Below are 288,358 nucleotides of genomic sequence, written 5' to 3'. Positions count from 1 at the left end.
CACACAACTTTTGTTCATTTTGTCTATGTGGTCCTCTGTAGTAATATGATCAAGATGCATTATCTGCAAACAGGATTGAGGAGTTGCATGCATTTGTTCTGGTATGATACTTCTTTATAACCATTACATAAAATAAAAGTGCTTCTCAGCCAGCTTGTATCTTTCATATTTCTTTGTCTAGAACATAATCAGTGGAACAAAATCTTTCACTTCTGCTCTAGACTCCTTTTATTTTCTTATATGAATTTTTTTTACTGCTACTTGATACTTAGTCTCACACATACATAGTGATAAAAGCATCACAACCATATAATTTGTGAAGATTTCATTTGGTCTTGTGGAAAATTACATAGCCAGAACCATCCCATTAGTATCTGGGATAAAATAATGTAAACTTCAAGCCTCATTCAAGAGATATGGCTAGAAATTGAATGAGCTTGAAAACCCATTGTATTTGCACACATTCGAGACATCCATTAGGCAATAGACTATAAAATAACTGGTTTTGCAGACAAAATGCAGTAAAAGCATTACATTTTTAGATTGTTTGAGATAATGTTAGATTAGTTCCAAATTAGAAAAATAATCCATATGCATTAAAAAGCAACTACAATTATTATGTATAAAAGAATATGTATTCATCCTCACTGTAAAGCTCTTTTAATAATTTTATGACTATCTGATGCTAACCATTTAAAAATGCCAGACACTTTTTGTTATAAAAATAATGCAAAAATGTTAGAAACTACTCAAATAGAGGCAAAAGCACAGTGCCACTACCTTAACCCACTGTTGTGCAAATTTTGCTATTCATCCTCACAGGTTTTTGTATTATGCAGATTTTTACAAAGTTACAGTTGTATTTATCTGTATTTAGTTCTCTAGTGCATTTTTGCATTTACTATGTTTTACAACCTTATTTATAATGCTAGCATAGTAATAGTCCAAGTATTTGTATTGTAATTTGCTTAAACATTGCTCATTTGTTGGATAGACATTTTTTACTAAAACATCACTACTGCAAATACATATTTATATATGTATATATACACATTCGCCTTTTATCCATTTTGTATTATATTATAGGAAGTAAAATTACTAGGTTAAAGTATGTAACTTTCTGATGGTTCTTCACATATATAGCCAAATGGTTTTAGAAAATAATGACACACTTTTAGAGTGCAATTAATAATGCATGAAATTGCCAGCTTCACTGAACCACCACCAAAATATAATTTATTAAAGACACTAATTTAATAGACTTAGTAGTATTTTTCTGTGTTTTGTTTTATATTAATGGCCTTGGCAGAATAGCTCCAGTGCTGTTCTGGAAATACAGTGGTGGTTAGAGAGAATGGAACAAGAGATTGAAGGCTTTTGGGGTGAGGTTTCGTAGTCAAGGTAAGGAGAGTGTGAGACATAAGGTCTTTCAATGGGGTGTGGAGTAAAATGTGTAAGGATTTCTAATTAAAAAACCCAGGGGTTCCTCCTACTTTTTGGATTCGGGCTTTAAAATTTGGTTTGTCCTTCTATTATCTTATTTTGATTTTGTTGAAAGTAAAGAAACACCCTCTACCACCTGCCACTTTAGTAAAAGATTTATCCTTTCATCCCCAAACACTGTTTTGCATGCAGTAGCTGCAGATAGGGTCTCATCTGAAGCTCAATCTTGACCTGCCTTTCACTCCACTTCCACAGCTCTACAACCAGGGGGAGTAAGCACACGGTTTGTGAGCATGTCTGGTGAGGATACAACTACTGAATTAAAAGTCTGACTTTGGAGATTTCAGTGGGTTTTTTTGAAGCATGGTTTATGCATTTTGGTTCTTGGAAGGCCTGAGACTTCAACCAGCCTTGGGCCATTTGGCCATTGGTCAATTTGAGCAAGTGATTCAACTGCTTCTGCAATTGGCAGCTGGCAGGACAAAGGGACCTGGCCAGAGACTTGTGCTTTAGGCACGAGCGAAAGTCTGAGACAGGCTGCTACTTTGAAAGGTGTGTGTGTTGGGGGCTGGGGGCGGGGGAGGGGTGCAGAGTGTGTGTGTGTGTGTGTTTCTGTGTGTGTGTGTGTGTGTGTGCGCGCGCGCACACGTCCACATGAGCACACACATGTATATATGCATGTGTGTATCACTGAAAGGGAAGTATTAATTTGGAAGTATACATGTTATCTAAGTAATAAAGGGGTGAGGAAAATAACACAGCCCTGTTTTTAATCTTGAGCTGAAAGACCTCTTATTTTCTGTCTCAGTTGAAAACTAGGACTGTTTCCCTGGTTATTGCGTCTACTAATTAGGGTAAAATGTAAGGAGAACACACTACCCTGCTCATTAATTAGAGCAAAGGCCAAGTGTGCTGAGAGCATGTATGTATGCAGGAGCCTATGTTTAGCATTTGAAACAGGTTTGGTAGACCAGTAAAAGAATAAACGTGGGCCTGGCCAGCATGGCTCAGTGGTTGAGTGCCAACCTATGAACCAGGAGATCATGGATCGATTCCCAGTTAGGGCACATGCCCAGGTTGTGGGCTTGATCCCCAGTGAGGGGTGTGCAGGAAGCAACCAATCAATGATTCTCTCTCATCATTCATGTTTCTGTCTCTCTCTCCCTCTCCCTTCCTCTCTGAAATCAATAAAAAAAATATTTTTAAAAAGAAGAAACATAGGCTTCAGTGTTTTTGCTTTCAAATATGGCAAGAGTGTCTGTTTTTAAGCAGAGTTACAGCCTCTGAGGAAAGAGCTGATGGAACCAGAGAGGTCAAAGATCCAGGGGAGAGCGGAAATGGCTAATGGGATGATGCTCCTGGGAAATAGCTTATTCATTCACAAAGATATGGCTCATCAGACAACAGAAATTGGAGGAGATAGTCCAGGGCTTGAAGGTGAATTTGGAAACTATGAGCAAGAGAAAATAACTGAAGTAACGGGAATAGTGAACTTGTCACGGGAGAGCATGTTGAAGATGGAAAAAAAAACAAACAAAACCTAAATGTAGAGGCCTGGAAGAAAAGAGCCAGTAGAGAAAAGTCACAAATCTGAGGTCAGTCTTATACTTGTCACTTTAAAAAATCAGCATGAAAATTCTCAAGTAAAATACAAACAGGCATTCCTTTATCTTATTAAGAGTATTTTAAGAATTATAGCAATTTCATTCTGGCCACATATCCAAAAGAATTGGAAGCAGGGATTTGAACAGATAGTTGTGTATCCATGTTCATAGCAGTATAATGCACAGTAGTCCAAAGATGGAAGCAATCCAAGTGTCCATCAGTGGATTAATGGATAAACAAAATGTGATATATACGTACAAAGGAATATTATCCTGCCTTAAAAGAGGAGGAAATTTTGACATACACTACAACATGAAGGGACCTTGAGGACATAATGCTGAGTGAAATAAACCAGACACAACGGACAAATACTCTATGATTCCACTTAAATGAGGTACCTAGAGTAGTCAGATTCGCAGAGATAGAAAGTAGAAGGGTGGTTGCCAGGGCCTGGAGGGATGGGAGAGAATGGAGAGTGGTGTTTAATGGGTAAAGATTTTAGTTGGGGAAGATGAAAAGTTCTAAAAATGGATGGTGGGGATGGTCACACAATAATGTGAATGTACTGAATGCCCCTAAACTGTGTACTTAAAATGGTAAACTTTGTTAGTATATTTTACCACAATAACAAAAAGCAGAGGGCCCTATATATAAAATTATATCTCACAAAATTATAGTAATATCTTGCCAACCAAAGTTTTTGGAACTCTGGGGTATACTTACAGTGATTTACATTTTTGTAACAAATTTTAATATCTGAAATCTTTTATATATGTAAGGTTAGTTCTGTTCTTTGCATCTGCTCCCAAAATCTGGATATCAAAATCACTTAAAGTTCGTAGATATACAAAATACTAATATCTGGGTCCTGTCCCAGACCCATTCAGGGATTGCAGCCAAAAATTAGAATTTTAACGGATGCTTCAGTGATCTTTATACAGAAAAATAATGCTAAATCCTCTTTTCTCTTTCAGACATGTAGGTCTATGGAGGTATGCCGTGAGGAAAGCTCTTTTAAATTTTATCCTTTCAACAAATGTATGGAAGACTAATATGGGAAAATAATACTTCTTAATCATCCTGATAACATAAAAAGGCACAAGCATTTTGTAAAAGGGAGTGAATGACTCCTAATAATATCTAATATACAAATTGCCATCCTTGGTGAGGGGGATTCAGTCAGGCATTATTCCATTTAGAAGAATAAATAAATTTGACACTTCTATACTATTTCTTCTTTTAATTGCCTTTCATACCTGTGTAGAGAAGGGCCTTTAGGTTTATATATAGGAAGAATACAAATGCAAGACCTTAAGTTTCAAGCAAGTAGGTGATAATTCCTCAATATTTTTAAAAGATATATTTTTATTGACTTCAGAGAGGAAGGGAGAGGGAGAGAGAGATAGAAACATCAATGATGAGAGAGAATCATCCATCGGCCACCTTGTGCACACCCCACATTGGGGATCAATCTCGCAACCTGTGCATGTGCCTCAACCGGGAATCAACTGTGATAACACTCAACCACTGAGCCACACTGGCTGGGCAGTTCCTCAATCTTTTTAACCAGCTTATGAGTACATATTCCTCAACAGATCACAGGGCAGCAGTAGTTCTAGAACAACTGAAAGAAGCTCATGAAGATATCCTACCAGAACATGTTTTTAATAATAAATATTTATTTTGGACAATATTTTACTCTGCCTTTAAATATTATATATATTTAGCCATTTAAACTTTTTTTTCCTGTCCAACCTTTTATTTTCTCTGAAAAAATATTGCCAACCATTTTGACAGTCCCAGAACTGTTCATGAGCATGGTTGGAAAGGGATTACTGTAATTATTTCAAGCACGAAAATAAGTATTCATGCATGCACTTTCTTTATTACTGTAAGGAAAATTGGACAAGCAGCCAAAACATTTTAATAACTGTGACAGGACAAGGTATTAATAATTTAATGAAGCAGTTTCCGCCATGCCCCACCTCTTCCCTGCTCTAGTGGAGCAGACTTACCCAAAAAAAACAAAAAGGGAAAACAAATGGGAGCTGACTGGTCCCATGGAGAATTATCATGAAGGCATTTGTGAAGGTGAAATCTTAGAAATTGCTGCCTTGTGGGCAGCACCAGAGTTCCTGTGCCTGGGGTGATGCCCACCGAAAGGCTCAGGAAGGAACTGCCTCGCCATCTCTAGGCCGCTCATCAGCAGTGCCTGATAATGGGGAAGTAGAAGCATGGTGTGGTGGACGTTGTGCTCCAGGAAAGACAATAAGATGGCAACCACCATGGAATAAGAATCTGGGTCCTTCCCATTTCCTCTTACCTTGTCAGCCCTGAGGTCTTTGTTCAGCCCCTTGAAAGGAGAGGGAAAAAATACCAATGACCGATATTGATCAGCTGCTTCCTTACCCAGGTGGGTGAGGGCTCAGATCCATAATTTGATATAAAAGATAAATGGAATAATTCTAGCACCTCATGTTATGGAGCAATTAATGCCTGGCGCATATAATGATAATATTGCTTATCATTTCCATTCAAAACTGAGTTTTGAAAAACCTGTTTTCAGGGGTGTGAAGGGGTTTTGATTTTGCCTACTGGACAATGAGGCTTTTCCTGATCCGGTGTGAAAGAGAGAGGGAAAGACTGTGGAAATGGCTGTAATCAAAAGTGTGACACTATTGTGGAAAAGGTCAATGCAAATTTTGGGACTAGAGGATTTTTCCGAATTATTGACGTCATACAAATTCTCTTCTTAAGGCTGAATTAGCAGCTATCAGAATTCATATAAATTTCATTTTGTTTTGCACTTAAAAATTTGCTATAATAGGTTTGCTGTGTGAAAATACCAGTGAGGGAGCAGACTTTTAAAAAAATTGATTAAAATGTGTGGAGCTGCTGTGATGATTTCCTCTGTGTTTCCTTTGGCCACAGATAGTACCACAAAGCAACTCAGTGACGCACACAGGCAGCTGATAACAGCTGACACATGTGGATCTCAAGCCAAGTGTGTATTATCAGAAAACGAGCCAAAAAGCCCATAAAACTCCCCACTGCCTGACTGAAAAACATTTAAAAAATCCCTTAACACCATGCGATGATATTTTAGTGTTTGCATTCTAAAACACTTCTAGTGAAATACAAAATTAGAGTAAAAGCACTAATGAATGGGCTGTGTATACAACATAAATATTAATGTACTTTTCAATGGCAGAATATCTGAGAAATGCTTGAATCATTCATTAGAATTTACAATTAAGTATTGGAACTCTCTATTTCCTTTTAAAATTTAATTTAAATATTTTCACCAAAGGTAAACATGAGAGAGTTGTAAAAAGTGAAGTAATATCATAGGCTTAAGTTTAAAAGGGAAAAGAGCAGAGAAAAAAAAAAAAAAGAAAAAGAGCAGTCCTCTGCTAAATCTCTTTTCACCAAAGATTTCTGCTTCCGAATGATACCACTCTCAATCATTTCAGTTGTTGCTGCTATTATTTATCTTAATATTTTAAAGTAACTGCTTATAGAGTTATTTCTTAACTAGAGGCCCAGTGCACGAAATTCGTGCACTGTGGGGGGAGGTGTCCCTCAGTCCAGCCTGCACCCTCTCCAATCTGGGACCCCTTGGGGAATGTCCCTTGTGGGATCGGGCCTAAACTGGCAGTCGGACATCCCTCTCACAATCCGGGACTGCTGGCTCCCAACCACTCACCTGCCTGCCTTCCTGATTACCCCTAACCACCTCTGCCTGCCAACCTGATCGCCTCCTAACCTAGTGGTTCTCAACCCATGGGTCGCAACCCCTTTGGGCGTCGAACAACCCTTTCACAGGGGTCACCTAAGACCATCGGAAAACACATATTTGTAATTAGAAATAAATATTTCACAATATATAATTACATATTGTTTTTGTGATTAATCACTATGCTTTAATTATGTTCAATTTGTAGCAATGAAAATACATCCTGCATGTCAGATATTTACACTACGATTCATAACAGTAGCAAAATTACAGTTATGAAGTAGCAACAAAAATAATTTTATGGTTGGGGGTCACCACAACATGAGGACCTGTATTAAAGGGTTGTGGCATTAGGAAGGTTGAGAACCACTGCCCTAACCACTCCCCTGCCAGCCTGATGGACGCCTGCCCTCCCCTGCTGGCCTGGTCGCCCCTAACTGCCCTCCCCTGCCTGCCATCTTGTGACCACATGGGGTGGCCATCTTGTGTGAGGCGTGATGGTCAATTTTCATATTACCTCTTTATTATATAGGATTATTAATTTCTAGAAATTGTCTAGTGACATTTTATATGGAAAATATGAATTTTGGTCTCTTCTAGTCCCAACTTCTCTGTTTTCACATTCCCATCCTTCCAACATAGTTTTTGATTAAATCCTTTTGGTATATTTTTCTTGGTTAAATTATCTTCTTCTTATAGTTATTCAGTTATAATTCACCACTGAATCATAGTGAATCAGGATCAGATTTCTTTCTTATACAGCTTTTCATTTTCCCTACTAACTGTCTATATTACATTTAGTTTTCTATATGCTCATCAATTTATTCCCAAAGTCCCCGAGAAGACTGAAGATCACCTGCCATTTCTCAATGTGTTCAAACACACCAAGTGTGGAGGCCACAGACATGCACTGCTCTGAGCTCCTTTGAGAACGCCAGCTATAGGGAGCATGGGGGTAGCCTTCAGTGACTATTCCTGTGAATGCTTAGGCCACGGATCCGCCAGGCTGCTCCAGGCCAATGACTGAGCATCAGAGGGGCTTTGGGGCAGCTTACAAATAAGACATTATATTCTATAGGGGAGGGCCATACCCAGCCAAGGAGTAGACACAGGAATCTGGAAAGTCACAGAGCCTCAGAGGGGCTTAAATGCTCAACCAAAGCAGGTCCTGGGACCCTGGGAAGGGAATGGAGACAACTGGGAGAATGTCCCTGGGGATTTGCAGTCTACAGGTCCTCAGGATGCTCAGAACTTACAGAGATGGCTCCTTTCTCCACATTAAGGACTATCATTTCTCATTGTTGGAAGATAATGCAAAAGCCTCTCCCCCATGGCAACAAGTGTTCCCTTCAGGAATGCACCTACCCTCTCTCCAGGTTATCACGCTGGTAACTGAGGTTAAATCCCAATGCAACCCTACTGGGGATGTGCTGGGCCTGATAAGAGAGAAAAGAAATAACGCACCTATGGAGTGGCACAAATTACTTAACATGTACCGGTAGAGCTCAGGGAGTACAGCTGTGATTGGATTTTGACAAGGCTTAATCTATGGAGCCCAGAAGTTAGATGGTAAAAAAACAAACAAACAAAAAACTTACTGACGTGGGGTGCTCTCATGGAGCATAGGATTTAACACTCTGGCAACATCCCAGACAATGGAACAAACTTGCTGCTTGTGAGAATCTTAGACCCTAACTAGAGAAATCATCTGACTGATATGGAAATGGCAGATGGAGAGGAAGGAATACAAAGGCTAAAGGAGATGGGCCTTCACAAGGAGTGAAGTTTTTTATCAGATGCTGATGCTACCAGAAAGCATATACCATGGCACAAGCACTTATCTACAATTTTATTCTCATAATTACTCTGAGAATTAATTAATATTGCCTCAATTTTATGGAAAAGACATGGTATGTTAATTGCCCAGTTCATTCTTTTACTCATTGTACATATATTCACTAAGTTCCAATTACATGCCAAGCATCATTCTCAGCAAATAATATCAGTAATGGAACCAAGGACTTTCTGATTTTAAAATCCAGTCACTTTACAGTAGGTCAATAAAATGGCCCAACAATGCAAACATGTTTGCCCTATGAACCTTCTTGGTTCCCCTATTCTGATGAAACAAAGCTTGTGAATTTGAGGAGTGATGGTGGTTTTATTTAACTCATCTTTTAAAGCAAACTATTTTATTGACGCATAGTTCTTTGTTAATTGCTTTCATCATTTATTGAAGTAGACTTGAATTGTATTTACTTGTATAAAACAATTAGGTTATACTACTTGATTTCCTTTTAATAATTGTAATTTAGGATTTCCATTATGCTGAGCTTAGTTTTTGGTAATCCTTACAATTTTTCTGTGTTCACATCTTCTAATTTTTATTTTTGAGAGACAAGAATTCTTTTGTTTTTATTTTTCTACTAGAGGCCCAGTGCACGAATTCATGCACATTGAAAGGAAATTAATTAGAAAAAACATTTTAGAACCTGGGGAGGGACCGAGGGAGGTTGGCTCCAGGGTGTGTCTGGGCCATCTTGCCCAGTCCCAATCAGCTGAACCCCAGTAGGAAGCTAACCTACTGGTTGGTCCGTGCGCATCATAGCAACTGGTCAAGTGGTCAACCAAGAGGTTGACAGAATGGTCGGGCACTTAGCATATTAGGCTTTTATATATATGGGTTGGTTGCAATTGAAGAGGGACAAACATTATTGGCCATCTTGTGCATGTGGGATTTTTGTGGGAAAAATGAAATGCTCTGGCACATTTAAAACCATACTAAAAAGCAACAACGAGGCCACGAGGGTAAGTGCTATCCCACATTGGTTACTACTAAACCATCAGTATGGCACTATTTTGGCCAACAGACTTACAGAGCTGAGCACCTCTCAAAGCATCTCTCATCTTGGAACAAATATAGAGATGGGTCAGCAGAGTGATGAGTACATCAAGGGTTTGGCGAGAAGGATGAGTTACTAGGAGCAAATGCTGGTGAGTTTAATGACTCTTTGAGGATATGTAGGCACTTAAGAGTTTCTGGGGTGTAAATTTGGGTAATTCACAAGTATGAAATTTCCAGTCTAGTTGAAAGAGGCAGAAATTATGCATTGCTTTTAGAAAGCAACTTTAATATGAGAGGAGCACTGCAAACTAGACAAGACAGAAATATTATATTAATGGCATTTCTTTTGTCAATGTGGAACAGTTACTTGATTCTGTGAGGAAGATGGAACTAAAGTGACTTCCTAGAAAACTCTTTCTCCTTCTAGGAGGAGAAAATACAGGTAGGGCAGGATTTCTCATTTTAAGTCTCTTTGAAATAATTGTTTTTTCTGATTCAAAATGATTTCCCTAATTAGTAGGGATGCAGAGTTTGGAAAAGTGTCATTTGACTAAAGGGAAAAAGAGTTATAGGAAATATCCTCATTCCCTTAAACAACTAAAATTAGATCCAACACACCCAGATATGTTTTTTCTAGATGCTAGGATGTTTGAAGGGATGATTTAAAAAGCATATCACTGTTTCCTGTTTCTCAATGTATTTCACTTTCCAGGCCTTCAAATATTGTGCCTTTTACTATTCCTGCATTTCACCATTAAAATAGAGTCAATGCAAATACAAAGTTTTTGAACACAATTTTAATGCTTTTTATGTGTCCCTTCCCCTTTCATCCAAGATGGAGTAAAAGGGATATTCCACCTGAAGCAAACAGAAAACCAGACCATCCTACCTAATAAAAGAGAAACATGGTAATTGGCGTATGACCGCTACCCTTCCCATTGGCTAATCAGCGAGATATGCAAATTAACTGCCAGCCAAGATGGCGGCTGGCAGCCAGGCAGCTTGAAACTAACATGAGGCTTGCTTGCTTCAGTGACGGAGGAAACCAACGTTCCCCGCCTGCTTTGCCGGCCTCTGAGCCTGCAGTTTAAGAAACATTGTAACAAATATAGAAGCTAAACAAAACCCCAGAAACCTGCTTTCAGCGAGCCCGGGATCTCAGAGCTGGAGTTATACAGTGTTTCGATTATAGAACCGAAACAAACCAGATACCTTCTTTCAGCAGCAGAAGCCTCAGAGCTAGAGCCAGAGCTAAAGCTGGCCCAGAATAAAAAAAGAAAAAGAAAAAAAGGAGCAGTTGAGAGCTTCAGTGGACCTGAAAACAGCCCTCAGCCCCTCACCCAGGCTGGCCAGGCACCCCAGTGGGGACCCCCACCCTGAAGGATGTGTGACCAGCTGCAAACAGCCATCATCGCCTCACCCAGGCTGGCCAGGCACCCCAGTGGGGACCCCCACCCTGATCCAGGACACCCTTCAGGGCAAACCAGCAGGCACCCACCCGTGCACCAGGCCCCTACCCTATATAGTAAAAGGGTAATATGCCTCCCAGCACCGGGATCATCGGAGCCGAGAGGCCTCCCGGCACCAGGATCAGTGTGACATGGGGCAGCGCCCAAACCCCCTGATTGCCCTGCAGCTCTGTGTGTGACAGGGGGCTGGGCCACAACCTCCCTATCTACCCTGCTCTGTTCATGACAGGGGAAGGCGCCCCAACCCCCTGATCAGCCCTGCTCTGTGCCTGATAGGGGGGAGCTCCCCAACCCCTTGATCGCCCTGCGGCTCTGTGTGTGACAGGGTGCGGCACCCCAACCCCCCCACCCCCACGGGCCCTGCTCTGTGTGTGACGGGGTAGAGCCATAACCTCCCCATCGGCCCTGCCCTGAGTGTGAGAGTGGCGGCGCCCCAACCCCCTGATCGGCCCTGCTCTGTGGGTGATAGAGGGCAGCACCCCAACCCCCTGATTGGCCCTGCTCTGTGCGTGACGGGGGCAGTGCCCCAACCCCCTGATGGGCCCTGCTCTGTGCATGACAGGGGGCAGTGCCCCAACCCCCTGATTGGCCCTGCTCTGTATGTGACAGGGGGTGGTGCCGCAACCTCCCCATCGACCCTGCCTTGAGTGTGACAGGGGGCGGTGCCCCAACCCCCCAATCGGCCCTACCCTGAGTGTGACTGAGGGTGGCATCACAACCTCCCAATCGCCCTGCTCTGTGCATGACAGGGGGCGGCGCCCCAACTCCCCAATCGGCCCTGCTCTGAGCCTGACCAGGGGCTGCACCTAGGGATTGGGCCTGCCCTCTGCCACCCGGGAGCAGGCCTAAGCCAGCAGGTCGTTATTTCCCGAGGGGTCCCAGACTGCGAGAGGGCACAGGCCGGGCTGTGGGACCCCCCTCCCCCCCGAGTGTGCAAATTTTTGTGCACCGGGCCTCTAGTCTATAATAATAATAAAAGTGTAATATGCTAATTAGACCATATGACCTTCCAGACGAAGCTGGGGCTGCAAGGGCCGAGGCAAGCCTCCGTGGCTGTGAGGGCTGAGCCCCTTGCATGCATTTCATGCATCGGGTCTCTAGTATACTAATAAAACAATAGACAAAAGGTAACAGGATTGTGAGCCCTAAAGAAAAAAAATGAGCTCTCCAATTGCATATACCGTTTAGCTTAGGGAGGGTGCAATAAGAGACTAGGGGGCTTGCTAAATTGAGGAGAAAGAGGTTTAAGTGCACAAAGGCCAAGTCATCTAGAATTTGTAGGATGGTGGACCAGTGAGGAAGCAGCAGATAAGGACAGGGCTCTGGAGATCTGCAGAGATCTCGCACAAGTCTTTGGTTAAATACTGATCTCCGTAAAGCTAACTGAAATGGGGCTAAAGGGTGGGAACACATCTCATAGAGAATAGGCAGAATAAATTCTCAGAGCTCAAACTGGCTGTTCATGTTTCCACTAGCCAAGCGAAGTAATTTGTGATACAAAGGGCATTGGATAATGTGCTCAGAAGAGTTTCACCTTAGTTGTAAGAATAAGTTGGCTGTATGCAAAAGGCCGATATTGACATGCACCCCAATAAGACTTGAAAACAAGCCACAAACTGATTTGCCTGATTCCAAGGAACTTAACTGCATATCAGAAAAAAAAAAAAAAATCCAATGCTATTTAAAGGAATACAACAGAACCCAGCAAAGAAAAAGGTAAAATTTATAACGATGACATCAAACACAAAACTAAGCAGGCATGCAAAGAAGAAAATGTGATTATAATCAGATGAAAAGAAAAAACAGACCCAGAAAATCATCCAGAAATTAGATAAAACTAGCAGACAAGAATGTTAAAACAGTAATTGTAGGTGTGCTCCATATGAAAGTAGAGGAAAACCTAAACATGATGAGGGAGTTGAGAGGAAACCCAGGTTATTTTAAATTTCATTTGAAAAGCCATTTGGAAATCAGTAAGTACTATTTTGCAAGAATAGGAACATCTCCAGCATTTTTAATTGGTATATTTCTCCTTGGTTTGGCCTGAGGCATAAAAACCACAGGGTCAAGTTTTAATAGCTGTGGCTGAGACACTCCTTTACTCCTATGAGAAATAGATGAAAAAGAACAATATTCTAATCTAAATAAAGCTGATACAGCATATTTTATAAATGCCTAGTTTTTAATTTTAAACAAGTTATTCTACCTGACCAAGTGAAGAGCAACCAAGCCAGCAGGGAGGGCAGTTGGGGGCGACCAGACTGGCAGAGGGGGCTGTTGAGGGCGACCAGGTTGGCAGGGGGGGGCAGTAAGGGGTGACCATGCTGGCAGGGGGGAAGTTAGGGGCAACCAGGCCAGCAGCGGGAGGGTGGGGGGCAATTGGGGGCGACCAGGTCAGCAGGGGGGACAGTTAGGGGCAATCAGGTTGGTAGGCAGAGGCGGTTAGGGGTGATCAGGCTGGCAGGGGAGCCAGTTAGGGGCAATCAGGCAGACAGGCAGGTGAGCAGTTAGGAGCCAGCAGTCCTGGATTGTGAGAGGGAAGTCTGACTGCCTCAGGATTGGGCCTAAACCGGCAGTTGGACATCCCCCGAGCAGTCCCAGATTGGAGAGGGTACAGGCTGGGCTGAGGGGACCCCCTCCTCTGTGCACAAATTTCATGCAGTGGGCCTCTAGTATATTTATTTCTGTTAGTGATGAATGCTTTGAAGGAAATAAAGTCGAGCCCTATGACAGGGACACCTGGGTGCCTTTATAGTAGGTAGTCAGAGAAGACCCAAATGACCAGCAGCACCCACTTGTGTAAAATCAGTGAAAGAGGATCGCAGGCCGGGGAACTGGCAGATCTGCCTGCCAAGAACAAAGAAGCAGGCTGTGCAAGAAAGAGATTGTACAAAACAGATTGCTTTATCTAGACAAAATAACCAGGAAATAACCCGTCTGGTTAGGCTCTGATTCCATCCTCACTTATGGGTCAACTACATACTGCTTGGTAACACTGGTTTTTATGAGCTACTCACAAAGATGGCAGAGACAACAGAATTGTCATTCTTGCACAGGGAACAGGAGATGAGTCTATAGGCGACCAGGTTGGTAATATAGATGTGGCCAGTTTGATAGTTAATAGATTAATGCTATTAATTTCAGTTAAGAATTCATAGTAAAACCTCTATTAAATCCCTGCAGGAGAAAAAAATACAGTACAGGTGACAGGAAGCTCAGCTTTTTGTTATCACTTGTTGCTGAGAAAACATGCCAGCTAACTACAGGTTAAATGCTGTTCATGAGGCTTTATTTGGAGGGCCACGCTTTTGGATGTTTCTATCGCAAGTACAGTTCATCAGGACTGAAACCAAGCCTGTTATTTCCACCTTGTAGCCTATGTGGTCTTATTATGGTGCCTATGGGCGTAAACGTGTTTTTTCTCTGTGGTTTTCTTACTGGTTCTGGAGAGTTACAGATAGTGCAAAAGGTCTTAGGTCAGTTTATCTTTCCAGATACAGAACAGAGTAAAAGTGCTCTAATATGCTGGTGCTTAAAGTAATATTATAAGTTTAGTTTGCCTTTCCATGAGTAAAAACAAAACAAACAAATAAACAAAAATTAAAGATAAAATCAGAAATCATTAGCACAGAATAATACTCTGGAGCAGGGGTCCTCAAACTACGGCCTGCGGGCCACATGCAAATACACATATTGCATTTGTTCCCATTTTGTTTTTTTACTTCAAAATAAGATATGTGCAGTGTGCATAGGAATTTGTTCATAGCTTATTTTTTAAACTATAGCCCGGCCCTCCAACAGTCTGAGGGACAGTGAACTGGCCCCCTGTTTAAAAAGTTTGAGGACCCCTGCTCTGGAGCCTACGGAGAAAACACACACACACACAATCCCTCAATTATGCCAGTTGCTCTTATCTATCCCTTTTTATAGTATTTCTCATCTGTGCTTGTCCTGAAGCATCAGAGCGTTTTTGATAGGAGAAAGGATAATGTAATACACTATAGGTCTTCAATTCACAGTAACTGGTGGAAAAAGAGAAAGATAAGTGAGTCCTTATAACTCAGCAAGGATAAGTGATCCAGGTGGTAAATCTATTAGGTAATTCAAGAATTTTTAGAAATATCTCCTTAGAAACTTAATTAAGGGAGTAGCCTAGTACATGTAGTAAATTAGTTGTTTCCAACATTAAAGTTTCCTTTTAATATTTTAAAAGAAATTAAAATTTTAATAAAAAGTGTTCCCCTTTTGAGGACTTCCTCAAACTTCATTTGTCTCTTTATGGTAAATTCTTTCTAAAGGAGTAAGGTGACTCTCCATTCTATCCTATTTCATTATTTAAATTGAGTTTGTTAGAGATCTAAAGTTTAATTTTTTAAATCTTCACCTGAGGATATGCTTGTGTGTGTGTGTTTTTAATTTTTTCATTCATCAAACATTTATTGTATTTTTAAAATTTAAATTCTTTATTGTTGAAAGTATTACACATGTCTCCTTTTTCCCCCATTGACCTCTCCCCAGCCAGCTCCCTCCTCACCGCCCCCCCCCCCCCACACACACACCTTCCCTCCAAGGTTATCTCTGGATCTATTTTTGTTAATCAGTTTATGTTGTTCATTATATTCCACAATTGAGTGAGATCGTGTAATATTTATCTTTCTCCTTCTGGCTTATTTCGTTTAGCATAAAAAATGTGGAATGCGTCATGAATTTGTGTGTCATCCTTGCACAGGGGGCATGCTAATCTTCTCTTATTGTTCCAATTTTAGTATATGTCCGAAGTGAGCACGGATATGTTTTTATTGATTTTGAGAGAGGGAGAGAGAGGGGGAGAGAGAGAGAGAGAGAGAGAGAGAGAGAGAGAGAGAGAGAAACATTGACCCGTTGCCTCCCATATGTGCCCTGACCAGGGATCGAACCTGCAACCTAGGTATGTACCCTGAAATGTTCTAAATTTCATTGCTATAAAATTATAAAAAATATATGTTGCTATGTCCACACAATAGGTTACTAGTGAACCATTAAGATAATTATGCTTATTATATCTATTGTCATGAAAGAAATTCATGCTCTATTGACTAAGTGAAAATTAGGGCCCCATTTTAATAATTCATATAATTCATATAGTTATATGTGCATTAAATATATGAGAATATATTTACCAAGGTACTTCAAAGTAGAGGATTATGGGTGACTTTATATTTTTACTGTTGTTGTTTTTTTTAAAAATATATTTTATTGATTTTTTACAGAGAGGAAGGTAGAGGGATAGAGAGTTAGAAACATCGATCAGCTGCCTCCTGCACATCTCCTACTGGGGATGTGCCTGCAACCCAGGTACATGCCCTTGACCAGAATCGAACCTGGGACCCTTCAGTCCGCAGGCTGACGCTCTATCCACTGACCCAAACCGGTTTCGGCAATTTTTACTGTTTTAAAATACATTTTTTTTGTACTTTCATGTATTAACAGGTATTTTTATAACCATAAAAAGACTAAAAATCTATTCCTATTTTTTAAAAGTGATATTGAGTATTTCACTATAATTAGATCAAGGATAATAATACTTCATGTCGTGAAATCCAAACAACCCATGGAAAATAGGTACAGTTTTTAAAGAAATGACTTGTCCAGTCACATCACAAATGATAGCTTGTTTCCTTTCAAGCAAAGGGACCTGGAGAATAAAATTAAATGGAGAAATTCAAATGTATAGAAAGAGTATTAATAAGGAAGGCATGGATACTTTTATACTGTTATATACACATACATACCCAGCCATGGTTTTCATAAAACTAGTGCTTGCTTGCTTCTGTAAAAAGAGGAAATATTTCAGGTTTTATGGTAAAGCCATTTTGGAGGTAGAGAAGGCTCGTTTGGAAAGGATTCCACATTTGTCATACTTTCTTTCATGCTTAATAGAAAAATGAGTCTGACCTGATGAATGGAGCATTGTTAGAAGTCAGAAAACATTAATGCTTCTCATTAGAATTTCATTGGTCACATGACTTTGATGAAGGAGCCTCCTCTTAGTAGGAGAGTCATTAATCAACCAAAGGTATGCAGAACATTTCCTTTTTAATGCAGACATTTCATAAACTAAACCAAAATAATGAATAAAACTCTAAGAATCATTTTATTATATACTTTGAAGATCCACTGAATATTTTCTGCTTTTTAGTACAAAGTAAGAAAATTAATTTAGAGTTTAACTAGCCATAATATTAAGCAAAGCAGCAGCAGCTTATTTTATTTTTTGAAGCAATAAGAGTCTATTGGGGTGGAGGCAGGCATGCAAGTAATAAAGAATTCTTTTTTTTCTGACCCACTCCGGGTGTGAGAGAGACACACAATCTCCCACACGCCTGCAATTGAGATACATGCCCTTGGCCGGAATCAAACCCGGGACCCTTCGGTTCACAGGCTGACGCTCTATCCACTGAGCCAAACCAGCTAGGACAAAGCATTTTGAATATTGTTATTGTATTTTGGTCTTCAGGTAATTGTAAGTTCTCTTGAGTTTAGAGCTTAGCAATATGTTTGCCAATATCAATAAGCAAAAGGTGGGGCATTTTATTTTTTCTTTCGATTAAAGATTCACTTCTTTCATGTTGTTTTTTTTTTTTAATTTGTTGATAAAGGAGAAAAACAAGGGGATAACAGATGTGGATGCTTAGTCATGTTGCTTATTATTATAAAGTGACATGAAAACATGGTTTGCTTTATCTAGACAGATGTGGTTTTAATCTTTTTGGGTTGACTTGAAGAATAATTATGAACACATCTGGAGTTTACTTTCTGTAAAGGTCAATTTGACTTCCAGTGGATATCATTAGGCATTTATGATTGTCACTTCCAGATTAGTGTGGTATAGGTTGAGATATAGTTAACTTTATTTTGCTGTAAAGGAAATGTTTAGTGGAATAAGGTACTTGCCTAGACATTGAGTTGTAGTTACCTGCAATAATTACTTGTAAGCCTTCTGAATTCTGCTTTTAAAACCTGTAGCTCATTCTTCCTTCTTTGTGTTTTCAGGTATCAAGAAACAGGGATTTCCAATGCATTTAGCTTATGCCCAATAGTGGCTAAAGGAATTAATTTATTTAGTATGTCTATGATAACACTATGTTAACACAATGATCTGATCACAAAGCCTACTAACTTGATACTTCAGGGTAGTTAAAATTTCAGCAAATGCTGAATTAATCCAGGGAACAGTTTTAATCTAGGGAATTGTTTGGGCTGGGTGGTCCATCATTAGATAGTAATTAATCACCAAATGCTTGTAAAGGCTCATCACAGACTTTAAAATATACATTTTATATAGTAATTATATGATGATAAATACTTTAATATTTCATTATTTATGAACTCATGCACATTTTGTACTTTTATACACTGGCTACATAGAACTGTCTACTGTGTGATGATGAATAGTAGGATCCTTTGTATTGGTTTGTTTTCTTTAAATCCCTATATAGGATAAACATTTAATATGGATTATTTCTATAACACAGTTGAAAAGATTACTTTTTAAAATCATGGAAATATTAAAAATATCTGATATTTTCAAGCCCAAATAAGATATTTGTTATAATAACTTTGTTCTCGGTCATCTGAAGCCATAATACTTGGTCCCTAGGGCCCTTCCACTGTATGTAGACATGCATAATGCATGTAAGGAAGAATATTTTGATTTGTATGTAAAATTGTCAGACCTTGTACCTTTGGTATATGGCAGGTGAGGAGAACTGGAAAATTAATCAGATTTATTAGGGTAGTGGTGCATCATGATGTATGGGTCAACCAGTACAAAGTAGCATAGCATTTGGGATTGATCCACATGCTACCAGTACATCTCTTCCCAGATCAAATATGAATAACTCAGGAATTAAGATAACTAAATTTATTAGTGGCTAATTATGTGTTAGACACAGTTCTAAGTGTTTAAGATGTATTATATCATCCTCACAAAACCCTTATGAAATAGGTACTGGTATTAATTAAACACCAGTAGATACAAGTACCTTATAGATATAGTATACTAAGGTATGGAGTGTTTAGTAACTTGCTATATAACTAAAAAGTGGTGTGGTTGGGATTGAACCTTGGCAGTTTGGCTAACTGTCAGTATTCTTAACCCTTTTATTAAATAAACTAGAGGCCTGATGCCCGAATTTCGTGCAAGTGGCTCTGTCCTTGCAACCCTGGCTTTGTCAGGAAGGTCATCCAGAAGGACATCCGGTCTAATTAGCATATTATGCTTTTTATTATTATAGATTATTATAGATGTCTCCCTTAGGACTTAGATTTAAATCTAGCTCATAGAAATAGTTTGTTTCTTGACCTTTTTCTTAAGATGTAAGCTTCTTACCCTAATGTCTAATTTAGCTGGAACTAGTAAGGATATTCAAGTCCTAGAGTTTGTTTTATTATCCCAGTGGTCAGTCTAATGTGAGTTTAAGTCATTTCTGAATTCAGCCCTTTGGTTTGTTTTTAAATAGATGCAGAGAATGTTTTATGGCTTTCTTATGGTTTTCTTTCAAGTCCTCCAAGATATCTCTCCTACCTTTCTCTTTTTCCATGCTTACAGACACCATTCTAGTTTAGGCTCTCTTTAGATTTCTTAGTCATAGTCCTAACTCTAGTCTCCTTACAATTTAGTTGCTAGATTAATTTAAGCAGTGTTCTGTTCACAAAACCTATTAATATCTCTCCTTTTTTCACTATATACAACCCAGACCCCTTTATTTGATATTCAAGGCCTTGGTGCTCTGTATTTACCTTTCTTGTATAATCTAAAAATTCATTATCATCATGGAAGCTAGTGTTTATTGAGCATGTACTATATTTCAAGCACTGTGCTTTCTTCTCGTCATATAAAGATGAATTCAACATACTTTCTGCCTTTGTGACCATCACAGGGATTATCTCAGTTCTCACAGAAATCATATAAGGTACTATTATTAACTACATTTTGCTGAAGAAGAAATAGAGACTTGATGAATTATACAATTTATTAAAGATTACACAAGATTACTAAGTGATAGAGCTGGGATTCACATTCTGACTTTCAAGTTCAATACTACTCGCTCTGTCATTTTTCTGACCCTAACCCAACTTTTACTACATGGGCCACTCATTGCTCTCTTTTCTTTTCAGGTTTATTAAGACACAATTGACACATAACATTGTGTGACACACTGTTCCCTTTTTAAAGTCACACTTTTTCTACTTCATGATCTTGTCTTACTAGCATTCTACCCTCCTTGAATTTTTTCCCCCAATTCTCTTCCTCATCTCTGTCTGTTAAATAACAATTGCCCTTTAAGGCAAAGGAAATAATTGACTTCTCTAACTACAGAACCAAAGTTTCTTTTTGGTGAACACACATAGTACTGTAACTTTGTATTTTGGTTATACAAACTATATCTCTCTGCTATATCTTGAATGTTTTTTGAGTTTTGAGATTTATCTTTTCAATCCAAAAAGAGCATAGAAAAATTCAATGGTTAACCAATAATTTTGCATAAACTCATGCTTTTATATTACTAGAGGCCCAGTGCATGAAATTCTTGCACTTGGAGTGGGCAGGGAGGGGTCAGGGTCCCTCAACCTGGCCTGTGCCCTCTTGCAGTCTGGCACCCCTTCGCTCCTTACCGCCTGCCTGCTGGCTCCTTACTGCTCAGCTCGTTGCTCCTTAGTGTAGCCGCAGAGGCGGGAGAGGCTCATGCCACCGCTGCTGTGCTCGCCAGCCGTGAGCCTGGCTTCTGGTTGAGCAGCACTCCCCCTGCAGGAGTGCACTGACCACCAGGGGGCAGCTCCTGCAATGAGCATCTGCCCCCTAGTGGTTAGTGCACATCATTGCGACCGGTCGTTCTGGTCGTTCTGCCATAAAAATTGCTTAGGCTTTTATTATATAGATTGTCCCTTATAAGAAAGAAACAAGAATAGATTCTAACTCCTTATTCTATTGACAGTTTCAAGATTTAAAAAATTTTTATTAGCAGCTGTTTAGATCATACTAATGATTTATTTGACTCTTTAGGTATCAAGCTGGGCTTTATCAAGAGTGCTATATTTATTTTATTTTACTTTATTTTATTTTTTAGCAATAAATGCTTCTAATTCTGAGACAATAAAGAAAGTTCTCTGAGGAGCTGATTCAGACTTTCCACATAGAAGACATAAACATCAACCACATTTTAGCACAACCTTCATCATTCTCTGTGGTTTGACTTTTCTGATGATGTCTAAACTTAAACATAAAAGGAAACCCCACCTTATATGGCTGACTTCGAATGGAAAAGAAGCTCCACAGCTTTCCTGTTTGGCTGGTGGGTTTGACGTTTCTCACACGTGCATTTGCTTTGAACTTCTCCTAAGTTAGGTGCTATGTAAATGCAAGTTATAATTAGCATTCTTTCTTTGGGTTCCTTGAACAAAACACTCTCCCTCATGATATAGTGTGCATATTGACTTTGAATGAATATGAGTTTCGAATTTAGATTTAGACAGCTGATAACATGACTGAGATTCATGTCTTTTCTTTGCCTTTAATCTGGGGCTGCAGGATTGGGCCCAAAAGTGAAGGGAAGAAAACATGGGAGAACCTTTTGGTTTAGCCATGAAATAATCAGAGATGAGTGCCGGAAGCCGGTCCATCCTTGCTGCTTGACACAGTCGCTGCAGGAAAGAAACATCTGCACAGCATATGTTTCAAGGGACCTGGCGTATATAGCATACTGTTCTTAATATGTTTGCTCCCCTTAGCGCTGTGTGTTTTAACCAAGGTCACCTCTCCGAGAAAGGTTGTTTCCCCAGGTAGGGATTTTTCCCTGAAGTTAGGGAGGGGATGAAACTCCTAGAAAGGTTGTTTCCCCAGGTAGGGATTTTTCCCTGAAGTCAGGGAGGGGATGAAACTCCTTAACTAAGTGCCAGGTGGGTAGTTAATCACTTTAACTACAAACAATCATGCTTAAGCTACATAATCTTTACTCCCTGGAATGGAGATAAGAAACGCCCTAACCTTTGTAATAGAAATTGGCAGGATTAAAATCAACTGGTATAAATACGGATGTAACAAGACAATAAACAGCAGAACCTCTCTGGAGATCCAGACCAGAACTTGGCTGGAGATCCTGGCTGGAGATCCTGGCTAGGCTGCTGATCAACTGAACACTGTCTCCGTGTCCTTCATTCTTCGCCAACTCCGTCTACGCCTTTGGGAACCCCTGGACCTGCTGGGGTTGGACCCCGGCAGATGAGAAGTTGAGCTTATAGGCTCTAGTTAAATGTGCTATTTTTCATTTTCATGAAAACTGGCCCATGTTATTACTGTGCAGCCCCTAACCAGCTGTTCCTTTCTATTGTGCTTCACTGAGTCCTCTGCTTTAAATTTATATATCACTTGGGATCCTGAGGGGTGAAATAACACTCATAAGATTCAAGGTAGTAATCAGAATTTTGTCTGTTTTTAGATTTTTAATGTAATCCAACATGTTTAAAATGTTTTCTCTTAATTGCTATTATGAGTATGTGAATGTTTGTTTAAGCCTGCAGAATGGCCTCTATGCTCAAGTGAGGAAAAATATTGAAGAATTAAAAGGCTAATTAAAACCTTAAAACCATGTGCTCACTGCTCTCACCTGCCCTTCACTATTCTGCAAAGCTTGTATGATTGCCTCAGTTTCCCATTTAGCCCTGGAGTTGTAGACTTGGGCCCTGAGAGCTGAGAAATTTATATGCCTACACGTTTACACATAATAATAAACATTATGTTCATGTAACTGCAGCTTCAATCATTTTATGCCTTCACTGGCTTGATGGCAGAGTTTCATCAACAGGAGAAAATCCTTTGGTTTGTCATTGGGAATGGTCTGGGAATGGTCATTTTATTATAATGTCACATGATTATAATAAAAACAATTCATGTGCTAATGTCTGATATGATGAATTTTTATGGCAAACTTGCTAGTTATTTTTATTTATTTATTTTTAAATATATTTTTATCGATTTTTTACAGAGAGGAAGGGAGAGTGAGAGAGAGTTAGAAACATCCATCAGCTGCCTCCTGCACACCCCCCCACCGGGGATGTGCCCTCAACCAAGGTACATGCCCTTGACCAGAATCGAACCAGGGACCCGTCAGTCTGCAGGCTAATGCTCTATCCACTGAGCCAAACTGGCTAGGGCTTGCTAGTTATTTTTTATTAATAAAAAATAAAACGAAGTAACCAGAAGTAAAATAAAGAGTTGTCAAAACTCAGACAAATCTATTTAGATCTGAATAATATAAGTTCTCACCAACTCCTCTGCCCCCTATCCTTCACAAGTGCTTATCTCAGCACATGTTTTTCTCATCTAATCCTGCCTTGGCATTTCCTTCTTGGAGGGTCTGAACTAACACAGTAATAAAAGTGCAATAAATATTAGCTATTATATTTAACTTTTAGCTATATTACTCTTTCCTCTATGGCTCCAAATTTATTTGTTTTCTTTCTGTTTTCTATTAAAAATGAAAATAATCTTTCTGATAGTTGTAAAATAATTCATTATTTTAGGAGGACTGTAATGATTTAATATGAAAGAATTTTAAAAAGAAATGAATATTTTAAGTGGAAGTATTTAATATCTCTTGATGTTAGGCTTCCCATCTAAATGGACTAGTAAAATTTATACGAGTGCGTTGTAAGGTCACTATTAAGGTGTAGATATGACTTCGAACAGGAACAGCAGGAAGAAGTGAATGAAGTCACCTGGCCAGGCAAAGTCCCCCCACTGTCTGGATGTGGTGGGAGCTCCTCCCCAGTCTCTTCTGCTGGCATTTTCAGCCAATACATCCTGGATGAGCCAAAGCCAGGCATTTCCTGCAAGGTAGCAGGAAGGACAGGAAACACCATGTGCTTCCTGGTTTTGGAGGTGGCACAGGGCTGTGGGGTGGCCAGTAAAAGCAAACACCCAAAGCAGGAAAGGATTCGGTGACCTTGTCAACTGAGTTCTGCTTTTCAGCAGAATGACACAGTCTCTTGTCAAATTTCAGTCTGGACTCAGTAACTACTGGGAGCACACTTACTGCAGAACCTTTACTTTCAGGGCTGCAATTTAATAATGTCGAGAGAACAAATACCAACTCGGTCAGGGGAGAGAAACAGATAGGCCTCCCCCTCAGCAGCCTCAGAGCTTGGCAATGCTCTCGACAGTGATAAGCGAATATTTTTGCCCTGGAGTGAGGTATGGCCATTTAGGAATCACTTTACTGAGAAGAAGCGTCCTGAGCAGAGCTGAGAAGTAAAGGTATAAAGTTATGTCTTTGATAGGGAGAAGGGTGCAGTCATTCTAGTCAAGGCCACAGCGCCAAGACACAGAATGATTTGTGAATGGGGGCCAGGATCTTGGGTAAACCTTTTAAGTTCTTAAACATAGTATAAAACTCCATATTTCACGAAGCAGAGGGAGCCTGTAGGGAAAATATATTTGAACATGATTCTCTTAGGAGCAGGGAGGAAGTTCACCACTTCTTCTGGTGCTGATGGCCTCTTGTGAGGATAAGACAGCAGTCAATTTTTGAAAAAGAAGGGGCTTTAGTTCCTAAGTGAGAAGCTATAAAATATATAAATTAAAGTCAAGGGATGCAGCCTAGGTATGAATTGTAGTTCAGCTCTATCATCTATTCGTCATGTCACCTTGGGAAAGTTTATCTTTCTGAGCTTTAATTTCCTCACAAGTTAAATGGGGTAAACAATAGTACCCATCACAAGGATGTCTGTGAGGATCACATGAGATGTGGCATATAGTATTTAGTGTTGTGCCTGGAATTTTTATGGGAGCTCAGATTCAAAAGTGACTAACTAGGGGAGCTACTGAGGCATCTTGTTTGCTTGGGTACATGTGGCTTTTCAAATATTTGGTTCAAAATTAGTAATTTATTATGGCTTCATCAAAATACACAGCCAATATAATCAGCTTTCATTACGTAATTAGAGGCCAGGTGCATAGATTCGTGCACTGGTGGAGTCCTTCGGCTGGGCCTGCACCTTCTTGCAATCTGGGACCCCTCAGGGGATGTCAAAGAGCCAGTTTCAGCCCAATCCCACAGGCCAGGCTGAGGGACCCCACTGGTGCACGAATCCGTGCACCGGACCTCTAGATCTTTGGTTAATCTCTTCCTGCCCTCCTCTCTTTTCCCTTCCCTCTGAGATTCATCAGTGTGTTCCATGTTTCAGTGCCTGTGCATTGAGCGTCTGCCCCCTGGTGGTCAGTGCGCATCATGGTTACCAGTCGAGCAGTCAAAAGGTTGACCGGTCACTTAGGCTTTTATATATATAGATACAATTTATATATTCAACAAGAGATCAAAAGGATGAAAATATTTTCTGGATCCTGAATTAAAGCTATCATCTGCTAAGAAAGTTTTATGATTAAGAAACAGATAATTAAGTATTTTTCACATGATAAGGGATTAATAAATATTTTTAAAATGAATAAACTCACCCATTTATTCAACACACATTTATTTTAAATAGTGACCCATGCTATAAGAAATAGGGTAATGTGATAGTTGAGGGGGTTATATGTGTATAGGATGGATGGTGCTCTGTGATTTAGATTGGGAACTAGTTCAAGGTCTAAATTCCAAAATTGTTTGAAAACTGAAATTCCTATTTGGTATGGCAAACTTACAAATTGCCAAAAGGTGTGTAATAATATTCAAATTTAAATTCAACATTTCCTTGGGGAAAGTTAAATTTTGTTTATTTAGGGTTCACAGACTTTCCCTAGGGTTTTATTTTCATTCTGGTTGAAAATGAAACTGGGAAAAAAACCAAATTTACTTTCAGTAATTGAAGGTACATCCTTAAGTGTGGATTTTTCTCCCTTTGGCTGATGTTTCATTGACTTCTGCAACCCTGGCATTTCTAGAATGCCAACAAAGTGATTATTCTGGATTCTCTCCAGTTGACTTGTTGATACTATCAGAAACTGACAAAACTCTTTTTTTTTTTTTTAACTGTTTTATTGCTTAAAGTATTACAAAGGGTATTACATGTGTCCTTCCCCCCCCCCCACCCCCCCACCCTTGACAATCCCCTGGCCTCCCCTTCCCCCCAGTGTCATATGTCCACTGGTTATGCTTATATGCATGCATACAAGTCCTTCAGTTGATCTCTTACCCCCCTCCCTCCTGCCCCCCAACCCTCCCTGGCCTTCCTGCTGCAGTTTGACAATCATTTTGAGGCAGCTCTGCCTCTGTATCTATTATTGGTCATAAGTTTATAATGGTCTTTATTATCCCTGAATGAGTGAGATAATGTGGTATTTTTCCTTCATTGACTGGCTTATTTCACTTAGCATAATGCTCTCCAGTTCCATCCATGCCGTTGCAAATGGTAAGAGTTCCTTCTTTTTTACAGCAGCATAGTATTCCATCGTGTAGATGTACCACTGTTTTCTAATCCATTCATCTACTGATGGGCACTTAGGCTGTTTCCAGATCTTAGCTATGGTGAATTGTGCTGCTATGAACATATGGGTGCATATATCCTTTCTGATTGGTGTTTCTGGTTTCTTGGGATATATTCCTAGAAGTGGGATCACAGGGTCAAATGGGAGTTCCATTTTTAGTTTTCTGAGGAAACTCCATACTGTCTTCCATAGTGGCTGCACCAGTCTGCATTCCCACCAGCAGTGCACGAGTGTTCCTTTTTATCCGCATCCTCTCCAGCACTTGTCGTTTGTTGATTTGTTGATGATAGCCAATCTGACAGGTGTGAGATGCTACCTCATTGTTGTTTTGATTTGCATCTCTCGGATGATTAGTGACTTTGAGCATGTTTTCATATGTCTCTTGGCTTTCTGAATGTCCTCTTTTGAGAGGTGTCTATTTAGGTCCTTTGCCCATTTTTTGATTGGATTGTTTATCTTCTTTTTGTTAAGTTGTATGAGTTCCCTATAAATTTTGGAGATTAGGCCCTTATCAGATATGACGTTGGCAAATATGTTTTCCCATGCAGTGGGCTTTCTTGTTGTTTTGTTGATGGTTTCTTTTGCTGTGCAGAAGCTTTTTATTTTGATGTAGTCCCATTTGTTCATTTTCTCTTTAGTTTCAAGTGCCCTAGGAGCTGACAACAACTCTTGATAATTATACATTTTTGCGTTTGTACAGTAATTAATTTGCAGTCAAAAACTGCTTTGTTGAATATTTCAAGTGATGATATCCTTTCCTATCATGCATTTCCCAGATAGAGAGGGATTCATGCCTGAATTGTGAGGGTTATCATTCATTTAGTAAGAGTCTATTGAGTACCTATCATGTGATAAGTGTTTATGATAATAAGTTGAATCCTATGTAACTGTTGATATTCCATCCTGTTTAGCCTGAAAAATAAAAAATTTGATACAGTTCAGCTTACTCAAAAACAAGTTTTCCCTTAAAGAGCTTTCAATTGAATATAAAGTTTTAGACATATAAACAAATAGGTGCCTTTAAAAAATTTGTTTTCTATCCTAAGCATTCCAGAGTAACAAATGATTTGGTTATCCTTATACTGTACTCTAAAGAATTACTTATTTGTCCACTTTGTTATAATTCTAAAAACTAGAATTAAAATTAATGAAAATTAAAGTGTAGAATGGTCTCTCTGTTAAGCCACTGGATTTCTGTATGTAGAAGGGGTAGGTGCTCCTTTTCTAGATTTTTATGCTGTCTTAAAACTATCTTCAATGAACTGGTCTTTGTCAATTTTTTAAAATGTTTTTTATTGATTTTTAGAGAGGGAAAGAGAGGGTTAGACAGATATAAACATTGATGAGAGAGAAACATCATTGATAGGCTGCCTCCTGCACACCTGCTACTAGGAATCAGGCCTGCAACTCAGGCATGTGCCCTGACTGGGAATCAAACCGGTGACCTCTTGGTTCCTGGGTCTACACTCAACTACTGAGCAACACCGGCTGGGTGATAATAATTTTTATAGTATCATCCAGGGTTTTTATTTTATTTTTCCATTTTGTACTCAAGAGTTTTTGACACCACTAGCTCTCTGGAAAGAAAACAGTGTATTGTGATTTCAATGTCGATGCAGATTTTTCTTGGGGCACCATCAACATGGATGTCAGTGTAATTTTTGCAAAATAGAACTTCAGTTTTCAGATATGAATATAAACATCTAATGCAGCTTGTCCTTTCCTTGTTTTGAGTAGCATTTGCATAGAAAACATTTTCTTAACTTTCACTGTCATTTACAAATCTTACAAATTCTTTAGTGTGGCATTTATTGGTGAAATTTATTTATTCATCCAGCTGATGAGAGAAGCTGTTATTTTCCAGTTTATTTTGCAAAACCTGTGGCATATAATCAATATGTCAACATATCATACTGGTTGAGAGCAGAATTTTTTTAATTTCTTATACAGAATCTTACCCTCACATTTCACTAACTATAATTTTACCTGCTATTAAGTTCTCACCATCTATGCAAAGTTTCCCTTTCCTACTTGTCATGCTCCCAATAACTCTTTATAACTTGCTTTCTGAGCCTTTTCCCTGAATGTGACTTTTTAAAAACCAAAATGTTTATCCTGCTTGAGATTCAAATTTCTTTTAAAAATGAGCAGCATCTTCCCTTGTTCAATGACTGTAATTTGTATGTGTCTTTTCAATATTTGCTTGAGTTACTGCTGCCTTTTTAGTTGTTTGCCACAGACTTACACAGTGGATAGGACAGCTGGGACATAAAATTTCTGTTTTATAAGTAGCTTCTGTTGTAGAGGTGAACTTCTTTTGGGTCCCTTGCTGCACTAGTACAGTGAATTGACTCAGAGGATTACTAGTATAACCACTCTTCATTAACCTTATCAAAACTGGTCATAGGCCTAAGTCTAGAATCCTCCTTTTCCATCTCATATCTCACCTTCAGAAATCACCATACTTGGCCATCCTATACATTTGTGAAACACAAATGCAAATAAAATTTAAAACAGTCACAATAACTAATTGTATCTCAAGAAATTTTAAGAAATGTGAAAACCTCACAATGCAATTAATCATTATCCTACATAATCCACATTTTGCAGCATTTACTATAACAGTAACAGGGGGCAGGTTACTGTTGGTGTGTATAAATGTCTTCTTTAGCATGAAAAATTTTCTTCTGATTTTCTATTATATCAGTAACTAGTGGCCGGGTGCACGAAATTCGTGCATGGAGGGGGGTATCCCTCAGCCCAGCCTGCGCCCTCTCCAATCTGGGACCCCTTGGGGGATGTCCGACTGCCAGTTTAGGCCTGATCCCACTGGCAGTAGGACATCTCTCTCGCAATCCAGGACCACTGACTCCTAACCTCTCACCTGCCTGCCTGCCTGATTGCTCCTAACCACTCTGCCTGCCAGCCTGCTCGCCCCCAACTGCCCCCACCTCAGCCTTCTCATCCCCAATTGCGCCCCCCTTGCTGGCCTGATTGCCCCCAACTGCCCCCCCCCCCCGCCAGCCTGTTCACACCTAACTGGCCCACCGTGCCGGCCTGCTCTCCCCCACCTTCTCCCACTGCCACCCTGATCACCCCCAACTGCTCTCTCCTCCTGGCCTGATCACCCCTAGCCAAGCCTTCCCACCTGCTCTCCCACTCTCCAGCCAGTGCCACCACTTTTGTTGCATCAATTTGCATATTTCCTCCTTATTGGTTGTGGGTGCCGCCTTCTTTTTCTAGAAGTGGTGGTTAATTTGCATATTACTCTTTTATTAGATAGGAAGCTTATTTGCTTCCTTAAGACAGTTGGCTGTGCATAAAAGGAGACAGGAGATGGGGAAGATAATTTGAGACAGAGAGATTGACACCATAGACTGACTCTCTTCTGCTTTGGGCAACAGCAGCACTCATCAGATGTCAAAGGCCTCCCCCAACCTGACATCAAAATTGGAGAATGGATTCATCCCAATGAACACTGTCCCACTGCCCATGGCTGTATGGGACCGAAAATCCTCTAACAAAATTCCTAAGGGGAATGCTCATTTACAGCCCATCACGTTGTACTGCACATGGAGTTAAAAACCCCCAATCTATAATATTTTTTCAATCTTCTTTCAAATAGGAGCCCTGGTGATACCTCACAGGCCCTAGGACTCTGCAGAACTTCTATTGAGAATCCCTACTGAGACAATCTCACCTAATCTCACGGCTTCACTTCTTTCAAATTTATGTTAACTCTGATTTCTGGGCATATAAAATTGCTTACTCGCTGTCTCTACCTGAATGTTTCATAGGTAGGTCAAACTCGTGCCAAACCTAAATTCCTGTTTGTGTCTCTTCTTCCCCTACCACTCAAAACAACAACAACTGTGAGCCACTTCTCGTGTTGCCTACCTCAGTGAATACACCAATGTCCACTAATGGCATCACACACCAGCAACCTGGACATCATTCTTTACCCAACCTCCTCAACCCCCAGGCTTAATCACTCTCCAATTCCTATTGCTTCTACTTCCTAAATATCACTAAATTGGACATTTATTTTATTCTCCATCCCTACCACCCCTATTTTGGGGCTAAAATTTTAGAAAAGACTATTAAGTGGTCTCTCTGCCATCCCAATATATTCTCCACTATGTGGCCAATTGGACGATTTTAAAATGCAAAAAGTGCTTCTCCTTTATTGAGATTCCTTAATAACTAGCAATCCATTGCTCTTAAGATGAAGGCCAAAATTCCTAATAAGACAGTGACGTGTGTGATCTGGCCCCTGATAACCTCACAAGCCTCAGCTCTGACATTTGCCTTTCCCTTGTTATATACCATTCATGCAGACCTGTAAATCCTATATTCTAAGTGTCTCCTAATCTCTGCACTATTGCTCACACCATCTTCCTTCTGCCTCATATACCTCCCATTCCTTTCATCTCATTCTTACTCATCCTGTAGATCTGAGTTGGATGTCATTTCCCCAGAGAAGCTGGAAGTTCCTCAGTCCTGTGAACTTCTGCCTAATGTCACTTACCACAATTCTAATTCAACAATTAATTTCATAATTTGTTGGTTATCATCTATTCCTGAAGCAACTCTGATTGCTCCTGGAAGGCAGAAAATGTATTTGTTTTGTTTACCACCTCACCTCCAACATTATAACATGATAGAAAACAATTGGTGAGATAAAAGTAAATTAATGAATGCTTAGATTCACTACTTTGCTTCTTTCTTGCTACAGCTCTCAACTTTAGGAATATAATTACCATAATCACTACATAAAAGAAACTGAATTACTATTTTAGTTTTAAACCAATTAATCTTTTTACAGTAAGCAAAAATACTTAACATTTGAAACTTTTTTAAAAAGATGATACCTACCCTACCATCTTATGTATTATAAGTTTTATCTAATAAAATATAGTTTCTATACACAGAAAGTTAGCAAACACAATGATATTTTATTATAAAGATAATTATTAGTGGCTTGAACTTATTGGGATAAAATCATCCCATTTATTTGCAAGAACAAATGCAAATATTGATTTGAGATTAGAATTGCAGCAGTTGAGTATTTCAGTGCTCATTAATTATTACAAGGCATAGTTTTAAAATATAGAAGGAAAATACGAAGGTCATTTTATAGTATTACTGGAGGCCCAATGCACAAAATTTGTGCAAGAGTAGGCCTTCCTTCCCCCTGGCTGCCAATACCGGCTTCCCTCTGGCACCCGGGATCCAGGCTTCCCTCACAGCCTAAGCTTCGTCTGGATAGTCGCCCGGAAGGATGTCCAGAAGGACATCCAGTCTAATTAGCATATTACACTTTCATTATTATAGATTTCTCTTACTATTATTTAGAAAATGTCATTTTGAAATCAGTATTTCCTATAAAGAAAAATATCTAAATATATAATTTTAATAAATGTGTATACCAAAATTAATATTTATGCCCTTTTTTGTTTGCATAGACATGAACTTAGCTCTTTTTCCTGAGATACAAGAACACTATTAAAATTCAATGAGAACATCCAGATGTAAATGAATTGTTCATCCAGAGTTCACAGGATGTTCACTTTGGCTTCAGTCCTCCCAGACTGGATCCATGTCAAGACTTTAAAAATTAATATTCTGGCAAAATTAAATAATATTGTTATTTCAGCTTAAAATCACTAAGATTGACTAGTTATCTCAAAAGAGAAGTCAAGATTTGATCAGTAGTTATTTAAAGTATGAAGATTAAAAATTAAACTAATGATATGGTCTATTTCCCCCTTACATTTTTGAGAAGTTATAGGACATTGCATGACTCATTATGTACTGACTAATAGAGAAAAACATTCTTGAAAATAGAATTTTGTATTTTAAAGGGAAATGTAATTTTTTGACATTGAAAGATTTAAAATTTTTAATGTGTATACAAATTAACTATACAGTGGGGCCTTGACTTATGAGTTTAATTCGTTCCAAGACCGAGCTCGTTAAGAAGCTCGTTAAGGCGCTCGTTAACTCAAATTACTCTGTCAACTCAAAGCAAAAAATCGGTGGAGAGACAGCTGGTATCTCAAAAAACTCGTTAGTCGGGATACTCCTAAGTCAAGGCCCTACTGTACATAGAAAATGTATTTATTTAAAATTGCAGACATTATTTTATTTTATTAACAAGGTTCAATAGTTTTAGTTCCACTAAGTTACAAATGGTTTCCCAGGGGCTGTAGTCTATATAATGAATATGCGTACTATAAAGCATGTCATTTGATACTTTTATTGGCCTTAAAGTTAGCTAGCTGCCTGTCTGATTTTGACTCAGGGAAGGAAAGTACAAGATGTGGGTATATGTTGTTTCATAATGAATGAGTGATCTCTGCTGTTTTAGAGAATGTATCAGCCAACATCTATGCAACTATTTTCAGTCTGGGTATATGGTTGGCATTCAATATATGTTGCTTATTTCCTAAAAGTCACTCAATCATCAAAATTTGGAAAGTATTTGGTGAATATAAGGCTTTCACTTTTTGCAAACGTTTAAAAAGTAAAAGAAGACTTTTGCCCACATAAGAAATTATCTAGTGGTGGCATCAAGAGAAGCACAGCTGAAAATATACATGAAAAGATACAGAATAAGGGCTCAGGGTCAACCAAAGATAATGGTCAGACTATTAAATGTAATCTGCTCTGATCAGGTGGAGTGAGTTGACCCTGCTTGCAAAGGTGGATCAGATAATAAATACCAAATGATTCTGGGGCTGTGAAACAAAGAGAGACATTATTCAAAGACAGTCATTGTTCCCTGGAAAAAATGAAGAAGTATAACTATTGTCATAAATGGCTAGGATTATAGCCAGAAGAGATGGAGTGTGCTCTAAAACTAAGGATGAAAACATAGTTGTGATGGGGGAAAGGGGAGCTAGGCCTGAAGCCAGGCATTGAAAAAATAAATGAGGGGAAAGGTAATAAAAGACTTGGGTAATTTAGGCAGCTAGTCTGTGAACAAAGAGTATGTACCAAGTCCCTTCCTTCATGCAGTGCCCAGGGAAAGTTCTCCAGGGCTCAAGTGGCCTCTAAAGACCCACTTCTGCCAGGCTAGACTCTGAGTTAATGTAGTTGCGCTGTTCTCTTTTATTTGAGTAGGTGCCTTTGTTTATTGTCCATAAGTGACCACTTTTCAAGAGCTCAATGTTGTTGGTTCTGTTCTTGACCTTTCAGTATTCCTATCACTAAGACCATGGTTCCCCCTAATCCAGCATCTTAGCTTGCTGTCCCAAACATCTCTTGCTGATTTTTAATACTTGGCTTACAAACATAAGCCCATTCCTAAACCCCATTTTCACCACCACCAAATAAAAATGCCAGGTTACAGCATTCCTGAATCCAAGGGCTGGTACAGTTGCTCACTCAAAAATTTAGGACAACAATCACACAAACGACAACTCTTTTATTAGGAACGTAAGTCTGATAGTCTTCATATCATTCAACAAATATTTATCACATAATCTCAGACAGTTTCTATTTTATGTACATGCGCCTTCTATAGTAACTGTAAGGCTTTCAGAGCATGTGTCTCTGTTCTGTGACCTTTGGTTGGAGAGAGCTTTTGATTACCACCTCCTGCCAACTTCCCAAATGATGTGCTGCAGGCGTAGGGTTTGGCTTTACTGATTACTCACTTCTTGTGTTCCTGCCAGTTTTCATTAGTGGCAATAGTTTCATCAAAACTTTTAGCATTCTTGAAAAGATATTGTGTGGCTCTATTATGTAATTCTTTTTGCCAGTCCCTGATGTAAGAAGTTTTTATAACTGACCTCTGAGCTCTAGCTGCTGGCTATCAATGTGGATTCATCAGTAGATTTTAGGCCAGGATTACCTCATAAGTCATTTCTGACTTTTCAAGGTGTAGTAGTGCTCCCTTAAAGTCTTGGAAGGGAAATATATTCTTCTCTTCTTTTTTCCTTATTCAAAGGGACTCAGACTGTGTTTCACTAGAGGTAGAGATTATTTAGCACAGCTCGACTGACTTTCTAATGCATCGAGAACATGTGTTCATGGGAATTGGCTCTAGAGCTGTGCTTCTCAGACTTGAACAGGCATTTGAATTGCCTGGGGATTCTGTGAGCAGACAGATTCTTCATTGAATTTCGCTGAATTTGTGCAATGCAAGAAGTCCCTTCCTGAACCCTGAGCCCAGGGATTGCCTATATTACCTAGAGTTTGTTAGAAATGCAGGCTTTTTGGTACCACCCAGGTTTACAGAATCAGAATCCACATTTTAACAAGATCCCATGTAACTTGTTTGCATATTAAAATCTGTAAAACATCTTGAAAAGCACACAAAATTAGCTGTGCAATGACAGAATCAAAAGTACTATTACTATACTCTCTCTGATTATATCATGGAACCCTTGGTCACAGAAGATCTCCAAGGATTAAAGTTCTGTAGAATGCACTTTAGATCAGGTATTGGCAAACTATAGCTTGTACACTAAATTCAACCCACCACCTGCTTTGTTGTTTTTGTTTTTTTTTACTGCCCATTAGCTAACAATAGTTTTTAGATATTTAAATTGTTAGAAACCAAAGAATACTATTTCATGACACTATTACTTGTTGAACTCAATTGACTTTAATCAGTATTATTTCAGAATTAATCTGTTTAGTGTGTTAAGGATTTCGTGTGGTAAAGATTATATCTTCAGAATCCAAGTCTGGATGACAGAAATATGGCTCCCTTCTAGCAGTTGCGCTGGGACTTCTATCATCATTCCTCACCAGCCAGTGAAATTAGGAATTTCTTCAGCTCCAAGCATCTACTGGGGCTCCTCTGGCCGGGGGCTGGAAGCAAGAACATGATGAAAATAGGAACTTGATGAGGATCGGGAGTAAAATGACTTTTCTTTAATGAAATGTAGGAATTAGTTAAACATTTTTTTACCCTATTGCTGTTAGGCTTTGGGTCAAGTTTTGTCTTCTTGTTTTCTGCAGAACAGAACACAAACTCACAGTTTTCTCCATATCCTTCTGTATGTGTTAAGCCTCTGACAACTCAAGCTAACTTAAAGATTATTGACTGGCATAACTTCAAAGGTCTGGGTATAACAGGTAGAGTTGATTTCAGACAGGCTTAATGTCATCAGGACTTCATGTATCTTCATCTATCTACTTTGACTGTGCTGGCATCATTCCTACTTAAAATGGTCCTTTCTTTCCATATGGCACACAATAGGGCAACCAGCATGCAGTCTTCTCAGAAGGAAAGAGACTTGTTTTTTGGCCAAAGCTAGTATCAGTCCCAGATTAAAGGATGCTAACTGGCCAGCCCAGGTCACATGGTTCTCCCATAGTGGAAAAGAGGAGTCCTGGATTGGAGGCCCCTCCAGAATCTCCTGAAGTGGGTAGAGGGGCTGCTAAAGGGATGCAGGCAAGGCCACAAGGAAAAACTTGTGCCTCTTGCTTCTAAAGGAAATCAAGGATCTTTTAAGGTTTCCTATGTATCTTTGCAGTTTTTAAATTGTGATTATAAAATTTAATTAATTTGCTATAATAATTGCTTTGAAGAAAACTGCGCAATAACATTCAAAACGATAGTTAAGATATAGAGTTTTAGAAACTCACTTTACTCCTAACTAGTATTCCTTAACGCCCGCTGGGCATGGCTTCACACTTTGGAAAACATGTCCATTTCTGCCTCTGTTCTTTCTAAAAGTGCGATTCTCTCATGCCTCTCAGTGCAGGAACTGTTACACCTTTTTATTGAGAGGAAATCTGAGATCCAGTGAAGTTAAATAATTTTCCCAAGGCCTTGATTAGTAAATTGTAGAACTGAATCCTTCTCACCCCGGACTACTTTTCTCTCTACCACAGGTGCTACCTCTTTATTAAACATCTTGCTAACTGAAAAAGTCCTAAGTGTCTTTATTCATTCACCACATATTTATTGATAGACACTGTTCTGGACACTGAGGACATACAGTGAGCAAAACAGACAAGATTTTGCTCCCATGGAGTTCATGTCCTAGTGGGGAAGACAGAAAATAAACGAATTAATATATATGATGTCACATGGCAATGAGTACTGGAGAGAAAGTGATCAGAAAGTGTACTTTTTGAGTGAGGGGGTTAGGAATGACATTTCTGAAGTTATACTTGATCAGAGGCCTAAATGGAAATATGCCAGGGGGATATTGGAAGGAAGGGCGTCCCAGACAGGAGACCAGGAAGAACAAAGGCACTGAAGTATCAATATTCTTGGCATGTTTGCAGGGAACAGCAGAGTCTAGGGGCTGGAACTAATTTTGGGTAGGGATGGGTGCAGTAGGGAATTAGGTCCGAGTGGTAGCCAAAGGACACTTTCTCCAGAAACTTTAGAGGGATGGAAACTATTCAACTGTGAATTCTCATTTTTTGAAGGCAAATACCATTTTTATTATATTAAGGTGTTTACCTTGAGAACTTGAAAAAAGAGATTCTTCATCATTTCTACCATCCATAGCAAGTATTCAAGTTTATATGTTCCACCATTTATTCATTCAATGTTTATTGAGCATCCACTATACTCTAGATCCAGATGTGAGAGTGGTGGAAAGGAAAAAGTAGATTTCTGTCCTTCAAGAGCCATTGTATGACATATACACGAAAGGGTGATCAGGTTGACAAAAGCATCTTGCATTAATGTCCACACATTTTTTTTTCCAGAAGGTGGTTTCCACATATGGTAGCTGGAAGCCTGCCATTTACTGACATGTTGCTATAAATTTTTAAATTAAATATTCTACTAGAAATGAAATCAGTGTGGTAATAGATCCATCTTACTACTGTTTCAGAAGAGTTTAAAAGCATTTAATTTCCATGTCGTATCCATTAAAAATGCATGATGTCATGTCATCTGGGGGCAATCTGTTTCATAATTTGAAGTAGAACCAACAAAACATGATTCAAAAAGGAAGCGAAGATGACAGGGTACAGAATAACATGAAGCAGTACACATACATCTAGCATGAACCTTTCTGGGATTAAGTGACCCGACAGAGAACGGAGTTTAATGGAAACAAATCAGAGAACCAAACCACATTTCTTTTTCCTCCAAGAGAGAGATGTGTAAATCAGGATGAAATAAAGTTAATGTGATACGCAGAAAACATTTTTAGCGTTGGTTTCCTCTGTACTGAAATGAGGAAAACAGAGCATACGGAAGGCCAAGTGAGGCGACTGCATAATGAGCTGTGGGATTAAAGAGGACGCAGATCTGTGGATGGCCTCTGCCTCTGCAGTCACAAGTGCGGCTGGCCAGCTGGCACCCGACCTGCCCAAGGCTCTTTCATGTGCTGCGCTACAGAACGAGAGAGGAGAGCTGTGGATATGCTCCCTTTCTCCAATATCCACTCCCTTTCCCTTCCATCTTCTTCCAACTTCTTTACATCTGCACTCCCTTATTTCATATGGGTCATGAAAGGTGGTTACGTATTATGGCTACAGAGTACTATATTACATTTCTAGGGGAGAGAAAGGCTATACGTTAAGCTGCCAAATCAAATCCTTGCCAAAATGGTCCAAGCTAATGAGAAGGTTTGTAAAATACAGCTAAATGGATGAGATGCGGAGAACAAGGAATACCAGGGAGAGTCAGCAAATGGAATCACTGGAGTCACTGGCTCTCTTCCTGGCATTTCTTCTGCGTGATCTTTGTTGAAGTATTTGAGAATTTAAGCCTTGATATATTAATGTTTTAAGAATTTCAATACATTTTAATCAGGAACTAGGTCAAGTATTATTTAAGCTAAAGGAACTATCATAATGTTTTGTAAAATATAATTGGTCCATAAATAGCTGCTTCACGAAGGAATGTGTATCTGTGACAAAAAATACATGGACAAATAGATGAACTTCTCAAACTGTAGGAGTGAGAAGTTCAGCTTTATCATTTGAGTCTAGTTCCTACCTTTTCTCATCACTGCAGAGGGGAAATTCTAGTAAATTTAGAATTCTATATACATTCTGATATTATTTAATTGTAATGGTCCTAACACTGTGTCAATTGATTCCTTGACTGACTAATATACATCAACTGATTTTAATTTCTAATTTGGTCTTTTCCCTCTTCTGCAGATTTTCAAAGTTTTATTTTATATGCAGTTGCTTTGGAGTCAAACAACCAAGAATTTTAGAAATCATAGCTCTTTGAGTCTTTAGACCCTTTTCAAGCCATAGTTTCAGAGACTTTCCCATTTTGCAGCTGAAAGCCAGTGACTTTAAGGATCCCTAGATCAGAAAGCCTTAGAAGTGCCTGGTCAGAAAATTAAAGCAAAAAAAATAATTTATTGTATATAGTTCCTATAACTGGTGCTCATAAGTAAGGCAAAATCAGTTTCTTATAATTTTTTCCTGACATATTTTCCCTGCATAGTCATTAAAAAGCATAAAGCATTTTTGTGATGATCAAACCTGGTGAAATTATGTATTTTTAAACTGTTATTTCTTTAATAAAATCAATCATAATGACTAAGAGAATAGAAAATATTCAAGTTAAAAAGAAGCAAATATTCCGCATTACCATGCCAAAAACATTGTTATGGAAGTTACAAATCCATTCATTTTAGATGTAGGTAATGGTAATTGCTTAGGCTTTGCCAGCACATCAGTAGCAAATAATAGTCAGATAGATAAAATTGGACCTCAGCTGAATTCCTCTTTCCTCAGGTCCTCTTCTTCTATATAATTATGCCCATCATTAAAAAGAAATTAACTAAATATCTAAATGTACATAGAATTATTCTGTGGTACCTACATTCTCTTTGTTCAATAAATTGAGTGGAAAAGAAAGGAATGCAACCTGTTACATTATTTTGTACAACTCAGTGAAAGCTTTAGTGTTGATTTTTGTGTTTAATTTAATTTTTGGTTGGTTGTTTTCATGGCATTCATTATGAGGAATTTTGTGTAACTGGGAATTAGTGGTAAGATGGAATAGTCCAAAGACAGGAGGATAGGGAACAAAGAGAACAAGAAAGAAAAACAGAATTATGCTCCGTGTGATGTGTTTTGGAGCTCAGTACAGAATGTTGTGGGGTCACCTCTGCCTCTTGTAGTCAGGAATGGCATCCACAGAGAAAATGTGTCTGAGTCCGAGTTGGGGATAGGAGTGTTTGCTAGGCACACTAGGGCGAGGATGGGGAGAATGTTACATGTAGTCAGCAACACTCTTCAAGGCCCAGAGTGCGTGAACAAGATCACCTGAGGAAATGCAGGCAGGTGGGCCCCGCGAGAGTGTTCAGGACCATGGGAGATGAAACTGTAAGGCATGTTGTAGCCTTCATAAATTGTGCCAGAGACTTTGGAATGTACGGTGTAGGTAATAGGAAAAGTCACTGAAGAGTTTTGTGCCAGACATGAGAGTGAAGTGTTTATGACATGCTAATACATTCATTTTAGAAAGATCACTTTTATAAAAAGATATATTTTTATTGATTTCAGAGAGAGGAGGGAGAGAGAGAGAGAGAGAGAGAGAGAGAGAGAGAGAGAGAGAGAGACATCAATGATGAGAATCATTGATCCATTGATCAGCTTCTTGCTTCACACCCTCTACTGGGGATTGAGCCCACAACCTGGGCATGTGCCCTGACCTGGAATTGAATAGTGACCTCCTGATTCATAGGCTGATGCTTAACCACTGAGCCATAGAGGCTGGGCTAGAAAGATCACTTTTAAGATTGTGTAGAGGATTGAAGCAGGACTGTCCTGAAGATGGGACCAATCACTAAGTGTTAGTCAGCATAAGCTAGATTCTGATGTGGTAACAACCACTGCTTAAATCTTATTGGCTTAGTGCAACCAAAGGATATTTCCCACCCTTTCTGTATGCCCCACAAAGGTCAGTAAGGGTTCTGTTCCACGTCACTCAGGGACTCAGGCTACACCAGGTTTGGCTGCACCATCTGGAACCCATGGCATTTTTAATCACAACAGCAGGGAAAGAGGCAACTACAGGGTTGTGCCCTGGCCCTTCCATGCATCGGGATGAAATTGACACATGCCATTTCTTCTTGTGGTCACAACCAGTTACGTGGCTCTGCCTAACCACAGGAAGCCGTGGGGTGGGGGAAAGCAGATGGAATGCTTGCTGAGCATTCCAGTCTCTGTCACACTAGGTTCAGGTAAGGGAGCAGTCAGCAGTGAGTGGTCTTAGAATGGTGGAGACGACAAATGACCAAGGTAATTCGGTGGGGAGTGAGAGAGGAGCAAAAAGGATGATATGGTTATTGGGTAAGTATTAAGTGGTACCAATGCACTCAATTTAGTGACTAAAACTGGCAGAAGCCTAGGTATGGGGTAGAGGGTGATAAGGTTCATTTTGTCCAGTGCTGGTGTCTGCAGAACCTAATTAAATATGTCCAGTAATAACTGCAAGCTTTAGCTCAGAATAGAGTCAGGGCTAGCTATTGATATTCGTACACGATCACGCATTTCTAGCGAGAGACTGAAAACATGTAGGTGGCTGTAGAATGAGAATACGTGAGATCTAATATTGCCGAATTGTTTACACACTCTGGATCCAAAGTCCTCACACCCAGATTGATTCAGGAAATAGAGGATCAGAATGTCTGCTTACACAAGACTATAATTAACTGGGTTTTGATGTTGGTTGCAGAGGCTAGAGACACACTGAGAGCTTTATTGAGTGCAATATTTATTTGATGCCTAAAGAAACAAAGCAAAACCTCTTATGAAGTCTTGCAGAGATTTACTTTAAATAGTGAAGAATAACTTGACACTACAGATGATTAGACACTGGAAGGGTTAGTAAATAAAGTGGGTGGAAACATTGATTCTACTTCTTAAACATCTCTCTCTAGAGCAGTGGCTTTCACATTGTTTCTCAGAGGGACCGGAGGAGGGGCTGCAGGAGGCAAGGGGAGGGGAGGCAGAGTGACTCACATCTTCCATCTTCATCAGCTCTGCAGTTGTGTGTTTTATAGTGTTGGTTCACATAAGATTTCGTTTGAGAAAAAGAGTTCCATACCACAAACAAAACAAACAAAAACCACATTTGCCTCTCCATCTGCAATGTTCAGAAGCCTCAGTTGAGGCTTTCATCATTTCTTGCTGGGATTATTGTATTCTTCCCATTGGTATCCCGGCCTCGTCTTCCCCCTTTGTTATCCACCCTCCACATTGCTCCCAAAGTGATCATTTTCATACACAAATCCAATGCTGGCATTTGTTTCCACAGGGCACTTATTGAATTCCTATCACCTTCCTGTAAAGTTTAACTTTACAGGGTGGCACTGAGGTGACACTTCATAATCGACTTCTGTTTACCTCTCTCCAGGTTCATTTTCAGGATGTCTTCGTTTGTTCTGTGTGCATCTGCCGTAATAAACGACTTGCACTTCCTGTGCCCTGGGGCTGAGAATGCCTTCTGCTTAGCAAATTCAGCATTTCAGATGCAGCTTCGCTCTAACCTCCTCTTAGAAGTCTTCCCCGTCTCCACTAGTTATGAATCCTCCTCTGAGGCTCCCATAGCAACAAAATGCATACTTCACTGACGACACATATTTTACATTATTGCAGTAATGAATACTTTGGTTGTCTCCCTACTAGACTGTGAGAAAGTACCCGGTTCCCTGAGACATTGGCCTGCACTTGGCCTTCAACCTTGTTAACATTAAGTACAAAATGAGTGTCTCCCTTTCTGGAGATCACCAAAAGCAGTACATTTTAATCTGATTGATCCACTTGAAAAAGTTTGGTCAATGCATATAAACTAAATGATTTCTTAATGTTTTATTTGCAGTGCTTGATTTTTTGTTTTTTTACAACTTTAGAATTTAATAGCTCTTGTAAATACAATATTTGAAAGTAACATTTCAGAATATCAGGAAAGACTTTGACTCTTTAAAATATAAATAAATATAGAAAATATAGAAAAGATATAAAATAAGAATTTGGATAGAAAACTACTCTTTACTGGGAAGTATCACTGCTGTCTCCTGTTTCAAATGTACAAAAGCATCACTTTTTTTGTAGTGGACCAACCACCGACTGCTTTGTTAACGGTGCCTGTCTTCTACAAGATATTGTCCTTGGCCTGGTGTCCACAGTTTTTGTCTGACCCCAAATGACTTTCTCAACCATGTTACTCACTAAACTTTGACACTTTCATTTTTGGCACGCACAGATCTTTACTTTCATATTCTTACTTATTCTTCTTGACTCTCGGTGGATTTTTGTAGTCTTACAACTTGTAGCTTCTAATTTCTTGAAAATTCTCCATCGCATCTTAGAATTTTGTCTATCGACATTTTGTTTACATCTTTAGAATTTTGGTGAAGCAGTTAGTAGAGTTTCTGTGTTTCCTAACTTTGTTTTTAATATCTTCCATTACTTTATCTCTCTCCAGCATGCTACAGAGATGTCCTGTTCTATCTTCTAATTTATCTTCAAATATGACTTGTCTTCTGTATAATCAATGTGCTGAAATGAAAAAAAAATTAATAAATATACTTTTACTTGGCTTTTTAGAGCTTGTTTAATAACTTACTGTTTTTACCCAGCCAGCATGGCTCAGCAGTTGAGCATCAGTGAACTAGGAGGTGATGGTTCGATTCCTGGTCAGGGTACATGCCAGGGTTGCAGACTCAATCCCCAGTGTGGGGTGTGCAGGAGACAGCTGATCAATGATTCTCTCTTATCACTGATGTTTCTATATTTCTCTTCCTCTCCCTTCCTCTCTGAAGTCAATAGAAATATATTTTTAAAAATAACTTCCTGTTTTTATTTTACAAATGCAAGTTCTTTTCTGTTTCAAATATCATAAACATACTTATTGTAAACTACCTTTTATATTGTTCTCTCATTGCTAGCTCCTCACGTCCTGTGAACTGTCTTTCATATGGAGTGTCCTTTTTGTTTCAGATTGTGTGTTTTCAGATAACTACCCTGGGGTGTTTTCCACTGCTCTGTGTACCAGTACCTTCAAGACTCACTGACACGGAATTATTTTTTTTGTGTTAGTTTTTCAGCCTGGTAATGTCAGAGTGCAGTGGTAATGAGCATTCCGTTCCCACTGCCACATGCAGCTCAGTCTTGGGATTCCAATATCCCTAGAAGACCTCTTCACCCACAGGGTGGGGCTGTTGGCTCTTTTCCAGCACTTACCTTGAGAATGCAGGTGTTCTGCTTCCTCCATGCTTTCTGGGATTCTCCTGATTTTGCACAGGGAGTCCAGTTCTGATTCCTGCTCTGCACGTATTTTCCTGAGCCAGATTCTGGCCTTGAATGGCCTTGAAAACTCCAGACTTTGAGACCTGTAATTTCTCCTGTTCCTGATGTTTATTATGTTCCTTCTATGTGGAGATATCCCTTTTTGCTTTTGAGTTCTGCTATATATGTAATATCTAATAATACTTGTATCTATTTCTATATGTTTGGAAATGTTGCATTTAATTAATATTACCTGGAAAACTGCCTACTATTTTCTGACTATCTAAATGTGTAGTCCTTCGTTTCTACTGTTCTGTCCATTTGAATAATCTCTCCAAGTACCTCTGCCTGCTGCAAATGTACTCTGACTTTACAGGTTTGATGAAGGTAAGCTTTCCCATGCTTTTTCCCCTGTAGGGAACAAATTAACCCCTAATCAATCCCTTAGCTGAATTCCTTTGACATCTATTTGATACTTAATCATATTTTGTTATAATTGTTTTCTGTCTTTTATTTATCTTCTTGTGAAATTATAAAAACTTTGAGATGTGTGGCCATTTCTTAAGCTTCTTGGATTTCTTCATGGAATATACAGAACTTGGCATTTAAGTAAACACATCCCAATGGAAGAATGACTGAGAAATAAAAGACACATTAAAATAAGAATAAATTTATAGTATTTCATATTTAATTTAAAAGGATCCAGGTGCCCAGGAAAACAGAATTTGCTCAAATTTTGTTTTCCTTTGTATTCTGCTTAATTCTTTTACTCAAGATTCATGAATTTATTTATAAGGCTAGAGAGATTTTGTACAAGTTCCTAGGTGACTGAAGGAGAACAGAAAGATTTTATTTTCAAGCAGTATAGAATTACTATGGTAGATAAAATCTTATGTTTGTGCCAACAAAAGAAACTTCCTTAAACCAGCGGGGAAAAGTAGTTAGTTTTGTGGTTGTCTGTTTAGAATTTGGTCTTGAGTAAATTAACTAACAAACATCTGATTCTCAGAGCCATTTGAACAGGGAAATGTTTGAGTTCCAGTTCAGGGGAGCTCAGGAAGGTATGGGATGCAAATTACATTCCAACACAAGCTGGCCAATCAAGCCTTGAACACTTTTGAGGTCTTTGGTTTTGCCTGTGAATATGGGAACACCCAAGGGCACCTTCAAATTAAAAATAAACACACTGTTCTAAGGAGTCCTGGATGTGTAATTTGGTTGAAATTTGAGGGATGTCTTTTTATAGTAACAGAGTCTATAAAGAAACTAAAATTCAGGTAAGGTTAAGTCCTTTCCAGTCATAAGTGCATGTAAATGACCTTCAACTCTAAATTCAAATACTTTGGACATTTCTAAAGCGCTCCCTCCCCCCCACCATGGTTTGTGGGTAAAACACATGGTGCAATATTTTATTTCCAGCCAGATTTTTATAACCTATTGGATATTACACAAATAAAAATAGCATCTAACATTGATTGTATAAATGTCTATGTCAAGTTATGTTCTTATACTTCACACATATTTCATTTAATGCCTAAATAACCCTATGATATCACTAGTATTATCTCCCATTTTCTGATGAAGAAAATTGAGATGCAAAAGGGTTAATTATTCTACCAAAGTCACAAAGTAGTCTTAAACTACTGCGAAATTCCTGCTGCCTCCTATTCATGTTCCTATCAGGGTTCTTTTGGCAATTAATATTTTATTGATTTTAGACAAAATATGGCAGTGTTGTTTAACTTATCACAGTCTGAACTAAACTTGGAAGAAAAGGTTTTAAGGCAATTTCATTCTGAAAACATTACTGAGTACCTATTATTTGCAATTCACTGCACTTGGTAATGAACAGGAGAGAGATGGGGAAAGCTCTCTTTTCTCTACCAGTTTTTCAATGAAAAGAGCATTTCTGTTATAATTAGGTGACAAGAGGCACTGCTAATTGTTCGTGCCAATTCACTGGTGATTATAGTTGCAATATGGTGTCATGAAAGGAGTCACAAAACCTGTGACTTCACTTTTTCTCTGTAGTTATATAAGATATACACTATAAATGACAATTAACTTCAAATAAATAACTCCTGTCTTCTAAAATCAGGCATGAACCAGTACTTCCCACAGCTTTGATATTTGGGATACTTTTAGCATGCCAAACAGTCATAAGAATGCAATAATTAACTATGTTCTTATTATTTAAAAGGAAGCTTGTAGATTTTACTTTTGGGGGAGAGGGAAGTGGTTAGAGCATGTTAACATGTTTCCTATCAATCAAGTACTTTTAATGTCAATGTAAGCGTTATCAAATGAACTAAAGTATGGAAAACAGAAAGCTGAGAACCTTGTGCAAATAATAATCTCATGAGTTCTCAAACTTGTCTGCCCTTTGGAATCATTTAGAAAGTTTTTAAAAAGTACTGATGCCTGTGTCCAACCCCTAGGGATTCTGACTTAGCTGGTCTGCAGTATGGCCCAGGCCTAGTGATACTAATATTTAGCAAAGTTTTGAGAACCATCAGTGTAGAATCTAGAATCTGATTTATTACTGCTTCAGGGTCATGGCATTCCTCCAGACTTCTGGACCTTTTTCTGATTTCATAGATTTGTCAAGTAGTTGGGATGTTAACTTGGCTTCCCGCAGTAAGTATTTCTTCTGGAAAGTGATTGTACTTCTTGTAAATGATTAATTGACTTTCTGGTCAAATCTGTCTTTGGTGAGTGACCTCCTCCTCTTTGAACTCCCCCTCCCCCAGCCTTGCATAAGCACACCTTTATCAAGTTCCAGATCTACAGAGTTAGCAGACCAACCCTAGAAACAAAACAGGTAACAGCCACATGGAAGCCATTCCAGTTTGTCAATCTGGTTATGCCAAATTACTACGTGCTTTTGCCTTGCAACTACTAATCGTGCCTTTGGGCTAGTGGTTCTCAACCCTAGCCACACATAATAGCCACCTGAGAGATTTCAGGATTCCTGATGCCTGGGCCATACCACAGACTCCTTACATCAGAAACTCTGGGGGGGCAACCAGTCCTCAGTGTGTTTTAAAGTTCTTCAGAAGACATTGAGAAGCATTGCCTTTGACTCTGATACCCCTACATAGTTACTGAAAACATTCCTGAATCTGTGGTTTCTAAAGCTGCAGAGTTGTGGACATACATATCTTTTTAATTATTCCAACTCGAGCTGATTAATGACAGATGGATATTATTGGAAATCTAAAAAAAAAATTATTTATTTTATTTTAAAGTTACAGTTGACATACACTACAATATTAGTTCCAGGTGTACAAACCTGTGATCAGACAGTTATATAGCTTACAAAGTGGTCATCACCCCAATAAATCTAGTTCCCATCTGACACCATTAATAGTTATTACAATATTATTGACCATATTCCCTATGCTGTACTTTATATCCCCATGACTATTCTGTAACTACCAATTTGTACTTCTAAATCCCTTTACTTTTTTCATCTATCCCACAACACCCTCTCCCATCTGGCAACTGTCAAAATGTTCTCTGTATCTATGAGTTTGTTTCTGTTTTACTTGTTTGTTTATTTTTTTAGATTCCACCTATAAGTGAAATCATCTGGCATTTGTTTTTCTCAGACTTATTTCACTTATCATAATACCCTTTAGGTCCATCCATATTGTTGCAGATGGCAAAATTTCTCTTCAATGACTGAATCATATTCCATTGGATATATGTACCACTTCTTCTTTATCCATTCATCTATTGATACACTTAGGTTGCTGCCATCTCTTGACTATTGTAAATAATGCCGCGATAAACAGATGAATGCATATGTCTTTTCTGTTTAGTGTTTTGGGTGTCTTCATATAAATACCTAAAAGTAGAGTTGCCGGGTCCTTCTTTATCTCTTGTTATAGCCTTTGTTTTAAAGTCTTGTTTTTTTGGTATAAGCATTGCTACCCCAGCTTTATTTTGTTTTGTTTTGTTTCCATTTTTATGAACTACTAGAGGACCCGTGCATGAATTCATGCATGGGTGGGGTCCGCCCAGCCCAGCCTCAATTGGGGTGGTTCGGGGTGGGCCTGTTGGGAGGAGGAGATGGCAGGAAGTTGGCTGGCCGGCCCACCCCTGATCGGGGCCTGATCAGGCCTGGGCTGGCTGGGGAGAGTGGCTGCGGGCGATTGGTTGGTGGGCCCTGCCCCCGATTGGGGTTGGAGGGTCGATTGGGGTTGGGGCCTGTCATGGGGAGGGGCTGTGGGTGGTGGGCCAGCTGGCCCTGCTCCCAAATGGGGTTGGGGGTGCTGATAGGGGGCCAGTGGCCTGGGGGAGGGGCCATGGGTGGGTGGCCAGATGGCCCTGCCCTGATTGGGGTGTGGTGGCTGATCTGGGGCGGGGCTGGTGGGGGGGAGGGAGGTGGGTTTGGCCTGCCAGCCCCACCCTCAATCGGGGTAGGAGAGTCCAATCAGGGTGGGCTGGCTGGGGCAGAGGCAGCGGAAGGTTGGCTGGCCAGTCCCACCCCCTGATTGGCCAGTTTGCTGGCCACATTGGGTGTCATAGTGACTGGTGGTTCCAGTCGTTATGGCATTATGGTTGCTGGCTTTTTATATATATAGATCTTTTCCATTCCTTTACTTTTAGTCTGTGTGCGTATTTCAATCTGAAGTGAGTCTCTTACAGACATCATATACGGTATAAGGGTCTTATTTTGTTAGCCGCTTAGTCACTGTATATCTTTAAAAAAATTTTTAATTGAATTTATTGGGGTGGCCTATCCCTCAGGGAATTACCAGGGCGGGGCCAACAGTGTTAGCCAGGTTGATGGAAACTCAGATATGGGGCCCACCTGCCTGCTCTTAGGACATGGGCCCAGCAAAGGAACAATGGCCTGTGCCAGCACTGCTGTCTGTGAGAAAGCTGACCCCGCAGCCCTTATCCTGAAGCCAGACAATTCAGTTCTTCCCTATGTGTCCCTGGTGCATTTCCAGCTGCTGCTCCAGCACTGCAGCTCAGAGTGAGTGCGCGAGTCCAAGTTAGTCTGTGTGTGGGGCCTTTAAGAGGAATGCCTGGGACTCCAGCAGCCCTCCTCTCATTAAGCCGCAATCTCTGCTGCTTTTCACAGCAAGAAGTTATGGGGACTCCTTTTCCTGGCACTGGAACGCTGGGCTGGAGGCCCTGGTGTGGGGCTGGGACCCCTCACTTCTCAGGGGGGTCCACGGCAGCCGAGATATCCCTCCTGGTTTTTATCCACCAAAGGTGGGTGTGGGACCACTCCTTCCTGTCTCTAACCTTCCTGCCGGTCTAGAGGTGGCTTCTTCTTTATATCCTTGGTTATAGGACTTCTATTCAGCTAGATATCAGGTGGTTCTGAATGATGGTGGTTCTGTAGATCAGTTATAATTTTGATGTGGTTGTGGGAGGTCCCAAGTACCACTTTTACCAATGCTGTCATCTTGGCCAGAAACTCCTAAAAATATATTTTTAAATCAAACCTCCTCGTAATGTGCTCACAGAGCCCTTAATTTGGGGCAGAGGCTCTTCTAAGCATCGTACATAAATCGGCTTAATTACTCTAGTGCCATTTTATAATGAGGGAATTTTCCCAAGGTCACACACACACAGGGATAACCTGGCTCCAGAGTCAGTATGCTTAGCCACTGGTGGACAGAGGGTGTGGGTTGGTATAACCACCAGAGGCAAAGCTGTGGGTAATGCTTTTACACTTCCATTTGCTAGGTAAGGAACTGCGGTACAGAGTCACTTCTCTGCTTCTCTGGGATCAGGCAGCTAGTCAATGGCAGGGCTGGGATTTGAACTCAACCCGTTTGACCTTAAAGCACATGCGCTCATAATCTAGCATTCTTTCACAAATATGCAGCTCTTCAGAAACTTCTGTGAGATTGGAATTTGGTGTTGCAAATTCATGTGTGCTTCTGGGCTTACTCTTAATATCTTACCCGGAATTTACCCAGGATCTTTTGCTCTACTCTCCTTACCAATGGGTAATCCATTAATAAAGACATGCTACAGCTGCTGTCTTACTGTTAGCCCCTGGTTTCTACATTTCTTTGATTTGTGCAGATGTTAGGTTCCATGTATCCATCAAGGTTGCATATTAAAAGAAAAGATTTTCCATGCCTTTTCCCAAAGCTTTGCCACTTTGCATGTCTGAAAATCGTTTTAAATTTCCTTATTAGTTTCATGTGTCCTTAATGTAATATTAAAAATCCAGGTTTCTTCCAGCTATTGGACATTGTCCCATGTCAAATTTTGAAAAACAAATTATTTCGAGTTTTACAGCAATAACTGTAAATAGGACAGATATGTCTTTGCCCTTTGGCAAGCAGCCTTGAGAATTGCAACAGTTTCACATTGTGGATTTCAGTCGATGTAACACTTATTGAGCATATAGTCTTTGTACAATGGATCAATTCTAGACGTTAAGAGGCGATTTTAGAAGCTCTTTGTCTCACAGGTTAATTTGATGCAAACTAATCCCCCAAAGCTCTTGTTAAAAATTTCAAAAACCTGATTCAGGAGGCATGAGGTGAGATGCTCGATGCCGTATTTCTAACGAGCTCCTGAGTGCTGTTGATGTTACTAGTCTGTGAACCACACTTTGAGTAGCAACGACACTGGGCTGGTAAAGTGGCTCTTAAACAAAGCCTTGATTTGTAGCTTTTGCTAATATTCATGATAGAAATACTCTCACCATGGCCAAATTCAGGCTACCCACATGATGTCACTGAAAACTGTGTTGGGAAAAATATGCAGCACAACAGGGGAGGCACAAGCCGGCCCCAGCACAGCACTGGTCTACATGACGATACGCAGACTCGCTATCAAGATTCAGGCTGGTAGTGATGCTGCCCCACTCTGCAAAGAGATTAATAAGGTTAGGGAGACAAAGAGTGTTATAGGGAAAATGACCAGAGATTAGTTACAAAGGGTTGAGAATAGGTGCAAAGTTAAATAGTTTTAAGGTTGCATAGACTGGAGTAGAGGGCACGTGCAAGGAGTTAAAAATCCACATGAAGCCAATAATGGAGATTTTGGGGGGAAGATTTAAACTCGGTTTTGATGGTGATGCTTTTAGAGGAGAGGGAAAGAACATTCATAGAAAAGGAAGTGGAGTAAGAACTAGGAAAACGTCTGATGCAAACAAGGTGAGGGAAAACCTGGACATTACTGAAGACTCTCGAGTAGGGGAGTTGTTCCAGGGACAAAGCAAAAGAGCCTTAGTTTCACAAATGTTTAATCTCTGGCATGCTTGGAGAACAAAATAATCAGAGCAACCAAACATTCAAGTTAACAAAAGTTGACCTGCACACTAAAAAGGGATGGCAATGTTGAAAGTGATAGAATACATCAAGGTGTACAGAACCTAATTTATTCTTTGATGGAGAAAGGACCTCTAGCGCTGCCATTTCTCAGAACCATTGCTTTGAGCATCTCTGCTCTCTGTTCTGGTAGAGTCAGGAAGAAGCCTGGGAAGTTACATTCCTGGGGTTTGTAGAGAAGAGTGTGTTCTCCAGCCTTTCCCCGGGGTGCAGTGTGCAAGCACCTAGGAGACCCCAATCCATGGAGAGAATTTCTGACTGGGAGAAACACTCTCCCTTTCAATACATTGAGTCTTTAAGAACCCAACCTCAGTTTCCTCATCTGTAAAATGGGGCTAGGAATATCTAACTCATGTGGTTTCTGTGAAGATTAAGTGGAACGTGGTCCAGGCATGTTGGTACTTATTAACTAACAGGATTCTACATTTCCAAATACCTCTCTGAGAGAACCCATGGCCCACTGTAAGCTACGTTTGCATATCTGCAGACCTTCCCTGCTCTCCCAAGGGAGGGCTTGCCCTAGACCAGTGGTTCTCAACCTTCCTAATGCTGCGACCCTTTAATATAGTTCCTCATGTTGTGGTGACCCCTAATTTCATTGTTACAAATTGAACATAATTAAAGCATAGTGATTAATCACAAAACAATATGTAATTATATATGTGTTTCCTGATGGTCTTAGGAGACCCCATGAAAGGGTCGTTCGACTCCCAAAGGCATCGCGACCCACAGGTTGAGAAGCACTGCCCTAGACCCTCTGACTCCTTCCTCAGGCAGCCACCCAAATGTGAGAGTGTCTTCTGACATTTCTGAGAGCCAAATGCAGATTTATTTTGGGGGGGGGGGGATCTCCTTTTCTTTCCCGTGTCTTGGAAGACATGTGCTATTTCATTTTCTTAATTTGTACTATGTTAAGAACCAGAAAAGGGAACTTAAGGTCAGTCAGTCTCCTCAGGTTGAGGAATTCTTAAGCTATAAGTTCCAGAATCTTGTCGTTGTCTCTAATGGGCTTGTGGGGAAAAGTGATATAACCATGAGATCACTGTGTTCTTTTAGATGATTTCCTGTTTCCTGTGTATTTAAATACACAGGGAATAATCCCGCTATTAAAATGAGACCCTGTATGTGTGTATGGGCAGAGGTTCAATGAAAAAGGAAGAAAAATATGCTCGCTGACTACCAGATGTAGAATGCATAAATCCTGTCAGAACAAGTAGGGGGATGGCTTTATGGCTGACTTGCAGGAAACCTAAGGGAACTGGGAAGGCAGATAGGCATGTGTCAAACAGACCTTTTTAAATCATCCGCTTCCTCAGCAAAATAAAAGTTTGAGAGGGTCCTGTTTTCTTTTGAGGTTTGAAATTACAGTTGTAGGCCTCCGAGGTTCTGCCTGATTGAGGGCTTTCAAGCAAAGAAGTTGCACAACCCGGTTCAGGCTCCCAGCAGCACTGGGATCACCCAGTGCCTCCGCCTGAGGTCTCCAACCTTGCCCTGTTTGTACTTTCTGTTCTTTGTCATCTCAGAAACAAATTGCAGTGCAGCTGACCGCTGCTCCATGGCCCTCTGGCTTGTCACAGCTAAAAGGCTTTTCCAGCGGAGAGAGAATGGTGCCCATTGGCTAGTTTCTCAGACCCTGCTTCTGGTGGTGAATTGTAGATTCGGAGTATAATCCTTCGCCCTTCAGGCTTGAAAATTAGGCAATACTTTCTTCTTCATTGTCCTGTTCACAGGTCATACAGAGTTCAGTGCCCTATAGACCATCAGTTTGGGTTAAAACAAACGAAACTGGTTTAAAAACTGGTTACCTGTGTGTTCTTGGCTGCCAGGCCCATACTAATTTGTAGTGAGAGATAAGACTGGATGCCCATTAGATTCAGGTCTGACCTCCTGATTGGTAATTCCTCCAGGAGGCCACTTGGTGGTTTAGCAGGTTATTGGAGTAAATAGCTGCAAAAAAAGGTATTTAAGTATCAACCACTTTCTTTAAGTTATGGTAGCTCTAAAATGTTTTTCTCAGGATATTTCTGTTTTGAAAATATACTGCAAAATATATTATTTTTGTCATAGTTATCCTATATAATAAAAGGCCAATATGCAAATCAACCAAACGGTGGAATGACCAGTCACTATGACATGCACTGACCACCAGGGGGCAGATGCTCAACACAGGAGCTACCCCCTGGTGGTCAGTGTGCACCCACAGGGGGAGTGCCACTCAGCCAGAAGCGGAGCTCACAGCTGGAGAGTGCAGTGGTAGTGGCGGGAGCCTCTCCTGCCTCTACAGCAGTGCTAAGGATGTCCACAGGAAGCAGGCCTAAGCCATCAGTCAGACATTCCCCTGAGGGGTCCTAGACTGTGAGAGGGTGAAGGCCGGGCTGAGGGACACCCCCAACGGAGTTCACGATTTTCGTGCAATGGGCCTCTAGTATTATATAGTAGAATGAAAAATCATGGTGCCACAAAAAGACCATGGGCTTTGTAGTCAAAGACACCCAGATCTAAATTATTTCTGCTTCGCTACTTACTAATGTGTGAACTTGAACATGTTACTGTACCTCTGTGAACCTCAGTTTCCTTACCTTTTTGCTGAGAATATCTATGTAAAAGGCATTTATAGAGAACCTAACACAGCATCTGCTACTTTGGGAAGCCTTGACAAATTTTTACTCCTCACCATCTATCCATCTAGAGTCTAGGTGGGAGCCCAATACACACGGTGGATGAAAGGCAGTGGCAGCTTGGTGGCTCTGTGGGTACAGCCTCTGGCACCCTGGATATGAGCTCCATTAGCAGGGAAGTGCGATTTAAATGCTGCTAGGTGGTAGGAATGAGAGTGCAACGGTTTCCTTCCTCTGCCAGGTGAAGCAGCAACGGGCCACAGGACAAGCTCTGTGTCTCAGCAGAAACAATGCCTGGCCAGTGTTGTTTTTCTAGTAGTAAGCAAACAAACAAAATACTGCAGAGAGGTGTGCCTGTCAAAGGAAATGATTTTGAAGTTCCATGCTTTCATGTGTGTTTAAGAACGGCCCTTAGTGTGAACTGAAAACCAGTCTTGTCCTTTGAAAACACTTCTTTAAAAAGTGCAGTTCCATTGAGAGTCTAAGAACTTTTCAGAAGTAATACTACCAAATTGGGGGGTGAGGGTGAGGAAAGAGAGTGGGGGTGGGGTTATGAAGGTCTTATAAGATACAGTGTTCAATGCCGCATACTCTGTTGACTGTGGACCCCTAACATGTGCATGGAACAAAATATTCTTTGTCGATGCTGCAACATTATATAAACCCTGATTCCTTCCACATTTTCAGCTCTAAAAGCCAGACTGTGTACCACCTGGGTTTTGAGATAGAAGATGAAAATGAAATTGGGGAAGTAAATGGTGGGAAGTATCCTGAAAGAAACCAACTACATCTGTTCAAGTCAGCAGGTTTTGAGAAAAGTTATTATGTAGTATTTTGAGAATTGTGCAAGGAATGTTCTGGCATGTTTTTTTCTCTCATGCTTTCTCTCTCTTTTGCCAGAACCTGTAGTGATTATTATCACCTCTCTTGACTTCTTCCTCTCACTTATTGCTGTGGAGGCTATCTGAGTTCATTTTCCCCGAAATTGGACCAAACTGAAAGGCAAGCAGTGTCTGTGTGATGAGCTTCAAGACACATGGGGGCAGGTGCAGGGTGGAGGGGAGCAAAAGATATGTCTATTATTTAGCCAGTGCTGCAGAATAAGTCATATTAAAGTTTAGCACCTTAAAACAAAACAAAAAAATTTGTTATCTCATGCAGTTTCTGAGAGTCAGGACTCCAAGAATGGCTTAGTTGGGTGGTTCTGGCTCAGGGTCCCTTATGGAGTTGCAGACTATACATCTACTGGGGCTTCAATCCTTTCAGCTAGGGTTGGAAACTCCATTTGGAAGGTGGCTCCCATAAGACTATGGGAGCTCTCCTCATGCCATGGAACTTTGAGTTTACTCAGAGAAAATAACCCAAAAGAGAAAGACTTCAGCTACAATGTTTATTATGACCTAGTATTGGAAGTGATATGACACCATTCTCACCATATTATATTCATTAGAAGTCAGCCACTAAGTCCAGCTCACACTCAAGGTGAGGGGAATTAAACTCCAAAGGAAGAAAGGCTATCAAAATTTATGGGTATGTTTTAAAACTACAAATATATCTATATCGATAGATGATATAGATATAGGTACAGGTATAGATAGAGATAGATATAGATATAGATATAGATATAGATATAGATATAGTATAGATATAGATATAGATATATATGCCAACTTCACAAGGTATAGATCTGGGACTGGGACAAAGTTATGGATGCCTCATTCTGCAAACAGTGCCTCATCTATAATAAAAGCCCTAGAGTTCATGGGTCACAACAGCCAAATAAGAAAAGGGCTTATTGGATAAAACTTATCAAGGATGTTACTTCACTTATATATTTATTCTAGGCCCCAGGAAAATAGTTACAAATTGTGTGTCCTACATGATTCAGATACCCCTGCTCATTAACAACTGAACATATTTGATTAAATTTAGTAATAGTTAATACATGCACATGGTATGTATTTAAAATTTAAAAGGTAAAAAGGTTAGTGGTTAAAATAAGATTCCTGTTTTCTTGATGATCCCTGGAATGAAATTACATTTGCTGGGTTCTTATGTAGTCTCCCAAAGAGATTCTGTGTATATTTAAAAACAGATATAGACACGTTTTTTTCTCTTCCACTAATAATAAAATACCATATGCACTGTTCTGTACTTTGCTTGTTTTTCAATTAACAGTGTATCTTTGAGGACTTCTACAGTAGCACATGTAGATTCATGTCTTTTTTAATGGCTGCTCAGTACTGCATCATAGGTCTTTAAGCAGTTACCTGCTATGTTGCTTCCTGTCCCGTTACTACAGGCAAAGCTGCAATGAATGCCGCTGCGGGTTCATTGTTTCTCACCGAGATGTGGAAGCCTTGTACATGTTAAACATGGACAGATTCCGACAGATTCCCCTCCACAAGGGCTTTATCTATGTGCTTCCATTACAAAAATATGAGTGTCTGCTTCTCTAAACCCTTGGCAGTACAATAGATTATCCACTCTTTGATATTTGCCAATTTTGTAAGTACAAAATAGTTTGCCATTGTACTTTTAATTTCTATTCCCCCTATTGTGAATGAAGTTGGGGCTCTTTTAATATGTTTAAAATAATTTACATTTACTTTATTGTGAACTATTTGTTCTTGTCTGTTGCCCACTTTTATATTGGGATTATCTTTTTTTATCCCTTATTAATTAGAAGAAGTTCTTTACAGATTACAGAAATTATCTCTTTTCTGGAATGTGAGTGGCATATATGTATTCTCAGTGTGTCATTTATAATGTTACTTTTAATTCTTTTCTCTTTTATTGCCATGTAGTAATTTTAAAATATATTTTATGTGATCACATTCAACACTGTTTTTTCTCTTAGAGCTTCTGCATTTGTCATTCTTAGATAGTCTTTCTACTCTAAGGTTATTAAGATTTCTCCTATGGTTTTCTTTAGTACTATTATAGTTTGATTCTTTTTGTATTATAATTTTGATTGAATTGATTGTTTTAGTGCTTTATACTGCATTAAAGTATATATACTGTGTGAAGCACTGTTTGTATTCCTTTTATTTCAGGTTCAGATATTTCTATTTTATTCTCATCTGTGAAATAGGGATGTTAAGTACTACTGAGAACCATCCTAAGATCTTGGTGGGAAGAGACCCTTTTCCAGGCTGAAAACCAAGCCAGAATTTTCTTCTTCATTAGTTAGGAACCTTCACTCAATAATTATGTTCTCTGTCCCAATGGGAGAATTAAAACTAAATGGTTACAAGATCGCTTGCTTATAATAGCAAAAGAGCAAAACTCAAACTAACAATTGCATGTTTGCTTACATGGGGGCTGTTGCTTTCACTTGTAACATTTAATTATATATTTTCAAACAATGCACGTGCACAGCTATTATTGTTGAAATAATTTTGGCTACCTATGAAGCAGAATAAGTAAGTTGCTCATATCATGAATGTTAGGTACCAAAGTTAGTTTCGCATTGGTTATTTGGAAGTCAAAATGATATTCCACTGACACAACATTTTAAATGATGGTTAGGCTTTTGGGCCTTGTTGCAAATTTCAGATTATGTATTTAATGATTGAGGATCAGGGGATGATGCTATGTCAACTACACATAACAATATTCTATAATGCTGTTTCTCTGGTCACATACATCTGAGGGTCAGCTCAGGAAGCTCGCCCAGCCCTGGCAGCAGAAGGGAGGGCTTCTCAGTGGTGGCAGGAGCCATTGGGCAGTAGTTGTGGTCCAGAAAAGACATTCTAGTCAGGAGAATACATATGCATATTTGTATCAGGGAAAGTAATTTTCTAATATTTGGCAGTTGTCTTGAACAGGATACCTAGAGAAATTATGTTTTTACTATAGAATTTCAGAGGTATACCATTTTTTCCTCAGTACATAGCCCTAATGAGCTTTCTTAAGGATGGCCTGAGAGGATGGGATCTGGAACTTGGTTGGTCACATAGGGCATAAAGGTAGAGAGGGAGTGGTGGGGAACATGGACCTAGCTTTGGTATATGTGAAACTAGACATCTCTTAGCAGAATATAGAAGATAATATGTATTCAGAGTGAAACATGAACAGAGTCATTTAAAGGTTGAACTGAGCAGAAAGGGAGCTAAGAAATTTACAAAGGCTAGCTATTAGCTTTAAGAAAGTTTACAAACATTTAATAGGGGCTTAGCCACCAGGGTGGGTTTCAAGGGAAAGCAGGTCCTGGGGAAAATAAGGCAGGAGGTGGATCTCCATGATTCTGTCACAGACAGCAATAAAGTAGCAACCTAGCAACCTTGTTACCAGGGGCACGAGGTAAGAATTGAGGCTAGGAAACAAAGAAAATCTGGTTGTCAGGACTGATGTCTAAGACTACAGTCACATGCTACTTAAAAATGGAGATGTGTGAATATGATAGAGTGCACTTGAATCTGGATAGTATATCCTACACACCTAGGCAATATGTATACCACAGACATCTATATTTCTCGATGACACTTATGAATGTCAGAAATGTAATGACAATTAGGAAAAGTTGGCTAATAGATCTGTAAATGGTATTCATAGGGAGCCAAATCAGATAGAAAAAAGAATAAAGTTCACCTGTTGCAAATACAAATGATGATAGCTTGGAATAAGGACCAATTTATATTTTACTCTTTGATACATTGTGCTCACCATCCATGTTCTTTACCTTTTTTTCCTCTGTTTTCTGCCTGTTTTACTGCTCATTAACACCTCCACTAGGAAGTGGGAAGGGCAATGACAAGAAATAAAAATGCAAATTGAACTGCAACTAGGAATTATTTTTGATAATGCCAACATAAGAGTGTGTGTGTGTGTGTGTGTGTGTGTGTGTGTGTGTGTGTATATATATATATATATATATATATATATATATATATCTCAATTGTAACCATAAATTGCTACCTTGGTTAATATATGGTATTTTGAATATGCAAAAATTTATGAAGAATTGGAATACATATTATAACTAAGGATAAATTAACAGAATCTTATCAGTGGAAAGAACCGCATTGGTAGACTGCAGGAGCATCTGTCCCTGCAAATGGGAACTTCAGAAATAGTCATAAAAAATGAATTAGCAAGTATACACATAAATTCTTAAGATCCAACTAATTTCCAAAAGCAAATTGCAAAGCTTGGCTTAAACATGGAAAAACTGAGGTCACTTGTTGGAGTCAGGGAAGGCATTTACAATAGAAATATTTTTTAAAAGTTATTTTAACAATTTTTTAAAAAAAGAGATTTTGGGCTGAAAGTACATGACACTAGATGAATACACATCAAAATATGCTATTTAGGCTGATTTTATTATCATATTTGTATTTTATGTCTCAAAATTTCTACAATAAACATATATTAATTTTATAGTCAGAAAGTAATTTTTAAAGAAAAATTTTGTTTTTCACTTCCCTTTGTTCATCTTTCAATGATGTTTGTTCCATTAATTTTATTAGTTAAATCCACCTCATAGTGGGATGGAAGCAGGGATCAAGACTTGGAATTTCCATCATACAAATGATTGTAATGATTAGAACATGGAGTTTAGTCCTACTATAGTCAGATACACGCACTGATTAGGTTTATCAGACTACTTCCAAATAAGAAGGACTTTTAAAATTTAAAGATAGAGTGATGCAACTTATCAGCAATTAGCTAAAAGAGGGAAGTCACAAATTATCACTGTCAGGAATTAAAGGGGGGACATCACTATAGATCAGTGATGGCGAACCTATGACACGCGTGTCAGAGGTGACATGCCAACTCATTTTTTTGGTTGATTTTTCTTTGTTAAATGGCATTTAAATATATAAAATAAATATCAAAAGTATAAGTCTTTGTTTTACTATGGTTGCAAATATAAAAAAATTTCTATATGTGACACGGCACCAGAGTTAAGTTAGGGTTTTTCAAAATGCTGACACGCCGAGCTCAAAAGGTTCGCCATCACTGCTATAGATCCTACAAACTTTAACTGGATAATAAGGAAATATGACTTAAAATTTATGACAATAAGATTGGATCATTGTGGACAGCATCCTCTGGTGGCAGTAACCAGCAAACAAGAACCCGCATAAGAACAACAAAAAATATTATTTATTGAGTAATTTTATGTGGCAGGTCTTGGCTAGGCAAGATAGAAACAAAGGAAGACCCACCAAATGAGAAAAGCAAAGGCCAGTTATTCAGAGCTTGCTATATATAAAGGAAATCCATTGAATTTTGGCAGAGACTGAAAGAAAGGCAGAGGAGTGAAAAAGCTTTATAAGGGAAAAAGGGAAGGCTTCAGGTATGTCCTGATTGAGGTTATTGACAAGGGAAGCTGTAGGCCAGCTAAGTAGAAGCAGAGCATCTTATGTGATTGGTTAGGGTTGCAATTTTGGCTTTCTCTGGTTGGTCTTAAGTTGGAAGTGGGAACAAGAATTAAGGAGGCTGTCAATTGTTAATCAAGTCCTGGGGCCATTTTGGGCTGGTTTTTAAAGCAATTGTTTTGATTTCTGGATTGTTATTGGAGATAGCGGTCTGATGTCCTACAAGTCTGATGTATAGCAGGCTGGCTTCCTGGACCATTTATTGTAGATAAGAGGGTTGGTTTTCTGGACAGGTTGCAGATAAAAACTCTACTTTTATGCATAGTCTGGTCATTGTGTATTTATATATTCACTTCTTCAGTAATAAATAATGTTATGATTTTTTGACACCCTTTATTTTGACAGTATAATGAAGAGAGTGATCTAGTCTTTTGGGAGCATCTGAGAAGGCCTCACAGTGAAAGCAATATTTTAAGTGAATCTTGAAGTCTAAGGCAAAGGTAAGAGGAAAATAAATTGCTACCAGAGATTACAACATCTACAAAGAAACACCCAGGCAAGTACGTGGTGTTTTTGGGGGGAAGCAGTGACCTTTTAGAGAAGCTTGAGCATAGGTGGGTGGGGGACAGAAGATGAGCCAGGAAAGAAGGTTGGAATCAAAGTGTAACCTTTATGGACTCTAGGGGAGAAAGAAATGCCTTCAAGACAATAGTTAGAATATTAGATTTGTGTTTTAGGAAGATAATTCTTGTGACAGTGGAAAATATGCATGGGGTGTGTCAGGAAACTGGAAGCTTGCACACAGGCTAGGATGGTATTTTACAAAATGAAGGAAGAGGTGATGAAGGCCTTGATCTGAGCAGGGGTATTGGGGATGGAGCAGAAGGCAGATAGAGATAACCAGCATCTTGGTCACAGAATGAGTTCTCCATAAGTATGTTATGTTTTTGAGTCAATAAATGGAATATCTAGGGCGTGGAATGGATTGGGGTTGGTGACTTGATTGGATGTGATAACATAAGGATAAGAAAGAATCAAGAACTATCAAATATTTTAGCTTCAGTGGCTGATTACACAGTGATGTCATAGGCCAAAGTATGAAAAATAGTGTCAGGTGAGGATGTCAGGTTCAACTTTGAGCATGTCTTTGGGGCTTATAAAGTTGGAATGGGGTTTTGGCAATGTGGTGTGGAGTCTGGGGCATGGGGTCACTGGTAGCACATAGGGAGTAGCTGAAATCATGAGAAGGTGATTGGTCAGAAAGACCTTTGAAAAAGAAGGAAAGGGGTCCAGTACTTGAATACACTGAACTTTAAACAGTAGATAGAAGAGGAAGCAGCAGTAGTTACCAAATAAAAAATGGTCCCTGTGCTCGTCTGGAATTTTCCCCTTTAGATCGTTTTATGCCAAGTTTAGCCATTCCTCTACTTAGCAGTAGGAAGATATAACAGTACTTTTTAGAAAAACTGCAAAAATAAAGTTGTGTGGACTGTATAGACTGAGGATCAGACTCTGGAAGCATGGGCTTTTTGTTGGTGAATGACCCCGTGACATGAGGGGACCCAAGTTGGAATCCAAGCTCACCTTATTTCTGTGACCTTGACCATGTTACTTCTTTCAACTACATAATGAGGTTAATTACATCCATCTTAAAGAGTTTTTATGATTAAATGACACAGTTCTATATAATTTTTGTAAGGTTCCTAGTGATGTCTAGCACTTATGCTTTGGTCAATAAATAAAAGTTGTTATTATGAAAAAAGTTAGAAGAGTGACACTCAAGAAAAATGGTAAATACACTTTATATTTTACCACATGCCAAATTGTTAATATTACCAAGAGAATCATGCGGACTTAATTATTTTCTCTTAGTTCTTTCTCCCTTCAAAAGTAGTTTGCTTCAATAAAAATCAATTCTGATTTTTTCCAGAAAGGAATTTTTTAAAACTTTCAAAATAATATTTTATTATTTCTTTGATGAATATATATACTTATCCAAAATTACTCAGAGGATTATTTCCTATTATGGCACTTCTAGGTCATAAGCATTTATTGGGTACCTACCATGTGTCATGCGTCATCTTATATGCTTGGCACCAGAATCCAAAGATAAATAAAGTTTCTTCTCTTGAGAAATTAATTCACTGAATAAAATATTTATTTAGAACCTACCAATAGGCAGATGCTGATCTTAGTGGTAGAAATGCAGCAGGAAAAAAGCACACAGACCTTTGAGCTTTGGCAGACTTCATTGAAGTAAAGGGAGAGGCAAGAAAAATAAACAGGTAAATAAGAAAGATAAATGTAGATGGTGTTTAATGAAGGAAAGAATAAAGAGTGAAAATAGTGAATAACTAGAAAAGACCAGCATGTGTAGCCAGCTGGTCTCAGAATCAGAATATCAAGTTATTTACTTATGAAGTATTACGAAATAGAAAATCTTCCTTTTAATCTTAGCCATATGTAGTAGCTGTATGATTTTAGACAGAATAGCTACATTGTTAAGCTTCAGTAGGGTCCCATGTAACAGGTGGATATTAATGCCTATCATAGGATTACTAGGGGGATTAAATGACATAATATCTATAAAGCACAGTAACTGGCACATAGAAAATGTTGACATAGTTGAGCGTAGATGAACATTTGAGATCCTATCTATCATTTGTGACTTCGGCAATCAGTATAGAGTATAGTATAAATATTGTCCAGACTCTATATTTTACAGGCTATCAATAAGAATTCCCTTATCTGCCAGAGATTTTTAAAATTATTTGACAAATATCTATTAAATGCCAACATTGTGCAAGACAATGTGGAGGTTTCTCTAAGAGACACTAAATTAATGAAATGTGGATTTTGTCCCCAAAGGGCATAAAGACCAGAATAATTATAATGCATATAGAAAGAATGATGACTACATCTCTTTTTCTTTCCTTATTTATTCCCCCTCCTGAACTCCTGAAATTCTTTCACCCTCCCCTCTGGAATGCACAGTCACTCCTAAAAAAGTGTTTTTTATATCCTCAGCCTTTTTCTAACTGAAACCTAGCTCTCTCCTGACACTGCCTCCTGCACCGGCTTCCCAAGAACGAACACTTTCCTCTCCATATCCTTGGTCCATTAGTCTAATGCTAAGGTAGATGTCCTCACTTCTCACCGCTGCACTGTCCACTAGCCACATGTGGCTATTTAAATTTAAATTAATTAAATTAAATAATATTAAAAGTTTAGCCCTGGCTGGGTGGCTCAGTTGGTTGGAGCATCATCCCATTTACAGAAAAGTTGCATTTTTGATCCCTGATCAGGCAAGTACAGGATACAACCAATTGATGTTTCTCTCTCACATTGATGTTTTTCTTTCTCGTTCTCTTTCCCTTCTTCTCTCTCTAAAATCAATGAAAACATATCCTCGGGTGAGGATTGAAAAAAAAAATTCAGCCCTAGCCAGTTTGGCTCAGTGTATAGTGTTGGCCTGTGGACTCAAGGGTCCCAGATCCAATTCTTGTCAAGGGCACATGCCTGGATTTCAGGCTCAGTCTCCAGTGAGGGGCATGCAGGAAGCAGCCAATCAGTGATTCTCTCTCATCATTGATGTTTCTATCTTTCTTTTCCTCTACCTTCCTCTCTGAAAGCAATAAAAATACTTTAAAAAAATAAAAATTTCAGTTCCTTAGGCTCACTACCTACCTGCTCAATAGCCACTTGTGACTAGTGGTTACTGTGTTGGACAGTGCAGACAAGGGATATTTTTATCAATTCACAAAGTTGTAGACCATTCTTTCAGTTTCCCCTCCCAAATCCCCAGTCTTATCTCATCAGTGAATCTTCTCACTCATCTGTAGGTTACTCACTCCCCTTCCAAGGGGTAGCCCCAGGCTCATTTTCAATATCTACCTAGATCTCAATTCCTTGACCTTTTCTCCTTGAAGGATCTTATCCTTTTTTCTATCTCAGTCCCCACTCCCATGGTCATACCCTATACCCTATCATTACCAACAATCTTCTGCCTATAATATCAGCCTTCAACATCCTGTCCTCCAACAACCATCTCTAACATTACAACTCATTCCCTTATTTCTCACTCCTTATACAGCTTAGATCCCATGGCTCATTATTATTCATTCCTTGCACACACCTCAAGTTTGCCCTGCTCTCACAGTACATTATTCATTTGCTAAAACCCTACTGCGGAAAAATTCAACTCTTTGGCTGTTCTAAACCTACAGCGTCCTAGATGAATACAGCCACAGAATAGCTACAATCAGGTTAACTAGTCTGACTTTAAGTTCATTCACCATTTGTAGTCAACATTCCTCATCCTCTTCCAAGACTTAAAAGATCTCCTTCCCAACCCTCACTATTCATTCTCAGCAGGTGGTCTCCCATCTCTTACCGCTGTCAAATCAATTAGAAGAGAACGTTCACATTCACTCAATTAAGAAAGAAAACCCCCCTTGATGTACTTCCTCCTCTTCAGGTACCTTCTCATTTATATACTTCTCTTTATAGGTAAACATTCTAAAACTGATCTTCTATCATCTTTCTTCCCTTTAGCCACTCCACTTCTCCCATTCTCTCTAGAACTCTCTCCAAACAGGCTTTTGACCTTACCCCTTACTAAAATTACTTTTGTCAAGGTCATTAATGAATAACATGTTGGTTGCTAACTCTAATGACAGAGTCCCAGTTTTTATCTTATTTATTAGAAACATTTTACAAGGCTGATCACTTCCTGCTTTTATAAACACTTGCTTTTACTTGGCTTCTCAGACACCACTTTCTTTTGGATTTCTCCTACATCCCTGGCCACTCCTGCTTAGTCTCTGTTGTTTCTTCTCATCTCTAACTTCTGAATGCTCTAGTGTCTCAGGGCTCAGTCTACATAGTGCTTCTTTTTCTATCTACATTAGCCTTGGTATTCTCATCCAGCCTACTGGTTTTAAATGCCATCTACAAACTAACTCTCTCTTTATAATCTTCAGGCTAAACCTTCTCTCCAACCCCCAACTCTTATTTCCGACTATTTACTTATAATTCCATGTGGTTATCTGTCATTTCAAAATTAATACATTCCAAACTGAGTTCCCAATTTCCTTTACCTCACATCGTCCTGTTGCCATCTTCCTCAACCAACTGTCAACTCCATTTTTTCAGGTGTTGAGGTAAAAAAAAAAGTTATCCTCTATCTCTCTCTTTCTTGTATCTGAAATTTCATCTATCAGCAAAAATTGTTGATTCTATTTTCAAAATTCATGATAATCTATCTTTTCAATCATCACCACTGCTTCCAGGTGGTCTGGCATAATCTCTGGCCCAGATGATGCAATAGCCACACAATCAGTCTTCTGCTTCTGTACTTGCTCTTTCCTATTGTGTATTCTCAAGAGTTGCCTAGTGATCATAATAAAATATAAGTCAAACCATATATATCCTCTCTGCCCAAAATTCTATACTGGTTTTCTATTTCATTCAGAGTGAAAGTCAAAGTCTTTATAGTGGCCTAAAATGCTTGATAGAGTCTAACCACATTAACTCTTTGATTTTATATCCCATTATTCTCCTACTAAGCCTCTATACTTCAGTCATGCTGGGCACTTATTTTTCTAACACACCAGTCAAGCTCCTGTCTGAGGGTTCTAGCACTTGCTTTGTCTTATGACTGAAATAGTTTTCATCAGATGGATGCCAGGCTTGCTCATTCTCCTTGTTCAGAATGAGTCTTTCCTGATCAATTTATCTGAAAATTGCAAAGCTCCTTCAACCCCAGCACTCTCCAATGTTCTTCTCAACTTTATTTTTCTTACATATTTTATCTATCATCTATCTATCTATCTATCTATCTATCTATCTATCTATCTATCTATTTATCTATCTATCTATCAATATCTATCTATCTATCTATCTATCTATCTATCTATCTATCTATTTATCATCTATCATCTATCTATAGAATCTATATTTCTCCACTAAAAGGAAGCACTGGAAATATTTTTGCATTGCTATTTCCTTAGCACATGGTAGATACTCCATAAATGTTTATGTAATGAATGAATGGTGTTTTCTATAGTAGTTATATGATATGTTTTTCTTTTGTTTTAAAAGTTAAGATGTTTTATTTCTTTCTAAGCTTATTTAACACCCATTTTAATTATTTCCGTAACATGGGTTTTATAGGTCAAGAATGGAGTGGGAAGATGTATTTAAAATACCTGCCACATCCCCAAAACAAAAAATTCATAGAGAATTAGTTTTACAAATATCAAAAACAAACCATTCTGCTAAAAAAGGGGGGGGGGAAAGGGGGGTGGTAGATGGCCAGGGGCTAGTAAAGAGAGAGAAAGTACCTCAGAGTAGGGGCTAATGGCAAGCCTAGCCCAGTTAGGGCAAAGTGGGCTGGAGCTTCAGTGCCTGCCTAGGAGGAGTTGAATTTGTGTTAACTAAGGTGGAGGACCAGATGGAGCCCAACAGGGGAAAGTTGCGGGTGGGACCTTACAGAGAGTGGGGGACTATATTAGTTCCACTCAATGAAGAGGAAAAATCACCATGAGGGACTGCAGCCTGGCCCGCATCCCTTGCATGGGGTCTAAAATTTCACAATTTGTGTGGAGCAGGATGTCCAAGCCTCTAATTTAAGGCCAAGTTTGGAGCCATGAAACCCAGAGTGCCAGACTGTGGCCCATCAAACTCAGGCTAGTGGTTGCCTGGGAGAAGGAAGGGTAGTGGTCAGAGGATTTCAACATTATGTGCAGTATTTGTTAGAACGATAAAAGCAAAATTGTTACCAATGTTCAATTACTGATGAAAAATGGGTGTTTTCCTGTTACTCTAGGAACTTTTTAGTCATTATTTTTATATGGTAATCATTTTTAGAAGAAAAAAATTAAAAACAAATAGAAGTAATTTCTCTAGTCTTCCTGTGGCTTAGGTCTGTTTCCTATATACTTCATTTGCCAGCATCAAGAGTGTTAAAAACAGGGTAAATACCAGTATATATATGACTGTTTCTTGTGGTAGATAATGTATTGGAATCTGTTAAAAAAATACTCTCTTGGGATAAAATTTTAATAAATGTATCCCATCTAATTGTTTCCCTAACCCTTGATCAATTGTGATAGCACCAACTTGGAAAAAACTCAAACCCACAGGACTCCCCATGCAATTCACATTATATGGCATTTACTGTGAATGAGAACTGAAGCCAAAAGAAGCACTTAAGTTCTTTGGATGTTTACATATGATTGTCAAGTAGACCTTATATTGATTGTGTGGTTTTATGTATATGTATCTGTGTGTGTTGCTTCTTTAAATAAAAAACTTTCAACTCTTCTTTTTAAATTTAAATGTTTTATTGTTTAAAGTATTACATGAGTCTCCTTTTCCCCCATTGACCTCTCCCCAGCCACTCCCACCCCCCAGCACATGCCCTCACCCCCCTACTGTCTATGACCATTGGTTATGTTCATATGCAGGCATACAAGTCCTTTGGTTGATCTCGTACCTCACCGCCTGCCCTCCCTCATAGGTTGGACAGTCTGTTTGATGTCTCTGGTTCTACTTTTGTTCATCAGTTTATGTTCATTACATTCCACAAATGAGTGAGATCATGTGATATTTATCTTTCTCTGACTGGCGTATTTCGCTTCGCATAACGCTCTCCAGTTCCATTCATGCCTTTGCAAATGGTAAGAATTCCTTCTTTTTTTCACAGCAGTGCAGTATTCCATTGTGTAGATATACCACAGTTTTCTAATCCACTCATCCACTAATGGGCACTTAGGCTGTTTCCAAATCATAGCTATTGTAAATTGTGCTGTTATGAACATAGGGGTGCATATATCCTTTCTGATTGGTATTTCTGATTTCTTGGGATATATTCCTAGAAGTGGAATTACTGGGTCAAATGGGAGTTCCATTTTTAATTTTTTGAGGAAACTTCATACTGTTCTCCACAGTGGTTGCACCAGTCTGCATTTCCACCAGCAGGGCAAGAGGGTTCCTTTTTCTCCACATCCTCTCCAGCACTTGTCGTTTGTTGATTTGTTGATGATAGCCATTCTGACATGTGTGAGGTGGTACCTCATTGTTGTTTTGATTTGCATCTCTCATATAATTAGTGACTTTGAGCATGTTTTCATATGTCTCTTGGCCTTCTGTATGTCCTCTTTCAAAAAGTGTCTATTTAGGTCCTTTGCCCATTTTTTTTATTGGATTGTTTATCTTCCTTTTGTTAAGTTGCATGAGTTCCCTGTAAATGTTGGAGATTAAACCCTTATCGGAGATAACCTTGGCAAATATGTTCTCCCATGCAGTGGGCTTTCTTTTTGTTTTGTTGATGGTTTCTTTTGCTGTGCAGGAGCTTTTTATCTTGATGTAGTCCCATTTGTTTATTTTTCTCCCTAGTTTCCATTGCCCTAGGAGCTGTATCGGTAAAGATATTGCTACAACATATGTCTGCTATTTTGCTGCCTATGGCTTCTTCTAAAGTTTTTATGGCTTCCTGTCTTACATTTAAATCCTTCATCCATTTTGAGTTTATTTTTGTGTATGGTTTAAGTTGGTGATCTAGTTTCATTTTTGCATGTATCTGTCTAATTTTCCCAACACCATTTATTGAAGACACTGTATTAACTCCATTGTATGCTCTTGCCTCTTGTCAAATATTAATTGAGCATAATGGCTTGGGTCAATTTCTGGGTTTTGTATTCTGTTCCATTGATCTATATGTCTGTTCTTATACCAGTACCAGGCAGTTTTGAGAACAGTGGCTTTGTAGCAGCTTTGTTATTCTGCTTTATATATTGTGTTTTCAGATGTAACTTTTCTTTCTTAAAATCTCACCTTAAAATTTTTCTCTGCTCTTTATAAAAAAGTAATCCCTTGTGAGAAAGAATCTTCACTCAAAATGTCATTTTTAAAAATATGCTTTGAATCATCCTATTGCAATCCCTGTTCACTTTTTTTTTTTGTTTTGGCTCCCTGTATATTCAAAAGCTGAAAAATAGGTCTTACTCATATTTTCCAAAACAATTCTTTATTGGAAAAAGATCAGAAATTAGAAACATAAATGTTTAGACCCAAAAAGGCTCTTCCAAATTTTAAGAGCTTAGTGAACTTAGATATTTACAATAAATGTTTTCTCTTTTATACATTGAACTAATTTTAATTGTTATTATTTGGCATCTCATGTAGATGTACATATGGTCACATTTTATAATTTTGATAAATATGACGTTCTTGGACCTTACATCCCATATCGGAACTTGTGACCTGGACTGACAGCCTGAATCTTCTCCTAAGAGAGTGATTATTTTATTCATCTATCACTTACCACATTTAGAATATCATGGATGTTAATGTCTATAGAGCATTTTGAGATATTCAGAATAAAAGAAGTTTATTAATTCCAGATTTGTGACCAAAAATGGGATTTTTTAAATGGGAAATCGCAATTGGAAAAACCAGGGAATAGAATTAGAAAAAAAATTTAACAAAGCAGGGATGAGAAAGGGAATGGAAAGTAAAAACAGAGAATATAGACAGAGCTCTGGATCTGACATAATCCCAGCATTGCATGACCAGGAGTTCAAACAACAGCTGATAATATATTAAAATTAATAATCTTATTAGTCATAATTATACTTGAAAATCATGCAAAATACTAATATATAGTATCAGTGATGGGTTTGGGGGTACATACCATTCACCTAGAAATTTCAAAGGATGAGTATAGCTTGTATGAAGTGAGTGTGAGACTTGCATTCTAGCTACAGGCCATCATAATTTGAGAAAGATGATTGTATTAATGAACAAGGCTTAAATAGAAATGAGCCCTTTATAACCCCCAGATCATTCGCTAGAACTCTGCGTCGCTCTGAAAACCAAATTTGGCAGCTTAGTTTTCACATGGATTCATTATCCCAGTGTTCCCAAACCTAGCTAATCAGTAGATACAACTGTGGAACTTAACAGAGGGTCCAGACTCAGGGCTTCCACACCAGATCACTATCTCAGAATCTCTAAGATGAACATTGGGAATGTGGCTTGCTTTTATAAACTCTCCAAGTGCTCACGAACCCTTGTGTAATAGAGATGTGGTTCAGATATCCAAACATTCAAAACTCTGAGTAATTTATTAACATTTGGTATATGACATAAAAATATTATCTACCATTCCTTTTATATGTACTATGTACCAGATATCAGCATGCACTTTCTCTGTCTGCACACTAATGCTTCTAGGAGCTGTTTTTCCCATTTTTCAAATTGGAAGTTAAATAGCAGAGCAGGTCTGTAGCTTCTCTGAAATCTTAACAGTTGTTAAGAGTCAGAGGTGGGATTCTGACACCCTTCCAATTCCGGAGATTATTATCCTCTCAGAAGAGCGTAGATACTGTAATGTTCTGATCTTTTGTCCAATGTCCTGACGTGTGTATTAGATTGGGTCCTGGCATATTTAGTAAGAAGAGTTTTATATTTATTTCCAGCAAGTCCCAATAATGCTCAGCATGCCATTTCAGTATTATTACTGTTCTGTTGTGCTGTTGAGGATTTTGAATTATGAAATAGAATTTTATGCCCAATTCTCATGATCCTAGTAAATTCTTTGAGATTTGCATTTTGATGATGACAGGGAAAAAAAGAGAGGAAAATATGGGCGATGTTTTCTCTCCTTACTTGGGCAGGAGATGGGAGAAGAAACATTGTATGTTTTTAGGAGCCTGATATTAAATAAAATGTCCCAGCAGTAAGCTTCCTCTTTGCCTACTTCCTACTCCTCTTCCCATTCTGGCTAGGTTTTGGTCTATTGCCAACAATGCAGGTAGCTATAGAAGGTACAGCTCAGCAATGGGGGAGAAAGCTCCCTGATAATGTGCTCTCATCCTGTCGATAATGACCACTCACACATTTCCATAAGTAGGCAGAGCTTTGAAAACTGGCCAGAGGGATGAGATCTTCCTCATTGCTGGGTAATACCTTTAGATTTTCAGCAGCTCATTCCATTTTTGGTTCCCTTGATCCATTCTTTTATAAGGTCATCTGAAACTTTCATTGTAATCGGTGTTGCACTGTAAGAAATGACAAACCAAGAATTTCCTACTGTGAATTCCCTATAGAAAGCCAATGCTGTGAATAAAAATTCTGTAAGAAGTAAACTATCATGATCAAGCTTCATAGAAGCAATAAAATATACTCATTTTTAACATATAAGTGTCCCTAAATGTTAAAGCAAAAAGGGTGATAGAAAAATACAGGAACATTGAAATGAATGAATTTTGCTTGTTCATAAAGGAAAAGCACTCTTTGCAGTTTGAACTGTGTTTTTGGTTCCCAGGATCATTCTGCATTGTATGTTCAGACTTGTGTTGTTTATGTGTTTTCTCTCTGCTACAGGCTGTGCACCAGGTGGGCATGGACAATTCTGCACACTAGTTAGGGGAGTGAACATGCTTTTCTGGCAACCTGGCAGCTGTGCTGGGAAAGTGTGCATCTCTTTCACTTGCTCCAGGATAGTTGAACACTAGCAGGGTGTTTACAGTTTGGGGCTACGGAGGAGGGGAAAGTATTTTGGCTAATGTGCACTGACGTCAATGGCTTGAGTCCCAGTCAGTTGAGGTACTCTTGTTCCTTAGCAAATGCCTGCCCATTTTCTGGTTCAGCTTAAAAAATGCTGACAGCTGTCTTGTAGATTGTATTGGAAAGCAGAGCTTTGTCATTGTAGCAAAAAGTCTTTCTGAGCACAAGGCTTACATACCAGATGTCTTCGTGTGTGTGTGTGTGTGTGTGTGTGTGTGTGTGTGTGTGTAATAATGATCGAATTTTCTATGTGAGAGAACAAAAACAGCTTTTAGAGTACAACTTGGCTGTGTGGCATATCTAATAGACTTCCCCCTACCCACCTCCAGGCTGTCAGTACAAACTTTGTTTTCCACGGTCAAATTTTTGTATCATATAAAATTTTAATATTTTAAAAGAATAAAAGGCTCTGGAGGAAACAAGAATCAAGAAAAGCAGGATAAAGTGGGAATTACAAATAAGATGGTAAAATAATTTCATAGACAATGAAGTTTTTAGGCAAGTGGGTCTTTCATGTTGGATTTTAATCTTCTATGTGTATTTAGAACAAAGCAGAATATTTATAGGGATAAATAAAATTAGCATCCACTTGAAACTTAAGCAGAAAAGATAGGTTATTGATTGTGCGATAGTAACTATATCTTACTATTAAAACTCTAATACATCCTAACTCCTTTAAAAATAATAATGAAAATTCATATTATAGGTAAATAGCATAATGACTTGTTTCTGTTATAAATCTTTTTTCTTAAATACATTTTAAGCATTTCTACTAAGAAATCACTCAACTTTGCTCCCACTTGATCCTTATTTGAACAATCATATGACATCAATTCTTTATAAGTCTTCAAATAGTCTTTGGCTGAAAGTGATAAAATACTAAACTGATCTTTATAAATATATTTATATTTCCCTCTTGTGCATGGAGATAGAGAGGTACTCAGAGCTTCCCTGTGCTTCTTTGCTCATGGGCACTAAAATCTTACGGGGGCAGTGCCAACACCACCAGCATATTTGAAACCCTGAAGAACATTAGTTTGTTTCTTATTCAAAAATTAATTTTCTTGAAATATTTTTCACTTTGTTCTTACACTTTCATTTTGGATAATTGTACACACAGATTCACACATTCCTCTCATGCATTAACTGAAGAATGGCATTCTGGCTACAAAGACCACATCATCAGTACTTACCAGTTATAAGGAGAAAGAAGTGGATTCATTTTTAATTTATTATGCAATAAAATTATTATTTCCCATTTGGTACAGATAGGGAATTTGTGGTTCTTTTGAAATACCAGCCTGCAGCTCCTTTCTGTCCAGAGAACAGCACAGCCCTTTTGAGATTGACCCTGTACAGTGTTCTGTTTATTTGCTTTTTAATTCCAGGGTTGATCTTGCAGCCTTTGCACACACTGTTTCTTGGTGAACATTGGAAGCTTGCCTTCATAGTCTTTGGAGGAAGAAGGTGTGTGGTGGTTCTCCTTCTTAAAAAGGTCTTTACAAATCTAAAGCAGCCAGTTTGGATTTTAAAAACTTTTGCCTAAAACTGTGACATGTTGTGGATTTTTGCACATTGCAATTTCCCCATCACTAACCCACTGACGAGAGAGGATGGTGGTACCTTTCTGGGTGACATGCTCATTTCTTGCTTCTATTTGGTGATTGACCAGGTCCTACCATATACACTACTGAAGTTTTCATTTTAACTCTAACTCTTTAGGATTAAGAATTCAGTTCTAAATGACATCTTTCTAAAAAAAAAAAAAAATCCCTCAGGTCTATAATAGGGATCATAATCAGGGGAATCTGATAAGGCTTTCTTTCATTGGTGATGTTAGCACTTGGCATATTGTAGGTGATGAATAAAAGCTTCTTGAATAAATGAATGACTCTCCTCATAGCTTCCAAATTGTTATTAACACCAGTGTTAGACAAACTTGAACTCTATTTAGCATTTTTGTGTCACAAGATGGTCTCATTCTACCTTTAGTCTTATTTCTTTCTTACATTCTAATAAAAATGTTTCCTAATCTTATCTTTGTTTCTGATGTTTTCTCTATCTGGGATCTCTTCCATTTTTGTTGTTGTTGTTGTTGTAATCCTCTCTATTACTTAAGACCCATATCATCTACCTCCTTTCTTGGTTCTCATTCCCCCTGATTTGCTATAACCTCTTCCACTTTTAAATCTTCATAGATACTATTTTATTTCTGCCACTCTTCTTGCATTTGCATGAATTACTAATAAATCTGTCTTTAAGGCTGGCACTAATAAGAGGAATGATAATTCCCAACCCTGGTAAGAGTGCAGAAAGAGAAGTCTCAAACTTTGTTGCCAGGAATTTTCAAAGGATAATTTGGCAAAATGTATCAGAACCTTAAAAACGCAAATATATATATATATATATATATATATATATATATATATATATATATATGATATAAAACAGAAAGCAACAAACAAACAAATGAACGAAAACTCATAAACAACAGTTTGGTGGTTACCAGAGGGAAAGGAGTGTGGGGGGGCGGGAGGAGGTAGGAGAGGGTAAAGGGGGGATAAATGGTGGTAGAAGGAGACTTGACTTTGGGTGATGAACATGCAATGCAATACACAGATAATGTATTATTGAGTTTTACACTTGAAAATTATGTCATATTAGTAACCAATTTTACCCCAATAAGTTTGATAAAATTTTAAGAAGTGAAAAAAAATACAAATAGTATTTGGCATAACAGTATCCATTTCTCTGAATGTTCCCTAGTAAAAGAGTCAGAAATACATTGTTCATTATAACATTTTTTTGGTAAAGGTGAAAAAAAGTAAAAACTTAGTGTCTAATCATATAATTTTAGTTCAGACGTTTTGGAATATCTGTATAATAGAAGACAATAAAGAAAATAATCTTATAAATGTAGGCCTATTTATATGAGAAAATATTCAAAATACAAAAAAAAACACAGGATACAAACCAAGTTTTGTATTATTTCAAAGGAAAATAAATATGCTTAGAAAATATTAGAAAGATATATCAAAATATTAACAATGATGTTGTGGTATTGTGGTAGATATAAATATTTTAACATTTCCAAATTTGTTTGTGCACGCATTATGTTTATAGTTTTTGTAAAGTGACAGAAAAAAAGTGATACTAATATTTAAAATGGACTGTATGGTATGCCACCCAGGAGCTAGCTCTCACTCCCCTGCTGTAGGAGGCACTGAAGGCTGTCCACTCCCAGCTGTAATCTGCATCCTATGACTGTAGTTATCGGGCTCTGAAGGCCTCACTTTCTTGCCCCAGTTTGAGAGAATGCCAGAGGACCATCCAGCTCCAGAGCTCCCTGTGCAATTAGCAAACGTCTCCATTGAAACTGCTGGTTAGCCCACCTTCTCCCTGTGCTCAGCCCTGCTTCCCTCACACCCCACAGCTGTCGATTCTGAGAGCACACACCACAATAAACTTCCTGGGTGGAATTTCCCATTTCAGAGTCTCTTTTCAGGGAAACTGAGCTGGAACATCTACTAGTCCTGTTTGCTGGGCACTTTATATCGCCTACTCCCTAAAACATCTTGCAATGAGATTTTCAGGCAATTCATATCCTTATTTTGCAGGAGAGGAAAAAAAAATTGTTAAGAATGTTTACATGTTTTGTGCAAAGTCCCACTATTACTAAATGTCAGCCAAGTTTGAAAGCAGGTGTGTTTGGGTATAAAAACCATGTTTCATACATTAAGCCAAATAACGCCTCTCAGCCTTGTGTTTTATTATTTTTGTGCTTTTCTTGTTCTTTCTGATAGATGGTAAATTCTTTGGCTGTAGGGATTTTTGTCTTATTTATCTTTGAGTCCCTGTTGGGTATTTCATGGTGCCTTGCACTTAATAAGTGCTCAATGTTTGTGAAATTGACTTGAACTAGTCAAGGTTTAAAATGTATTTCTATTCTGTTCTGTAGAAATTAATTCCCCAAGAGGAAAAGAAAGCCACAATATGAGATGTAGCAATTATAATTCAATTAATGTTTCATGAAATAACTTCCTATAAAAAGGTGGTGGTACTTTTCTTTTTCTCCTCCCTCAATATTAGATAACAAATGCTATTTTCAGAACTTTGCCCTTAATTACTAACATAAGCAAATCAGTGAGGTGTAATAAACTTATATTGGACTTTTACTGTGAAATATAATTTTTACCTTATATCTCTGATCTATGAAATCTAAGTTATTTGGGAAAAGAATCTACTGAGAGTAGAAAAATGTAACAAGAGGAGTGGGTCATTTTTAATAGAAAAATTGAAAGCATATATTAACAGAATTGAAGTTTATGGCAGTAGACAGAAATGCCCAAATGAGGTTTTTAGTACCCATTAGAATTTAGAATTACAAGTTGAAATTTTCTTAAAAAGAAAATATGCCAAATTTATCATTTTAAAAATACCAATGAAATGGATATATCAATAATGAGTTATGTTGTTAGGAATAAATAGATCCAGCTATAGGTTTGGGGAAAGGGACATTTGAAAACAAACTACAAAAGGCACACACACAGTGGAGAAAATTTTCCTACTGAATAAGTTTTATCATTCTTTCACTGCCAGAGACTCAGTATGAAAGGATGTTCCCAACACCAAGTAAGAATCAAATAAGGTAAAAGTTGTTAGTGCTGTAAGACTCTGGCAGAGGGCATAGTGCATCTATGGAGTGCATTATTGATAAATGACTCAAAATATATGTAAAAGTGATCAATATAAAAGCTTGGGCGTTCTAGTAGGTGAAATATATAGCCAGGTAGGTGGGATGATTTCAGGTGCCACTACGGCCATGAGTGGGTCAAACACTGTGAGTCCTGAAATGCCAGTTAAAAATGTATCACTTTAATCAGCTATTTTGTTTTCTATTTAAATACACATCTCCCTGAGATAATATTCATTCATTCTTTAATATAAATTTGCCTTTTATTGGACTGAAGTGCAGAAAAAGTGACCTGAAGGCATGAAATACAGCTTAAAAGTGAATAAAATAAATTATAATTATATACAATTTTTTGTTTTTAAATATATTTTTATTTATTTCAGAGAGGAAGGGAGAGGAAAAGAGAGATAGAAACATCAATGATGAGTGAGAATCATAGATAGGCACGCCCCACACTGGGGATCCAGCCTGCAACCCAGGCATGTGTCCTGAGTGGGAGTCAACCATGACCTCCTGGTTCATAGGTCTATAGGCCGACACTCAACCGCTGAGCCACGCTGGCTGGGCAGTTATATATGGTTTTGATCAATGTTGAACAAAAGTATTTCTGTGTTTGTGATAGTAAGCTATAATTTATTTACAAACTCCATATGTAGTTGACCTTGAATAATGTTGGGGTTAGGGACACTGATCCACGTGCAGTAAAAAATCCACATATAAGTTTTGACTCCCCATAAACTTAAGTTGTCCCTCAGTATTCACAGGGATTTGTTCCAGAATCCCCATGCCTATTAAAGTCTCCTATTTAGAATGTCATAGATCAGTGCATACAATCGGCTCTCTGCATTTCTGAACTCCCAACCACAGACTGAAAGCAGTACAGATGTATATTGAAAAGCCTCCAGTGTAAGCAGACACGTGCAGTTAAAACCCAGGTTGTTTGAGGGTCAACTGTACTTTGAAGAGGCCACGACTGAGCCGTCCCCATTCTGTTCCTAGCCTCACCCTGCTAGCGGCTTTCTTTTCAGTTTGAATATGAGAATTGCTATGTTCGTGAGAAAGCGTAGAAATTTATAAATTTCTATTTTATTACATCAGGTAAAACTTTTCAAATTAGTGGACTTTAGACTAAAAAGCACCTTCTTTTAAAATTGTAAATACCATCAGTAAAGTATCATTTCAATAAATCATTTTAGCTTAGTATAAATTATTTTAGGCAATTGGTTAATCTAATTCCTACCTGAGATTATCTACTGAAAGAATAAGATGTTTAATTTGAGAGAAAAAAGAACACAGAGAATGAGATCGTAAAAAGAAGTTGGTGTGAAGTTCTTAGGACAGCATAAAAAACTGGGGCTGGAGTATAGAAAAAGACATGAGTTGGTGTCAGACCAGCTTCTTGTTTCACCTTGGATGTGTGTGATTAAGATGAAAGTCCAACTTTTACCTCTTCTTGCTCTTTGCTTTCTACTTTATCGCCACCACTTTCTACCTCACTCAGCGCTAGCATCCTTTCTACCAAGAGGAGACTTGAACTCAGCCTACTTTGACAAGAAATGCACTCAAAGTTACATTTGAGGTCCACTGATCTTTGCAGGCTGGCTGGTTTTATGGTACCCACTTTTGGTCTTTACAAATATCAACAACTAACACCTAGGAAGCTTTTTACAACAAATTGATTTCTAAATCAGGAACACAGTTACAGACACCATTTTAATTGGAGGAGGCACCTACTAAAGAAGTCAGCTGCCCATCCTATGTTTTAAATAGCTGTCCACTGAAGTAGAAAAGAATGATGAGCTCACTGATTTTATAGTCAGAACATCCCATGTGGCAGGGTGGGCCAACTAACGAGGGAAAATTGGGCTGGTAAATATTCAGTGATTAGTTAGTGTATAAAAACTTTAGCCATGGAGATATTTTCTCAATTTAAAATTATGTGTCCGTTATTGGAGTTTCAACAATGCGTACACATTTTGGGGATAAAAAGCACACAATATACATACAGAAAATATGATAAGACAATGAAAATATTGCTCAACACACTCAAAAAGGGTACTTGGCAGCCTTCTGTGAACTTTTAAATTTATGTATGTTATGTTCATTGGCCCTTTGGGTGAACTTGTCCATTTCACCCTCACCCCCTCCCTGAAAGAGCTCCCTTCTTCTTTCCTTTTTGCAGAAGGTTATCTTCCCTAAGGTAATTCTGCGCTTTGTTTCCTCATCCCTGCATCTTTCTAGGGAGGATGGTGCATGAGAATGATGGGTTGTATTTTTTTCTGTTGAAATCATTCACTTCGTTAGGATGCCACCAAATAAAGCCAGTGGGCATCTTCCTTTCCTGGCACGAACTCTGTCAAGGTTAGGTTTTCAGGTCGAGTTTACGGGTGGTACAAAGAGGTTCAGAATCTTAGCCATGACATTGTGGAGCATATGGAAACTGACACTTCTGAAGGAAACTTTCCACTCTGGGTTTTGGCAAGGAAAATAAGACAGAAAAGAGAGAGAATTAGATCATGACACATGTTACTTGGCAAGAAAAAGAAAAGAAGCTAAAGAAAGTAGGACGAAGAAAAGCCTAGGAGACAAAATGCTGGCATTACTTTGTACTTAGAACTCGCCTCTTTCTCTGAGCTGGCTTCTCGGCTATTTCTAATACGATTCTTACTGTCTTCATGTTCTTTAAGACTTCATATTAAATGAAACACGTATTGAAGGCCCCTTATTTATTTTTCTAGGGAATTCTTTCTCTATTTTCAGATCTCTGATAGTCTTGTGGTTGTTCAGTCTTTAAGTTTTAAGAAACGGACTAACTTCCTGAAGGCAATATATTATCTTATTTCTAGTTTTTAATTTTAAATTATTCAGAAGAGGGAATATTTTGTTTTCTCTTTGTGTGCTTTTCAAAGTATATGTAACAAACACCTTAAAAATACAAAAACTAAGTAAATCTGGCAACAATAAGGAAAACATGAAAGTGTGGTCTCCTGAACAGTAATAATTTATGTCTGAATGAAATTACATTTTCAAGAGAGTGAAGTTATAATCTAACTATAGGACCAAGAGCAGAAGGAGAGTTAGTGTGTGCTGATTTTTAGAGGATATCATAAATAGGAATTTGAGTAAGGTTTTTTTGTTTTCTCTTTACCATAAGATAAAAAATGTTGTATATGTATAAAAAATTTTTCATTGGAACCATATGTTACATAATAGTTCATAAAATGTATGTGATACTGACAAAGATTAGTCTATTAATAGTTAATGAATAGAATTTTTATAGAATTACAAGATAAAATACTATTATCAGTAACTACAGAATTCTTTGAAGTCAGAAATTTTATTTTGAAAAATTTTAAGTAGTTGGGATTCAGAAACACATATGTAAATAAGTGAAAGAAAGAACTGCATGTTTGGAAGATATTTGGTAATTACAACTATAAAATAAGAAAGATCATCTTGATGGTCTTAAGTTAAAATTATTTTTATGATGAAATATGATACAGCATCTGCTTTCATCTAATGAGATTTTAAGCTTTAGCCTGAAAAACATCTCTTAGTTATTAGATTCTCCTTTACTAGGATTAAACTTTTTAGTCCTAGTAAATTAGATTCTCCTTTTACTTTTCTTTCTTAGGTCACTATTTACATTTTAATCATGATTATATTTTAAAGATTCATGTAGATGGAGTATTAATTCATTATGCTATGAAACTTTTTGGACAAGTATCTTTTTATAGGAAAGAAATCTTAATATAGATAACTACAAAAAGGTTAGAACCCAAATATTGAAGATTCTTGGAGCATTAATCAGCAGAATAAATATTTTTCTATAATGTATGAAGTATTTTACATTTTAAAGTCTATTTGTTATATAAGCCTAGCCTACACTTCTTAATAGAAATATGTCAAGATGACTACCAAAATGCAACAGAAAAATCCAGTTTCAAATGATGCACAACCCTTCCATGAAAACACACAATTAGGTTAACTTTGGCATTACTTTATTTCAATATATTGTTTTCTTACTATTAGAACCAGCCTCATCAGACTTCCCTGATACTTTGTAGGATTTCCTTCTAAATTAAATGTGACCAAAGTAGTATTGTCTCCACTATATCGATGTCATGAAGCAATAACTAGATGACGAATTTAGCAATAAGAAGGCCGTTATCAATTGGACTCAGTTTATATAAGTCTATTATGCATTGCTTTATTTGTTTCATATAAAATCCTATAGCCAAAACCAACAGGAGACAGGGAGGCATCAAGGGTCTGACTGTCCCAGGGCTGCAGTTAGAACGGAACTGACCCAGGTGAAACTTGGATGTTCTTTTGAGAGTTATGCTGGTCAAAGTAGACTATACAAACATGGAACAAGCCATGGTTTCTCATTTAATTACTTTATCTCATGCTTGGCTTGGATGAAGAAATTAAGGAAAAGAATTTATTAACAAAAGCTCCATGGAACTTGTCAAGTAGCGCTATGCTAATTATTTTATCTGCCTACATAAAATTGTAGAATTTTAAATGTAAAGAACCTTAGGGGTCATTTATTTCAACATATTTCTCCAAGCAAGAAGTCATGATCCACATTGTTTTTCTAGTTGTCCATCTTGCACTTGAATATTTATATAGACAGGGTTCATGCACCGTAAAAGTTCATTCCACTTTTAGACAATTCTAATTGTTAGACAGTTTACCTTCCTTTAATTGAAATCTACTTCCCTGGAACTTTACATGCTCTGAAGCAATCAGACTTTCTTTTACTGTAGCTTCAGCTCTGATGGGCTTCATACCCTATTTGACCACATTTGTTCCTCCCTTTTCAGCTTGAAGATCAATATAGCCTTTGTGAGAGAGAAAAGAAGCAAAATCAAAGTTGAGTGGCTTTACTTTCTCTTTGTCCTTGAAAACATCTTCAAGCAGGGGGACTATTCTTTCCTTATTTTCTTTTTTCTTTTATTGATTTCAGAGAGGGAGAAAGAGAGATAGAAACATCAATGATGAGAGAGAATCATTGATTGGCTGCCTCCTGCACACCCCCCACTGGGGATAGAGCCAGCAACCCGGCCATGTGCCCTTGACCAGTATCAAACCTGGGACCCTTCAATCCACAGGCCAACACTATATCCACTGAGCCAAACCAGCTGGGGCCTTTCCTTATTTTCTTTATTTGTACATGGCTTTTTAAAAAGTTTGCTGTTTCTATATTCTTTTCCCCCCTTGAACCATATATAAATTTATTAACCAATGCCACACCAATAAATTCAATTAAAAAATTGAAATACAGAATGCCTGATAACTGCCAAAATTATACAATCAACATTATAGGTTAAAAAAATTACATAGTTTGACCACAAAATTTTCTCAACTTGAGTGGAGTCCCAAAAGAAAAATATTCATGCAAAGCTTTGATATTTTACTTTGGATTACTGGTTAGGGCACTAGATCAAATAACACTCAAATCTTTCTAGTACTCTTGAATAGGTCAAGGAGTCTCCTAATACTTATGCAAGGCATGCCAGGGTTATTATTTAATAGCTTAAGAAATGATTCTTCTCTTTTCCTCCTCAAGTGATATGATCTTTCTTCCAATTGGCCTAATAAGTAATGCATAATTGCTTTTCAAAGGTCAATAAACTTCAACATGATCTATACTACATTTTAGTAACATCACATTCCTGTCTCAGAATGAGTACTGCAAATATATTTGTGGGCTTGTGTTTTTTCCTGAGTGCAGTATAATTCAGCACGTGCAGAATGGGGCTCAGGAAATCTGAATACTGAACCTGGCCCTGGTGTTATCTAAGAACTCAGCAACCTTGGCATTCGGATTTGTCTCTTGGAGTTAGTGTTCACTAGACACTGAGTGTGTGTATTCTATGACTTGTTATTGCTGCTTTAAACTGTTCTACTGTTATGTAGTGGCCCTTTGTATATGCTGGGAGATTGTATAGGCAGCAGTTTCCCTTTGAGCTAACTGTATCTCAAGTTATGTTCACTTCACAGATCAAGACTCACCAGTCACAATACAGGACCTGGCACCATTTATATTAAACAAAGCCATATCTGACTTAATTTTCAACTCAGATTTCATTAGTTTATGGAACTGTATTAGCATGGCACTTAACAGCTAGGAATTGTCCTGATCTAATAGTTAATGGTCTGATGTTAATTCCCATATTTCTTCTGAACCATAGTATCTGTTTTTATTTAGTATAGAGGAAATAATCATGAAAATTTGCATTTGTATCAGTTTGCTGTTTAAAATGGACTTTCATATACATTTGATCCTCTCCAAATCCTATATATAAGTAAGGCTGTTCTTGCTGAGATTCATACTTAGCAGAGGAAACATAAGCTGAGAAAAAGGAAATAAATGAAGAACTATCCATTTTTCTTGTTGAACTATTTCTTATTTTATAGTGATAGCTATAACACTATGCTCTAAGGACTGTTATAAGTGCTTTAAATATACAAGCTCATTTAAATCCTCCTAACAATCTATGATGTAGTACTGTTATTATCATCCCCACTCGGCAGTTAGTAAACTGGGCATGAAGTCACACTGCTGGGAAGTGGTGGAACGGAGTTTTGTACCCAGGTGCTCTGTATGTAGAGTTTGTAGCCTTATTCCCTCGTGTTCACCCTGGCAAACATTTACTGAGAACATGATGTGTGCAAAATGCTGTGTCCTATACACAAAGAGCTACATCAACCAACAAAGTATTTTAAAAGACAAGCATCATCACAACTAATTAAAATAAAGCTACTACGTATTTTAATTTAAAATAATTTTCCATTGTATTTAGTGGGAGGAAAGAATTTGATGGTGAGTCTTGGGAAGGATTTGAAAGACATAGGATGTGAATTGTTCTTTGCCATCAAAGAAAGACTGGGACAAGCATTCAGATAACATAGCAGAAGCAGAGGCCCACAGAATGAGCCAGTTGAGGGTGAAAGGTGAGATTTCCCATAGGAGCTGAATTTGAGGGTGTAGGAAGAAAACAGGATTTACAAAGAGATAAATTTGGAAACATAGGCTATAGTCAGAATGTAGAAAGCCTTAAATGCTAAACAGAGATTTGGGTTCATCTTATATGCAGCCTGGACTTAATAAATATTTTTAAGGACATGGGTTACACAATCAGATAAAGTTTAAATGACATCTCCAGCAGCCAAGTACAGGATTCATTGGAGAGGAGAACATAGCTGGGGAAAGAAAACCAGTTAGGATACAAGTGGGGAGCCTTTTACCAAAGAGAAAATATCTCAGAAATAAGGTCACCAACCTTTGACGAATGATTTATTATGGGACAAATGGGAAGGAGAAACAGGAGACGGCCGCGCATTCTGCAGCCTGAACAGTGGAGAAGGTGCCCCTCAGAGTAAGAGCAGAGACAGGATGTTAGAAGGAAAATATTTGTACAGTTTGTGTAAAAAAAAGTGCAGCCTGTAATATTATTCCCTACTTTTCAATTATAATAATCAACTCTATAAAGTTTGGTTCTCTGCTTATTATGTATATTATGAGATATATAATATATATGTGTGTGTATGTGTGTGTGTGTGTGTGTGTGTATAATGAGAGTTATATGACATTACATATTAGTGTTGTTCTAGTTCATATTATATAATGCCCCACACTGTATGTGTGTGTTGGAGTTCTGATGACCTGGTTACCATGGAAATCTTCTCATCAGTGCATTGGAAAACTCTTGGTGGTCCAGGTCATATTTTTTTTTGGCCATGCTATTATTTCTAAAATAAAAGTAAATATTTTCTGTCAAATATTAATATTCTTTTGAAATGATTGGTAAGTAGGATCAATAGTTGGGTGACTTTGAAGTGTGGTAACATTTTAAAGAAAAGGAGGTATTTTTTAATATAAAAGTCATGATATTTTTCTTTGACATTACTCTTATGAAAGATCTTGTAGCAGTTTTTTATGCGTCACACATTATATCAAGAATTTGCAGCTTCAGAATTTAGTGCTTTCTGACAAATAGCTCATTTGTTTATACTAGCAACATTCTACTCAAGTATTTCAGTGGATCAGATTTCCACATGTATGTGTGTATATATATACATAGAGTACAGTTTGTGTGAAAAAAGTGCATCCTGTAATATTATTTCCTACTTTTCAATTATAATAATCAACTCCACAAAGTTTGGTTCTCTGCTTATTATATATACTAGAGGCCTGATGCACAAAATTTGTGCACAGGTAGGGTCCCTAGGCCTGGCCAGCGATCAGGGCCGACCTGTGGGGCGACCGGTGGGGCAATCGGGGTGGGGGGGCCCGCTGGCACCTGCCTTTGCTGGCCGGGGGCCTGCGGGCTGGGGGCAGCTCCTGCGTTGGGCATCTGCCCCCTGGTGGTCAGTGCGTGTCATCGCAACCGGTTGTTCTTCCATTCGGTGAATTTGCATATTGGGCTTTTATTATATAGGATTATGAGGTATATAATATATATATATATAATGAGAATTATATAACATTACATATTAGTGTTGTTCTAATATATATATATACGAACACAAAGTGTATATATATATATATATATATATATATATATATATATATATATATACTCTAGAGGCCCGGTGAATGAATTTGTGCACCAGTGGGTCCCTCAGCCTGGTCTGCGGGATTGGGCCAAAACTGGCTCTCCAACTTTCCTCTAGGGATCCAGGATTGCGAGAGGGTGCAGGCCAGGCCAAGGGACCCCACCAGTGCATAATTGTGGCTGGGGAGAGGCGCAAGAGGTTGGCCAGCTGGGGAGGGACTGTAGGAGGGCCACAGGGTGTGTCCAGCCTGTCTCACTCAGTCCTGATTGGCCGGTCCCCAGCAGCAAGCTAACCTACTGGTTAGAGCATCTGCCCCCTGGTGGTCAATGCACATCATAGCAAGCATTTGAGTGGCCTTAGCATATCATTAGCATATTACGCTTTGATTGGTTGAATGGTCGACAGGTCGACCGGACACTTAGCATATTAGGCTTTTATTGTATAGGATTTAAATGTATTTTTATTGATTTCAGAGAAGAAAAGAGAGGTAGAGAGAGATAGAAACATCAATAAAGAGATAGGATCATTGATTGGCTGCCTCCTGCATGCTCCACATAGGGCATTGAGCCCACAACCCAGGCATGCACCCTGACCGGGGTTCAAATCGTGAACTCCTGGTTCATAGGTCGATGCTGAACACTGAGCCATGCCAGCTGGGCTGTCTGTATGTTTTTATACTCTCAATCACATTTAAACCATCATTAATCTAGGAACCTTTCAAGTTCTAGCCCAGTTTTTTTGAAATAATTTAAAGAGATGGCACACCCATTACAGAGTGTATTTTTCACTGTTTAAAGTTGAGATATAATTTTTTGATATTTTGTAAGTTTATTTTATTTCTTTCTTTCATAATTTTGTTTTTCCTATGTTTATAATGTTTATGCATGTAGTTTATAATAATTATAATGTATTTATAATGTATCTGTTTTTGCTAGTTAACCTTCAATAAATTATTCAGTAAAAGAAGTTTAATAATTTTAATGTTCTTTAAGATGTTATCTATCTTTGTGCATCCAACCTATCAGAATTGAATCCAAGACAAAGGGACACAGTACAGGAAATTAGTCAGATGATCCTGGCAATTGTTTTGTTGATTGTATTATTTTTAAAATAATACAGTGTTTTTCCTACTGGGTCATTCTCTAACCTAGCCCTTTTCTAAGCCCCAAAATTATACCTCCTGCCCCATTGACTTGGGGCTTGACAACATCCCTGTTTAGACCAGTGAAATGTATGTGTAAGTAACATGTTGCACTTTCAAGCGGAATCCTTAGGACTCACTGCCTGATTCTATCAACATACTAGTGTTTGTCATCGTTCCTCTAGAATAACACACCGTAGAGAGGGCCTGCATCCTCAGCCTTGGTCTGAAAATAAAGTACTCTTGAAGCAGAGCCTCGGTCAATCTGTAATTATATAACTGAGTGCCGTATAAATGTGTTTTTGTGTATTACTGAGTTTTGGGAGTTATTTACTTTAAATTGACTAACCCAAATAACTCTCTGCATTCCTGATTCTTATCTATTCTTCATTAGTGTAAGCAATTATAAACTTTTGTCCTACATATTTCCCATATAAATGTTACTGTATTTTTATTAAATGATATAATACTATCAAATAATTATAAAGAAAATCTTTATTCTGTTTCACATTGTAATGTGAACAATAAGCAAGACAGCTAAACATATACTTGTGTCTTTACTGGTTGAATATTTTTCTCTTGTTGAAAAGTAGTATAATATAGTGGTTAATGGCACAATCTCTATGACAAAATTTCCTGAGTTTAAATTACTGTTCTTCCAGTAACTAGCCATGTGATCATAAGCGAGATACTAAATTTATTTGTGATCTTTTGAAGAGACTTATTTGTCTCAGGATATAGTAAACCAATCCTGTATTGTCGAATAGCTTTTTCAGTTTTTCTATTACAAGAACATGTTAAATAGTATTATCAACACCCCCTTCCTCATTGTTACTTCTGCTTTATCCCAATTTCTCATCAATCCTGATTATTTTATTTTTTAAAATATCTTTTAGGTCTGTCCTTATATTTAGTGCTACCACTACCAAACTATATGTTGAATTTGATATATGTAAAAAAGCATGAAACATTTAATAAGTCAATAACTATTCTTGACTAAATGAAACTCTTAGAAAACTAGTAAAGAAAGAAATATCATAAACATCAGAAAGGCTATCAGACAACATATTTCCTGCTTGTGAAACATTAACCATATTTCCATTAAAATAAGTGATAGGATAAAGATGCCATCTGTTATATCAGTACTTGATCTAGAAGGCAGGCATCCCCCTTGGAAAGATAGACAAACTCAGCTCGTTAAAATGCCCTGAGTTATGAATAAAACTGTTTTTAGAGGGTTCTCAGAATGTCTTCCTTATCTACTCCATTCCTTTATACTATCAGCTAACCACAATAACACTTCCTTTGACTATGTGATGATATTAGTTAAGTGAACCATTCACCTGTAGTGCCCCAAATCTGTCCAGCCAATAATAATTTTCTATACATCAATACACAGGTGCTGGTTGGCTTCCCTGCCCCAGATGGAGAGTCTAGTTTAAACTGGTCCTTGTAACTGGGGTCCCTTGGCCCTGGGACAGAGAGGAATTTCCTCTCTCCTGCGGCTGTGGATTTTTGAATCAAGGAGAGAGGATGAGAGGATAGCAAAGTGAATTTTAGGGGGAGGCCAAAGGGAAACCAGGGAAGCATGCTGAATGTTCTTATATCGACAAAGCCCGAGGTTGACCAGTCAGGTGAGCGGAGCACCGGGAAGAGAAGATTGAAGTAGAAGAGAAGGAGGATTGTTAGAGGAGTGCCACTTGGTCAAATGGAGTCCAATCCAAGGTCTCTATTACGGGAAATATGAGTGAACACCAGAAAATCCAATCAAATAAATTCTTCAGCTACTCTGAGGGACCATTTGAATGCAAGAAAAAAAATATGCACTGCTAATCAGTGTTTTTGGTAGTATTTTATGTAGTCTGCAGTGGAAGGATGTGGAATTCAAGGAAAAACTGGAAGTTGTATGATGGATTCAGAGTAGAAATATTTTCTTTTTTTAAAAAAATATATTTTATTGATTTTTTTTTTTACAGAGAGGAAGGGAGAGGAATAGAGAGTTAGAAACATCAATGAGAGAGAAACATCGATCAGCTGCCTCCTGAACACCCCCTACTGAGGATGTGCCTGCAACCAAGGTACATGTCCTTGACCAGAAGTGAACCTGGGGACCCTTCAGTCCTCAGGCTGACGCTCTATCCATTGAGCCAAACCAGTCAGGGCAGAATTATTTTCTTACATGCTAGTTGGTGTAAGCAGGGAAATGTTAAAACTGGTATTGTTATACAAGTAACTTTGGCTTCAAGAAGCCTCAAGAAGATTTGAAGAACTGTTTTTACTACAGATTCCATCATCACCTACATGCAGATCTTAGTACCAAGTCTCAAGGCCGGATGGCCAGCAGAGAATTTCTGGGGCACGTTTCCATTGGTGCTGCAGCGAGGTTTTCTGTAACATAGCACTGCTGGGAAGACCAAGCACAGAGCATGGAGGACTGCAGACCTGCAGTTCTGCACTGAGCACTCTTCATCCCCGAGTCACTCCATTCACAGAGAGATACGAGTGCCTAGAGACCAGCATCACACAGGTTTGCCCAACGAATTGTCTTACAGAAAAACACAAAAATAGCTCCAATGAGATTGGATTACAGATGGTTAGAAAAAGAAAACTTGGGGGAAGAGGCAGAGTTACAAATGGAAATAATTACCCCAATCTCCACCTAAAGAATAATCTTCATATGCAACTAATGTAGGAAGTACTTTGCATTCAGTATTAGTGATAGAAATTATCCTATGAGCCCTGGCCGGTTTTGCTCAGTGGATAGAGCGTCGGCCTGCAGACTCAAGGATCCCAGGTTCGATTCCGGTCAAGGGCATGTACCTTGGTTGCGGGCACATCCCCAGTAGGGGGTGTGCAGGAGGCAGCTGATCAATGTTTCTCTCTCATCGGTGTTTCTAACTCTCTATTCCTCTCCCTTCCTCTCTGTAAAAAAAATCAATAAAATATATTTAAAAAAAAAGAAATCATCTTATGAGATAAAATAGAAAGAGAAATGCTACAGTGCCTTTTGTTATACAATCTAGAGTCATTCTACATTTGCAAAACACAAAGCGATTTTATACTCTACACAAATATTTTTGAAGACCTAGAAATTGGCCTGACTTATTGTACTGCTCTGTCTTTGGATGGAACTAAGCCTCTTCTGTGGGATGGTTGACCTAACCATGAGCAGATTTATTATAACTCTCAGGATCAGTTCATTTTTCTTCAGGTTTTGTGTTGAGGATTTCCGTGAAATAAAAGGTCTAAACTCAATTCAACTGAGCCAAGGGAAATCCTGCCACTAATAGTATAGTAAACGCAGGCTTTGAGAGGAATCCTGGCTGATAATGCCGCTCCTGTGAAAGACGACAAAGTGTGTGTCCACTGTGACAGCAACTGTGAAAATGCAGCGGTTTATAACATTAAGCTTTCTTTAAAAATCCACTTCCATGGCTGCCCACACACTCTTGATTTATAGGACAAGGAAATATATAGTAAACAGCCATCTACTACTAAAACAGCTCTAAGCATGTGTCAAATAATTCTATCAACTTCCTACCTGGCTTCTGCAGGTTTTTCTGATTTGTCTTTGGATTTGTTGGAAACCCGATATGGGAAAGAAACTGTCAGACAAGACTGCCATGTAGTTTGTTAGCCATGCCACACCGGGCAGAGCCCCGTGGGGAAGCATCGGGGTTGTCAGGAGGCAGGAGTGAGCGGAAGCATGAATGAGAGCCTTTGTTGTGGTTTTGCAGGAAGGAATGGGTGAGGAAGCGTACACAAGCTGAGCAGGTTTAGGGTTGACTAGATGGATTAATTTTGGCTAGATCTGAGCCCTTGCGCAATCCCTCGTTGCCTAGTCCGTGCCTGGGGTGATTTAGAACAGAAGGGACAGTGCCTAGACTGCAGGAGCCTGATACAAGAAAGCAGGTTGGGGTATGGACCTGGAATTGGTGGGTTTTTATACCAAAGGTAGGCCCACATTTGGTATCCCTAAGAGTTAACTGGCTCTGGGAGGGACAGTCTCTCTCCAGTCAGCAAGGCCCCAGATACCAGAGCATTGAGAATACAGAAAATATGATTAATATACCTCGTTATCAGATAACTGAGTAACATATTGGGAACTTCGGTTCTTAAAAATTTTATTGATTAATACATAGAAAGTTGGCACTAAATCTATTAAGTTAATGGAAATTTTTCTATGTATTTAGCTTTCCACTCATTGTGCTCCGTCTATTTAAAAATTAGAAACTTGATCCATCAATTGGCCTTATCTGTCCAACAGATAATCTCATTAAGTCGCCACCTCTCTCTGCCTTTCCTCTAGTTTGAGTTCCTCTCCAGACCATCTTTCTGATAGCATTTATTCAAATATGGGTTAGACAGGTTGGTTTAAGATTGTACTTCATCTCTTGATACATGATAGTCTAGGAAACCTGAGGAAATTTTGAAAAAATAAAAAGTAGTTGTGGAACAACTTTAGGTAACAAAAGCTTATAGTTTGAAGTTTGAGAATCCTTTACCTTATTTTTAAGTTTTTAAGGTTGTTTTTTATTATTGACACTATTACAGATGTCCCCCATTTTTCCTCTTTTTGCCCCCTTCCCCCCCCCCCCAGCCTTCACCATATTGTTGTCTGTGTCCATGGGCTATGCATATATGGTCCCCTTACTAAACAGGTTTAAAGGAAATTATGTGGAGGACTGGGAAGAAGCAATTTGTTCCTTCAAAGCCAATTTTTCACTTATGCACACAGGCTATATGTTTATGTTAAGCACTTCTCCTTGGACATAATTTTCTATTTCTGCTCTACAAATCTGTCTGTCATTGTTAGTTGCCTTATTTTTGGAAAGGGGAGGGGTACAACAAACAGGCATGTAAATATGTAACTTTATACCTGACAAAAAGTGCCTCTTCAGAGACAAGATATTTTGGTAAATTTGTAAGTCAATGATAGAATGAAGAGTAAAATTATTGCTCTTTATGGAATTTATACTAAATAGGAGCTTGCCCCAGCCTCCTCTTGAGCTAGAAAAAGAGCCACACCACAAGGATGTGAAGTTCCAATTCTCTTCAGGAATATTCCCATGTCTGCCTTAGAGCTCTGCATCAGAGCAACAGCTCCTCCGCCTACTTCACATACATGCTTGATCCAATCACCAAGGACATAAAAAAATAATAAGGCTGTATGATAGGTTTAAATGTATGAAAACAATGCTGCAAAGGACAGAAGGAGGAAAATAGAAATATTTCATTATTTCTTACCTTGTACATAGACTCGTATAATCTTTGGTGGTAGACTGTGAAAAGTTAAATATTGGAGTCCCTTCAGTAGCAACCTAACAACAAAACAGTGAGCTAATAATCTAATAGGAAATAAAAGGAAATACTAAAAATAGGAAAAGAGGAAAGAAGGAACAAAGAACCAATGGGAGCCATGGCCAATCAGCATACTAAAAGACGCTCTGCATCCTTAGCCACCAGGAAACTGCAAAGTAATACCACAAACACATACCACCGCACCCCTGATCGAATGGCAAAGAAGAAAAATTGTTTAATTGCCAGTACAAATGTTTAAGAGATCTGGAGAAATTGGAACTCTCATTTATTCTGGTTGCAAGTATAAATTTTTACAACTACTTGGGGACCTCTATGGCAGTTTCTACCTACTATATAACCATTTCAAATTATTTACCCAGGACATATGTCCACTAATTGACTTATTTGAGAATATTCATAACAGCTTTATTCACAACAGCCAAATTGGAAACAACTGAAATGTCCTCTAATAGGGAAATGGATACAATTTTTCTGATATATTTATGCAATGAAATAAAAACAACCAAGTGTTGATACATGTAAAACCATGGATGAAGCTCAAAAAACATTACAATGAGTCAAAGAAGCTAGACTCAGAGTGTGTCTCCCACTTCAATATAATTCTGTAGCAAGCAAACCTAATCTATACCAGAAAGTATATCAGTGGCGAGCGAGGGCTGAGAAGGGGGTGGTTTGGAATTGATTAGAAAGAAGCAGGAGAAAACCTGGTTGTGTGATGAAAATGTTCGTGTTACATAAATGCTTACATTTATGAAATTCATTACTTTGTACACATAAAATTACTCTGTACCTTTTATTGATGTAAACTATACCTCAATAAATTTTTCTTTGTAAAAGAAAAATCGTAATGCAGTAGAATACATTCCATAATTAAGGTAAATATAAACTAATATTCTATGTTAGTTAATGCTGCCTACTTATTGGAATCACAAACTGTCAATCTGAAAGAATTCCACATTATCTGAGGTGGTCTCTTTAACTTCCTTTTTTCCCAGTGCTCCCTCACCAAAATACCAACTAACAAATTCTTTCAAAGCTTCGTGTTGCTTATAAATGAGGTTGTAAATTTCCCCAAATGTCTCAAATAGTGAGAGTTTTAGACATGTGTGGTATAAAGAAGTTGTAGTTACAATGTTCCACTTGCAGTGAGCCCAACCTCCTTAGACTGCTTACAGCGCATGGGGAGATGGCAATGAAATTCGCTGAAATTTTACTTCTTGAGATAAGTCTATTCGTGGTATATAATAAGTATTAAAATTATTTGGCAGCTGACTTTGAAACAAGTCAGATGTCATGAATTAGTCAGGTATCAAGAAGCTGCCTACATTCAGTTTAAAAGTAAATTTAAAAACACACACACACCATAATTGGTTTGCATGTAACTTTCTGGAATTAAACAGTTTTTTTGTTGGTGGTGACAGACTGTTTGCTAGTATTTCTTATTTCCGCCCTCTGTACTTATTTTGAGCCACCAAATCTTCATTCCTAGCATCTATCCCAATAGGAAACTTGATAACAATAAAAAAGTGATCATTGTAACTTCTCTTCCCATTGCCAAACAAGCAAGTTATTACATTTGTGATCACAGAGTAAAACTTAATCCTTAGAATTCTATTTTGTTCTCGCTCACAGGCACTAAGTAAGAGGTATCAAAGAACCAGAGATAATGTAACTAAAATCGGATTTTTTCTTTCTCAACTAACTGTGCAACTGTCTGACGGTCAGATCTCTAAAGCAGGTAGTTGATCTTAATCTTGAAGTACCCTTTCACTTTTAAAATTCTTTAACTACATGAAATTGTGATAAAAAGAAAAGTAATATCAAACTAATGCCTCCTCACTGAGCATCCAGAAATATTTTCTAACTTGCTCATTTGATACGAAGTTATTTAGAGAATTTATTATATTACCTAAATAAATTATATTCAGACACTTTAAAAATATATATATAGATAGATAATTTTAACATTTGAAATGTGATCCATGAAATTGAAATCATTTTTATATTGAAGTAAATGTTAAATAAATTAATATTTATTACATTTAAGAAGTTAGCATATAGTTATTATAATAGTTTCTATTAATATCATTGAATTATGTAAGATTCTAAAATAATATAGGCACATTATTTTTATTTCAGAACGTATTTCTATACCAATGAGTAAATAGTAATCTTATGTTGCTTTGTGGTAATCAGAAAAAAAGAAGATTACTCTTTTATTTATGCTGATTTAATTGCCATATTTACATATTTCCTGCCTTTTGATTGGCTCATATGTTTTTATGAAAATTATATTAAAACCACAAAGTCAAGGTTTTGATGAGTAGCTCAGAAGCAACCCAAATACATGTAAACATTAGAACATAATGCTTCTCATGGCTAGTGATGGGGGAGGAATGTTTTTCAGAGAGGCTACAGAGCCAAAGAAGCCAAAAATTAGAAATATGTCAAGTTTAAGATATTTAAAAGTAGCTAAATGCTTCCAAATGTGCAAGTTTACCCTAAACTACTTAGATTTTCTTCTGTCCCTATAATAGGAATAGAAGTTTCCAAGGATAGATTGACACTTTCTTGTGAAAATTCTAAAGTATTATAAAAAAACATCAGATCAAAAATCCTCTTTAAAGATACAGGGTGGTAGTGATGTCCTTGCATGTGAGGAAGGTGAACATATAAAGACACTTAATGAACTATTCACTGGACACAGAATGAACAATGTTAGAAAATAAGAACATCTATTTTACCATAGTTTGAAGCTACACTGATTAAATGGCAACCTATCAAAATAAGTTGAAGAACCATTCAATAAAGGAATTATGATAATGCTGATTGTTTCATGTGGAATCGTTGGTATTTTTGTGGTGGCTCAAGTGCTTATCCCAAATGGACATTAATGTGTTGTCCTCCAATCAGTTTGATCTTTTTCTTTCCATCACTGTATTGTGGCAACTCAACTAGTCAGGGGCAATAGACTCAAATATTATTATTTTTTAATTCTAAGATATGTACTCTAAATATGGAAGAATGAACCAGATGACATCTCAATGTCACTTTCAATGATAAGATTCTTGGTTGTTATCATTGTTTGATTTTGTTGTGGTTCAATACTGAGACCAACTCAGAGGAATATAAACACCAGATGGACAGGAAATGCAATGGTCAGTTGGAATGGTATCATTCCCTAGTTATCTTTTTTCCATCCCTCTTCCCCAGTAAGTTAAATCAAGTAAGAAAAGATAAAGGGGAAAGAGGATTCATTATTTTTAAGTTCTGACTCCCTATCCTTTCCCATTTAATATGAATAGTATTAAATAACAGGAAAAACATTTAAATGCATAAAGAATGATATAGTTGTATGAATGGTTCCACCACTTTGGAGAACAATTTGGCTCAGTAACAAATATTTCCAAAACATTATGTTGAGGAAATACACATATTTTTATAGTTGGAAAACATTCAAAATTGTATTTTTTTATTTTACTGGATACATACAAGTGTAAGAATAAAAATATACATGTAAATAATCAATATGAAATAGAATAATGTTTGTACTAGGGGAAGGAGAAAAGAGAATAGTTTCCAGAGAGAGAAAGACACAAAATATTCTGTTGTATTAATGATGTTTAATTTTTTTTATACAAAGTGCCAGGTTTTGTGGTATTTATTACAGCATTCTTTTACCTTTTGGCATTTCTAAAATATTTCATAATACAATTTAAAGAAGCAAGATTATTCATCTTGAAACTAGCAAAGTGTTTTAGGTTTTATGAGAAGCATTGAGAATCAGCTGTTTTCTGCCCCTATATATAGAATTGGAAATTTGGTTACATATAGGGCTTACTTTCCCAGTTTAATGAATTCTTAAATATTACTATAGGCCACAAAGACAAGAGTATGTCTCTTTCTGAACATCTTGATATAGAGGCTTATTCTTATCTTTCTTAAGGAGCTTGGGTGGCCCTGGTTTAGACTACATCACTTCCTGACTTCCCTCTGACTTTTCAATTCTTACTATAACATGATAATAGGTTAAGCTGAGAAGGAGAAGAGGGAGGAAGAAACACCTATGAGTACAAACACCAGAGATTCAAGCCCCCCAAACAGGCCAAATAATAAACAACATAGAGAAATGCTCTCTTCTTTGATTTTTGTACTCTGTAATTATAAATAATTTCTAAGCAAACCAGATGTATCTTCAATGTCTCTTCATTCCGTTTTAAATCATTTTTTTTTTTTCTTTCTAGAGGGAGTCTCCTGGGAAAGAACCTTTAAAATATTCCCAAATATTGAGCCAAATGATAGAGTCAGTTGGAAAGATCTTGATCTTTCAGTTTTCCATTTCTGTGTCCAATTGAGATTCTTGTAGACTGGCCATGTTTATTATCTCTTTTTATTGAGACAAGATTTAACCTGATCCTACATCTGGAAATGGGACTTAGATTAGACCTCTCACATTCTGGAATTTCTGGATGAGGGACAATTAGAAGACTCAGGTTTTCTTCGTGTAGAAAAGACAAATACCTCTTCAATGGCATTTGTCAGTTGTTAGTGTTTAGATTTATGTTTTGGTGGACATTCCTGAAATACTGCCGCTTTTGTTACCTGGTTAGGAATCAATCTGCATGTTTACATAGATAGGGTGAAATTTGGTTTCTTTCTTTTCTCTTAAATATTTGCTTCCTAGAGCTTCTAGAGAACCTGCCATTAGAGAAACTAGGAATCATGGACTAAGACGTTTTACATTGATCTCTTATATAGACACACTTCCTAGAAAACCACTTTGGCCAACTTTAATCAGGAAGCAAAGCAAGGTCCTTAACTACCAGGAATTTTGTCTGTTTTGTTCACTGCTATGTGCCTGGGGCCTAGAATGCTACCTGGCACACAGTTGGTGTTCAAAACATATTTGCTGACTATGTGGATGGATTGTAATTGTGTTTTCATGCACGAGTTTTTTCCTAAAAATTCCAAAAGATTTCTTTACTTTTATAAATGTTAGGATTTTGATGGCTCTTTTTTATTCCCACTAGGTATAAACAAAAGTACTTTTGACATCTCAATAATAAGTGTTTGTAGAAGAAATGTTTAACCTAAATATTATGTGGTGAAATCATTTTTTTAATGTTGGTGGAATTTGGAGAATACAGGATTGCCTTTCATATAATTCCAGTTATTTCTACAGTAACACAAACATTACCATTTGTATGCATATTGTACACACACACACACACACACACACACACACTCACACACATGTGCGCAAGCACACATACACATTTGTTAGGGAGGAAAATTACATATACATCCAGAATGGCTGACTTATCTATAAAATGTTAACATTATTCTGGTTCACTCTAAAGGCTGTGGTACAAATCAAGTGTAATTACATATTTTAAAACTCTTGAAAAATGTAAAATATCAAATGCTAGGTACTGCAACATACGTTTTTATACTGTTAACATATGAAAACATTCAAACCTGTAAAGAATTTTTGTGAGTTTATTTGAGCCAAACTGTTGACAATTGCCGAGAAGCAGAATCTCAAAGTATTGAGATAATGCTCTGGAGAATGGCGGTTTTTCACTTTGTTTTATACACTACAATCAAAGGAGGAGATGTAAGGGTTACATGAAACCCATTGGTTATAGATTAGGGAGGCGAAGAAAACAAAATGGAGGGGAATCTCTGGGATTGGATACAAAGTAAAACGATAGACACATACCTCTTTTGCATAGTTGGGTTCAGGATAGTTAACAGTCAACAATAAACAAGATAACTAACAATGAGGGAATTTGTGGTCTCTGCCATTTGTTGTACCGTGAGGGGTCCAGAAAAGGGGAAATTACAAGTTACCCTGACATTCCAAAGGTATGTTATCAGAGATGCAAAAAGACAATAAGCTCAATAACGATCAAAGTTGATCTTTGTCAGGGAAGATACTGGCCTAAGACATGACTACCCACTATAAATTGCTTTTTAATTAAAAGGCTTTAATCTCAGACCATCCTGTGTGGGTACTGTAGGTTTCTGAGTTTGCAAGGCCGCCACACAGACCTTCCCTGAGTTAGTCAGGTTAGCATGGGGTCCTTTTTCACCCACAATATAATTTCCTGGGGGGAAAAGAGTCACAAATGATTAATGCATTTTATAAACCCCTTCATTTTATGTATTAGTTTAATTTTATTTTTTAATTACAGGTTACATTAAATATTATTTTTGTATTAGTTTCAGGTGTAGGCATAGTGGTTAGAGAATCATATCCTTTACAAAGTGTTCCCCTGATATTTTCAGTGCCCAACTGGCAAGCTGCATAGTTATTACAATATGATTGATGCCCCGGTTTGGCTCAGTGGATAGAGCGTCAGCCTGTGGACTGAAGGGTCTCAGGTTCAATTCCGGTCAAGGTCATGTATCTTGGTTACGGGCACATCCCCAGTAGGAAGTAGGAGGTTTGCAGGAGGCAGCTGATTGATGTTTCTCTCTCATTGATGTTTCTAACTATCCCTCTCCCTTCTGCTCTGTAAAAAAAATCAATAAAATATATTTAAAAAAAAAAAGCAATATGATTAACTATATTCCCTATGCCGTACTTTACATCCACATGACTATTTCGTTACTGTCGATCTGTACTTCTCAATCCTTCTCTTTTTTCACTCAGTTCCTTAAACCTCTCCCCTCTGGCAATCATCAGTCTGATCTCTATGAGTCTGTTTCTGTTTTGTTTGCTCATTTATTTTGTTCTTTAGATTCCACATATAAGTAAAATAATATGGTACTTGTCTTTCTCTGACTTATTTTTCTGAGTATAATACCCTCTAGATCAGTGGTTCTCAACCTGTGGGTCGTGACCCCTTTGGGGTTGAACGACCCTTTCACAGGGGTCACCTAAGACCATAGGAAAACACATATATAATTACATATTGTTTTTGTGATTAATCACTATGCTTTAATTATGTTCAATTTGTAACAATGAAAATACATCCTGCATCTCAGATATTTACATTATGATTCATAACAGTAGCAAAATTACAGTTATGAAGTAGCAACGAAAATAATTTTATGGTTGGGGGGTCACCACAACATGAGGAACTGTATTAAAGGGTCGCGGCATTAGGAAGGTTGAGAACCACTGCTCTAAATCTATCCAAATGCTAAGATTTCATTATTTTTTATGGTCAAGTACTATTCCATTGTATATATGTGCCACAGCTTTTTTATTCACTTGTGTATTGATGGGAATTTGGGTTACTTCCCTAGCTTGGCTATCCTAATATATAAAAACCCAGAGTCCGTAACGACCGAAGAATTGACTGACCAGAAGTCAGTCCTGCACAGCCACTGCTGCAGGCACTGTGACCCAGCACCGACTGCCAAGGGTACTATGGATCAGGCCAAGAGATAGGCCCGGAATGCTGACTGGCATAGAAACCAACCAATCAGAACCAAATCTGGGTGAGTGCGAAGGCAGAACTTAAGGTGGGGGCTGAGGAAGGTTTCAAGGGCAACGGCTGTTTGGTGTAAGGTGTAAGAAAACGGTTCAATTTTTTAATGACCGGTTTGGCAGCATATGACTGGCTATCAGTCCAGATATAGGAATTATGTATTTGTCTGCCAAGAGCATCTCCTCCTGCTGAAAGAGCCCCCGCCCCCATTTAGGCAATCCTATCCTATATAATCTATCTATACTAATAAAATGGTAATATGCTTATTAGACCAGATTAACCAGCCATCTTCTTGATGTCCGACTTCCTTCTGGACAAAGCCATGGTGGTTGGGGCCAAGGCAGTGAGGGCACTTGGGGGCAAGATCAGATCAGCAGGGGAGGGCAGTTGGGGGATCGGGCCTAAACTGGCAGTCAGACATCCCCCAAGGGGTCCTCGATTGGAGAGGGTGCAGGCTGGGCTGAGGGGACTTTCCCCTCCCCACCCCCCCACCCCCCGGGCACGAATTTTGTGTACCAGGCCACTACTCTCTATATATAAAAGGCTAATATGCTAAGTGTCTAACTGTCCAACTCATTGTTATGATGCTCACTGACCACCAGGGGGCAGATGCTCAATGCAGGAGCTGCCATGATGCACACTGGCCATTTACAGAGAAATGGCACCCACAAAGCAGCACTCAGCTTCCCCCAAGTGGGACACAGGCCCCGCCACCACCCCGGAGTGACACCCTGCTAAATCGCAGCTGATGCTGCAGAGACCCCATGGCGCAAAATGCGGCCCACAGCCCAGTCCAGCCCAGAAATGGTTGCTGTGAGCACCGAATAATGATGTCATGTAGCAACGCCCGGCTTCCTTTTCCTAATGACAACTAACCTCCTTGCAGTTTCTTCAGCCCAGGAACATGACTTGCTTTATAGCCATGTGGAAAGATTTTATACTTTAACCAAATACTTGTGAAGTGTTTTCCCATGTCTCATCTCATTTGATCCTCACAAAAGTCCTGGAGTAGGTAGATAGGAGACTCGGTGGAATCCTATTTTCTTTTCATTAGCCAGAAAATGGAGATTTAGAAAGCTTAGAAACTTGACCCGACTGAAAAGAAGTAAGAAATGGTGGACCTTGAAAATGACTTCAGGTTTTCTCACTGTGCAGAATGTAGTCAAACACTGCTGCAGTTAAATATTTTACCCTTTGTTCTCCCTATGTGAGCTACAATAATAATCTGCTTCATGTTGATATTTACTGCTGTGTTGCTGACAATTACATGAAAGAGAATTTGGGGTGCTTCACTGGGCTGGAAAAAGTTTAGCTACATCAGAAAGCAGGTCTAATTAAGCAAGTTTATTATATATATATATATATCTGAGTTGAGTTGTGCATGTGCGATACATATAGAGCTCTTGCTTGTGCCAATTGCATGCATGTGTTTCGATCTGTCATTGTCGATCGTGAATTTGGTTGACACTTCTATTGTAGAGAAAGGGTGAATAGCGATATTAAAATATTTCTTCTAATTAATTTCCTTTCAATGTGCATGAATTCATTCACTGGACCACTAGTTGTAAATAACACTGCAATGAACATCAGAGTGCACATATTCTTTCAAATTTGTGCCTAAGGTTTCTTCAGCTATATACTCAGAAGTGGAAGTAGGTAATAAGGCAGTTCCATTTTTAATTTTTTGAGGAACCTTCATACTGTTTTCCAAAGTGGCTGCACCAATCTGCATTCCCACCAGCAGGACACCTCTTTTTCCACATCCTTGTCAACAGTTGTTGTTTGTTGTTTTCTTAATGATAGCCATTCTGATAGATGTAAGGTGATATCTCATTGTGGTTTTAATTTGCATTTCTTTGATAATTAGTGATGGTGAGCATTTTTTCATGTCTGTTGGCCATCTGTATGTCCTCTTTGGAGAAGTGTCTAGTCAGGTCCTTTGCAAACAATTTCATTTTAAAAATTGAGCAGATAAATTTAGTACCGCTATTTTCAGCTTTTTTTCCCCTTCATCATATGTTTTAAAAATTATGCTGTTTCAACTACAGTTAAAGAAATGAGAAGCTTGGCATTTGTCTGGTCTTACCCCCCCCCCCCCCCCCATTTTGAACCTAATAAAAAGCAGCGCTTATTCACACTGTCAGACCAATTCCAGAGGCTGATAATGATTTCCATGAATCTGTTACACCAATGTTAAAAATCTGTACTATGCTCTGACGCTTATGTATTCAAGGAGTATTATCTATTTTACTAACAATAGGGATTTCTGTACAATGCATTGTCATCACAGAGGAATTAAATGTATGATAAGCATATTTCTCAACTGTAAATAGGTTGTCTGGCTAATTAGATCATATGTCATAATATTTATTTCTATTTCTGGCTGAAAAATTGGACAAAATACTATAATTCTATTCCATAAGACAGGAATTTAATTCAATCTATGCTAATTTCTTTCAACACACACACACACACATAAATATGTACTTACAGAAGAGTTACTAAGATAAATTTTAAAAATCAGTATTTTATTATTTAAAGATAAATATTTATAGCCAGAAAGTTGAATTTCATTTAGCTATGCTGATCTGTGCTGAATTATAGCAAATGGAATCATAGTAAAATATTAGCATGTTTTTACCTACTTATTTACTCCCTCAAAATAATGTATTTTGAAGAACACCTATCACCCTGCTAGCTAATGCTCAATAATTCATTAATGGAAAATTCTGTGTAACTGGAAGTTTTGTATTTTCAGTTTAAGGCAACAAAACTTTATTGCATAGTAACTCAGATGATGAAAATCCTCTAAATATTCTCAATACTATATCCTCATATTTGGGATGTAATAAAAACATTGAATTCTAAAATTATACCTGCTGCAGTCTTTTCGCAGCAAGGGTTCAGGAATCTGGAGAAGGGCTGCACATAAATGAATAACTAGACAAGAAATATAAATTTGGAAGGCATTTGGGGGAACCAGGTGTCCACACCCTCTAGTGAAGTGGGCTCCCAGAATGTCTGGACCCATGGCTTTTTATTCACACATTTTGCCCTTTAGCAAAGCAGATATACATATCAAAGGTAAGGTTTGGTAAACAATAAAGGATTACCAAGTTAGGGGAATTGCCCTCAGCAGTTTGGCAGCAGGTAATATTATGCGGATCTTCAGCCCTGCGGAAAATGTCCATCAGCCTTCTGATGAACTTCTCACATTCATTATGCTAACTACTGTTCTTAGCCTCCAGCATATACCAGATGCTGTAAACTTTGGTTGAGCCTGCAGAAAACAGACTGAGAGCTACAGACTTCTGCAAGCACAAGACAAGAGAGACTTGCTTTAGAAAATTAGTCTTCTATTTCTTTATTCAACACAAACCATGAGTATGGTAAAGACTTTTTTTCTGTCTGGTGATTTAATTGCTTTTTTAATATTTCAAAACCATGTGGGACAAAATTTCCCTTAAAATTTATATAAATTAGCGAATATATGAAAATTTCTTTTTTTTAAAAAAAATATTTTATTGATTTTTTACAGAAAGGAAGGGAGAGGGATAGAGAGTTGGAAACATCGATGAGAGAGAAACATTCATCAGCTGCCTCCTGCACACCCCCCACTGGGGATGTGCCCGCAGCCAAGGGACATGCCCTTGACTGGAATCGAACCTGGGACCCTTGAGTCCGCAGGCTGATGCTCTATCCACTGAGCCAAACCGGTTAAGGCATGAAAATTTCTTTACATGCTTTGTTTTTTCTCTTTCAGAGCATAGTATTTTACAGCAGTTGAGTTCTTGGAATTGTAAAAGGTATATATTCCTTTTAAAACAATATGAAAAAAAGATTGTGTATATAAAAATGATTCTACTAAACCTTTTAAAAAATAGCATTACTTTTTTTCTCAGAACTAATAAGCAAATAAAACTAGACAAAATTATAATTACTGGATATAAAAGTTATAATCTTGGAGGATTTGAAGTCAAATATTTTCCCAAAAGCATAAGAATAAGCATATCCAAATGCTTTCTTCCCAGATGAGAATAAAATAAAGCTGCATCCTCTAAACATTAGTGTATAATGTGTCAACTAAAGGCATGGTGGGTTTTTCAAAAAATAATTTTGAAACTTTTTTTTAATTTAGAATAATCCACTTTCAAAAGTTAAATTTGTCTTTTTATTTGTTTATTAAACAGTAAAAGACTTCACATTAACATTACCACAAATATTTAGCCAAAAATGCCAGATGCTGATTTTAGGCCTATGACAGAAAATTGGGCATATTTCCAATCAGATGCCTGTACTGTATCCAAAACAGAGCCTGTAAAATACCGTGCTTTTCTGGCGGACAATGTTAAACACCCAAATGAGCATATTCAAGAATAATCCACCTACGCATTGATTCTATACTATATGACCAGGACATTAACATGAAACTGAAAAGAAAGGAGATCTCTGAATGATGTGGCATCATTAAAAACCGGAGAGCTGGAGTTGCCCACATGCAAACTCAAATGTACTCACATACCGAATAATACTAGCAGACATTTCTGAGTGCTTACTCCCTGTAAGCTAAGTGATTACATTGACTAGCTCACTTAATCCTCACAACCCTATAAACCTGGAATTATTCTTATCACCATTTTAAAGACCAAAAGAAAAAAAAATGTAGCACACTAGATGTTACAGCATCTGCCTAAGGTCTCAAAGGCATTTTTACTTCTGAGCCCATGCTTTAGATCATTGTCATGGAGTGCAATCTCAGGTACACCCACATTCTGATGCAGAGAATAAAGATTCCAACCAGACAATTCTTACGTTAGATTAGGCATACAGGGTGGGGCAAAAGTTGTTCCTATGAAAAAATAATAAATAACAATACGAGAGAATTCTGTCAATATCCAATTATTTCAAAGCTCAAGTTCCCATCTGGGGGAGGACCTGATTGAGGACTGCCACTTCAGGCCCGAGGTGACATCACTGTTCCTGCCTAACCGGGTCTAGTTTTATCCTCCCAGTCGGGTTCCCGCCTAGTAGAGTCCAGTTCTGGGTCCTTTGGTTTGTCTCCATGTCTGCAAAGCTCTACTTCCCTTCTCTCCTGCCGTGGTCCAATCCCTGACTGACTGCCTAGCCCTCTTTTTCTAGCTTCTCACCATTAAGTAGGGGAGCATTGATTTGTATAGTCATTCGCATGCATGGTAAACTTTGACAACCCCTGAGCTGAACAAAAGGAACAAAATAAAAATGTACATGCAAATGTCTGAGCATTTAAATGATCCTGCTAAAATCCTGAGCCATCTGGGGTAGGGCAAGGGTGAGAGAAGAATTTTAATTGATTCTACTTGCTGTGGAGTTTATTCCATTTGGTTTAATGTTAAGCCTCTAAAAACATAATATATGTACATAGATTTGTTTGTTGCCAGGATTAAACAAGAGTAAAGCAAATAAATTCTGCTTCCAGCCACAATACAGGAGCTTGTATCACAATAACCCCTCCCCCCCAACAACTATAAAATAGGGGTGTGGCATGGGGAGGATATGAAATCACTGCTTTTAGACAATGAACAAAAGTCAGCACAAGACTGTGATTCTTAAAAGAAGGGGAAAATGAAATGGGCCTGCAAGTGTTCCAGCTTTCTGCCTGATGTCTCATTATAGACTGTGGCTCAGGGAGAGAGCACAAAAGGAGCACAGCAGTCTCCTGGAGCTGAGGGGACAGAGGCCAGAATTCAGAGCCAGTGAGGTGGGTGGCTGGAATTGGTATGGCAAGGTTGGGAGGGAAGTGGGCTGTGCAGAGGAGTTCCAGAAATCATCAGAGAGATTCCTTGAATCCTTGGCTGAATAGTAAGCAGAGTGTTTGCAAGTTAAAACTGAGGTGGACCAAGTATAATACTAAGAAAGAACTGAAGAGCTGAGATTTGAACTCCCAGAACTAGATAGAACAGGAAGACGTTTGTTTTCTGATCCTTGCAAAGGTGAAGAAAACCTAAGGAACAATGCAGATTTAGTAGAAACTGCAGCAAGGCCATACCTTAGGACAGCCGTGGGCAAACTACGGCCCACAGCCGGATCTGGCCCGTTTGAAATGAATAAAACTAAAAAAAAAAAAAAAAAAAAAAAGACCGTACCCTTTTATGTAATGATGTTTACTTTGAATTTATATTAGTTCACACAAACACTCCATCCATGCTTTTGTTCCGGCCCTCTGGTCCAGTTTAAGAACCCATTGTGGCCCTCCAGTCAAAAAGTTTGCCCACCCCTGCCTTAGGAGAAGGGCTAATCTAGTCTACTGCAAACAATCAAGTTCTACTGCAAGTAAATTAAATGCTTATGGTTGTGGACAAAAAGAAGCCACATGCTAACCTGACTAACTCAGGGAAGGCCTGCATGGCAGCCTTGCAAACTCAGAGACCTAAAATAACCACAAAGGATGGTCTGAAATGAAAACTTTTAAAACTAAAAAGCAGTCTATGGTGGGTAGTCATGTCCTAAGCCAGTATCCTTCCTGTCAACTTTGATATTAACTGAGCCTATTGTCTTTTTGCATCTATGATAACATACCTTTGGAATGTCAGGGTAACTTCCCTTTTTCCGGACTCCTCAGGGCACAACCAATGCATGAGGGCACTCAGGGTGGAGACCACATATTCCCTCAGTGTTATTGTTACCATGTTAATTGTTAACTCTAAACTATCCTGTACCCATCTATGTAAAAGAGGCATGTGTCTATCATTTTACTTTTTACCCAATCCCAGAGGTTTCCCTGCTTTGCTTTCCTCCACCTCCCTAATCTATCACCAACGGATTTCATGTACCTACTTACATCTCCTCCTTTGTTGGTAATTTATAAAACTACGTGAAAACCTGCCAATGTCTGGAGCGTTAACTCAATATGTTGAGACTTTGCTTCATGGCAATTGTTGACATTTTGGTTCAAATAAACTCACAAAAGTTCTTTACAGGTTTGAATGGGGAAAATTTCTGATAATGAAGACAATAAAATCCTGACAGTCAACAATAAAGCATTTATAACATCCAGACTATAATTTTAAAAATTACTACATACAAGCCGAAACCGGTTTGGCTCAGTGGATAGAGCATCGGCCTGTGGACTGAAAGGTCCCAGGTTCGATTCCGGTCAAGGGCATGTACCTGGGTTGCGGGCACATCCCCAATAGGAGATGTGCAGGAGGCAGCTGATCGATGTTTCTCTCTCATCGATGTTTCTAACTCTATCTCTCTCTCTTCCTCTCTGTAAAAAATCAATAAAATATGTTAAAAAAAAAATCTTTAAAACTGCTCTTTAAAAAAAAAAAAAATTACTACATACAAGAAGAAACAGAAAAATGTGACCCATAAGCAGTATGAAAATTATTCAATAAAACAGACCCCAAATGAGTAAATTAGAAGGCCACATCTTTACAAGAGCAATTATAAAAATATTCAAGGTTTTAAAGGGAAAAAAGAAGATAAGGAAAAATAAGAAATCTCAACAGGGGGATGAAAACTATATAAAAGGAAATGACAGATAAAAAATACAATATCAAAAATTAAAAATTCAAATCTACAAGCAGACTAGATAGTGCAGAAGAAACTGTCAGTAAATTTGAAGAGAGAGCAATGGAAATTATCCAAACAGAAGTACAGATAAAACAGCAGTTGAAAAGTAACAGTGGAGTTTCAGTAATTTATGACATAATTTCAAGTAGATCCAACAAGCCCCCCAAATTCCAAGTTCACCTGTTCACAGTGTAAACTGTCTCCTACAAAGCTGAGTTTCTAACTTAGCAGAAAGCTTGTTTGCAGGAAGCTAAGCAAAGCTGGGGAATTATGTAGCATTAATCCTTATCAGCTGGACAGTTTTTATGTATGATAAGATCCTCTTGCTATAGTTGTGTATTTGACAGTCAGAGCAGACTCTGAGCTCAGCCTCATGTGCTGCTTTCCTAGCCTACAATCAAGAATCACTGGTCTAGCCCAGCCAGTGTGGCTCAGTGGTTTGAGCATCGACCTATGAACCAAAGGGTCATGGGTTTGATTCCCAGTCCGAGCATGTACCCAGGTTGTGGGCTTGATGCCTAGTGTGGGACTTGTAGGAGGCAGCCAATCAATGATTCTCTCTCATCATTGATGTTTCTCTCCTTCTCCCTTCCTCTCTGAAATCAATAAAAAAATATATATTTTTAAAAAGAATCACTGGTAGTGCTGCCAGACCTCATCACTAATGCTGCCCCTGAAAGGGCAAGGGCTACGCCCTCCATCTTACCCTGGATCCTCCATTTTTTGGGCAGCAGCCTTAGCCATGTGCTCGGCAAGGAACTTCTTCCCGGAAGCCCAAGCCTCTGCTAGCCACACCTAGGATTTCTTTAAACTGACCAATGACAATCAAGGGAAGTGCGCACCATAGATACGACCACATCCTGTGTAACAAGACACCGACTTGCGCCCGGCCAATCCTCAGGGCTCCTCCCCTTATTCCAACCCCCCTATAAAACCCCTCTCCACACAGAGTTAGCTCTCTCTGCTGCTTGCCGCTGTGTCGGTGAGTGTGGTCGGGGAGCTAAGCTAGCTTGAATAAAGACTCTTTGCTTTTGCATCGGATTGGGCTGGCTCCCTGGTGGTCTTTTGGGGATCCTGAAATCTGGGCATAACACCCCCAGTGGTCCATATGTCTGCTGAATGACTTTGTCATTCTTAATCATTGAATGAATCAGTTTCTAGGACAATAAAGAAAAACTGGAATGCTTCAGTAAAAGAGTGAGAGAAATATATAAAACAAAAAATGCCAAAATTTTAAAAGAACAACAAAAAAGGCAACTAAAGAATAGCAAAAAAAGCAAGTAAGAACCAAAGAGAAAAATAGATGAGAAGAAAAATACACACACACACATTGTGAAGCACATAATATCCCCTCAATCTCTATTATTACAGAATACCTTTGAATAGTTGCATTGAATTTTCTTTAAAGTACATAACTCTATTATCCACACTGAAATAATTTAAGTCTTTAAAACAATACTTGCATTTTTTTGAGTATTTTCATTTTAGAAAATTCTCTTATAACACAGATCTTTCTGCAAAGGATCAAATTTCTTAATGATCATGATTAAGAATTTATTTATTTATTGAATTTATTAGGATGACAATAGTTAACAAAATTATACAGATTTCAGATGTACAATCCCACAACACATCATCTGTACACTGTATTGTGTGTTCACCACCCCGATTCAATTCTTCGGTTATCACCATTTATCCCTCCATGCCCTCTGTTTGAATTATATTTACAAATTGATTTAAAATTTTATGAAGCATTTTTAGGTTTATTTCCCAAATAACTAAATACAAAATTAATGCTTATTTTATGAATAAAAAAATCCACAAGTAAAACACATAATTATTAAAATATGAATCAATTCTTCAAAGATAATATTTTGTGACCTTGTGAAAATTGTTTATTCATTCATTTTTGTTAATTTTAAAAATTTTAATCATACTTGACATACATTATTATATTTGTTTCAGATATACAATATAGTGATTAGACATTTATATACCTTAAAATGTCATCTGACCACAATAAGCCTATAACCGTCTGTCACTATGCATAGTTATTACAATCTTATTGACTACATCCCCATGACTTATTTTGTAACTGGCAGTTCCTCCTTAATTTCTTTTACCTTACCTTTTCTGTCCATCTTGTCCTCCTTCCCTTGCAACCATCAGTTTGTTCTCTGTATCTGAGTTTGTTTCTGTTTGTTTTAACTTTTAGATTCTACATGTAAGTAAAATTAAGTGTGTTTTTTCTTTCTATGACTTATTTAACATAACTGACTACCCTCTAGGTCTATCCATATTGCCATAAACGGCAATATTTTATTCTTTCGATGGCTCAGTAACATTCTTTATCAATTCTTCTATTGATGGACAGCCAGATTGCTTCCATATCTTGATTATTGTAAATAATGCTACAATGAACATGGGGTGCATATATCTTTTTAAATTAATGTTTTTGTTTTCAGATAAATACTCAGAGTGGAATTGCTGGGTTATCATTGGAGTTCTATTTTTCGTTTTCTGAGGAATTTCCATGGTTTTCCATAGTGGTTACACCAGTTACAATCCCACTGCCAGTGCCCGAGGGCTCCCTTTTCTGAACATCACTGCCAACACTTATTCTTTGTTGTCTTTTTGATAGCAGCCATTCTGACATGTCTAAGTGATAGCTCATTGTAGTTTGAATTCATATTCTCCTGATGAGTAATGATGTTGAGCATCTCTTCATGTGTCTGTTGGCCACCTATATGTCTTCTCTGGAGAAATGTCTATTCAGGTTCTCTGCCCACTTGAGGTTATGATTTGGGGGGACACAAACATTCAGCCTATAATAGTCATGGAAGTTTCAGTTTGGCTTTACTCTGAAATCAATAGGGCATTGCTGTATTCAATGAGACTGAACCAACTTCTGATTCTCAAGGCTTGGGTTCTCATCAGCAACACACACTATTGGGTCAAACAGGTAATTTCATGTTCAAGAGTTTTATAAAAATAACACAAACTGACCGTCAGAGTGATCTTCCAACAGAAGCTTATCTTGCTAACAGAACTTATAAAAATATTTTTTAGTTCTTTTAGTCTAATTCTCATATACTAGAATTATTAAAGGAGGTACAATGAAGTGATAGCTATAAGTCATATTGTTGTAGACATACTTCACTCACTATGCCGCAGGAAGAGCCAAAGAAATGTAGCATTGTATATAAAAATTAGCATTTCCTAAATGAAATAGTTTGAAGCAATTTTATAGACATAACAAAAGAAAGCTTGTAAAATGAGAAAAAATAGGTTTTAATGTGAATTAGCTCCCTAGTTATTTCAACGTTTACCTTAAGTACAGCGTGCTGGCTTGGCTACCATCGGTTAGAATACTGAGGCATCAGAAGCCTCAAAAAGTGAGAATTCGGACATCCACACATGTAAGACAAAAGCAAGCCTGAAAAATACTGTCCTTAGAACTACAAAGAGATGCTTTCCAAAGCTAAAATTTCTGTGGCGGAATAAGCACCTCATTTTCATGAAAATGATAACTTCTTAGAATGGATACAAAAAAAAAAAAGCAGCCGGGTCCAGCTGGGTCACTGCCTGGCTTCTAGTGCAAGGGCTCTGATATTTTTCAACCATGAGGCCAGTTGTCTGTAGGTTTTACAGAAGAAGGCCTTCTCGGCCTTGGTGAACCCTCACCCATTTGTAAGTGTACACATTCTATATGTAGCTCTGCCCTGTAACTGCGCATTTTACACAGAGCCCTTCAACTCTCCTGGGAGAGTAGAAACAAGAACAGATAAAAGGGAAGAGAAGGAGAACACTGCCTGACAAGCAGACCATCAGTCAGGGCACTGTGGAGCGAATTTTACAGTGCACATTGGTGCAGGGCCAGATGAGCTAGGTGGATAATTTAGGCATCAGGGGAATATAAATCATGAAGAAAAGAATATAACTCATGGTTAAAGTTGAGTTTTAAAAATGAGGTATTTGCTTGCTAATGAAATATTTTTCTAACAAGTAAGTGGTATTAAGATTGATTTTTTATTTACTTATTTATTTACTAACCCATGATGAGATATTTCCCTGGCTTGAGTTGCTAGTCTATAAAACGTGAGTGACAGACCTGGTGTCTGACTGTTTTTGTGTTTTAAACAAAACTTCAGTTAGGTAGATCTGGAGAAATGAGAGCTGCAGAAAAGTCATTATGATTTGATCCCACATTCAAATATCAGTTCTTGAAGTAAAAAATGAAGTTCTCTACTGTAATTATTAACCAAATTACAAGTTATAAGAATGTCATCATATGTGGAAAACTCTCATCTTTCCTGACAAAAGAAGTCATAAAAATAAATGAACCCAATAAAGTACAATCTTAAAAAATATTCACTAGCACTGCTAGCATGTCATTTAGCACAATCTATTTAGAATTATAATAGTTAGCCTGACCATAGGAAAGTTATAAGTTTATAAGATATTCAATAGGAAAGATCAGATGCATAAAGCAAGGCAGATGCATTGCAGCCACCTCCATCATGCCTGTCATATAATAGTTTCCCTATAAAGATTTGTTGACGAATTGACTGCTTTGCTTGGAGGCCATAATAGTACAGCATAAATTTTTTATGAGGTGCTTTCTAAATATCTTGCATTTATCTTCTAAATGTAACTTCAGCGGTATTCTGGGTATTCTGGGACTGGCTCCCTCCCTTTATTGTGTTATAACTAACAGACATAACACTGAGTTAGTAGCATCACTTTGCTTTTATCTCTCTATTTTCTTGTAACTCTTTTTGAGGAACAGCATGGGAACTATGTTTACTGTTCACATCCACTAAGCCATGCTATGTTAAAAGGGGGTAGAGAAAGAGCAACAGAAAATTTCATGACGTATCTATCCCTCGGCTCAGAGACAGAACCTGAGTTCAGAACTTTGCTGGGGATGAGAGAGAGGTCACGGCTACGGGAAACAGATGAGAAAGGTAAGGGAGTAACAGACCTGTATGAGGAAAGCGACAAGACCTTGGGCTCTGGGCACAGAGAGACACGGGTTAGGCTCCTGGCTCTACAGCTTAACTTAAATGAGCTTGTTTCGTCATTTATAAAGTGAGGCTGATAGTGAAGATTAGAGGCAAGCTGGTTAGGTTCTAGGATATGGTAGGGGCACAAAAAGTTGCTATTATTCCAAAGAATTATTGGCGATGTAAAAATATAATAAAAGATATCATCTGGAAAATATAGAGATTCTGGGTAGATTATGGTCTAAACAGCAAAGCCTATTTATGAGCAAATCAATGGAGTCAAGGAAAACTGGGAACTATTGAGGTCTTGGGCTCTAAGGAAGTCACCGGGAGCTGTTCTCCCATAGGATCTGAGAAACTTGCCAGGGAGCTGTTACCTTTAGTAGCCCCTGGCTGAGGCCCAGATCCAAATTGGATGGCTCCCTGTGACTTGTGACACCACAACCACCCAATTCTGATTCTCACCGCAGTTTAGCAAGTCCCATTGCTACCTTTAGGCACCTGAGTCAATAGCAGTCCAGACCCGGTGGGATACTGTGGTTTGCATTTCTGGGCACATCTTCCTACTAGAAGGATATGGGGTAGAGAGGAAAAAGTACGGAAGGGAGAGGCAAACTGCCTCTAATAAACTTACTCTTCCAGCCCCATTATTTCTAGCTTTCTCCATCGCTGCACCCCTCCCCCACTGACATTCCAGATCTCCAGAATTTGGCTAAGGGACACATGAAAGATTCCCATTGCTAATGCTCTAAACCCCTCCTTTGACTATCAGCCATTCTCTATGTCTCTAGAGTTGGGACATTTGTAATCTCCATGTAGATGATTACTTCAAACATGGAAATTAGGTTAGTTGCCGATTCTGCAGATTTAAGTTGAACCCTTACTACTGGTAAGGCCTTCATTTCCACCTCCAGCAGGTACATATAATATTTGTTCCACAATGAGGAATGTCTGAAAGTGGAGTTTAAAACTACTTGGTGGTGGAGCTGAAATTCACCTGTAGGCAGCCTGCTCTGGAGTCCACTTTCTTATTCTCATGCTACACCACTTCCCTCTAAGATTAGAGGGGATGGAGTGGATTAGAGGGAATGAAGCTAGAAGGGTAGGTTAAATTGTATAGAGTCTTGAAAACTAAACCAAGGAATTAGAATCTTACCATGTAGGCAGTCAGAAATCAGAGATAAAATTAGTTTTTGAGGACAATGAATCTAATGGCAAAATACAGAATTTTTCATAAGGAGGAAGATAGGAAAAACCTGGGTGATTGTTAGGAGGATATTACATTAATCTAGGGGTAACAGGATGGAAACTCAGCCTGGGAGGTAATATGGAAATTAAAAGAACTGATGGGTGTGATATGACCTGCTGACTGAAGTGGAAAGTAAAAATAATGACTCGGGTTTTAAGACAGATAGTAAGGAGAACTAGTTAAAACAAACAAATAAGCACATAACAATAAAATCCCCTTTGGTAGCTAAGAAGTTGTAGTTAATAAATTATTAATGTGAACCTAAATTTTATATTCCTCAATTTAAACTTCTTCTCTTGTATTAACTTCAACTTAAACATTGCTGTTTAAGTTGAACAATCCCCAGGAACTGTTACTCTTTAGACTAAATGATTCTGATGTTATTGTTTTTCTTATCTCTCATGTCCCAAATGAATATGTGTGTGTAAGCTTATTAATGGATAGAATTAGTATGCTTGTACTCTCTGCCACCTCTCTGTAAGTGGAAGCACAAAAAGGGATTCTGGAGATTAAAAAAAAGGAATAATTCTTTGAAGAATAAGGGCTCTTCTTTTTTTAAAAAAAAATATATTTTCATTGATTTCAGAGAGGAAGGGAGAGGGAGATGGAGAGAGAGATAGAAACATCAATGATGAAATAGAATCATTGATCAGCTGCCTCCTGCACACCCCCCACTGGGGACTGAGCCTGCAACCTCAGCATGTGCCCTGACCAGGAATTGAACCGTGACCCTCCTGGTTCATAGGTTGATGCTCAACCACTGAGCCATGCCAGCCAGATAAGAGCTCTTCTTTCATGAACTCTTATTATGTACCTACCTCTATGCCAAGCTTCTCATATACATTATCCACATAATGCCCACAACAGCTCTGTGAGATGGGCACTGCTGTTACTCCATTTCACAGGGAAGGCTGACGCTCGGAGGAGAACATGACTTCCTCACGTTCAAAGATCCAAAAATGGTGAGGCTAGTATGATATCTCCTATCTGTCTCCTACAGAGTCCATACTTTTAATAACTATTGATAATGAGATATGATAATTGATTGTCAATTCATTTGGGAAAAAATCTACCTGAGAAAAGTGAGGAAAGGTTGGGCATTCTCTTTCACAGGGGTCCTCAAACTTTTTAAACAGGGGGCCAGTTCACTATCCCTCAGACCGTTGGAGGGCCGGACTATAGTTTAAAAAAAAAATATGAACAAATTCCTATACACATTGCACATATCTTATTTTGAAGTAAAAAACAAAATGGGAACAAATACAATATTTGTATTTACATGTGGCCCACGGGCCGTAGTTTGAGGACCCCCTGCTCTTTCATATAATGCCTTATTTATTGCTATAATTTACCTGTCAAATAAGAATGTTTACTTTAGTCTTACTTCAGACTTGTATGTGAGGAAGATGATTAGCCACATTAATGCACTAGAACATGGATGTAACATACTTCCTATGAAAGAGGATTTGATATGATTTAGGGAATCTTGAACCTTATCCAATAATTAATTTATTTTAACTCAGATGTAAACATACAGTAGTTTCAAGGTGTAAATTCATGAACAGAATAGTCAGCGTGCTATGGCATACCTCATAAAGAGGTCTGACTGTATATAACAGTTATTATATGCTCAATTAAATAGAGAAGAGGGTTGTTTTTTTAAAAAAAACCACACATGTACATCAGAAATCAGAACGTATAGAGGTCACTAATTTAAAGACATCCTCTCAAAAGTATGGTGATGGCTTTGGTTAATGATTTTCATTAATCATCTCTTTATTGGAAAAACCCACACAAGGAAATTGTTGGAAGAGTTGCTATTCACATTTAATTTCTTCTAAAAGGCCTTCCCTAATTTCAAACACATCTTTTCAAAATGAGAGTAGCCACAAATATTATGAAAGGATGTGCACTTCCCCCTGATCATGTTTTCTCCCCCTTCCCAAACCTGGCGTTCCAAGTTGCTGCTACTTTGGAACAGTATCAACGACAGGCCTGTGGGATTCTAAGTGGCACTTAGTCTGTGGCATAATGGGGAGCTGCAATGATTATGTAAATAAATATCCCTTTAGGGGAAGAATGAGAGATTTGCCCTAAAACTGCAGCTGTGAAAAGCTGGTGCTAAGTGGAGAAAAAGACACTAGAAGACAGAGGAAGGGAATTATGGTAGAAATAGCTAATGAAGATGACTATATAGTTGCAATGGTGTTCAGAGTAAATATTCAAGCTTTTATGTGTGTAGTAAGTACCACTCTCAACCTACAAAATAAAGTGAAGATGAAAGGTACTTTTGCTCTTCTGGTAAGTACCTTTTAATCTCTATTATGAGCTCTCAGAGGCAGAAAGAGCATTCCAGATGTTGTGCCTAGAAGTCCTGCAGGAGCGGGAGGTGTATTGCTGGCTTCACACTCACTTGGGCAATAGGCGTTGTGCTTCCCACCTCATTTATTGAACATGTTTATGTTTTGTTATTTATTAACACTCTTTCATAAGTTATTTTCAAATAAGCAAACACACATTGAAGCAAACGTTTATTTCATTCATTTGCAAGGCGATGTCTATGGATTTCTTTTTGCTGGTTTTCTTTGCACTTTTAGTAGAACAAAACAGTGCAAATTTTATCCCTTCTGCTTTTAGAGCAGCAGCTGTAAAAGGAATTGATGGTTAAAGAAACTCCAGCAAGTCCCGCAGAAGGCCTTTCTGAAAGCATTTAGCACTCGTTGTGGGACCTATGCTGCTGCCCTTCCATGCTAACGAACCTCAAGAGACCATGCTTGTTGTGACAGTTAATTCTATGTGTCAGCTTGACTTGACCAGGGGATGTGTGGTCAAACATTGTTCTAGGGACTTTTCTAGGGTGTTTTTGGATGAGTTTAACACTTACATGGTGGACTGAGCAAAAGCAGTTTGACCTCCCTAATGGGCCTCATCCCATCAGTTGAAGGCCTGAGCGGAACAAAAAGACTAACGGTCCCCTGAGTAAAGGAGAATTCCTCGTTCCTGATGGCCTTCAAACTTGGATATCAGCTTTCTTCTTGCCTTTGAACTTGAACTTAAATGCTGGTTCATCTGGGTCTTGAGCCTGCCAGGCCAGATGGGAATCATACCATGAGCTCTCCTGAGTCTCCACCTTGCTGAGTCACTCTGCAGATCCTGGGACTTGCCTGCCTCCATAATCACATGAGCCTATTCCTTATAAATCTCTTTATACATACATATATTCATTAAAGAGAGAGAAAGAGAAAGAGAGAGGGAGGTGGGAGGGGAGCGCACTGGTGAATGCCAAATCATGTCTGTCCCAATATTGGAATCTCCTTAACACCCTGATTGATTTTGGCCACGACAGCACAAAGTAAAACTTGAATGAACAAGTGTGTTCTGGTACTATTTTGAATGATGACTCTAGAAATTGACAAAGATGGGACCTCTGATTTTCTATGCATAGTTAGTAGAGAAATGAGAATAGCCGTGAATATTATAAACGGATATGCAATTCCCCCGGTTATGTTTTCTCCCCCTTCCCAATCTCCATTTTTCTTTTTGTCTCTCTATCACTTTCCAATACACTTGTGCAAAAAACATGCTTGTGGTTGAGTAAGTTCAGATATAATGTGGAAGCCTGCCTGATGTGCCATCTGCGTAGTTACTGGGCCTGATGTGGCTTTGAAACCAGATGAGCAGGCCTCCAGGACTGGCAAAGCTCTTGCTAGCTGGGACCCTGAGTAAACTGTTTGACCTTCAAGATTCTCAGTTCTCTGGTATATAGAATAAGGACATCAATACCTGCCTGGTTTACATCACAATGTCCTTGAGAGATAATGAATGTGAAAATGCTTTGTAAATTGTGGCGTTCAAGACAACATAAGGAATGAAGGTGATGCTAATTTTGACAGAGCAAGACTTTCCACAAACAGTGTTGAAAGAAAGGAGTCAGCCCAGGATTCCTTTGTTCCATCTCATTGACTCGTCTGATAACATTGAGGGACAGATTCTGTTGTGTTTTCCCTGGTGAACTGGGAGGAAACACATTTACCAAATATGGAGGGGAGGATGAGCCTTCTGAACTTTCTCCCAGTTCTGCCCTGGAGTTGAGCCAAGCTGCACCTCCTGAGGGGGCTACTGACCTTAAGAAGAGCCAGGTTCATTTCATTCTGCCTCAGCTTTTGCTGCTGCTCCTCTGAAATGCTCAGCAAAGTGATGTTAAGTTGTTATGGCTGTTGCCCCACCCTTGGGAGAATGCCCAGGGGATGTGGACCGCCCCCAGGCAGCCCACAGGAAGCTGGACCAGAAAGTGCAGAGTCACTAGGCACTCAAGAGCCAGCACGCAGGTCTTTTCTGCACCACGTACATTTTCAGTGGGCTCTCTTATAAATGTCCACTGTTTGACATTTGAGAAACTTGAGAAAACGTTTTATTAGTATTTTCGTCACTATTATAAGAAGGTAAGATATCATTTATCCAATTGGAACTGGATGAAATTGGTAACAATTAGGAATGAAATACAAACCCAGGGTCTAAAATTATTTTGACTGTGGCCAAGTAAAAACATTAAAATATGAAAATAGTATTTAAGGTATTTGTGAAGATTCATTTCAGGTTTTTGTTATTTTTTTCCTCCCTCTCTTACCCGGATTTGAGTATGGGAAGAATTAAATAATTCTTTTGAAGCTGTAAAAAATGCATTTGCTAAACTTATAAATAACAGTATTCAATTCACAAAAATGTTTTAATTTTTGTAATGTCTCTAAAACAGCAGTTCCCAATATTTTGGAGCTTAGAACCTCTTTACATTAATAAATTGTTTAGAACCTAAAGGGCTTTAATTTATGAGAATTATACCAATAAATATTTACTGTATTAAATATTAAAACTGAGAAGTTATAAAAATATTTACTAATTCATTCAAAACTAACAAAAATAAACCCTTTACCTTTTAACATCAGAGCAACATTATCACATGTCCTCCAGTTACTGAAAACCTCAACTGTATACTCGTGAGGGAATGATAATGAGAAAGGCAAATAGCTTCTTAATAATGGATTTCAATAACCACTCTGAGAACGTGCACTCCAAAATCTTTTGATTTCCCTAAAAAAGTATCAAATCCAAATAAGGAATTACAATGTACTGTTTTGATTTTTAAAGAAAGTTAGTTTCATCAATCTGTAAAGTATATTTGCATTGTTAAGATTGTGGGCAATGAGTTTGAATCCCCATCCTGCCACGCAGTGAATGATGTTGGACAAGCTGTTTAAGCTTCCCAGACTCAGTTTTCATCTATAAAATAAAGATGGTAAGAATACCTGCCCCTCGTGGTGAACAGATGACTTTATACATACGTATTAGTCACAATTCCTCAGAGAAATAGAACCAATAGAATTTACATATTTATATACATGTTATATATTAATATATACATATTCTACTATAAAATATAGATTTATTACATATATGTGTATACATACACATATAAATATATTTTATATTCATATATGTATGCATTTGTATATATGTATGTATATGTGTACATTTATATATATATGAAGAAAGAGACAGACAGAAATAGAGAGGGAGAGGGAGAGAGAAGTGAATATTTTATTTTACGGAATTGGCTCACATGACTATGGAGGTTGGAAAGTTCAAAATCTATAGGGTGAGCCAGCAGTCTGGAGTCCAAGGAAGAGCCAATGTTGCAGACCAAGTCCAAAGGCCATCTGTTGGCTGGATTCCCTCTTGCTGAAAGGAGGTCAGTCTTCTGTTTTAATCGGGCCTTTAACTAACTGGACAAGATCCACCCACATTATGGAAGGAAATCTACTTTTCTCAAAGTCCACAAATGTAAATGTTAATCTCATCCAGAAACACCCTCACAGAAACATCCAGAATAATGTTTTATCATGTATGTGGGCACCATGGCCCAGCCAAGGTGACATATAAAATTAACCATTGCGTTATATAAAGCACTTTGAGTACTGTCTGGCATACGAAACTCTCAACAAATGTTAGTTAGTATGCATTGTTAGTATTGCATTACATTTATTGTTTGTTTTTAAATATTATTGTATGAAAAATCAAGTGATACATAAAAATTTTATTTTTGTAAAGAAAAACCAAAATCCTTATGTATAAACATATACAGTGAATAGATACATATGCAGCAGGTCCTCAAATAATATTATTTTGTTCAACATTGTTACCTTATAATGCTCATGAGATGCTGTAGGAATTTAACTCTTGTGTTTATCAATTTGCTATGGTAAAACTGGTTTCCTTATAGGATGTTTCACTTAAAGTCACAGAACCTATCAATGACATAAAGTGAGGACTTACTGTATATATAAAGATTATATATATATATATATATATTATACACACATATATATCCTTAAAAGTTTGGGAGAAAAATAATAAAGGTTAACTTGGCTTTTCATACATAAAAATAGTGATATTTTTTGGGTCAGTATACAAGAGATTTCAGACAAATCAATGGAAAAATATATATAGCCCAGAAATTTATCTGAATATATATTAATATGATATTATAAAATTTCCCATCACAAATCACTGTGGAAGTTGAGTCAATTAGCCAGTAAAAACCATTAATAAAAGTTGTTTAATTATTTGTTTAAAAATCACTTCATCTAATCACTTTACTCCAAATGTAAAATAAATTCCATTAGGATTTAAAAATAAAATGCAAGAAAAGTCACAAAAAATTACAAAAGATAATCTACAGATTTAGCTATAAAAACCCATAGATACAAATTAAGTTATCTCTGGATAGGAAGGTTTGTCTTAGCTTAGCTAGCATTGGGGAATTTATAAAACACCAATATAGTGACTACATTAAAATCACCAATGTGAAAGATAATTAATTGAGAAAGAATATCCACACAAATATAACATATACTGATTAGTATATTTAAAATACAATGTGCTTGTAAAAATTGATAAGATCAATCTAAAACCCTAGTAGAAAAAAATAATAAGGGTATTATACTGGTTTCTCAGCATCCTTGGAGTCAAAAGGATGAAAAAAGTGCAGGTTACTTAATATAATGGACACTTATGTATAGGGTTCCTGGGAATGTGAAGTTAAAGGAAAAATTAGAATCGGCTGGATCTCCAATCACCTGAACTAGAATAGAAGGTTGACTTCAGGGCAATTATGAAAATTGATCAGTTAGAGAAGAAAGCCTCTTTGTTTACCCTGCATTTGTACTTTGTAAAAACCAAACTTGATTAGATGGTTTGGTAGCACTGGATGGTTTTGAAGAAGCTGATTTTGGCGGGGGAGCGGGGAGTATGTTTTGAAGAAGATTTGTAACATCAATAGATGAAAAGTGGATATTTTCTAGACTCTTCTATCATTCTAACTTATATGCAATGGCTTGTTCAAAATGTTTCAGCCCTAATTCTCCCTCCCCCTGCTTTTGGTGAGAGTCCATGGTCTTATCAACTATGGTCCTTTTGAGAAAGACCACTACTCCAAGGCTGATAAGGACTCTGCCTCTCACAAGTGCAGTACACGTTCCTATGTCTCAACACCACATATAAGAACAATTGCCTTGAAGGATTAATTGGCACTTTTTAAAAGGTGTTTGAAGAGGGCGCCAAATTCCTCTTGCTCCCTTTCCTCTACCATTTCCGGGAGAAGCACTGCACTGGCTGACTCTTATCTCTGGTTGCCCCAGACCAGCATGAAAGGTCTGGCTTGACTCACGGCGTTTGGCTTAGGCAGCTGGGCAAAAGAGCCAAGCTCGATCCTGATTGTTGCATAAGAACCTTCTGTGTGGTCTCATGAGGGAATACGCTTCCGGGAGTCAGGAAATCGGAGATTTGCTCCTGGCCCAGTTTTTAGGGCAACTAGCAGGGTCAGCTTTGTTGTATTCCAATGGGGCTTGTGTGCCTCCAGCCTTCAGATTTTAGTACCACTTCTTTAAAAAGCAAGGCCTGAGAATCCACACATCTTTTGGGTTGAATCGCTATTACTCAGGAGCTTCAACTGTTAAGTTTACCTCTCTGAATCTCAATTTTATCATTTATAAAATAGAGAAACTACCTACATAATGCCACTTAAGTGAGGACTAAATGAAATAGCATATATAGCATTGTGCCATATAAGTAGAGCATGGTGCTTGGTATATAATAATCTCAATAAGCAAACTCTCTTCTTCCTCTTGGAGCTTCTCTCAACATCTTATTTCCTAACAAACCTGCTTTTGATTAAATCTCAGAGAAGAAAAGATCATATAAACTCAGCTTTTATAGCTATAATGATCATAGTGAGGCAGCATGGAGAAACCAATAGAAATTGTATCTGGAGTTTAAGAAGAAACTATCCAGGAATTCTTTGCATTATAGAAGTTTTTCTTCAGTCTTTTTATTTAAATTGGCATTCTAAAACTTAAATTGCCAAGATTTTGAAATAGGTAGGCTATCAAGATTGTTATCAACCAACCTTAGTGTGGTTCAGCTTTTTAGATCCCTCTTCAAAAGAGAAATTTTAATCTCTGTATGTTGAGAGCAGCACACTGCAGTTCATATAACCTGGATATTTAAAAAGTTAGGGAGAAAAGGAAGATGGGGAATATGAAAGAAATCCTTCAAATAATTCACACTTGTATTCAGAATTGTAAGAACAAAGTTAAGTTACTGGTACAAATAAGTGCTATTGCATAAAGTGGTTTAAAATGTTAATGTGTGATACTGCATTTTTATTTATTATTCTTTATTTTGAAATGTTCTACTCAAAGGCACATTTCAATCACCCCAAATCATCGTCATGCTCCCCCACTTATCGTAAATGCTCATAGAAAGTCACACATTTTCGTCCTGTTGAACTATGGCTCTACAAATCATAGTTATTTTCCTAGGCTTTTACCGTTTCAAGTTTCATTGCAATATATGTGGCAAACTCTATTGTGTATGATATTACATCACAACAGCAATGCATATGGCCTAAAAGCTGTAATGACCAGCTATTCTGTGGTCAGTAAAAGGAAATTATATAACATTAGTTGCCAATATGCTGTTAAGGGGAAAGTCTTCACATTGCTCCAGTCCACCCCCTGCCCCCAACTCTTGCCACTAATAGCAGGTTTTGAAAATAGGTTGAGGGTGAGTGGACCCTGGAGTACTGTTCTCTGTACCCCAAGGCCATGTCCAACTCTTCCGTTTGGTTATTTCAAATCAGTGGTGGGCACGTTTTGGTGTATTTGGCTCCCACACAACTTGACTCCGCTTGTTTTATCAGAAATGATGTGTGTCTAGTACTCCCGATTGAGGCACTTCCATTATTATTTTATTTACATAAAACATTTTCTAAAAGAATAGTTTGACCCAAGACACAGGCCATCTTGAACTTTCCCATTATGCTCGTCCTGTTGGTGGTATTGTGCTGTTTTTACTTTTTGTAGCATTTACTACTTAAATTAAAAGGATGGCAGTAATGTTACTATTTCTATGTTCCTTTGAGCTCTACCCTACACATTTGATTTCCCCCCCCACACACACATAATTAGCTTTCAGATAAAATCTCTATTAATCTCCAGAATAAAGGGAACCACTATACTCGGGAGAAGAAGGGCCAGCCCTTTGTCAGCCAGTGCTGGCTACGTGCGTGCCCTGACCTTTGTCTGGATTGCGTTGCCCATGATTATGGCTCTTGCTGGCAGTCAATGGCCCATGGGTCAGAAAAAATAAAAGGAATTTTGAATTACAAGGAGAAGTGATGCTTAAAAAGGCAACTGTTTACTGATGTCTAATTTTTTTTCACTCTAAGATATTTTCATACAGTTTGTTCCTCATGTCAATATACTGCGGTTTGTTGCACTTCTTAAGGAACTTTTTTATACAATGAGCCTTGGTGAAATAACCCAAGAAGACTCTACTGAAAAAATATTATATGTCCACAGCTTTCTTCACAGAATATGTGATAGGATAGGTACTTAAGATGTTAATTTTAAACACTTTATTAAAATGTAAAGAATAATAGGTTTTGCTTAGAGAAAATGTATTGAACATAGTATCATGTACCTTTTATTCATATCAGTTATTTATATTCACTTTCTGTCTTTGTGCATTGAATGAATCTCATTATGCATTTGATTCAGTGCTTGGAAAGCTATCAGTACCTTGAAAAGAAAGTTAATAGTGATTAAATGCTATTACTTTTCATCACTACTTTATTTTTTAAAAACTGCTAATAATTAATTTTAGATTAAAGAGTGCTAAATTTAATTATTGGATCTAACATTTTCAGTGATAAACACTTCAAAACAGAAATTCCCACATTTGCATTCTTTAAAGTTAATTTTTTATTATCTTCCTTCTTCTCAGACATCAAATTTTATCAGTACTGAGGCATTTCCTTGTGGTTTCTACTTTACCATGCTTGACCCAGTCAAATTCAGACACCTCAGATGAACTCCAAGCCCCTGGTAGCTATGAAATTGTTCAGGAATGCAAACTTATAAGTAAGCAATTAAAACAGGCTCTGGAGTCCTACAAAGCATGTGGCATTCATACTAGGCAACAGGTGATAGATTTTCCATCACCCATTCCCCTTGCTCCAGATACCGTCTCTCAAAATAGAGGATATGATTTATTCTACCAAGTGTGTATATAACCTTTTTCTTCCTAGACATTATACTGAAAATAGGTGGAGCATAAATAACAACTAAATAAGAAATCACAATTGCTCATCACACTATATCAGTGACTGTGTGATTTTGTAATATAATTCCTATTTGAGCTCCTTTTGACTCTGGAACCTGTGTTTGTCCTGTCCTTCTTCCTTCTAGGTTTTTTGATGACTATTTTCTCTATTATCTTTTTTTTTTTTCCTGAGACTTGCAAAGTATTTTTCAAAATGTGGTCTTTATAAAAACTTGTGCATCAGAGCCTCTTGTGTGCTTGTTCAAATTCTTCCTGGATCCCACTCCCTAACCACTGCCAACAGAATCAAATTCTGGGAAAGAGAGACCACTAACTCTGCATTTCAAATAAGTAGCCCCCCCACCCCCCAGGTGATTCTTATGCCTGTGAAAGTTACAAAACCACTGAGGAAAATAGACCTTCTAGTATTGCCTGCAACACAATTATCTTACCAGTTATGTATTTTTTTCCTGTACTTTCTCCTTCATTTTCAAGAGGATTTGTGAGCTAGTGCAAAAACAAACAAACAAACAAACAAAAAACAGTGTTGCTTGGTCCTGACCACCAAATCTATATCTAGCCTTAGGTTTTATCAATGTCAGGAATTAACTAACAGAAAGATTCAGATCTGTCCTTAGTCATTTCACACAGTGTTAGATGGTTCCAGGCATTCCATAGCCAGTGTCACACCATTGAGATCATCCTTTAGCATCATGAAAGTCAGTCTTGTTGTGACATTAAGTTGAACATACCCAAAATAACAAGAACAAACAAAGCAATAATAACAGCAAAACAATTTCATACTTGCTCAATTTCTCCTTTTCATACCTATTTCTAAAAGTCCTAGTTCCTATATGTGTTCTAGGTTCTGTCCCATACCTCCTCCCATTGAAGCTTTCTGACACCATCTTCACAGAAAACACTTATAACAGTGTTTCACATGTGTGATCTGTAATCTATACATTTCCATTATTATTACTAATAGTCTTCAAAACTACACTGAAATAACACCTTGGGTAAAAGAGCATAGAACAGATAAAGATAAAATTCCATGGAAGCCCCAAGCCTGTATAATTGATTGGTCCCATCTTCTGGAACTCTCTGGGGACTCCAGATCAGGCTTAAGGTCCTAGCTATTCTCAGTCGTCACAACTTTAGGAGGATTTCCCTTATTCCAACCTCTTAACCCAAACCCTGAGGGCCCCTTAAGAGAGAGGACCAAACATTGTGTGTCCTTGTGAGTGTTTTCAGTCTCGCATTCTACCCTCCTTGAAATCAGAAAAACACATTTGTTTCTTTGATTCATTTTATCTAAGTGTCTTGGACAGTTCCATAAATGGAATTGTTGATAGTAACTATGAACGTGTTTTCTTTTGAACTATCTCTCTGATGTGTATTATTTGGTGACTCCAGGAGAAGTTGTTCATATTCTTAGCATGGGGTGTGAAATCCGAAGGTTAAATGGATGAGACTGACTTTGACCTCACTGAAGCAAAATTGTGTGGAAAAGTCTTCTATTTTTAAAAGTTTTATATTTCATATGGCCACAAACAGACTTTCACTGCCCAGAGCTAGCTTTCGGAAGGACACAGGCTTACATTTCCTCATTGTCAATCCCAAGTCAATCAAGTTTCTAGATTTTCCAAAGGGATAGGTCTGTATCTTAGATCTGTTGAGTAGAGGAGCAGAAGGGTCAGCTTTATCATTTGAGTCGGAAGTAAGCCTGTTTGATATCTGGCCTGATCAAAACTAACATTTGAAGGGAACATCTCATTGCCATTTTTAAATTATTTCTTGTGTCTGTGTTTTTCTCCAACTGTTTTAAACCCTGCACTTTGCTACCATTAAGGTGGGCTGCCTGAACAGGATAATGGGCAGAGGAATCCAGAAAAACATAGGGAGCCCTGATCTGAAAGATTTGGAAGAAGTGAGAGAGTTCCTTCTCCTTGGAGGGCGGGTCTGAGCTCAGTGATTAAGCCTTCCTGAAAGTCATCTGGAAGCCCATGCAGAGTTCTTGGTATTCATTCAGTGTGTTTTTTAAAAAAACAAATCCATGGCCAAATGGGACATTTCATTTATTTTAAATCTCTGATCAGGCCACAGGACTCTATTCCTACTCAGACCTGGAGAGAAGGTTCTGGATCCAGTAGTCAGCAGCCTCGCACTGCTCAGGGTCTTCAGGCATCGCTGGGAGTTTGACCAGCAGCTACAGAAAGTGGCCAGCAAAGTTCTCTTCCACCCACTATATTAAACAGATCAAGGTCACTTTTGTGAAACAGTTCATTACAAGCTCCAACCTTAGGCAGTCAGTGGAGAAGCTGACAGTTGAAGCTGTAGATACAACTGAATGTGAGCTAAGATATGAGCAGGGCTTTTCTGTCTTGCCCATGAAAATATATCTGAGAGACTGCTTGGTCAGGAGTGCTGCCATTTGGAGGTCTGGTCCCAGGCTGAGTCAAAGCTTTTCCTTAGTGAGATGACAGCCCATGTCTTGAAGATAGAACTCTTCTCTACTGGCCAGCATTCTCAGTGCACTGTCCTTGCTGCACAATTGCTGCGGATTTGCATTGGGCTGTTTGGAGAAAGACCGTCTCAGCAGAGGGTGGTAAAAGATGCCTTAAGTGGTTTCAAAGGCTCTAAGAGGCAATATTGCTGAAGGTAAGACAAAGGAAATTTGAGAGCTAGACCTATAGCCCCTGACTTCATTCTTAAAATGGATTCGTCCTCCTAGGTCAAGGACTAAAACATTGACATCGTGTAGTTTAGTGGCTAAAAGTCTCCTTTCTAAGGAGTTTGGGGACATTCAGGATATTTCAGCTATGTGTTAATGTTCCTCCCCTTTAAGTCTATTATTTCCAGGCTTACAGATCAATGAATAGCTTTATTATTTAAGATTCTGGTTGAGGTGGGGAAAGCACGAATGTAAACTTGTGTGGGGGAAGGAAGAGCCATCAGCAACTATAAAGTCCCATGGGGGTTGGCGGGAGCAAGACCACAGTATGGAATGGGAAGTGCTGAATGAAGTCCTGCCTGTCTGTACACATCAGTTACTCTGAGGAGGGAGCAGGGTTTGCTGAGAAGACACGGTTAAGGGAGGACTATTGCTTTACCAAAAGCATTGACCAGAAATAGAACCTGAAATATCAGTGCAAAGTGGAATACACCCAGTAGAATTTGTATGTGAATGGAATCATTGGAGAATGCATAGAGAGGTCAGAATGAAAGGAGATGTTGGAAAGCACGTCTGAGAGCTGGGAGTGAGAAAAAGTTGATTTCTCTGATGAGCTGACAAAAGGGAGATTTCTAAAAACAGCTACTACCCGTTTCAAGAGTGACCAATGACTTCTTAGAGGGGCAATGTTTTTGAAACTGACCATAACAAGAACTGAAGAAAGTGTGTGCCCCAAAGTCAAGGTCTAACATAAATATAATTTTATAAAGAAAGTGCATAGTATAAATGTATCTTATAAAGAAAGTGTAAAGTTTATGATGTGTGTTTGTTTCTTTGAAAACTATTATTTATGCAACTAGAACTCAAACTGCCTGATTTGTCATATTTGACTATTTGAAATTCAAAATGAAATAGGTATATTGGTGTGTAAGCATTCTCTCCCTCAACTATACACATGTGGCTAGTAGCAGAATTACTGTTTTGTAAAATTGTGATGCTTTTTACTTCTTGGAAGTTGAGTGTTACCAGTTTGGTCATTGTCCTTCTGAGAAATGTGGTCCAGTTGTCATTGATGAAAATAATGGTAAAGTGTTTCTTATATTGCTAATGGCCCAAGCGGGAAAAATGTATTTATAACTGACAAACGATTAGAACCAGTTTTAAATGCTTGCTTGTGGGTTCAAACTAAAACTTAGAACATACTCATTGACCATGTTGTTCTAATTAAAATATATTAACATTAATGCCAACTGTGACTGTGGGTATCCACATAAATGACTCATAAATGTGTTTTCTTTCATTTTTTATTTTAAATGTGATATGCAGAATATACATGAAAATCTAAATTGGCCACAAACCACATATGGTGGTTTTAAAAAATGTTATCAATTCTTTGACATTATACCCTCTCTTTATAAGGTGGGATATAATTTCCCCCCTCTATTTGAATATGGACCTGACTTAGTGACTTGCCTCTAATTAATAAAATCTGACAGAAGTAATATTCTGTGATTTCTGAAACTAGGTCTTAATATGGGTAATTTCCACATAGCTTTCTCTTTCATGGATCACTTCCTCTGGGACAACAATTTTCAACTAGTGTGCCACAGGAATTTTTAAAACATGCAATACCTAAATATTTAGTCAGGGGCACTGATCTCTTATCCATTAGATTGTCAAATTAAAAAAAAAAAATGACAATACAACAATAGCCACCCAGTGTGAATGAATCAAAATTAAACCTATTTTACTTGTCAGATTGGCAAAAATATATATTTTTGTGTGTGCCGCAGAATTTGAGTAACTAGTTTATGTGTGGCAGGAAATGAAACGGGTAGAAATCGCTGCTCTCGGAGAATCAAGCCTCCATGTCATGCAGACACTCAAGCAGCCTTGGGCAAGGCCCCACGGACAGGAAGTGAGGCCTCTGCCCACAGCCAGCACCAACTTGCCATCCATGTAAGTGAGCCGTCTTGCAAGTGGATCCTTCCGTCCCTGTTAATCCCTCAGATAACTGCAGCGCAGGTCGCTATCTTGACTGCAACCTCATGGGAGACCCTGAGCTAGAACCACCAGCCAAGCCATTCTTGAATTCCTGACCCACAGAGATAATAAAACGTTTGTTATTATGTTAACCCACTAGATATATGGAAAATTTGTTGCACAGTAATAGACAACTAATCCTATGTCCAAAGTTGTAGGGAATTATTCTGAAGAGACTAGTAAATCAGCTTCAGTTGGAAGTGATGGCAGGAGATCCCAAAATAGGCAACTCAGTCCTGGAATTAGCTGGAGGTCACAATTTACAAGTTTGGTTTCATTGATTTAGAGCAGCCGTGGGCAAACTACGGCCCACGGGCCTTGAAATGAATAAAACTAAAAAAAAAAAAAAAGACCGTACCCTTTTATGTAATGATGTTTATTTTGAATTTATATTAGTTCACACAAACACTCCATCCATGCTTTTGTTCCGGCCCTCCGGTCCAGTTTAAGAACCCATTGTGGCCCTCGAGTCAAAAAGTTTGCCCACCCCTGATTTAGAGTCACAGGTAGAAAACATAGTTAGCGAAGAACAGGTAGGAGTAGAATCACCTAGTATAAAGACAGAGAGATAGAATAACATAATAGTCAAAATGCAGTTTTCAGGTCAAACATATTGGGATTAAAATCCAAATTACTTTCCCATGTTTTTGTTGTTGTTGTTTTGGGGGGAGGGGGTTATTTCAGGATAATTTTAGGCCTATTAAAATGTTGTGAAAATTATTGAAAGAGAGCTTTTGTGTCCCAAATGTTAACATTTTAGCAGTAGAGCACATAGCATAAGAACATAAATAAGAAAAAATAAATGAGTCCTAATGCCATATCTATGAAGTTTTCTCATGAATTACTGAAATCTCAATTTGAGATTCATTACATCTCATTAATTTCATAAAAGTATATTATATCAGCTTACCTTGCTCTGTCTTTCTCTTTTCCTGGGTTCTTTTTGTACCAGGGCACTTGGGTCTCCTTTTCTTCCTATTGGATCTGACTGTTTTTCCCCAAATTAATGTGTCCAAGCTCATTTCTCCTTTCAAAAGCTGCAGCCATGGGTTAAGAAGCCAGTGTGAAGTTTCCCAATATTTTAGCAAACAAAACTTCTAAAATGAATGATCCTTCTTCACTATATGCCACACCAAGAAAATTTGAGAAATTGATGATGATTTTCTCAGAAAAAAATGATAATGCAAGAAATGTGAAAAATATAACAATTATCAATATCTCTATCTTTTAAAGAAAACTGTCTCTTTTTATCTCATGACATGAAGGAATTTGTATTCAAAACCTGAACTTTAGAACTATTCAGAACAGGAAATGAATATATTAGAATTAAATCAGAGATAAAGCCAGCCATATGTATGTATATGTGTGACGGCTACTCACCTATCTGCTCATCTTGAGTGTCAGCTACTTGAGGGAAGGAACTATGCATTCTTAAATTTCTTCATATCTAATACAGTGTCTGGCACTGTTTAAAGGATATGTTGATTGACTCTATATGAAACAGAAGTTTCCTCTTTTTCAACAATTTTTAGCAATTGACTCAAAAATTAAAGACACATTCTCTAAGAGATCTAGCTCAAAAAGGCAAAAAAAAAATCTTTATAAAGGATCATTCTGATTACTCACAAATAAAGCTCAACTGTCAGATATATGAATAGACCTTTCTAGGTCTGAAGCCAGATGTGAAGACTGACTGAATATCTTCACATCTGGATGCAAAATAGAACTTGATCAGACTCCCATTGCTGCTCTGAAGGCAAGTCAATGTCTCTTTTTTTACTTAAAAAACCCCCACTTTAAATGTTAATTATTGAGGAGAAATGAGAAACAAACAACAGACACACAAACATAGGGACATAAGAACAGTCATGGTCCAAATTCAGTTTTCCTAATTGGTGACTGAGGAGAGCTCCCTGCACTTTTCCAGGCATCCATTCCTGCATGCACCATGCTCTGCTTGGCTTTGTCCCTTTTAGGTTTGCAAGGTATCGAGCACCTTCACCCAAGGTCTCATTCTTAAGACCCTGGATATAGCATTAGGCAATATCCACAAGTGGTCATTCTTCTGTAAATAGCTGTTGAATGAGTAAAACGTGGCCAGAATGAAGGAGTTAAGGAGGGGGAGGACGCTGAGGGAATTAATATAGTTTCGGGGTAGCTGAGCAGAGACACCAAGCCAATTGCTGACACTGTAAATGCAAACCATTCTCAGCCACAGTTTGACTTCCCTACATAGTAATTATGTGTTATATAGTGTACATGCTCTATAGCTTATTTCTCAAAACATATCTGTGGGGGTCATTTTTGCCAATGCTACTTTCGTAAGACATGTTCCACATAAACGACCTGGAACTGCCAGAGGTAAAACCCACCAACTCTTTGTTTTGTTTCTTTTTCTCTTTGATGATCTGGGTAAAACAAGGTAACGGAACTAATACTTTTCCTACCTAGAACAGAATTATTTTATAAGTTCAGCAGCTAGCCTACAAGCAATTCGCCTTGATGTCTCTGGAGTTAAAAGAACAGTTCTATTTTGTGTATGTGTGGTTACCACTTTCTTGGCACACAGTAAGGATATTTTTGACTCTCTCTTTGCTGACATGAGCTATAGAGCCCAGTCGAGAAAACCCTTGAAAACAAACAAAAACTCCCCATAACAAATTAGGGACAGGGGCACTTGGAAGCAGGGTAAGGGTTGTGAAACCATCAGAACATTAAGATTTAGGATGCTCCTTTGAAGTTCTTCAGAATTTCTGAGAACATTCCTTGGGAAGTGTTTTTATTTTCATGGAAAAGCCGTTCCATGCCCAACAGCACAAAGAAGCACATGAAGACTGGAAACTGAAAACATTTTTAGTGAAAGCTGGTCTTGTAACAAAAGTCTAAAAATTGCATTTTCACAGCTCTGTCAGAATATGTAAAATTTTCTCATCCTTATATATTTCATGAAATTAAAAATTATTTAAGTCAGTTGATGCTTCTGTTTCCTCTAAGGGGAAAAATAGATTTTGCAGAGTTCTGTTATATTTCAGTGTATGAGTATCTTAAATAATCATTTCAGTTGAAGTATGCTGTTGTATCAAAGATTACCTAATATACTTTCATTCATTCATTCATTCAACAAATCTTTATTAAACTCTCATCAAAGAGGATAGCCATGGTCAACTTAAAGAGACTGATTTAAATTGTTTTTCCCAAGATATAATTGTCATAACATTGTGCTACTTTTAGATATATAACATAATGATTTAATATCTACACTAATAATAGACAAACATGCAAATTGACAGTACCTTTGCTATGCTTTAAGCCACGCCCACAAGCCAATCATAGTGGCTATATGCAAATTAACCCAACCAAGATGGCAGCCGGCAGCCACGGAGCTGGAGTGAGCAGGAGGCTTGGTTGCTCAGTGATGGAGGAAGCCAAGCTTCCTGCTTGCCGCAGCCAGCTCTGAGCTCCACTCAAGGCAACAAAGTTTCAATTATAGAAGATAAAAAAACCCCAGATACCTGCTTTCAGCCGGCCATGGCCATGGAGCTGGAGCGAGCAGGAGGCTTGGGTTGCCCCTGGCAATGGAGGAAGCCAAGCTTCCCGCCCACCCTGACCAGCTCTGAGCTCCACTCAAGGCTACAAAGTTTCAATTATAGAAGGTAAATAAATCCCAGAATAAAAAAAAAGAAAAAAAGGAGAGGCTGGGAGCTTCTGTCACTGGGGTCTTGGCCAGCCTGAAAACAGCCCTCAGCCCCTCACCCAGACTGGCCAGGCACCCCAGTGGGGACCCCCACCCTAAAAGGGGTGTGGCCAGCCTGAAAACAGCCATCAGCCTCTCACCCAGACTGGCCAAACCTCCATGGAGTGAGGATCCCCACTGGCAGAGGGCTTGACCAGCCTGCAAACAGCCATCAGCCCCTCACCCAGGCTGGCCAGGCACCCCAGTGGGGACCCCCATCCTGAAGGGGGTGTGACCAGCTGCAAACAGCCATCAGCCCCTCATCCAGGCTGGCCAGGCACCCCAGCGGGACCCCCACCCGGATCCGGGACACCCTTCAGGACAAACCAGCTGGCCCCCACCCATGCACCAGGCCTCTATCCTATATAATAAAAAGGTAATATGCAAATTGACCCTAACAGCAGAACAACTGGGAATGACTAGTCACTATGACACACACTGACCACCAGGGGGCAGATGCTCAATGCAGGAGCTGCCCCCTGGTGGTCAGTGCGCTCCCACAGGGGGAGCTCTGCTCAGCCACAAGCCAGGCTGAGGGCTGCCAGCACAGTGGTGGTGGCGGGAGCCTCTCTGCTTCCTCATCAGCACTAAGGATGTCCAACTGCAGCTTAGGCCTGCTCCCTGCTGGTAAGTGGACATCCCCCAAGGGCTGCCGGCCTGCCAGAGGGATGTCTGACTGCCAGCTTGGGACCAATCCCCCAGGGAGTGGGCCTAAGCCAGCAGGTGGAATCCTCTGAGGGGTCCCAGACTGCAAGAGGGCATAGGCTCGGCTGAGGGACCCCCCCAAGTGCACAAATTTTTGTTCACCGGGCCTCTAGTCTCTTATATAAAAGGCCTGTGGCTGTCACACTGTAACTGTCACGACCAAACGAGCAGCAGCTCTTGCAGTGGACGGGGTAAGATGTGAGCTACTAGCAGCAGAGAACTATGAGTGGCAGAGGGCAGGGCAGCGAGCTACCAGCGGCGATGGGCAGGGCGGCCAGCTGAGGCAAGTGGAAGCGAGCTACTCACGCATGATTTCGTGCATGCTGGGTCTCTATATTTATTGAAAAATGGTTACCATAGTAAGTTTAGTTAACATTGATTCCACATGTAGTTACAATTTTTTTTTTTATCATGACAACCTTTAAGATCTATTTCTTAGCAACTTTCAAACATGCAATACAGTATTGTCAACTATAGTTACCATACTGACCATTGCATCCCCAGATTTAAATTTTTACCAAGTAAACACAGTGTAGAAACATAACGAAGCCTATTCAATTCTAATTCCACCATTAATTGGAATCTGAAAGAACAAGCAGGAGGCATTTTATTATATAAATTATCTACCCTGTATGCTAGCCTTTTAAGATATAAAGTAGGACTCAGTACTATTACTAAGATTTTGAAGTAATGAGTGAAACAGTCAGATGTGGGAAAGAACATAGATCTCATCTTTCTGGATTAGCTGCATTTGGATACATAAGAGGTGAAACTGCAGAGGAAAAGGAAAAGAATTTCAGCGATCAGGTTACATGTAGAGCAGGTTTCAGCAGATCTAAGCAGTCCCAACCAGGCAGGGCTAGAGTGTCCTGAGATTTACTGGTACAGAATTATTATCCTTGAGGGGACCTGTTAGAACAAGCCCATTTGTGCTGTTGCACAGTGTGACCTTTGGTGCTTAAACTTTCCTTTTCCTCCTTGAAAAGGTAAGAATTAGGGCATAATGGCTAAGAGCACACACATTGTGGCCCACCATGCCTGAATTGGCATCCTGCTCTGACATTTATCAGCCAACTGTGTAACTTGTGTGCATTTCACAGCCTCTGTGCCTCCAACTGGTGCTTCATTAAATGGGCCTGGTGATGCTCACAGAGCAGAATGAGTTTAGATAAAGTGCTTTACTGCAGAGCAAGGATTTAATTCCTACTGGCTAATATCTCTTGCAGGGACATCAAACCATTTCTCTTTAACCATCATGAACCAACTGGCATCATAGGTTGGAAATCCCTCAGTAACTGGTTAGCATTAATTACAAGCTCTCTTACAATTAGCACTACCGCCCTAGCCGGTTTGGCTCAGTGGATAGAGCGTCAGCCTCCAGACTCAAGGGTCCCAGGTTTGATTCTGGTCAAGGGCATGTACCGTGGTTGCGGGCACATCCCCAGTAGGGGGTGTGCAGGAGGCAGCTGATCAATGTTTCTCTCTCATTGATGTTTCTAACTCTCTATCCCTCTCCCTTCCTCTCTGTAAAAAAATCAATAAAATATATTTTAAAAAAAAATTAGCACTACCAGCATAGAGTTAGGCAGTTATTATCCACTAATTCTTCCACAATTAGGTGTTTCATAATGGTGGTCTGGTTAGAGCCCTGTTTGAAAAACAAAGAGAACTCCAGATTTTGTAAAGACTCTTTATGTTGCTTTCTTTATTTCAGTGAAGGATGCTGAGCAGTGTTCTAGGACAAACCCAAGCATTTTTGAAAGTACCTTAGATGCACCGGATAGCGAAAGGGAAAAAATACATTATCTATATATATAAAAACCTAAGTGACCGAACATTCTAATGACCTGTCGACTGGTCGCTATGATATGAACTGACCAGCAGGGGGCAGACGCTCAATGCAGGAGCTGCCCCCTATTGGTCAGGGCGTTCCCACAGTGGGAGCGCTGCTCGACTGACCAATAGGCGCCAGACTCTGGGCTCAAGGCTGGCGAGTGCAGCAACAGCAGTGTGAGCCTCTTCCGCCTTCGCAGCAGTGCTACTGAGTAGCAGGTGCAGGGGGGCTGGGATGAGCCAGAGCAGCACCCGGCCTGGGCTCAGGCTCCTCCCTGGCCACCTGCTGCTTCACTCACTACTACATCCCTGAGGGGATCCGGATTGCGAGAGGGTACAGACCAGTCCGAGGGACCCCACTGGTGCATGAATCCGTGCACTGGGCCTCTGGTTATTTATAAACACTTTAAATCCTACTACAAGCCACAGCTAAGTTTTATGGTGTTCTTACCACTGAGTGACTGCCAGAGTTTGTCTTCTGATTTGGCCCATCGACATCCCAGCACCTGTAGGGAGGTGTGTGGAGGTCCCATCTGTTGGATTCATTCTCTCACTTAGAAGAGATATCTGGTATTTAAAAATAAACTTACACAAATAACAGATCAAATGTTTTATAACCTGAAGTTAAGTCAGTGGAAATTCGGGAGGGACATGAAAACTAGAACTCCTCATCTTCCCTGGCTGTTTTTCCTCAGGCTATAAACAGACTAAATGCATCCAAACCTGAAGGAACCTAATTATGACTTAGCATCCCTCTCAAGCCCCTGCTGCTCTCTCTCCTCAGCAGCCAAGAGCAGTTAGCCCTGCTGGCTTTCCCTCTCTTCCGCTCCCATTTACTGCTCAACCGCCTGTGATTCCTGCCACACTCTTGAAATTGCTCTCTGGTTGGAGGTTACTGTAGATTCGAGAGACTGAAGCTTCCCACAGCCGCTGTAGGGCTCTGCCCGGTCCTGGGCTGATGTTACAGGAGCAGCCCTGTGCAAGCCCAGCCGGTGGTCACACCATGCCTGCCCGTGCCTCAGAGGTGGGAAGCGGGGTGAGTTGGGCTGAGCTACAGGACGGGAACAGGCATCATCAGAAAGACACAGGTCACATGCCAGGGCGTCACACAGGTACCGCTCAGAAGAAAACGGATCATTTATAATCAAAGCCCTTGTTCATTCTCTGAAAATTTATTTATAGCTTGAATTATCTAAATCTCAAATTATCTGAGTTCCTTAAAGTTACAATGCTCATATTCATTTAGTTCATTTAATCTTAATGAATAGATAAATTGGTTTGCTTTATAATGGTGCTCGGGTTTTCACTTGAAAAATTTACAAGGAAGAGCGCCTCTGTCTTTAGTCAACATCCTAATTACCCTAATTTTATTTGATTGATATATTAGGCTCTGGGGGGGAAGGGCAAACAGGGACCGGGAGGCCACAATGCAATCCCTTATTCTCAGCTCCAGACAGCACAGGAAATCCTCAATTAAATTGTACCACTTCCCTCAGCACTCAATAAAACACATGCATTATATTCAATATCTTTAAACTTGTTTATAATAATGATTTTATGTGAGATGGTGAAGTAAATTCACTTCTTCTAGGCTGTCTCTTTTATTATTATTGCAAAATAATGCATGGTTCTCGTGAAAAATTAAGATTTAAGAACAAATCATAAAAAGTTAAGGTTTCCTTCTGTTTCCCTTAGGTTTTCATTAGAAAACCTCCTGGAACAATTTATTTCAGTTCAGGGAGGTGGCTAAGAGGACATATTCTCACTCAGAGCCAGGACACAGTGCATTTAATATTGTGCGGGGACTTTCTCTGGACAGGACTCAGAGGAATGTGAGATTCCCCAGATATAGGGAGGACACAAGTATAGCCATGTAGCATCCCAGACAAGGGAGAAAGCCTGGCACAGTTATGCTGTAGGATTTTTTCTTCCGAGGCGAGGTCTGACTGAGAACAATGTCTGCCTTGTGTGAGCCTTGTCAGGAAGGCTTGCTGGGCCCTGACGATTAGCAGCTTGGCACATGGCCTTCCGAGTTGGTGGCCCAATAGGAGTTGGAAATGGATTTTCCTTCTACCTCTGCTCCCCAGTCTGGCCTGGGCCCATCGCCCAGGTGAATGTATGGGAGCCTAGAGCAGGTTGCTCCCGCCCCCAGGCACTTCTGAGTAGCACCGGACCTAGAGGCCTGGATGATCAGGTGGGGAGTACATGCACTCTGTGGGGGCATCTGAGAAGTGCCATCCCCTCTCCAGGGCCTGCTCTGCCCAATGTGAAAGGATGACCTAGCTCTGTCTATTTCCATGGTTCTCTACTCAGACCTGTATCCATCCAGGTTTGTGTGCTTCCCCCAGAACCCTGAGAGTCTGACCTGTTGGGGGGTCCCCATGTACCCCACTGGGGTGAGGGCTAAGTTTAGCTGCCAAGCAGCCTTGAGTCTGTTCCCATTCAGGTAGAGAAGGGGAAGCTTTAGGACACTCAGGACACAAAGGAAGCATTGAGGCCAAGGTCAGGGCAAAGTTCATTTCCAGAAATGCTGTTTCTCTAGATGACTATTATATCTCAGAATGACAGAGTTTTGAAAGGGTAGGGTTTCTGACAAATATGCCCCCTTCATACATGTCAAAACATTCTTGGGGATTGTATTCTAAGAAATCACCCTGATTCTGTGGTTTCCCATCCTTTATGGCTGCTCTGGTCGAACTGGAACAAATAGCTAACAGGACACCATTTCTCAAAATTCTGTGATCCTGATTGTCTCCAATTGGATTTCAGGTAAGAGGGATGCTGGGAACATCAGCATCCAGGTATCTCTAGTGTCTGAGAAGACTGTTAGATGTCCAGTCAACTTGTAAAATCTTCTCAAAAAAGTTAATCAATTTTGATGACAAATTTAGCAGGGAAAGATTACTTGGTTACAAAATTAGCTTAACTATTATTATGCTTATAAAGATACTATTTTAAACTAAATCTAATTTATACTAATGAGAGGAAATTACCATGAGTCTCAGTATAGATTACTCTGGACTACTTTAATAGACATTTGAAGTTCCTTCATCATCTTTATCATTTCTCATAGATTTGGGATGTTGTATTATTGGGATTAGGTCTCAGCTGCCCATGATAAAAGGTAGTAGAAATGTATCTTTTTGTGCCCCTTTGGATTTCAAGTATACTTTGAACACAGTGGCTGCTCAAAAGAAATTAATAAATTGGTAGGGGCCACATAAAAGTGCCAAGAATTTTGAAGAGCCTTCCAACCTGATTTGATAATGATTTAATCTCTATACTTTGCTTTTGTGTTTAGAGAGGAAAGGACATGCTGTCTGGAGAGAATAGCACTTGAATTCAAGTCCTCGCTGCTAGGCATGTGAATTTGGATAGGTTAGTAGTCTCTTTGGAATGCTGTCTGCTTATCTGTGGAAGGCATAGAGTGACACTTTTCCACTGAGTCTTTATGGGGATTGGCTGTGGTCACATGTGAAAACACCAGCACAGGTCTCAGCCAAAGAATTACAATAACTGTTGTGGCAATATGTTCTTTTCCTTAAGTTATAGTAGGAGGGTAACATAAATATGTTTAAAATGGAGACTAGCTCAGGGAAGACCTGCACGGCGGTTTTGCAAACTCAAAGACCTAAAGTAACTCATGCATTCCTCAGCCTAATCATTCAACCTTTTAACAAACACTTTCTGATTACCTAAGTGTGCCAGAAATTTGTTTTTGTTACCATTTTAAACACTGATTGGTATAAAAATGAAGAATTTGCTTAAAAAATAATAATAGAGCGAATTAGGCTGTAATAGGATACCACAGAAAATTGTGGCATTACCTTCTGTTTGTAACGTCAAAGCAGAGTTAGGTTAACCTTGAGTTTGTGGAATGTACTCTGAAGATTTCATTGACGTGAATAATATTTTGCTATTTGTCCCAGTCTATTTTTTTCTGAGTGTTTCTTTGAATTTTTCTTGTCTGAGGTGACAGACATTTTCCAGGTATGGTTAATTGATATTATCCAATTCATAAACTCTTCCTTTTCAAGAAATGTTTCCCATCTTTGTGGTGGGGTGGGTCGTGTTCTTTTACACTTACTGGGTGTGTTAAGATTGAAGCCAGGATGTGCCCAGAGTGATGGCTTCTGCAGTTCCCTTTACATGTCTGCTGGCTTTTAGGGATATCTCTTTCCCCAGCCTTACATTTCAGATCAGGAGCGAAGCCTGTATCTCTCTCGGGTGTAGCTGATATCGACCTACTACTGAATAAGAAATATTTGCACTTCTGTTTTTGCCTGACTTAGGAACGGGAAAGAGAGATATTCATTAGACTTGCTTCCAAGTGTTGAAGAGAAAGTCATAAGCACTGTTTCCCAGAACTCCTTTCTGCTCTCTTTACCATTTCTACAAAGTGGGAGGGAACTTGATTCTGACAGCTGTCTGCAGGGAGGAATTTTTAGCCATTCTCACCCGTACTTATCTGTCACTGTTGGGAGCATAATTTTTGAATATGGAGATGGGTTCTTTTTAATGGGGAAAACTCTCTACAGCCTAAACTTAGTATGTATTTGAGTGGGAGAAAAGAAGAAAGTCTGATAGTTAAGACTATTGTTGGACCCTGTTTTTGACCCCAGTACAGTCCTAACTGATCTCTAAAGAATACAGTACTCAGTCTCTAGCACAGTGATGGCGAACCTTTTGAGCTTGGCGTGTCAGCATTTTGAAAAACCCTAACTTAACTCTGGTGCCGTGTCACATATAGAAATTTTTTAATATTTGCAACCATAGTAAAACAAAGACTTATATTTTTGATATTTATTTTATATATTTAAATGCCATTTAACAAAGAAAAAAATGAGTTGGCGTGTCACCTCTGACACGCGTGTCATAGGTTCGCCATCACTGCGCAGGTGCCCTTCCTTCCTAGAAACCCATTGGAATCCCTCCGGGAAGTCCCAACCGTCTGCACTCTGGAAGTCAGGGGGCTGAAGAATAGCCCTTGTACCATGCTCAAGGGCATAACTATGAACACTCCCAGTGACCACTGTGGAGCACTCCAGTCCTTGCCACCCTCAGCTACCTTTCTTGAGTACCCATGCTTCAACACCTCAATGGCCGGCCATGGGCGCTTTGAGTAAGGGCAGTCATATCTGATTCCTTACCTAATGGTCTGAGATTTACTTTCCCTTCTTTAGAAAAAGCAAGTAGCCAATATGAAAATATGTCAGAAACTAACTTTTGTTTGTCTTCTTCTCTTAAGGAAGTTTAGCCATTAAAATGGAGCATACAACTATAATTAAAAAATAAAATAAAAATTTTGAAATGGAACATACAAACCAACAGACAAGCAATGTATTAGGTAGGACAGTTATTCTCAAATGTATTTTTAAGTCAAGGATCTTCTTGTTTGTTTGTTTATGGATACTACAATTTTGGCAGATTTCATCTCCAAAGCAGACTACATGCTACATTACTTAAGTTTTACTTCCTACTCAGATTTCTTTTCTTATTGCATAAATATGTCTCCTTTTACTACAGTAATGAATGAATATCTTCCATTTTTATTTCTTTAAGGATAAAAGTCACAACCCACCAGAGCCTTAAGCAAGGTGGTAGGGAGCATTTTCTAAGTAAGTTTATAATGTTCCAACCAAGAATGAACTTTGACAATTTTTTGGGTTGTAATTTAGCCTTTTAAATACATAAAAACAGCTCTAGCATTCTGGTTTCTTTGCAATTACTGTTCTTACTGAACCCTGGCTTTCTGAGATCCTCAAGTTGGGGATTACCCATCCCATTTCCTGCAGCAGCTTCAATTTCCATGGGTCGATGCTCATGGAACAGTCAAAAAGGTACAAACAGGATGCCCTGTGATCCTAATACAAGGTTATCTATTGTATGAAATGGGCTAGGATCATTACCATACATAGCCTGGGATGGAAAATGTAGAAAGAAAAAGACCCGAACTGAAAGAATGTGCCAAATTTAGCTTCTCCCTATAGATTTTTTTCACTCTAAGTGCCATTCACAGAAATTTGGTATCCATGGAAACGAGTGCAGTGCATGCTAAGGTTACATATTCTCTGCAGATTCAACAGGCTAGCTATCTAATCTGATGCTACATTTAGGAGTAACAGAGGGAACGCATTTGTGAAAAGTGTTAAATAATTCATTGAACACCTATAAGGTGTAGGGAACCATGTCTGCACAATGAAGATACAAAATATACAATAAATGATGATAAATACAGAGCCATTTATTTCCACGTAGGAATCGTGGTGACATTTAGCATTCTGGCTTTTCCTAATTCCATAATGTTACCTATGAAAATATGATAAAATGACCCTATCATGAATTTACATTTTTGCTTTGAGAGAAAGCAAAATGTTGTCAAATGCAAGATGAAATATCCGTGAGACTTATTTTATAATTGAATGATAAATAAATAAAAAACAAGGATTCCCCCAAATGAAATAAGATCGTAACAGCCTGACAGGCTGGTGACCAGAAATGAGGCAAATCGGGGGAAAGGGAAATAACTGAGAGCAGGGAGCGCTCAGCCGCAGGATGATTTAATCCGGGGAGAGAGCTGTCACTGCCAGGAGAAAAGAGCGTTCAGGGGAAGAGAGACTGAGGAACAGCTGGAGACAAGACCCCATTCAAGGAAGTTGGCTTAGGTTATGACCAGGAGCAGGAAGTTCATGGAGATTTCAGGGAGAGTCCGGGGAGAAGCACCCCTTGTCATAAAAGGAACTCACTGGGCTGCAATTCTGCCCACCCTCAAGGGTAAATCGTAGAGAGACCAGCTAGAAAGAACTTTACTTTCTTAACAAATCAGTGGAATTGGGAGAGAGAGTTATGGCCTAGCCTTGAGGAATAAGCCTGGTGTCTAGAGGATAACGAAAATGAAAGAATTAAAAGTTTAACATTGTTCGAATAGGACTCAGGACATGATATATTTAGATGAATTTTATAGCTTTTAACTAATTAGAAAGTTATCGGCGCCTGCTGCTTATTCATTGGTCAGTCCTTTCATCTCCAGCAGACATGGAGAAGGTGGTCAAGTCAGTATCGATTTAAGATCATGCAGCACAGAAAATGTGGCGTTGGCTTGTGCCATGACCACAAGCAGGCATGGAAGATAAGAGGGGGAAAATACTGACCACTCTAGAGAAAAATGCATCCATGCTTTCAGTCTCTTGCTGAAACATGTCCCTAGCTATTCTTTAATCTGAGAATCAGAAATATTTTCTTGTTGACACATGTCTACCTCAATAAGGTGAAAGTGCCATCCGAAAGGCACTTAAAATACTGTATACAAGGTGGGGCAAAAGTAGGCTTATGGTTGTGAGTATGTGAAACAGATATTCTTTTTAAAAAAATATATATTTTTTATTGATTTTTTACAGAGAGGAAGGGAGAGGGGTAGAGAGTTAGAAACGTCGATGAGACAGAAACATCGATCAGTTGCCTCCTGCACACCCCTACTGGGGATGTGGCCGCAACCAAGGTACGTGCCCTTGACTGGAATCGAACCAGGGACCCTTGAGTCCGCAGGCTGATGTTCTATCCACCGAGCCAAACCAGTTAGGGTGAAACAGATATTCTTGTGTTAGTAAAAATTAACTATTGTATTATTTTCCATAGAAACAACTATAAACCTACTTTTGCCACACCCTGTATATATAAATGTATACACACTTTAACAGCTGATAGCACAATTTTGAAAATGAAATTTATTTTAATAAACACTGCCTTTATAATTATTCAAAGTGTGTGTATACATTTTTGAGGGATACCACACACACACACACATATATATATACACACACATACATATACGCACATACATATATCCAATATAATAAAGAACTAATATGCTAATTAGACCAAACAGACAAAGGGCCTTCCAGACGTCCTTCTGGATGACCTTCCGGATGAAGGCAGGGCTGTGAGGACCAAACCCCTTGCATGAATTTTGTGCATTGGGCTTCTAGTATTTACATAATAAGCATTTAAAATAGTTTTCATGTTATAAAATTAATTTTACATATGATTCATTTAACATAATTTAACTAAACATTTTAAAAATTTTATGTACCACATCAGTTATAAACAATGGCAGATCCATACTGTATTCAGGCGTCTTCACTTGCCCCTCCCTTCAGATGAATGTTCAATGTCACCACAATGTGATTATAAATCTAAACAGGAAAATCATCAAATGCCCCTGGAATCTTTTACAAAGGAATTCTGAGGTATAGATGGGATAGACTTAAACATATCTAGGTGGATCTGAGAATATCAGAAGTTGGTCATCTCCCAGGTCATGATACTCCAAGACGCACACCCTTGTTCTGTCTCTTAAGAGATTGGTTAAAACCATTTAATGACATTGAGACAAGAGGCCTGATATGAACAAATTGGCCCCTCCTTTAAAAGAGGGATATGTTTCTCAGGGAATATCTGATTTGTTAGCTACTTCTCATTTTACTGTCTACACCTACACTATACCAGTTTTGTATCTAGTTCCTGTGTTCTTCTGAGGCCTCCAAAATAAATGTAAAGGTGGAGTTTCATGCTGCCTGCAACCCTCCCTGAGATATAATTTCTTATCGCTTTTCTTTAATGCTAGGTGGATTATGGGTCTACTGTCCCTGCCCACCAAAATCTTTGTCTTCCTACAAAACAAGAGCCCCATGTCTTGATCATTCAGTAAAGTATCCATTTCTTTCCTCTGGGTTCACACGGGCTGCACTGTGCTGCTCCTGGCTTACTGGGTGAGCTGTTGGAAGGACTTCCTTTCAATCTCTTTGAATTACACCCTTTGACTGACATACAACTTCTCCTTCCACTCTCATTTGTTCAACAATTCAGTCATTAAACAGCTATCTATTGATGTCCTACTAAATGTCAGGTAATGTCCTAGGAGCTGGGAACACATTACATAGCTAATTAGACTTGATCCGAAAACATCATAAAACTGACTACCTCATGGGGGTACATTACTGAATACTTAAGAAAGGTATGTGTGTGCTTCCCTAAAATATAATGAAAGTGATTTTCTACTCACTAGAAGACTCCTAAGAAATGCATGTGAGTTGAACTTTTGTTAAATGGAATTCATGTTTTAAATGCCCTCAAGCAGTTTGCTATTTTGGGGAAATCCTGTAAAGTTAATAATCAAACTTTAATTTTTATTATGAATTTGAACTTTGGCAATAATAATTTTCTTAATGTTAATTACTTTTATAAAAGCTCAAAAATTCAAGCATATTCTTAAATGCACAAAAAGTAAACCTATGGAGTCTTTATTTTAAATGCACTCAGGGTAAGTGCTATTTAAAGAAATCCTGATATAGCAAAGTAACAAAGAAAGTAACTATTAGCTTATGTTTAATAAATTAGGACTTTAGAATTTCTATCTTGTGGAAAGTAAAACGTGTAGCAATATAAAAAATTTAATTGATCAGAGAAATAAAAATATGGGAAAATATATGTTAATAAATGAAGACAAACACGCAAGCAGTCTAATCAATACTCAAGATGCTTTACCTCTTGTGTTTTGAAGAAGTAACCTTCCCCAGAGTTTTTGCCTTAGGACCCATGTGCTGGTATGTATTAGTTTGCTAAGGCTGCCATAACAAAACACCACAGACTGGGTGGCTTAAACCACAGAAATACATGTCCTCACAATTCTGGGGACCAGGAGTCCAAGGTTAAGATGTCAGCAGCGTTGGTTTTATTCTGTGGCCTCTATTTTTGGCTCATAGATAGATGTCTTCTCTCCTTCCTTCACATTTCTTTCTTTCTGTATCTGTCTGTGTCCTAATCTTCTCTTTTTATAAGGACACTAGTCTTATTGGATTAGGGCCCCATTCTATGACCTCGTTTTAATTTAATTACCTCTTTAAAGGCCCTATCTTCAAATACAGACACATTCCGAGGTACTGGGGAGTTAGGGCTTCAATATATAAATTTGAGGGAACACAATTCAGCCCATAAGGAGTCATGACACAACCTTTTTTTCTCTCCTATAAAAACTTTAGTGTGGATTAGGTTATCAAATAACTGCTATGTTCAGAACAGGCACTTTCGAAAAATCTGTTGATGCTATGATAACAGCTCCTACTACGTTAGACAGCAGGGAGCAGAGGAATGGAAAACGGACCCAGAAAATGGGTGGAAATGAGTGAAAGAAAATGCTGTAAAGGGGCTGCCTTCACGAAGGTGTGTTCACGGGTAGCTGGGGGGAGTTGGGGAGGGTGGGGGCTGCAGAAAGCGGCTCCTGATGCCTTCAGGCTGAGGGAGAGTTCAGTTACCCATGAGGAAGGGCTTGACCAAAGCTACACTGTGACTGACACATTTTCCCTGATGGAGAGTGGTTGATAATAAACATTACATGCCAGAGTTTAGAACTTTTTTGCTTTTTGCTTCCCTATTGTCCTTTCTAGTTGATATTTTTACTTTGTTTCTGAGCTAAAGGAGCCCTTTGGAGACACAGTCTCCAAAATAGTCTGCTGATCTAGGTAACAGTTTAAGTGAAAGAACATTAGTGGTAGAAGGAAAGAGAAAATAATTTGAATAGCAAAGCATTTTAAATGCATAGGAGAAAAACCTGGTAGGAGGGTCAATATTTCTCTCCCACCAAATTTTAAGTAATTCAGTCTTACTGTGTTTTGTTGCTGCTGATATGACTTCTGGCTCATAGTAGACACCCAGGAAGCATTTTAAAATGTTGCTTGCTTTATGCTTCCTAATAACTTTCCTGTACAGAAGTAGAGATTCCATTTTCAAAGGCATTAATATGTGCTTTCACTGCATCGCTACGCTAATACGCCAACAGGGTGGAGGATTCAGATTGGCAGATAGGATTCTCATGAAACAGAAAAGAGAAGTTGATATAAAACAGAGCAGCAATTGACAGAAATTGCAAGGAGATAAAGAGAATTTGGAGGATGGCATGCTCCAGCAGGGTCAGGTCCAGGGCTAGGGTGAGGCGAGCAGTAAGCATGGGACTCCTGCCGGGAGAGGGGGCTGAGAGAGGGGATGATAAGCTGGACGCCCCACACCCCACTAAGGGTGTTAGAGCTTATACCTGCCTTACCTTTCAAAAGTGCTAACATTTCTGGATTTTGAAACCCTGGCTACTTTACCTTTTTCAAAAGACAATTTTCTTGGATTCTTTGACACAACATTCTTTCCCCCCTCCTTATAGGTAATGCTACTTTTCTCCCTGTTTTTATAAGTTTCTCTGTCTTTGCCTTGCTCTTAAATACTGGTGTTCCTTTGGGTTTTTACCAGACCTTAGTCTCTCTTTTATAAATCTGATGGAGATCTATTAATGTATAATAATGTATAGTATATATTTGTTATAATGGATGTTTTATGTTTTATATAGGTTTAAAATATTTTTCCTTCTATCCCTTGCCTTTTTATTTTATTTATAATATCTTTGATCATACAGAAGACTGTAATTTTGGTGTAAGATACTTTATCAGTTTTCTTTGTGGCCTTTGGTTTTGTGTCTCTTTAAGGAATTTCTTCTCTACTTTGAGATCATATATATCCAATCATGTATTTTTCCAACAATTTTGTAGTTTTGGTTTTTTATGTTTAAGACTTTTATCTAACTGCAGTTTACATTTGTAAATGGACTTTGGAATGAATCTAAGTTTAATTTGTTTGGATGTTGCATTTTGCAAATGGCTAGCCTTGTTTCAATATCACTTATTAAGTTGTTCATTCTTTCTCCATGCGTTTAAAACATCAACTTTATCATAGACTAACTTTTGGTATACATATGGATTCACTTTTAAACTTTAGTCTGTTCTATTGATTTATTTTTCTATTTATTTGCACCTACACCAACACCATAATGTTTTAGTTTTTATAGCTATTTAGTATCTATAAAAGATGTTCTGTTTTCTTCTCAGCAAATTTGACATTACTGGCTACATTGTACATCTGAAAACACAAATTTCCTTAGATTCTGTGACACCATATTCTCTTTTTTACTCTTATGTTGCCACTCTGTGCCATATTTTTGTAGGCTTCTCTTCCTTTGTCTAGCCCTTAAATATTGGGGTTCCTTTTGGTTTTCACCAGACTGTTTGCTGTTCTCATGCCAGGCACACTTCCTCAATGATCTCATCAGCTCATATGGCTTATTTCACCAATATATCGGTACTCATCTGAGGTATCCCTCCTTTTTGTCAGAGTACCTCTTACCTATCCTTGAGTCCTCATCTCAGTTGTCATTGTCTTCAGGGAGGAGCCTTTACTGAGTTAAAGATCTGGTGTTGATTTCTCTCCAAAATCACCCTGAATTTCCCATCACATTACTCATTCTATTGTATTCTAATCACGTTTGATAGTCTATATTCGGTACCAGACCATTTTGCTAATAAAAATACACTACTGCTATTTAAATTCCCTACTCACAATCCTTTAATAATCTCTCATTCCTTAATGAGTTAAGTTCAAATTCAAGATTTAAGTTTCCACTAATCTGCCACGTTGGGGTCCTACATGGCATTCCTTTCCTATATCCTATACTCCCATTATACTTAACCTACCGCTCAGTCCCTCAACATAACATATGTTTTCGTGGTTTAGGACAAATGAAATATCCAACTTTATGCAAAGTCTTCCCAAATTTCTCCTTGTGGAAGTAATCTTGCCTTTCTTTGAATGTCCATTGTATCTTTTTCACTTTTAGGGACCTTGTTGCATCTTTCCTTTTATTACTATTATACGAACATGTGTTTTATACTTGAGACTGAGCATATAACCTTTAAAGGAAGAGATTACATCTTACTAATCTTTATCAATAGTATGTTGGACATATACCACTTATACTCAATAAGTATTTATTAAACAAATTCAATATCTATAAGATTACTAGGAAGTTTACCTTTCTAAAGGTGAAGAGAAGAATCATATCTTCTATTCCATTAATAGAGAAAATAGAGAGTTGAATTATAAAGGAAAGAAAATGAATAGGAGTGGTCATTTCCATGAGTCATGAGCTATTTAAGAAGAGGATTTGGGAAGAAAATGAAAAGGCTGAAATAAGATGGTTCCTTTCAGATTATTTTTACAACTAATAAATTACAGAAAATGTGGTCACTTCAAATGTTCTTTTTCAAAGAACACTCCAAGGAATGCATTAAGTAATGGTGCCTCAGAAAACCAGTTAGTATTTTAAAGTCATATTAGATGAAAATTACTGAGTTTTGTGGAAACGATTACATAGATATAGACGCAGATGTAGACATACATCTATCCTTAAAGTTTTGTCAAGCTGCAAGTGGTAAGGTTTTATATCAGGGAGAGGAGAGTTGACAGTCACCTCTAGGAAACATTGACACTGTATAAATAACAGAAAGTCAACTTAAATGGCCACACGCAATAAAGGGAATTAATTGACTCACATAACTGACTATATTTTTTCACTTGAGCTACCTATCAAAATGTCTGAGTACTTAAACAATAGAAATTATTTTCTCACACTTCTAGAGACTGGAAGTCTGAGGTCAAAGTGTCAGCCTAGTGGGTGTCTGGTGAGAACTCTCTTCCTGGCTTGTAAAAGTCACCTTTTGGCTATATCCTCACCTTGTGGAGAGAGCCCGGATATCTCTTCTTGGAAGAGTACAGGACCTATCAGGTTAGGGTCCTACCTTTAAAGCCTCATTTAATTTTAATTACCTCATTATGGCTTCAACACAGGAATTGGAGAAATGCAATTCAGTTCAGAGCACTGATATTGGAACTTGACTTCTGAGAGACTACCATCTTGGTTCTGCATCTACCTCTGTGGCTACTCCTTTTTGGTCTCCCTTTCTGGATCATCCTGATTTTCCCAACATCTAAACATTGGAAGATTCCAAAGTCCAAACTTCAGACCTCAAGTCTATTCTCATTCCACAAGTGATTTCATGCCCTCCCATGACTTTCAATATCATTTCATCTGCTTGTGGTTCTCCGGAATTGTATCCTAATTGCCCAGATGACATTTCTATTTGGGTGTCTCATTAACACTAGAGAGGTAGCATGCTGCTGTCTGCTATCACTTTAATTTGTGATGATGAAATTCAAATAGGCCCTTAATGCTTTTGGCTATCATACTTCTCTGATAATTCCTGCTCTTTACTGCCCTGTATGAGAAAGTAGAGAGTTGAATCATAAAGGAAAGAAAATGACTAGGAGTGGTCACATCCTCTGTCCTCATACCTCTACTACTTCTCCTATCATCTCTCTTAGCCAATATTCCTAATTTTTATTTCACTGAGAAATTAGAAATCACAGAGAACTTCCACAATCCTGCACCACCCACCATCACAACCCACCTGGTAATATCTCTACAATTTACTCTGCTTTCTCTTGTGTGCTCAGTGGATGAATCATCCATGCTGCTTTCTAAAGCCAATCCCTCTATGGTACTATTCCATCATCACTGCTGTCATAAATTAATGCAAACTTTATTAGTTCATGGATCTGTAGGTGGGCTTGGCCAGGCACTCTGCTTTGAGTCTCACAAGACTGAAAGCAAGGTGCCGGCAGGGCTGTGTTCCTTTCTCGAGGCTCTGGGGAAGAATCCATTTCCAAGTTCATTCAGGTTGTTGGCAGAATCCACTTCCTTGCAGCTGTAGGACTAAGGTGCCTGTTTTCTTTCTGGCTTGGGGCAACCCTTAGCTACCAGAGGCCTCTCTCAGGTCCTGGCCTATGGATCGTACATCTCAGAGACAGAAGCAGTGTGTGGCATACTTCTGATTATTTGGAATTTCTCTAACTTTTAATACTGTTGCATCTCTCTTCCGCTTCCAGCCAGAGAAAGTTCTCTGCTTTTAAGGCTCATATGATTAGATTGAGCACACCCACATAATCCAGGACAATCCCCCCTTCATTTAAGACACATAATCACAATTATATCTGCTAATTCCCTTTTTCCGTGTTACATCATATACTTACAGATTCCAGAGATTAGAGTTGTGGACATCTTTGGAAGGCCATTCTGCCTATCAGACACTCCATTTGTGGTCCAACAATTCTCCCTTCTCTCGTCTGCATCGCTAATTATCCTTCTGACTGGGTTGTTTTTATCAGCATACAAAATGCTGATATTTCTCCCATGTTAAAAATGCTCCCTTGACTCCACTCTTCCTTCCAAATAGTAGCCCATTTCTCTGTTATCTTGGGGGAAAACACCTTGAAAGAATTGCCTATCCTGTTACCTTTTCCTTTCATTCTCAGTTGATTTTTCACTCTTCTTATTGTACAAACCCAATTTTGACAAGGGCATGAATGACTGCACATTCTAAATTCAAAAGTTCAAGTATCAGTCTCCATCTAACTTTCATTTTACAAAGTTGATCATGAAAATTTCTTACCTTTTGAAGGCTCTCAGTCTCCTTCACTATTTTTTTCTCATACTTCTCACTACCTAATCTTGGACTGCCTGGGGCTTTTCCATCTGTACTCACTCGTTTTACACTCTTATCTAGTTTCATGGATTTAAATGCCATGTATATACAATGACTTCCAAATTTGTATCTATAGTCCAAAACTCTCCCTTGAACTCCAGGCTTATATATTCAACTGCCTGCTCAACATCTCCATATCTAGGCAAAGGTAACATGTTCACTGTTGAACTTTTCATCTTCCCCATAAAATCTGTTCTTCCCACTGTCTCTTGGTCAATGTCAGCTCTATTCTTTGTTTGATGGAGCCCAACATTTTGGGAAATATTATTGGCTCCTCTCACTAATCTTCCTCCCTTATACCTAACATCCAATCCATTTAACAAATCCTATTGTGTCTAACACCAAAATATAATGAGAAGTCACTTACTTCTAGCCACCTCCACCAAAACCTTGTCAACACCACTGCGATCTCTGACTTGTTTTATTGCAATATACTCTTTATTAGGCCCCCTTCTCCCACTCCTACTTCCACACAGTGATCCTGTTAAAATGTGAGTCAGATTACCTCACTCCTCTGCTTAAAACCTTATTTCTTCCAAAGTAAAAGCCCTACATGAGCTGCCTCTCTAGACACACTGCCATCTCCTACTACTCGCCAGTCACTCCCACCTCAGAGCCTTTGCACATGATATTTTTGATGATCAGCCTGTGACACTCTGCCCTACTTCTTTCCTCATCAACTTCAAGTCTTGTTCACTTATCACCTTTTCAGTGAAACTTTCCCTCATACTCAATTTCAAGTTGTAAGCTCCAATCTTACCATTAACACTTCCCTGTGTTACTTTTTCTCCACAATGTTATCATTATTAAATATTCTATATAAATTTTAAATTTATTGTTATGGTCTCTTGCCAGAAGAATCAGAATTTCTCACAGCCTACATCTTGAAATCCTGCCAATTCTACATGCAAACACACACACACACACACACGCTCTACTCTGTGCTCTTTTTTTTATTTTGAAGCCCTTATTACCAACTAACATTATGTATTTACTTACATTTATTGCCCATCTTCCTCCCTACCCCAAATATAAACTGCATGAAAGCAGATAGTATCTGTTCACTGTATCTTCAACATCCGAGATGAACTCCTACCACTACAGGCTTGCTTAACCCTAGCACATAAGATCTTAGAGAGGTATAAATACCTCCTTTCTCCAATAATCAATATTAATATTTGAAAAAGGACTCTGGATTTCCTCAGTGTTGTGCCTACGCCTAAAACATTTTGTGTCTACAGCCATGGAGAAATCTGATTGGCCAGTATGGGTCACATGCCCCTTAGCATTCTGCTGTGGGAGGTGGGGGTTGTGGAGAAGTCTATGCAATCCATAGATAGAGGAAGGAAAGTTTCCAAAAGAAAAAAAAAAGAGGTTTTGTTAACAGAATGGGGTGGGAGAAAAGGGAGAGGCTATGGGGGAGGCAGAAAAAACAGATGGCCACCACTGAGCTTTTCCAGAGTGGGAAGAAAAAGATGGGATAAGCTGGGGCCCCTGGTAGAGAAAGTATCCTTAAATAACTGTACCTTCACACACTTTGGGAGAACATGCTGCTATCCTGGGTGTGCCTGTATGGCATCATCGTGCCCTGCTTCCTGAATGACTCCCTGTGGGGAGGGCAGGGGGGATCTCCCTAGCATGAATAATCCTGATGCTTCACCACATAAACTGGAGGCAAGGCAGAGATCAGCAGCAGCATAAACACGATTTCTATTTTTCACCACATAATATTGTTCACCAGCACATTTGCGCAATTCTGCATCCATGGCTATAAAGATTAAGCAACACCTCATTTTTAGATAAGGTTAAAAATGAATTAGTTCAGAATAAACAACAGCTGTGACGTGGGCATATGTACATACACTCACTTTGGAAAAAAATATGAATCTTGCTTCTATTGTTTAGCTCAGGAGGTTTTGTCTATTTTGTTGTTTTCATTTCTGTGTTTTTGTTACACTTCATCACAAGGCATTTTAAATTTTTTAGAATGTATTCCTGAATATAGAAAATGTTTCTTGGGTTCTCCTGAGAGTGGGGTGCCCAGGCTAACCACAGGCACACACACATTCTTCCCATAGTACAGTACTTTAAAATTAATAGCACATGCAGAGGAAAAACTAAACCCTTTGACGTCACTCTTGAAATGAGGAAACATAAACAGAAAAGGCTCCACTCCAGTAAGCTGCCAGAGTGGAAGCTGATTGGTCTCTGCCTTTCCTTGCCTGTGGCAACTGACAGCACCTCCCTGCCTCGCAGGCCGGCTGCCTGTTCCCCAGCCAGTCGGTGGGTCTGGGCACTGCGGCAGGCTCGGCTCTGTCCCAGCACTTGTCTGGGAGAACAGTGGTGTACTCACCCAGAGAGAATCTCTCTTTCCACCTTCCTTCTCGATCTCTCTGTGTGCTTTCTGTGTTTCTTTCTTTCTTTCTTTCTTTCTTTTTTTTTTTTTTACTTAATTATATTCCTAATCCTGGATGAAGTTGCTGGATTCTGCAGCACAAGTCTTCATGAACAAGCAGCACCGGTCAGAGATTTCACGGCATTCAAAGGTCACAGAACTGCCACTATGGTTAAATGTCTTGTTTAATGGTTGAGGTAGGTACAACAAATTTAAGCGGCAAGCTCATTTTTCTTAGAGAACAGAACCACAGAGAGATGGCAGGAGTTTTAAAGTGAACCTGTACATATGTGTTTTTTGGTCTGTGATTGTTACTACAGCAGTCAGCTTTTGAATTTCCTTCCTTTTTCTAGGCGAACTGACTAAACATTATCACTTAGCCTGCATTAACTGTTTCATTCCACCCAGTCTGATGAGAGACTTGGGTATTTTCACTGTACTTTGAGTCCCTACTGAGGAGGGACTTTCTTTTTTCTTTCTTTCTTTCTCTCTTTCTTTCTCTCTCTTTCTTTCTTTCTTCTTTTTTCTTCTTTTTAATGAATGCAATATTTCTTTCCAATGTAAATCTTAGTATTGGGTCATTTTTCTTTTTGGTGGGACAGGATTGGAAAATATTGGTAAAGAGATTGGTGGGGTTTATGGAACAGGAAAAAAGCAAATCAGTGTTTCTCTTGAGTTAGTCATGTTGGTTGATAGCATACTTCAAGATGAAGAAATTAGGGCGAGAGGAAGAAACTGGTAATGAGACTGAAGGTAGAAAAATCTATAGAAGGTGTGTCAGAAAAAGGAATCTTGAGGAAAATGGACTTTACCACCTTGTTGCATTTTTTAAAAAAAATGTTCCGGATGTAGAAGTCAATAGGGCAGTTGCAGGCACTGAGTTATATCACCAATGATTTAGGTCTTCTTATTTAGAAAGGAAAATAAAAACTTCTTTATTAGCACTATAAATCTGCCAATTATCTTTTTTTAATAATAGTTTAAATCAGAGTGAGATTTTTAATTGGGGACTTAAGTGATTGAGCCTGGTTCCTAATTAATCATCTGTAGATTCACGTGCTGTCACCAGGCTGACTATTAAAACATTGGAGTGAATCTCTGTACCGGAAGGCAGGCATATGCATGCATATACAGTAAACACTCTAAATGCTGCAGGAAGCAGGGCAATGAAACCCAGGGCTGATGTTGTTTTCAATAGCGCGTTATTATTACATGTTGAGGGGAGCCCCTGCTGGAAAGCATTCCTTTGCAAAGTTAATTTTTTGTTAAAGCAATTCAAGTAATAGATGGTTAATATGAATTTAACTTATTACCCTTCTCAAAGTTATGCAATAGCAAGTAAGACAGGATTATGTGAAACCATTACTCTGTTTCCAAAATTTCTCACTTTATTTTTTAAAAAAGGGTTTCTGTTCTCAATATTGAAATTTTAAAAACGGGGTCATGTTAGCAGTGATATTAAGCAAGGTATCACCTGCGCAGTGCATTTCAAACGGTTAACAAGATTAACTGCATCTGACTGTAATGTACCAAACTGGGAACTGCAAAAATATTAGCTCTGAAATGCAGAGGATGTGCTGTGAATGGACAATTGCCTTTCTGCAGCGCCTAGTGGGAAAACAAGGACTTTGTGTGTTGCAAATGTCTAACTGCAGCTCCTCCATTTCCTCTGCTTTATCTTTTATTACTGGCTGGTGAAACAAAGACGTGTGTCAGTAAAGTCTTGATTGACATTTTCTCTAATAAAATGAAGTTGCTTTTTGTCTCAAGCAAAAGCCCAGAGTTAGCTAGTTGCAATTCTAAAGGCTATATCCTCTTTACAAGGATTTTTACCTATCACTGTAAGCTGACCCATTTCAGAGTGCACTGACTCAGTTGAACAACATGAGACAAAAATCAGTGGTGTCTATAGGTCAGCAGATTAGCTGAGAGAAATTGGTTTTGGAATTAAATTACATAGGGTAGAAAATTCAAGTTGTATCAGGAACAGACATCATTTTAGGGAAAATAATTGCACCAGTACATCTATTAATGCCTGATATGGTGTTCAGCGCAGTTACCCATCGTCAGCTCTCATTAATACCTAGTTAAATGTTTGCTGAGAATTTGCTACACTTTATATATTGTAAGTTATTGAAATGATTGTCAAATATGGCATTTTCAACTGTCTTTGAAAAATGTTTTTGGTATTAATTCAGCCTAAAATGTAATATAGAAATCAATATATCAGTGGTACAGAGGAGGGCATTCCCATTGTTGACTTGCTGCTTTTTATTCAGCCAAAACACATCTTACTCCAAACAGATGCAAAAGTACAATGACCAAGTTTTCTCAAAGTGGTAATGTACCCATATGAAAAATGTCTCTGCCTAGTCATTAATCTTCCAAAGTCTGATCTGTTCTTAGCCAGGCTCACATCACAGGGGAAGCTGCTTGTTGACTCACAGAAGATAGTGTTAGAAGAAATTTCTTATGTGGTAAATTAATGCCAAGCAAGACTAAAAGGGCTTCATTATATTAATGAAAACTGTCAAAATTAAGAACCAGAATAGACTTCAGAACTTATAAATGTAAAAGCTAACAGTTATTCTAAGTGGTTGAACTCACAATGACTTTCGGGGAGTAACTTATTGGGAGACCTTCAATGTACAGAAATTAGAATCCACTGTCCTATGAATTTAGCTTATGTATCCCATAGAAGTCTATAGACAAGTAGGAATCTCTCTTCTAGGAGACACATGGGGCTGAGAAAGAAGGGATTTGGCTTTTGGAAATGTGATGAGACCCTCTCCATCAGCGCCTCCCCATGGTGGTATCCCCATTTCATCTAAGAATGCACCTTGGGGAGCATGTCCATCGTTCACATAGGACTGGCTGTGGGATCCATACCAATGGCTTCTGTATGCATCCCAGTTGGCTTTGGCAACATTCCAACTTTGATTCTTGAGATATTGTGTACTTGATAGATTAGCAATATTTAAAGCAGTTGATATGGAAATTTGGGTGAGAGAAGGGAAAAAAGGGTACCGGGCATTGTTAGAGATTTAAATACAGAGAGTGAAATACATCAAAATTCTCAGGTTTCATCAAGCCAATTATACTTTCCCAAGAATCACGTAGGTATCTAAATGATTAAATGTGTGCTTAGAGAGTGACTGCATGGAGCGCACTAAAGGAACAGCAGGGAGAGAAAGGGGACAAGGTGGACATTCTCACTCAGGTTCTAACTAGTTGGGTACTGAGCCACTTGCTTACTCTTGACCTCAGTGTCATCATCTGTAAAATAAACTGGTTGTATTGGGTTATTTCCAACAACCTTTTTTAGATGAAACTTTTTATAATATTCCTACTGTCAGCTTGGAGTTCTTTAAAAATTCCATGTATAAATGAATGTGAAAGTGTCAAATAATCATTCAAAAACATTACTGCATGTTTTCAACATGTCAAAGGCTGTGCCTATTGAGGTGAAATGAATAAAATTGAGAGGTAAATCACTTATATTTAAAACTTATATTCTGGTTGAACATATGAACAAATAATGGAGTCTGTGCAGAGAAATGGAGAAACAAGAGTTTGGGAGGGAGGGAGTGACAAAGAAAAATGAAACAGAAGAGGGAGCTTTATACAAATTGAAATTCAAGAAAAATAAATTTTCTATCTATATAGATATTTCTATTATTGTGATCTTTAATATGATTAATTGAAGGCATTGCTATTCTTCTGAAATAATATATTTGTAGTGGTGTCCTTAACAAATACAATGTTGAAGAGAGGGAAAGTTTTCTCAGTGGTTGATTTAAGATACTCTACAGGCCTGACATGGTGAATTTAATCAGTGCATTGGCATCTCAGTGGTTGGCAAACCGAGGCTCGCGAGCCACACGCGGCTCTTTGGTCCCTTGAGTGTGGCTCTTCCACAAAAACCGACTTCTGCGCATGGGCCACGAAGTTTCATTCGCACTGTACATGTGCGCACCTGCACGTGGTATTTTGTGGAAGAGCCACACTCAAGGGGCCAAAAAGCCGCACGTGGCTCATGAGCCACAGTTTGCCGACCACTGGTCTACATCATCTCTTGAACTTGAAACTACTAGGGGTTGTAGAAAGTAGGAGTCCTTCAAGAACTTTGACAGCAGCCTCAGCTGCCAGTAGGCATTGGATACAAGCTAGGAGGTTTACAACCTATGATGGGCTTGAATGTTGATGCAGTGTGGTGTTCTGGGAAACACCCTCAATGTCAGGAGACCTCACACAGTGGCTCAGAACTTCCAGAGATGTCATGTGTGAATTAAGGCAAATTTCTTAAACTTTGGAGCCCTCAGTTCCCTTATCTTTAATATAAATACTGGTCCAATACTTCTAGGATGTCTTTATCCTCTCCAATTTCTGTGCTTTACCCTGGCAAGATTAATGTGGACATATTAGTGTCAGTTTGTTCTTTTCCTGCCACCTCTCCCATCCTTTATTTCTACCACTTTTCTGTATAGTTTGCCTTTACTGTCCAAATTTACATACTTTCGCCTCCAAAATATGCTCATTTCCAAATAAAAACAAAACAAGGTCCTGGGTTTTGGGGAATTTCTCCCCAGGAGGACTGTTGCTCCCCAGTGAAGTTCACTTGTTATTGCCCCATTGCTCTCCTGTGAGGCTGATGTGCTTCTCCCTGGTGGTGACACTTCCTTCAGATGGTAAAGGGACATGTCTGTGTTCATTGTCGCTGAGGCCTTGAATGTTACACAACAAGTGTATTCCTCCTAAGCGCCAATCCTAGATTTTCTATATTATTTCATTCATATCTCCTCAACTCTAATTCTGGTGTCTTTAGAAAATAACTGAAAACATGTTGATAAGTTAATTGGAGTGATCCTCAGAAGACAAAATATTGATGCATTCGTCATCCATTGACCTGATGGTACAGAGTCGCTGCCTCATCCTAGTGGTGGGATCTGATGCAGTTCAGTTACCCAAATTCTACTTAGGCCAGAGCATTCCTGCTGCCATTTCCTCTGGGCAAGGCTTTATACGGAGGGTAGTTTGGGGTAAACCTAAAAATAACATGACACAAAATACATGAAAATCAATTAGTCAATATGTAATTCTTACTATTCTAATGTATATATACCCCAATATTTGAAAATTTAAATCCTTCATACATTTGTTTGCATGTAGTATAGAAGTATGAAATTAATAGCCTCAGCCAATACAGCAGTAAGGAAAGTTTGTCCTTCCTTCATCCATTCCTCTCTTCCTCTTTTCATTTTTTGTTTGTTTTTTTGTTTTTTGTGGGTTTTTTTGTTTTTTGTTTTTTGTTTTTGGTAAGGAGAAGATGAAAATATTTAAGATAGATAATGAGATTTTGATGGAGTTTACTTTTGTGAAATTTGGAGTAATGTTTGTTTTAGTTTTTCCTTTCTAGTGGTTGATAAATTTGCATAAAATTTTTATTGAAAGTGCTGCTCAAATTGTATTCTTATTAATACCTTTTTGTGTTGTACATCATCATAACTTATAAATAAAAATACATGAAATATCTTTCCTACATGATGAAAACCATCCTTACCTGCCCACTGCTTCAGACACACAAAAATACGATTCTGTTGAAAAAAGGAGTTTACACATGAGATAAATATACTGAAGGGTGTGCGGTGGAGTCCAGGGCTAGTCTGGGGGACCAGTGTTCCCCTGGGTACAAGTATAGACATGAGGAGGTTAACATGTGCCTGCATGGGTCAAAATTTGATATCTAAAGATGCCAAGTGGTCAATGTTTTACATACTGTTTGACCACAGTAACTTTTAATCTAAGAAAAATCAAATTATATTTGTTTTTGCACTGTTTGTAATATAAAATTTCAGAAACCACCTGAACCCAATAGTAGGTGAATTGTTGAATACATTATTTTCAATCCATGCAATAGAATTCCATATAGTTATTTTTTTAAATGAGGTAGATCTACATGCACAAAACTGGATTTATTTTCAAGATGTATTAACTGAATAAAAGGCTACATTAACATTTGTATAACTGCATATACATATTCATATACACTGAGAAAACTTCTGGAAATTCAAATAAAAAACTTAAATTCTGGGTGGAGAACTTTGAGTATGGGATAGGGAAAGACTTCCTTTACATGTATATACTTTAGAATTGTTCACATCTTTTCCTCATGAAATTGTTACATATACAATAGAGAAAATTTATAGATATTTATTATTGTGTGCTATTTTAAGTTGCAAGAAAAATGGAAAGTAAAAGAAGAAAGAGGTCTGTTTTAGTTTCAGATTGCTTCTTTAGCATCTTCCTTCAATCCCATGGAAATTCTCCCGTGTGCCTCTGACACAGCTAGGGAGCACAGCTTGACCTGTACTAAGAGTCTTGGAAGTGAGGAGATAGTGAGTGCATCCATCACTCCTGCTTGAGTAACTCTGGGCCAGTCATCACTTTGGCACCAGTTTCCTTCTGTACAAAATGAGAGGCTCAGTCAAGCTCCAAGTTCCTTTCTGCTTTTGGGTGTGTCTGAACCTTTGGGCCTGTTGCATGCCCAACTAGTTGAGATGTTTCCCCATAAACTGAATATACATATCTTATTGGTTTAAACATTTTAACTGAATTTGCTGTTTAAAAATTGGTCAGTTTGGTTTAACTTTTAATTAATTAAATATGTAAAAATTTAAATTATACAAATAATGTCAAGGAAACCACACCTCACAGATAGACTTTCAAGATTAAAATGTACTATGCTATCAGTTATTCACAAAAAAGTAGAAAACACTACGTGTATTAAGTTGGGTAGTTGTGTGACAATACAAACAGCCAATGCTTCAGTTTGAATATGATTTATACGTTTCTTGGTTTTCCAGGAGGAAAAAGAAAAAAAACTTTCATTTCCCCTTCTCTTTATGCCACTTGCCAGCTGTGTCCAGTCAGATGAAAGAACTCAGTCATTCACAAAAGTTTGGATGCATTTTCATAAAGGGAGATGCTGCAGTAATACCGAGGTCTAAAGAAGGCCTTGATTTAGAAAAGGTCATTATATTTATGAAAAAAGTGTTTTCCATGTGATCAAAATGTTGTATTTTTTCCATGTCTTTGAAACTAGTGTTCTGGCTCTTTCAATTAAATAAAGCTTTTTTCAACTTAGTTTTTAGTTTGATTTGGAAAATATAAGTATTAGTCATTTTAGTTATCTAGTGAATTTTTTTTCTATTTTTCTAGACCTTTATTACTGTGTTTGGAGTAAAGAATAATCTTTAAGTTAAAATAAAACAAAAGGCATAAACATCAGATAGGAATTTGTGTAATAGCAGTTTTAAATGACTGGAACTAATATTCTAAACATTTCTTTGTAAATATTTTTTGTTATTAAAAATTATTAGTCATTTACAAATAATGCAATGACATAAATAAAATAATTGATAAATATTGTTCTATTTTTAACTAACCAGCTTCCCATGTGTGGGTGCATTAGAGAGAAATTAAGGGCAAGATCCTTCTTAGACTTGGAGACAAATGTATATGAAAGCTTTTTATGTGGTATTCATGTCAAAGGTAAAAACCAAAACAGTGAGTTCGAGAATATAGCCTATTTAAAATATGTCTTCTTTAATGTAAATCTTTTAAAAATAAGTCAAATGCATTATTGAATTAAATGACAATAATACTACATAATTTTTAAAATTCAGTTTACATATTTTACAAGGAGGAAGAGAAGGGAAAACAGGAAGAAAAGAATGAGGATCAAACACTTTTCAAAGAGCACTGAACTTGTAGCCTAGAGCCCTGGATTCAAGTTCCAGATGCTAGTCTTACCAAGAGTAATACTTTCACCAATTTATTTTGCATTTTTTACTTTCAAGTCTCTAAAATGTATATTTAAAGTGAGGTACCTTTCCTTTCTGAAGTTTCTAGGTCTTACTATACAGATGGATTGGCTTTCAGATGTAATTAATTACTTAGTGCAAAGCACAAATGTCAGGTTACTTCATTCTCAGAACATTCTATTAGGAAAGGATAGGTTATGCCCATTTTAATGGCAAGGGATTGAGGTTTATTGAAGTTACAGCTAATAAAATTGTCATTCAATCTCAGCATTTTCCACACCATTTTTATTGTTGTTATATGATTAAAATACTTTAGGTTTAGAATTTATCTTTACTCTAAACATGAGTTAGAAAAATACATTTTTAATCCTATATAATAAAGAGGTAATATGCAAATTGACCATCACACCCTCACACAAGATGGCCACCCCCATATGGTCAAAGATGGCCGCCACAAGATGGCTGGCAGGGGAGGGCAGTTGGGAGCGACCAGGCCAACAGGGGAGGGGAGCTGGGGGTGACCAGGCCTACAGGAGAGGGCAGTTGGGGGCAACTGGGCCTGCAGGGGAAGGCAGTTGGGGGCAACTTGGCCAGCAGGGGAGGGCAGTTGGGGGCAATTGGGCCAGCAGGGAAGTGGTTAGGGGGTGATCAGGCTGGCAGGCAGAAGCAGTTAGCGGCAATCAGGCAGGCAGGCAGGTGAACGATTGGGAGCCAGCAGTCCCGGATTGTGAGAGGGATGTCCGACTGCTGGTTTAGGCTCAATCACTGTGGGGTCCCAGATTGGAGAGGGTGCAGGCTGGGCTGAGGGACACTCCCCCAGCCCCCCACTCCCACCCAGTGCACAAATTTCATGCACCGGGCCTCTAGTTATAAAAATATAAAATAACTGTTTCAAAATGTTAAAGCAGTCTACTTGATATGTATACACAGGAGGTTCCAATATACAGAACAACATTATTTAATTTAAAATGCATTTACAATGAATGAATCTGACACCTTAAACTTGAGTTTTGCTCTGAGAGACAGTATAGTATAATGGTGAACAGTAGAACCTGGCACCCTTCATTGTGGTTCATTTATCAGCTCTATGATCCTGAGTAAGTTGCTTCATCTTTCTGGGCCTCACTCTACTTATTTATAAGATGAGGGTGCTCATAGTATCTGTCTCATAAGATTGTTGGGAAGATAAATGAGTTTTATTTGTGAAGTGCTTAGAACTGTGTGTGAAAGATAGTAAGCATCATGTGTACTGCATATCAACTTGTACTATTTGCTTACAAGTTATAAAAAGTATTTCATAGAGTTATAACTACTTTGTGTATAGTGCTGTTGGGTGCTTTAAACATTTAAGAGAAATACAGTTTTTAATTTATTTTTAACTTCCTGCACTAAACTATAGCACACATATCAAAAAATATGCAATATATAAGTGTACAGAAGTGGCTCTGTATAGCCATTACCAAAGCCAAGAAATAGAACATTATTACATTACTAGAGGCCTGGTGCATGGATTCATGTACTGATGGGGTCCCTCGGCCTGTCCTGCACCCTCTCAAAATCTGGGACCCCTCAGGGGATGTTGGATAGCTGGTTTCGGTGCCATCCCTGCAGGCCTGATCCAGACAGGAGGGAGCCCTATCCCCATAGGCCCAATCCAGATAGGAGGGAGCCTGATCCTGTGCATTGAGCATCTGTCCCCTGGTGGTCAGTGCACATCATAGCAACCGGTCAACCAGTTGTTCGGTCATTCAGTCGCTTAGGCTTTTATATATATAGACTAGAGGCCCTGTGCATGAATTCGTGCATGGGTGGGGTCCCTTGGCCTGGCTGGCAATTAGGGCCAATTGGGGCTGGTCGGCTGGGGGTAAGGACCATGGGAGGTTGTCTGTTGCACTGACCACCAAGGGGCAGCTCCTGCATTGAGCGTCTGCCCCCTGGTGGTCAGTGCGCGCCATAGCAACTGGTCGACTGGTCTTGTGGTCGTTCAGTTGTTCGGTCGCTTAGGCTTTTATATATATAGATTGTCATCTTTGAAATCCCAGCATTCCTCCTCCATTCTTTTCTTTTTATCTTTATTATTGAAAGTATTACAGATGTCCCATTTTTTCTTTTTCCCTGATTGACCCCCTCCCCCCCCACCCTCCAACCAAGCATTCACTGCACTGTTGTCTGTGTTCATGGGTTATGCATACATGCATATAAGTTCCCTGGTTAATCCCTTCCAGCCCACCCCCACCCCCTTCCATCTGAGATTCGTCAGTCGGTTCCATGCTTCCATGTCTCTGAATCTATTTTGTTCATTAGATTCCACATATATGAGATCATGTAATACTTGTCTTTCTGTAACTGGCTTATTTCACTTAGCGTAATACTCTCCAGGTTCCTCCATGCTATTTCAAAGGGTAAGAGATCTGTCTTTTTCACAGCTGCATGGTATTCCAGTGTGTAAATGTATCACCTCTTTTTTTATCTACTCATCTATTGATGGGCACCTGGGCTGTTTCCAGATCTTAGCTATTGGAAATAGCACTGCTATGAACATGGGGTGCATACATTCTTTCTGACTGGTGTTTTGGGATTCTTAGGATATATTCCTAGGAGTGGGATCACTGGGTCTAATGGCAGTTACATTTTTAATTTTTTGAGGAAACACCATACTGTTTTCCACAGTGACTGCACCAGTTTGCATTCTCACCAACAGTGCACTAGGGTTCCCTTTACTCCACATCCTCACCAGCACTTGTCATTTGTTGATTTGATTATAGCCATTCTGGCAGGTATGAGGTGATACCTCATTGTCATTTTAATTTGCATCTCTCTGATGATCAGTGACTTTGGCTTTTCTTGGGTTTCGTGTGTGTGTGTGTGTGTGTGTGTGTGTGTGTGTGTATATATGTTTCTAATACTTCATTCACATTTTTTTTAGTGCTGGGGTATTTTTGAAGCACAAATGAACTTCAAGTTGCAGTTATCAAATGCAAAATATACTTACTACCTTTAACCTAGAGTCTAATTATGAATTACTTATGAGGAATTTATAGATAGCTTGAAAATATATTTTTGAGAGAAAATATTAAATAGTTAAGAGAAAATGTCCTTGATATACACTGATATGTTGATTTTTTTTAAAGACAAATGTATATTTTTAGTTTTCATGTAATACGTGGTCTTTTTCTTCACAAATTAGAAATTTAAAAATTAGAATTTAAAAATAATCAGTGTTCAATAATGTTTAAAATATTACTAAGTGTAAAACATATTAAACTAAAAACATTAAGTGGTAAGTTTTATGAAGTGTTGCTATGAAACAATTGATAATATATCTTACTGATATTAAAAAATAAGGTCGGCTTAATATTTGAGTGTTTTGGCTCAAATTTATTTATGTGTTACTCCATGCATTTTCAAACTGAGAAGGCCTTTTTGTTACTTTAGCACATTAAAGAATAATAACAAAGAGTTATTACAAACTATTGAGTTATTACAAACTAAATAGCAGTTATGCACAGTTTTTAATTGCCACTTCCTCAGATGCTTATGAAGAGATACATGAATTACATTTGTTTGTGTTTTTAACACAACAAATATTTAGTGTTTCCTCCTTAGAAAAATGCGCAAAGCAATCCAGAAATGAATTATTAAGCTAATTTAATGTGTTGAATTTAAATTAAGAAAAAATTTACAAACCTGGTAATTTTGACCTGCCTTTAATTTATTCATGAGATCTAAAGTAAGCAGGATGACTTCAATTATTTTTCTAACTGTGAAATGGGCCTAAAATTTTGTCACCTATCACCAAAGAAATCTGATGTCATAGCCTGAGTTAGGGTTTCAGGCTAGATGTTTTTCAGTATGTCCAAGATGAGTTTCAAGTTCCACATAAGTAAGGGTCCTCTGAGTCCTTGACCTTGTCCTGGGCCGTTGTTCCATTGCTTGATGCCAGCATAGCCATACCGACATTGTCTCTGATCAAGCTAGTGGTTAAATATTTTGATTTTCACACCTTTTTGATGCCAATATTTTTATCAGGAGAATGGTCTGACAAGTCAATACGTGGAAACAATTTAAAAAGAATATTGCTAGTAGGCGCTGTCATGGACACCCAGAATTGTAATATGATCTGGTATGTCTGACGTCCCCCATAGTGCTCAGACGGTATCACATCTGTGTTCAGTATGTAATCCAAGTGAATTCTTACACATGCTTAACTGAAATTGAATTTTAGGCCCAATGGTTTACATTTTCTCTTATTTAATTTAGCCTCGATACCTTAAGTATGCTGGCTTAAATTTTTATTATGAGAGCCCCTGATAAATAATCAGATGATTATGTTTTTTTCCTGCCTCACAATATGTGCATCCTCATAAATAGATACTATAGGTGGTGCTCTTGCTGGTTTGGCTCCCTGGATAGAACATTGGCCGGGTTTGATTCCGGGATAGGGCATGTACTTCGGTTGCAGGCTTGATTCCTGGCCCCAGTCAGGGTGTGTGCCGGAGGCAACCAATTGATGTGTCTCTCTCACATTGATGCTTTTCTCTCTCTGTCTCGTCCCCTCCCTTCTACTCTCTATAAAAAAACAAAATAGACATAGGTGTAGATCTATAGATATAGATATAGATAAGTAGGTAATATAGCTATTAGGTCAAGCCATGTCACTGAAATGGGTATTTTTTAGGCTCAGACAGTCAAATATCAGTAATTTCAATGGTCCAACCATGTATTTACATATATATGTACATGTGTGTGTGCATGCAAATACACATGTGGGAATATATAGGCAGATAATAAATTACAAAGCTGCATGTCTTGGAAGGTAATGTGTTATTTGTAAGATGTCATCATGCTAAGATCATCACTGAAAACTGTCAACTCCAGAGAGATAAATGCTACATACATCTAGCTTCTTTTCACCGTGTGTGTGTGTGTGTGTGTAAACTTAGGACTTGGTTCAGTAGTGTATTGTGTACATGTTGGTTGAATAAAATGAATTTGAGAACAATTAATGAATTCTAGATTTTTGGCTTCCACCACTGGCATGCTGGAGAAGATTGAGGAAGGATGAAATTGGAGAAGGAAAATGCAGAGAGAAGTTAGGGTTCTGTTTCACACATTAAGTTTGGGAGGCAGTGTTCAGGGGAGAGATCAGAACTGAACTTAAATTTATCAATGCATATGCTATTTAAAGCCATGGCACCAAATGAGATCACCTAGGAAGACAACATAAATAGGAAGAGGGTGGAGGACTTAAGCCTTCCACCAGCTTCCAGAGGTTGGGACAGGAGGAAGAGCCAGGAAATGATTCAAATGCACATGCATCTGATTAGTACATGGTGCTGCCTATATTGTTGGAGTCTTGCCAGAGCTCATGCTTCAGAAGACTCCATAGACATGAAAGCCTTTTTATACATCACTGGTGGTGAGGGGCTGAGGCTTCTGGCTTATATCCTAACAACAGGAATTTTCCATACATGCTTGAAGAATAGCACAAAGAAAGTGTGGCATAAATATGCTGCTCCATGTGTGTTCATAGACGTTTTTACCATGATCATAGTTATATGTAGCCCCTACTGAGAGCCCAGTGGCTTTAAGTTATGCCATTATTATATACTAGTGACCTGGTGCACAGATTCATGCACACTGAAAGGAAATTAATTAGCAGGTGGCCAACAGGGCAGGACTGGGCAAGAGGGGCCAGACACGCCCTGGAGCCAACCTCCCGTTGTCCCTCCTTGGTGTTTGCAAAGTGAGCAGGGTCCCTCCAGCAGGTGGGGTACCTTGGCCTGATCTGCAGGGATCGGGCTGAAACTGGCTCTCCAACATCCCCCGAGGGACCCTGGAGTGCGAAAGGGCACTCTGCAAAGTTGCTGTCATACAGGGTGTGGAACTCAAACAGAAGTGTGCAGTAAACCAGATTCAGGACCAACAACAACATAACCCACAGCTAAAGGTGGAATTGCGTGGCCCTGTGAGGAATCTGGCTCCCTCCTCTCTGGTTTTGGGGTCCATCACCCAAGAACTGCCGCTGCCAAGTCACTGCAGCTCGGCAGCTCCTATATTGAGGGGCTGCCCTCTGGTGGTCACGTGCATCATAGCACCCAGTCGGATGATGAGACACTTAGCATATTAGCCTTTTATATAGATAGATAGATAGATTTCCCTTCACTCAAAAATATGGCCATCTTCAATTTACAAACTCACATTTAGAAAGACTTTTGTTTTGATACAGAAACTTAGAACTGGATGAGAATTTTTCCATAGACACTATATTATTTGTGACAGTTCAATGTCCAGCCAGCCCAAAAGCCTACACAACCCAGGATGTGAAATCCAAGAGCCAAGAATGCATAGACCCTAAACAACATAAGGAACAGGGTTTATGGAAATATTTGACTCAACATCTTAACATACCAGGAACATATTTTCTTTTCTTATTTGGGCCTAGCAAAGCAAGGATAGAGAATTGACTATCAGATAGGGTGGCAGGGGGCAGAGAAAGACGTTCCTCTGGTCACGGTCACTTACATATAAGATAGTCAGTGATTGTAGAAAATATAGGTATGTGGATTGAGGGAAAGAATCCTGGAGAAAGACAGGAAACTAGACATCTAGTCCTGGTGTTAACATTCACCTATGCTATGATCCCAACAAAGTTACTAACGGTTCTGTGGCTCGCTTTTCATTTATTTTATATTGGCTATGATAACCCCTCTCAGTGTCATTGTAAGAAACAGTTGATTATATGCATCCATCTATATACATAATATGTGTTCATGCGAGCAGTGTGGATGGTGGAAAGATCTAAGTAACTATTAAGTACTGGTCATCGTTATTGTTGTCTCATGCCATCTCTTTCTTATTTTAATTAATGATTCTTAGGAAAATATGAATGGCTGGAATTTAACAATGTGAGGCAAAAATAACAGAACAGAAACTTGAAAGAAAACAACTAATTCAAACAATTCAGAATAAGTTCTATTCATAATAACATTGTGATTATGTCACCTCATTAGCTCTTCATATTTTTCCTAACAGATGCTTCAGGAGTTGTCAAAATGATCTAATTCCAGCTTTCTTAAGGGTTTGAGTGCATGTAGAGAAGAGTTCAATTCCCTTGACAAGTTTTATCATATATAAATATAATCAGTAGCATTCTTATAATTTGCTGTCAGAAAGCACTCTAGAATTTCATTACAAATCGTTATTTACTATTTTGGTGCTGCTCTGCAGGCTAAGCCAGGAAGAATTCCTGTTTAAGATTTTATAATTTTATCAATGACTTCCCAAGAATGGCATTGCTTAAATTTTTCTCATGTACTATTGTCCACATCACACTAGCACTGCTGTTGTCTTTTTAAGGATACTTTCGATTTCACATAAGAAACTGCCAAACAAAAATCATACCAAAAAAAAAAATATTTACGCTGTACAATTTGTATAGCTTCTCTGATGAATGCAATCTGTCAAGTGCAAGCATCCATAGAATATTAAAAAATGTTTAGAAATTAGAGGTTTCCTTCTTATACTGTCTGATTAAAGCACTTTGCTACAAGATAACACAAGGAAGGAAACCCAGCTTTGTGAATCACTTCCTATCTAACAAAATCTCACAAGGCAAATTCATTCTGTTTGAAGTGGGTCTGTTATATAAAGACTACCAAGAACTGTGTAAACACATTCATTAAAGTATACCACAGTACATGAACCTGAAATTTCACGTTTCTGCCAATTTAATCAACTTTTTGATTAGTTGATACATAATAAGTTGCATTTGGTGTACACACGAACTTTGGAAAACATTACCTGAATTCACACTATTCATATATACATTATTATTGAGTAAATGTATTATATTTGTCATTAGTTCATGTCCAAATCTTTCACTTAAATTCTGTTTTTGAAAACCTTATCACCAACACATTATGATTGTCTTGGACTTAGTGAGGATTTTCTCTGTTTATATTTTACCAGTATTCTATAAGTAGAGAGGGTCATGTAACAACAATTTTTGTGTCTTAGTGTTTTGTCTAATGCATTAGTGTTTTGATCATGCCACTTTAATTAATTTTCTATGATTACTCTTGTATTAATGACTTAATTTTACAAGCATGAAAAAAATCACTCTGGTAACAGTCATGTACCCAATCACTTTCTGAAACGAAGGGATCTGATTATGGAAGATAGAGACAGAGCTGAAAGCAAATCAAATCTAGTGATTTATCAGTAAGAGGCAACCATTGTTAAACCTCCTCCACTCTTCTCTACCACAAGCTTCTAAATTTCCCCGGTCAGAAACATGCCTGAATTCCTGCACCATTCACAAATACAAAATGACACGATAAACAAAAATATCTAAGAATGGGGTGAAAATGTCAAGTTCCCTTCAAGTTCCCTTTGTCTCCAGGTTTTTTAGACTCAACATTTAAGTCCAAGAATATTCTCAAATTTTTTTCGTTGAAATAATACAGTGCCCTATGAGTATTTTTATTATGGAGGTTTGTTCCAAATAAATTGTTTTTGAAGGATTCTTTAATGATCTTTTAGGATGCCTTAATTGTTAGGATTTTACTAATTTTAGAAAAGAATGGATGCTTTAAAACAATAATAGAATTTACTGAATATATGAACTAGGCATATGTGATTTATTTTGGTGGGCATTATTTTTGTCTTTGTTATGATTGTAAAAGCAATATAACCAAGTTTTTTACTATTGGAAAATATAAAAATTGATCATCAGTGTTAATACTTTGGTTTGCATTCATAGGCATAGATATTTTTCTTTTATTAACATTTTTACATTTTTAATTGCAAATATTCAAAATATATGAAAAACTAGAGGAAATGATATGACAGAATCTATGTACCCATAGCCTAGGTAGCTATAAAATCATTCATTCAGCACATATTTGAAAACTGCTAAGCTAGACATTGTTGTACATTCAGCAGTGAGCAAGATAATGGGTGGGATACATGATAAATTAATTGCATGTATAAAAAATGATAGTGATAATTGCTATGCAATAAAGGAGAGCAAGAAAAATAGTTAAGGGATGTTGATGGGACTGGGCATGAAATTTTGAACGGGGTGCTTGGGAGCCTTCACTGAGCAGATGACATTTTAGAAGAGACCTGGAGGAGTTAAGAGGGTGGACCATGCAGATACCCAGGGAAACAATGTCCAAGGTTGAGGGCACAGCAAGTGCAAATGCCCTAAGTTGGGGGTGTGCCTGCTGGGTGGAGCCTCTCTTTTACCTCCTTTTTCTGCCTCATTAATTTCTCTTCTTAATCCAGTGGTTTTCTTTTTCATATTGACTTGTGAACTACTTTAATGCTGAGTTTTATTTTTTTATTTTTAATTTATATATTTTAAACTATACATTTCCCTCCCAATACCTTTTTAGCTAGACATTATCATCTTTGACACATGGCATATTCATTGTGATTCATTTCTAATATTTTGTAAATTCCATTATTTGTTCTATTCAATATTTATTTAGGAGTGATTATTTTACATTTCTAAGTGTGGGAGGTAAGAAGGAGATTGTTCTTTTTTATTATCAATTTCTAAATTTGATGCATTGTGTTCAGGGAATGCTGCTTATGCTTTCTACTGGATGGATCTGAGCTTTTAAATTCATTTTCTCTCCATCGGTTTGGAAATTAGACATTTCATTTTTTTACGGTTTCAGTGATTACTCTTAAAAACTAAAGTGAAAATATAAATAAGTATATCTGTATTTATTATCTCTATCACGCCCCAGAATAATATAAGATACTTATTTAAATCAGATGATGTCCACCCCCAAACTATGTTATTATTGTCTGTATTTGAGCTCTACCTTATTTTTAAACCATGAGCCAGTATCTTTTAAAAAAATTTTATGGTAAATGCTCATTTAATTTACCTATAGCTTTCAACATTACTCAGTATTATTTTCCATAGCTCATTCTTTTTAGGTTCACATTCTTTCTTTTAGGGTCTATAAAGTAGTAAATATTTTTATTTTTATTTATTTTTTTAAAATATATTTTTATTGACTTCAGAGAAGACGGGAGAGGAAGAGATAGATAGAAACATCAATGATGAGAGAGAATCATTGATTGGCTGCCTCCTGCAGGCCCCACACTGGGTATTGAGCCCACAACCCAGGCATGTGCCCTTGACCGGAATTGAACCCTGGACCCTTCAGTCTGCAGGCCAACGCTGTATCCAGGGAACCAAACCAGCTAGGGAAAGTGGTGAATATTTTTAATGTTTAGACTAAAAAACATCTTTTTGTAACATCACTCTTAAGTGATGATTTAACAGGATATAGAATTCTCCCTTTTGTCCTTTTCTCTCAACACTTCAAGGATAATATTCACTTGCGCTTTTAGTCCCTATTGTTGCTAATAAAATTTTTTCTGTGAGTCTAATTGTTGTTACTTTGTGGTATGTCTTTTCTGGATCTCTGCAAAGCACACTTCAAGACAAAATTAGAACTACTCAGTATTTCTGTGGGAAGTGGCCTGTGAATGCAGAGCAAAGGGAGCCGGAGAGGAGAGAGCCTTAGGGCCACAGTGCAGGTCTGTCTGACTGAAAGGAGAGGGGGAAAAGAGGGTTTTGTGGAGGAAGAGGCCCAACATTCGGCGCCTTAGCAAGGCTCATGGGGGATCTCCTAAGTAGAACTGCCTATTAGCAGAGTTTGGCCGGAAGGGTGGGCTCCTGTACTGGCATCATGCCCACACTGGGCAGGAGCAGTCTGGTGGGAGAGCAGCCACTGGATTGACACTATTGTAGATCCTAAAGGTGCAGCATCTGGAGATTGCTGGCAACTGCACTTCTTTTTTTAAAATTTATTCGGGTGACATTGGTTAATAAAGTTATATAGTTTCAAGTGTACAGTTCTATAATACATCATCTGTATATTGCATTGTGTGCCCACCACACAGAATCAAGTCTCCTGTCACCATATATTTGACCCCCTTTACCCTTGATGACCTTTCTCCTACCCCTTTACCCCTGGTAAACCATGTGCTGTAACTCCTAGTGCTGTCTGTGTCTATGAGTATTTGTTTATCTTGCTTGCTCATTTGTTATTTTCAGTTTTATATTCCATATATGAGTGAAATCATACGGTTCTTGACTCTATCTGCCTGACTTATTGTGCTTAGCATCTTCTCAGAATACATCCATGTTGTCGCAAATGGCATATTTCATCTTTTCTTATGGCTGAGTAGTATTCCATTGTGTATATGCACCACATCTTCTTTATCTAGTCCTCTATCTCAGGACACTTTGGTTGTTTCCAAAAGGAATCCTCAGTCACTGCTGGTGGGAATATAAACGGTTACAACCACCATGGAAAACAGTATGGAGGTTCCTCACAAAATTCAAAAGAGAGTTACCATATGATCCAGCACCCCCTCTTCTGAGTGTCTACCTGACAAATTTGAAAACATTTATTAAAAAAGATATATGTGTCCCTATACTCATTGCAGCATTATTCACAGCAACTGCACGTCTTGCAACAGGTTCTCTCTTGAGAAGACAGTGAGAGCTACCACCCTCGTCTTTCATGTTCTGCAGCTCACTGAAATATCTAGCTTCACTTCGATTCAGTATGCTTTACAGTCTTATAGTTCTTCTATCTTATGTTTCAGACATTTAATCAAATATGGTAAAATTTCAGCCACACTTTCTTTGAAAATCGCACCTACAATCCGTGGACATTTCTTGAACGTCTACTATACATACTATATTCATATACGTACTATATAGTACATGCTTGGCATGCTCATCCTTTATCCTTTTTTCTCAAGCACTCTCGTATTTACCATATCTTTATTTTACTATACTTCCTTGAGAAAATTTTCCTTAGATGTCTTTTTCAGCTTTGTAATTTTTTGAGCTATCTCTAAAAGGCCTTTGATCCATAGTTGAGTTTTCATCTTTGATTATCTTATTTCATTTCTACAAGATATAGTTTAAAAATTTGCCCATTCCTGTCCGTATCCTGTTTCTTCCCTTTAATTTTGATCCTTTCAATTTTCTCCAGTAATGTTTAGCATACTTGTTTTGTAGGTTCCTTCATATTGTTCTATTAACTTTTGTTCTAATTCTCTTGTCCACTGACTCTTGATGAATTTGCTTTATCATTGCATTTCTTAATTATTTAGCTTATATTAAGCAGAGATTTACTTTTTTTTCCATGTGTTACGTGTTTTTCTAAATAGTGCCCTAGGAATTTTTCCGTTCTAGAACCAGCTCACACATTTATTTTTTATAATTTACAATCCTATACCATTCAAATGCCAGGCTCCAGTCTTGGTTTTCAATTTCTTATGTGAAGTTATTTTTGTTTTTGTTTTCTTCTGTATAACAGAAAGAGAAACTGACATGTCATTTCCCTGAAATGATGAAGAAAGACCTTTATTCCTCCTTTCCCTGAGGGTAACCCAGGGTCATGTTAATGTCGGGCTCTTGGTTCATTTTCTTTACTTTGGCTTCTGAATGGACATTAAAACCCCAATCCTATACCCTACTTCTTTAAAGTCATTAACATCTTTCTTAGTTTTGATTTCCCCAAGAGCACATCCTGAGGCAAGGGCATATAAATTCTTTGAGGGCTAGCACAGAACCCAAGTAAGACAGAAGGGAAGTGAGTAGAAGGGAGGCAAAGGAAACAATAGAGTATTTGTCAACCAGCTATGTCAGTGGATGATTAAAGTGGGAAACTCTGGGAAATGGTGCAAAATACATGCCTCATAATTAACTCACCTCAAAGGGTAAGGGAGCAGTATATTTATATACCATATCTGCTGACCCATTGGTTGAAGGTTACTAGGGATGGGGAAGGAAGAGATATTATTCTCTGACATTTCCAACATGCTACTGTGCAATCAGAGCAGTCTTCCAGAGTTCTGGGGAAAGAGAGCCCTAAGTTATAGAGATGCAGATCCTGGCCATTGAAAAGCAGCAGCAGCACCCTAAAAGGCCCAAAGGATGTGGACAGGGAACGCTCAGCATCTGCTGCAACATCCTGGTGGTGGCCACAGTTCTCTCCTGATTAAAACATCTGGATTTTAATTCCCTCTTCACTCTGGTTCTTAGGGATTTTCTCTTCTTTGTTTTATGTTTAGCAAGATATATACAACTTTTTTTTTTACATATTTTGTCAAGTTTTTATTTTTAATGTGTGTATACAGTTGGAAAGAGGTTTACCTAGATCAGTCCTCTATTGCTGGTACCAGACATTTTAATGTACACTTTAATTTTATAATAAATACTAAATATGCCATTATAAGTTGCTCTTATAATTAAGATAACTTTGAAAATTCTGCTATAACTTGGCATGTAGGTAGGTCTGCCTCATTCTTTTAAATGTATTTCTTCAAATTCTCATAGATAAATATTTATTTATGGTATGTCACTATTACAAAAAATGTAATAAACATTTTTTTCACCTTTATTCTTAAATATTTAATGCTAGTATATGTCTGGAATAAATTCCTAATACTCGAATTTATGAGTCAAAATTTTTATCACAGTTAAATTTTACAATACATTACCTAACCCACCTAAAATTTTAAAACATTTTTATTCTTACCCATATCAAATGAGGGTATCTTTTTCCCTTATCTTGACCACAATATATAATAGCAATCATTTATTTGTTTATCTGATGAATGAAAAGTAATAGGTTGCTTAATTTGCTTTATTTGGATTATTAGTGAAGACAAATAATTTTATATGCCCTAGTCATTGGTATTCATTGGTATTACTCTTGCTATTTTTATTGGCCTGCTTATTTTTAAAATTTGATTCATTAGAGCTTTTTTATGTTATGAACACTAGCCCTTTGTTGTATATCTTGAATATTTTTGAAGTTTATATTTCATATTTTGAATTTGTTTATTGTGTTTTGTTACCCATGTAAAATTTTATGTAACCAATTTCATCCATTTTGACTTTGTGGTTTCTCATTTTTACATCATGCTTTTAAAAAGCCTTCTATAATTATTAATTATAAAAAAAATGTTAAGCAGTTATTGAATGCTTACTATGACCTGGGTATGCCAAAGCATGAGGAAAAGGGACAAAGATGAATAAGAAGTCTTTTATTGCTTCAACACATATCATGTTAAATATAAAATATTTTGTTCTGTAGAAGGAATGAAGTAAATAGAACTTTCCCTTCTACAAACAAACAAGGGAACAGATAACAATTATCCAAACTTGTGTATCTTTTTTTAAAGAAAAACTTAAACCAGTCAAAACATCAACACATATAGTAAATAATAATATTTAAAACTGATCAGCAAGAAAACCAGGCCTAGGACTCAAGGTCTGTTTACATACTGATACTGTGAAACTGTCAAACAGTGCCACTTCTTTATTAGCTGAGGTAAATTCTGCAGGATCTACAAAATGAGGGTTTTCTTTTTATTAAATGCACTTTTAAAATGCTTAACGAAAACTCATCTCAGTAGCATTTTTAGACACCTACTATAATGACCAGATTTTGTTCAATGTTGATGCAAGAGAATACTGTTTAAAACACAATCTCTTCCCTAAGGAAATATAGTTGGAGAGGCAAAGTCTGCATTAATGAAACGAAGAACAATTTGAAGGCAGATCCTGTGGGACAGACCCTGGCTATGCACACACTGGCAACCTAGGGAAAGGGCACCAGTGACCCTAGAGCACTCAGCAAGTATCCACACTAACTCGAAGCAGAGATTCCTTAGGCTGTAATCTGCAGGTAATATTGACATTAGTGACATAAGATGTAAATACAAATAAAATTGCATATGTTCAAAAATATCCAAAATCAAATATCTACCAAAAATCTAGAGAAATAAGGGCAACCCAAAGTCTTCATAGTAAAACTTCACCCCACAAGTCGCATACTGACATGGCTGACACTCATCCCTCCTCTACATGCCAGGCTTGACCCTCTTTGGCTTGAGTTATCTATCACCAAAATCTAATTCAGAGGAAAGATCAAAAGGAGAAGACAGTGGATTACAGATAATCTACCAAACAGAAAATCTACTTGGGGAAGTCTCTGCTCTGGGCCACATACCTTGGAAGCAGAAATGTTGGTGTATAATTTAAGGTCTCATGAGTTTATTCATCTAACACACAGTTATCAAATACACACTACGAGGCTAGCACCATATGTTTAGATGGATGGGGTTGAGTCACCTGTTAACCAGTTAAGGAAGGAAAATCTCAGGCAAAAGTATGATAAATTGGGAGAATGAGTTGAATGCAGAAGCAAGAAAAACACTGTGAACATATATCGTCTGGTTGCTGGGAAGAGGCTTCAGATTGGAAGTGGGAAAATGAAAGTAAAACAGGATTGGAAGCAGTGCTTGAGAGCACCATCATGAGTGTGAAGAGGTAAATTTGTCTTTATTCTTCTGTCCTGGAACTTAAGAAAAGGAATATGGAGCTGATCTTCTCCTGGGCCCTGAAGGTGAGGAAGGCAGAGGGAGTGAAAGCCAAGATTCCTGCAGAAAAGAAAGCCTTCAGCAAAGGGGATTTCAAAGACTTTAGCTGGGTAATTTCCATTTGGGGCTGGTGAAGAGAGGGAGAGTTGCATTCAGGGAATGAGGCAGACAGGAAGAAGGCAGTTGTCTGCATGCTTTCTCTATAACCTTTAGAGAATTGTGAACATTATGAATGCATTATAGTGAAGTTTGAGGACACACAGAGGCCTGTGCTGTTTTGTCAGGCTACATGGGGTCATTATCTCCAAGAGAGCCTGCATTGGAATCACAGTGTTGCATAAAATAAATAGTAAGTTCAGTGCCGGAGTTCGCATGTTAATATCCAAATCCTGCAATATGTTTTTATAACAAATACCTACTACAATGACCTGTAAGTCTTGAGCAGCCATGGGCCTAACACAGCAAGGGGCTATAAGCTAATAAAGCCAAAGTTTACTGTAAATAAGACAACTGTGCAGACAGTATAATCAAGTCTGTGTGAAAGCCACTAGCATCTTTGGAATTTTTCCTTCTCTAAGTTATATGGTATTTTACTTCAGAGGAATTCAAAATATTCTAGAAGAATACAGTTGAAATAATTTCATTGGGGTTTTTTTTTTTGGTTACACATTGTTAAAATATGTTTGAAATTTAAAAAAAAAACAAACTTAAGGAAGACTTGTCTGCCTTAACCTTTCCCATCCTCCCACATGCTTTAATTTTAGAGTAAGTGTGCTCTTTATTATGCACAGGTAAAATTCTTTTGCTATATTTTAATTATATGCTGTGGTACTATTCCTCAAGTCAGATTTAAATTTGCAAGAAGTGATTAGATTTGGGATGAGAAGTAAAGCCAGCAGGTGCAGCTGGCTTGATTTGTCCAGGAGAATCACTCAAAAGCCTGTTAACTGTAAGATTTGTGGCTACTTCTCCTATTGGATAGACACAACACACCAAGTTCTAGTTTATTAGCATGTAGTGTGACCACCTGGGAACAGAGACTTTTGTTAAATTATCTTCTGCTTCCTTGCATTCCTAAGTGCTAAAATGTTCTTCGTGGAAAAAAAAAGTCTTCAACAGAGAAAAGATTATTTGAAACTTTCTTTCTCTCTCTTTCTCCTGCTTCCTGCCCAACCCCCACCTTTTTTTTGGTTTGTTAGTTTCCCTTCAATATCAAATCATGTTCCATACTGTGTTTTCCAGTTTGAACATCCTCAGTTTCTCCCTTTTCATTCATCAATTCTTTTGTCACTTTCCCTTAAATATTTCCTCAATTTAAAATTTATTCAATAATAAATATACTTCACAGACTGACTACATGGATTACAGGACTTTTTTCTTTAAGATTTCCTTATGCAGCAAGTTTCAATTCTCAAACAAAATAATGGTGATGATGATAATGATGATAAAAATGTTCAATTCTTGCAAAGTGTCTGTGCAGGCGTTTAAAGCAGTTTTTGCATTGTGTTTACCATGCAACTTCTGGGGACAGGCTCTTTACCACTTTTGATTTGTAATTTTTATTTTGTAACCTAGATCTGTTCTAGGGTGAGAATGAAGATTATCTTCTGGCCTTTTTGAAACTTCCAATGATCAATAGAGACCCCAATATGTCACAGTTTGCCCAGTAGTTTGATGTTCACAATCAGTATAAAGGTTTCCATTATACTGAGATGAAATCCATGCCTACCTTTCACTGTTAGTGAAGACACATCTGCCACAATACAGACTCAGCATTCTCAGTGACTCCAGGCATTCCTCAAACGTAAGGAGTTCAGGCCCTTCCTGATCATGGTTTCCTTTAACTGATACATTCTAATTCTTCAAGTATACTCTTTAAATCTTGTCAATATACACCATAAAAATGGCATATTATGTTGGGATTTGTTGGACAAGTCAAGAGTTCCTTAGAAAACTGTACTTTACTCTGAATTGTTCACACAGCAAGTTTGTTAGGTGCTAAGGATTCCCTGTGGTATTTGGAGCTGTGGGTCTTTTGTGCCTTTAAACAGGCCAAGGTAGCAGATCAGAGCACTGCTCTTAATAAATTTCACTCTGATGAGTGTAAATGATGCCTGTTCAGTGAGACTGGTCCTACTAGAGATAAAAACAAAAGGAAGAAAATGTGCACAACTTCCGAGGTGCAGCCTGGCCCCACTGGTAACCCAGCATGGCAATCAGTAAACCTGGCATTTTTAAGTGCCCATCATAAGCTTCCCAAGGACTCAGCACCACCTTAGCTGATAATGTTATAGATCTACAAAAATGACTAGAAGGGAGGGAACATGGAGAAGGATCCAAAGAGACAGCAACCGCAACCTCACCTTTTTCTGTTGGCATGAGATAAGTTGCAACAAGTTCAGGAAAATATACATACACTTTTTAAGGGCCTTGGAGGAAAATGTAGAAATTGTTATTGTGAAAATCACGCTGGTCAACTTAGTGCTTTGGTATTTGGGGTGCTGCAACTTTACTCATATTCGCTACTCACGTGCAACCCGTTAGCCAAGAAACTACTTAAAGTTGAAATGTTTACTCACACATTTTTTTAAAGTTAATTCTATGAAAGAAAGGAATATTTTCATTTCCTGTGACTGTAAGCTACATGCCAACACAGCTCCTATTTCACCTGCTCCCAGGATTCAGAGGGTTTCTGCTGCAAACAGGCTTGGGCTGCACATCTTCACAGAGTGCCTTGGGCCTTGGCTTTTCCTGGACACATTTGGCAGGTAATGCTGCACTTATGGGTGCAGAATATTTTCTTCCAGGCTATAGAGCAAAGATGTTGCTTATCTTCCTGACAAGACCTTAACTATAATATTGGGCTGTGTTCAGAAAACTAGATTTAAAAGTATTATAATTTCAAGATGAGAACCCAAAGAATAATTTTTAAAATGATGGAAGAAGAGAATCTGAAAGAGCGAGACTCAATAAAATGACAGTTTTGATGGAGATGAGTACACACAAAGTCATAGGTCATTAACACTAGAGGAAGAATGTGCATGCCAGATATGGAAATGGCCAGTTGGTTTTATCTTCCCTGACCATGGGTTAAGAATTCTGTCTCTGAGTCTCATCCGTAATGCTGAGAAAAACAAAGCGACCTTTAGAGAATTAGGAGCATTATGAATGCATTATAATGAAGTCAGAGCAAAATTGAGGCAAGCGATTCAAATAACTTCTATCAAGAATTCCTAATCAGAGGTCCATGCCAGTATTATCAGGAGAGAACTTTTCACAATGCTCATTCTGGGGGGTTCCACTGCCAGTTATTTTCATTCATTTAGGTCTTAATGAAACTCATGTATATGAATTTTGAAAAATTCTCCCAAGTGTTATTGATGATAATTTTGGTTAAGAAAAGAAAACATTTCTACCTTATAATTATATATCTGCTGACTTGCCCACTAGATTGCAAATTCCTTTGAAAGGAGCTGGCATATTTACCTTGCCTTTTGCTGTGCTTAATACTGTTAGACTGTAAGCTCCAGAAGGAAAGGGTGTGCTCGTTTTGTTCATTACTGAAATTCCTCCTGCCCTCCCTTTGCCGCTTTAGCTAGAGGAGGACGTTGTCTATGGTTGGTACCAAATAAATTGAATTTTTAAAAAATGAAAACTCAGTATTTAATTATGAATGGCAGTTGATTTTCCTCTTTTCTGTTGTTATTGTTTATTATCTACCTAGTGGGTTTTCAAATGTTTGTTGACTGAATGCCCTGAGATTTGAAGGTTAAACAAGTTATTTTAAGGGACTTTTAAGTGGTATTTTGTAGAAATCAGTCTCATTGCTTTATATTCATGTTCTTTTGGGGGCTTGTGTAAAATATATCTTTGGTTTATATAAGACTTGATGAGAACAACTCAGTTGTACCAGTTTTCAGAAACATGGGAATTAAATAACCAATCTGAAGTAACAAAAAAAGCAGATACAGTTGAGACCATGATTTCAAGTATGGTTCCAAATGGCATTGTTAATGGACCTTGCCTAACAGGACTAGCATAACACTTTATTTTTGTAACTGATACATCAAAAAACTATTTGACCCATATGACTTCTAAGGTCCTATAATTCCAATTCTATTATAACGAGATTCTTCTTATATGTTTTAGTAAGGCACATGAAAGAAAATAAAAACATATCTAGTCATTCAATAATTATTGCAGTCAATACTGGATAATATTAGATAAGAGAATCCTATCTAATAAAAGAGTAATATGCAAATTAACCTTCACTTCATGATAAAGATGGTGGCACCCACAGCCAATAAGGAAGGAATATGCAAATTGATGCGACAAAGATGGTGGCGCGGGCTGGAGCCACGGAGCCAGCCAGAGAGCAGGTGGGACACCCCAGCGACCCAGGATGCCAAGCCTGGCCAGAGAAATGGGGCTAGGGGCGATAAGGCCAGGAGGGGAGAGCAGTTGAGGGTGATCAGGATGGCAGTGGGGGCAGTTGGGGTGAGCAGGCTGGCAGGGGAGGCCAGTTGGGGCGAGCAGGCTGGCAGGGGGAAAGTTGGGGGCAATCAGACCAGCAAGGGGGGCAGTTGGGGATGAGCAAGCTGGCAGGCAGAGTGGTTAGGGCTGATCAGGTAGGCAGGCAGGTGAGCAGTTAGGAGCCAGCAGTCCCAGATTGCAAGAGGGATGTCCAATTGCAGGTTTAGACTCTGATTCCACAGGGATCGGGCCTAAACTTGCAGTTGGACATCCCCCAAAGGGTCCCAGATTGGAGAGGGTGCAGGCCAGGCTAAGGGACACCCCCCCCCCGCCCCCCCCGTGCACGAATTTTGTGCAGCAGGCCACTAGTATATTATAACATCCCACCTTCTTTCATGTTTTTTGAATACCATTCACTGATAACTGAAAAAAAAGAATGATAAAATTGATTGGTATCAAACATGAGTTGTTGCTTCATCCAGGTTCATATGTAGAAGACATGATTTGAAATGTTTAGCTGGCCACCTTCATAGGAGTTACAATGAGCTGTATGTTTCTCAAAATCTCTATTAAAGATGCCTGTGCTATAGGTTTAGTAGATCTATAAGTGGAACATATATCTTGTGTCCAACTTCACTATTGAACTTTTCTCCATAAAGTATTTCCTATCCCTCTCTACCTCTCATCTTGCGTCTCTTCGAATCCACATGAATTGATTCTGTAGCTCACTTATGCACTTACCTTGTTCTATCTTCTCTTAGACTTTTTACCAAGTTGTAAACCCCTATAGGGATGGGTGTCATTCTTAGTCAATCTGTGTCTCCTGCTATGACAAGCAGATAGCAGGTACACAATTATAGACTCTTTGAATAGATCATGTTATCCAAAAATTAATAATGACAATATCTTTTTAATCCCAAGAATAATTACACTACTGTCACTGAAGTAAAAAGAGAACACTTAAATTCAAATTTTGAAGTCTTTTAAAAATAGATGTTATAAACTGATTTAAAGTAGATCTTTTAAAGCTGTCATCAAAGGCATTTATTCTAGTTAAAAACCTGACCTATTTATATACTCATGCATAATTTAAATCTTACCTATTTCCAAAAATTAATTGAAGGCACTGTTTTGATGATTCCAATTATATAGACTACTGAAATATCAGTAACAAAGTCAACTATGAAAAGTCCTTTTCTCAAACTCACCTTAGTATTTTTCTCACCTTAGTATTTTTAAATGTTTGTAAGTCAAAAACATTATCTATACCAAATAGAGTTTTAGGAGGTTTATTTGTCACATATTTCAAGCTATTTACTAGCTTATCATATGATTCTATTTCAAATATAGTATTTTATATTAGTTTTCTTTTAATATACACTATTAATTTATACTATTTTAAAGTTATGAACTATAGCATGAATTAAATATACATATATTATATTCAGGTGAAAAATACCTTAACTCCTGGCTTCAAATGAATTTAAATATAAAGAATTTCGAGGAGTTGAGAAATCAGTCAAACACTCTAAGCAGTGGTTCTCAACCTTCCTAATGCCACGACCCTTCAATACAGTTTCTCATGTTGTGGTGATCCCGAACCATAAAATTATTTTCGATGCTACTTCATAACTGTAATTTTGCTACTGTTATGAATCGTAATGTAAATATCTGATATGCTATATGTGTTTTCCGATGGTCGCGACCCACAGGTTGAGAACCCCTGCTCTAAAGTCTCAGCAAAGCCACAATGATGAGAATTATAACCTGTTCCCATATTTGAGGTGAGGTCTTCAAGGGAACAAGAGAGTTCTATTGTAAGAGAGAAACGTGAGGGAAATAGAGACACAAGCAGAGAGGAGATCCCAAGGACCAAACCCTTCCATATTCCATTCATCCAAAGTTCACTTACTCCAATGGGTTCTGTACAGTTAACCTGCCCAAAGGGGTTGTATGACAGACGTTGAACTTTCCACCCAGCTATGTTGAAATCTATAGTACATGACATTTTCGTTGAAAATGAAACATTTGGACATACCAGTGTAAGATGGATCCCACTGAATATGGGGACATGTTTACCCAGGTGGGGTCAGTCATAATTTCTACTCTGTGAAATAAAATTTCAATCTAGCTGGCAAAACTAAAAGTTGATTTTAGAGGGTATTTTTTTTAAAGAAAATGTTCTAAGAAAAAGAATTATAATTCAATTTTAAATATTGGATTATTTGATTTAATGTCTTTCTATTTGAGATAGGGTTACAATAAAAATTCATTAATGGATTCTCATTAAAATACGTTTAAGCAGTTGAAACAGATAAGGCAGACAAATTCTCTAGGTTCAATAAAGTTGATCATGTGATGAAATAAAAATAAAGGAATTAGATAAATCTTTTTTGGAGTTTGAGGCTCTTGATGACATGAAGGTTGCCCCTCAGCTTTAGAAGGCTCACATGCAATAAAAAACTTTATATTATCCAGAAATAAACCAATAAATGATCAGAAATTTCTTAATAATGATAATGAGTAGTTAAATCTAAGGACTTTATGCCCAGTGTTGATGCTGTTTAACAAAGCCTGAAAAATAGACTCAGGATACTTCTAACACACAAGATGAAGTCAGTGGCAAATGGCAGATGCCATGATAACCTGGAATGGGAGAGAAAGATCTGCTTGTGGACGAGAAAGAGACCTGGTGCCCTTTGACCTTCCTCTGAAAGCTGCCAACATTGCCGGGCCCTTGGCAGTTACACTAGTATGGCTATTCTTGACCCAGAAAGAAGTCCTTTATCCAAAGTTTTACCTTAAGTTCAGAGCTGGTCTGCCTGTAATAGAGAAACAATGACTGTTATGGGCAAGAACAGATTGGAATGTTGGCTAAAAAGTGTACTCAATATAGCTGGGAGTGAAAATAATGCATTATGAAGACCCTGAAAGCATTGGGACCAGGCAGAGCTTTCTAATTGTAAATAAAGACTTCTGTTGCATACTGACAGGGCCGTCAGCTTCAGTGTTCTTGGAGGGACCAAGGGAAAAGGTAGAAAACAAAAAGAATACAAGGGTGATTTTGGGAGAGAAGACATAGCCTTGTATTTTGTACTTCCTCTTCAACTACTCCCTTCAAGTAGCTCTTGCTCCTTTACCTTTCCTATCTCACCCCAGGGCTCCCAAGTCTGCCCAGTGCTCCTTCTGCTAGAATCAGTTGTACCTGTCTTCTTATTCCCTGTGAAACAGGCATCAGTGTTGAGTAGATGCGAGTTCCCGCATTTTCCACACTTCTTTCTCTGCATTTGATGTATTTCTTCTTTATTAGCTCCAAAACTTAGTGCCACTTGCAAATTTAACAGCTGAACAAATAGAGGACAATTTCTAGAGAGGTCAGGCCTCAAATGTGTCAAGTGGTAGAAATGTGAGAAAGTGGGGAGAGGACAGCTCACTCCTTTTGCATGCAGGAATTCACAACTGGGTGAAGGACACAAGTAATGGGGTAGATTAGAGCTGGAGGCAGAGCTAACACATATTAGTCTTGGTTCACATGAACCTATTTGTGCATAAATTGATCGACCCAATCCCCTGGGTCACTTTCAGAAAAACCTTTGGACCCCAAGATTGCTACTCTAAGTCACTGCTCCCTAGGATTGACCCAACCAATGTCGTTCTAAGTACTTTTTTAGCCCTTGTAACTTTAGCACTCACATCCACAGCTCTAACTTCCTATTGTGTACCTGTTCCCATCTCACCAAGTCAATTTTCTTTAAAATCTTTAGTGATAATCATTGCTACCACTTATTGGGTACCCACTATATGCCTGGCAATGTGTTAGATGCTTTACATATATCTACTTGCAACATATCCTTGCAGCATGTCCACTATGATTGTTGCAATTATAAAGTATATATTGCTAACCTCATTTTATAGATGAAGACAAGAAAACATAGATGAAAGAATTTGCCTGAGTGGGAAAATGGTGATATAGTGGAGAATCAAACCAAAATAGGTCTGGCTCCTAAGTTAATGCTCACTGTACCAGAGCTCATACCATTCAACAATTCCTCAACATGTTTACCAAAGTCCCCCACGACTCTGCTGCTGTCTCCATTCCAGCACCATCTCTGGCCCTCCTGCCTTCTACTTACTATTGCAGCAACAGGTAAATACTGGTAGTATCCACTACCCTCTCCTCTTTAGAACGTGTTCATGATCATTCCTCTGCTTGGAAAACTGTCCTCCAATCAAGCTTAGCACCTCAGCTTCCTAGATGTGAGTTGCCTCTAGGACTTCCCTAATACCCCTCATATGTACAGCAGCCTATGCCCATGCCTTTGAGAACACTTTTAATTTTATAACATCCCACCTCTTCCATGTTATTTGAATACCATGGAATGATCTTTTGCAGGTGTGTTCTCACCTATGCAGTAAGCCTCATGAAGTAAGAAAAGTCTCACCTTCACATCTCTAAAACCCAGCACAGAGCTTGGCACAGGCAGAAACTCTGAGAATACTTGTAGAATGAAAGTTATTTAAAACTTTAGAACTGCTTTCCCTTTGGGGTGTGTGTGTGTGTGTGTGTGTGTGTGTGTGTGTGTGTGTGAGAGAGAGAGAGAGAGAGAGAGAGAGAGAGAGAGTAGAGAAAGAGAGAACAATTGTGAGTTTTGATGTTTCCCATTTGATTTTATGTTTTGTAAGAGTAGGGACAGTGTCATCTATTTTTATTATTGTTCTGCCTGCTGAAGACAACAGTTAATGGCCCTATTTTCATGTCAGTGTTGAGTAGATCTGTAAAGATGAACTATACAGAAGAGAAAGGCAGTGAGGGGGACAGATGGCAAGGCAGTGGAAGGAGTAAGCATTTACTAAGTATGTGTATCTCACCTACTTGCTAAAGGACTCAAGATTCTAGCAAAATTAAATAACACACAGCTGGGTAATTAAGAATAAATATTGAACTCAGACACCATAAAGGGTAGAGAGAAGTGACACTTGAAATGAACTGTTTACTTCAATTTGGGCACTTACTTTAGCAATGCCTCCTGGCAACTAAAACAAAGTCAGAAACCATTCAGTTCCATGGCTGATGAGTATTCATTTGCCTACGAACAATAGAAAACCTGGCTTACAGTGGCTCACACTTAGAGAGTGTATTCCTCTCACGGAGGTCTGAAGTGGCTGCCAGCCTTGATTCAATAGCTGGATTGTTTGTGTCAGGACCAGCATCTCTGCACAATCTTTGTCTTTTCCTCAGGCTTCTCACCTATGATGGTTGCAGGATTTGTGCTGCTGTTCAGAAACCACATTCAGGTTTAAGGCTGGAGGAAAGGAGGGAGACTGAACGAACCATATCTTTGCTTATATGAAGAAAAGCACAGCCTTTATTGACTCTCCCTTGTGTTTTATGGATTAGAACTGTGTCAAATTGTCATTCTAGCAGCAAGAGAGTTTTAAAAGCATATGTTCTAATGTGACAGATGCATTGGTACCTTGAGCAAGACTGGCATTCTGTTTACAGGGAAGAAAACAGCAATGTTATTGGATGGGCAGCTCACACTGGTTGCAGATAGCAGTTTTTGCTGTTTGCCAATAAATATCATAGAAACCTCAGGAGACATATATCACATACATCAATAATAATTTGATGCATTAGTAAACACATATTTGGTATCCTAACTGAATTATTTGGAAAAAGAAACCACAATCCATAAAACATAGATCAATTTGGACATTTTGATGAGAGAGAATAACTTTTACAACATTGAAATTTAGGTATATATCTTGTCTAAGAATTTCTACAAAACATTTTTCATGACCAGGAGTTTGTGTACAAAATTTAATTAATCTCCTATTATTGGACATTTAGGTTATTTCCATGATAACAAACCAGAAAATTAATATTATTATAAATATAGTTGGAAGTAAAACTCTAGTGACAGTTGTTATAAACATTTTCAAGATTTTCAATACATACTGCCAAATTATCTTTTAGAAGAATTCTATAACTTACAGCTCACCAGTAGTAAAGTAAATAAGAATGCCATTTTCAATGCATCCTTTCCAACATATAAAACCTACTGTGCAATTGAATAAGTTAAAAACTGATATTTAGTCACTTTGTTTTTATTCAGTTTGCTTTGATACACTGGTATGAGTAAACATAATCTAAAATGGCTTATTAGAATTGTGTATCTTTTTGTCCATATTTCCTGTTTAGAGCCCTTGTCCATTTTCAATTGGGATATTGATGTTTTTGCATTGATTTATAAAAGTTATTTTGATATTAGAAATAGTAACTCTTATTTATGAAATAAGAATATTCTTATGATCAAGAATATAGCTACCTGCATCCATTTTTGGACTTTCAATGTTTATAGTAACCTTTGATTCCTCCCTCTTCCACTTTAAAGAAAAGACTTTTTTGCAAATTTTTAAAGAAATACTCATGGAATGGGTAATATATTTTTTTAAAACCATTTGCAAACAGGACAGTCATGTGTTTTCATTTACATCTGTGAATGACAACTCAGTCTCTGATGCTTTGTTAACATCCTTTTTAATCTCAAAACTAGTATTTCCTGGAATTTAATGTTGCATGCAATTCTTTATTAACACAGTTAAACCTCCAATTCTAGCTTTTTCCTGATTGACTTTGAGAAGTTAATGTTGTCCACAAGCTATCTAAGGATAGTCTAAGTTTGTTCCTTTATAGCTAATGTTTCCCTCATGTCGCCTGAATTTTATAAAAGTATTTTATTTATCTTTTTTTTTACTGTCTTTTTTTTTCTTTATGGATTAAGGTATTACATATGTGTCCTTATCTTTCCCTTAGCCTACCCCACCCCCACTCATGCCCTCACCCCTCTGGTGTCTGTGTCCATTGGTTGGGCTTATATGCATGCTTACAAGTCCTTTGGTTGATCTCTTCCCCTTACCCCCACCAAGCCTTACCTTCCCTCTGAGATTTGATGGTCTGATTGATGCTTCTCTGTCTCTGAAGGGAAAATCCTCTGCCAGGTGGTTCGTTAGCATGAATGCTTATCTTATTTTTGTAAGTTTAATTTCTTAGGGCAGGGTGAACATGATCAATCTGAAGGGATCTGTTTAGGACAAAAATACTTTTTGAGCTACATCTTCATCATTCCTCCTTTTTATTTCTTCTTTAGGAACATTGGTCAACTTTAGGTTGGATTTTTATGATATTGTTCTCCAATATCTATATATTTGCCATCTTTGTTCTTAATTCTCTATTGTTTTTTAGGTTAAATTTTTAAAGAGTTTCTTATGTTTTTCCTGTTTCTGATTCAATTTTCTACAGTATTAATTCTGATCTTTATTCTTTCAAGTGAGAATTCAGATATTTTTATTGCACTTACAGTTTCCTTTCAATTCTACCTATTTCACCCAGTTATTATAATTCAACTTGTCTTTGTTTCCTGTCCTGATTTCTTTTTTTTTTTTTTTTACCTTTTCTGTCTTCTCATATTTTTCTGATTCTACTCAATGGAAGGGCTTTCATACTCAATATTTCCAATTGATAGGATATTTGATTGACCTTGGACGTTCTCACAGTTATTTCATTATTGATGATAGTGGCAGATTTTTTTTCTTAGCTCCATTTCCAGTGTCTGGGTAGATTCAGATGGAGTACTTATAGTAGATTGATACAATACCTTCTGTTCTCAATATCTGTTCTCTGGCACTATGAATCTGAATGCCTTTGGCCCTTCTAAAGGCTTTAGCAGCTCTTTTTCTCAAAGAATTTTGGATGCCGTAGTACATACCACACCAATGGCTAAAGTGGGAAAAATAGGACCTTGGACTTTCGCTTACAGGACTGCTAGGAAATTGACCACCACAGACATTTATCAAAGAAACTAAAGTGACAATCATTTCTAGGGTCTTCAAACCAGACGGTCACAGAGCAGGTGACCTACTTCTAAAGAAGAACACTTCTCTCTAGGAAGTAGCAGAATGAGGCAAAGCAGAAATGGGAAAAATCTACATTCATACACAGCTTGTTCTATGAATTTAAATTTACAAGGCTAGCTACATAATAAGTAATAATCCACACTCAGAGGCAAACTAGATCTGTATATTCTATGTATTGTTGTAAATGTTTCCCTCCATGTCCCACGTGGTTCAGGGTTCAGGATCTGGAAGAGGAGCCGCACACAAATGAAAGAGAAGAGACAAGAGATAATTTGGAAATATTGGGGGGCCAAGAGGGTAAGTCCAACTCAAGGGGAAGGACTTCCACCGGTGCTCAGGCCTCCTGACCTTTGCTAGGGCTTCAAGGGTCACCAGCCTTCCGGGTTCTCTGTCCACACCTCTCTGCTAGTGAAGACAATAGGCGGTTTCCCACAATGTATGTCAGAGGAATGATCACTGAAATTGTGGTTTATATAAGATCTTTTATTTGGTGGGAAAAATAATAATTATACATTTTAGTTAAGTAATTCTTTAAAGTTTGAAATAAAAATCTTTTCAATAGCTGAAAGTTCATAGTCTGGCTCATAGCAAATGTTCAATAACCAGTTTGGATAAATGGATGAATGAGTAGAGACCTTATCTTTGGAAGAATAAATCTGAAAGGAGTGAGAACCTGCGTGGAGTTGGGGCAGCTCTCTTATTCCCTAAGAGGTAGCTTCTCTGAGCGCTGGGACACAGGGAACTGAGAAGGCCACAGGTGGAGGCTTAACTCCAAATTGATACCCAGCAGCACACCCAGGGAGCAGCTGCACCCGGCAGCATTTTTATGAGCCTTCAATTTTCTCCACAATCTACTGAATTCCAATAGACCACGCTCAGTTTATTGTATTTCCCTAGTCAGTCACCTCTGCAGTACACAAAACCCCAAGTTTTCTAGAACAGTCAGTCACTTCAGTGTTTGGGATTTCTATAATAAGGATATCAGTGCAGAAACATTGATTATTGCACGTCCAATTGTCCTGAAATGAGCAAGGAACTAGAAAGCAGACTGTCTGGGCTTTAATCCTGTCTTGAACCCTGTCTGACCTTGGGAACATTTCCAAACCTCTCTGAGTTTCAGCTTCCTTATCTGAAAAATGGAGGAATTGAAGGAGACCATCTCTAAAGACACTTAGGCTGCAACACCCTGCAGCTCCCTTTTTAGATAGGACACTATTCCCTTTATTAGACACTAAGAAGGTTCATTGGGAGAATGTGGCTCTCAGAGCCCTATAGGTGTTTGTTTAAATGCAAACAGGAAAATTGCTTAAAATGCTCCTCTCCCTACTGTAGTCTGAGATTAAAAGGGTGCATTTTTTTCAGAACGTTCAGTTTTCAAAAGACATTCTGGAGGAAGTCAGCCAATTTCTGCCCACACAACTTCCAAGTGACGTCAATGGAAGCAGAGCACACAGATCTCTAGGCAAGTTTTGGCTCATTATGTGAGAGTTGTTTTTTTTTTTTTCCTTTTTAAAAAGGACAACTGCAAAAATGATTTCTCTCAACTCAAGTTACACAATTTGTTCTTCTTCGTGTCCTGAGTCAGCAATAGACATAATGTGGAAAATAAAGCAAGATCTCCTTTTTACACATCAAGTAAAACAGGACACAGTCTGTGAACCATGGGATGTTTAAGATTCTAGAGCACTCTCTAAGCAATAGTTCTCTTACAATGGCCTCCTCCTAATTTCAACATAAAAGGCTGATAATCATCAGATGGAAAACATACCTAAGTAATCTTACTTTGATCTTAAATTTGATTTTCAATCCTGCTATTGGCATTGTATATCTTGGGCTTATGGCTTAATTCACAAATATTCTTAAAAACTTCCCTGACAGAAAATATGTGTGTTTTTCTCTCATCTCAGCTTTACATGATAAAGTCCAATAGATCTGATCATTGTATTCTGCCTAATATAAATATGATTATAAGAAGAAGAACAGATAATAGTCATGTAGCTCTTTAATATTTCAGTGCTCACAGAAATTCTATAAAGTTGCTGTTATTCTCCTGGTTGATTAGGAATCAAGATCAGAGACATTAAATAATTTGTCCAGGGTCACACAGCTGATCCAGGGCATTTGGATTCCAAACCAGGCAGTCTGGCTTCAAAATCTAACCACTATGTTATCTAGACAAAAATTTATTTTTCCAATCAAAAGCCTCTTCTGGTACCTAACTATTCTAGATTCTGAGCATAGTTTGTCATTAAGTAATGTGGAATAATGAGGCAGAAACAAAGTAATAGGGGAGGGAATTCATATTTTTTTTACACCTACATACCGGAACAGACACTGTACTCAACAACCCACATCTATTTAATCTTTGCAAAGGCAGTCTGAGCAAAGCTGTATCCGTGACATTTTATTGATAACGAAACTGAGTTTTAGGGAGGTTGTCATTGCCAAAGATCTGGTAAAGGTTTGAATTCCAGTTCAAGTCTGTATATTTCCATCACCTGCTCTTTCTTTACTAGACCATGCCACCCCCATAGCGCATGTGAACAAAATTCTGACCTTAGTTTCTTGGCTAGAATAGGGAACACACAAAGGTGCCCCCAATATTTAGGGATGTCTTAGAATATTTTTAGAGGTGATGATAACCAAGGGAAATTTCTACATTTGACAACTTATATTAGTATACTCCTCTGTAGTCTGTATGACCCAAGCCCTGTTGAGAAGACATCATTCAAATCTAGATCCAAAGAGGTTCATGGACAAAAAAAACCATAATTTGATTATTAGTGTATAGTTGACCTAAAATAGTATCAAAACATAAATTCCATTTTAAAGCAATTTTAAGTGAATTCAATGTTTTATGTATAAACTCTGGTATTTTAGAGTAATTAACAGAGAAATGTTAAATGAAAATACAATTTTTTATGAGATGGGCAGAAACGAAAAGTGGCATCATGTCTATGATAACCTAGTCCTAGAAGGACCATTCTATAAATATTAAAAAGGTGAATTATATTAGAAATAGTTTTTTTAAAAAAGTACTTTAAGTTCTTCAAAATGAAATATAAATTGAAAGTTATTTTATTATGCCCTTCTTTATTTGAATAGAACACTACTCCTCAAAACTAGTACCAAGTAAATGAGGCAGTTTGGGTTTGAATTGTCCTCCCTTCAGATTTTGTTCACATCACACCAAATGTCTTATTTATGTTTAAATACCACAGGGAACGGGCAAGAAATTGTATGTTTAAACTGGACTTTTTCAAGACTTTTAAGGCCAGAATATTTGCTTTGCCAAAGACCAAATTATTGCAAAGTGGAGCAAGCACCTGATCTTGTGGTGAATCAGAATAAGTAAATATCTCCAGCTGGAAATGGCAACAAATGCTCTCAAGACCCCAGAGCACCATCTATTACCCTGGTGACAGCTGCCCGCCTGTTGGTGGCTCCGCTTGATTACTCATATTGAGAGCGCAGATCTCACGGTGAATCTCACTCCCTACAATCAGCCCACATCACTTATGTACTCGCTCTTGCAAATTTCAGCAGCTTCCAGGCCACAAGTTCTTGAAAACCCAGAAACACTTACAGACAACAGGTCACCTCGGTCCATACTTTCTCCATATTTAAATGGACATTGCGATAAGAGAGAACATTTCTAACAGCTTTTATCCAGAAAGGTCTCCATAACTTTCTTCCCAACTATGACATGATATTCTAATGATGCTACATTAAATACTGTGATATAAAGAAACATTGACATGTGTAGGGATGCAGTATTACTTTTTAGCATAGCTTTAATGCATTTTTTTAAATCTCTCTGTCTCTCCTGGGAGGGAATATGTGTTTACGTGGAAGATCAGAGACTGGCCGTTCCTATCCATCCTGTGTCACAGAAAATATGCCTCATTACTGTGCATTAACCTCAGAGTTCATTTATCTTCTGTGGTTGCAAAATTTATTTGCTCTTCATTAATCTGAGTTACAGAACTTTTACTCTCTGAGAGTCACGGTCAGGGCCGGTTTGTGAGCATCGTACCTGTGCAGATGCTCTGGCCCTGTGCTCCAAAGGGCGCATGCTGAGCTTAATGCTCTGTTGTCATGATCTTGAAATCCTTAATCCTTGAAGCTCCTTCATAAACAAGGGGCTTTGTATTTTCATTTTATACTGGGATCTGCAAATTATCCAGTCCTGGTTACACTGTAATATTCATGTATGTAACAAATATAAAGAGTGGATTTTAAAGTGTAAGAAATAAAATGAAAAATTGACCAAAGTGCTACTAAAACACTTGAGGGTTTCCCTCCAAGTCAGATGTTTGATTTAGTGAATATATCTGGATTTTTTTTCTTGCAAAGAAATACTAATTTTTAAACTGATCGAATTCTTGAATGTATCATGTGATACATGCACTCATGTATGTCTATGTATATATACAGTTTTGGGGAAATGAATATTTTTTTAGCAGTTGATAAGTAAATAGAGCAGGAGAGGAGTGAGAAAAGAAAAATCTTTTTAAGCAGTTGTGACTAACCACTTAACAACATTCAAGACTGTCTCCTTTCACTGTACATTGCCTCCTCTTCCAGAGAAACCATAATCCTCTCTTATTTATTTTTGAATTACTCTTGTTTATAAAAATATTGCAGATGTGCAAAATGTCACCAGAGTTGAGATTGAACATGGCCAGACAAACAGCTTGGAAGCCCGGGGCCTGGATGCCTTTATAAGTCAGTGAGCACAACCAGTCTTACCATGTTGCTCTTTCCTTCTCTGTGTGGGTGCAAGGGCGTGGGGAGTGGGCCAACATGACGCTCAATGCACTATGCAGAAGCCAGCATGAATCCCAGGCCTTTCTGTGGACAGAAAGGACTGATTGTGTGGTAAGCAGCTGGAATGCACGCTGGTCACTTTTTGGAGTGATGTTAGCAGGCATCATTTTGCTGGATTGTTCAAGGAGTGGCAGAACAAGGACAGAAGGCAAGGCTCCTCTGTACTTCTGTTGCCCTATAATTTTCCTCCTCTTCTCTGTTTAGATTTTAAAAAGGAATCCCATACATACAGAATTCTTTAACCCTGTTTTCTCAATTGGATGCTGTTGTTTCCAAAGTGAAACCCTCCCTTTCAGGCTGCTTGGAAATAGTCTGTTTAGAAAGTGTGCTCAGAATGGCATGAGTTGCCCCATTGGTGTGGCTTAGTGGTTGAGCTATGAACCAGGAAATCATGGTTCATTTCCTGGTCAGGGCACATGCCCGGGTTTCAGGCTTGACTAGGCATTGTGCAGGAGGCAGCCGATCAATTATTCCCTCTCATCATTTAAGTTTTTATCTCTCTCTCCCTCTCTTAACAAAAATATTTTTTTTTGGGGAAAAAAAGGATGATATGAATTAGGGAACTCGGCAAAGCAGGCCATGGGTAGAGACTCAGATGACATTTTAGTAAGGTTCTATGGATAAAGCCTAGAGTGGGACAGTAAAAGGATTGCAACAAATACATTTTAGGGAACTTCTTGAATAGAATAGTAAGAGAAAGAGCTAGAATTTTATTAAAAATATATTTTTATTGATTTCAGAGAGGAAGGGAGAGATAGAGAGAGATAGAAACATAATGATAAGAGGGAATCATTGATTGGCTGCCTCCTGCACACCCCCTATTGGGGATCAAGCCTGCAACCTGGGCATATGCCCTTGACCGGAATCAAACCCGGGACCCTTGAGCCCACAGACCGATGCTCCATCCATTGAGCCTAACCAGCTAGGGCAAGAGCTAGAATTTTTATTCAAGATATCTTAAATTTATCAAAGAAATTTTCAAAATTCTTTACAAAATAGTAACCAAAATCTTTACCTATTGAATTACTTACAAATCTATTTGGCTACAATTTTGCAAATTTGGAAATAAAACCCACCCAACACCAAATCTTACAGTTCCTGCTTACTCCTCTTGTCTACTGAGAATAAACATTATATATAAAACATTATAAGAGGTTTGCTATTTTTGTTGGATTTAATTCTACAACTTAAAATAATAGAGAGGTCAAGTTTCAGATTATGTATAATTTTCTCTGCAAGATATACTGGAATAAATGGTATGAACATACAGTGTCCTCACGCACAAGCATTTTCAATAGCATGAATACTTACATTTCTTATTTTGACTTAGATTTAAATGAGGACTCTTTTTTTAATCCTCCAGGCTTTTTCCAGGATGTCATTTTGGAAATGTGGTTAATGAGATTTCACTTGAGCCCCCATGCATTGTTGCATGGTTGGTAGGGTAAGCCAAGTGAAACCATCAGTTGACTCCTAATTGCTCACCCCACCTGTTCTTCCCAGTGCATGCAAAGCTCTGGAATGACTTGGTAAAATAAGAGGAAAATAACCAATGCAGCCTTCTCATCCTGGGAAAACTGCAAACTCTGTCTCTCCAGACCGGGAAATCTCAGCTGAAATCTCGGCTCCATTCTAATTTAGCTCCTGCCTTTCTGCTGCTTTCGGTAGGATTCTTGGAGACCTTCCCAAACATGCATGATTTGGGAGTCAGTCAGTGATGTAAGAGGAATTGGTGCAGAGGTTTTAGGGTTCTTTATGGATTTCCTTCTTTGGAGTTCCTTTGTATTTTTAGCTCTTCTTACAGCCCTGAACTCTGGTTCCTGGTTCCTTAAGCCAATAAAAGTGTGCCTTTTCAATGAGCCCTTCTTCCCTGGTACCCCAAAGAAGAATGGAGCCCACCTTTCTTTCAAGGATCATTCACCTTCCATTTTCTGTTTGGGTTGGTTGCTATACAGCGTCTTCAGTTCGTTGTTTTTTACTAGTAGATTTTACCCAGCTTGTTATCAGAAGGAGGGTTGGTCCAATACAACTTGAGCACTCTGCCATGCTCAAGTCTAAAGTCATGAAATACTATAATTAATAAGAGAGTATGAACATATGCTGGCTTAAAAGTGAACATACAAAATCAACTGTATGTTTATGCACCTACAAAAAGCAGTTAGACAATGGAATTTTAATTTAATTCATATTTGCAATTTCATGGAAGGATATAAAGCACCTAACAGTCTCACAAAATATGTACAAGACTTTTATACAGAAAATTATAAAAATTATTGAATAAAAAGTTTTGGAAGATTCTCACTATTATCTTCATGAAGATATATGTATCATGTTCTCAGAGAGAGAGACTCAATATTAAAATATACTAATCTCCTCCTCCCCCCATAAGGGAAAAATGGAAAAAAAGATTGAAAAGGCATGTCACAGTGAAGGAAATAGAAAATGGCCCACAAATATTTGAAAAATGCTCACTCTCACTAGAAACTCGGGACGTGCAAAATTAAGTTCCTAGGAGACATTATTTTATACTTACCAAATTGGCAAAATTTTAAGAATCAAATACCAACTGTCATGTAGAAACAAGAAAGACTGTCAACAGCTTGTAGGAGTGTAAATTGGTCCAACTTCCTTAGAAAATATTAAATCATCATCTATTTCACATGCCAGCAATTTTACTCCTGGATAATTACCTAGAGAAACTTTTACATATCTGTGTATAAAAATATTCATAAACCTATCATAATAGTACAAACAAACAAACAAACAAAACCTGGCCACGATCCAAATGTCTATCAACAGCAGAAAGGATGAATGTAGCATGAGACTACCAAACCACAGTAAAAATGAATAATACACAGTTCCATCTACCAACATTGTAGAGGTTTAAAAATATAAGTTTGAAAGAAGAAAGAACAAGTATCCTGTTTGTTTCTGTTTTCATAAAGTTCAAAACCAGGCAACATGGCCAAAACCGGTTTGGCTCAGTGGATAGAGCGTCGGCCTGCGGACTGAGAGGTCCCAGGTTCGATTCCGGTCAAGGGCATGTACCTGGGTTGCAGGCATATCCCCAGTAGGAGATGTGCAGGAGGCAGCTGATCGATGATTCTCTCTCATCGATGTTTCTAACTCTCTATCTCTCTCCCTTCCTCTCTGTAAAAAATCAATAAAATATATTTTAAAAAAAAAACAAAAAAAAAACCAGGCAACATGAAATAAAATATTGTTTGGGGGGGGGGGGGTACCTATGTAGGTTGAATCTGGTGAGGGACAAAAGGAAGAGAATTATACCATAAATTTCAGAATGGGCATTTCTGTGGATGGATGGAAAGAGATGTGAGTGTGGAAAGAAACAGAAGTGTGGTGCTGTGAGGGGTATATGAATGCTCTATTTTCTTTTTTTAAAAAAATATATTTCTTATCACCAAGAGTAAGAGAGTGAGGGAGGGAGAGAAAGATAGAAATATCAGTGATGAGAGAGAATCATGGATTGGCTGCCTCCTGCATACCCCACACTGGGGATCGAGCTCACAACCTGCGCATGTGCCCTGATAGGGATTCGAACCATGACCTCCTGGTTCATAGGTCAATGCTCAACCACTGAGCCATGCTGGCCTCGCTCTATTTTCATTTCTTAAATTGCACACACATTGTATATGTATGACATTTCACAATAAAATGTTATTTTTATATGTTTATGTTTTCATTTTATCTATATAGATGTTTTTAAACTGCTCTCCGGAGTTGCTATGGAAAATAAAGTGTCTGGGCAACAGGGGCACAGTGATAGGGAGGGTACAGAGCTCAGGACTGGTGGGGATGAGACTACAAAGTGCAGCATTTAAAGGTTAGCACCTGCAGCATTGGGATCCTCAGCAAACATGTACTAGTAGATATGATCTTGGGAGTGGTTCTAGTCTAGGCTAATAGCCCAGACCTAGAACTCCATCACCCAAATCCCTGACTGGCATATTGCTCGTAAGGTGTCTGTGGGAACAGGTGAAGATATTCAAGATGGCCATTAAAAATAATGAGTTTGAGATTTAGGAATGATGCCTGAGTTTGATGCACAAATATTAGCAACATACAGTCAAACTGTGACTACAGATGTTTTCATCAGGGAGGATATGAGGCATAAAACCCCAAGGAGGACCTACTACAACATCCATCAGGATCCAGCTTCTCATCTGCCATTATCCTGTCTTGAGATGATGTTGGGACAGCCTGGGCATGCATGGGTCCCTCTCCTCTATAAACCAAGATTACAGTCACTTCTTTAGAAATGTATGTACCACCTATGGATACAACTGAATACTCACTAACTGGATGTTTAAACTTTATTTAATTATATGACTTCCACACAACCAAGGATACTATTTCATGACATGAACACATTTCTCTAAGAGTGACCTCATACTCTTAAAACATATCAGAGCTTTACTTTGTATAATTAACCTACATCCTGGTGTCAGAGGCATGACCAAGAAAGAGTTAGTATTGGTTATTAACCAATAGGTTATTATAAATAGTAATTATATAGGTGATAACACAAAGGACTAGCTGGCATGTATATATAAATCTTTCATGGTAGGAAACTATTTGAAATGTTAGAATAAAAGGAAAAAGCTAAAACATTTGACTATGAAAAAGGATTCAGTAATTACAGTGAACATCTCATTAAACATGCTCTTTATTGGCAAGAAGGCTGGAAAACCCTAATTAAGCCATAAGTTGTCCCTATGAGTAATTAACTGTGGCAGGAAAATTCTAGGTGGCCCATTAAATCTCCATACCCACAGCTGTTCAGGAAAAAATATAAGCAAACTCAGCCTGCACCCTGAATTTTCTTCAATGGCTGATTGGATGAGAACATGTCCACATTGGTCATGCATATCAAGAGTTGGTATTTTTTTTAAAAAAGTAAAATAGTTAATAAATAATTTTGTATCAATTATATGTTGAAACGATAATTTGTTGATGACTACAAACATTCAGCTACTAGAAATTTTAAAATTTAATATATAGGCTTGCATTTGTAATTTATATAATATTTATATTGGATGACACTGGTACAAGTGCCTTTTGGATTTGTAGGCCAAAGGCAAACCTGGGAATATTTTAAAAAGAAGTCGGGATCCTAGATTATAGTATTTCCTCTCTAGAGGAGACTTTCAAAAGTGAATGATAGAAAAGTTCTCAGCATAACCCCACTTCCCACCACGTACACACACACTCCCACTAATAAGTAAAGCTGTGATTAGTAAAAGTAAAGGGGTGTTATAACAGAATTATAACATCACTGGAAGGATCTCTAGTATTTTTAACTGTTCTATTTGTGTGCAACTTGGGGGTAGAGAAAGAATATAAGTGGAAAAAAAACCTGAGAGAACAGGAAAGAGAGATCATTGCCAGAGAATAAAAAGGCGAGTAGAAGGGCATTCTGGAAAAGAAAACTAAAATGAGCAAAAGCTAAAAGGGAAAAAATGATCATGGGTCTCTAGGAGAACAGTGACAAATATGCTATTGGTAACAATAATTCACACATTTAAATAACTTTTAGTTTACAAAGGTCTCTTCTCAGGCATTATTTTATTTATCATTCTAGAAATCTATTCTTATCATTACCATTTTACAGATAAGGAATTGAGGTCCAAATTTAAGAAACTTGTCCAAGATCACAGTTAGATGTTGGTGGGGCCAGAACAATGGCCAAGTTTGCCCAGGACTGGGGTTTCCCAGTGCACACTATCTTGAAGGCTAGAATCAGGAATGTCCTAGGCCCGTGGTTGGCAAACTCATTAGACAACAGAGCCAAATATCAACAGTACAACCAACGATTGAAATTTCTTTTGAGAGCCAAATTTTTTAAACTTAAACTATATAGGTAGGTACATTGTTATTAACTTAATTAGGGTACTCCTAAGACTTAGGAAGAGCCACACTCAAGGGGCCAAAGAGCCGCATGTGGCTCGCGAGCTGCAGTTTGCCGACCACAGTCCTAGGCAAACCAGGACTGTTGTTCACCCTACACTTGAATCCATACCTTCTGACTCTAAATCCCTTTGTCTTTGCATGAATAATAATGACAAACATTTATTGAATACTTTCTGTGTGCCAGGAACTATATAATAAGAAGCTTACACAATTATCTTTTAAAACTGCAAAACAACACCATGCGTTAAGTTGATTTTTCTCTCCATATAGTCAGGATTAAAAAAAAAAATTAATTTCCCAGATCACTGGTAATTTACCCAAAGTCACACAGCTGCTAACTGTCTGGATTCAAACTCAAGCCATTCCAGTCCAGGGCTCACACCACTATTCACCACCAAGCTGCCAGCTCACACACTAACTCAGGACTACTGTCCCTGTTGGGTCTTTTGTGCCCTTCATTCATTTTTCACTCATGTTGGTATGAAAATGTAGCTTGACTGGAACCATATGTTTTATCTCCAATACCCAGCTTCTACTGCAGCCACTCTACTTCATAAGACATTCCTCCTGGCAATCTCCATCTGAAATAACCTCTCTTCATGAACTCCTCTTCCACCTTCTAGTAAGTGTCTTGATTCAAGAAGCGTTCTTAGGAGCTAAAAATGAAACAAAAAATGTTTCCTTTCTCATTTGGCATCTACCAGGAAGGATTGCCAGACAATTTGTCCTTAAAATTATAAGCAATTACATTTGCTTTACTAAAAGCCTACTTTGTGTTATCTCTAATATAGTTTGCTTTAAAAAAAATGTTCCTTGAAAGAATATATATTATTTACATACAATATAATTTACTGCCACTATTTAAGGCATGAAAACAGATATCCAAGTTTATTACATGACTAGAGGCCTGGTGCATGAAAATTCATGCACTGGATGGGGGGGGGGTCCCTCAGCCTAGTCTGCCCCCTCTCACAGTCCAGGAGCCCTCAGGGGCAGGAGGTGACCCAGCAATCAGGGGAAGGCGATGCCTCATCACACCTCTGCTGCTGCCACTGCCAGCAGCGCAAGCCTCCACCGGCCCTGGTTACTTGAGCCTTGGGAAGCCCTGGGTGGCTGGGCAGCTGACATTTAAGCTTGCCTGCACCTCAGGCCTCCCCTGGGCAGCTGGAGGGCTGAGGGGACTGGGGGACTCCAGAGGCAGGTGCACAGAGTGGACGGACCCGCCTGGGGGTGGGCACGGCCTTGCTGTGCACCTGCCACCCCAGCGGGGCTGAGGGGACTGGGCGCTGAAATCATGTGACTGTGGGCGCCACCATCTTTGAGGGAGTGGCAGTCAATTAGCATATTCACTCCTTATTGGCTGTGGGTGCCGCTATCTTTGAGGGCGTGACAGTCAATTAGCATATTCCCTCCTTATTGGCTGTTGGCGCCACCATCTTTGCGACAGTGTGAGGGTCAATTAGCATATTCTCTTTATTAGATAGGATACTATTCTCATTATGTGAGTAACAAGCCTGTCCTCTCCCTATGACTCTAAATTCCTGGACAGCAATGATGGTGTCACTTTCTTTTCTCTGAAACCCACCATCATTGGCCCAGTGATTGACATAAAGAAGGTTTTCCAGAAATGTAGAATTGAGTGGAATATACAGGGTTTCCCCCCAAAATGTATACACACTGTAACAACTGACAGCTCCATTTTGAAAATGAAATGTATTTTAATAAACACTGCATTTATAATTATTCAATGTGTGTGTATACATTTTGGGGGGTAATCCTATTGTACTAGTAAAGGACTTTACTGGCCCAGGGCTGAGGTCAGAGGGTTTATTTGATTCTCTTATTGCCTATGGGTTTAAACCAGGTCGCTTTTTCTTATACCTCAACTTTCCACGGTTGCACATTCTAAGCAGTGTTGCTGTACCACTTCAAAAGGAAAAACTGATGTTGGCTATCTGAATTATTTACCTTTTTATTGAGGTGTAATTTACATAACCTAAAATTTACACTTTTAAATTCATTGGAATTTGAAAAATGTATACAGCTGCGTGTAGAGCACAACCAGAATCCTATAGAACATTTCCATCACTCCAGAAAACTCTCTGTGCTCCTTTGTGGTCAATCCCATTCCCCACTCGAAGCCCCTGGCACCAGCGTTATGCTTTCTGAGACAGAGAATCATGCAGCAGGTACCTTTTGGACTGGCTTCTTTCACTTTGTATAATGCTTTTACGATTCATCTCTCTTGTTTCATACATCAGCATTTGCTCTTTTTAAAAAATGTTTTTTTACTTCAGAGAGGAAGGGAGAGAGAGAGAGAACCATCAATGATGAGAGAATCACTGATGGGCTGCCTCCTGCATGTTTTGTTCTGGGGATTGAGCCCATAATCTGGGCATGTGCCCTAACCGGGAATCGAACCATGATAGCCTGGTTCATAGGTCAGTGCTCAACAACTGAGCCACACCGGCCAGGCAGCATTTTCTCCTTTTTGTTACTGATTATTATTCCAATGTATGGTATCCAAAAATGTAGCTGGGTATTCCCAAGTTCATGAACATTTGGGATTTTGTCTGCTAGGAAGAAAGCTGCTATAAACAGTGTATAGGTTTTGGTGTGGATGTATGTTTTCATTTCTCTTGGATAAATACCTAGGAGTGGTCATACGGCGCCTGTATGTTTACCTTTGTGATAAACTCCCAGACTATTTTCCCAAAGTCCCTAGAACACTTTGCATTACTGTTAGCAATATCTGAGAGTTCCTGGTGCTCCACATACTTGCCAAAACTTGGTATCATCAGTCTTTTTTGTTTTAGGTGTGTCTAGATCAGCCGTGGGCAAACTACAGCCCGCGGGCCGGATCCGGCCCATTTGAAATGAATAAAACTAAAAAAGAAAAAGACCGTACCCTTTTATGTAATGATGTTTACTTTGAATTTATATTAGTTCACACAAACAGTCCATCCATGCTTTAGTTCCGGCCCTCCGGTCCAGTTTAAGAACCCATTGTGGCCCTCGAGTCAAAAAGTTTGCCCACCCCTGGTCTAGATGTATCTCATTATGGATTTAATTTCCCTGGAAATGCTACTAATAAATCTCTTATTCTGATATAATTTGTATACAGTACAATGATCTTATTAGAGTAAAATCGAGATATAGACTATTGCCAATCCCCAGAAATTCCCCTTTCCCCTGTCCAGTCAATCATCTCCCACCACAAATAACCACTGTTAGGATTTTTTTCCACCATATGTTACTTTTGCCTATTGTAGAACTTTATATACATGGAATTACACAAAATGTGCTTTTTTGGGGGCTAGCTTCTTTCACCCAACCTGAAGTGTTTTGAAGGTCATCCACGTTGAGCATGAACCTGTTGGGCAATGCCTGTATTGATGAGCACTATTACACGGTATGGATAAGCCAGTTTGTTTATTCATTCTCCCGTCCAGAGACTTTTCAGTGGTTCCCAGTTTTGTCTACTATGAACAAAGCTCCTGTTAATATTTTTGTTCGTGTATTTTTGGAAGACGTGCTTTTATTTCTCGTGAGTGAATAGCTAGGAATGTAATTGTTGGGTCACAGAGTAGGTATATGATTACCTTTGTAAGACATTGCCAAGCTATTTTCCAAAGTGGCTTTCCCATTTTGTATTTCCACTCGCAAAATGTGAGTTCCAGTTGTTTCACGTCCCTGCCAATTTTTTTTCAGTTTTGTTTTTTCAGTTTAGCCATTCTAATAGGTGTATGGTGATATCCCATTGTGATGATATCTCATGTGGCGATATGGCATTTCCCTGATGACCAATCATGTGATTATTGCCCATTTGTATATCTTCCTTTGTGAAGTGTCTGCTCAAGGCTTTTGCCCTTTTGGGGGGGAGGATTATTTATATATATATATACATATATATATATATATATATATAGTATTCAAATTATATTTGTAATATATTTAATTTATAATACATTTTAGTTATTATATTAATGCTTTAATTTGATAAAGTCAAATTTATCAAAAATGTTTTTATTTTTAATTATATCTGTATTTTATGTAAATCTTTGCCTACCCCAAGGTTGCAAAAGTACTCTATGTTCCCTTCCAGAAACTTTGTAGTTTTCACTTTTACATTTAGGTCTAAGACACATAAATTACTTTTGTGTGTGTATGGTATATTAATACTGTACTCTCATGATCATTGCAGCTTTACAATAAATCTTAAAATCAAAGAATGCTCCAACGTCATTCTTTGTTTTGACTATTCTAGGTGTTTGCATTTTCATATACATCTTAGAATTAACTTGTAAATTTTTGCAAAAGTCTGCAAGGATTTTTTAACCTTTTCCTTTTTTGTGCTTCACTTTTATATAGTTTTTATTCTTCAGTTTTCAATGGCACTTATTTTTTGTGTGTGTCAAATCTGTTGTTAAGTCCCACCTAATGAATGTTTAATTTTGGATATTGTGTTTTTCATTTCTAAAAGTTTCATTTGATTGTTGTTGATAAGTTCTAGTTTTCCATTGAGATTTGTCATCTGTTTATGCATTACATTGATCTTTTTCTTTTTTAACTTTTTTTATTGCTTAAAATATTACAAAGAATAGTACATTTGTCTTCTTTTTTTTCCCCCTTGACCTTCCCCCAGCCTCGCCTACCCCCACCAGTGTCTTGTGTCCATTGGTTATGCTCATATGCATGCATACAAGTCTTTTGGTTGATCTCTTACCCGCCCCCCCAACCTTTCCCAGCCTTCCTGCTGCAGTTTGACATTCTGTTTAATGCTACTCTGCCTCTGTATCTATTTTTGTTCATAAGTTTATAATGGTCTTTAATATCCATAAATGAGTGAGATCATGTAGTATTTTTCTTTCATTGACTGGCTTATTTCACTTAGCATAATGCTCTCCAGTTCCATCCATGCTGTTTCAAATGGTAAGAATTCCTTCTTTTTTACAGCAGCATAGTATTCCATCGTGTAGATGTACCACAGTTTTCTAATCCATTCATCCGTTGATGGGCACTTAGGTTGTTTCCAGATCTTCGCTATGGTGAATTGTGCTGCTATGAACATAGGGGTGCATATATCCTTTCTGACTGGTGTTTCTGGTTTCTTGGGATATATTCCTAGCAGTGGGATGAATGGAGCAAATGGGAGTTCCATTTTTAACTTTTTGAGGAAACTCCATACTGACTTCCATAGTGGCTGCACCAGTCTGCATTGCCACCAGCAGTGCACAAGTGTTCCTTTTTCTCCACATCCTCTCCAGCACTTGTCGTTTTTTGATTTGTTGATGATAGCCATTCTGACAGGTATGAGATGGCACCTCATTGTTGTTTTGATTTGCATTTCTCGGATGATTAGTGACTTTGAGCATGTTTTCATATGTCTCTTGGCTTTCTGAATGTCTTCTTTTGAAAAGTGTCTATTTAGGTCCTTTGCCCATTTTTTGATTGGATTGTTTATCTTCCTTTTGTTAAGTTGTATGAGTTCCCTATGAATGTTGGAGATTAAACCCTTATTGGTGATAACATTGGCAAATATGTTCTCTCATGCAGTGGGCTTTCTTGTTATTTTGTTGATGGTTTCTTTTGCTGTGCAGAAGCTTTTTATTTTGATGTGGTCCCACTTGTTTTTTTTCTCTTTAGTTTCCAATGCCCTAGGAGATGTATCGGTGAAGAGGCATATGTCTGATATTTTGTTGCCTATGTATTGTTCTAAGAATTTTATGGTTTCCTGTCTTACATTTAAGTCCTTTATCCATTTTGAGTTTATTTTTGTATATGGTGTAAGTTGGTGGTCTAGTTTCATTTTTTTTGCATGTATCTGTCTAATTTTCCCAACACCATTTATTAAAGAGACTGTCTTGACTCCATTGTATGTTCTTGCCTCCTTTGTCAAATATTAATTGAGCATATTGGTTTGGGTCGATTTCTGGGCTCTCTATTCTATTCCATTGATCTATATGTCTGTTCTTGTGCCAGTACCAGGCAGTTTTGAGAACAGTGGCTTTGTAATACAGCTTGATATCTGGTATTGAGATCCCACCTACTTTGTTCTTTTTTCTCAGGATTGCTGCAGCTATTCGGGGTCTTTTTTTATTCCAGATGAATTTTTGGAGAGTTCATTCTAGGTCTGTGAAATATGTCATTGGTATTTTAATGGGGATTGCATTGAATTTATAGATTGCTTTGGGTAGTATGGACATTTTAATGATGTTGATTTTACCTATCCATGAACATGGTATGTTCTTCCATCTGTTTATGTCTTCATCTATCTCTTTTTTCAACGTCCTATAGTTTTCTGAGTAGAGGTCTTTTACCTCTTTAGTTAAGTTTATTCCTAGGTATCTTAATTTTTTTGGTGTGATGGTAAATGAGATTGGTTTTTTAGTCTCTCTTTCTCTAAGTTCATTATTGGTGTATAGAAATGCCATAGATTTCTTGGTATTAATTTTGTATCTGCTACATTGTTGAATTCATTTATTAAGTCTAATAGTTTTTTGATGGAGTCTCTAGGGTTTTTTTGTACAATATCATGTCATCTGCAAATAAGGACAATTTTACTTTTTCATTTCCAATTTGGATGCCTTTTATTTCTTCTTCTTGCCTAATTGCAATGGCTAATACTTCCAGTACTATGTCGAACAGGAGTGGTGAGAGTGGGCATCCTTGTCTTGTTCCTGTTCTTAGGGGAAATGGTGTTAGTTTTTGTCCATTGAGTATGATGTTGGCTGTGGGCCTGTCATATATGGCTTTTATTATGTTGAGGTATGATCCTTCTATTCCCACCTTGCTGAGAGTTTTTATCAGAAATGGGTGTTGGATTTTGTCAAATGCTTTTTCTCCATCAATTGATATAACTATGTGGTTTTTATGATCTTTGTCTTTTGAATCCTTTACTGTGTTAATTGCTGTTTTATTCTTTTCTTTTTTTCTCCTCCTCCTCCTCCTCCTCCTCCTCCTCCTCCTCCTCCTCCTCCTCCTTCTCCTCCTCCTCCTCCTCCTCCTCCTCCTCCTCCTTCTCCTTCTCCTCCTCCTCCTCCTCCTCCTCCTCCTCCTCCTCCTCCTCCTCCTCATCCTCCTCCTTCTTCTATATGGTAAACTGTTATGCTGCAGAGTTTTAAAATTTAATTTACTTATGAACCAGTTGACTTTTTCAAGGCTTGTTATTAAGATTTGTTAGGGCAGGTTTGGGGTAGTTCCCACTCTAGGAGGAGAGTAGCCACCTCCTAAAGTGTGTTGGTGATTTTCAGATCTCAGTTACATAGCCTGCATGTCAGTGAGGCCTCTCCACTCTGACTGGTCAGAACTCCAGTGACCCCAGCTCTATGCCCTCTGGCTTCTTCATCCCACTCCCAGCTTCCTAGTTGCTCCACTCTGCTATACCTCATAGTCTTGCCCTGGGCATAAACAGGTTAGTATTTGGCCAAAGTCTTAAAGGGACCTTTATGCAAATTTCTATAGTTTCTCCTCTAGGCAGTTCCTAGTACTCTCCTCTCTAGGAGCCTGTTCCAAAGTTCTAGCCACTCCATCTGACTCAAACTTGAGCATTTGCCTCCTTAGCTCAGCAACACCATTGTGCACTACTTTGGTTCCATCTCTCTGTGCCTACACAGAGGTCTGGGATAACCAGGGAGCTCTTATCATGTGATTTCACTCTCTTAAGAGTCCACATGCCGTGCTCTCTCTTTCAATATCTGAAAGTAGTTGTGTCAGATATTTTGTCATTTTTCAATTGTTTATGGCTGGATGAGCTCATCACTACCTGTTACTACTGTGGCTGGGTATAAAAACTACCCATATCATTTTTTAAGATTATGAAAAAAAGTATATTAAGCCTTAAACCTCGGACAATGTCTTCATCTTTCACATTTGTTATCATCTCTGAAGCCAGAATTCTAGTTTTGTTTCTTTACTGCTACTAATATATGTGCTACTATGAAGCAGAATAAAAGTATCTACAAAAGGACAACCTACTAGTTGGTCCTACTAAAACCTTATATTTCTCTAAGATGCAATTCTATGTTCAGATGTATCTTATAAGGGAGCTTTGAAGAATATTTAAAATTTTATTTAAAGCAAGTTTACTTTTTTATCAAAGACAGTTCCTGTATGTGATTTATTGAGATGCCACAAAGGTGTTTGTTTAAGGTAGAAACACAGTATCTATGATATTTAGGGCATTCCATTTCTGATTGGGCAGAGAGTGAGCACCGATTCCTATCATGTTTAAAACATCTAACATTTTATAATGAATGAAATGTTCTGAATCAGATTATTTCTATAAGTCTGCTGGTATGTTTTAACATGGGGATTGTTTTGCATTGTGTTTATTTCCTCTATGGTCTTATGGGAACTTTTTAAAGCTAACCTCCTTGTGTGCTAATTTAAAGCACTCTGCAAATTATTATTCCTAATAGGGTGAGATATGAAAGCATCAAGATATCATATCATTTTTTCAGGTCAACTGCATATGGGAGTCATTCTCCAGGGTAAATGTCTGTTCAGCTTGTGGAAAGAATCACAAATAAAAATAAAACTTCTCAAAACAAAAGAACTCCTCTGGCTATAATATGAGAGGCTAACAATCCGAGCCAATCTTTCCACTTGTGCTACTGAACGGCCTCCTTCTTGAAAGTCTCTTACTTCAGTTTCAATTGAAAATTAAGGGCAATAGATAATGAACACTTTGTTCATTTTGCCTTGACAAGGAGCCTTTTAGGAAGCTCACCTAAGGATTCATCTTCCAGATGCTATGCCCGTAACTCTCTGGCTTATTGTGACTTTCTGAATCTTACTAAGAAAAAAAAAACACCTAAGATACAGCCACATAATAAAATGTTATTAAAACCTATGTAATTTATACACTTAAGTAGCCATGTCCTTACTGTGAATTGCTCTATCACTCCCTTTAACAATTAATAGGTTTATTTTTTCTCTCAATTTGACAGTAGCACACATTACATAGGCAGTTTTTAGGCAAAACACACTGTATTTTGTTTTTCCTAATAATTCAATATGCACTTCATAGTGGGAAGTAACTCCAGAAACAGAAGACCCAATTTAAATTCACACTCTGCCACTTAAGAGCTAAATGACCTTGAGTAAATTATTCAATACCATGACTTACGTTATATGTTAAATGATTATAAGGATAGTACTTGCTTCACAAGAGAGTTGTGAAAGTTAGAGGAGTTAATATATGTCAGAAGAATGTCTGCACACTGTAAGCACTCAGTAAACCTTAGCTGTTATCATCATCATCATCATCATCATTACCTTTTACAAAGATCTTTAAAATCAGTTAGCTCATTTAGTCTTCACAACAAATCTTTAAAGTAAATATTATTATCCCCATTTTGTAATAAGGAAACCAAACTTAGGTATAGGTCTTCTAATTCTAAAAGGCTGTATTTCTATCTCAATTTTCCTAGTAACATTAAAACAATTCAGCTTTTTTACATGTTGGTGAATCTTTGCTAACTTTAGCTTGGTCATCTGCTTAAATTAAATAATAATTTCACAAGGATATTTTTAGTGTCATCCCAAAATTTTATTGACAAAACAGGGATCAAAATTATGATGTCTCTCTACTAATAGAAAACATGGCTGTCTGTTTAGTCCCCTATAAAATTGTTTACAATCAGAATACAGAACTGCTCATTGTAATAGATGGGAAACAGCTTGGCTGGCATATGGAATGTCAATTCCCCTCCATGCTCCTTTTCCTTCTAAATAAATGTATTCTAAATTTTTTTTAATCTCAATATTTTTTTGATACAATTTTAGCTCCCAGATACACATAATCAATCTCCTCTAGCAATGTGGACAATTTTCTTTTCAAACCGTTTGTAGCTTGACCTCCTGAAGGACTAGTCAGTCTGTCTAGGACTGCTTTTGTGTTAGCCAAAGAATAGACTCCTCACACTTTTTAAAAATTCCCATAGCAAGGCTTCACTATTCTAACCATGTTTCAGAAGGAGATTTACCTAAACATTAGTAATTATAGTAACTTATCTACCCATGGAAAAATAGTCACAGCACATGAAGTCTCTCGGAACCCTTTTAAGTACTGATTTACCCTGAGTCTATGGTTTAGGTTACTTTCTACTTTTTTAAGAGCTAAGCACAACGTAGTAAAGGAAGGGCTCTTTGAAGTGAGAGCTGGTTGACCATTTCCTGCAAAGAATATCCATCCAGTTAAAAAATGTCTTGGAAATGTCTCCAGCCTCATCAGCAAGTGCTGGGGGATGATGTCACTGTGGGATTTCTACCGAACTTTATGTTCTGATAAACAATGTGGTGCTGGTAGTTGCCACTGGTGAATTCTTTTTCTCTTGAGAGGAGCCAGCAAAACTCCTTATTCATTTTCAACCTTTGTTTAAAGAGCAACAGCAGGGAGACAGAAAAAGCTTGGGAATGGTCCAATGCCAATGAGGACCACCTATGAAAATCTGTGAGTGCTGAGGACGATATTTGGATTTAGTTACACTTCTCTTTGAGTACATCATAAGTAAATAAATGGAGTTTCTCGGAAAATAAGCTAATCCCAACTAACCACCACTTGTCTCCTATTTCAATCCCCATCCCAGCCCTCTGTGGTAGAATCCAGATGGCAAAGGTTATCTTGGAATTAATGCTTTTCTTAGATGAATGGATGTGTTCAGGAGGCTGGTCAGGTGACATAGTGGTAGTGAAAGCTCCTTCAGTGGCAACAATAACAATGAAAGAACCCAACAGACAGTTTTGCAAGTTCTACCCCTGAATGAAAGCCAAGAGAACATATTGCTTGCTACCAAACTAGGAATAAAAATTATAGCAGAGTTTTTACAGAAATGAGCACAAAAAATTCCCTGATTATTCAGCTGTTTTCATCATTATATATTCCCTTACACTACAATCTTCATAGCAGAATGCTTCCCATCATCTCTGGGCACTCTGAGGTTTTTATGTTTTCAAAGAAAACTACTAAACTAATTCTTGTTTGTAGAAAGGATTTTTATTCTCTTCAAAAACCAAGGCCGTATGCCAATGAAGACAAATAAATAAAATATCGCTCATGATTTTATTCTAACACCTTCAGAGAATGTTAAACTAGATTTCAAAGCCATACTTACTTGAACTTTGTGAGGCTTTCAGAATTTGGAGGAATGTTATCAAACCCCAAGTAACAACCACCAGACTCTCTTTCTAAACCTATCTTCCATAGCCCTTTCTGCTACAAAATAATCATAATAATATAAAGCTTCAAATCCTCCTTATATACCTTTCCCAACCTCTATTTTCAATACTTGTTCCCTCTCCTACCATTTCTAAGAGCATCCTCAGAGCAATGAAAATAGCATTTACTGAGTCAGACTGAGCATAGCCAATATACAGCTTTCTCCCTCCTACCACTCAACAGCCATGAAATGAGCATTAGTCTTAGAATTCACTTCATGACGGTTATTTTCACTCGAGTTTCTGTAAGTTAAATCTTGAATCCAACTTTTTACTGATTAGCATTGTTCATTCGGTTTTCTCTTTGCAACATGCCACTCCCAAGATCTCTCAAATTAAAAGTCAACTCTGGATAAATTAAGAGAAAACACAAGCCCAAAGTGGTGTTTTTATATGAATCAGTAAGGTACTTCTGAGTCCTGAATGGCATGAGAACCAGGGAATCATTTTGAGTTGCAAGGTTCAGTAGTGAAACTCTATAGCTTTCTTGGCTCTTACAAAACCAGGTCACAGCTGCCTGGCTTCCTAATTTGGTTTGATATACTGTGAATTCCCAAGGGGATAAGTCACTCTCTTATTCATATGTAAGTACAGGGACCATTCCAATGCAAAAATCAGTCAGTTCATCAGTGATTTGAAATGCCCTCTACCACCTCACTATGTAGATCATCTAGATTTGACTCTTGGTGATTTTTTATCATACGGGAGAAGAAGTATATGCCATTTTTCATCTTTTGAGATATGTAACTTCATTACTGTGAATATTCACTAAAATAATATTGCCAAGGGATTTCTTTTTCTGTTTTAGGAATGTTTCACAACAGATGGCTATCTAATAAAGCACTGAATGTGAAACCAGTCACACAGAGAGAAAACGAAAGTAGGAAAAATTAATTACAACATATCTTAACAAGCAGAGTCTTATGTCAAGTCTATGAAATAGCGTTATTATATATCTCACTGTTACCTACTAAGCTCACAAGGACATCATAAATCACCTTGCTTTATAAGATTTGATGAGTCAGGAAGATCTTCTCTATTGGTCATCAAATTAAGATGTGGTATGATTTTACAGATTGTTCCATTCAGAATTTGGCTGTGTTCTATCTCTGGGGTTTCCCAGAGCCAACCTTTTCAGGGTTTTTGGGTCTCTGCCAGTGGCTATAACACAGATACTTTTAATAAAAGGATGCAACCACCTTCTGGAAAAGTTCTTTGCTTTACTAGAACTTTTAAGAGATATCAATCCTGTTTTATTAGAGTTTTTGTTTTGTTCTGTTTTTTGTTTATCCTCACCTGAGGATATTTTTTTTCCCCATTGATTTTTAGAGAGAGTGGAAGGAAAGGAGACAAAGAGAGGGAAATATCAATGTGAGAGAGACACATCAATTGGTTGCCTCCTGCACATGCCCCAGCTCGAGCCGGGGATTGAGCCTGCAACTGAAGTGCATGCCCTTGACCAGAATCAAACCCGAGACCCTTTAGTCTGTGGGCTGACACTCTAACCATTGAGCGAAACTGGCCAGGACTATTAGCGTTTATTTTTAAAAGAAAGAAAAGAAACTAAAATAGGAAACAGTCTATGTAGTCTGCTTTGTGTTCCTTCTTTTATTGCACAAAATAGAACATTTCTCATAAAAAAGGTTATGCAATTCCACAGCTATGTGCTAAGTGCCTACTACGTGTCAGACTCTACACCAGGCATGGGAGACACCAAGCAGATGCGTGACCTGTCTAGGAGTAGCTGCACAATATTACTTTATTTAAAAATGAGTCCAATAATGAAAAATAGTATGTAAGATATCTGGAAATATTTGTATAATGTCATATTTGGTAGATTATTTAGAAGTATATAAAATTGGAGCTACATGACTTTATTATAGATGAAATAACATAATACATGATAAGCAATGGAAAAGTAGTAGATCATTCAATAAATGCTATAGAGAAAACTGACTATTAAGAAAAAAATGTAAATTATAACAAGCTCAAATAGAACACCAAACAAAAGTAGATTAATAGTTAATTGTATTAAAAATCATATAGCCGAAACCGGTTTGGCTCAGTGGGTAGAGCGTCGGCCTGCGGACTGAGGGGTCCCAGGTTCGATTCCTGTCAAGGGCATGTACCTGGGTTGTGGGCACATCCCCAGTGGGAGATGTGCAGGAGGCGGCTGATCGATGTTTCTCTCCCATCGATGCTTCTAACTCTCTATCTCTCTCCCTTCCTCTCTGTAAAAAATCAATAAAATATATTTTAAAAAAATTAAAAATAAATAAATAAATAAATAAAAATCATATAAAGTAGATGAAAATGTTATTATATATTTGTCATGGTCTTAGGATAGGGAAGGAATATAAGGCATGGAGAAGGGAACAAGTGTCAAATTGAACAGCATAAAAATATAGAATTTATGTATAGAAATTTTGTAAGATTAAAACAGAAGTGACAATGATAAAATACTCACAAAATATGACAACAAATTAATATCCTTAATAATAAAAAAAACAACAGGAATCAACTAATATTACTAACCATACTGTAGAAAAATAACATGATTAGAAATATACAATGAAAGAAATTTGAAGAATTAATGTATACAAGCATATATTAAACTTCATTTGAAATCAAAGAAATCTAATAAAAATAAAAGCAATAAATAAATTTTTACCCATCAAATTAACACATATTTTTAATATAATAATGATTAATACTACAGAGGTGCATAAGCAACCTCATTCAATTATGGTTGATAGTAGAACAAATTTTCTGGAAATTTTTTGACAGTAAATATTAAGAAAAAAGTTAAATGATATCATTCTTTGATCCAATAATGCCAGTTCCAAAAAAATTTCCAACTAATAAACACTTTTGTGAAAATATGTTCATTTCAGAGCTCTGTGTTATTTTAAACTAGAGGCCTGGTGCACAACATTCGTGCATTGGGGAGGGCCCCTCAGCCCTGCCTTCACCCTCTCACATCTGGGACCCCTCGGGGGATGTCTGCCTGCCGGCTTAGGCCCGGGGTGTTGGGGGGTAGGTTCTTAGCACTGCCGCGATGGCAGGAGAGGCTCCCGCCACAGCCACTGCACTCACTAGCCATGAACCTGGCTTCTGGCTGAGCAGCACTCCTCCTGTGGGAGCGCACTGACGACCAGGGGGCAGCTCCTGCATTGAGTGTCTGCCCCCTGGTGGTCAGTGCATGTCATAGCGACTGGTTGTTCTGCCATTCTGTTGATTTGCATATTAGCCTTATATTATATAGGATATCAGAAACAACTTGTTTTGTTATAGAGAAATAAACATATTGTAATCTATTTAAAAGATAGAGTTATTTGTTTTTCAATAGTAAACTACTGATCTAATATACTTGTTAGCACATGGTTTGTTGAACATTTTCTGGAGAAAAAATGTGCTTCTTTCCCACGTACTATATAATTCTTTTTGGCATTAATTCAACTTTTTGTGTAATACTTGTGTCAGTTTAATCTGAATCTTATTTTTATGTTCATAATGTTTTGTTTTAAAATAACATTGTAAGTTGGCACAAAGTATAGAACTACTGGGCAAAATTTCACAGCCTAAAATACCATGAGGATTTGGGCAATTTTTATCACCATAAAAAGTGAATCCTATAACTAAAAATGGTTAATGTAATTTCCAAGTGGCTCTCTAGAAGATACTTTTGCATATTGCTTTCACTTTGCTCACCAAGTGGTGGACAGTGGTGAAAGAATCCACTGACAGCAATATTTCAAGTTATTATTTTATCTCTAAGTTCTTTCCAATCCATTGGCATTTCCTTCCCAAATTTCTGATTTCAAAAAGTGACCTATTTCTAAGTTAGGCATTATTGTTCCATCATATTTTTTAGAATTATAAATATAAAAGTTGATTAAAGAATACTTAAAACTTATTGTAGGATTATAAACTAAGAAATAAAAAATAGAAAATATAAATTAACAGTAGTTCATGTAAGAGGTTTATCTGTAACCAGAGTCCCGGTGCACAAAATTCGTGCATGAGTTGGGTCCCTAGGCCTAGCTGGCCATTAGGGCCAATCGGGGCCTTCCTTCCCCTGGCTGCTGGCCGCTGACCGGGGCCTTCCTTCATTCCACACCACCCCCTGGTTGTCAGCACACATCATAGCAAGCAGTCGAACTCCTTGTCAGTCGAACTCCCGAGGGTCAATTTGCATAATAGACTTTTATTATATAGGATTATGCCATCCACATGTGGCTGTTGAATACTTGAAATGTAGCTATTCCAAAGTAAAATTTGCTGTGAATGTAAAATATGAAGTGTTAGTACAAAAAAACCCCCACCAAATATTTCATTATTAGTTTAATACTGAAATTATAATATTTGAGATGTCATGGGTTAAATGTAATATATTAATAAATTAACTTCACTGTGTTTTTTTCCCCATTTTTGTTTTAGTCTTTTATTTTTCCTGTTTCTTTTTCCTTTTTATAAATTGGCTACTTAGAAAATTTAAAATTACATATGTAGCTCACATTGTACTTCTAATGGACAACCCTTGTCTCTGATATATAATGAATATTCAGTCATTTATATTGTCATGTACGAACATGTGTTGTACAAATGAGCTTGAATTTACTTGGCATTCAATTGAGTGAGGGACACAGAACTGCAGTAATGTACCCACTGGGTTAATTTCATATGGGCAGACACTCAGAGACCTACAGCATTAGAATTTTTCTAGTCATGGACACAAACATGAGAAGTTCAAATACAAGGCCAGAAATAGCATGAGTCACTCTATTCTTAACCTCACAAGTAGTTCTATAGTGGTCAATGTTTAATCAAAATTATTAAATATCTATTTAATTATGCCTGATAATTGTATTACTTTTTAAGTACTTAAAAATATTTTAATTAAAATTTTCATCAAATATTTGGTACCCTCCCAGAAAAATATATCTGAAAATCCACATGATTCCATAAAACCTGTTTGAAAATTACTGCTTTTAGAAGAATCTTCACACATGGATTGGTTTACTCATCAAACATCTGTATCAATCTGACTTTAGCTGTGTTCCTTTGCTCTTTGACTTAGATTAGTGGTTCTCAAACTCTTGTGTGTATGACTGTGACTTGGACACTTATTACCAACACAAATTGATTCAGCAGGTCTGGCAGGTGAGGGGAGGACCCTGGGATCTGAAATGTTAATAAGCTCCCACTCTGGCACAATGAGCCTTCCCCCACTGAGAAGTCCATTGAGGACCAAGTTACCAATCATCATACACATCAAAGCCTTGTTCATCTATTTTTAAAAAATATATCTTTATTATTGAAAGTATTACAGATGTCCCCTTTGGTTTCTCCCCCATCCCCCTGCACTGACCCCTTCCACTTCTCATCCGCCCCTCCCAAGCCTTCACCACACTGTCTGTGTCCATGGGCTATTCTATATGCATGTAAGTTCCCTGGTTAACCTCTCCCAACCCACACCCATCCCCATCTTCCCTCTGAAATTTGTCAGTCTGTTCCATGGTTCTATGTCTCTGGATCCATTTTGTTCATTAGTTTATTTTGTTCATTAGATTCCACATATGAGTGAGATCGTGTGGTATTTGTCTTTCTCTGACTGGCTTATTTTGCTTAGCATCGTTCTCCCCAGGCCCATCCAGGCTGTTGCAAATGGTAAGAGCTCCTTCTTTTTTACCGCCACGTAGTGTTCCATCGTGTAGATGTGCCACAGCTTTTATCCACTCACCTGCTGATGGACGCTTGGGCTGTTTCCAGATCTTAGCTATTGTAACTTGTGCTGCTAGGAACATAGGGGTGCATATATTCTTTCTGATTGGTTTTTGGGTTTCTTAGGATATTTCTCTTAAAGTGCTGCCTTTCAGGTTCTTAAGCTGGATCCTGAGATAAACTGCAGGGTCTGAAAAATTATGGCCAATGATTCTTACAAAAATGGCAACTGACAATCCATTTGCTGCTATTCAGAGTAAATTATGTAGATTTTGCAATTTTCTCGTGAATTTTGGAATTGAGTGCACAAATCATAAATCCTGCTGCATGTGTAAACATAGGGTCATTGTGAGATAATGCATGAAAAGTGCAGAACAGTATCTGTCACAGAAGAAAGTACTACCTTTCCTCTTTTCCCTGTATATATATGGTGTGTGTGTGTGTGTGTGTGTGTGTGTGTGTGTGTGTGTGTGTTCAGAAGAGGAATTCCTTGTTCATAGTGCCGGTCTACCATATATGTAGACCAACATCTTAGAAACTAAGGTGTTGTTTAATCAGGCACATAAGTTGTGGTTATTTAAATATGAGTATCAAAATAATTTTTTGTCTTTCTGGTGTTTCCAAATCCTGTTGCTATGTGCCATTTAACTTCTGTCAGTGACTAAAACCCAAATTGCCAAAAGAAGCATATTGCTATTTGCAAGGAGCAAACTGTTAGTAAGATGTTTTTTGAAATAGTGAATTGAATGTCAACATTGGATATTTTTTAATAAACTAACAGAAGAGTCCCCATAGGGCAGTGAAATATCACATAAAATACACAAAAGTACAAACCCAAACCAACATTTTGTTATCATTCCATTGAGTTATATTACATCCAGATGGGAAGACTGACCCTATTTAGACGTCTCTTGACTTCAGTGGTTGGTGTGTGTCCATCAAATTTAAATAGAGTATAATTTTGAAAAGTTCCTATCTTAGTATGTAGAATGAGGTTTTAGCTCTAGACTATTTCTCTAGGCTACAGTATGTAACACAGTGTACTATTATGGGTCTTGTTATATTTTTAAACAACTCTTTTCAGTACATTTCTAAAAGTACAGTAGTCCCTCTGGTTCATAGCATTAGTTATGTTTGTTCATACCGACCTTGGGAAGATAAATTTTAGTTGATAATATATTTTTACTATTTTTCTAGAGTGTGAAAGCTGGCAAGATGAGTAATATTTTACAGAATACTGTGAAATTCCCTTTCTATTGAAGATATATGAACTCTACAGATTATAAACCCAGTCATTTCAATGTAGTATTCAAATTCATTTTCTTAACTAATTTCAATTAGTTTTTTTGAATAAAGAATTATTAACTTGAAAAAATCAGAATAGGCAATCACTGATGGGCTTACGCCTTAGAGAACAGTCTTATTCTGACTGATGTTGTGGCATACTTGTTTTATCTTGCTTGTGGCCAAGCCTATAAAATGAGGCAAACCAGAACTATTGGAATGAATGAATGTAATTTTTTATATTGACGAACCACGTGTGGTAAGAAACTTCTTTAAGGTCACAGAGCTGGACCTGCGACTCAGGTTTCCAATCATCCTGGGACCAGAGGTGCTTCTTAGATGCTTAAATTCCTGGATCCTATTCCTTTATCTCTCATTGCAGGGCCCAGAGTACCCATTTTAGAGAACACATCGCGTAACTTTTATGCCAACCAAAGTATAAGAAACAGTGCATCTTACATATCACATTTTTAAAGAAAAATGCAAAATACTATCTTTATATACAAAAAGTACATAAAATACAGGGTGTCCCAAAAATGTACACATACTTTGAAGATTATAAAGTGTTTATTAACATACAGTTCCTTTTCAAAATTTAAAAGAATCTACAGAAATGAATACTTTTTTTGTCAATGCCTGTTTTCAATTTGATGACCGTTCTGGTCCAAGCACTGCTGATAACATAAAGCAACAGAATTGCAAACATCAAGAATCATTTTATTTGGTATTTGTGCTCTCTCAATTTATCGACTGCTGCCAGTTTTGTACCATACACTTTATCTTTTACATACCCCATTAAAAAGTCTAGTGGCACTTTAGGATAAATTTTCTGTGTTCAAAGCTTAGTCTGGCTTCACCCATTATTTCAAATCAGTTAAACCTGAAAAAGAGTGAAAACTATGTTATCATCAGCTGTTAAAGCATTTATTCATTTTGGGGGGACACCCTCTATATCAGTGGTTATCAACCTTGGCTGCACATTAGAATCACCTGGGAATCTTTTTAAAATCCTGATTTCTGGGCCTCATCCTTCGGAAATTCTGTTAGTACAAAACATTAGTAACAAAGAAACAGAATTTCCGGAGGATAAGGCCCAGAAATGAGGATTTTAAAAAGATTCATTACTAATGTTGTGACACCGCCCCCATAACAAAGAAACAGAATTTCCGGAGGATGAGGCCCAGAAATCAGGATTTTAGAAAGATTCCCAGGTGATTCTAATGTGCAGCCAAGGTTGAGAACCCCTGCTCTATATTGAGACAGGCAACTTGGAGAACTGATGGAAATTAAGAGAGATCATTATGAGAATCTTCTTAAAGGCGGGTAGTTGAGCCAGGAAAATGTGTGATAGTCCTACATTATTGAGGTTAGAATCAGCGGTTCTCAACCTGTGGGTCGCGACCCCTTTGGCTGTCGAACAACCCTTTCACAGGGGTCGCCTAAGACCATCCTGCCTATCAGATATTTACATGAAGATTCATAACAGTAGCAACATTACAGTTATGAAGTAGCAACAGAAATAATTTTATGGTTGGGTCGCAGCATGAGGAACTGTATTTAAAGGGCCAGAAGGTTGAGAACCACTGGTTTAGATGAAATAAAAATATATCTTGGATGAATGCACAGAAGTGGATGTGAATGAGTCATATATGTGGAGAATATTTTCTCAGCGGGATCTAGGAATCATTCTGAGAAGTGAGGAAAATATAAGACTGCGTGGAAATGGATTCTTATGAGATAAATGTTATTGTGTAACTGCCAAGGTTTCATGCTACTAGAAGCCTTGGAATTTTACAAGTGTTATTGGTAATGTGATGAAAAACACATGTCAAAAACAAATGCATGTTTTTTTTCTATCTGCCAGAGATATAATTCAAGAATTAATTGTGTTATCTAGGTCATGCTGAGGATCCAAAGAGGAGAAATATTTCCATTATTTAAAGAACTTAAAGTCTAAGTACGAGTAATGAATCCTAATATAAAAATATTGCTTAACAGGCAGACAATGCAAATCATAGAAAGATGAAAATTGGCATTAAGATTTAGAAAAGGGATAAATAACATAAGACTAACAAAGCAGTGAGACATGAGGGGTTGGAAGGATAGACCGGGAAGGTGGTCTGCAAGCTGGATCTGGGCATGCAGGTGGAACCTATCACATGCAATGATGTATTGGTTTCAGTCACTTAAAAAGGCTCCTGTCACTGCTTAAAATTGAATTTAGGTTTTAAATTTCAGCCATTTTAAATGAAGTTGCCTCAAATAGAACGTGTGCATTTTTTAAATAATTTATTTTCCAAAACAAATAAAATGTTCTTATCTCTTTTGGGTTGGGAGGGAGCAAAAAGAAAAATTTTAATTCAAAAACTAAAAGTGGGAAAAAAAACAAAATTAATGTTATAATTATAAGCATTAAAAAACTTTCAAATGATCAGATCTTTGGTTTCATAAAAGTTTTTAATTGTTTTGTACTATCCTATTTTTTTCAGTGGTCCCTTTAGTCACATATAATATTGGTCCCAAAATATATTAGTATGGGCTGATACAGAGAAAGAAGGTATTGCGACTTGAAATTTCTGATTGTGAAATTCTTTTTTAAAATAAATCTAAACTTAAAAATGCCAGCAGACCATGCAAGTTATGTCTCTGTATTTACATGACAAGCAGAAGTTCAAGACTGAAACCCATCTCCCTACATTAGGCTCTGTTCTTTGCCAATGATAGTTTTTGGTGCTAATAACAATCATAAGAATGCCATACATCTGGCTTACTTTACTCTCAGCTCCAGAAGTCTTTGTTCTCCAACAAGTCAAAACTCTGGTCTCAGGAGAGTGTCAGAGATTTTGTTTGTTTGGCTACTATTTTTGAATCCAGGTTTTCTCTCACTTGGGACACCCACCACCGTTGGACTACTCTAGGTAGACTTTAGTGAGTGTTCCCTTTTGTATCACATGCCCGCTACCCCTACTTCCTCCTTTCCTTCATTTAACAAACTTTTATTAAGTGCCAGTTAAGTATAAAGTACTGTAAAAGGCAACAGGAAAGTAACTGAAAGGGACTTATCTGCCTCTTGCTTTAGGAAAGTACATCTTTGAGATTAATGCTTCCATAGATGTCTCTCGTGGATGCTACCATGGCATTCACAAGGGGCACTGGACAGAACGGAGGGTTAAAGAAGGCCTCCAGCAGGAGCAGGCGATGTCAAAGCTGTAACCTGAAGGTACAGAGGAGGAGCTTCTTGGTGGAGGTGAGGGGCCTATAGGTGAGGAAGAATAGTGAGGGTTTGAAAAGGTAGTTCAGGGAGCCTAGAACAGTGTACAATTGGGGTGCAAGAGTGAGGAGATGAAGGGCCTTGTGTGCCAGACTAAGAATTCTGGGTTATTTTGAGGAGAAAGTGTAGCTATTGAAGACTTTGGAACAGGGAAATGACTAACTCAGATGGTAGTAGATCATTCCAACATCTATACCACAGAGTGGAGTAGATGATACGTGCAAAAGAGTACTTATTGGGCAACTGTACAAAAATCATCTAAGCATGGGATGAGAGTGCTATGGAACTGAGGTGCTGGCAGTGGGGTAGGGAAAGGTTAATGAATTTGAGAAGTAGAAGCAAAAGGACTTGAAATTTCATTAATTTGTTTGAAACTGAGGGAGGTAAGTGTGGGAGGCATGAGATAAAGGGAAAAAATCAAGTAAGACAGCTAGGATTTTGGCTTGTACAACCGAGCTAGAAAATAAGGGAGAAATAAAAAATGTTATAAAATTTATTTTGGAGCTATTCAGCTTCCAGATATTTTAGTGATGCATGCATGACCAAGACTTTAGTATGCATTTTCTTTATTATTCACCATAAGGTTTATAAGGCTAGTTGTAGTTATATGTGTAACAAAAAGTTTGTGTTCATTTAATAAATAAAGTTCTTTGGCTTTATTATTCTGATCATCAAAAATAGTTTCTTTATGAGGAAACATTTTTGCCAACTCACTTAACTGCATTTTTTGAAACATCAACTATCAATAAGTTGGCTGATATTTTATATTCCTTAAAATTAGCTTGACATTACTCTTTTTAGGGAGTAAAAACCACATACAGATCTTACATTTTAAAATGAAATAAAGACTAGTAATTAGTTCACATAATTAACACATATGCCCAATGGGTAGCTAACTTAAAGATATTCAAAATTAGATTTTTTATTTTAGAACTTTATTTTGAACCAAATTTCATAATTTTATTCCTTTATTTATAAATTTCAACTAAGTGGTCTCCTTAAAAGAATATCCTTTGATTATCTGATATGAGTTATAGCATACAAAGTACTGATGACCTGTTTGTACAGATGATATTATAAATATTTTCCAAGAATAAGGTAATTTGTTTGGTTTTTAAAACAAAAACGAATTACTTTTGGGGTTTAGATGAAGAAATGTTTCAATAACCAAGGGTTCTACAAGAGTGTTGGCAATGGTAAAAGAGAAAGGTATGAATAATGGCAGGCCAGAAAAACAACAGAATATTACTTTCTTGATTCCAAAGTTTAATATTTTCATTTATAATAAACAAATAATAGTGGTTAAAATATTTTCCTGGAATAATATCTACAAAATATATCATGGGAAGTGTTACAAGAAAATGTCTCCTTTCTTAATAACTTCAAAATAAAAAGATTTCAACATGAAGAACATAATTCCAGAATGACTTTAGCACTGTGTACTATATATTATTGTTTTGGGACCATTTTTGAGGTTTTGACTCCAGTCTTTTGTTAGGTGTAATACCTTTTGCAATATATATGGATGTAGCTATATGTATGGAAGTATGTGTATAAATATGCACATATGCAAACAAAGAGAAATATCCATCTACCTCCAAATCTTTGTAGGATAAGGCAGGGTAGTAACAATATTTTTAAAACATGTTTTTATTGATTTCAGAGAGGAAGAGAGAGGGAAAGAGATATAGAAACATCAATGATGAGAGAGAATTGATCGGCTGCCTCCTGCACCTACTGGCGACTGAGCCCACAACCCAGGCATGTGCGTCCTGGTTCATAGGTTGACACTCAACCACTGAATCATACTGGCTAGGCAGGATTTTTAATAACAGATGCTTTTTAAACATCTTTCAGTACCATGCACATGAACTCAGATACACACATACACACACACACACACACACACACACACACACTCGTGTATATATGTGTATATATTATTCCAGAGGCTAAATGGGCTATATATATGCGATATATAAGTAAAGTAGATCTGGATTCAGACCATAAAGACTTCATGGTCTAACACAGATTAATGAAAATGTGAAGTAGGAAGTGGAAAGTGGCTACAAGAATTATAGTAAATTCAGGAAAGAAAAAGGTTAACTTAGGCTCAGAAAAAATCAGGAAACCTTCATAAAGAATCACCATTTTATCTGGACCTTGCATAATAGGAATAATTTGAATATATGGAGAAGGAAGGAAGTTAAAAAACATAGAAAGATAACTGCATAGATGCATACAAACATATCATACTATTGAGCCAGCAACTTTGCTGATAACATCTAAATCTTTGGGACAACCCTATGAAGTAGAGATTTTATCACATTTTAGAGAGGATAAAGCAGGTTCAGAAGTTTCCCTGAGGCCATATGGCTGGTAAATTCCCGTCTCCCCCCCCCCATGAATTTTTGAACTCTAAAGCTCAAGCTCTCTGTCACCACATCTTGACACTTTCTCAAAGATTTGCCAACACAAACAGAGGGCACAACAAAGATTCACTTTTTAATTGGCAGGCAAGGCGCTACAACATCCAGAATACTAGTAAAATGTAAGGCTTCTCCTTCTTTGTTTACCTGACCTAATGAAGCATATAATGTAAGGGTATAATAGTCTTAGATGGTATATATTGTTCACTTCTGTTGTACCAGATACTACACTAAGAACTTTATGTGTATTAACTCATAACAACTCTGTATTTTATTTTTATTTTTATTTATTTATTTTTTTTTGCTAGGAGAGGAAACAGAGGCATAGAGAGAAGGAATAAGCCAATTTCAAAGGCCAAGGAGCTAAGAAATAGTGGAGTTGGGACTCAAAACTCACTGTTGTTATTAGATGCCAGACAAGATCTAGGACTATTAACCACTAAACTAAAGCACATTAGTAAGCACAGTTATGTGATATACATCGTATATGTGTATGGACATGATATATATGGATAACACACACACACACGCACACACACACACATATTTCATACCTAACAGTGATGTCCAGAAATGCTTGTGTTGATATGTCTGAGTTTAGTAGAATTTGTTAAACTAATAATTGCCCTCCTTGGCATACGATATTTTCATAATTTAACCATGCATTAAAGAGCATTAATTGGGCACTTGTTTTATGCTAGACATTCTGCTGTGATTCAAAGTTCAGACACAGCCCCTATTCTTAAATAGCTTAGCCTCTTGAAATTTAAGGCTGGTAAATTAATACATGGATCTATATGCATTACTTTATTTTTAAGCTTGCTATTATTGTGTTTAATTTTCTTCTTGCTTTGCTAGGAATGAATAGAGAAAATTGTTTAATGTCATTAGGTTGAAAAGATTCAACATAACCAAAAATCTGCTAGCTTGCTGAGTATCTGGTAGTTAATAAGAATTATTAATTGATGAATATATGTCAGATTGCAATGTCAGTTTCACAGGCAGAGTTACCGGGAAGCTAATTAAGCATGATCTTAAGGATTCCTTCGTTTCACTGATACTAATAAGAATTAAATCTCAAATCTATTTCTAAGAAGGCTGCAGAGAGTCTTGAGGAAATAGAATGATTATAATGAGAATTACAAACATCAACAACGTAGTACCTACTACCCCCAAGTAATCCCCAAGTGACCCTTTATACAAGTTTTCATCTCAATCATTTGAAACACTTTGCTGGTTTAATCCTATAAGCATATACTAATGAGACAGAATATAGGTATTACCTATATTTTCCTGATATGGACTCTGACAAAGAAAATTTAAAACATATTTTGTTTGTTTGTTTAACTAATATCTTTGTTCATGGGAAGAGCTGCTGATTTTTGCTTTCCAGGGAAAATTATCTTTCCAAAATATAATACCTGGAGAAATCTTTGCCCCTGAGTGGATTCTACTTAATGCATAAATAGTAGATTCGCTACATAAATTCGGATGCTAACTTCTCAAGGGAGTAATGGCATTAAAACTTGTAATTTAAGCTTATTTAAATTTTAAGTGTAACTTTACTCTCTTGTTCCTCTCTTTTGAGTTTTCAACATCTCATAGATTTTTAACTGAATTGGGTATATTTTTGTGCCAAATCATTAGTTCATTCTTTGTTTCAAGCAGTATTTACTGAGAGCCTATGATGTGACAGATGTTGCTCTAGGTGCTGGGAACAGCACTGAACTAGACAAGGAGGTTTCTACTTTCATGAAAAGTGACAGGCCCAAGAGAAGGTGACTTTCACTATACGCCATGGGGTTAGTAAGCTACACCAAAGGAGAATATAGCTACTAGCAAAATATACACTTTCTTTTTCATGGATTTTCATTTTCACTTGCAGCTTATGAAACCTGTCAGTCATTTCTGTAAAATTTTGAATTTTCCAGCTCTCACCTGGGGCTGCTATTTATTGCCCACAAAATTTACAGAAATCCCCTTTCCGAGGCCAAGTCCATGTCTCAGAGCTGTCCTGTAGGATTGTCAATACCGTTTGACCAGTGATAGTTATTTGATTGTCTATGGGAACATCTGGATCTTTGACCTCACAAGTAGTACAACAACAAGCCCTTATCCCTGTGGAAAAGTGTTTGTTCTTTTGTGGCTCAGAGGCCCTGTGTTTGCATGTGAGGCTTGATGTTCTGGAAGTCATTTTCTCTAGCACTGGGGTTATTTAATTCCAAGGGCTGGTTTGAATTTCTTTCAAAACTATAAGTGTATAGGATTACATTTAATTGTTGGTTTATGTACAGGAGCATTACTGCAGTGAGCTACAAGGAGCACATTATAAGCACTCCTTTGTCCTGAGTAAATATTCATTCAGTTACAGGCTGGATGAGGTCCCATGAGTCTCTGAATTGTGACGTCTGAAGAATGATTTAGAGATACTGCTGACATTATCTATTAAGCTTGTACTGTCTACAGGGTCATATAGAGTAGCTTTAAAATTGCAGTGTAAATTGAGAAAACCAATTTTAATTGTCTAAAGCTTGGACACTTCGACCAGATGGCTGCAGTTTGGTAATTGTGAGTACAAATTATTGGCAACACGCAGGTCAGACTAAAAAAAAAAAGCAGCTGTTCCAAGTGCTCACAGTGTCAGTCTTCCGGGGTGGCTGGGGGACAGAGACATTGCCGCATGGTATGCCAGCCTAAAGGGCAGGTTCAGATTTCACTCTGACATGACAGTCACGTAAAGGAATGATTTTCTTAAAGTAGAGCGTGCTTACCCAGTGGTTTCTGAGGTTCCTTTCCAAGTGTCAGGGAAGGACTTTTGTTTAGAACACCAGTTCCTCCATCTTCTGGAATCCAGGAGCTTGACTACTAATCAGCCCTTTCCATGCGTTCCGTCTTCGCTCCAGGAATGATTTGAAAGGCCATGGTCTTCATAATATATTCATGCTAGACTTAGAAAGTTGCCAAGTCACATTCTCATTTCAGTAATCTACTACTATTCATAAGGGCCACACTGGGTTACACTGAATTCAAAGAAATCTATTTAATTGTGAACCCCCTGTTTGAGGTAATTAATCCTGGAGGGTCAAAACGGATGAACATTCTGGTGGCATTCCCTAACATCGCTGATTGACAAAACTATGATTATTAGGGAAAATATGGGAATTGTCATTAAACCCTCAATCATGAGGTAGTGCCTCACATAGCAGAACCCTTTTCCTACCTGAGGATACTGCCAGGTGTGTTGAGAAGCAACGTGGGTCAGCAAATGTGGCTGCTGCACAGTATCCCCATTATAAAAGCTTTCTAAACACTTTTGGGACTTTTCTACTGTCTTGAACAGATGGCCTGTGACCTGCAGTGACTTCGTTCAGATCCCTGGCCTGTGGAATCCAGGCTCATGTCCAATCACTAAATGAAGTCCCACAGGGCCATTCATGATCTGGTCCCTGCTAACTTTCCCAGTCTAGTGTCTCTCCACTACCCAGTTCTCCTGATTATCTGAACCTCATCTCCTTTTGGTCATTCTTAACTTCCTTCCTCAATTACCTTTAGGCTTTTGCATCTATAGTTTACCTTACCCAGAACACATACCCTTATCTCATGTCTTCAACTGCCACTGAGGACTTGTTGAATATTAGTTCCTCTCTCCCCTACCCAACCAGAATAGAGTACTCAGAAACTCTTACACACCCTTCAAGGATATGACCAGTGTATGTGAGCAACTATGAGAAACCTTGTCTTTCCCAAACCCATTTGGGTTCTCTCTCCTTCCTCAATGCCAAGGGTAATTGTGCATCAGGCAGGGTTAGACAGTCTCTGGGCCTCAGTCCAGTAACTAAATGGTCTATAGGAATCCCCTAGACTCTAAGGCCTAGAGCAAGGGTGGGCAAACTTTTTGACTCCAGGGCCACAATGGGTTCTTAAACTGGACCGGAGGGCCAGAACAAAAGCATGGATGGAGTGTTTGTGTGAACTAATATAAATTCAAAGTAAACATCATTACATAAAAGGGTACGGTCTTTTTTTTTTTTTTAGTTTTATTCATTTCAAAGGGGCCGGATCTGACCCGCGGCTGGCCTAGAGTCTACACTTCCACTACACAAAAAGTCAGCTTAATCCTCCCTAATTAGGATCATAGGCATGCAAAATTGATTTAAGAATAAAGTAATCAAAATAGAGATAGGTTCTTCTTGATTTATTTAATAAAGTCAGCATAAGCAGATATGTTAGCACCATTGCTGCAATGGAAAAGCCTCAATGAAAGTTGGGAAAATGAATATTTTGAATGAAATAGTCAACAAAAGTGAGACCTTACTTTAGACCATCAAGTCCTTCCCTTGCAGGAACTGAAAATAGTTGTGTAGTAAGAATTGGCCCAGTTTTCAATCTGCTCTTTTCCTTCTCATTTTCCATTCATTCATTAAACAAGTATTTGTTGGGCACTTTTATCTCACATGTGCTGCAGACTTCTGTTCCTTTATGCATGCCTCAGTGGACTTGAGGCTGCCCAGCGCAATGGCTCAAGGTCTAGATTAAGGAGATAACATGGAGTAACACTGGATGGCAATTACAAAAAGCCATGGTTTTCATGATTTCTCTTCTTCAAAATAATTGTATATTTTTAAAGATAATAACTATTGAGTACTTAGTTTTACCAGGTACTATTATAAGTGCTTAACATATATTAACCCTCATTTAATCCTCAAAGATGTGGGCAGTAATATTATCTTCATTTTACAGATAAGGAAATAGAGACAAAGAATTATTGGGTAGCTTGCTTAAGGTGACACATCTAGTAAATGCTGGCGTCTTGATTCGAACTCAAGAGCCCATATTGGCATCATCATAAAACCCTGAAATGTAAAGTCCCCTAAGTCCATGGGGACTTGTTCATTTGCTACATCTGTAAATGACTTAGTTGGCCACAGTCGTGGCCACCTAGATCCCTCCCAGATCAATAGTGTGTGCTTCCGGTGCTGGAGATGTCCGGTCCAAGCTGCAGATCCTCACGCAGCCCATCTTCCTTTCCTGCATTCTTTCAGAGCTGCACCTCGCATTAGACTCTGCTCTCTCTCTCTCCCTCTTAAAGGCTACTGCTCTACCCAGCGCTGAGCTTCTTGCCCAGTCCTGCCCTGCCAACCTCTGTTCTTTAGACCTTCGGTTCTGTAGGTTGCCCTCTGAGGGTCTGGTGCCCTCCAACATGGGAGGAGCAAAATTTTCCCCTCACAAAATGCCATGACTTTGAGTATTAGTAGAACTGTGTTTTCTGTCTTGTATGCAACTCAGCCAGATGGTCCTCTCCCATTTCCACCTCCTTCCTTCACAAAACAACACACAGCAAGTCCCATGGTGGGTTTCAGAGTGCACAAGATGCTTTCATATACTAGTATATTACTTTATTTCACTAGAGGGGTGAACATTGTTGCTCCCTCTGCTCTACAAGCGAATTCAGAAAGATAAGCAATATGTCCAAGATCACACAGCTAGTGAGGAATTTGAACCCAATATAAGATCTTTCCATTTTATGCAGCAATCTGTACTGCTTTCTGTGTCTCTAAAGCAAAATGGCTATGAACTTCCTCTTTTTAAACTTGCTCTGTATAAGCTGAGTACTTATGGCTTTAGTTGTTTGCTTTTACAGAAGCGTCTCTGTCTCTCTGAAAAACTAGCTGCAGCTAGTTATCAACAATTAGGGTTCTGAGAAGGTAAACAAAAGATGAAATTGTATTGCAAATTGTTGACATATTTTTTTCTCTGTCTATCAAGATCTGTGGCATAGGTATTTATGTCTGATAAAAGGGAAGGCTCAGCGCCCATACCAAAATTACTCCCAAAGTGCCTTCGACCAACATGCATACTCAGTTTTAATAACTGGGTGTGCTAAGGAGATAACCCAGCTATATTCCACCTGCCATCAGCCTTCACAGGCACAGATTCTAGGAAGACTGTGCTTGCCATTGTGCTGTAGTCATTGTTTTACACAATGAAAAATGTGGTATTCAATGTGTCTACTAAAAATCAAAGTGTCACATGAAGAAACACTTCATGAACTGGAGAATGCAACGCAAAACAGTGCCTCTGACCCTGTGCGCCATGAACCCAGCCACTCCCAGAGGGGGTCCAACCAGACCACATACATAGATAGTACTATGGCCTTTCTACTGCCCTCTACTGTCCAAGCCTGAAATGACAGAAAACCCAGTTCTGCATTCTGGACATTGGCTTAGTAACTTCAGGAAAAAAAGTACTTTTGGGCTGAAACCAGGTTTTCCAAGTTTTGGTTCATAATAAGTAGTGTTTAAACATTTAAAAATAGGGGTGTGTAATAAAATGCTGAGAGACTCTCTGGAGATTGCTGCTGCTGGCACTTCTCTAATAGAAAGCATACGCCATTGAGCTAACATTTTGTTCTTTGACTGAAGAAGAAAACAAAGCTGTTAAAAGCCGGTAGGCTCATTTCCAACAGCAATAGCATTAATATCTTTCAAGTCACTCCTAACCATAGCTAATTAGAGGTTCATGGGGGATGGCCCTTCCTGCAGGGTCACCTCAGGTTATGTAGCCCACAGATGTGCTGCTGGCTGTTGGCGACAATGGGTTTGTTAAGAATTTCAGCTTGGGGTGATTATCTCTTTTTGTTCTGTTGCTGGTGTGTCTCTTGTTTTGACTGGCTGAGGTTGGGTTGGACGATGAGGCCCCGATTCAAAGGCAGTGCCAGGTTGTTGCTGGAGATCTGCAGTGACAGGTTGTTGAAAACTTATTAGTCTGACGTTTTAACAGCCTGCACTGGGATGGAAATCTGCTCCTTCACTGGAAAAACTTAGAAAGGAAAACATGAGCTCGAGCTGAAATCAGCCCCGGTTCCAAATTTGCTGTCCTCTGGCACTAGAGTGCCAAAGGCTGCCACAGTGTTGAGAGTTTCAGGCCTCGCTGTGCCACCCACATGGTAGATGGACTTGGGGGCCACTGTAAAGTAGGAGGCCCTGAAAACGCACCCTCTCAGAGCTGGGGACACTGTGATGGGTTCAAGACTAGGTGCTAATGGCTTTGGCAGGAGCAGAAGTGGTCCGGCATGAGGTTTCAACTGTGTGGTTAGGGGTTGTCCTTGTGCTCATAGCCATTGTGTGTAATAATCCAAAAAGAAGGAATAAGGAACACCTCAGGCTTGGTACCCATTCTAAGGTAGAAATGGATAAAATGCTTGCGGCCCATGCTACTGTTAAGAGCTATCATAATTATTTGTTACAAAGCTAAAAGAATTCATTAAGCATCTTTGCTCTTCAAAAGCAAACCTGGCCTCTCTAGCCCAGTCCAGATTTTTTTTTTTTTTTAAAGAAATCACCATTAGAGCTTAGTTTCCTCCAGTCTCAACTGTGCCTACAGCTGTGATTAAGCCCCCTGTGCAGACACAGCACAGTCTGCTCCCATACTCAGTGGCTACTTGAAAGATCCTGAAAGGGTTTCTGGGCTTTGCATAAACAGCTGCCTGTGCCCAAATGGGCCCCCTCTTTTGCCAGCCAACTCCTTCCTATCCTTCAGACAGGGCTGTGGTCATCTCTTTCTGGAAGCTGTCTCTGGTAGCCCTAGGTAGCTTTGGATGCCCACCATGGGGCGTGTTCATAGCCTTCTGTATTCTGACTTCAGACCAGACTATTAACTTCCTGAGACAGCATCTAGCCTAAATCTCATTGGATTTTGTCTCCATACTCATGGTACAGTGCCTGCACAGTGTAGGTACTCAATACTGATTTAATTTTGAATGATCATTTATTCATTTACTCATTTGATAGAAATTAATGGAGTTGCAAGCTTCCATGCCCTTTAGGGAGTTAGTTCTCTTAACAGAAGCTTTCTTTTTATGATCTACCGACCTAAAACATTTTCTCTCTAGGCCTATCTCCTGGGAGTCTGGCTTTGATTAGTATCATTCAGTTTTTTTTGGGGGGAAAGGTGAGTTGGGAGGTGAGGCAGATGTTTTTAAATGTCTTCTCAATGTCAAGTTTCCCCTTTCATCTCCCCACTGCGGCTCCATATTCTTTGGCTACATCTGATGGCAGCATTTACCAGTATACATACTTAAATCTCCAGGAAAAGAAGTCTCTTCTAGTGCCTCCCAGATAATCTTAAATCTCAAGTATGTCCCACAGAATTTCAGTAAAGAATTATTTATTCATTCATTTAATTAACATTGGGAGTGTCCATTATGCATTAATAATCATGATAGATGCACAGGGGTTCAAGGGTGATCCAATAAAACAGATGCATCACCATACAGGCATTTGTCTTGTTAACTAAAGACCCCACTAGAGAAATTCTTCTATGGCAAACTTGCAGGGTTTAAGTACTTAGAGATGGAGTGAGGGTGGGGATGAAGGCAGCCTGCACTGAAGCCTTGCCCATCCAGGTGTCTCTTGCTCCTGGCATAGGTGACATGTACTTCACTTCCCACCAAACAGTGGCCATAGTTAACACTTCTTCAGCTTAGCAAACTCAGCTTTCTTTTCCAAAACGAGTCTATAGGTCATGGGCTCTTTTTGTTTTGATTTGGTTTAATGATCTATCAAGCACAGTCATGGAAGCATTGGGGTTTTCTGCATTTCTACAGTAGCATCCAACATTTAGTCAGTAGCATCCAACATTTAGTCACTAGCAACATGGGTGTCAAGAGGCAACTGTGCCAATAGCTTTCTAATCCCTGGACCACTGCCACGGTGGAGTGTCCTTGAAGCCAACAACCTCAGTGATGCCTCCTGCTTCTCCACAGGCCTACCACAGCTTCCCTCATGAGCCAGTTTTGCACTTTTTCTGAGAGGCCCGTTCTTCAGCCTGCTCCTCCAATGATTTTACAAGCATCTACTTCCATGTACTAGATTCCTTTCTGCTAGAAAAGAAAACTCTAAGGATGGGAAAGAAATAACCAAAAAACCACCATCTATTACTTATTTGCTGATAACATTTGACATTAACTACTTGCAAAAAGCAGTATTACCTCAGCTGACACTGGGGAAACCTCTAAGCAACAAGGATTTCTGTTTGGGGTTTTATTTGTTAATGTTTCCTCCCATCCAAAGATATCAACACACCTGCCCTAAAACGATTAGCTGCAGGAGGCCCACTGAGAGACTAATACATACTGATGATAGTAAATATGCATGAAAATAAAGACTAGGAAAGCTGCTTTTTAAAAAAAAAAAAATATTTATTGATTTTTTACAGAGAAGAAGGGAGAGGGATAGAGAGCCAGAAACATCGATGAGAGAGATCGATCAGCTGCCTCCTGCACGCCCCCCAGTGGGGACGTGCCCGCAACCAAGGCACATGCCCCCGACCGGAATCGACCGGAATCGAACCTGGGACCCCTTAGTCCGCAGGCCGACGCTCTATCCACTGAGCCAAACCAGTTCGGCAGGAAAGCTTTTTTTGAGGCAGAAAAAAACATTAACTGGTTTAAGAAAGCTAGAAGTACTGCCAACTGAACAATGTGTGAACATCTCACTGTCTTTAATGCTTTTTACTTATTTCAAGTATTACAGGTACAGTTATTATGTGAATTTTATTGTCATTTAAGAAAAATTTTTTCTTAAGAAAAAGAGGTTTGCTGAATACTTTAGTGTGATTTTAGAAAGTATACCTTTCACAACTAATTTTATGATGAAAGTAATGAAAAAATACAGTTCATTAAGAGAAATATATGATTGTATTTTTTCCTGGAATATATGATTTAATTCATGGAAATTAAGTATTTTTAATTAAAAATACTAAAATAGATGTGGTATTTTATAAAATTCATTTTGTTCTTGCTGAATAAAAGGCAAATTTTAGATTTAATTTAGAAAATTCTTAATAAATAAGAATTAGTAACCAGCTGTGAAATATTGACTTTAAAAAATTAGAAGTATTTCATTTTCTTCATTTTTAATCCTAAATAATAGTATGAAAATTAAAATAGAATTTTAACAAATGAGTTAGGTTTATTCATTTGTATTTTTATGTTACAATCTTATCTACAATAATTTAAATCATTCCTATTCTTAATGAATTAAAAACTAATCTTGCAATAATACTGTGATGCAAATAATATTACCTTGTTTTACAATTGAAAAAGCAACCTGGCCAGTGTGGCCCAGAGGTTGAGTGTCGACTATGAACCAGGAGGTCAAGATTTGACTCCTGGTCAAGGCACATGCCTGGGTTGCAGGCTCGGTCCCCAGTGTGGGGTAGTGTGGGGTGTGCAGAAGGCAACCGATCAATGATTCTCTCTCATCATTGCTGATTCTGACTCTCTCTCCCTCTCCCTTCTTCTCTGAAATCAATAAAAATATACTTAAAAGAAAAGAAAAAGCAGCCTGGCTGGTGTACTCAATGGTTGAGCAGCTAGCCAGGAACCAAGAAGTCACTGGTTTGATTCCCAGTCAGGGCACATTGCCAGGGTTGTGAGCGATCCCCAGTAGGGGGCGTGTAAGAGGCAGCCTATCAATGATGCTTCTCTCCCATGGATGTTTCTATTTCTCTATCCCTCTCACTTCCTCTCTTTCTAAAGATCTATAAACGCATTTTTTTTTATTGTTAAAAGGCAAGTTTTTTAAAACTGAATAAATTGCATTTGAACTTGGATTAGTCTAATCCAAAGCCTACATTCTAATAGGTGGCAAGTCATTCAAACAGCTACTGGCTAATGAATGAGAGAAAGGGATGTAAATAGACATAGTCTACTTGGCCAAGGCAATGAGGAAGCCAACAGGAGCCAGTATTTGGGAATCTATGTATAATGTCAAGCATCAGATAAGCTGTCAGCTTTCATTCTCTCACTCATTGGAAGGAAGTATTCTATACTGTGTGGTATCTCTAGTCCTCAATTTCCTACTCTTTTAAAAGAGTATAATAAAAGTATGAGATGCTAGATTTACAGCACTTAGCTCATAGCATGGGCTAAATATACGTTAGTTGGTCCACAAGTATTTATTAAGGGCCTGGTTTGTATAAGGCACCAGAGTTGCAATAACTAGGCATGTTAGCAACACTAACTGTGAAAGTGGTTTGCTTCTTTATGGTCCAAGAGGGTGATAGGCATTACACATGAGTTCCTGTGCAGCATATCCTATTTGCTATGGGAGGAATGCATGATCCAGGTGGATCTGTCCCTGGCAGGACTCTAGTCCCTTGGAGGGAGATTTTGAAAACTATGCCCTACTATTTGGAGGCAACGTTGACTGGGAGCAATGGACATTAACAAGGAGAGTTGACCTCAGTATTTCAGGCACAGAAGACAAAACCAAGATGGAGATTCTATGGAGAGATGAGAATCTGAGAATTAGGTACAAGCCTGGTGATCACAACCAAATCAAAATCAGGGCCTTACAAGAGGGGAGTCTGGCTGAGGAGTCTGCAAGGGAGAAAGGCGGCAGCACCTGAGAACCCAGGAGGGCATGAAACCTTCCCCTATGGCCGATCCTGCAGTTTTCTGAAACTTGGACCCCATGGCTTAACCCAATTAATCTCCTGAACTGAGTCAAAACTCTTGGTTGCACAAGAAGATACCTGGCAGGCAAAGCTCCCTAAATACTAGTATCAATGAGAAAAAACACTGGAAACAATCTGTTTGTTTTTTTTCCAAGTCAGGAGAACAATCAGATTCCCTGCTGGGCATTGCTTTAAAATCTATTACCATTATCAGGTAACTTTACAAAGCAAGGAAATTAAAGGACTAGTTAGAAGTGCCTCAGGCATTTCCCAGGCAGCCAGAGAAATGAAGACCAGGAAGAGGACTGCCTCAGAGTCATCAGAAGGGCCACCCTGATGGCCTTGCTGCTCAGTCATTAGTTTGTGTGGCCAGTGAACCCTGGCAGGCCAGGACTATTACGGAATGCATGTTTCATGGGAGTTTCAGAAACTTCTCCTGGTTTTGTGTCCAGGAAAGAGAGCAAGACCCTCATGGCATCACCCCACCCACACCCATCTGGCTCTTGAAGGACATATGTAAGGCTGCTCTTGGGCTTTGGGTAGCTGTGAGACGTTATGCAACTTCCACCCATCTTTTGCTACAAGTCCCTGCAACTAAAAAAAAGGAAAGCTCTTTAGTCCTAGCACATGTGTGGGCTTTGTCATTAACAAGGGGTCAGGGACCACTCCAGTTACTCCCTTATAGAACCCAGAATATGAACTGATAGAACTTGCTAGCTAGCACTTTGTTTTGCCAAGAAATTGAAAACATTTTAGAAACCTCTGATCTTTCATTTAAAAATAGTTATTCTTTCAGGTCATTAAAATACCACTTTAAAAAGCAGGTGATGCTGGAAATGGATGCTAGCAATTTGAAAGCGTTTAACCTCTGCCAAAACACAGATAAAACAGGAACTGACAGTCAGTCCAGACGCCACGATCATTAATCCTCACATTTGCTTTCTGATATGGCTTTGTGGTATATATTAGCATCCCATGTTACTTACAAAGAATTGAGGCATGAGGAGATTAAAATGGCGTGATAAATATCACTCATAATACTCTTTGTGCTGTATCTAATGCCCTCTTGCAACCTTCAGGCTCACCCTGTCTTCCTCTTCTGCAATCCATTCTCTTGACTCACCCAAGCAATTTGGTTCCTTTTCATGGCCCAGAGCCAATTGCCCATCTCTTTGTGAAACAATGTAAGCCATTCCAGAAAATGGGATGATTTGAGTGTAATCGAGTCATCCTTTCCCCTCTCAACCTGCCCCTCTTTGTGCCAGCAGATTTCTTAGTTATGGGTGAAGAACGTGAATTCTCACATTGTCTTATAAAGTATGTAGTGTAGGTACAGTTGACCCTTGATTAAATGGGGTTTAGGGGTGCTGATGCCCAAACCTAATTGCAAATCTGCATATAACAAGACTGCCCTGAGCATAAGTGGATTTCCAACCAAAGATGGAAAATAATACTACAATAAAGATTGACAGGAGTGAAATTAAACAAGTTGTGAACAGTGAAAGAAAGAGGAAAATGGGCAAAGTAGTAGGTCCTCCATCTTACTAAAAAATATGTAGTGAGAATAAGTTAAGCCTGGTACAAAGTGGCTTCTGTAAGCCCAAGGTAAATGGGTGCCTAGAAGCAGTATGCAAAGGGCCTTTTTTATATTTGGAGTGTTGCATATGGGGCAATTCTTTCTTATTAAGGAATAGTTGAAGCAAAGAAAACAGTTTAGAGAATAATTTAAGGAACAAACCATTCCAGTAGTTCTCCCCCAACCCACCCATCTGCAATTTTGTTTTCTGTGGTTTCAATTACCCACTGTCAACCGTGGTCTGAAAATATTAGATGAACATTTCTAGAAATAAACAGTTCCTAAGTTTTAAATTGCCTGACATTCCGAGTAAGTATGATGAAATTTCATGCCCTCTCACCAAGGATGTGAATCATCCCGTTGTCCAACATGTCCATGCTTTTTACGCTCCCCGCCAGTTAGTCACTTATCGGTAGTAGCCGCCTTGATGATTAGATGGCTGTCAACAGTATCTCTCGGTGCTTGTGTTCAAGTCATCCTTATTTTACTTAATAATGGCCCCAAATTGCAAGAATAATGATGCTGGCAATTTAGATATGCCAAAGAGAAGGCATAGAATGGTTCTTTTAAGTAAAAAAGGTGAACGTTTAATTCTTCAAAAAAAAATTGCATGCTAGATTGCTAAAATATACCATAAGAATGAAATTCATGCTAGTTTGCTGAGATGGAGAAGGAGACAGACCACATTCATATAACTTTTATTATAGTATATATTTTTGTTGTTGTTTTTGTGTCTATTTTTTTATTATTAGTTAAGGTATTACGAATGTGTCCTCATCCCCCCCCCCCCATTAACCTCCAAATAGTATATTGTTATAATTCTATTTTATTCATTATTAATCTCTTACTGTGTCTAATTTATAAATTAAACTTTATCATACACAATTATGTGTGGAAAAAAAAGTAGCATATAATATATATTGGGTTCAGTACTATCCATAGTTCCAGAAATCCAGTGTGGATTTTAAAACGCATCCCCATGCATAAGCAGAGACTACACCATAGAAAAAGTTGATAAGTCCTGAATGCTCTTCAGCATTCATTATTCTGTATATCTTCCCTCTCCCTGAATTTGATATTCATTATTCACTGCCTGTGTTTATGTTATTCTTGTAAATTAATGTATCTATAAACTATATGTACTATTTTTAGATATTTTCAATAAGATAAAAAAATGAAGAGAGCTTATTGCCTAACATTTTATTTTTGTATGATTTAAATATTAGATATGTATTATATGATTTGAAAATTATATATATTTTATATGATTTTAACATTATATGTTTTATAATATTTGAACATTATACAGTATGAATATTTATATAAGATAATTATGTATATGTTTTTACAGTGTACGTCATCCTACTTCATTCATTTTAACTACCATATAGTATTCCACGGTATGAATAACATATTATTTATCTATCTTGTAGCTGAACATTAAAGTTATATGTGAAAATTTTTCTGATTATCAGTTTAGAAGATGACTTGCTATGTTATAGGGTAATGCACATTTCAGCTTAGGTAATTTTTAAGTAGAATCTAATAAAATTTTGCCAATTTTTCTCCAAAATGGTTCTATCATTTTATATTCTAACCGACAATGTGTGGGAGTATTCATTTCTGTATATTTTTTATAACACTTGTTATTGCCAAATTTCTAAGTGTTGCCATACCAGTTAGTTTAAAATAGGCCTAATTTTATCTTTAATTTATTGATTCCTAATTATTACCATGATTAATTGACCATATTCTGTGTTCATTGAACATTCAAATTTCCTCTTCCATAAATTGTTTGTTCATGTCCTTTATACATTTTTCTACTTGTTATTTTCTTATTTATTGGGAGGGTTTTAAAGATATATGCAGGTACCAACTATTTGTCAATCACATACATAAATGTGGTCTAGTCTGAAATAACTGATATCTCTCTAGAGTTTGCCTTATATAAAACTTTTAACTAGCAAGTTAAAACTAAGATATAGACAAGAAAGTTGATATTTTCATAAGTCTCTGGGTTAGGGAGAAGCACTTATGAGTGCCACTTTTTCATCATTTTCTTACTTGTTTTTCTCCCCAAGTTCAGAGAGGTAAGTATAAGCTAATAACTTTGTGCTTAATAATATCTGTGCTTGATTGCAGAGTGGCTAGTTTAGAATAGCTTTGGTACTATATAAGGACCAATGTTGAGAAGAATTAACTTCATATTATTAGGCCTAATAGATTGCATATCTCCCACTCTGGCCATTACTCCTTTTAGATGCACACAGAATCACTCCTAGTCAGGGGCATGAGGCATGCAGGAAAAATCGACCCCAACTTACCTCTCAAATACTTTACTTTCAGGGAATTCTCTACTCATGACATAAGTTCCTCGACTCAGGTAACCCAGGAGAACATGAGGAGTAGAATAATATCATGGTGATGTCAGTTTGCATGGACTTGTTGCCTTGAAAATCTTGGTATGAAATCTTAAAATAATGATGGCTTTTTTTTTTCTTCTTTCTTTCAGAGGTGTGGTGAACTCTTGTTTGAAAACCCTGATCAGAATGTCAAATGTGTTTGCATGCTAGGTAAGAAGGCTTTTCATTTTACATATATGAAGCATGTTGATGTCACGTGACTTATTGTTGTTCTGTTGCCTTATTGACTGTCTTTTGTTCCATATTGCAGAGGCTTATAGGCTTTTTATTGGTTTAAAGACACCTTTAACATATCTGTGGAACACTTGATTTAAAAAAAGGGTTTGATTTTAATAACTGTCAGTAAGTCATGAACCATGACTTTTCTTGGATCATCAGCATAACGCAGAATTGGGTTCTTTGTATTCAGGAGACTGTGATGAAAGAGCAAGAAGAATCAGGCTAATTCTTAGACTAGAAATGATAAGCTAGGTAAGTAAACTATTAAGAATTCACATCAACCCAAAGCCCTTACTCAGAATGCCTGGGAGAAATACATATTCAAACTAATCTGAAGTCAGCACAATTACCCATACTGACTTGTTTTCTTGTACTACAAAATATACAATAAACTAATTTTTACAGAGCTGAAGTTACATGTATGAGTTTATAATATTAGAATTATAGTTACAGCATCTAATTCTTAAAAATCAACAGTCTAATCCAGCCGTGGGCAAACTACGGCCCACGGGCCGGATGCGGCCCGTTTGAAATGAATAAAACCAAAAAAAAAAAAGACTGTACCCTTTTATGTAATGATGTTTGCTTTGAATTTATATTAGTTCACACAAACACTCCATCCATGCTTTTGTTCTGGCCCTCCGGTCCAGTTTAAGAACCCATTGTGGCTCTCGAGTCAAAAAGTTTGCCCACCCCTGGTCTAATCCCTTACTATGAAAGCACATATCATAGGGATTCTAGCTTTAAGCCTGTTTTATTTTATTCACACTTGCTCTAGGAATGAAGCAGTGAAGTATTTTCCTTTTTCCTTTTTATCTTTTTCTTTTAGTATTGAGTATGTCCAGGTCACCATCAGTCAATATCAGAATTGAGTCTAGTGAGGTTATCATTTCCCAATACTCAAGACCTGTTTTGAGCTTTTTGGATGATAGGATCATGCATGACTTTTCTTTCTTTCTTTTTGTCTCTCTATAGTTTTCAAGTGTTCAACAAAGAGATTTTAGGTTCTTCTCTGATTTCTGAGGATACAAAGATTATTTTCTTATTGTTTGTTTGCATTACTAAAACCTCAACCAGACACATGCCAGAATTTGGATAACTTCTCCCAATAGTGAAGTAGACATAATTGGAGAGGTTTTTAGAGTATGAGCTGCACTTTGGGTAACCACTACTCTGGTTGCTACACGTTGGAAATGAGTTGGGGCTGTTATTGAATTATTTTTGTCACAAAGTCACTTTCCCCCAAACAAATGGGTTTTCTGAGACTGAACACGCCGATGCAGAGTGCATGTAATCCCTTCAATTCTGTGCCATGTGTCATAGATAAAAGTGCCACCCATTAACAAACAACCCATGAAATAGCACAGAAGTTGCCAAATAATATGAAAGTCAGTAACTGAGGTTTGTGGTTCCATGGCAAATGGAAGCCTTCCAGAACAAACACACTGAGCCTGTTGCATCAGGGATGGCCTAAGGGCTCATTGCACAAATGTAACAAAACAATGTAAAACAAAACACTGTGGAACTTCCTTAAGTTCTCCAAATTGTAACATGTAACACACATGCATGCATCCATAGACACACATGTGCACCCACACAAGCATACACTCATATGTACACACCAAGCAATTTCACATTTCCAAGTTCAAGATCCCTATTTTGTTCCTTTCTTCTTAGCTAGAACCTAAAAAGCATGGAGTTTTTGTCAAGGGAATGAGGTATGTATGCAATTATTTTGCACAACCAGTTAGTTTACTTGCAGTATTCAGAAAACAAACAAGGAGATATGCTAAAGGCTCTGTATTTCCTAAAGTCTGTCTCCAATAGAGGGAGATACCCCTGATATAAAACTATATAAAGAACTACATGTATACTGTGTTTTTACAAATGTGTAATTATGTATATATGTGTATGTATATAATTTTTAGTGATAGAAAAAAAATAACCTTACTTGATTTATCATATTTTTCTGCATTTTATAGCTTTCCAACCATTAGCATGTATTACTTTTATAGTAGAAAAATAAAGAAGAAAGGGCCGTGGGGCAGTGAAACTGCTTTGTATAATACTATAATGGTGGCTATATGTCATTATACATTTGTTCAAACTCATAGAATGTGCAGCAACATGAGTGAGTCCTAATATAAACTCCAATTTCGGTGATAACGATGTGTCAATGTAGGTTCATCGATTGTAACAAATATACCACTCTCCTGGGAGGTGTTGATAGTAGGGGAGGCTGTGCATATGTCCGGACAGGGAGTAATTAGGAGATCTCTATACAGTCTGCTCAATTTTGTTGTGAACCTAGCACTGCTCTAAAAAAATTAAGTTGATTTGTTTAAAAATAAGAAAGGACCTGCTGGTAAAAAGAAGAAAAGAAAGGGAGATAAAAAAGAACTGAGTAGAAAGCTGAAAGCAGCATGAGTTGTGGTCTTGTCAGCTCCAGAGAAGTTCTGAGAGGTTGTTCAGGGACAGGACCCTGCAGTAGAACTTTGATGAGAACTAACAGACAGGCAAGTCTTTGTTCGGGCTCTATCATCTAGTTGATTGTTTTCTCACAGGAAAATTAAAATATGTTGTGACCCTTTTAACAATCCATCTGCTTTTCAAATAAAAATGTTTTTTCTGGGTCCATTTTTAAAGTAAACCATCCGCTGGAAGGAAATTCAGTGGCTTCCCTAAAATATCTAGCTTTTAAATTACAACCATTACAGTTGTCATTGCAAAGAGCAGTTTTGGATACCAGTGCTCTGCTAAGATGTCCAATCTACAATTATAAACTAATAAGAAGGGAGAAATATTGTTTTATATGACATTGTGCTCATAGTCTGAGCCTGGTTAACACAGAGCTCATATCACATCTATTATAATAAAAACATAATATGCTAATTAGACCAGATAGCCGAACGACCTTCTGGACATCCTTCCGGATGAAGCCACTGCAGAGGGGGCCAAGGCAGAGGCAGTTAGAGGCAATCAGCCAGGCAGGCGAGCAGTTAGGGGCAATCAAGCAGGCAGGCAGAGTGGTTATGGGCAATCAGGCAAGCAGGCAAGCAGTTAGGGGTGATCAGGCAGCAGAGAAGTTAGGGGCGATCAGGCAGGCAGGTGAGTGGTTAGGGGTGATCAGGCAGGCAGACAAACAGTTAGGCGCGATCAGGCAGGCAGGCAGAGGTGGTTAGGGGTGATAAGGTAGGCAGGTGAGTGGTTAGGGGTGAATAGGCCAGCAGGCAGAGTGGTTAGGTGATCAGGCAGGCAGGCAAGCAGTTAGGGGCGATCAGGCAGGCAGGCAGAGTGGTTAGGGGCCAATCAGGCAGGCAGGTGAGCGGTTAGAGCCAGAAGTCCCAGAGAGCATGCACTCTTCTAGGCCCCAGGAAAAACAGCAATGAACAAAACAGACAAAATTCCTGCCCTAGTGGAGCTTAGATTCTAGTAGTTTATGAGGGCAGGAAAATGGGTGGTAAACAATATAAATCATGTACTACATTATTTTTGGGGTGACAATAAAAGCAATTCTACTGTGGAAGGAATAAGGCAGGGTGCTGGTGAGAAGTAAGGTAATGATGGCAGGGGTGGAGGTGGTGGTGCAGATTTTGACTAGAACAGCCAAAGCCTTCCCTGGGAGGGTGAGCATAGAGTATGCTCAGGAGCAAGGTCAGCACTTACCAAGCCACTGAGCAGAGGAGTTTGGAGAACACAAGGAGCAGAGGGGCACATGTGGCCAAAGTCCAAGAATGAGGACAGGAACTGAGCAGTCCTGGGAGCCAGATCCCCTGAGTCACTGTGGGGACTCTGGATTTATTCTGCTGGAGATGAGGAGCCACTGGACATCTTTGAGTGCCGTGTCACGTGACCTTTCATTTAAAAATACTGGCTATATTGTATAGAGATCAAAAATTAACAAAATAGGGGAAAAGTGCTTGCAGTATAGCTTTGGAGAAGTATGTACCATTGTTCTGAAGTGAGTACCGAAGGGAGGTATTTAGGAAAATAATGAGAAACAGATTTAGTACCATATGTTACGTATGTTCCACATAAATGATACGGCTAATGTTCATCTAAGTTAAAAAGGTCAACGAGAGGAAGTATAATTCTTAAAGTGGTTGGGATTTAGCAAGGAAAGGTGATTGGCAGACATCTCTAGAAAGCTTTTCCTCCTTAGGGAGTTCTTTCTTTACTTGATTTGTCTTATTAGCTTTTTTTTTTTTTTTTAGAGGGGCCTATCCTATTTCTGTGTTTCCCTGGTAGACTCCTTCCTTTCCTAAATGGTAGCTTAGAAACATAGTAAATGACCTACTAGTTTCACTAAAAAACAAGAAGGGAAATCTCTCCTTTTTCTATTGTCTTTTAAAGTATTAGCAAATGTTACCCGAAGTAAGCAGGACCAGAGAGTCTCATTGTGGCAAAAAGCATTGGGTTCTTGGAAGGTTGTGCATTCACAACCCCCACCATGCCATTGACTTAGATTGGAATACCCACCGCCCCCCGGCATTGCAACATGGGGGCCCTGAGGACCAGGGGTGCAGCAGTTCTGAGGCTTGAGGTTTGGCCTCTCTGAAGCTCATTTTGTCTGAGAGCCATGGACTGATTCAAATGCCCTTTTTTTTTTTTTACTTAGTTAAAAAATAAGAGGCATTTTTCTTCTCCCATTCTCCTTAATTTCACTTCAAAGGGGAAAATGTGTGAGAATTTCTTAAGAAAGACAAATCTATATAGAATTTATAAGGTAACTCAATGAAAAAAGAGTCCCAAGATACAATATATAATTGTCCATTCAGTTTAGCCAATGATTTGGGACATCCATTGTAATCCTAGAACCTGTGCTTGATGGTAAAGATAGAAAAAAATGTGTGATAACCCACCCCTCAATGTCCTCACTTTTAGCATTATATAATCAGCCCCTTCAGCTTGATAAGCCAGAGGCTGAGTGGTAGCGGAGAATAGGGCATGACTGGTCCCTTCCCTATAGTAGCATTTCTCTTCAAAGTTTACGGATATTCACAGACACACACCAACCTGGGACCTGGTCATCCCCTCTGAGTTGTTTCATGCTAATCCATATTTTTCTTTTAAAAAAAAATCAATGATGCCTAATTTTATAATAGACTGAATACTTTGGTTTATGTGCATTCCCTAAATCACATACTGACACTGGAGGAAAGCTTGTGGCAATGTGAAGACTGAAATAAAAAGGAGACAAGAGGTCCTGGTAGAAAGGACAAGACTAGTAACTAAAACAGAGCCAATGCCACTTGGCCCCTGGGGACTGCGGATCCCCCAGCCAAGGGAGCTGAGGAAGAGAAAGGGAGTGACCCTGAGGAAGTATTCACTTCAGGAGACTTGGCAGGAATACTGCAGCTTCTGAAGAAAGGCCTGTGTTTTGATCACATTAAAACAGATTTAAATTCATATTGAAACAAATGACTCCTTACCTCAACGTAAAATAGCTTCTTAGTATACATTATATATGTATGTATGTATTTTTCTAAGAATACTTTGGATGGGAACTTCTCTTTAATGAAGAGCTAATCAGAGCTCATTGGCACATAATCATATTTCAGAATCTTCCTTGGTTCATTAGAGAGCAAAAAGGGTCTCACAGATGAAGAGACACATTTCCTAGTTCATAAGCAAAGTTGGAAATGTTGCTTCCATCTGTGCTGAGCTTGCTGCCAAGAATTTATAGTAAGGTTGGATAGTTTAAAATTTTTCTTTGATTTCAAAAACTTCAAGTCCAGAAGCTCTAGCCAGTAATGACCATACAATAAAGTCATTATTAAGCCTATACTATTTTATGTTGCTTTGGAGAGTTTAGTAGGAGCTGCCTGTTGCCTCACTCCCAGCCATTCTTAATGCCTCTATAATGGAAAAGAACCCCAATGGCTATGCTAGTAAGGAAGAAGGGAAATGGGATGAAAAGGAAAGAAAAGTAACCCAAATGGAAAAATTATAAAAAGTGGTGAATTAGTAAAATGCCATGGTATCATCAACAGTAGCTTAAGGGTATTTTTACTAGAGAAAATCATTAGTTGAATCAGCACAAAAAACAAACAAACAAAAAAATTGTACCAAAAGTCCAGACATTTATTGTTTCAGCAAATATTTATTGAGTATCTACTATGTATCAGCCATTCTTCTTTGCATGGGAGGAAATAGCAGTGAATATAATCTCTAATCTCATGAAGTTTATATACTATTGGTGGAGATAAATAAAAATTAGATAAATATATCCGTATACAGTTTCTGATAGTGATAAAGACTGTGCAGAAAACAAAACTGTGCAGAATAAGGCAGATACAAGTGACGTGGTGGAAGGAGGGGGGTGGTGTTCTTAGATTGAGTAGTCTGTAAAAGGACATTCCAGCAGAGAGAGCCACAAAGGGGTGGGAACAGCAAAAGGCCAGAGTCTAGAATGGGATGAACAAGAGTAAGAGTGGAAGGAGATGAGTTCCAAGACACACGTGGAAGGAGATCCTACAGGGCTCTCTAGGCAACTGCTTTTCAAATTTTAAAATCACCTAGGGATATTGTTGAAATGCTGCAGTCACTCTGCAATGGGGCCCAAGATTCTGTATATCTAACAAGTTCCCACATGATGCTGATCCTGCTGACTCCTAAAATACATTTTAAATATCAAGTTCTTAGTCCATGATAACAAGTTCAGGTTTTACTGTAAAGGCAGTATTTTGAAGAGGGAATGGCATGTAATAACTTTTATATTTTATAGAGGTCACACTTGCTTCTGTGTGAAAAGTAGATTTTATGTGGGCCGTGGACAAGAATGATGACATTAGTCCAAGCAGAAGATTAGTGTGGTTTGGAGTAGAAAGACTGTATTGGGGTACAGGCAATATTTTGAAGGTCAGGTTGATAAAACTCCCTGATGAATTGGATGTAGTAAACAGGCGAAAAGAGAGAATTCATGAATAGTAAGCCAAGCAACTGATTAAGTGGTGATGCCACCAACTGAGATGGGGAACAGAAAGAAACGGGGTAGAGAGTGACATGGCTTTGAGGAGGCAGGTGTTAAAGTTTGAACTGTGTCTCCCCAAAATTCATTTGTTAACATCCTAATCCCCGGTATTTCAGAATGTGACCTTATTTGGAGATAAGGTCTTTACAGAAGTAACCAAGTTAAAGTGAGATCATTAGAGTTGGCCCTAGTCCAATATGACTAGAATCCTTACCAAAAAAAAAAAGAAATTTGGACACGCTGACACACATACAGAGAGAATGCCACGTGAGTATGAAGATGGCCATCTGTGAAATAAGGGGAGAAATCTGAACCAGAACCTTCCCCCTCAGCCCTCAAAGTGATCAACATAACCCACGCATTGATTTGGGGCTTTTAGCCTCACAGAACTGTGAGAAAATAAATCTCTGTTGTTTAAGCCACTCAGTCTGTGGTATTTTGTTACAGCAGCTCTAGCAAACTAATACAGTGGGAAAGTGGCTCTTTCAAACAGACCCTCTCGGTGGAGTCCTGAAATGGTCTTGAGAAGGAGCACTCCAGGAGGGGGAACTACATGTGAGCCTGTGGAAAAACCCTAAAAGGGGACCAGATGGTGTCAAAATCAAATTTTATTTTGGACCCCAGAAAGTAGTGACATTGTTGAGTTAGAGTGTTAGAGTAAAAAGTCACTGGACTGGGATTCAAAAGACAGATGTGAATCCTAACTCTGCCACCTATTAGTTGCACAGTGTAAAGCAAGCCCCTTCAACTCTCTGAGCCTTAGTGTCCTCAACCTATATGGGAATAAGCCTGTTTCTGTATGGGGCCAGGTGGATACTGGAAATAGGGGAACCGTGTATAAAGTATACGATTGTCTTACCACTATCTGTACATTTGAAACTAATACAAAATAATATTGAATATAAACTGTAGTTGAAAATAAAATTTTAAAAATTAAATAAAATAAAACAGAGTCCAAATAAATAGATAAGTAAATGGAGATGAGTGACATGGCACCTACTTCACTAGGCTGCTGTGAGGTCCAAATAAAATGAAAATACGAGTGAAAGTAGTTCACAAAGTACAAAATGTTATGTAAGTGTTAGTTGTGGTGGTTGTTTTATTGTTTCTGCTGCTGTTGTTGTTGTTTCCACCCTGATACAGAATATGCTGGGATGCCATAGCAAATGGACATAATCATACCTCCGACCTGTAATCAAGGACCAAGGGCCTTGATGCTACGAGGATGCTTGAGAGTCTCTCTTGTCAGCCATCAAACCATCCATCCTATTTTCTAAACACTAAAAAGTTTGAGTTCATGTGATTTTAATTATAATCATATTCTATTTAAAGTGGAAAACAAGGGAAGATTGTGGTAGCGTAAATCACGAGTCATCTAATCTTATTTAGGTTTTATAAAAATAGGATAGAAATCTTTGAAGTCACTGTGTTTATTTGTTAATACACTGCCCCAAACTAAACAAAACAAAAAAATTATTTTATGTTTCTCAGAGATGTTTGGATGGGAAGAATTTTTTGCAGGAGTTTTTATTTTAAAAATAATAAGTTCTGTGTCTATGCTATAAATCAGTACTCAGTTCATTGAAAGAGAACCCCTATCACTGTTGCATCAAATTTTGCACGTCATTGAACTAACTAAAATGTCTACCTGAGCTTTAGTGATGGGCTCATTAGAAAGGAGACCCAAGTAGATCGATGACTCTATGATGTTATTGGCACCGTTAAGGCAGGATGGGAATGCCTATGAGGAGAAGAAAGTGCAGCAATTACTTTTAAAATAATCCTCCACCCACCCCAACAAAGGGAGGGGGCTTATTTCAATCCATTTAATATTGTTATTTTCTGTAAGAAATGATGTGTTGTTAAAAGATGCCCAGTTTAGTTGCCTCATGGAAAAAAATTACCAAACTGAAGCACCACCAGCTACTTATGCTGTCCTGGCTGTCTTCCCCCATGAGCAGGAAGACTATACAGTCTCCATGTCCCACGTGTCCTTGGCCCCCATGCTGACACTCGGAAATTACAAACCGGAGAGAGACCCTAATCAATGGACAAGACTAAGTCCCCCTCACATCTTAGCCATGTAGTGTTCAAAATACATTCTTTCCAGATGCCTAGAGAACAGCTGATCACCTGCTATCCACTCACTATAGTCACTGATTATCTATAATTAATAACTGACATTTACTGGGCACTTTTAGTTGCCAGACTGTGTGCTATGTGCTTCCCATTCATTATTTCATCAATCCTCAAAAGAACCCTATAACATTTTTAATGCTATCAATTTCCTCTCATTAAAATTTAACCAAATGTACATATACTTTATTTTATCCTTGTCATCTTCAAAATACTACACATTTCTTATTTTCATTTTAGTGATCTTTGCTACATTCCCTGAAACACTGACTCTGATATTACCAGGCAATTACAGCTGAGAATTCTAGTGATTTATATTCATAAATGAAATGATATTATATGGAGAATTGTAGTGATTTATATTCATAGATGAAATGTTATTATATGGACCAGGTTAAGATGAAAGCAAAGAAAGTAGATTATTTCTCCCCAAATGGCTCATACTGAACAAACCAGGAAATAGTCAACATTGTATATGTTGTCTGGGTGACTGTGAAGCATGGGTCATTTCTTAACAGCATACCTGATAAAGTAACTAGGTACTTAAGTCCCAGAAAGTGCATTCTCAATATGTCAGGAATAAGTGACAGACACTTCTTGTACTTGAACTAAATCAAGGTTTATAGCTACTTTACAGATAGACGATCACTATTATCTGGCAAGTCTAGAGTCCTCCTGGCCTAACCTTTTCTGGTCCAAAGATTCAAAATCACGTCAATTCAATAAGCATAAGTCAAGTCCTAATTGTTTCCAAGATACAGTGCTGGTGATACTATGAATGCATTTGCAAACCTTCAAAGGTCCCTCTCCAGGGATTCTCCTGGAGATCACACACTTGGATGCCCCCAGGGGCCAGGCGGTTCATGTGTAAGAGTGAAACTGACTGGTTCAATACAAGACACAGTGGTGGCGCTGAGGCCACCTGGAGAGCAAGTGCCCCACTGAAAGCATGCAGCTGCTGTTCAGTTCCTGCCACACCTGCCAGGAGGCGATGCAGGCGCCATGTATTTTTCCAAGAGAACCTGGAAATTCGGTTATCTGTGTAAATAGCTGCTTTGTAAATGTTGGCAGCTAATGTAATTTTCCTTTCTTTTAAATACAATGCAGCCAAGTTCACTGGGCCATCATTTTGCAATTTCAGTGGGAAAGAGAGATGTGCCAAATGTTCCTGCCCCACTTCCCTCAGCAGCTTTCCTCTCTGCCCTCTCACACCCAGAGGGACAACACAAGCATCACCTTCCTTCTACAGGGAAGGGTATAAACTTTGGGGAAAGTGAAAAGTATGTCCTTCGAAGAAAACCTTGGACTCTCAAATTCAGTCCCTTCCCACCTTCCTTTGGAGAGCCTTACAGTGTTCATGGGCCTTACAGATCAATGTGGCACCTCTCTCTGAGACAAGGAGTCAAAAGAGTGAAGAAGAATTCTCTATATTCAATGTATTGGGTTCAAGGGGACAGCAGGACTTCCAAACTAACACAGCTTAAGAGATTTAGGATAGATTTGAAATGAGAGACAAAACTAAAAATTATAGACTTGGAGCTATGAGAAAAGAGAGAACAGTTAAAGCATGAGAACTGATACCCAATGGCATTACCAAATATGACACCATGGTCAAGACCAAGAGAGTTACTAAATGGACCTGAATTAGACCTACCCACAGTGGTGAGATTATACAGTAAGCTACAAAGGATGTCTTCAACTGGGCCGAGGAATGAATTACAACAGACAGAAGGATTTGGTAACCTTGGAAACTCTTATGTGAAGATTCCTTACAGAAAGCAAGGCAGAGAGAAGCCAGAAATGGTGGTGCTCCAGGACCCAGACCACAGGAGATACAGAAAAATGTATTTATAGTGGGCCCCTGAAAACAGCCCATTCATTAGATCCTAGATAATGAACCTAGTTAAAAATGTGTTTGGCATACTAGTAGAAGGCAGGAACTATGCAATCCCTTAGAATGACTTTTATCAAGAATGATTGAACTTAAAATGAATTCCTTCCGAACTTTTACTCTGCATTCCTCAACTAGTATTCTCCAAAGTTCAACTTTTGCTTTCCCGGGCCACTGGGGGAGAAGATGCAGCACAGGGAGCTCTGGGGGTCCTCTGGGTGTCACAGTAGGTTCTCATTTCTTGTAATGGCCCCCAGGAGCCAATGTTACTGTTTCCCCAATGACCACTCTGGGAGTTTTGTTCCACACCTCTCACAGGGGAGACGCTGCAGTGATAAGATTCTGGTAGGCAGGGCATGGAGGGAGCAAGAACAACAGAACTCAAAGACTTCCTTTTTTGAAGTCTCTAGAATTCATTTTCTAAACATTTCTATGGATCATTCTATGAAAAGGCATCTTTTTTTTTCTTAGCATTGGACCACTACTAGTATGTCCATATACGGGGAAAGAAAAATCCATTCTCTGAAATCTGTGTATTCTAAGAGAGCTTAAGGCCAACTTGTCACAACTACCAGTTATGTTTAACATAGTGATCTGAGACTAGCTGGGGCAGAAGGACAGACACATTATAGCAAGAAACCAACAGTCTACATTATTTGGCCCAAAGAGATAGAGCCATCCTGCTTTCTGGTTAATCCAGTGGCAATAGCCACCCCCTAGAGCAAATGAACAGTTTGGAGTATGGGAGAGAGATTTCTGGGAAGCTCAGAGGTTCAGTGATACCTATGGGATCATAGATCTGAGGATCCAGCTCTGATCATGTGAAGATAGTTGGTCACATCACTCAGCTCTAAAGAAATGGGGTTGAAGGAATTTGATGGGGGGGCCAGGATACTTTACCATCTGCTGGCATTCCACTTGGGCTCCAGCTACACCCAGAAATTTTCAATAAACTCAGAGATCCAAAGACCAGTAGCAACCTCATCAAACAGGCTGGCTTTTCTTTGCATCAAGGATGCTATCTCTCATTCACTCAGACCCTAAAGGTTATGATCTCCCTTGCTCACCAAAGAGAACGTAGCAGCAGAGTAGCTCCCAGACCAAAGTCAGAGGTATAATTGGGTCTCTCCCTAGCTCCCAGTCTCTCATTTTCTTCTCTGTCTCAACTTACAAATACAGAGACAGAACCTGATTGGCTCAACTTAGATCCTGTGTATATCTCTTGTCCAATCAGGAGTTGCTTCTTGTATTCACATGACTCAGAGGAATCCAGTCTTGGAGACCTGTGCTTCCCAATGTGCATATGAATCACATGGTCCACTTGTTTAAATATAAATTCTGAGTAAGTCTGAGGTGGGGGCCTGAGATTCTGAGTTTTTAACAAGCCCTCAGATGACACTGCTGCTGCTGGTCTGTGAATCACGTGTAAAAGTAATAGAAGATGGGATGGGGTGATTCCCAATACAGTTAGGCCATATTTTTTCTGTGCAAAGTGCAGCACATACATTTTCATGCCTTTTTTCCTGGATGCTCATCATCCCTGGTCATGAAGTGAGGCTCATTCAGGTATGCTTGTTCTCTCTAAGAAGACCCTTACGTCCTATAAATATCCTTTGCTCACATTCTTCTAACAACTAACATTATTAAAACTCCGCATTCCTAAGTGTTTGTCCTCAGCTCGTTTTCGGAAAGAAAAGCGATCTGATGAGCAAATCCACATTGTCAATGGGGTACTTTAATTGGCAAGTATTCATTAAATCAAAATATATTTATAAAATATTTGGGTATGTATCTTTAAGAAACTATGCTATACCTCGAAAAGGAATGAATATGATCTAATGGAGGAATTTTAATCCCTGTGGCAAGTAAAGAAAAATTTTAAGACAGGATAAGCACAATGCTATTCATTGTTTTAAAATATTAGAGATAAAAGTGCATACACATCAGTTGGAGTCTGCATGAGCCATGGATTCTGACCGCACACTGGGCTATTGCTGGCTCAGCAGTACCTATGGTGGTCTGATCTGGCTTCAAAAATGGTGGTGGTGGCCAAGGAGTCCTGGCTATGTCCCAGCTAAAATTATCCAGATAATTTATGCAGAATCTATCTTCTACATTCACAACTACATTGTGGTGTGCATAGCACCAGGTGAGCATTTTCATAAGGAAACCTATTTTATGTAAACATTCTTGCCAGCGGGAGAGGAAGAAGAGGCAGTGCTGTGCACCTGAGCTCTCAGTCAGTGCAGGCTCCAGGGGGTGTCCTACCCAATCACTGAATTTGTCTTAACCTGGTAAAATTCTTTTAAAAATCCAAACAACCCTGGCTCATGGCACTAACATTTTCTAGATCGAAACTGCTCTCTATTTCCTGTCTCAGAGCATTTTCATGAAAATACTTCTCAAATAACTTATCAGCATTTTCTCTGAGCCTTCCCAAGCAAGAGAGCCTCTGAAGACTATGGAGCATTTTATTGATTCCTAAAGATAAAAATGTACCGACAGGAGTTTTTGCCTCTTGCACGCAGGGGCCTGAAAATCTTGGAAGATGTTCGTTGTTGCCAGCAAGGCTCTATGTTTATTCAGATTTCTTCGTTTCTCACAAGTGTGTGCTTGCACACCAAGCCAGGAACATGTACTCCCATCATTCGTAACCTCTTGCAAAACAGGCTTTCTCGGTTTACTACAAATTCTGAAGGAATGAGGAGTGAAGCAAGTAAGCTTGGTTTATTTTTCTTCAGACCCAGATGCTTCTGCGCTGTGTTCCTGGCAGTCCTTTCCTCCCCCTATTAGACCAGCTGGGATCGGTGAAAGAGGCATGCTTTGAGTAAAAATACAATTGCAGGAAGGTTTTTTTTATCAGCCAGGGTTGTTGATAAAACAGTTAGCTTGAAGTAAAGAGTGACGCATATTGGAGTCCCTGCCTAAGACATCAAGGTCATTCATCAGAGAACCTGAAAGTAATCCCAATTTTTGAAAAAAAAAAGGGGGGGCTAATGTCATTCAGATGCTGGCACACATTCAGGAATGATAGATCCTAGCAACTGCTAGCTTACAACCTCTCAGACCATATATTTATTCATCTTTCAAAATATTTTTGTCTAATCTGAGGGATAGAGGCATTTTCAGTTTGAGCAGTTAATTCCCCTAATTACAGAAATTGATTGACAAATACTTACATTCATTTGCCAGTTAAAGGGGTCAATTGTATAACTGACCATCAGTGTTCCACAGTAGTGGCACTTGTACAGATGCAATCCAGGGCTCTTGCAGGCCAAAATCAAAATTGACTTCTCATATGAAAAATAATATTTTGACTGGGACTTAATATGAGAGGACTGAAGATGATTCTTTATTGTGGTAGTTACAAAACTGGTTCTGGAAACAGACATGAACTTAAATTCTGATAACAAAAGCTCCTTACTTGTAATGTTCTGGGTTGCTCACCTGCAATTGTGGGAAGTCACTGTGAGGGTGCAATGAGGTCATATGTGTGACATAGACAGTCTGCACCTGAAGAGAGCTCAGAGTTCTGAGGCTGCTGCTCTGATGCCACCTGCCCAGCTCCATCCAAATCTCCATCCATCATAAGGAAAAGAGAACAGAAACAAACAAAAAGCAAAGGTTACATGGGAAAGAGGGTGGGAGGAGCTCTGGAGAACTTTCTAGAACTATTGCTATCCCCCTAAAAGTAACAAAGTGAAAATAAAGCCTTACATAAATGAACTGGCCACCACCACCCCTTTCACCTCCCCCTTTTCTACCAGGTGGACCCGGTTTAAGCATCAGACTTTACACTTTGGTTATTTGCATTCCTCTTTCCGTGACTGTTCTCGAATGGAAAGAAAGTGTCATGTTACTGTGTCTTGCACAAATTCAGAGGAAAACCCCACTGGGAAAAGAGCAAACTCTCCAAATAGCTCAGTTTCCTCTATTCAGCCACAACTGTCCTGCAGTGTCATCCACCCTCACAGCTGAGCTGTTAGGAGCCCCCGGAGTTCCATGGGCTGCAGCTTTCTGTGGTTGGATAGGATGAGACAACTAGAAGCTGTCCAACCATCCCAGAAATGGCACTTGTCTGGGGGCCCAAAGTTCCCTATCATTGTTCTCTGCCATTTTTTTTTAGCTAAATGGGAGAGATGAAAATGGATGGAAACAGGAGCTGGGAAGGAACAGGAAGATTAGTTCAAAGATTATCTTTCTCATCTTAAAAAGGGATAGTTTCCTTGGCCATAAACTCCACGTTGGCAAAGTTGCTGCACCAAAATCGAAACTAAAGCTACTGTGGACAACTTTAGTTCACCTAAGATAATTTCTTGCATACACATCAGATAAACATAATGTGGAATCCCGAAAGGGATTTCTGTCCCTGGAAGGATTTAGAATACAGGAAAAAAGAACCAGCTATCTTCTAGCTAACTGAAGCCTGGCTTACTATCAAGCACTTTATATTCACAGGCACTAGGGCCTTCCTCAATGCACTTGCAAGTTTGTGACTTAGAGAAGCAGGAGCTATGATAGTCCTGATTGGGGTGCAGCGTGCAGGGGCCACTGAGCCCTTGAGGACAGCTTTTCCGTCTCGGGATCCCATACAACAGGGTGTTTGTATGACTCGTTGCTCAGGCACCCGGACATGCACTCAACTCCCCTTCTGTCCCACTGCTAATTACACTCCTGGGATCCAATTATAATGTGGTTACTTCTCTAGCAGAGATCTCAGCCCTGCGTTTTATAGAAGGTATCACACTGCTCACTAGAGACCCTAGAATCAAAGCTCTGTTCAGTGTCTGCTCATATTCGCTGGAGCTTTCACATCCCTGAATCTGTAAAGAACACAAACCCGGCCTTTTTTTTGAGTACGTGTGGATCAGCACGGTTGATGGCGTTGTGAGCTGCCTTAACTTGTTTACCAAAATGTCTTTGAAATGAGAGTGATTTCAGTAACTGAAGTGATGACATTTTCCTTTTAGCCTCCTCCACTGAGTGCATTGTGTGAAAATGTCTAAACAAACAAAATGTTCTTCCTGAATCTGGCAAAATGGTGGGCATTACAACAACTTATTAAAATCGTTTATTTAAAGGACAACATTTAAAAACGGGCAATAGCCACCTACTTCAGTGAGCTTTTTATAAACTGGATACTAAAGAACAAGAACAGGTAGTGGTTGGAAAGTGAAAACATGGTTATTGTGTTGAGTGTGGGCACCCGAACTTGACGGCTCAGAGCAAGAAGACACAGACACGGGCCCTCTGCTCACATGCCGATGCTGAATGTGCCCTGCACAGCTCAGGTGGGAGATCTGAAGAGCGCAGGAGTGGGAGGAAAGAGAGCCTGACAGTCCCAATGCTCTACCTGCTTCCTTTTTCTCAGTCTCCTTTATGTGATGAAATCTGCATTAGTGTCACTCTTTTTTCAAGAAGCTTCTTTCAGAGAGGGATATTTATGGAAACAAAGTCTGATGGTTGATGTTCCAGCAAATGATGTGACATATTATTCGCCAAAGTTCTAATTATTAAGATAATCTATTTTTTTCCTCCCAAAGTTTCAAATCTATCCTAGACCAGGAACCTGATGAAGTGCATCACGCTGTTTTAGGGAGAAGAGGTTAAAGCATTCCCATTGAATGACCAGCCCCATTTTAGGGACAGTGTGGCTACACGTGGAGCAGAAGGAGTGAGAAGAGAAAACATGATGGTTTCTACATTTACCTGCAGATACTCTTAAGCTTCTCCTAGAAGAGAGCAATGACCATCTTGTAAACTTTATGCTTGACATTATTAAAGGAGGGTGTGCATAGACCTAAAATTTTTAAAATAATATGTTTATCCAGAATAAATTATCTTTAAAAGTAATTTATAAATTATCTTTGCCCAGCGGCATGGCTCAGTGGTTGAGCATCAACCTATGAACCAGGGGGTCAGGATTTGATTCCTGGTCAGGGCACATGCCTGGGTTGTGGGCTTGATCCCCAGTGTGGGGTGTGCAGCAGTCAGCTGATCAATGATTCTCTCTCATCATTGATGTTTTTATCTCTTGCTCCCTCTCCTTTCCTCTCTAAAATCAATAAAAATATATTTAAATAAATAAATAAATAAATAAGATATCCCCTGGAGTAAGGGGATATCTAATTTTTCCATAAACCAAGAAAAATTAAACTCAGTTCATTTAAAACAAGATTGATCTGCCTTGTCAGTTATCTGCCAATACTAAGGAAATGTATCCCTTATATAATGTTGCCTACTTTTATATAATCAGAGTTCTAGTACACTCTTTCTTATGTTGGAAATATATGAGCATTTACTTTCTTCTAACAAAGATACATGTTTCAAATTTATTTGCTCTTTCTTGTGGAAAATTCAGTCCTGTTTAATTAAACCAACTGAATGGGTCTCATTTAGAAAAACTTGGTTCCAATGATTAACTAAACTTCCTAGAAATTGAGACAATAAAGGCAGGACATCTATTTCATCCATCACTATACGTCTTCTTGCCCTTCATGGTGCCTGCCATGAGGAGTTTCTCAATCAAAATTGATCAAATTAGTGAAAAATTATTTTTGGAGAGCTAATGGTTCAACCAATAAGATATATGAAAACATATCAATCAACTTCATACTAGACAGTTGCTTCATTTATAATGATCCAGTTGGATTTTCAAGAGCCATCTACCCAGGGCCTCTGTTTCTTGCTATTCCCCTCCTCTTGTTTCTGCTTTGTTATTGCATGAGCAACAGGTGTTTAAGAAGATGTGACATTTAAATTAGACTTGAATATTGGTTATGACTCTTCTAAAAAGTTCAGTTAGTAAGATTTTAGAATTGGGGAGAGATTTATTAACAGATTTCATTAATAGAACGTTTGCGTCAATCAAAATCTTGTGGGTCAGAAAAAAAGGTTATATACAGCAAAAGTGTGGATAATATCTATATATATAAAAGCCTAAGTGACTATTAGGACTGAACAACCAGAACGACCAGAACAACTGGTCAACCAGTCACTATGACACGCACTGACCACCAGGGGGAAGACGCTCAATGCAGGAGCTGCCCCCTGGTGGTCAGTACGCTGCCACAGCCAACCTCCCGCGGCTCCTCCCCCGACCCCCACCAACCTCCCTCAACCCCTCCCCCCTGCCAGCCAGCCCCCTTGATAGGCCGTGATCACTGACCAGGCCGAGGGACCCCACCCATGCATGAATTCGTGCACCAGGCCTCTATGGTTTATATAAGGAGTGTATTGTTGCAGACTATGGTCACAGTATGAAAAAATTGAAACAAAATAATATATATTTGGATGTCTTGAGGTGAGAGACATGTACAGTTTCATTATATAAAGGTTGAGAATTCAATCAGAAAAAAGCTCTGACTTGAGAATTACAAACCCTAGGTTTTTATCAAGGTGTCTGCCATCATTTAGCATCCTGGACCTCATCAATAAAACAGAAGACAAGATTTCATCACAAAAGACAAGTCTAAAGCAATGATTCTCAGGGTGTTTTTCTTCAGCATCAATTGAAAATTTGTTAGAAATGGAAATTCTTCGAACCAAGGCAGGTCCTATTAAACCAGAAACTCTGGAATTATGGTCCAATAATCTGTATTGATATTGTTCCTTGTGATCCTGATACACACTCAGTTTTAAGAACCATAAGCTTTGGGTTCTCTTGGAATTCCGTGGTGAGGGTTTTAGAAGTCTGTTCCCTTCTCCTCCCAACAGCTCTAAGATTGTCTTACAACCTGGGAGAAATTAAGGGTTGTTCTCTTCTCTGTTCCTCTATCCTCCTTTCCTGCTTTCTTCACTCACATCATTAATTCAAGCAATTTGTCCCTAAGTGACTACTTACTTCCTCCTTGCTGATGCCTGAAATTCCTTCAGCTAAAAGTTTTGTATCCACAGTTAGATTAATATTATTATGCTAACATATTAATAATATGCTAATAATATCATGTACTATGATGATAGTTTAAACAACTCTTGGTTGAGGTAATATTTTCTGAGAATACTTTTCGTTCATGCATAACAAATTGTTTTTAAGTGTGATGACAGACAAGAGAATACTAACTGAAGGCAGAAAGGGAGCGGTTCCAGTCTTGGGAGTGATCAGGAAGCTATACGAAAAAAGGTGCTGTGAACTTTCAAGACTTTACAACCATGTCTCAAGTCACCTTTAGTGACTAAGTCATGCATATTCATTGAGAAGATATTCATGAAGACAGATTTTTCCCCTTTAGCTACAAAATCAAACTAGTTGTTCTGTTTCATGTGATTCTTGAAAATTTTGTTTGTTTTTGTTTTCACAAAAGAGCTTCCTTGCCAACATATTTGATAATCAAGGCATCACCATAATCCATAGTTTATGCATCTTTGTCACGACTGTAATAAATCAAAGCAAGATTGAAGGTGGCTGCTTCTCCGTTTCCTTCCTGATTTTTAAAAATTCAGACACTTTAGCTTTACCCCTTATGAATCTAAGATGAGGCTCAAAAGTTAATATTTTTTAAAGTTCCCAGGTGACTTATATGTAGCCAGGATTGCAACCCACTGATACAGCTCAAATGGAAGCAAGACTGTTATACACTGGCACAGAAGCGGCCTTTTTCCCTCCTCAAACTAGGTAAAAAGAGCATGTCTGTTGACAGTCCCAACCATTTCTATGTGGAGGCCTTGTATAATTTCCAAACAAGCCAGAAAGTTGTGTCTACCAGGGAATTCCTGTGGGCTATTATTAAAGGGCTTATGGTTAACTGATGGGCTGAATTAATGGTGGGCATTAAGGCAGATTGAACCTCAACATTTGGGCAGATTAACAAAGTGACCAATGTGAAGGTACAGATTTCAAGTTTAACTTTGAGTTTCCTATCTCTCACAAGACAAGCACTGGTGGTAATAAAAAGGATGCTTTCTTTCCTTTCCCAGTCAAGTGTGCATGGACCAGCCCTTATAAAAACTTGGGTCAATCCAGATAGACATAGGGGGAGTGCTATAATTAACGTGAGTAAGCAAAGTAACAAGCAGTAGGCTGAAAAACAACTTCTAGAAATCTAAGAAGGACAGAGGGTCTGTCCTTAAACTACCCCTTCCCTTAATAATCTCTTGCAAAGGGGAAGTCCTAGAAATTACATCAATACTTAAAAGTTTCCTTTCCTGGTATTGGATCTGATTGCGTGTGTGTGTGTGTGTGTGTGTGTGTGTGTGTGTGTGTATGAGTCGAGAAAACACTTAAAAATAAATAAATTTGCTAAAGTGGTGAGTTAGTAATAAATAATGCATTTTATATAAAATTGAGATGGCCCTAACCGGTTTGGCTCAGTGGATAGAGCATCAGCCTGTGGACTCAAGGGTTGCAGGTTCGATTCTGGTCAAAGGCATGTACCTTGGTTGCAGGCACATCCCCAGTGGGGAGTGTGCAGGAGGCAGCTGATCGATGTTTCTCTCATCAATGTTTCTAACTCTCTATCCCTCTCCCTTCCTCTCTGTAAAAAATCAATAAAATATATTTTTAAAAAATAAAATAAAATTGAGATGATTGTGTCATATAAAGGTACATTACCAGAGAAAATGTTAGATGATGCTCCTTAACAGGATTGAATATATAATTTGCATCTGAAGTTTCTATTTCATCCAAGATGTATTGACCCCCATCCTACCTGGAGTAAGGGAATATCTAATTATTAAATAATCTTTTGTATCTATGCACATGGAGAATCAGAAAACCATTAAGTCATTCAAAGCCAATTGAAATGACTCCACAATTTATAAAAATCGTGGGTACAAATGAATCCACAACACACCAAAAACAGGCAATTAGAGGAGACCTTTTACAGTCAAGAAGTTATCTTTATTATATTAGAAGGGTAAAGCATCTCCTTTATTCAGTTTTATTCAATAAGTACTTCTTGCATATCTTTAATGGGTTTGATATTGTTGAGAGTGAAAAATAATATAATTTCTATTCAAGGCTACAAAACACATACTAAATGATTGAAATGTTACTCAATATAATAGAATTATTATATAAGCACATATTCAAGTTTTCATGTAAATGTATGCTACTACAAAAGAAAAGTGGAATAGAAACAACAAGTGCGGTCAGTAGTTGGAAGGATATAAAACAAAACTGGTCAGAGCCATGGGGTTCAGTTTCACTTTTTCCTTATACTAAAAATCTTCCCGAAACAGCACTTTCGTCAGTAGCAAATATTGACTGCGTATTGGCATCAAAGCAAGTCTCATTTCCATACTCCAAAATCAAGGATGATTCAGAATTAGACCCATCCATCCTGATTTTTTAAAAATAAATTTTTATTGATTTCAGAGAGGAAGGGGGAGGGAGAGGGAGAGGGAGAGGGAGAGGGAGAGGGAGAGGGAGAGGGAGAGGGAGAGGGAGAGGGAGAGGGAGAGGGAGAGGGAGAGGGAGAGGGAGAGGGAGAGGGAGAGGGAGATCAATGATGAGAGAGAATCATTGATCAGCTGCCTCCTGTATGCTCTCTACTGGGGATCGAGCCACCAACCCAGGAATGTGCCCTTGACTAGAATCGAACCCAGGACCCCTCAGTCCAATGCTCTGTCCACTGAGCCAAACCATCAAGGGCCATTCTGATTTTTGTGTCCTCACCCCCCAGCTCTGTATTCTGTGGTCAGTCAGACCAAGTTCCTTCATGTTGTTGTGTAACCCTTACTTGGTCACACTGGTCCTTCGGGCTTCCCGGCCCTCTGGCCAACCCATTCCACTTTCCGTGCATTAACCCGCTCCGTCGCCCCTCCATCTCATCCTCACACTCACATTTACTTAGTTTCTACTTGTCCATCAAATGCAGCCTGAAATGAAACTTTCTCTGACAAATCCAGGAAAAGGAAGAAGTTTGTATCAATAGAAATGTGTATTAAAGATTCCAAAAGAGAATTCTTAAAGGCTCACTTCCAAAAGAAATACAAATAGTATTCTTTTTTTTGTTTTTTTTTGTTTTTGTTTTTTTGTTTGTTTGTTTTTTTGTCAGAACTAATCTCTAACTTCATTTAATCAGCGAGAAAAGATACTGCTAATGAGCCAGCCCATTCAGGAGGGACTCTGGGAAAAATGGAAATTCAGTCTTTTCTGAGAATAGAAGATTATTCCCTGCTAATAGAAAAGGATAGCCATAGTGAAGTTCTTAAAGGTGGCTAACATACCTATAATCTTTGTTATGTGCAAAACAAGAACCTTCTGTTCTGATTAGCGGATTGGCCTGAGAAAGACAATCTTACCAGCCTAGGTACACCAGTTTCAAAGCTGTGGCCATATAAATTGCATGTAAAGGCTTTTTACTATAAAACAATTTTAGTGCAGTATAAGGAACGTAGAGGCCTGGTGCATGAAAATTCATGCACTGGGGGTGGGGGTGGGGTCTCTCAGCCTGGCCTGCCCCCTCGCACAGTCCAGGAGCCCTCCGGGGATGTCTTCTTCTGTGGGATGCGACTGGGCTGATCAGGGGAAAGCACTGCCCCCATCACCCTGCTGCTGCTGCCACTGCCAGCCACTGCAGCTTCTGGCCCTCAGCCCTCACTTCTTAGTGCTGGCCCCACCCCCGCCCACTGATGGGTGGGGGGCAATCTGGGGCCAGGCCGGCTGGGGGAGGGGCTGTGGGAGGTTGAGGCACAGCAAGTTGCACCCTGTCCAGCCTCTGTGGAGGCATGGTGCCTGGACCGGGCCTGCGCTGCTGCCTCTGTGGCTGCCTCTGCAGAAGGGGCAGCCCTAGAACTGGGCTGCCCCGCAGCCTGTCCTGTGCCACCTCTGCGGAAGGGGCCATGGCGCTGGACCAGTGGCACTGGACCGGTCCATGGCATTGCCCACCTCTCCCACTCAGCACCATCTGCCTCTCCCATGTGGTGGCTCCTCTCTCATGCAGCCGGCCCTAGGCCCTTGCAGCTGCTGTGGCTTTGTCCGGATGGGCGTCCTGATGGACATCTGGAAGACATCCTAATTAGCATATTACCCTTTTATTAGTATAGATATTCTAATTAACATATTTGTCAGGGGTATAATTGAGAATACAAAAAAATAAAAAATTAGTGAAAAGTGAGTTAAAATAAACCTAGAAGTTTGTTTTTTTAAGAGCCTGTTATATAGGAACTAGGGGCCCAGTGCACAAATTCGTGAACCTTGAAAGGTTCACAGTGGGTGTGAGTGGGGCCAGTGCCATCAGTGGGTGAGAGCGGTGGCTGCTGCCCCGATAACCCCTCAGGGGCAGGGGAGGTGGAGAAGCCCTCAGGGGCGATCAGGGCCGGCAGCTGCCGCTCACACCCTCTGATGGCACCGAGCGATCGGGATTGGTGCTGGGCACCATAAGAGGTGAGAGCGGTGGGTGTGAACAGAGGCTGGTGCTGGCAGCAGGTGCGGGTGCCAGCAGCAGGTGGCGTGTGGGATCAAAGAATTTTCAGTAACCACCAGAGGCTCACCCCAATGACACCAACCAGTGCCTTGGTCTGGCACCCCCGCTCACCTGCTCCACCATCCCACTGTGGCCAATGCCCGCCATGTTCCACGCTCTGCCGCCTGCTGCTGACACCCACCATGTTCCACGTGTGCCCCCTGGTGGTCAGCGCACGTCATAGCAACCAGTTGTTTGGTTGTTCGGTGGTTTGGTTGTTCGGTTCTGCCGTTCAGTCTTTTTGCACTGGACCCAATCACTCTGAGCTGTCAGTGGGTGTGAGCAGGGATGGTGCTGTCAGCACATGGGAGCAGTGGTGGCAGGAGCGGGGCTGCTGGCAGACCGGGGATGGGGGTCACAGTGGGCAGGCTGAGCGGGGGCATGGAGGATGGGCCAAGATCCATCCCTGTGCCCACCACAGCCTCATGACCCACAGTTCCTTTCAAGGTACCCTGATATATATATTGCTTTTAATTTACTTGTTAATTAACAAATACATTCTCAACTTTCTTTAAGTGAAGGGCTATATGCATACACACAAAGAGTAAGAGAGATTTTTTAAAAATGTTCCTGCAAGTTAATTAATCTGACTTAAAGTTTACTCTTAACTGATAAAAGCACCTCTGCTTAATGGTGACATATGCTTAGATGCAGGAATCTTTCCAAGAGGGCATAGATTATATATAAACCTAAATAAATACATTGAGAATAATAGCATAGAATTTCTGATTTCAAAATCACGTCTTTACATTTTGGCATGAGTATTGGCTCATTTATAAACAAGCATGTCTTAGAAACTGATTTTTCTAGATTTGTAGATTTACTTATTCAATAAATCAAGCAATGCTCTTGCTCTTATTGAGGTCATAAATATTTTTGAGCAAAAAAATTATCAAATTAAAAAACCCTTGATTTATCAAGAGTTTTTGGGCACTGGGCCCCTAGTTCCTATATAACAGGCTCTTAAAAAAACAAACTTCTAGGTTTATTTTAACTCACTTTTCACTAATTTTTTATAATTTGATAATTTTTTTATCAAAAACCCCTTGATTTATCAAGTGATCCAGCAAATGGCTATTTTACAATTTATATTTCCTCTAAATTGTGTATTATATAGACTCCCCTGAACTCAGAAAGAAAGTTATATCATATTAGTTTTCAACCACTACAAAGGGCAGGGAAATGACCGAGACAAAAGTGCAGATTTTTATCAATATAGGACAAGGAGGAGTGTTTTTGTAACTTTGTTCTGTCGATTTAACCCATTTAAACAAGCTAGCTTTGTTGAAGAGAGAACAAGAGTCCTCTCCTGTTTTTAACTCATTCTCTGTCCCATTGTGGAATGTTAAACAGCAGAAATATACCCATCTGACCCAAAATGTAGCCTTTTATCTTGGTCTGGTTGTTTTGATCCAGTACGGAGGAGAAAAATTCATCTGGTTACCTACCCTACCTAATTCTATTCCAGCACAGCACTTGGGTGAATAAATCTCAAGGGCCCTGGGCAGAGCACAGCAAATACATTGTTTGGTGTCTTCCCTCTCCGTGAAATAACAATCCCCACTTTGAGAATAGGGCTGTTATGAGGATTAGTCACATTAAATTCCAATGACACTTCTTTGGGAATAGGATGCTATAGCCAACTCTGAAGGCTGATAAATACTCGGCTGTCAACCCCTCCTCATCATGCTTTCAAGCCTGCAAGTTTATTTCTGAGCTAGTCTGTAGTTGTTGTTTGCTGAGCATGTGATAATTTCAAGAAGCTAAGGAAGTCATTCATAAGGTGAAGATCACATGTACACATGTGTTCTTTTTCTGTAATTCCAATACTAAGAATCTATCCTAAGCAAATAACCTAAAATATAGAAAAAGCTTTTTGTACAGAACTGTTTCTGTAGCATGAGAACTAAAAATTTAAGAATAATCTACATGTCTAAGAATAAAGAGATGAATTTGATTATCATAAAAGCACATCCTGAAACATCATGCAGCCATTAAATGCTGTTTGCAAAAAGTTTTAATGACAAGGATAATTGTTTTTCTTATAATGTTAAGTGGAAAAAAATAACACAAAATGATATCAATGATATGATATTAACTATTACGTATGTATAATATATAGCATATGCAATATGTGCTCCAAGATTAGACTAGAAGAATAATAGAAAATGTTAACAATAGTGAGTAGGTGGGGGATTATACATGATTATTTCCTTTATAATACTCTCTTTTCATTCCCCACTTACTATGAAGGGCATTTATCATATTTAAAAACACACACACAAATATATACACACACACAAACTTACTTTCTAAGCTGTTCTGGCATTGTAAATTGTATGACATTAGGCAAGTCTCTAATCTATGCTTTATTTATAGACTATGGCAATGTTACCTCATAGGGCTGTGCTAGAATTAAATGGCATAATGTATTTGAAAGCACTTTTTAACAAACAATCTCATGTAATTACGTTCTGATATTTCTCAGAGGAGGAGGACGAGGACTTCCCATAGCTCTTCCAGGTCAGCCTGCCCAGTGAAGACGGTGTGCCATCTTCCCTCCTGCCGTCAACTGGAATTCTGACCACCACAAAGGAAACTGTGTAGACTGTGGGAAACCTGGTCCCCGTCGATGAAGCGAACAAATATATAATGCAAATTACTTATCTTAATAAACAGCGTGTGATATGTTTTTTGCATTATGTTTCAATCTTGCCTTAAAATTAACAGCCATAATTTTTTTAAGTGTAAGCGATATTAGGACATTACAATTCCCATTCTTTTCCTGTCACTGACCCAAACAGTAGAAGAAAGGAAGAAAGGAGTGAGGGAGTGAAGGAATGAAGGGAGGGAAGGAGGAAGGAGGGAGAGAGGGAAGGAGGGAGGGAGGAGGGAAGAGAGGGAGGGAGGGAGGGTGGAATAGGAAGAACTCAGAAATATGGCTCCCAGATTTACTGTAAGGGAGGTTGGGAAATACAATTTTCTTATATGCTGAGGAAGAGGAAGCACATGGTGAACATGCCACCTTTTTTATTTTACCACAGACTCCCAAGTGAACAGTGAAGTAATGACTCCTCAGACCTAGAGGAATCAGAGGAATTTGGCCATTAAGTTGCCTGTGATTCGGTCAAGTTTTGTGAAGGGCGTAGATAGTGTGTATACTGAGACATATTTCTGGAAACTTTCACAAACCATCAGGTGAATTAAAAAAATAATTGGTTCATAAGCTATAGAAACTTTGTTTGGCTTATGAAGTCAACACTTAAACAGTCGATGCCAGAGTTTAGGGACTTCTAACCCACAGGAGCATGGTTAGGCATCGGACCTAATCCCATTCCTAAATCCTGGGCATTCTTTCAATTCACATTCTGGCTTTTTTCTCATCTCCTGGAAGAAACATTTTAGGCTTAGCAGATACTTTGACAAAGTTAACAAGATGTCAGTTTCTAGTTTGTAAGCCAAATCAAAGAGAGCAAGGAACTATTGAGAAAAATAAGGTCATGAAACAGGGATGAGAATTAGATTCCATAACTGGGATCACAGACACAGGAGGCCAGTGTCAGGAACTGTAATTCAAACATTACCGTTCTGAATCTAGGGCTAGAGCAAGGTCAAGATTAGGTCAGAGAAACACGTCTAGGAGGTGAGCCCCTAATGGCCCGGTGAGCCTCCAGATTTCCTGCATGGAGGTTCATTTCCAGAATTCTAATCCATGCCATGTTCTGGACAGCCACCTTCCAGTCAAATGTTAACATTACCAAGACCCTTAGCCTTGGAAATTTATGTTTTACCCACATCTCGGATCTAATCATAAACTGGGGTGTATGTTTGCTTGTTTTACTTCCTCAGATGGTTGATGAAGAAAGAGATTCATCCTAATAGTAATTGTTCATTTCTAGATGCCAAAAAAAAAAACAAAAAAAAACACAAAACACATAACGAAAAGATATTTATTTTCCCTTTCCTTTCTTTACAGCAAAAAATCTCTGTAGAATTTGCCCTAGAGTATCAGGCTGCTGTTATCCAGATGGCAATACCCAGTGGCCCCTGTATGTAGTCACCTCCCTTCCCCAGTGAATATTATACAGGGAGCATCTTGCTTCTTAGAGTAAGACTGGCTTTTGGGAAACCTTGGGCCCATTTATCACTATTTATGTGAAATATTACAGGATCTGAGTCATATAACTGGAGAATAGAAATATGTAATTATCATTTCATAATAGGCCCTGTATTATTAGTAGCTGCTTATGCTGCCTGACCTTGGAATCACCCTTTTACATGACTGTAATATCCCTGTGTCCAAATGTGGATCTTGGCCTTTTGTATAATATTCTGCTTCTTTACTCAAGCTTGCCTACCTTGGCTAACCAAAGGCTTTCTGTGGACTGATCAGAGTAAGGGAGCACTAACTGTGTATATATTTCTAAGTGCCTGAACTAACATGGGACAAGCACTATGACAGTGACTAACATGATGAAACAGTCTCAATTAGGTCTTTATTACCAGGATGGTTGGACTTGGAATCATAGGATGTGCAGGCATCTGTTATCAGATTCTTGTTTTGTTTTGTTTTTTTAAAAAAGAAAAACAATTTTAAGAGTGTAGGTTTAATGGGTTGGGGGAATTAAACTTCTTAGAGGATAATAATAATTTAGAATATGGTTTATGTGTCTCGCTTGGATGAGACTTTAGGGTCTTTGTTTTGTGTATGCCTCTCTCACGACATGGCAGATCAAATTCCAAGCCAATAACACATCTGTGACAATCTATACTAATAAAAGAGTAATATGCTAATTAGACTGGATAGACCAGACGTCTTCCGGACATCCAGAACTCCTTCCAGACAAAGCTGCTGTGGCTGTGAGGGCCGAGCAAGGGCAGGCAGCCACAGTGGCCGGCACTGGCAGCAACAGCGGGGTGATGGGGGAGGCGCCTTCTCCTGATAGGCTCAGCCACCTCCCGCAGAGGCAGCCGAAGAGGCCGCAGCAGGGTCCCAGGGTTCCGATCCCAGTGCCGCGGACCCTCCTTCCGTAGAGGCAGCAGGAGAGGGGGCCATGCGGTCCTGGAGCCTCCGCAGAGGCTGGATGGAGTGCGACTGCAGTGCCTCAACCTCCCACAGCCCCTCCCCAAGCCGGCCTGGCCCCAGATCATCCCCCCACCCCCACCACCCCTGCTCAGCCAGAAGCTGGGCTCATGGCTGGCGAGCACAGTGAAGGTGGCCTGAGCCTCTCCCGCCTCCATGGCAGGCAGGCAGTAAGGAGCAAGGGGTCCTGGACTGCAAGAGCCCCTGACTATGAGAGGGATGTCTGAGTTCTAGCTTAGGCCCAATCCCCAGGGAGTCCTGGACTGTGAGAGGGCACAGGCTGGGCTGAGCCCCCTCCCCTTCCCCCCCCCCCCCCCCCAGTGCATGAATTTCATATACCAGGCCTCTAGTTTAATAAAGAAAAATTAAACCAGAAGAAAACATTTGAGCAACGCCTTTGACTTCACTGTTTTACCAGCCTTGGATTAAAATATGCCACTTCCTTGTGATGTACATTGCATCCCCAGGACTTACTTATCTTATAACTGGAAGTTTGTCTGTGTGAGTTGATGGTTGCTAACTATACTTATTTAGGTAACCATTTCACAATATATGCATATAGCAAATCATTATGTTGTACACCTTAAACTTATACAATGCTATATGTCAATTACATCTCAATAAAATCAGAAAATAAAATAAAAAAACATTCCACTTCCTATGTAGTGAAATAGAAAAGTTAGGGAGCGAGGAATGTGGGTTTAGTGTGTTCCATTCTCTTATTCTTATGAAGTCACCTTTCAACAATATCACAGTTTTCAGCAATTGCTCATTTTAGTGGAAACTAAGGAAGTGTGAAAGTCTATATAGGGAAAGATGTCATTAAAAATATGATAAAATAAAGATATAATTCCTTTCATTAAAGAGAGTATTCTGACAATAAAATATAAAATAAAATAGTTTTTATCTCCAATAGCCAGCTAACATCTATATTCTAGCATGGACTTTTCCCCAATATTAGTTTGCACTGTGAAGAGTGAAATTAGCCCCATTCTACAGTTAGAAAAATGGAGACACCAAATCTTCAAAGATCTCATCCAACATAACAAAAGAGCCAGACAAAAGCCAATGGCTTACAGATGTAGGATATTTTTCAAAGAAGAAGCACAAATCATATTATCTTTGATGTAACATGTGTAGAACTAACACAAATGTTTGCCTTTGAGACTCACAATAGTCAGAGGGAGGAAAAATCTTTTTCATCTTTTTTTATTTTAGAACTTCTCTTTGTATGTAGTCACTGCTCTAATACCAGGCCAAGGTATTCTTTTATGAATAATAACTTTGCTAAATAAAGGATGCGACAAGTTAAGTTAAAATTTCCTTGTAATAAATCTTAAAATTTTTCTTCCTGTTTTTACCAGTTTCCTGGGCGGGGGTGTGGGGGGGCGTGTGGGGGGGGAACACACACACAAACAGGCATTATGACAGTGGCCATGGCTAATCTTTATCTTTCTTCCCAAATCCAGTAGACTGGAATAGTTGTTCAATTGCCTTATCTAGTGAGTCACACCTACTATGTGCCAGGCACAAAGGATTCTGCCTTCAAGTGGCTTTGAGACCAGAGGTGGCAGATAAGACATGTGTGCTCTTCGCAGTGAATGTGGATGGTCACAGAAGCACATAGAAAGCCATCAGACTTGGCCTGGGGAACAAGATATGATTTGTGGAAGAGGTGAGAGCTAAACAAGTATCTAAAATATGTGTAGGAATTAGCCTGGTGAAGGAGAGTAGGTAGTATTCCAGAAAGATGGAACAGGATGTGAGAAGACCTGAAGGTGAGAGAGTTTGCAACATGTTAGAAGAACCCAAGGAGATGCAGTGTGACAGGAGTGATGGCGAGTAAGGATAACTCACCTTCGGAATCTTCCTTTTGTCTTTTGATACATTAAACTCATGACACTTAGTAGTGTGCTAGGTTGAATGCATAAGACTAAGTCTAACGACTGACGAACTTGTGGATAAATAGACAGACTTTGGACATGGACAAAGACTGAAGATTTTCCTTAAATGGCCGATTTTATCTTCAGTTGTTCTATTGCTAACTGGGTTTAAATTCAAGTGTTATAGGACTGGCATGAAATTCAGTCAACTCATTTGTTTCATTCATGTCTGACCCCAAACTCACTCTTTAAGAGTTCAAACAAAATTTTTTCTTAAAAGTTATATTTGTATTCTATCTGAGTTATTTCTCCAGTTTTCTTTCTTTCTTTTTTTTTTAATATATTTTATTGATTTTTTACGGAGAGGAAGAGAGAGAGATAGAGAGTTAGAAACATCGATGAGAGAGAAACATCGGTCAGCTGCTCCCTGCACATCTCCCACGGGGGGATGTGCCCGCAACCCAGGTACATGCCCTCGACCGGAATCGAACCCGGGACCCTTCAGTCTGCAGGCAGACGCTCTAGCCACTGAGCCAAACCGGTTTCGGCTCCAGTTTTCTTATTTATTGAGATTATTTTCCTGATTTTGGAAGAACTATATATTAATTTTAAGAAACTCAGAACACATAAGAAGCTATATAGGAGAAAATAAAATCACCCACAATACCACCAATTCTAATAATCATTGTTAATATTAACGTACATAAAATAACCATTATATTTTTTCTGATATTTTCTATAAAAGCATGTCATAATAAACTTTTTAACAGTTTGGGTGCATTCCTTCTTTTTGTGTCCTCATATACATAAGATATATATTGAATTCATTTTAAAATTAATTTTAATTACATAATTTATGAATACATTCTTATTTTGAAAGTGTTTATAAAACTATATCTAGTTTAACTAGATCTAGTGTAACTTTTAGCCCAGTTGAAAGTAATTTTGCAGGCTCCTATCATTAGTTTTAAAACACCACTGTGAAATGACAAAGGTCACAGTCTTATTATCACTGTATTGCAGATGAGGCATCCAAAGCAGATAGCAGTTGCATAACCAAAACAGGGCTAGAAATGAATCAAGGTTATTTTGAAAGTAGGTAGAGAATAAATTATAGGTGAAATTAAAATTGGTGATTTCTTTTATTCAAAAACTTCATCTCTTTGTAGTGATAATGCATAAAACATAATGGCTCTCTGTTATTTTGCCATGAATTAAGAACCAAATCTGACCTTAGGGAGTCCACATGGATTTCAATGGAAAGTTAAACCAGTTGCATAAGAAGACTTGCTGCCAGAATCTTGCCTGAAAGCTTAAACACTGTACTAGTGCTCCAAGGAATTCTCAAAGATTAAGTTGAATATGGATTTTGAAGTTAAGATACACAGAAATGAGTGCATGTGCAAACACACAGACCCACACACAGAATTTCAAGACCGAAAGTAGCACCAGAGCCAATTCCGCAATATTTTTACTAGCAACCCTTACTTGGGCACAATTTCACTTGAAGCTGGTGGGATTCTTTTTCCTGAGTCAAGCCTGCAGAATCAAGCCTGCTGGGTTGGGAGTCAGCAAACCACAACAGAAGTCTTCAGATCTCTTGTGCTTCAGGATAGGCGTCCTAATCACTGCAGGGGGCAGGGAGGATTTTTTTTTTTTCCACAATTGTCAGAAGATATAACCCTTGCCTTTCTTTGAAATGTGAGCTATCAAGAACTTAAAAAAAGGAAACCCAGATGGAGCTGTTTTCTGATTCAAGGCGACAGACCAGACCAATGCCTGATGATACTTTTTTTTTTTAAAGATGGAAATAGAATCACAAATTTACTACATCTAATTTGTACCTTCCTTTGAAAAGGTAAAGCCCCAAAAGAAATTTTTCTCAAATGCCTTTTTTCCTGGGAATAAGTAATCAAATTGAAAATGAGAGAGAGGTAAGTAGAATGACTGGCCACATAATACCTGAACTTAGCAAGAGAATGAGGAGGAGAGTCAACTATGAAAGTGACAAACGCAGAGTACGTGGCATTCGGATAGCCCCTATTTTCCTTGTGACCATACAGTCTTGAATTCCTTCCATTCTTGGTGCAATACTTGAAAATCTTTTTGACCAGGTTTTTGACATTTTCATCTTTTCTGGGAATACTTCTAAATGACCCAGGGGAAACTTTCTAAACCAAAGAATAGTTTTGGCAGCAAAAACAAGCCTCAGTATGTATTATGATGGAAACAAAGTAATTTAGCCTTTTACTCATGCAAAGATCTATGAGAATATTGATGTTAAGCAAAAATAAAATAAATTAGATATTTCTATTCTTAAGATGTGGAAAAGATTATTTACATGATATTATTTATTCTGTAAAACAAATACATGATTGATGATTTTCTAATAAACAAGAAGGACTTAATTTGGTTATTGTCAGTGTTGTAATTTACTCTTGTAAACTAAACTCTCAATTGTACTGTATTTGTTCTATTTATATTTCTGTTTTCTCTGATATCTTGTAGAAAAGTATAAAACAAACTCTCTGAGCCTTTATTTTTCTCATCTGTACAATGAGGAAAATAGGTTCTATTTCAGAAGCTTGCTGAGATGATTAGATGATGTAATATAAGTAAAATTAGTCCTGTGGCTCTACATTAGTAGATTCTTTCTGATTCATTCCTGCCTACCTTCTTGTTATTTTCTGTGGCATTTGAAATAAGTGTGTGAGGACTTCAGTGGATTAATTGTGTAAAGTCCAACTAATAAGGGCACAAAGCCAGGTATGTCTAATGGAGTTACCATTTATTTCTGTGTGCTAACTACATACCTGGCACATAATAAATGCTCTATAAATATTAGCTGTTATCATACCACACACCTCATTTTATCCTCAGTATAACTCTGGAGAGTGTTTCCTTTTCATTCTCATTTTATAGTTGATGAAACTAAGGGTTGGGAGGTAAAGTCACTGCCACAATGTCACACAGCAGGACGGTGACAGCCAGAATTTCAGCTGAGATCTGCTTCACAGCTCCTGGTCTCACCACTGCTCACACCACACTGACCAAAGCACTGGGCAGACGAGCCTTGGGGGGATTCCGTCTCCTGGAACAGGGCAGGGGAACCAGAAGTAAGCTGAAAGGACCTCTGAACATAAAAGACAAAGTGGCTGGCATTTCTCATCTGAACATTCTAAAAGAAATTCCCAGGCGCTAACTTTAAGCCTACCTATTTACAAGAATAAAGCACTTCAAGGACACTTAACCAGCTTGGTTATATATAATTGCCTGGAAAACAATAACAGCAACTTCTGAAAACCAGCCCAATGCTGACCCAAAACTTTTAAAAACCGTAGTAGCTTGGAGCCATTTAACACAAGAGCAAATAACCTGAAAATACCCAAATGTCCTTTGAAGTATAATTGATATTCATCATAAAGTCATTTAAATTAAGTTGTTAAAACAGCTATATATTTCACATTTCATATAAAAAACATTTTATATAAATATTACATCTTTAAATTCAGGGACTTACATAGGGAGTATTGAAAACAAAAAATAGCTTAAATATACACTCCTCTGTTGATAGTATTAGCTAACGAGTTATGGCAAAATTAATTTATTCATCAATAACACTAAACACTTAAGCATATAAACTTTAATCTTTGGCTTTGCTGGACTTTCTTCTATCATATATAAATTTTGAATTGGGTCATCAAAGTTGGACCAAAGGCAAGTCTTACATCAGGCAGTATTCCTACATTGCTGGCTAGTATGAGAAATGGTTTTTTGCATGGCTTAAGAAGAAGTTGGCAACTTTTAATTTACCACTGAAATTTTAACATAAGTATGGTCAGGAGGAAAATGAACACATTTTCTGGAAACACACAAACTCCTAAATATTCCTATCTTAAGCATTTTTGACTAAATGTTATATTTCATCATACCTTCGCAACATTAATTTCATAGTCCTGGGAAATTAGGGACTATGATGGCAGTGGATAAAGTAGGCAGGAAAAATTTCAACAGTATTAAATAGTAACTTAGGACTTTAAAAGGCATAGTTGTCATCTGACTTTTATCTGTAGCTTTTCATGTATCTTGGGACAAATCATTTGATTCCCAAAAGAATCCCAATTTCAGTGTGTTTGGCAGGACAATATAGTCAGTCCCATACTGCAGATTACTGAAGAGCCCCACCCCCACCCCAGAGTCCTTGGGAAATCCATAAATGTCCAGACAAACCACATCTGAGAAATGAACTGGTTTTCCTTTCACCTATCTCTTTATTTTTATTTTACTTTTATTGGTATTTATTTTATGCCGAATTCACTCCTGGGCCATTAGTTTTTGTTTTTTAAGTTTCTTCTGGAATCTCTTTTTCTTCTGTGCAACCTCCTCTTCCAGTTTAGGATCAATTTGCTGTTTTTCAGGAAGGATCCTCTCAACGTGTCAGGGAGAGCGCATGTGTGGGTTAGTCCACCCATGAGCTCTGTAAGTTCTACGCCGCATCTTGGGGGCTTTGTTCACCTGAAGTGCTAAATAATAAGAGAATCTACATCTAAACCCTTAAGCTTGGCATTATTCTCTGCATTTTTAAGCATGTGCGGCAAAACTTCAGCACTCTTTTGGGGCCATTGGCCCTTTATCCAGCCCCACTGTTTGGCCTTGGCACACCTACCAACTCTACCATTATAACAATGGAATGGTACATATTCTGCAAAGTGACATCCTTCAGCTATGCATGCCTTTGATGGCCTGGAAAGTTTTACAAGTGTTCTTAAAGTGAACATGAAGATTTGAACCTCTTGATTTGCATGATTTTGTGGGGTTTTCTGGGTCAAGTGAATAGAGGCCGCTTTCTTTAGAGCATTACTCCAACCCATTTCCAACTTAGTCTCAGACTTCTATTATACATCCTCATTTCATGGTAGCTCCATGTAAATTAGATCAACACATGATCATTCTGTGACTATATTCTTCACCTGAAGACGTTGGTCCTTCTACATGGTCTTGGACAGACACAGAAATATCATATAGTGGACGTAGCACATGAGCATTATGGTCAAACTGATTGAAAACAGCTCCTCAGCACCACAAACAATAACAAACCCAACCCAGTCAAGAAAAAGGGAGCCAGCACTTGGCATATATCTAGACCAGCTTGCTATTTAAAGTCAAATGAAAGCCTTTGAACACTCTAAGCCAGCGGTTCTCAACCTGTGGGTCGTGACCCCTTTGGCAGTTGAACGACCCTTTCACAGGGGTCGCCTAAGACCACCCTACATATCAGATATTTACATTATGATTCATAACAGTAGCAACATTACAGTTATGAAGTAGCAACGAAAATAATTTTATGGTTGGGTCACAACATGAGGAACTGTATTTAAAGGGCCAGAAGGTTGAGAAACAGTAAGCAATGAAAAGAACATGGCACCTTCCCACCATAAGCAATTTAAAAGGAAACAATGCAAAATCTTAAATTACTTTAAAGAAGTCTAACACAGTTCTGATATTTCTTGATATTTATTTGCATACCTTAAAGAATATATCTCAAAAACACATCCGCACTATAAAAAATTTTGTGACTCTGCTTCAGTCACTAAATGTAGACTTAGCCTATGTATTAGCTGGTTCTACTGGCCAAGCATCACTCACATTCAGTAGTATATGTCTGTACCCCTTTCCTACACCCCTGCTTTGGCCCAGAAATATCTCATGGCCACCCACCCAGCTTAGCCTCTATTTTTGTAAAAATGTAGCCTCTGCTTATTTGTATCCGCTTCATGGAGTTAATATGCATATTACTAAGAGGATTTAAATCCTGAAAATAAATTCTGCAGAAAGACAAAATATTGTTCTTAAAACTGACCTACTTCTGATGTTAATAAATGATTCTATAGGAATAAATAATTCAACCAAGTAAGATGAATAAAATTAGTTCTGGAATGAACTATTTAGCCAAAGAAATTAAAGTAAATTACAGGGTGACTTGCAAGAATTTCATTGTCTCACATGATGAATTTCATAAGAAATTAATTTTCAGAAAACACATTTTTAAAATTTTACAAGTGAGTATAAGGGATAAAGAAGTTGAGAAGCCAATATAGCTGAAAAAGAAGGAAACACCAACACCTTATAGAAGCATACCTACCAGAGCTGACACTAACCCTATTATTCATTCAGCCAGAGATGCACAAAATGTGCACCACTAAATACGCCTTTTATCATTTTCCCCCATGTACTCCATGGTGTGAAATAATTTGTCTTTGAAACTGCAATAGTTATTTTGTTATTTCTTTCCTTCTTTATTAACTACAATCAATTAGAACTTGTGTTCAATAAGACGTTAACAGTTTTACTTCACTAAGTTGATATAACTAAAGTTAAACATAAGAATGTAACATTTTTGGCAGTCTGCATAATCTTATCAAAGCTAAATATTTTATTTCTGCTTCCTACTCACCTTTTATGCATATATTTTTGCTTACATATTTACATATGTATATGTTAAGCCACTTAATATATTGAAATATCTATGATAATGTAATATAGCCTTTAAATATATTGAAAAATAGCTATGGTTCTTGACTCCTTGTCTTACCATTTCTCCGAGGCAGAAAACTACTGATCAAACTCAATCTAAGGAGAATGTTATGTGCGAGAGTGATTATTGCCTTCTTCAAAATCAAAGAGCCATTAAAAATGGAACTCTTCTTCATCCATATACAACTTCTGCAACTAGTCCCATCTACTTTTTTAGTGTCTAAATAAGTAAGCATCCATATTAAAAACAAGGGACTCACAAGAAAATTGTTCCTATCAAATGACTGTTTTTCAGATCACCTTTTGTCTCTCCCATCCCTGATCATTCCAGGCATAATTACTTATTCCATAATATAGTTTTGCTTGTTTTTTACATTTGTACCTATTTTCACTTTACCATTGCCTTCAGACAACAGTATTTTGGTTTGCCTCTCCCTCTGGGGTTTTGTCTTTCTGATTTCTTTATTCATATTAGCTCTTACTATACTTAGTTCCCTAAGTATTTATTTTTTTATTTGTTAATATATTTTTTATTGATTTCAGAGAGAGGAAAGGAGAGAGAGAGATAGAAACATCAATGATGAGAGAATCATTGATCGGCTGCCTCCTGCATGCCCCCTACTGAGGGTCGAGCCCACAACCTGGGCATGTGCCCTTGACCAGAATCATACCCAGGACCTTTCAGCCCATAGGCTAACACTCTACCCACTGAGCCAAACCAGCTAGGACAGTTCCCTAAGTATTGATTTGGGATGCATGCAATTGAACTGAACTGGATACAATGGCTATTGAATTGAACTGGACACAGTGTTTGTTTTCTTTTGTTTCTATGCCTCTATATGTCAATAATTCCCAAGCTGATATCTAAATACTAACCTTTCCCCTTTATATGTATTCAGACTACCTACTTGACATCTACTTAGACATTACAAAGGCATCCCAAACTTCCACTATCCAAATGAATGCTTGATTAGCCACACATCTAAATATATGTATAATTGAGATACTAGAACCCAGCTTCTCTCTTTTTATATATGCCAATTCATGAGTATGTTCTAGAGATACTACCTCTACATATTTTCTAAAACTGTTTATTTTTCCTTCAATCTCACTGCTACTACCCTAGCCAAGTCATCATTCTTTTCTTGAATTTTATTAGCCTGCTAGCTAATTTCTGCTTCTACTCTTGCTCCTATACAATCTCTTCCCTGCAGAGCTACCAGTGTGATTTCATAAAAACTACTTTAGAACATGTCACTCTTCTGAAAACCTTCTACTAGCTTATCATCAGACTTGAAAGGCATCCAAAATCATCTCTAGTCTACACAGGAGCCCAGCGTTGTCTGCCAGAATCTCATCTCATGCCACCCTCTTTCTTGCTCACCAAATCCATCACTCTGGTCTTCTTTATTTCCCAGACATATCAAGCTAGTTCTTGCTTTAGGGTCTTTCTCTCATTTGTTCCTTCTGCCTAAAATCCTCTCCCCTAAATCTCTGCCTGGCTGGCTTCTTCTTGTTATTAATTTTCAGTTTGTACATTGTTTAATTCAAGAGACTTTCCTGACCATATAATTAAAATATAAACCACAGTTTTATAATTAATTATTTATTTTTGTTTATTATAGCCTTTAGAACTGCTGAGTATTTATGTGCTTATTTATGTGTTTGCTTTCTGGCTCTCCTCACTGGAATGAAAAGTTTGACTGTTCAAAGTTTTGCTTTGTGCCTAGACCAGTGCCTGGCTCACAGAAGGTGCTTAATAAATGTTGCTCAGTGTTGCTAAATTCATTGTCCTGCTGTGGCCATGGACAAGTACAAGGAGAATGAAATCCTGTGTCTCTGAGTCTACCTGAAAAAGATTTGTCGTCTAGAGTCAAGAGATCGCATCTCTCATTCTTGAACATCTACTCATTGTTTCTGCAAAGACCGATTGTTAATGTGTAGTAACCTTTTGTCCCCAGCAGTTCCATCCTTTGGGCCCTGATGTTGATTTTCCTCATCTTGGCACCTGAAGAGCCAGAGTGATCCCTTTTGTCCCATTGCCCTGACCATGTGCAGTGATACCTGCTGTGCAGAAGGTGGAAGCCACCGCTCTTCAGGTATCACAATGGGCGGCCAGCCTGCCCTGACCCAGCAATGTGGTGGGGGCTGCATACAAAATGGTGACCCTTTCCTCAGAGTTGGCCTAAGGCCTTGGGTGGGTGGGAGTGACTGACCTTCTGGGATCAGATTGACTTGCCCCATGAGGAAGCACTGGCTGAGAGGGTGGGAGAAACTACAAGGCACTATTTGTATTAAGTTTTAAAGATGGAAACTAATAACTAAGTTATTAGAGATGGAAACCAGAAAGAGGCGAAAAAGGAGAAACAGGATGGTATCAAAAACAAATCAGCTCACTCGTCCATTTCACCCCTCTGCCAAAGGACTATGAAACCTTTTATCCAACTATTAGCTAGTAGAGTTCATCCTGGCTGTTTCCATCAGACCACTATGAGACTCCTGCTTTTTTCCTAATTATGAATCTGTTTCACATGCCTATGAGGCCACTCCGCAGTGCATGGCCATTCATACGTTGAACAGGTATCCCTTGAACCTGATGAATAATCTGCTCTAAGCAATGGTAGTAACATCACTCTTGGTCCAGGCTCATCTCTCAGTGCAGAAGATACCAGGATGAGCAAGATCTGGTGAGCTTGTCAGACCTTTTACAACCCCCCACCTGGAATCTTGCCTGTATGTACTTAGAGAGTCCTAAAGGAAAGTCAATGCTTAGAATCACTGTGTCTAAACCCTTGATGCAGGACAGAGACAACCAAAGCTCTTGCGTTGTCCCCCAGTCCCACCCTACACTACCCCCTTGAACCGAGCACCTTTCCTTCACCATCCTGATCCCTTGATGGTGGAGAAGAAAGCCATTCTCTCAGCTTCTACACAGTCTTTCAATACTACAATCAGCTCACATGCTCATAAGAAACTTCTGAGTTCTCTCATTACAGGAGCCTTCCCATGCTCCCCCCAAAATAGAAGACTTTTTGAAGTTACTTTACTTTTTGCAGGTCATGGGGATGTGATTTACAAAATGTTACTTCAATGCCCTAATTGATGTTCTTAAACCTGAATAGGCAAAGGAGTTTCCCTGAGTGTTTTATTTCCCAGCCAGGAACATAGTTCTTACAGTGTCCTAAGGGATTGCCTTATAGGTGGCACTGCCTTAACAAGAAAGCCTATGATGATTCAATAACTACACCCTTTGATTGAATGAGAAGGAAAAGTGGAATTTTTAAAAATTCTCCTATAAAAATCATTATGTTATAATGTGTTTCTAGAGATTCAGGGATAAACTAGTGCAGTATTCAATGTTTATGGCTATTTAGATCAAACTAGAAAGAAAATTAACCCTTTTTTATAGAATTGGACTGGAGAATTTTCTAGATCAGCGGTTCTCAACCTGTGGGTCGCGACCCCTTTGGGGGTCGAACGACCCTTTCACAGGGGTTGCCTAAGACCATCGGAAAACACATATATAATTTTTGTGATTAATCACTATGCTTTAATTATGTTCAATTTGTAACAATGAAAATACATCCTGCCTATCAGATATTTACATTATGATTCATAACAGTAGCAAAATTACAGTTATGAAGTAGCAACGAAAATAATTTTATGGTTGGGGGTCACCACAGCATGAGGAACTGTATTAAAGGGTCACAGCATTAGGAAGGTTGAGAACCACTGTTCTAGATGATCTGAAACACATTAGAAGTTAGAACATTAGAAAAAGAATTGGCAGCAGGCCAATATTGAGGTAAAGGGCCCAACAGTTGATGAGTTCCAAGATCTTGGGGTAGCCTTTAAGATCATTGTTAGCAAAAATCCATACTTTTTTCTTTTTCTCGTTACTTTTTCTTTTCAATTTTTGTCTACTTTTCCCCACATCTCTTTGAGCACTCCACACCAAACACATACCCTTTATTTTATTTTTTACTTTAACATCTTTCATCTTTTCCCCTCAATATATCACTTCCTGGTTCTACCGATGGCACCCAGGGCTAAAGGGGTTATTGGTGGCAGCTCCATGGAAAAGAGAGGAGATAATTTGGAGGAGATGATGATAATAGCTGAGTTTTATTGAATGCCTACTTTGTGCTGGCCTTTCTTCTGTATACTTTCCATGAATGCTCTCATTTAATCTTCTCAGTTGTCCCAAGAGCTCGGTTTAATTTTTCTAACATCCTGGTTCTACTAGGGAATAAAGGATGTCTTGTTTTGTTTTGTTTTTTGTTTTTGCTTCTGAAACTCTGTCTCCAAAATTTCTGAAGGGGGGAAGGCACGTCCCAAGAAATGACAACTTAAGGAAAATAGATGTAAGGTCCATTTTACCAGTAGGTAAGGGATAAGAAAGTTGCAACAATTGGATAAATCCCGAAGTGAAACCTCAGATAGATTTCTATAACCAATCTCTTTTATTTGCACATTTGTGCTCTTGGGGGAAAAAGTGACTTTACCAATCATGTTAATGGAGAGAAAGTTCTAACCCTTCAATAATTTCAAGAAAATCAGTATATGGTTAGGTCAAAAGGAGTACTTGATTTTGCAATGCCATCTATCCCTTCTGTGGTTTCTCAAAAATGCTGTGGCTATCCCACACAGAACTCTCTCCATGTTTTTACCGCAGAGACAATAGTGTCATTTCAGCTTTCATTGTAATCTAGACCACGTTGGGAGGTGCTGTAAGAAAGCTATCGAAAAAAAACAAGTACCTTTATTCTTATAATCTAATATTACAAAAATGAAGTATAGAGTTACCATGCAAGATGAGCTTAAAGACAAGTGCTAAATAAAACAAGGCATCAGTTGTGTGCCTGATATGTGCAGAGGGACAAATGGAATAAAGGGACTTACTTGGCTCTAGTCAGGCAGAGATTTAGAAGAGTTACTGTTTTTTCAAATACAGGAATGAATTCATTAATGAGTTATCACTGAGGACCGGAATTGGGGAATATCAAAAGTAGTTTGAACTTCTATAAACAGGATGATTTGCCTGGGATTTGTGCTTTCCTTAGCTTAGGGACTTATCTGAAGAGCAAAGCCCTTCTGTCACTTTGCAACACCTTTAAAAAAGAAGGTGCTAAATAAAGGTGATGTGAAATGTATAGAGTTACATTTCCCTAGTCGGAGGACTGTGACTATTAATGGTTATGTAACCAAATTTACCGTGAGGAGGTAAAATCCAAGAAAGGAATGAGGCAGGAAACAGAAGATGTCCAGTCCCCCAGAAATGTGGTGGTTGTCAGCTTCTCTCTGATCTGCTATCCCAGGACAGAAATCAGCTGGGGGCCAGATTTGAATTTCCCACATGTACTGTTGTCCATGCAAACAAGTGACCCAAGTTATTTACTTAACACTCAGAAACACTTAAGACTCTTTTGTGTGTTTTTTCCATTTCTGGCCAAGCTGTTTAGAAAACACAGTTGCGCTGGCATTGTGATATTGTAAGCAGCCTTGCTAAATGGCTCCAAAAGGAAAATATCTGTTCAGTGTCTTGAATAAATCTTGTGGACTCCATTCACCAATTCCATACCAGCAGTCTCTGGTTTTTCAGACCCAAAAATGTAGGTCGGACATAGCAGATTGCTGCTAGAAGTATGTCTAAATAACATAGAAACTACTTTGATAACCTTTCGTCACTACCCCAAACAGGTCCAGTCACAAGTGGTGGTATGAGTAAATCAAGTCACTTTTCATAAGGAATTGAGTTATTTTAGGAGTATAAGGTCTGATTTGAAGAAGCCACCCCATTACTAAAGGGAGACCAGATGTTTATCTAATTTTTTTAAAATGCCCATGTTCTTTCTCTCTGGTCATGCCAAGAGAGCAAGACTTTCTTCAGCACTTCCTGGGTGAAGGCTGTGGCGAAGATCTGAAGTCCAGTTGTGGTGGTCACAGTCATGACCACAGTGGCAGTGGATTTGGCTTGAAGACAGCTATAGAAATAGGTGTTGGGAAGTTATAGTTATCCTTTCTTTTCTTTTGACTTACCCCACTTAAATGTTTATGACACGGCCAGGTATAGTTACAATCTGTGAGTCAAGCGGAGTTCCTACAGCTTTTTACAACACCATAACTACACAGTTAGAATAGCATGGTGTTAAGAGGGTGTGCTCTAGAACCAGCCTACTGTTCTTCAAATCACCCTCCTAAAGCTTGATAGCATCCGAAACTTGAGCAAATTACTTTCCTAGGGGGGTCAGGAAAGTGCCTATCTCATTTGGGTTCTTATAAGGATAAAATAAGACATTTCATATAAAATGCTTGGTAATGTATCAGGTACGTAAGCACTTCGAGAAAGTGCACATGCTCATGTCTGTGGGAATCCAGGGCTGTCTGGATAATGCTTCATTATGGGTGAGATTAGAAAATAATCTGCTGTGGGTTGAAAGTTTGGTTCCTCCCAAGATTCATATGTTGAAACTCTGATTCCAACGTGATGGTATTGGAAGGTGGGACCTGTGGTAGATAATGGGGTCATGAGAGTGGAGCCCTCATAAACAGGATTGGTGCCCTCATAAAAAGATGATCTCTCTCCACCATGTGAGGATTTGGCAAAAAGGCAGCCCAGGGTCAGGATTCTCACCAGAACCCAACCACGATGAAACCCTGATTTCAGATTTTCAGACTCCAGAGCTGTGAGAAATGAATTTCTGTCATTTAAGCCACCAGTCTGTGTCTTTTGTTATAGCACCCTGATTTGACTAAGGCATGATCTAATTGAAATGGTTGATTTGTCTTTCTTTGCTCTCTTAGAATCAGAACATTTCCTGAGCTACCAATTTGCTAGGAACACAGCATCAGCTCACCTGAGAAAAGTGGTGAGAATATCTTGATATTTAAAAATTATTACAGCTAAACTTTTAAAGTTGTATCAACAAATAAAAAATAATCGGCAAAAATGTAATTACCCATGTTTTCCTGACCAAGTACAAACTCTCTATAATATAGTTCATGATTTTTTAAAGTTTTAAGTAGATTTCTAGACATCATCTTAATGGTCAAGATATAGAAAAAAAAGTAATGAAAAAAGTTAGTTGTCATTTTCATTAATAATGAACACTGACTGAGACCTGTGTGCACATTTATATTATAGCACGACAACTCACTGTGCTTTATAGTTATATATGTGTCTGTCTTTTTCCCCCTAGATTAGTAAATAATTTTGAGGACAGGGACTATGTTTTTGAATATCAAGCACTTAGCATGGACACTCAATAAATTATTAACCACTCACTATATGCAGGTTCGAGTAAATAAACAAAGGGTACATCACTAAGATTTTATCCTACAAAGCCTAACTTAGAAGACAAGCCAGAGCATCAGAGACAAATAGTGACACAAGTGAAGTTACCTCACAGGTAAATAAAATGAATAAGAGGTGCGGTTTTATTTAAACAGAAGAGGCAATTTGAGGTGGGGCACAAAGACCTCATGAAGAAAATGTACTTTTTCTGGATTAGACGAATGGAAAAATCTTTCCCAACAAAGGGGACAATGTGACCAATAATAGATTAGCTCCCTACTGCTGCTGTAACAAATTACCACCGACTTGCTGGCTTAAAACAACCCATGTTTGTTATCTTACAGTTTCGGAGATCAGAAATCTGCAATGAGCCCCACTGGACCAAAATCAAGGTGTCCACAGGTCTGCATTCCATTCTGGAGGCTCTAAAAGAGAATCCGCTTTCTGCCTTTTCTGTCTTTAAGAGGCTGATCTCATGCCTTGGCTCGAGGCCTCCTCTCTGTGCCTCAATGACCAGTTAGTCTTCCTCTCATCTCATCACTCTGACTCTGTTTCACACTTAAGGACCCTTCTGATTTCATTGGACCCACACAGATAATCCAGGAGAGTCTTCCTAATTTAATGTCAGTTCATTAGCAACATTAATTCTATCAGTTACCCTTATTCCTCTTTGCCACGTAATCAAACAGATTCACAGGTTCCAGGGATTGGGACGTGGACATCTTTGGGAGATCATTATTCTGCCAACCTCACAAAATGTTACAGTGCATCTGGCATGTATGGACACAACATAATTTCCATAGAAATTTTGTGTGTTAAGTGTAAGTTTGAGTGAGGTTACAAAACTAAGGGAGTAGAAGCTATTTTTGAAAGCCCAACAAAGGGATTGAACTATCTTTAATAGTAATAATGCTCTTTGTGTTAAATTAGTATTAATATTTGACATTAGTTTTCATTTGTTTCATGTTTGAAAAGGACATGATTATAAGGTATGTATGTCTAATTCACAATACTACAACTTTCAAAGATAAATACTTCACTAAACTTTTTTTAATGGTTAATGCAAAACTTGAAAAACACATTTTAATAGTAGCTCAATCAGTTGACTCCTCAAAATTTGAACACAGAAAATAAAGTAATAACAGAATTAAAAAGGGCATTGATTAGCCCTGGACTGTGTTACTCAATGGTTAGAATGTTGGCCCACACACCAAAGATGTCATGGGTTCAATTCCTGGTCAAGGTTCATGGTCATGTACCTGGATTGTAGGTTCAATCCCTGGCCATAGTTGGGTGCATCCTGAAAGCAACCAATTGATGTGTCTCTCTCACATCAATATTTCTCTCTCTCTCCCTCTCTCCCTCCCTCCCCCTTCTTCCTTTCACTCTCTCTAAATACCAATGGGGGAAAATATACCCACAGATGAGGATTTTTTTAAGGCATTTATTAAAAGCATAGTTATAGGTGGTTCTAGAGTTAACACATAAGAGCAGCAAGATATGTGAACATATGCAAGTCCAAGGTAGGTATATATTTGACCTTCACTTAATTAGGAAACAGAAATTAATGTCGAAAGCAAAGATACATCAGAGGACAAAGAATGCAAGAAGTCTCCTTATCAGAGTGCGGAATGAATTTAGGAAGATCATGGAGGCCACAGAGTAGGAATCAGGTCTAGATATTTTTAAAAAAGCTCAGCCAGCGTGGCTCAGTGGTTGAGTGTTGACCTATGAACCAGAAGGTCATGGGTTCAATTTCCAGTCAGGGCACATGCCCAGGTTGTGGGCTCCATCTCCAGTGTGGCACTTGAAGGAGGCAGCTGATCAATGATTCTTTCTCATCATTGATGTTTCTATCTCTCTATCTCTCTCCCTTCCTCTCTGAAATCAATAAAAATATATTTTTCTAAAAAAGTAGAGTAGGACCAGTTAGTAATCATATCTTATAAATAAAAAGATATACAATCATTTTAGATGATTTATGGAATAAAAGGAGCAAAATTTAGTTAGAATTTGAATGTGGGATGGAAGCAAAGTTACCAAAAGGAAACTCTTTAAAAATCTTTTTTGATGAAGATCTTATGCTTATATCAATGTTGTCAAATATTCTAGTGTGCTAGGGTTTCTTTCCTTGATGAAAGTGCTATTATTCTTCTAGCAACACTACATATATATATATATATATATATATATATATATATATATATATATATATATAAAGGGGGGAGGGCTTCAGTGGGAATCCCTGTGCCATACTATACAGTGTTGGAAATTGTTTATATACTATCTATTAAATGGCCTCACATTTACTTTTCATCCTTGATTCTCCTGCCATCACAGAGGAAAACCGACTCTAAAATTATCTAATGTCATCACCATGCTCTATATGAGTTTTTAATCCAGTAGCTTCCAGCTTTCTCATCTTTGTTTTTATTTATTTATTTTTTTTTGGTGATTTTTTTTTTCAGTTGCTACAGAGGATGACAGGAAATATAGGTGTCTGTAAACGCAGCAAAGCACTTAGCCTTAGAAATAACAAGGAAAGACAACGGGAGGGGGGGGGGGTGAGGGAAGAGAGGCAGGGAGAGGGGAGAGAGAACAGAAAAAAAGAAAAACAGAAAACCGTGTTTCCAATTACCAGCAGATGCTTCTGTTTATTCTAAGAGTTCCTATTTAGTTAACTGTACAAGTTTTTAATCATATAAATGTGGTAGTGTTCTAGCCTCATGCTCTGGATTGCCCTTGCCTTCCAGTTGGTTTCACATGCTTCTGGCATCACTCTCCCACAAATACAGTGTCTGGAGCTGCATGAATCCCAGGCGATACCTGATAAAAAGCGCAGCCTGTTGCAGAGTTTATTTTATTTATCTTTTGTGTTTTGTGTTGTGTTTCACTGAGGTGGTGACATTGCAATACATTTCTCTGAGTCAGCACCACCATTGGCTGCTGGCTAAAGCATCATGAATGCCTACACTATTTTTTTCCATCTTCGCTTTGTGGAATCATCTGGTCACCATTCATTCATGCCTGGAATAGTACAGGGGGAAAGATTACCAGGCTTCATCCAAAGACCACTTTACATGGAACTTTAATAAATCAAATGAAGGAACAGGTTTGCGTGAGAGCATCCCCGATGGTGGAGATCAAAGACTCAGAGCCTTGCCTGTATTCCAATCATTCTGAAAATAGCAAAAGGAGTACAACAAAATGCTGGAAAGGAGGAGGAATGGAAAAATTGGCTTAGGTACATTTTCTTTTTTACATTTGGTGAAAAAAGACTTTCAAAAATAGCTATGTGGTCTTGAAGTTAAAACTCCATCATATATATTATTCATCACTGTGACTTATATTTGATATTCAACCTTATCGTAAAGTTAATCCATAAGGAAAAAGAAATGAATGAAACAAAATTTAAAAGCCATAGGTGGTTCAGTATCATAAGTGTCCCTGGACATAGCCCTTGCTCTTACATGGCTGTTCTGGTTGATGATTTCCAGTTGAGAATATTTGACTTGAGCCAGTGTTGATTGTTTTCAAGAGTCCTAATACAGTGGCTCTTGAAACTATGAAGATTAGGACTTTTGCTGCATTTTCTTTAATAAAGAACTAGTACGGAAGAGGCATGGTAGTCCTCAGAGCATGGTCCACCACCCACAGCCTTGCCATCCCCAGGGAGCTTGATAGACGTGCAGAGTCTCAAGCCCACACCCAGATCTGCCCAATCAGACTTCGCATTGTAACAGGATTTTCAGGGGATTTGTATGCACACTATAACATTTGAGGAGCTCTGCTCTAGGAATGCATCTGAGAGACACCTTTAAGCATAGATATTTTATGTGATTCGTAATCTCCAGAAGGTAATAAGTGAAAGAAAGAAGGGAAAATACAGAATATTTTGAAGAGGTGGAAGGATAAATGCCCTACACATATAGCAATTGAAATTTTCTTCTTCCAAATTGACTTTGAACTCTATAAACATAAACAAAATGGATGCCAAGGGAAAAAATAGGTGCTATTAGAAGGTTTCATTCCTTACCATCTTCCCACTTTTATGTTGTTTATATTTATAATCTTACTATATCATATTAGTTGTCCAGTTTATTTTTATTATATTGAGAGGCCAAAACTTCACTCAGGCATTTCCCAGCGCTTTTTGAAGATGTCTGGATAATCTCCCCTCCAGCCTCCTTGAGGTCTTCTCAGGCTGGACGAATTCTTGAGAGCTTCCAGAATTCATACATCTCACTTGCAAAAAAAGAAAAGTAGAAACATATTTCCAACTTTGTTTAGGCCACGTTTTAAACATTATAATTGGTTTTACACACTACACTTCTGCTAAAAACACATCAAATAAATGGAAATCACCTAGTAGCACTCAAATTTATAAGACTGTTTGAGGAATACAGACACCCCAAGCAAAACATTTGAGGCCCACATAGTTTGTTTAGGAAAATGAGTCCAGTGGGAAGCTGGAGACAGGCACATGTTCTCTAGCACAGCCTATGACACAAAGTACAGCTCATGAACATCAATCATAACCCGTTAGTCATTGTGCACTGAAACTGAAATTCCCAATCAAGGGAACTCATACAGTATTAGCCAAAGCACTAAATAACCCATGGTAAAGATCACACAGACTATACCCTCGACACCACACCAAAACACAGTTACAACAAATAATTATCCTAGTGAGCCACTTCTTTAGTGCAGCCTTTGTCCTTTATGTATCTATTTTCTTTCCCACCTCAATTATTTTTTCTACCTTACCTACCTCACCTTTGTACCATAAAATCCCTCACTATCTCTCCCATTGGGCCACTCTCCAATACTCTTTCTCCCCAATACGCCTGTCATTGTTTTATTCTACTCCTGAATCCTCATGAGGACCACAAATTTCCAAAGTGGGACCTATTTCTAAGGTGGTTTGACTTCTCAGCTTTCTAATAGATCTTAGGAAAGTATAGCTAAAATTAGAGCTTAGATAACTTGTCAATTATGATTTCCTATAGCTTAAAAACAATCATTTAAAAATTTTAAAGGACATTATGGTTTTACAAATAACTCACATTCTACTCTTATTTTATTGTTACAAGATTCCAGAATGATGGATAAGATGGTTATTGCCATAATACCCATTTATAGACAAGTCACTAAGTTTAAGGCAAAGTGGAGTGGTGAGTTCATAGTTTTTATAACCTTAAGAAAAGTAGTTTTAGAGAATTACTTCAGAGATTTCATTGTGGTAACTATTTTTTCAGAAGTTGACACACCAAATATGAAATCATGAAAAGCATATTCTACCACCACTTATGATCTTTCACAATCAGAAACAAGTTGAGAAGTCTTAGAAAAATTTTAGCCTGAGAATGCCATCATCACACAGCAAAGCATCAGTTCAATAACAGAGGGAAGAGCAATGGTTGGGGGAAGGGCAGGTTGGTTAATGGGTTGATTTGTTGTGTTTAGTGTTACCATGCAACAATGTATTTTTTATGTATATGGATTTTCATCAGCAGAGAGAAGGAGCAAAGTGGATAAAACCTAGTCTTCGGGCCATCTTATTTTCATCTCCTGCCTTATTGGACTTGTTTGTTGTGAGTTAACTGTCAGAGACAGTCAACTTAGCATTTATTCGTTAAGATACGTGAGAGCCAGGATAGAGGTCTCATGCCAACTAAAACCCTGGTCTTTCTCTTTAAATATACAAAGAAAAGTAAAACAAGAAGTGGCAATTCACAATGCAAACTAGGATCGAGGTGGGGGAGGCCAGGCAGGTCCCAGGGCCTGAAAAAGCACCCAAGGGCTGGCACAGGAGAGTCTCCCTTCTGCTGCTGCTCTCGCATATTTGCAGAGTGAGTAAGAGAATGATTGGTTATAGTTCAGACACCTGTTGTAAAATCAAACAATGAATCTGTCAGCTCAGCCCCTCTACTTCCCCCACCTCATCTTCCCTCATCTTGCCCCACCCACTCTCCTCCCTTTCCACGTGACAGTGGAAGTATGTGCTGCCTTCTATGGTCAGTCTGAGGACCAAATCCTTTTCCCCACTTGCTGGCATTGTTCCCTGAGATTA

General features: G+C 38.4%; 1 long non-coding RNA gene and 1 pseudogene across 2 annotated transcripts; one reads left to right on the top strand and one right to left on the bottom strand.

Moving 5' to 3' along the window:
- Window positions 1–151,948: 151,948 nt before the first annotated feature.
- On the top strand, window positions 151,949–264,051 carry LOC308521333. Its single transcript, XR_013996160.1, has 3 exons — window positions 151,949–152,263; window positions 237,955–238,015; window positions 263,980–264,051. It is a non-coding gene; the product is annotated as an uncharacterized lncRNA (long non-coding RNA).
- Window positions 264,052–272,771: 8,720 nt separating this feature from the next.
- LOC308520862 (large ribosomal subunit protein uL22-like) lies at window positions 272,772–283,007 on the bottom strand (annotated as a pseudogene). Its single transcript has 2 exons — window positions 282,944–283,007; window positions 272,772–273,304 (listed from the first exon to the last, which is right to left on the bottom strand). The product of its transcript is annotated as a large ribosomal subunit protein uL22-like (transcript).
- Between the last annotated feature and the right edge of the window lie 5,351 nt (window positions 283,008–288,358).

The sequence above is a fragment of the Myotis nattereri genome (genome assembly GCF_964212035.1).
Source record: "Myotis nattereri genome assembly, chromosome: 6".
NCBI lineage: Eukaryota > Metazoa > Chordata > Mammalia > Chiroptera > Vespertilionidae > Myotis > Myotis nattereri.
This window is presented reverse-complemented; position numbering and strand designations above follow the sequence as displayed.